Here is a 288358-nt window from a genome sequence, read left to right on the forward strand (position 1 = left end):
GAAAAGAGTAAACCATGCTTGTTATTTTATAGTTAATACATATAGTCAGTGAGTTGTCTAATTACCTAAAAAAGCCGTACGATTATTTATATAAGAGTTTATATTCGTCTTTATTCGACTTTTCGTCTAAAAGTGCAGTGACGTGTACGCCGGTACGTTATGACACGTGACCGGTCAAACGATCGCACGTGACAATCACATTCATCTTACCTATCATGTCTAAACTGTTTTTACAAGAGCTAAAAGTTTTATTTTTTAATAGCTGCTGTTACTTATCAATGAATTAAACTTACACGAATCTACATTACACAAAAAAACCTATTAGGTACAATTTTGAAGCGTAAAAGTTAACATATTCACATATGACAAAAAAATGATGAAAACAATTAATAATTCTTTCATGAAAATTAGCAAAAGTCTACTTCATTAGACAGCAGCCGGCAAAAGTTATCAAACGCGCGCTCCAAATGCAAGTTTAATAAATTTCATTCATTTGAGAAAGTTTATACTATTACTATATAGATATATTTAATTACTTACAATTCTTTTATTAACATGTTATCTCCAGCGTCTCCGCGTGTACACCATTCACACCAGTTAAAGAGACTTTATACTTTGTTGCTCCCCGCCGTGACTGGTTTAAGGTCAGGTTCCTGGATTTCTCATTTCTTTAAATTCATTTCCTGAAAAATGTCGACGGGAGCGCCGCGTCGTCACGGCAACCACACCCACTGGCATGGAAATCGCGTCCTGGAGCGAATCCCATTGGTCAAGAAGTACACATAGCGCTCTTGTTTTTTGGCGCCACGCCCTGCCCTGATATTTAGCTCGCACAAACAATTTATAGGTCTATAGAAACGAACCACGGCGGGTGACAGAACTCGGTTAGCCTGATATGTGTGCCAATAGGTGTGTTTGACTTCATGCGGCGTTGCGCAGGCCCTTCGGCGTATGGCCTTAAAATACCGCGAGAGCGATATGAATGCCCACCTTATGGATAGCTCTCGCGGTACATGATATCATCCATCAAACGGTCTGCGCAGCGCAGCAACACACCTGATGTGATAAGGCTTATCTTGTTCCGCTGGTTTTAAATCCACCATAAACCACGACATTTGGGTGTAGAGGGTGTGGGGTGTTTTTCAGTTTGAAGTTAAACCAGCCACGACCTAAACCTGACTTTCCAGTCAGTCTATCAGGACAAATATAATATAACCTGTATTTCTCCATTCTGCTTAAATTATTATCAGTACTTGTGCTAAAGACTTGCTATGTATAACTATGATGAATTTTGGGATTCTGTGCTATTTATTGTATTATTATTAGTTATATTTTCCGTTTATAAACCTTGATTTTGAAGATGAGGTCACACTGCCATCTGCTGTACAGCATGCCAGTTTACCTGAATAGGGCATACACCCTAAAAATCTGTTTGCATGCAGTGTTTTGCCTTAAAACGGGACATTTCACAAGACTTTTTTAAGATGTCAAATAAATATTTGGTATCCCTAGAGTACGTATTTGGAGTTTTAGCTCAAAATACCATATAGATTTATTATAGCACGTTAAAATTGCCCTTTGTAGGTGTGAGCAAAAATTTGCACTTTTTGTGTGTGTCCTTTAAAATGCAAATGAGCTGATCTGTGCACTAAATATCAGTGCCATGGTTGGATAGTGCAGATTAAGGGGCGGTGTTATCCGCTTCTGACGTCACAAGAGGAGCAAATTTTTAATGAGCTATTTTTTCACATGCTTACAGAGAACGGTTTACCAAAACTAAGTTACTGGGTTGATCTTTTTCAAATTTCTAGGTTGATAGAAGCACTGGGGACCCAAATTCAGATTGCCATTATATGTCCCCTATAAAGTTTCACACAAACACATTATACACTATTATAAAAACTGTCATCTTGATTTATGTACTACTATTGACTATTTTTTCAAATGCATAGTTCTGCAAAATAAAAAAAAAATGTCAACATTTATTCACCTGGTCACCCTGAGGAACACAAAAGAAGATATAGTGAAAAATGCCTTGTGTCCTTACAAAAAAGTGTTTTTTTGTCCATACAATGAAAGTCAATATATTTAGTTACCAGTATTTTTCAAAAAATATTCTTTTGGGTATTTTTAGAAGTAAGAAATTCATACAGGTATAGAATGAAATTAAGGTGAATAAATGATGGAATTTTTTATATTGTGGTAAACTATACCTTTAACACATGCATATTGCACAAAGAAAACTTAACACAAATGAATCTGATTTTATTTCACATATTTGATTTTCTGTTATGACAATAACTGGGACAATTGATCAAAAGTCCTCATTTCTACATAGTGATTAAAGTAACGAAAAGGTACAATATATAAGCACCCACAAAAAGGTAAAAAAGAAAACCAGTGTACACATAAAAAGAAAATTGGCATACGATGAAGAATAGTAAACAACGCTATGCACTAAGAGACACAATACGATTCAGTGAGGAAACACTTGTGTTTTATCTGAGTCCTGAACTCTTCCTCTTACATCTCTGTATAAACACTTTTCTCATAAACATACAATGAAGTGTAATAAACTAACATACGTAACCAAAAATTCTGACTGTACGTAAGAAAAGAATGAAAATGTAAAGTATGGCAGTGACAAAAAGTGCTACTTTTCTTGTTCGGACAGCAAATGATTTCACTCTCACATTCATTACGCTTAGTATAATACTGCATCTGAGTGGTATTCATTTGCAATGTATAGGCAGTCCATCCAGGACACATCTGAAATATTCACGAAAACTATGATGGGGCTGGACGGTTCTGATTGTTTTTATCTCGACAGACAACTGTGTGTTAAAATGTGCATGCACTTATCTATTTGTAGAGATGTCTCTTGGTTATAGTAAGGTATGCGTGGTAAACTATGGCCAGATTACATTTAAACTGGCCAGAATGGTCTTTCCAGGTAAAAGCTAAATTCATTTTTGTGATCTACACAATACTGATTTGCAAATGGATCGACTGAAGAGATTGTTATCAAGCATGTCCCTTTTCTGGTCATAAATTAAATTCAAGTTCTTATCACCCTTTGTATCTATAGTACAGGAGTTTTTAAGGAGTTAAAAAATCCTGTTTTTTAAGCACCTTACATTCAGCACCTGTAATCACCCCAGAACTATTGAGATCATACACAACGATCTTGTGCACTGTATGGCCAACATACAGTTTTTGTGTACGAGGTTTAAACACTCACACATACTCTGTGATGGCAAACTTAAGCACCTGTTTAACTGTAAAGCCATGTTTGCTGTAGTGCAAGATATATCAAATAATGACATCTATGATTTACCCCAATCATAGATGTTTTTTTGTGAGTATTTAGGTCTCGTTTTGAACCCCGTCAGGATACATAACAAAAGGGATCATATTGCAGGTAAATTCCTTAGATATGAATTATTACTTTAAAAGTGAAACACCCTGATCAATTGTTTGAATTAAAACAAACCAAGTAATACAAAGTGAAAACACACTGTGCTAACAAAGCTGAAGCTCAGTTATACAGTATACTGTAGGAAACATCTTCAGGTTTACGTTGTGAACCATGTGGTATAGTATTGCTGGTGAAGATCAGTCACTCACGATTTAAATGTGAGGTGTATCCTTAAACAAAACCGTTTCTTTAACCCAAACATTATCTAGACCCACATGACATCTACAAGCTTCTGAATGGACTGACATGTGCAGTATATCTCTCTCTTAGATATACTGAATCCAATGCATGCCAAAGCAAATAGCAGAAATCTCATTGTATACAATTGTGTTCATTACTTTAGCCTCAGGTGCTCTGAAAATCAGCCCAGAAATGCTTCAGTTTCATGCCCATGCCATCCATGCTGGTATGAGATTAAAATGTAAAATTTGGCTTTTGCATTTCACATCTATCTACTATGTCTACTAGAGACGTATTGACAGTCAGTCTCTAATTGCAGATTCAAGAACAGACGATTTTAGATACAGCCTCATAATCACTAACAACTGATTGGCTAAGTAGGAAACAAGCTCGATTCCTGGCACTAAAGAGTTAACACTAGTGGTGCACTTTGCTAAAGAAGAATTATGCTTCAGTTGACCTCAAACCTGAGTCGATTGCACTGACAATGTGCGCTTTGTCCTTTGTATCACCATGGTGTGAAAAAGAAAAAATCACAATGAAAGACATTGGGCAACATTTCTCATTCTTTCTTATCAGGCAATGCATGAACTTTACATGTCGTCCTTGTTTTTGTTAGCACAAGAGTGTCAGTTTATCACTGGTGACGTGCCGTTTGTATATGAGAGGAGAGGGCGTGTCTTCTAACACTTGCTTTTCACAGTGTTCCTTCAATCCATTTATTTAGGAAAGTATGTAAACGTGTTTATGTGGCACGTTGTGAAACGCTCTTGGTTGCTTTGGCTGTGTGTTTGTGTTAATGCAACGGTGTCTGAGTGCAGGTGTAGTCGGATGGAGGAAACAGGGAGGTTTTATCACTCCTCTTGTGACTTGCAGTCTTCTCCCCCTCTTTTCCTCCTTCCTCCCGCTCTCTGTGGCCGGCCGATGTCGTCCGCGCGTCCGAATCAGACGAAGGTCTCTGGGTTTGTGCCGTTGATCTGGACGTAGATCTTGGGGTCTTCCTCACGTTCTTGCTTTTGTCTGCGCAGCTGCCTGCTGTAGTAGAGAAGATAGCTGGGCAGGCAGAATCCCAGCATGCTTACGATCAGTAACCCCACGTTTACCTACACAGAAATACACAAGAGGGATTTTTAAATGACAGCTTATGATAATTTGTGTTTTTCATTTAGTCATCCATATGTTGTTTCAAAACAGAGAGGAAGTGTTTTGTATTTCATTAATTTTCTCACACAAAGCTATTAAATGGCTAGAGCCCAGACAGCAGACGACTCTGGGCCGGATCCGCACTGGAGCTGCTGACTTCGGTGCAGATCCGGTGTAGATCCAACCGGGATTCGTCTGGTGTCTGGGAGAAGACTTAAAGGGACGCTCCACTTTTTTTGAAAATAGGCTAATTTTAAAGCTCCCTAGAATTAAATATTTGAGTTTCCCGTTTTGGAATCCATTCAGTTGATCTCCAAGGTCTGGTGGTATCACTTTTACCTAGGAACTATACTCTCATTCCAGCGTAATAATCAAGGACTTTGCTGTCGTACCATGGCTGCAGCAGGCGCAATGATATTACGCAGCTCCCTGAAATAGTCCCCTTGGTAACTTTTAATAGCTGGGGACTATTTTCGGGCGCTGCCTAATATCATTGCGCCTGCTGCAGCCATGGTACGACCTTGATTATTACGCCGGAATGAGAGTATAGTTCCTAGCCATATATGCCTAGAAAAACGGTAAAACACAAATAATTAACTCTAGGGGAGCTGGAAAATGAGCCTGTTTTCAAAAAAAGTGGAATGTCCCTTTAAAATATAGCTCACTAGACTTACACACCAAATGCGAAGCATAGCGCTCCTCGCTCTTAATTACTTGCGAGATTTTGCTTGAGTTGATAACGCCCAGCACGAGTTCGCATCTATTCGCTTCTTTGCATTGACTTTGTATATAATTTACTCATGTAAATCGTTAAATTCGCGTTTGGTGTGTACGGCCCATTGGGTACTTTTACATTATTTATATTTACAGGATATCTCTTGTCTCCTCTCTTTTGTTGTATGGGTGAATGCAAAAATAAATAGCTTCTTTTGTGATCCCTGGAAGAATGTCATCCATCACAGTTTGGTGTCAATAATGACTTTTCGTTCATCTTAGATTAATCAAACATGCAATCTTCCATTGGATCGTCATGTGTGTGTTTGTGTGCTCACCCAGAGAGGATCTCCTTCTAGCGGACCCATCATGGCCATGAAGAGAGGCTGCTGCAGCAATGCGAAAAGTGCGCTGATAAGAGACTGCATTCCTGTCAGACTGCCAAACTGAGAGGAGGGATATCTGCGCCCATAAAGAAAAGCATCTTTCTTTAATCTTGATTCAAAATAAGACCCAACATTAAAACCCCTAAAAATTATACTCACACAGCAGCATACAACCCTCCAACTGCAGAGTGAATAAAGCCTCTCACGATGGTGTGCAACACAAATGACAAAATCTAAGAGGAAAACAATAAATGCATGATTATAGAGTTTTATTATAGAGATTTTCTAGAGTAGATGCTTTTTGTAATGAATAATGAAAGAGTGGTTAATGCAGGCTCAGAAATTATATGCCACAGTGGGGCACTGCTGTGCTACTGCAATGCTGCACACATTCGCTGCAGTAACTTGTGAGTGACTATGCACCACTTCCTCTCCCATTGCACAGCTGTCCTCAGTTACCTGTAGATGAAGATTGGGCACCAAGCAGATCACCCCAAAGCCGACCAGCAGCAAGTTAGTGAAGGTGAACGCGCGGGTGGCGTTGCTGATTTTTTGTATCTGCTTGTCACGTTTCTTTGGTTGGCCAGGACCCCTAAAGGATGAGTTAAGAGCGCATCATTACAGCGTAATGCCACATCAGGCTCATAATCAAATAATAATTACAGGGTGGACAGTTTAACACAGTTTAACACCCAATGTCAAAAAGAAAGAGAAATCTCCTTATCAGACTCACTTCATCACTTGTTTCTCATTTTCCTCCTCGCAGTCTTTGAGTTTCCAATCCATGATGTAACCAATCACAGGGGCTGTTATGAGGCACAGCAACTGCAGCACCCCGAAAATAGATGTGTACGTGCTCACTGAGAGAAAAATAAAGTTGAGTTTTAACATCGACAAGTTTCCAGGATGAGTAGGTGGAAGGATGATTTATTAGATGGATATGGTGCACTGCACTGATGCATCACAGTGATCTCTAAGCACCTAGGGGTGAGCTCATGCTTTTACGTGACAGCGAGAATTAATGTCAAGTGAAGGTGGAAAAGGAGATGGGGGCATATTATTTTGCCTGCGGTCTTACCCATTTCCATCCTCTCCACTGAAAAAAGACACCCAGCACGAAGAACAAAGGAAAGGGAAACAGAATTAGCAACAAGGCAAGCCGAGTAGATACAGAGATTAAGCAAGTTAGATTAAGATTAGAAAAGTTAGGCAGGTAATCACTGCGTGTGACATCACAGAGAATAATTGTTTTAGCTATTAGCCTGTAGCATTACACGCCCTGTTTAGTGGCATTTTGCTAATATTTAACCAACGTATGCACCACACACACCTAAACATACAAAAATGTTGGGTCAAGCATCAGTAAATACCTTTGTTCAGGTCTCCATACGCAAGGGACTCCAGAATATTGTTCATGGCTCCCATGTAGAAGATGAGTCTGAGCTGAGTCACACACATTGTGATGAGACTGAGCATGAATATAGGGCTGAAGATGCTCTTCATGAAGGATTGGGCTGCAAAAAAACAAAAACAACACTTTAATAATATGATCAGGGCTTAAAATTGTATACTATGGAGGACGAAAAATGACTTAAGTGTATATAAATAAATAAATGAATAAATAAATATATAAATGAATAAATAAATGTAGAAATGCAGAAAGAAATAAATGCAGGAATAAATAAGTAATAAATTAAATGCATAAATAAATGTAGAAATACAGAAATAAATAAATGAATAAATACAGAAATGCATAAATAAATAAATGTAGAAATATAGAAATAAATAAATGATTAAATACAGAACGGCAGAAATAAAAAAGCAATTAATTAAATTAACAATAGTTCTTAAAAAGTCCTACAAAAGGACTGTATGTATATAGTCAAGGGGCCGAGCTTCAGTAGTGGAGCCACAATGAACCCCTTTTTAACCAATACTGCACTGAGAGAGGTTGGGACCGCCTACCTTATTAACATACGCACATGGAAAAATAAATGTAGAAATGCATAAATAATTGTAAAAATAAATAAATGTAAATTACATAAACACATGTAGAAATACATAAATAAATGTAGAAATAAATGGTGTGGGCAAAAATAATAAAATTAAAAGTTGATACTAGTTGATACAAAACAATATATTTATTTACTTATTTATTTGTGTCTACATTTATTTCTGCATTTATGTATTTATTCTTTTATTTATTTCGGTAAGTTTACATTTATTTATTTATTTATGTATTTCTACATTTATTTATTTGTGCATTTATTTATTTATTCCTGCCAATATTTATTTATTTCTGTATTTCTACATTTATGTATTTATATACACTTATTTTTTGTCCTCCATAAGTGCCGACAACAGTAAATATGCACATGTTTTGGATACCTTAAAGTCCCTATTTATTCGATCATTTTTACATTTAAAACTCATCTTTGATTATAAAAATTACAAATTTAAATGTTTTAAAATAACTTTGGTTCATTTAGTACACTGCAAAAAATGTATGTCCTCATTTTTGTCTTGATTTCCAGTATAAATATAAAAAAATCATAAATCCAGATATATTTACTTGAAAAATATGAAAATTAAGTAACTTCATACTTAATATAGAAAAAAATTAAAGTTTCAACTTAATTTAAAAACATAATTCAAGTTATTTTTTTCTTACCCCAGTTTTCTTCTTGTTAAAAATAAACTCTTTAAATTTTTTTTTAGACTTAATCTCTTAATCTCTTTTTAAAATTAATCTCATTTTGCTTCTCAAGTAAATATATACTGATATAAGGATTTTTAGATATTTATACTGGAAAAACGGACAAAAATACTCAGAAAAACATTCATTTTTTGCAGTGTATACACAGGAGCATGAATATGCAAATCAGTCCCCGCCTCCACTCAAAGGCACTAGCACAGACTACCTTATTTATCCGATCAACACATTGTTGTGATTGGTTACAACATGCTTGACATAAAAACAGGTTAGTTTCAAACTGTTTTTGAGACCGTCTATGGTAAACTGCTGTTTTAAGGAAAAAATACATTAAATATACATTAAAACACCACAAAGACATCACCACAGAGGTATTTTTAGACAAAGCAATGATTTAAAGTTCACGCCATTGAATTTCCAAAAATATCTTTACATGGAAAATCCCAGTGAACTTGGTCACCTCTATGCATAATGGACTCAACCCATAAAACACCTGCACATAGGGAAATGCCACTTAACTACGGTGTCTTGTTCAAATGGAAAATATTTCCAAGCATGCATAAATGGACAAGCAATGAGTCAGTGTTTGGCATAGTTACTTGGAGACCTAGGGGTCTGTATTTGTTAATGATCTACTATTCTGGTGCTGTAAATACACACTGTCTTCAACCAACCAGAACCGGAAAGGCTTTTATGGTGCCCATTACAGTTGTGCTGTACGTTTATTCCCTGGTACTTTAGGAATCTAACCTCAAAACACCAGATATCCGTATAAACACACACACTCGAGCATACCTGTTAATTTCCTAGAAAAACCATAGTCACTGCTTGAGTCACACTTATTCAAACACACACTTTCCAGTTAGACCAACTGTTGTGCACCATAATAATGAAGGAATTTGTTCTCTATCACTGACAGTTAGGAAAGATCAGAAATAATCTTTCTTTTTCAAACCTCACACAACTTCACCTCCACTTGCATCTCTAAACTACCCCATCGGTGCTATACGCCCCCTCCACAACCACATTTATTTCCCCCTGCCAGTTTTAGCCATAGAAGCTACTGTTGATGTGGGTCTTTCACAGACATGGTCCATATTGATTGTACGGTCCATTTGCTACAAAAGCAAATGACCGGGAGACCCCGCTGAGGGTTATGGGACCCTAAAAAGAGCCAGTGGGATGTGAGGGCCGCCACCATTACTCTGACATATTTGAGTTGAATTTGTAATAATTGCTTGCCACATATTTGGGTTACTAAAGGCAAAGTGCAAACATCATGTACAAGTCTGGACTACTGGACCCAGATCAGGTCAGAATTAAGGCATCCCTGCTGACTAAAGCTAATGGAGGAATCTCCATGCACATTAAAGGGGATTTATATAGAATTGTTCATTAACACATTCATGTCTAATTGCATATTTTCTGCATGTCTGGATGCCTGGGGCTCACAGTGAGGGGTGAAAGATTTAGTACATTGGCAAGAGCCAAGTATCTCTGTGTCCTGTTCTTTCTACAATATGCATGAATGCAGGATTATATAAGTCACTTGAATATGAAGAACAATGAAACTATCCATAAGGTTTATGATATTATAAAATGACGGTAAGAATGACACTTACATTCCTCTTCTGGTTTGGACTGGACCTCCAGATCGACGGTGGAAAGGCAGAGTTTATTGCCGTCTTGGGTGGCCAGTTGTTTGGGTTGGTTTTTTATGGAATTGCCCACACTCAACCTCCGACCCACTGTGGTCACCTGCCTGTAAAACTGTTTCCCTGTGATCTTATGGTCAAAGCCCAGCCAGCTGAACTTGATCTTCACACTGTTGGAGAGATGAGATAGACAATAAGTGAGTCTTTCTCAAACTGTATTCTTTCATAATTTAGACATAATACCATCAGTTTTAGCCCATATTGAGAAAAGTTTATTCAAAGTTCTTCATGTCATTAGATCTGAATATAGAAACATTGAATCACTGTACATACGTGTAATCCATATCCTCAGGTCCTGGAAAGGGTTCGAGCGGCCAGTTGAAGTAGCAGTTAATGAAGACCAGACCAGCACAGCCAGCCCACACCAGCAGGATCGTGATAAAGGCAACACCAAGATCGTAGATCACCTGAGAGAACAACACTTATCAATGTCACAGATTTAACTTCAGTCTTAAACATAAGGCCTTTATTTCTTTATTTAGGCCTCTTTACCTTAATTCCTGGGAAGGTGACAGCAGAAGATGCGTACGAGCCAATCATGAGTGCAATAAAAGTTGAACGAAGATCACCAAACATGTTGGGAAGCTAAGAAAGAGACAATGATATAAAAAAAATTAGTAAGTTGAAAACTTCAAGATTTTCAATTTAGCAGTTCTTGTGGGACATTAATATGTTCTTATTGGCCAACCATGGCTCTCCACATTTCATGAGTACAAAATGTATCCTAAGCAAAAACATTTACCCTGTAACAGGACAATCAGATCCAAAAATTGGTAAACATTACATCAGAGTAACATTGATATTCACTGGAAGAGCAACACGTAGGTGGAGGGGCACCTATCAGTTGTAAAGGCGAATACATGCTGTGAATATTTTTAGCAGTGAAAGTGTGAGGGATACTAGATTAGTTTGCATAATGCTGTTCCCCTTCAGCTGGGCGGAGGAGCAGAGCACAGTCTGTTCTCAGCTATACTGTCAGAGTAAACAACACTACTGAGAAACTCAACAGACTCAAAAACCAAGAAGAAAAGGAAACAAGAAAGAAATACAGTATTTTAGTGTTTTTATTTGTATTACTGTAATGTTTAATCTTACTTTAGTTTTATTATTTATACTTTTATGTTTGTATGTAGGTATGAAAAGGAAAGGAAACTAGAGTATTTTTATTGTTCAATAATTTTGATTGTTTTGTGCAATATTTTTCAGGTTCTTATGTTTAGGTTCAGTTATTTCACTTTAATGGTAATGAAAAGGTAAAAACAATGTCAAATTAACATTTATTTTATGTAACTTATAGTTAACAAATTAAGTTAAACGATTTAAACATTTGATTTTTTTGGAATTCATTCAGCTGATCTTTGGGTCTGGCGGTACCACTTTTAGCATAGCTTAGCAGCATAATCCATTGAATCTGATTAGACCATTAGCATCACGCTCAAAAATAATATAGATTTTTTTCGATATTTTTCCTATTTATAACTTGACTCTTCTGTAGTTATAACGTGTACTAAGCCCAACGGAAAAATTTAAAGTTGCGATTTTCTAGGCTATATGGCTAGGAACTATACTCTTATTCTGGCGTAATAATCAAGAACTTTGCTGCTGTAACATGGCTGCAGGAGGCGCAATGATATTACGCAGTCCCGGAAAATAGTCCCGTGCTATTGAAAGTTACAAAGGGGATTATTTTTGGGCGCTGCATAAAATCATTGCGCCTGCTGCAGTTCCTAGCCATATCGGCCTAGAAAATCACAACTTAAAATTTTGTGTCAGTCTTAGTACACAATGTGACTACAGAAGAGTTAAGTTTTAAATAGGAAAAATATAGAAACTCTTTAGTTATTTTTGAGCGTGATGCTAATGGTCTAATCAGATTCAATGGATTATGCTAAGCTATGCTAGAGGGGTACTGCTAGACCCGGAGATCAGCTGAATGCTTTCCAAAACAGTAAAAATCAAATGTTTCACTCTAAGGGAGCTGAAAAATTAGACTATTTTAGTGTCCCTTTAACTTTTCACAAGTCAAAATTTAAAATAGTAAGTTGAAAAACCAAGTTGTTTTAACGTGATGCTGCATTTTGTTACATTAATTTTACCTTTTATTGGTATTTAACAAATTTGACTCTTTTCACTGCAAACCCCTCTAAGTGCGTGTATGCTCTTTTTGACAAAAACCTCCACTTCTAAAAAAAGACATAGTAAACACATGCAAAATCACTAAAGATGCAACTAGAAACACTGCAAATTATAAAAGGTAAAAATTAGGTATTCCGTTAATATTTGGCTAACATTAGCTTAATATTCAGTAACAATAACACATTATCTAGTTTTTATACTAAATTACATTTTTGACTCATGAGTTTGAAAAGGTTTTTTCTTCCTGAAACTTGGAAATTGTGCAAAAAGTCATAATGCAAAGTGTCACATTTTCTCAAATTATACCAGTACACAGATGTTTTTCATTTCTTGCATTTCCAAATCTCCCATTTATGTTGCACCAGTTGACAGCTCACAGCGCACCCATATTGCATTTCCTCCATAACTCAAACCCTCACCCTAGATTTTCCAAGAACTGTCAGAACATCTTGTTTACATGTACTTCCTCGCCATTTAAAAGCTTGTTGAAGACAGAAATGTAGGACGGCTCTTCCTTGAAAGTCATTCAATGCTTCAAATTAGAACAAAGGTCATCTCAAAATCAAAACGCCCCAGATGACACACAATAGCGCACACATTCAACTGCCCGAGGCGATATTCCGCCTGTGGCTGTTTAGGAACAGCTTTGGCTAATGTGAATGTGGAAGAGAGCCAGCAGTCGAACATAGATCCACATGAAGAGAGAGAGAGAGAGAGAGTAATGGGTCTTTCACAGAACTAAGTAACAGGATGTACAGAGAGTTTGCTTCAACAACATTGTGTCCTTCAGCTTTTCAGAAATTAGGCAGACGGCTGGAGGTCACGTGATCTCTCACAGAAAAAAACAATGCAACAAAAGATCTTTAACTGACATAACAGCCACACAAAGACATTCTGCTTGTGCTGAGAAAGAAAATGTTAAAGGGTACTCCGACTACAAACGCATGTATAGCGTAATTATTAACAATGGGTTGAGCTATTTAATAATAATAATTTGTTACATTTATATAGCGCTTTTCTGCAACACTCAAACCGCTTTACATATGAAAGGGGGATTCTCCTCAACCACCACCAATGTGCAGCATCCACCTGGATGTGTCCTTTAAATGCAAATGAGCTGATCTCTTCACACTGCCGTGGTTGGATAGTGCACATTAAGGGGCGGAATTATTATAATAAGATCCCCTTCTGACATCACAAGGGGAGCAAAAAAATACAAGTCTTCTACTACGAAAAATTCTTCGTAGTCGAGGTACCCTTTAAAGGTTAGTGATGAAAACTAAAGAGGCTTGTCATTTAATTGACTTTCATTCATACACATACGAGTTTGTGAGACAATATTTCACAGTTTGTCGAGTACCCAAGTTCAAGTCTGGTGAACTCTAATCTGCGATTTCGTATCACGTTGAGATATGTAACCAGTAAAAAAACAATACATCACGGTGTGACCTTTCTCTGCAATGAAAAGCACAAATGGACAAAGCCAAAAATCTATATTGACGAACCGCTCCCCACCCATATTTGCAGCAACGTCCGACACATATATGCGTGCTCAAAGTCTAGTGTGACCACGCCTTAATAAGACTGATGTAGGTTACATTGCCTGTCTTATAAATATCTGTGTCATTATGAAGGGGAATTGTAGGACAAACAAATGAATGAATCCCCATCATAATGAAATTGTTGCTTACTCATAGCTGTTAGTCAAACTTATGACTGCACTAAGCTGTTAAATCTATTTTCCAACTCGCTCAATGAGGAAAGAAAGTGAGTCATGCTAACACAAGAAAACGTCAATGAGAAGAGGAAATTAACACGAGGAGAGAGAAGTGAAATAAAAAGCCGCACAAAGCCAGCAGAGGCCGGACTGATCCTGATACCGCAGTGTAACAGAGGATCACTAATAGCTGTTGTTTGCCTTCCAGAATATTCAGACTTTACTATGAGCCAAAGTATGCATTACATCATAAATGACCTTCAAAGCTTATGCTAGCGTAAATTAAAAACGCAGGATCTTTCTGATAAAGATGGCATGCCTGATTAATAAGCAATGATAGTCTTCACTTTTTATTTCTACTCTCTTGCTCATATGACTCAGCATCCTGAAGAGACAAGCTAGCTACAAATGGATTGAAAGCACATATGGAAAGAACGCATTAGTGCATCAGAAAGGGCGAGAGAGAGTGATAGAGAGAGAGAGAGAGAGAGAGAGAGAGAGAGAGAGAGAGAGAGAGAGAGAGAGAGAGAGAGACAACAATACTGATAAGTTAACAAAATTACATCACTCAAACACAACAACAAATTAAAAAGCAATGTTATTTGACCCTGAAGAGAGATTACAGAATATCAGAATGTCTGTACACAGATAAAAACTGAGATCCAGATCCAGACTCAGCGGACACAAGCTCACCATAGAGATGGGCAGACATAGAAAACCATGACTCCCACAGGAGGAGAGATTGTGTCCGCCTTGTGAACAAAACAAAATCGGGACAGAGCTGCACTTTCTAACATGCACAAAGTACACAGATATACGGACGATCTTCTTCCAAAAAATAAACTGCATAAACAAGAGCATTGAAATCGTCCAAACGATGAAAATCTGATCTTTCTGTTATGAGAACACAAGGCCTTTGTGTGTTAATAGCCCAATTTGTGTCTGCATCTTATAATATAAGAAAAAATCAATCTGACCGGACTTAATGTCTCTATTATATGTAGATACTTACTTCTTTATTCTATTATTTAACTTTGTGTTTAGGTTTTTTATTTTATTTCTACAACTTAATATTTCACTTTTAACTTAATTTTTACTTTTTTTGTACACAGCCCAGCCGCAAAGGCTTTGGAAATACAAATGTACAGTTTATTGTCATAAGGCATACTTAAAGGAAAACACCACCGTTTTTCAATATTTTACTGTGTCTTACCTCAACTTAGACAAATTAATACATACCTATCCTTTCTCAATGCGTGCAATTTTAATCTTTGTACAGCACCTCGTGAATGTGTTAGCATTTAGCCCCATTAATTCCTATGGCTCCAACCAGGGATGAATTTAGAAGCCACCAAACACTTCCATGTTTTCCCTAACTACATTAATAGTTACACAAGTAAGTATGGTGGCACAAAATAAATCTTTTGTTTGGAGCCATAGGAATGAATGGGGCTGGGCTAAAAGCTAACACATTCAAGAAGCGCTGTACAGAGATTAAAAGTGCACGCAATTAAAAAAGATAGGTATGTATTAATTCATCTAAGTTAAGGTAAAAACTTAGTAAGATATTGAAAAACTGTGGTGTTTTCCTTTAAATTGAAATTGAAAATTGAGAGATGGATGGGATGCTTTTATGACTCAAGAGACTTAATTGTGTTTTCAATGTTTCATTATTAGCTTCTTTCTTGGACCTTTCTAAATGTATAAAGACAGATAAAAAAAACGAGATGGCTGTAAAATGAAAGTGGGCAACGTAGCTCAGAAAGGAAAAAAAATCATTGCATAAATATTTTTCTTAATCACTATTTAGTTAAAATATCCTTTTCATTTCATTTAAGGATAAATTTAATGAGATAATGATACAAACATAAAAATTGCCAAAGTGGTGAAAAAAAGCTACTTAATTCATGATATATTCAGTTTCACTGTCATATTATCTTAGTTTTAAACCTCAAGTAAAGATATTTTTATACTTCATAATACCAAAACTCTGAAAATTATTTGTATTGCTGTGTTTGATGAGCAATACTTAAGTTCATATTGAACCTGTTAACCCTTGACTAAAGACTGGTATATTTACATATCTGAGCGCAGTGTGAGACAGAGATTAAAGGGAGAGAAGAAGAACAGCAGAAACGGAGAGATGAAAGACTGAGGTCACATAATGAATAAGAGGCAGGGAGGCTGCTGCTGGTGTGTGTTTGTATATATATGAGAGGAGGTTGCTGGGGACAGTCCAGCCATTAAACACACAGCTGAGTCAGTTTACTGGACAAATATTAGAGGTATGTTGTAGGAAACACAAGCAATCGCTTATTGCAGCTGGTCTACAAACTGCTGAGTGTGCAGAGAGAGAGAGAGAAATAGGAAGGACAAGAGACAGAAAAGTCCTCCTTTAAAGTCTATGGGATTTGTTCAACGGTTTTATAGTCCACCAGGTGAAGCTCATAAAAACACTTGCTTAGAAAAATTACTGCACATCTCTTCTCAAAAACCTGTACAAATACATACACAGGATACCCATAAACAGGTAAGATACGAATAAGAACGTCAAGTCCTAACCTCACGCCATGACAAACAGTGGTGTTAAACACATAGTTATGCATAACAGCTGAGAAAAGGTTAAAAGAGCGCAACAGCTGAGATAACAGTCTGTACCGTTCTACAACTCACTCAACCTATGCCAGTTCTCTCTCTCTCTCTCTCTCTCTCTCTCTCTCTCTCTCTCTCTCTCTCAGTCTACCATATCTCTCTCTACCTCTCTATATGTGAATGATGAAGCCAGGCCAAAACATGTTGCAAAAGGTAGAACCTGAGAAAAAGAACATCAACACACAGGCAAACAAACTGGTTTCGGTAATGTGCTGCAAAATATGGGAGAGCCGAGAAAGATATTGTGACCTCAGAGGAGCAGAAACAGAGACAACCATCCTTGAGCTGCCAATGAGCACAACTTCCTGTTTATCACAACCGCGACTGTCTGCCCCCAATGATGATTCATGATATGAACCCAATGAACTGCAATTGTCACACCAAACAAAAAAACAGAAGGAGCTTTATAACTATCATTGTAAGACTTACAAGCAAAACAAATATCTATGTCTGTCTCTCTTTAGATTTACACCACCCTTACAAAAAATTACCATGGTTTTACTACAGTTAAAACCAAAAAACCATAACCATGCTTTTCTAATAGTAATCAATACACAAAAAAACAACTTCTACCACAAACATCCTTACAACACAACATCCCAAATATCATCCTCTGCGACACCTTTTGTAATGAACACCTTAAAATGTGGTCCAGGAAGCAAACTAGGTTTTGGAACAGAGCGATATTTTTAATATGTGGCCCTATCTATGAAATCCGGGGTAATGTCTCATCATCTTAAAGTTTGATTTCAATCATTGATTTCACTTTACAATCTTTGACATGACCTTATTCAGTCAGTATAACAAATATCAAGGTTAAATTTTAACAGAATGTTCTTTACAATTAGGGGCCGTGCACATCAAAACTTTTAAATGCGGCTGAAAACGCCTGGAGGACACCGAGCGCTTTGGTAGCTGTGATACTTCAGCTGTGAGTTGGTTGGTTGCTGTGGTCATGTCCCACCCCTTATCCACTGTGATTGGACGGCCTTGTGAGAACTGACATTGATGAGCGGAGCTTTTCATCCAAAGTTGAATATTTTTCAACTCTTGGCGCTAAGCGCTGCTCGCGGAAGAAAACCGCTAGCTGCTGTTTTTTTTTGAAAAACCCAGAGCTTCCACGCGGACGTAAAAGCTTTGTTGTCCACGCCCCTTTATTGTACAGCAAATCACCAGAAAGACTTAAGGTAATGTCATATTGGTAAAAAGACTGCTAGATCTCAACTCAACCTATGTCATAATCATACAAGATGTTTCCAAAATGTTTTTTTGAGACTCAATCCAGCATGAAATCCATGAAAAATGTCTCTTTAAAGATGAATTAATGATGACGCTGTGTCTTTTGGAGCAGTAGGGTGCTGCATTATTTAGCTACAATGAGTTTAGTGACATTGCACCTTTGCTTAAAAGATTGGGAAGAACAACAAGTGTTCTCATTACGATACGATCTAAAACATTAGGCACTTACCGTGAGCGAGGTGAAGGTCATGCACATGCCTCCGAACCCATTCAGTGCAAGGGCAAAAAAAATCAAGATGGAGAGATCTGTAAAAGGAAACGACAAGGAGGTCAAAGCAAGCAAGGTCAGGTTGGTACAGTCCTACAGTAACTGTGATGGTAAATTAGGGAGGATATGCATACATACTTCTTGGATCGCTGGCTCCGTATGCAATTAGGATGCAGGAGGCAGCAAAGGAGGCACTAGAAATATGAGATTTTACATTATTGTTAGCAGTCAGTTGCAGTGAACTCTATATAAGAAGTGTATTCAGAAATCAACCTTCCTCCTACCTGCCGAGCAAACGCAATTTGCGTGGGCCGTATTTGTCCATGATGATGCCAAGAGGCAGGGTGATGGCGCTGAGGAGGAAGGAACCGATGGTGAATGCCAGGTTCAGCATCTCGTCTTGCTTTTTACAGATGAGCCAGCCGTTCATCTGAAGATTTTCCTCTTCTTCCTCATCCGCTGGGATCGTCGTCGTGCTATTTTCATTGTCAGATGCATTCTGTCCTGTACTGTTACCTGGAGAAAGTAATGAAAAGTGAATGGATAAGTGCATCGATCTCATCATATATGGTTACTGGATAATAACGTAGGAACTATTTGCTTGTGATCACTCTTTTATTATAAGCTATTTTTAGATTGCTAATATGGACTTGTTGTTTGTATAATTTCTTATTAACATAACTAGGAGTCAGTCAAACCCAATGCTCTAACCAGGGTAATAACTTTAAGGAAACCAGTTATGACTGGCCAGTGAAACAGGATACAGGGCTTCGTGAAGCACACTGGCCACCTCCACCAAAAAGCTGAGATAAAGGTCAAGTAAACAGATAGCCATGCATAGTAAACAACTAGCAAAAATAGCAATAGAATCTGTCTGGCCCCCTAAAGGTTGATCTGACACCTTCCTACAATCACTGAGGCATTAGGAGCTTGATTAACATTTTTACTCTGTTATTTTACCCCGGGTGACCCTGTTGTTTTGATCATGGATAATTGCACTCTAGCAGGGCTTGATTCTTGAAAGATTCGTTTATCTACGGTTCTTTAGAAAGATTAAAAGAATCAGTCAACAGCCTTGAAAATGTTCTTGAATAAGTTGTTTTGATGAGGGATATGTCTGCCTCCGACATACGGACAAAGCTATTTTTAGTTTAACAGGGTGAGCAACAGAGTTTTGTGCAAGGATTTTTGGAGATAAAGCACATAATGGGCCATGTTTTTGAAGTAAACCTGAGAAGACGAGAAGAAATGGGTTAGAGGTCACTTGCTGATTATTTGCGAGTACACATCTGCAAGGCTTTAGATGTTTTGCTGAGTAATAGAGGAGGAGTCAATACAAACCTCTTATAAGTCAAGTTGCCAGTTACAGACAGATACAAACATACCTCAGCGTATTCACAGTGTTTGGAACTGTTTGGGGTGAATATTACATAAAAATGTCCAAAATCATAAGAAGCAATGATAAATTATTCTTTACAAAGCGCAAGGGGATGCATTATTGTCATGAATAAAGGCAAAATTGTTAATCGGCCTTTTCTTAATGCCAATTTTTCTTTTGAGGTAAACTAAAACATGAACATGTCCTTGACAGGTTTCACAAGATATACCGTCTAGGTCTTTTAAAATGAGCTCCATTGCAGAACTCCCTGTACCGATCACAATGTAGATAACACAGGCAAGATTCATTTGCTTTGAGACATGGAGAAGTGAGAGAGGAATGGAAAGACATTTCAACACGAGAAGCACAGGGTTCTCAGGAACTGTTAGATGTTCTGAGCACAAGCATTTTCCTAATCGGTGTTTCCTCATGAATAAAGAGAAACAGACGCTTGATAACGTGGGGTGGAAAGCTGAGTCCAGGGGAAATAAGTAGAACAAGAGGTGTGATGGGGTAAGCTAATCTCATATCTGGATTGGGCAAACACTAAGCCACATTTACATCCTCTCCTGTTATCCTCCTGACATGTGAGACACGATTTCTACATTCCTTAAACTAGATGCTGACAAAAGCAGAAATGAGATAGAGAGGGGAAGTACAGAATTGTGGGAGCGAAGTGGAAACTGTAATGTTGGTTCCATTTGACTTAAGGGATAGATGAACACCAGTGGTATGTTAATGTAAATTGTTGTTGCTGAACTGGGCAACACAAGTTTGAGTCTGGCTTGTGTCAATTTCTGTGTTTAATATCTGTACAAGCCTATCAACAAAAGTGGCAGAAAGGACAATGTGTGAAACATGGGCTTCACACGTCACACTGAAATGTGAACCACAAAATCTCAATTACTAGAAAAGTTAAGAACATTTGACAGACATTAATCACTGCGGTGGTGTTTACTTGTGGCCAGTGTGCTAATGTGAGCTTGGTCATCAGAAATCAGAGGAGTGAAATGTGTTTTCCCAAATAGCTTTTGTATTGAAATAACATCTGGGGTCAGTTCAGAAAAACAGCGAGGCTGAATATACTGATCCCATCACACAATCAAAAGTACACTCCAGAAAGAGACACTTTAAAATAGTGTCAGCAACTATCCGTTATAAAAACATTAGAAACCACATTAGTTTAACAGCAGTCCTATGACAGTAAACAACATAACTGTGGGGTCTCAATGAGTTGGAAGAAAAAAACTGTTTACTTTTTAAGAGATACATAACATCCAACGTGATATTCTATATATATGGCCCACAGACACACATGATTGTCATGTTTGTTTGAGTTTTCTTAATATCTTGGAGTGTTTTTCTCTGTTTTTGAGCTTTCTTTGTTTGTGAAATTTACATTGAACTCCATAAGCCAATTAAATTCAAGGACCTTTCAAGAACTTTCCAGGTCCAATACCCTCAAATTCAAGGACTACATGTGGGGACACATTTCAAGTGAGAGCAAGGTTACATCGTGTTACCTTTAGAGATACATCGTTACAGTTCCCTTTCGAGGAAACTTGCGCTGCGTCACTGCGGTGACCCTTTGGGGACGCCTCCAGGGTTAAGTGCGTCTGAATGTGTATATCAAAATCAACCAATGGTCAGGCTTAACGACAACGAAACGGTGACGCGGGAGCCAGGAAGTATATCGAGTTTGATTTATGTATCAGTACTTATATGAAAACATGTTCATAAATAAAGGTTGCGTCAATAAACTTTTTTAGTGGTGGGTTGTCAAAACATTTTCTTGGTTAATTTAAACCAACGGGTGGGGTTTTTCCATATTTTAACCCAACTGTTTTTAAAACTAAAATAAAGTTAGGCTCTAAAGTTCCTAAGAATACAATGTTCTTTCTTGGTCAAGAGGGATATGCTTATTTAGATGAATTGCATGTACCGTATATCAAAGTATATTGAAAAGCCCAACAAATAAACAATTATAAGCTGACTTACATAAGATTACTGAATGGTTGCATTCATCTTTTTAAGTGGTCTATTTATATATTTCATCCATTGCCTCAAGGGCCAGTGCCTTTAACGGTAATATAGCTATCACCGATGTACCCAGATAAACCTCAATATCATGCATCATTTAATGTATTCTTTAATGTGCATTTAAATACAATACAACAGCTTTTGATGTCTGCAAAAAAAGTTTTATTCGATTCGTCCAAGACTTTTGGTTAAGCACATACAGCTGCGCTATCTCTAATGTATTATGTAAGCCTAACAAATTGATCTTGTCGGATTTGTTTACCCCTAGATCAAATATGAGGTCTGGACATAAATAATCTAGAGCCCTTTGCCAAAATTCCAAAGCCCTGGTTGTGATGCCAAGCATCTTGTAGATGTTGTTTGTAATTGCAAAAATGGTAACACAAGGCAGGAGGGCTTCCAAATAAGGTGTAGTGGCTCTTAATGATTGATCGGATACTCTATTCCTCCACCGGGTCTGCGATGAGTGCCAGATAACAGAGATTCTTGTTTTCTAAATGTTATTCTTATAATTTCACACCATTGTTGGACAACATCTAACAACTGTGTCTTTTTAAAGCTTCTGCTTTAATGAAGTGCAGTCTCATATATGAGAGACATGTTTTGTCACGGCTTAATTTGATTTAAACAAAGAAAAGTTTTCAAAAGCTTTATTACCTGCGTGAGCATTTTTTATACCCCATTCCAAGCTATTGTTATGCTGCCCATGTAAAGTTTGACTTTGATGAAGTACATTTTCGCAACATGCAATCGGGTGCCAAAAGTGGAATCATTTTCTTTACAGACTTTCTTTAAATCTGTTACTCGTTTACCTCCCTCCTTACCTGGCTCTCTGCAGAGGTAGGAGTAAAAGCCCTCTGATTTCAGCATAATGAGCAGCGAGCCCCATCCGAGAAGCACAGCAGAGAACAGCAGGCTTTCAATAACCGCAGTAATTGCCATCCACCAGCGCCTGGAGAAGGCAGTGGCCAGCGAGGGAGCCATGACTGCAGGAGATCCGATTAACAGAGGAAATTCCCCTAAATTTGGTCAGTCCTGTAAAAGTGGTCATACAAAAGAGAAAATGGAGAGGGGATTTGAGGGGGTTAATATTAAATGTTAAATACGAATTAATATCTTGTATAAGCTCTTTTATACAAACATGCTAATAAAATGTATTGAGTGAATACAACAGTGTAAGTGGCTTTTGTCTCCCAAATACATAAATGTAAATAAACCATATAACGTTATAATACGATTTTGAAACTTTTCAATATTTTTATACATTTAATTATAAAAACTAAATTTTTCACAGCATATGGTGAATGTTTATTTTAGGACAGTTTGTACATTTTAATTTAGTTCCTTTGTCTCCGCTACATACATCTCATAAACAGAACACGACAGAGTTCCAAATAAAGCATGTTGTTGACTGAACCTCCGCCTGTTCTTCCTCGTTTAGCCCCGCCCACCATCGTCCGATTGGCTGCTGAACGTTCGCTCTTTACCCTCATAGGTTGCCGATAAAAAATTTCAGAGGCATCTCCACGTGAGACCGAGATCCAGCCGGTTCGAACCAGTGCGGCGCGAGTCGATCGCTTTGTGCTGTTATCTTTGTGCATAATCGTTTTGACCGCAAGGAAAGAAACAGTACAAGATATACGATTACATTCAGTGGCTATCCACAAATTGTCTAGTTGATTTGATACAAACAAAAATCGGTGTACTATCACATGACGTAACTCATAGTCGCGTCATACAACATTTTTGCAAAGCATGTAACGTTAACGTTAGATACACTGCATTATGGTTTGATTTTTTTTCGCCTGGCTTGCAAGCGCTGTCAAACGTGTTAAAGATAAGCTGTATCCTGCGGAAAATAAGTAGCCCTAAAACTGGTCTGAACTGGACGGGCATGGACGGCGGTGTATGCACAGCCCGTCACTCCTCCTTCCTCATGCATACTGAACTCAGCTGTTCCAGCTGCTTGTATGTACACACTCTGTACGCTCACAAGACATCTGCGAGCAGAAAAACAGCACTTCCTGGTTATATACTTCACGGTATTGTGCTTTAACTTGGCTGTACTAGTCGCAGCGTAAATGCAGCCATGACAGCTGATGTACTGTACAAGCTGTTCCCGGTTCATATTAGCATAATAAACAGATTTTTATGGAAATTCAGACTGTTTAAACAATGACAACCGTTATAGCAAGCGATATGTTTTACGCCAGGCATTATTCGGGTAATATTTACGTCATATATTAAATGTAACTGTTTTAATCTCTTCTTGCATAGTGAATATCATTGTTGTGCCTCTATTTAAGGTAGAGACACTGAATAAAGTTGCGGCATGGTGCTCATTCGCTGCATTATAATGAATCCCTTAGCATCACAGTTCAAATTAACAAAACATGCATTGACATTACAAAGCTTGGTTATTTAAGCATAATGAAAATGTGTCATAGCGATGCCTGTGTTTGATAAGGAAGATTATGTGCAAAAATTTAAACAATAACCTAAATCTAAACAATATTGCATCTTGTGTCAAATTGACAACTTAAATAAATGATTGTTTCCTTTATATGTCCTTAGATTTGATAATGTAAGATCAGCATCTTCCAGGTAAACTTACAAAAGAGCATCCTTATAATGAGTCATACCTGTTTATCAGAATCCTTCACCAAATCTTCCCTTCGGCTCTTTTAGAGAAGGAAACGTATAAATAACCTTCCGAAGCAGATTTCACCATTTGGTTTATGTTCATACATCAATTTGTTTCCCACATCGCTTTTTTCTGATTTTATATTCGCACCGCTTGCTTCACACAAACAAGCCAACTTCCCCATTGGCTAGTTCCTGAGCTAGAGATGAGACTAGCCAATCAGAAGCTCCCTGCGAATAAAACATATATAAGGGATTACTCGTTTTGTTTTTCTGGCTTCAGTACAAAGAAAGTGGTGTTCAAAACGCTTAAAACTTAATTGTGGTTGCCACTTTTGTTTCCAGTTTGTATTTGTTAACATTTTGACCAATTTCAAAACAAAGAAAACTGTTCACGTACTTCATCCTGATTTCAACATCCCTAAAATTGACCAAAGCTGAGATCCAATAACAAAGACTGGTACACAAACTAAAACATTATAACAAACTGAAACATAATATAGTCTTAAAAACAGCAGCTTGGCATATATATTAAACTTATTGTATCATTTCAAGATTACATGTATTATAAAATATAATGCCTCATTCGTATCAAGCAACAGTCGATTTAGTTCTCCGTAACGGTATCAAACTACTGAAGACGTCATCCGTAACGATTCATCAAAGACGATTGATATTTCAGAAATAATTAATATAAAATGTAAAAGTATTATCATTATTATTATTATATAGAAGAGTAAAGAAAGTTGTCATAAATAGCTAAAATCTCGCGGAAGACTTGCTTCTCTTTCTCAAAGCACTAAAACTCTAATCACAAATTCTTGATGAATCATAAAACATCGCGTCGCCATCTGCTGGTCTGAAATGAAATTACAACTACAGACAGCCAAATGCATTTTCAGGAATGACAGATTATCAAATATTAGGAATGACAGATACCAACCCATCACTGAAGCTCTTCTTTTGTACAGTAATGTTTTTTATTACACTTTTTTTTTATACTTTATTCACAAAATAGGCTTACATAATAAATCTGTGCGTTTTTTAGGATTTCTAGTTAAAATGTAAAGGTAACAGACATAAGTATAAACACATATTGAAGCCCATTTGTACACAAGAGAATATGCTTACAACAGTAAAATTAGGAGAGATGACTTACAGACTCCATTTCCATAGCACCCTGGAATCTAGAAAATCCATAAAACACTTTTCCTGAACTTGTACCACTTGTTTAAATGACATCACAATGCTTGTACTTTGCATATCATTAAACAATAATAGAACCTGTAACAGAAAGGTTGTGTGGATGTTCTTTATAAAAACAAACTTTCAGTAACCTTTATTTTTAAGAGTATACAGTACCCTTTGACACTGTTATTTTACAATTGGCTCAACTGTAGCTCAATGCATTAGCAGAGTTAAAGATCATGGGTTAAATTCCCAGGGAACACGCATAGTGATAAACTGTGAAACTTAAATGCATTGTAATTGGTTTGGATAAAAAAAAAATCTCCCAGATACATAAATAATTCTAAAGCTACAAAAATAAAATGAAGGGAAACTATTTTAAAAACATTTAAGGAAAAATTAAACAATATCTACTTATCTATTTACCATGATGTAAATCACATACTTAATATACTAACTTAGAAGCAGTAAGCTTTAAGAAAACGTTGACCATGCAAAGTATAAAATGTGAAACCCTGCTTTTGTGTATTTTACACATACATTTTTACTTCTCTTTAAGAAGCAGAATAGATGCAAAGGGGAGACCTGGTCTCTGCATGTAAAATAACCCACAAAAATGGGTAATAAACCATGGCAGAGATTGACGGTGCAACTATTATTGGTACTACAGAAGAAGAGCTATGCAAGTAATAGATTTGCTAAAGCACTTGCTTTCATCTTCTATAAAATAAATTAATGCAATCCCATCTCATTTACAGGAAAAGTAGTACAAAAAAAGTCTAAATTGTATAAAGTGCAGAAAGCAGCACCGTCTGAATGATCACAGACAGTTTTAAATACACTTACTGAATAAAAGTCCATTACAGTCCAGTAGATGGCAGTAATATAAAGTAGTTCATTGGATCAGTTAATCAGTGCATTTGCCATTTTAAAAGAGTGGCATGTTTCAAGGACAGCATGATCCATGATATTCCTGATTGGTTGTGTATCAGACACAGACTTTAATGTCAAGATTGGGTCTCATTTTTGCAAATTCTTGTAGCTTCTTTACTCCATCTTTGGAAAACTTGTTGTCGAACAACCTGTGATAAACAAAGAAAACATTAGGTACCCCCTTGTACAGTGTAGAGAAACATAATGATTACATCATTCATAATGGTTCATACCACAGGTACTGTAATGTAGTGTTCTCACTGAGGGCTTCTACTAGCAGTTCTGCACCTTTGTCTGTTACCAGGTTGTCACGAAGTCTGTATGTAAAATGTAAAAAATGCATTTAGCATTATCCTTACACATACTTGTATGGAAGGGCATAGAAGTCTGTTTTACCTGATATCTGTCAATGTGCTATTTGTTTTCAGCAGTTCTGCGAGATGACCGGCACCATCATCTCCAATTTTATTAATGGCCATTCTAAAAAGATGAGATTGATATGATGAGTTTAGACACATGATGACACTGATCGATTAACTCAACATCATTTCTACACCTCACCTGAGATCTGTCACAGTACGATTTTCTTTCAGCGCCTCTACAAGGATCTTCAGGCCCTCACAGCCGAGTCCAGTTGCAACCACCCTTTAATTAATTAAACACACATAAGTACACTGCAAAAAATGACTCTCTTACTTAGTATTTTTGTCTTGTTTTCAGTAAAAATATCAAAAAATTCTTAAATTAAGATGTATTTTCTTGATAAAAGGGCCAAGGAAAATAAGTCTAGGAAAAAAATATAAACTTTAGATAAGTTAGTGCTTAAAAACAAGCAAAAAAAAAAAAATCAAATCTGCCAACGGAATAGAAAAAATATTCTTGAAATAAGTTTACTTTTTTTCATAAACACTTAATTCAAGAAAATCTTTCTTATTCCAGTGGCAGATTTTTTTTTGCTTGTTTTACGCACAAATTCTCTTAAATTTTATCATTTTTGTCTAAAAACTAAACTTATTTTCCTAGGTAATTTTTCTCATCAAGAAAATGCATCGTAATTTAAGATTTTCTTGATATTTTTACTAAAAACAAGACGAAAATACTATGTAATAAAGTAATTTTTTGCACTGTATACTGTAGCATTTTCAGTGGTGGCCAGAGACTTCTCTCTCGAGGGGCAAGAATTCAAAATATGTGTTTGTAGTGCAATATATTTTGCTCGTGATGTCAAAATATGTGTTTGTTGCATCATGTTAACCATGTGCATCATGTGTCTTGTCAAAATACGTGTCTGCTGCACACGTGTCAAAAGGGTTTATGATAAAAGAGACGCTAACGTTCACAAAATACTCCCAAGACACTATCTTAACACTAAACTCTGATTACACATGAGATTAAGCGACAAACGCGAGCATCACTTTTATCATAAACCCTTCAGACGCGTCTGCAGCAGACACATATTTTGACATGACGAGCCACACACATGACGGGCTAAATACATAATGGGCAAACTTCGCATCGTGCACTCTCGAAAAAGAAGTCACCGGCCGCCACTTCAATTCTCTATTCAGGCACTTTTAATGCCAACTTACCACAGCCGCTGAATGCAACAGTCTGGGTTTTGCAAAGCGAGGGATAAGACAGCTGCCCCTTCTGGGCCCAACGGATTCTGACCCAAGCTTAAGATGCAAAAGACACAATAAATATCACAAAATTACAGTTTATAGTTAATATGTTTACAATGCACTTACCTGACTGTTGTGAAGAGAGGAAGAACCGGTAGCAGCATGCGCAGGCCCTCTGCATTGAGACCCTGAGCGTCCAAATTTAAAACCTGCAGTTCTGGGCACAGCTGTAACAGGAAAGCCAGCTCACTCCAATCCTTGTTCATTGCACCCGACTGATCTGAGGCCTGCTGTGAAAGGACTTTCATCCAGCCCTGCAGCCGCTGCGATAAGCCGGGGTCTTGGGCCTCATATAGGCAGTGACAAGCGTTCACCTGCCTTTCCGGACTGAGGGTGCTTTTCCGGAGCTGGGAGTATAACAGATGGAGCAAAAAAACAGGAGTCCGGTCTAGAGAGGGTTGACAGCGGAGCAGGTGCGTCCGGGGCCCGTCAGGGAAAAATCCATTTAGGATTGAGCGTGTTGTAGGAACCAACAGGCCACATACAAACCTGCACGAGTATATAAAAAGGTATGTTATGAAATGTGAAAGCAAAAAAGTACGCTATAGTATTTTTTATAGCAAAGTCTTGTAGACTGTAGTAGCCTATACTAAGCACTATAGTATCTAGGAAATGTACTATAGTATTATATATACTATAGTCTTTTTTAACCCCTTCAGACCCTGTGTCCACTGAAATGGACATCACAGGTTTTGTGGTTCAATCCATTAAAAATGCTGATAAACCAATCAAAATAAGGCACACTGATTGAACACCTAAAAAAAAGTAAATAAGTGACTTGGAGCTATGCAGCTTTTTTAAGTACCTGCTGAAAAGATCCATATGTCCAGACTGAGTTCGTTCACCACAGCGAAGCCCCTTCTTAATATGTCTGTGGAAAAGACGATGGGGTCTGCTGAGTTTAGTAGCTGCTGATGCCACCTGCTTACACACTGATCTAAGATAGCTGGTGTCTGGTTTGAGCCCTGCAAAGGGATCTGAACCCGAGAGTGACTGGTAAACATAGTAGAGGGCAGCCATAAACTCCTGCACACTGGTGTGGACAAAATGGAAGGCCTTTTCGAAAGTAAGCGAGGCCCGATCTTCTTTGAAGGTCTCTATGAGGAACGCCTGCGAGAGGTTGGTGCTAGCCAAATTGAAAGAGCTCAAATCCGAGCTGTTGAAGATAAAGCGTCTTTCAAGCAGACTTTTGAAGGCCATAGCTCCCAAGCTTCTGAGCACAGGCTGCGTTTCACTTAGGACGCCAGGGGCGTGCTGGAGCCTGGTGAGATGGGAGGCTTCTGTACGGCCCTGCACGTGGAAGAGCAAGATGGATTTAACAAAGCAGCAATATATCTCGGTGACCGTCACCGGTTTTGAGTTGTTTGATAATTGATCAGAGTTTGTTTCATTGACCTTGTCATCGGTCACCACCACAGTGTCACTATAAAGGCAGGAGCTGCCATCATTTAACGCAGTGGACACAATCCAGCAAAATGCAGGAATGTGGCACATAAGTAAGAGGGGCTTATGATTCGACACGGATGCCCAAACCGAAGCAGCGGCCTCCAGAGAACTGCAGTTCTGCTCAAAGTATTGCTTCTGCTGAGCCACTGAGAAACCCAACAGGCTGTAAAACTGACTGACCAAGACCGGAGGCACTTTGGAGACGGCATGAGGCCTGGAGGTGATGAAAATGGACACCCCTGGAAGCAGATTGCCCTTGATCAAATTCACCACAATGGCTTGTATGGTCTGCACCCGCTCGGGGTCCGAGCACTTGGGGGTGTTTTCGAAATTAAGAGGGTGACAGAATTCATCCAGGCCATCCAAGATGAGTATCAACTGTGCCGGGTTTGAGGTCAGCAAACCATGCAGAATGGGTTTCAAATGGCTGTAGTGGTCCGAGAGAAGTTCCAGGAAGCTCTGCTCTTGAGTAATAAGGTTTAATTCCCGAAAGGACAGGGATAACATAATCTTGCTGGAGATTGGCTCCGATGCCCATTCTCGGACCAGCCGCCTCACCACAGTGGTTTTCCCACTACCGGCGACCCCCGACAGCATGTTCACACCGCTCGTCAAGGCGGACAGCAGGTTGTCGTACAAATCCCTGAAAACACACATCTCATCCCCACCACGTGACCTGAAAGCATCTCCCACCCCGGCTGCCTCGTGTCTGTATTGAAAGGGCACGGCGAAACCGGCCTGTCTTGAGAAAGTTATATCAGTCAACGACCCAGCCTGATTTGAACCCTGACCTCTGTTGGTCAGGTAATCCACCAGGCAGTTCTGCCGGGCCAGAATATCCTTATGCTTTTTAATATGGTCTGCCTGTCCAGGTTTTGCAGGAAAGTCAGTGTCTTCCTGAACACTTGGTAGGATGTATAGGAACGCCCTACATGATTCTTCTCCTCTCCCGTTTAGGACATCCAGAAGAGCCCTCAAACACTCTCTTTCACCCCCCTGACTCGAACCTTCAACCAGGCTGACGTCTTCTTCTGTGATCGCGCCCACGTTAAACAGCACGTCGAGCAGACGCGTCAGATGTTTGCTGCAGTTCTCCACCAGCTCCACGCGTCGCCGTTGGATCTCAGCGCTACATGGCCCATCAGCCATCTTCAAAATGTTTCTTTTTCATTCAGCGGGTCTACTAATGTGTCCAAATGTGGATATAATCGAGTTATTAAAATTAATAAATTAATAAAACCCTCAAAGTCACACGCGCCATGCCCACACTTCCGTAATCTCCCGACGGTTGTCCTCATTCAATGCCAGACTGACTGCCAGTGAAACTGAAACTACGCGTAAAACTTAATTTTAAGTAAATATACTAAAACGATTATACATATAAGCAAAACGTTAGACTACCTTCTACCTGACTACAAGCGTATAAAGGCTTAAAGTATAAAAAATATCCTTACTGTATAAACAAAACGTCGGAAAGACCGATTGTGTGCGATCTCCTCGAGTCACTTGACTTCGTTGGGCAATAGTAGAAGTAAAAATAAAGCGAAGAATCCCCGCCCAGTTCTCTGAATTGTCTTCTTTATTGTAACAGGTTTCTGTTCACTATACTCAATATTTTCTCTTCAGACCTTCACTTCACATTTTTTAGATTAGCCTTTAGTTCATAATCCGCATTGGGAAACAGCTAGAAAAATTATAATGGCTTTAATAGTTATAATGGGAATTATTTTGTTTTATTGGGAATGGTTTCTGTGGTTCTGGTGGGATGTTATCTGGCAGATGGGAACCATAGAGCACCTTTAAATACTGGACTAAGACCTACATAAGGGAAATTGTGATGGTTTCAATGGTACAGTTGATATTATTCATGGTGTTTGTAATGGAAATCAGTAATGATTTGTCTTTTAGCCAGAGGTGGATAGTACTTCAGTATTTTACATTCTACTTAAAAATAATTTTCAAGTATTTGTATTTTATTAGTTTTTCTTAGGAAAATATACATATATCCAAAAGAAATATTACTCCACCACATTTCATAAATACAAGTTTTGTTTTACAATTAATATTTAAGTAGCCTACATTAAACATGTAGTACTTTTAATCATGAAAAAACACAATATTTTAATGTTATCAGGTATTAAAGGGGACATACCATGAAAATCTGACTTTTTCCATGTTTAAGTGCTATAATTGGGGCCCATTGCTTTTATCAACCTAGATAATGTGAATAAGATCAACCCAGTAACTTAGTTTTGGTAAACCATTTTCTGCAAACATGTGAAAAAATAGTTTATTGAAATTTGGCTCCCCTTGTGATGTCAGAAGGGGATAATACCGCCCCTTAATCTGCACTATCCAACCACGCCACAGCCATTTAGTACAGTGATCAGCTTATGTGCATGTTAAATGACACACCCAAAACAGCACATTTTTGCACACCTATAAAGTGATTTTTTTTTACTTGCTATAATAAGTTATCTAAATAATATTTTGCGCTTCACGTGTGTACTCTAGGAACCCAAATATTTATTTGACATCTTAAAAAACGTCTTGTGAAATGTCCCTTTTAAATAAATTCTAATATGCGATATAAAGGAATAAACAGTATGCAATGTAGTGAAGTCAAAATTTTCCAAAGACAAACACTCTGATAAAGCACAGATGCTTGGAAAATGTAACTAAAATACTTAAGTAGTGTCCACCTCTGCTTTTAGCAGGACTGTTTATTTTGTTTTCATCTTTAATGTTTTATAAAAATTTGATTTCAAAAATATCTTTCCAGCTAACTAGCCTGTTTTAGCTTATAATACTTTAACACATTTTCACTAACCTTTACCTGCCTTGTAAGCATGTTAATGACTTTGAAGTCTATCCATTAGGGAAACACATATGATGTGGTATACCTTAAACAATAAAATAAATCAGATAATCAATTTTCTCAATAACACTCAAAAAATACAGAGCTTTTAATCATCTTTAATATGCTCGGATACATTGTCAGTTTGCTTTCCAATGACAGACTTTGTTCCAGGTACTTACATTAAGCAAACTTTATAAAACAAAAACACAAGTATGCAGTAAGAAACAGATGGGCAAAGAGTAGGTGTGAACGGTATTGGAGTATTTTATAAAGGTAAATAAAAAATATAAGTTTGTTCTACATATATTAAATGCGGCACTTATACGAGAGCATTTAACAGGTGTATTTTTACAGTGTTTCAGTTTTTAAGCATAAATCCTCTCTATGAGGCTACATGAAAGGCACACGCTCAATGTTTCACTAAACATCTTTCTTTGAACAATATTGGCATCAAGGCAACGTACAATATTTGTGCTGTGAGGAGTTTACAGGTGCATGGAATCTTATAGTGCAAGAAAATAACATGGCAAATTTTAACTTGCTTTTGAAATAACATTTACATTTGGTTTGTGAACAGTAGTGCTTCGATATTTTTATATCTACATATACACAAACTGCCTCAGAAAAAAACATATTAAAACATATTTAAGCCAAGTTACATATTTTTAAGTTCACTAAATGTAAAGCTAACAACGTTTCTTACAATAATAAATCTGCTAAATTTCTTACTTGTTTTCCATAAGGTTGGTGAAGTGATAAGATGGGAAAATGGCATTAATAGAAATATTACTTGGTGTCCAGTGTATTAAGAGGACAATGCCTATTCCTCTCTGGAGTGTGCAAGGAAAAACCTTCGTTCCAACCTCGTGTCAATTATTGGATTTCTTCCCATTCCTACAAAATTGGCAACATATTTCTCATCTTTAAAACCGAATATCAAATAACATTTCGAGGCACAGATTTGGGATTGAGCCGAGAGCTGTAGATCTTTATACCTTCATTGTCACTTACTGCTACTTTTATTTAACTCTGTATTAAATTAAACATCTTACAATTAAAAAGAAATGGTAAATGAATCAGAATGTAATAACATGGGTTTCGTTGTGTTTTCATCAACATTACCATTTAGGAACCACTTTGTACATGACGCATACCCTCAATGCACTTGGCATACACTCTCTACAATTCAAGCCTCATTTTACAACCAACCAATATTAATAACATATTAGATTTGAGAGATTTGTTGAAATGTTGTGTAGAATAACTTTAACCCTATTTTTTGATTGCTGTTCATCTTAAAGCAAGCAACAAAAAGTAAATAATACCTTTCCTATGAACTTTAAACTGATGTGTAAGTATTGTGCATGTTACAGGGATGGTAAATCATTAAAAGCCTGCTTGAGCAGATCACAAAAACCACGGAAAATAAATCATTGGTGAACATAAAGAGAACCAAAGCTAATAACTACTATGAACCCTGATTTTCCTTATTAGCCATCTGAGATCATCTTCTCTAACCACAAATCAATATTCCCCAAATAAGCTAGCAAGAGTGCAGAAAAAATGCACGTATATTGTTATTTCTTGGTTTCAACATATAAAATCATAATATTCATAAAACAGTATTAATCCCCCAAATCATAAATAAGGTTGCTAGATTTTCACAACTAAAAGCAGAGGCCTTTGGTGCAGCTAGCTGGCATCTGATTGGTGGAGAGAAGCTCCGCCTGTAGTCATGTGATTGATGAACTCTGGGAAATCCTGTGAGAGGATAGGAAGTGCTTGGTCATGACGTGTCCATCATCTTGAGTTTAGGCGAGGGGCCGTCTGAAAAATAAGAAACATCATACTTAAGTATATTACACAGAAACACAAACAGACAGGGAGGTAGACATAGAGATACATAGATAGATGCATAGATAGGTACATAGATAGATAGATAGATAGATAGATAGATAGATAGATAGATAGATAGATAGATAGATAGATAGATAGATAGATAGATAGATGTTTACCACTGCAAGGTGTCCATTCTTAGCCTTGGCTATCAGCATCTCTGATCCAGATGTAAAATCTATGATCCCTTCTTTTCCTTGTGCCACATTGAATTTTATACTGTTCACAAAAAAAGTTGTTTATGTGGGTATAACTTATAAACTGTGTTATTATTTATTAATAAACATATTCAGTGTGTCATGTAGGTACAACATAAGGTATATGGTCATTTTGCACCTGCGACTTACCTTCCCTGGTTAACGTTAATGCTGTTGATCTTGTCAGCACAGATAGCCACTTTGGTTAACGTCTCAATGACATGATCATTCTGAAGCACAACATCCCCCTGTGACACCAACAAGTTTCAGATCAAATAATATTCACATCACTTTCAAAAAACAATCGCATTACTCAAAGAAAACTCACAGCACTTTCAAATAAATTCACATCGCTAAAAAATTTGCATAAATTTTAATACAAATTTGCATTACTCTCAAAGAATATTCACCTCATTTAAAAAATGTTTTGGATCACTCTCGGTAAAAATCCACCCAGCAAGAAATTTTGCATTTAAAAGACGTTTAGTAGCTGTCAAAACACAGCCCAGACATCTAGGCTAGAACAACGCAAAATTTAGGCTGTCAGTGAAGAGAGATGTTTAACCATAGCCCAAAAATAAATAAAATTATATAAATAAATGAAACCAAACACCTAGGATTCACTGTCGACTTTGCTTACATGACAGAATATCATACATCTCACAAGTTATTTGGGTAAAAACGACATGTAACCAAATTCAAGTTTATTTTGGCTAGAAGCAGGTTACTATATCGGGTCTATAGTTAACCTAGATGGTGAAAAGACAGCTATTGCTTGCTAGGCATATCACTCTTAAATAAAATTTGCATCACTCTCTAAACAAATTGCTATCACAAATCAGCAACACAAAATTCACAAATGAACTCTCAAAGAAAATTGACATAACTCTGAAAGAAAATTAGCATTAATCTTGACACAAATCTGTATTGCTTAAAAAAAAATCTGTATCACTCTTAACTATAAGTCACATTATTCTTAAAGGTGACATAGAATGATTGAACAGGGTATTTATCCTTGTTCTGTGATATGTAGACAACTAAATTTTGGTTGGGTCTGTAATGCCTTTCTAAAAACCTCTCTCAGAAAGATATTTTAAGCCCGATTTACAGTCGTGCATAATTTTGCGTATGCTATCCGTAGCCTGTGCGTAGCTCTGCGTAGCCTGACACGCACCTCGCAAAAATTTTAACAGCGGGTCAGTTCTACGCAGACCGCTGTGATTGGTCCACCAGAACCTCTCCTGTCAGGTAAAAAAACTGCGTCATAGGTATTTCCGTTTGCGACGGTGAAAACAAAGGATGGCCAAGTTGAGGAGTGATTTAACTCAAACTGCAACAAAAGTCGCTGTTTATTTACTTCCATCATTGCTGGTCTTCTCAAATTATACACAACAAGTTGCTGTTTCTTCTTCGTTTGTGGGTTAACTTGCCAAGCTTCTTCTTTGACAGTCGCGCTGCTACTGTGGTTACACGCGTGTACTGCCTACCAGCAGTCTGCGCTGAGGGGGTTTTAAACGCATATTTTGCACCTATTTGGCATCCCTTCGGGCTTAACTGGCAACCTCATTATGAAAGGCAAGCACTTGACGCTGATTAGCTGCCTTTATTGCCACTCTAAAGAATGTAAACTTCGCCGTCTTCAAAACACGGACAGACCAAAATTTTACAGATAGAAGAACACACCTTCAAATGCGACTCGCCATTTCGCCTTGAACTTCGCAAACATTGGTGCAATTTACTTCCCATTGGAGGCGAGATGCCGGATTTATGCAAATGGGCGGGGGGAGTGGGATGCATTTTATGTAATATGTATCCGTTGTTCAGATTGGGCCATTTTCTGGTGGACATTTCTAAAGGAGGAATTTCTATGAAACGGAGACGTTCAGAATGTCTAGCACTTTTCATAAGTTCGTGAATGCGGGTAGACTAGTGTTATTCAAGAAAGACAAGGTACATTTTTTTTTCATTCTTCATGTTGAAAAAACAAGGTGCCAAAGAATGCATTAAAATAATATGTTAAACTGTTCTTTGATATTTACATAGAAGTTATGTAACTTTATTAAGTGCAAAAATGATCCAGAAACGTTTTAACATGTCCATTTATAACTCTAGGATTTGTCCTTTGAATTAAATGGTCTATTTTTGCCCTATTTGGAAGTTTCATGAATAATAATGTTGAGGCAATCGCTATTTCCGTTTCATTGGGACTTCAAAGAAAATTCCCATCATGCATTTAGCTGGCAGCACAAACAGTATTGTCTTTATGATGAAAAAAGTTCACTAATTTTGAACACACTTACTTTCTGCTTATTGTCTTCAGAGGCAACATGGAGAACAAATATTCCATCACTCAGAGAGCTTACAGAAATCCCTACAGATAAACCAGAAAAAGTCATATTTTGTAACAATCTCTTTTATTACTTTTACTTCTTCATCCTTCTCCTTCCTCACCTTTCAATGTGCTGTAATCGATTCGCTGTTTCAACTTGGCCTCCTCCACAATGACTGCGCTGTCAGACAACAGTAAAAGCTGTCGGTTGCGAGCTTTGTATCCATTTCTGTCATACTTAGTGACTGGAACCGCATACTGTGAGGATGAACAGATGAGCTTTAGCTCACGATAGCAAAGCTACAAATCTACTGAATAAGGTGTACTATGAAGAGAGGAACTTTAGTTTGAGCATCTGTCAAATTTAGGTTCAAACTGTTGACACTCACCTTCATCTTCTCATTTCCTATAGCCTGAAGCACTTTAGGGTTTATTTCCTCTCCATCTGCACAGTCACACACGTAGAGAAAACAAATCAAAATACACAACACGACAGAAAATGGAGTCGATATGCTTGAGCTTTAAAAGATTGAAAACTCACTAAGTCTCGTGCCCACAAAAAGTTTCGGGACACTTTGTGGATAATTGTCCTTCTTGTCCTTGAAGATTTCGCTTGCAACCATCTTCTGCTCCAACTGCAGTAGCAAACAATAACGCTTAATAACTTTCAGCTGCCCAACCGTGAATCAATGAAATGTACTCGTAAAGTTTTACATCAAATGTCACACCTGGTGCTTCCATTCTGGGTTGATATTTTTGCAGTACTTCCACACCATGTTCTGCATGCACAGCTTGCGAAGATGCTCTGAAGCCTGTGAACAAAAGGCAAAGTGAAATCTCTCGAAAAATTCATGACATTTTAGACTGATTTGTGAATCGTGTCCTACCTCGATGAGGGGAGGAGGGGGTGTTGGCCAGCTTTTATCCAAAACTGTTTTAGGCAGGTTCCTGTGTAGGTTCATTAGGAATGAGTAACGAACGTAGTCCAGGAAGTACTCGTTCTCTGGGCAACGTGGTTGGTGGCGATACATGAAGCCTTTGATGAACCTAAAATGATGCACATACATGGAGATCCCCAGAAAATAAAAGCTATCATGAGCGCACAACAGTCACAGTATCAGATTTATCTGGTACTACATGTTCGGCTCGGTCTAGTAGTCATGTATACAGACCTGCGGATGGTATCGGCAGCGGCTCTTCTACGTTTTGCTTCCCTCCGGGCCAGAATTCCTCTCCACCAAGCTTGGACCAGGACAGCTGTGGACAAAAAAAAACAATCAGTTATCTTTTTAATTGCTACATTAAATTTTTATTAAAAAGAAATACATACAAATAAAAAAACGTACCTGATTGTCGCATTTTCCGGTATTTTGTTTTCTGAGTGTAGCCTTTCCAGGATGACTGCAGTTTGGTAGCTGAAAGGATACAGAAAGGAGATTGAGGAAGATCATCCAGTGAAGGTTTATACAAGATATTTTTAGTAACAAATGTTTAAACATGGCTCATACCAAGACTTTGTTTTCTGACTTCAAGCGCATCTTCAGTTGCAAACAAGGTTTTGGGGAAACGGATGAAGATTTTGGTCCTTTAGCACAAAAAAAGCAAAAATTAAAATTGTGATTTAAATACAGTTCAATTAATAATTTGACTTTCTGAACATCCATGCAAACTAGGGCTTTCAAACAATTAATAAAGATTATTGTATGTATACATTTACATTTTACATTTACATTTAGTCATTTAGCAGACGCTTTTGTCCAAAGCGACTTACAAGTGAGGTAAACAATAGAAGCAATTATGGCAACATAAGACAGCAATACATAAGTGCACTGGAAATAGTCTCATCAAGTCCAACACAATATACATAGCCAAGGGTATGTTAGTAGTTTTTTTTTTTTTTTTTAGATAAAGAGGAAGGTAGATAGAGAAAGAGATAAAGAGAAGGGTAACTAAATAAAGATAGTAAATCTGTAATTAGGAAGTTAGGTAATGGTGGAAGAGATGGGTTTTTAGCCGAGTCTTAAAGACAGCTACAGTGTCAGCTGATCGTGTCACGACCGGCAGATCATTCCACAGTTGTGGGACAGTTCCTGAGAAGGTACGCGTTAGTGTTTTCTTCCCTTTTTGAGATGGTACCACAAGTCGTCGCTCGGTGGCAGAGCGCAGTGATCGAGAGGGTACATAAGGCTCTATAAGCAAGCGAAGGTAAGGGGGTGCTGACCCAGTGGTGGTTTTAAAGGCCAGGAGCAGAGCCTTAAATTTGATGCGGGCTGCTATAGGAAGCCAGTGTAACTTGACAAAGAGAGGAGTGACGTGCGCCCTCTTTGGCTCATTGAAGACCACTCTTGCCGCTGCGTTCTGAATCATCTGTAAGGGTTTGGTCGTGCAGGCTGGAAGTCCTGCCAGTAGCGCATTGCAGTAGTCCAGCCTGGACAGGACAAGAGCTTGGACCAGGACCTGCGTAGCATGCTCATCTAGGAAAGGTCTAATTTTCCAAATATTGTAGAGGATGAATCTACAAGAGCGAGCGGTGCTGGCAACATGCTCCGTGAAGCTAAGCCGATCATCAATGACCACTCCCAGGTTTTTGGCCGTCTTGGAAGGCGTGATGGTCGAGGAACCTAGCTGAATGGAAAAGTTGTGCTGAATCTTTGGATCGGATGATATGACAAGCAGTTCTGTCTTCGCAAGGTTAAGCTGGAGATGGTGATCCTTCATCCAGAGTGAGATGTCCCTCAGGCATGCCGAGATGCGGGCAGAAACCATAGGATCATCAGGGTGGAACGACAAGTGGAGTTGAGTGTCGTCTGCATAGCAGTGGTAGGAAAAGCCATGTTTCCGAATGACAGAGCCCAGGGATGTCATGTATATCGAAAAGAGCAGCTGTCCAAGCACAGAGCCTTGAGGGACCCCGGTATCTAGACGTTGGGGTTCGGAGACGTCACCTCTCCAGGATACCCGAAATGACCTATCTGAGAGGTACGACTTGAACCATAAAAGCGCTGTGTCAGTGACACCCATAGACATGAGAGTCGACAGGAGGATGCGGTGATTGACGGTGTCAAAAGCTGCAGATAGATCCAGTAAGATCAGCACAGATGATTTGGAGGCTGCCCTTGCCTGCCTTAGGGCCTCAATGACTGATAGCAGCGCAGTCTCAGTGGAGTGACCACTTTTGAATCCAGACTGATTGCTATCCAGGAGGTTATTTTGTGTGAAGAAAGTGGAGAGCTGGTTGAACACAATGCGTTCAAGAGTCTTGGAAATGAAGGGAAGAAGAGAAACGGGTCTGTAGTTCTCTAGCATAGCAGGATTGAGAGTGGGTTTCTTCAGCAACGGGGTTATCCGGGCCTCTTTAAATGCTACAGGGAAGGTGCCAGTGGAAAGGGATGAATTGATAATGTGAGTGAGAGCAGGGATAACAGACGGAGAGATGGCCTGGAGAAGATGGGTGGGTATGGAATCTAGCGGGCAGGTAGTCGGATGATTAGAAGCCAAGACCTTGGAAACATCTGCTTCGGATAGGAGAGAGAAGGAGGGAAGGGAGCATGTCTCAGGGATTTGAGAATGCGCAAGAAGCGGCGGCTCGGAGAACTGACTGCTAATAGTTTTCGTTTTCTTCACAAAGAAGGAAGCAAAATCATCAGCCGTTAGGTCGGATGAAGGTGGAGGGGCAGGGGGACAAAATAAAAGTTTTTTAAAATATATGCAGGTGTACGGTGTGTAATTATTATGTATATTAAATACACAAACATTCAAATAAATATAAAAAACACACATGTAAATGTTATGTTGTGTTTTTTCTATTAAATATAACTAAAATTATATATCATAGTGCTGGGCCAAGATTAATCGCGATTAATCACATACAAAATAAAAGTGCTTTTTTGCATAGTTTACTGTAGTTAATTATTATGTATATTTAAACACACACACACACACACACACACACACACACACACACACACACACACACACACACACACACATAAATATTTCAGAACATTTTTATTTATAAATCCTTTTTTGTTTATAAATAATATAGAATATATAAAAATATAACTAAATATATATTAGGGGTGTACCGATTAACCGTGCAAATGCGTGTTTTCTCAATTGATGAATTTAAATGAAATTACGGTGAAATCCCAGCACATCCAAAAACCAGGGGGCACTCTCGTGCAGAAACACCCTTTGTGCCACAGAAGTAGCAGCATTACAAATGCTATTCCAGAAAATGTCTACAGGAATATTTATATCGCTGTTCTTCAAATTGTTGCAGGTATTTTCATGATAATAAAGAATATTGTGAATGATTTTGTTTTACGAGTGTTGCTTTTTTAAATGCACGTTATAAACGACTCCGAATCATAATGATTTTAGATTGATAAGGACTTCTTACTGACCAAATGCCGTAGTATACGCACAAGCTGTGCATGAAACACAGAATTGATTTCAGACAGGCATTTTTAATGGGACACACGATTAATCGTTATATATATATATACACATACACACAAACACACACAAACACACACACACACACACACACACACACACACACACACGTAAATGTTTCTTAAATACATACATGAATGTGCGTGTATTTATATATACACATAATAATTACACACAGAACACACTTATAGATTATGGAAAAACAAACTTTTATTTTGTATGCGATTATTCGCAATTAATCTTTGCCCAGCACTAGTATTTATATTAAGAAATTGATAAATAAATATATATATTTTTTAATCTATATGTATGTGTGTTTATATATACAAAAATTACACACAGTACACATATAGACTGTTTCAGCCGTAACAACATAAACAAGCGGTTTTCGTGGTCAACACGTAACTTCCGGTAAACTCCGCTAAGAATAAATAACAACAACGTACTTTAAACGTAGTTTATTTATATAACAAGCTAAATAAACAACACATAGATTAACTAGGAAATCAAAACATTTGTTATTTTCGACTAGGTATTTGTTTAAGAGTTCAGTTTAGCAACTAGTCAGACCATTAAAAAAAACTTAAACCAGAAGTAAAGTTCGGACCAGACGCGTATCACCTCACCCCACGTGCGTCTGATGAAACCGTTTATAATATTATGCAAACCAATACTTTTCTTTTGTATTTTGCATGCTATTAGTCGCGATAAATCGTTTGACAACCCTAATCCAAATCTTAACAAGATACATTTTCTTTCACTACAGAAATGTATATGATTTGTAACTTTTTGCCTTTTGTTCTGATGACATTTTTCTGATTTTAGTTTACCAACCTGCCAAGTTTGTACTCCTCAGGCTTGTAGCCGAGATGCTTTACAAGTGTGGACACTCCGTCCACCGGACGACCATCCCAGTTTGGCCAGGTGTCAGGACACAGGGATTTATACCTGAAACAGAATAAAATACCAACATAACATGAAAAAGGATTAAAGGTGGTGTGTGTACATGTTAGCGGCATCTAGTGGTGAGATTGCGAACTGCAACCAACCACTCACCCCTCAATTTCAAACGCATATGGTAGCCGCCACAGGACAAACATTTAATTGTCTAAGACAACGTAGGGACGAGACGCGCACAATAAAGCAATTTGTCAGTTTAGGGCTGCTGTAGAAACATGACGGCAAATTCCATGTAAGGTGTATGGAGATAAAAACGGCTCATTGTAAGGTAATAAAAACAATACAGTTTATTATGTAAGGTCTTCATACATCACTAACAATATAGTTACATATATTATATTGCATTTCTGTCAAGAGATTCTTCTAAAAGTTACACAATGCACCTTTAAGCAAGAATAATTTTTCACAACCTGCTTTAACTCTTTGACCTACTTTATCACTGGAAACTTAAAGGAAGTGCCCAGTTCTCAAAAGAGGATTAGAAAGTAAGAAATTTTACATAACATAAGCAACATTTTTGTGCGAACGAGCTGAAAAACAGCATACACCATCTAAGGTAATTCAGCTGGTGAACCATTAAAACTGGTTAAATTTATTGCTGGTTACCGGCACAAAGTATGTTATGGGCATCAATATGCTGGTCAATGGTAATTGTACAACAACCAGTTTATGCCAGTAACAGACCAGGATATAAAACAAAATTGTGAATTGAACCTATGCCAGTTACTTTCAGTAGGATGATGCTAACCTCTGTAAAAAGGTCTCATAGCGACGGCGGTATGCAAAGCCAGCTCTCCTCACTCGAAGGTTCTCCATCAGACCAAGATATTTCACTTGATGCCTGATGAGAACCTCATCAAAACGCCCTGTAACAAGAGAGAGAGGAAGGAAATATTTCAGTTCAATTGTGATTTGTAAAATTAAAAAAGGCAAATGTGACTTTGGGTCACATAAGCAAATGCACAGGAAAAGATCTGATTGTCATATGAATTACAATTATCAAACAAAATAAATAAATTTTAGTGTGCATAGTGGTAAAGAAATTAGTTTATATCATAATACAGTTTCATTATTTATTTGCATTTTATTGCTTTTTTTTTGAGCCATCATCTGTTGCTTTTCAGTGCTAAATCCGAAAAAAAACATTTTTAAAGGCTTTTTAAATACGTTGGAATACAACATAAACAGTATGCTACATAGATATGATAGCCATTTAGTACTAGTACTATGGTATACCAGAGTTTTACCATCTGATACAATCATCATATCATGGTACAGTTGACAGTACCACTGATATAAAAATAACCATCCCGAACAGAACTAAACACGAAAAACCAAACCAAATGTCACAAACCTGCTTGCTTGGCATCATTTGGTTTGATGCAGCGCACGTACGACGGATCCTTAGACATCAGGATTTCCATCAACTTCGCCAGACTGTTCTTGAACTGCGTCGCTGCCTGGTTGCGGCGAGCCAGCGGAGTGATGGGATGAGAAATGAGATGAGCAGTGAGAAATGAGTACACAGAAGTCCCAGTGTGCCTGTCCAGCCAGGCAGTGACAATGTGAAGAGACCAGCGGTCAACAATGCAAGCAAACAACTCAATAACAGCAGCCCACCCACATTCAGCCAATGGGGATCTGCAAAGTGGGCTTGGGGGGATGGATGCTGGTTTACGCAGTCACAAGGGGGTACCACAGTATCAGGGCATTCCTTACAGTGTGGGTGACAAGCAGAGATTCTCAATCTCATGGACGGAGGCCAAGTTTCTGAGCTTCATGTATAAATGGCGGATTTACAAACAAATCTTTCTTTTAAAGTTATTAAGTTTAACTGTAAAAACAACCATTTTGCCCTGAAAGACTATATACAAAAATGAATGCCGCTAATTCAACTTTAAATGTAAAATCACATAATTAAAACACGATTGGCTCTGGATTAAATCTGAATTATGATTCCTGAGTGAATGAGACTTCGGAGAAGAGCTGCTATAACTTATGGTTAATAAAATGTTTAAAAACAAGTAGATGGATGGATGGACAGGCAGATTCAATTTTTTTCTCTAGCGGTTTTCATAATTTGCATTGTTGTAAAGCGGCTTTAATGCAAATACAGACAGTAGAAACATATGTTACCCTGTGAAAACCCAGCTAAAGTCATTTTAAACTCATCTACATTTTGGAAAAATATAACTTTGACATCTTTAATATTAACTGAGTAAGGTCATGTCAAAGATTAAAAATAACTCTTTCCCCGCCATTGATGAGTTATCTCATTTAGTACTCGTCGTAGAGTTATTTAGTCAATTAAAAGAAAATTTTTTGCATAAAAAGTTTTTTTAAAGAAAAAATACCCATATTTAAGAGTTATATAGATATTTTTTCTTGTTTTGTTTGTTTGTTTGTGTGAAACAGAGGGTCTGTTCTTTCATTTAATATATTTGTATGTTTATATATTTTTAGAAGAAAATTTACCTGACAGGCATTTTGTGAAACTTTTGTGAAAATCACAAAATATGCTAGCGGGCAACTTTTCAAAAAAATGGCTGGCGGGGAATGAGTTAAAGTGAAATAAATAATTGAAATCAAACTTTACATTATGATTAGATTATGAGACTTTAGCCTGAATTTCACAGACAGGGTTACATTTAATAAAACAGAAGCTATATATAACATGTATATTGCGACAATATACAGTATAACATATAAAACAGAAGAAATATTTATGAAATGTATATCTATAATACATGGTGTTATAAACACATGTACATTACCAATTCAAACTGTGAAAATAATTCCCTGTATGTTTATTTACGGTAACAAACGTGCTTTACCGTTTCTGGACGTTTCTTGTCTGTAAGCTCTTCTCTGTCAAAACACTGAGTGAGTATTTTGTTTTCGGACATACACATGACCTAGACAAACATACAGATATACATAAGACATTAATGAGACAGAAACAGACTCACTATGCTAAAAATTCACAATTCTAATGGTGTTGGTGAATTTTTATGCAAGATATTTTCTGGGCCTCCTCTCTCACCTCCTTCAGGTTTCTGAAAAGGAGATCATTGTTCTTGTCCAGGAAACCTAAAAATTGGAAAATGCACAATGACGTCAGTCAACGCTCAGCCTGGGATAAAATGTGGGCACAAAAACTTGCTCTTGTTCAGCGACCAACTTTCTTTTTCCAACAACTGACCGTTTACATTGTAGTTGACTTCTCCTGCGTAATGATTCAGCCTGAACTCTTCCCGACCCATAACCTTCCGTGTTTTTCCATCAGCCAACTTGTGACTGTAAAATACAAAGCAGATGTAGGCACTTTTTTATTAATTAGATTTAAATGTGATAATAGTCAGACTACATCACAAATAATCTTCGTAAGAGTTAAAGGAATGGTGGTGTCACAGACGTTAGGAAATGCGGGTGGCCACCGACAGTGTCCTCAAGCTTCTCCAGGAATGTGATGTCAGTAGCATCTCCAGGCCGGAGACACTCTTCATCCTGCCAGTAAACAGATGAGTTGTGTTAAGTTAAAGCAGGTTTAAATTGTATTGTGCTGTTTCTGATGGATGATCTCAAAGATGCCGCTTCTTACCAAGATGGAAATGATTCCTTTGAATTTCTCCTCCACAAGATCACAAATGATCTTGTTGTTAAAATATTGCACAGGCTCCCACTACAGAAGAAAAAACATAAAGTGGAAAAGATTTAAGATAGCTGTGCTATTTTTCCAATACAATTCGAGGAATTCAAAATCAAGAACATTCCAAGCCCACCCGTGAGAGGCTTTCTTAAACTGTGTGTGCATCATAATATTTTAATGGCTAATTTGAAGAGGTCAGCATTACCATATTAACAGCACAGAAAATCCCACATCACATTTTTTGCCAATAATGTGTCCTTTCAGTTTTGGGTAAAACCCCATTCCACCCCGCATACGGAGTGAGTCACATGCACTGTGTGTGTGTGTATTTGTGTAAATGTAAATGTGTGTGTGTGGGGTCTCACCGTGATTCCCTCAGCCTCATACTCTTCCTGCTCTGACTTCAGAGTCAGTTCAATGAAGAGCTGCTGTAGCTTCTCATTACAATAGTTGATACAAAACTGCTCAAAACTATTTAGAGAGAGAGAGAGAGAGAGAGAGAGAGAGAGAGAGAGAGAGAGAGAGAGAGAGAGAGAGAGAGAGAGAGAGAGAAAGAGAGAGAGAGAGAGAGAGAGAGAGAGATGGGTGATAGATGGATGGATGGATGGACAGACGGATAGATGGATGGATGGATAAATGGATGAGTGGATAGATGGACGATAGATGGACAGACAGATAGATGGATAGATAGGTACATGGATGGATGGACAGAAAGATAGATGGATGGATATATAGATGGATGGATAGATAGATGGATGGACAGATGATAGACAGACAGATGGATAGATAGTTGAATAGATAGATGATAGGTAGGTGGATGGATGGATGGACAGATGATAGACAGATAGATGGATGGATAGCCAGATAGACGGATGGATAAACAGATGGATAGACAGATAGATGGATAGATAGATGATGGGTAGATGGATGGATGGACAGTTGGAAAGATGGATGGATGGATAGCGGATAGATGATGGATGAACAAATTTATAGATAGATAGGTAGATAGGTACATGGATGGATGGACAGAAAGATAGATGGATGGATAGATAGATGGATGGATAGATAGATGGATGGACAGATGATAGACAGATAGATGGATAGATAGTTGAATAGATAGATGATAGGTAGGTGGATGGATGGACAGATGATAGACAGATAGACGGATGGATAGCCAGATAGACGGATGGATAAACAGATGGATAGACAGATAGACGGATAGATAGTTGAATAGATAGATGATAGGTAGATGGATGGATGGACAGTTGGAAAGATGGATGAATGGACAGATGATAGACAGATAGATGGATGGATAGGCAGATAGATGGATGGATGGACAGATGATAGACAGATAGATGGATGGATAGCCAGATAGATGGATGGATAGCCAGATAGATGGATGGATAAACAGATGGATAGACAGATAGATGGATAGATAGATGATAGGTAGATGGATGGATGGACAGTTGGAAAGATGGATGGATGGACAGATGATAGACAGATAGATGGATGGATGGACAGTTGGAAAGATGGATGAATGGACAGATGATAGACAGATAGATGGATGGATGGCCAGATAGATGGATGGATGGACAGATGATAGACAGATAGATGGATGGATAGCCGGATAGATGGATGGATAAACAGATGGATAGACAGATGATAGGTAGATGGATGGACAGTTGGAAAGATGGATGGATGGACAGATGATAGACAGATAGATGGATGAATAGCCGGATGGATAGATAGATAGATGGATGAATAGCCGGATGGATAGATAGATAGATGGATGAATAGCCGGATGGATAGACAGATAGATGGATGAATAGCCGGATGGATAGCCGGATGGATAGACAGATAGAAAGACAGATAGATAGACAGATAGACAGATAGACCGACAGATAGATAGATAGATAGATAGATAGCCGGATGGACAGATGATAGACAGATAGATAGATGGATAGCCAGATAGATAGATGGATGGATGGATGGATGGATGGACGGATAGATAAAAAGATGGATAGCCGGATAGATAGACAGATGGATGGATAGCGGATAGGTAAACAGACAGATAGATAGACATATAAATGGGGGGATAAAGACAGGCAGACAGACAGAGAAAGAAAGAGACAGAGGATGGATGGGCAGGCAGACAGACAGACAGACAAAAGTTAAATAAGATTAAAAAAGCAGCCATTATATTTTGCTACCCAATTACACGTATAATATAACCAATTGTTTCCCTGTATTCCATAGAATATTTAAAATACAAATGAAAAAGACAATGTTAAATGACCTCACCTGTTGTTCTGAAAGACCTCAAAACCGTAGATATCCAACAGTCCAATGACAGAGGCATTTTTACTGTTAAACGTCTCATCCTGCGACATTAAAACCACAAAAATGTTCAACAACATCTGTGGTGCGCAGAGTAGACTAAACAAACACAGACTTTAACATCATATGGTAAGAATGTGTTTCAATAACAGCAGTCAGCTCTATAATTTCACCACATGGGGGCGCCATATATTCACATATCACAGTTAGAGCCTATCAGACAATTAGTCATGACATGAGCACAGTAGTTTTTGTGGGTCGCCATACCTTGAAGGCCAGAGAGTCATTAATTTTGTTGACCAGCCAGGTAAAAGTGCGTCCATATATTGCTTTGGCTAAGGCATCTCGTGCTGATATCGCCTGCTCTTGGTTCAAGGGACTGATCAGCTGCAACACAGAGTGGAATTATGGGAAATATTCAAGACCATTTTCACATTCTGTAAACTTGTTTTATTACTGATGCTTTGAATAAAATAATTAAGTAGTTTTTAGCATTAGCTTGTCTGGACATTATTATAGGTCTACTAGGGTACCAGAGAGTAAAAGTACAGAGTTAAATATAGTACGTATCATATTAATATTTCATATTTAAATAATTGTAGTCATACCTCTTCTCCTTTGGCAATGATCTTTTTATGTGTTAGAGCCTCTTTAAGAACACAGCCATCCACTCCTATCAACTGTAATGTAAATGTACACATACGTGGTCACATACGCAACACATTTGAAGAAAAAAGTAATACATTATATAATTTCACGTTGTGCGCATTATCAACATCCCCATGATATAACCACACTGGCATCCTACCCTGGCCAAGTATTTAATCTGGGTTTCTGTAGTGATATAAGCATTTCCGCTATCCTCTCCTCCATATTGAACATTCCCCAAGTGAAGAACACTGGCAATAATGTTCAAAAGCTCCTGCAGAGAGACAGAGAGAAAGAGATTAGAAAACACTATACATATTATACACACACTAGTCAGACAGACAGACAGACAGATGGATAGAAAGACGGACAGACAGACAAACAGACAGATACACAGACAGACAGACAGACAGACAGACAGATAGACGGATAGACAGAGAGACAGATGGATAGACAGATGGACAGACAGACAGATAGATAGATAGACGGATAGACAGACGGATAGACAGATAGACAGACTGATAGACAGATAGCCGGATAGATAGACAGATAGCCGGATAGATAGACAGACAGATAGCCGGATAGACAGACAGCTGGATAGACAGACAGACAGACAGACAGACGGATAGACAGATAGACAGATGGATAGACGGATAGACAGATGGATAGACAGACGGACAGACAGACGGGCAGACAGACAGACAGACAGAAAGATAGACAGACAGACAGACAGACAGACGGATAGACAGACGGATAGACAGACGGATAGACAGACAGACAGACAGACATATAGCCGGATAGATAGAAAGATAGCCGGATAGATAGACAGATAGATAGATAGACAGATAGACAGATGGATAGACGGATAGACAGACGGATAGACAGACGGACAGACAGACGGGCAGACAGACAGACAGAAAGATAGATGGATAGACAGACAGACAGACAGACAGACGGATAGACAGACAGACAGACAGCCGGATAGATAGAAAGATAGCCGGATAGATAGACAGATAGCCGGATAGATAGACGGATAGATAAACAGACAGATAGATAGACATACAGACAGATAGACAGACAGACGGATAGCCGGATAGATAGACAGACAGATAGCCGGATAGATAGACAGACAGATAGCCGGATAGACAGACAGATAGCCGGATAGACAGACAGATGGATAGACAGACAGGTAGACAGATGGATAGACAGACAGACGGATAGACAGACGGATGGATAGACAGACAGACAGACAGATGGATAGACAGACGGATGGATAGACAGACAGACAGACAGACAGACAGACAGATGGATAGACATAGAGACAGACGGACAGATAGATAGACAGACGGATAGATAGATATACAGACGGATAGATAGACAGACGGATAGACAGACGGATAGACAGACAGCCGGATAGATAGACAGATAGCAGGATAGACATACAGACAGATAGACAGACAGACGGATAGCCGGATAGATAGACAGACAGATAGCCGGATAGATAGACAGACAGATAGCCGGATAGACAGACAGATGGATAGACAGACAGGTAGACAGATGGATAGACAGACGGATGGATAGACAGATGGATAGACAGACAGACAGATGGATAGACAGACGGATGGATAGACAGACAGACAGACAGACAGATAGATGGATAGACAGAGACAGACGGACAGATAGATAGACAGACGGATAGATAGATATACAGCCGGATAGATAGACAGACGGATAGACAGACGGATAGACAGACAGCCGGATAGATAGACAGATAGCAGGATAGACAGACAGACGGATAGACAGATAGCCAGATAGATGGATAGGCAGACAGACAGACAGATGGATAGATAGATAGACGGATAGACAGACAGATAGCCGGATAGATAGATAGACAGACAGATAGCGGATAGATAGACAGATAGATAGCCGGATAGACAGATAGATGGACAGGCAGACAGACAGACAGACAGACAGACAGACAGATAGATGGATAGACAAACAGACAGACAGATTTGTGTGTGTGTGTGTGTTTGTATGTGTGGTGATTGGTTGGTCGGTCGTACCTCCACCTCGTCATCAGAAAAGCCAATGACACTCAGAGCTTTCCTCACAACCTTCCAGTCATTGCGGTCATTTATGGAGCTTACTTTGGGACAGTTACCCTGAAACACACACATATATATGCTCATTCAGCAAAACAGAGGAAACAGGGAGGGGGACTTTCTCCTGACTTCCTCTATTAAACACCAGGGGACCAAGAGAAAGCAACAGAGAGAGATTTCTGCATATTCGCTTAGATCAAAAGGGTTTAGCCCAACATCAATGCATGGGCAAACCGAAACTATAAACTTTTTTTTAATCAACATGAAAGTAAAATTGACCCTGTTTGTGTTCCTGTAACCTAATTGGTAAAAGCATTGCATAAGCAGTGGCCAAAAATCATGGGTTCGATTCCCATTACTGATAAGTCACTTTGGATAAAACCATGTAAATATATTAAATGTTCTGGGTTTTTTGTGCATAATTCACATTTTCTATTCACCATCTTCAAAATGTAATACTTGACACCTATAGCGTAAGGTCAAATCCCAACAGATGTGAAAAATCTCTCACCTTCACAAGATACTGGTACTGTTGGGCGTTCTTCTCCAGACCGAGCCTCCTCAGCAGATCCTCTTCTCCTCCCTCGATGAGCTGATAGAAAATGTGGAAGTTCCTCTCGCCGTGACTCTGATGCACGACGCGAGACTTCTCCAGCAGATAGTTCAGGATGTGACCTCCTACCGGAGCACCCTGCCAACGGGGACACCCAGGGCGAGAAGCAGAGGGGATAATAACGGGTTTCTGATACGCAACCATGCATATTTTCACAAACATGCATGCACAAACACGCAAGGGTGGATGCAGCCAAATACACAACCCAAGGAGAGCATTGTAGGGGTGAAGGTGTATCAACAGAAACGCATTTGTTGTGAATCACAGTGATGGAGGCGTGATGTTTTTGCATGTAGATGGAGTGACAACAGCAATTTTGTTAAACAAAATTTGTACACAACGGTCAAAACTCACCTTGAAGTCAAACTGAATGTCCATGTATTTTCCAAAGCGACTGGAATTGTCATTTCGTAAAGTTTTCGCATTTCCAAAAGCCTGACAGATGAAAGGAGAAAAAAAGCAGGACACGAGAATATAAAATTTATGTTGGCATACCCAAAACAAGCACTGTATTTATACACTAAATGGCTATATGCGCATGCTACTGTAACAGTCGCACACACATTTAGATTAAAGGAAAAGGCCACATGTGCAAAACATCTGGAACTACAGCCTGCTGCACAGCTTCCGTTGGCTTCACCATTTTTAGACATCCTTTATGCATGTCTCAATCTTATCAGACGGATCATACCAGTGCCGTATAATTACCAGAGAGGTTTATACTTAAACCAGCATTACTCAGTGCTCAGAATACACACTGCTTTTTTTAACTTGGCATTGCTGAGATAATTAGGAGCATGCTTGTGCCGTGACAGCACTCCATACTTCTCTTTCTACTACAGTATATGTTGGCATACAGTAGTAAGATTGCATCCCACTTCGTATTTGATTTGCATTGTTTACCTCCAGAACAGGGTTGGATTGAAGCAGGCGGTCTTTGACGCTTTGCACATGCTCGTTGGCGGGGCAGGTGATAGCGTAGTACTGCAAAACTTTTTTGGAGGCTTCGGTCTTGCCGGCTCCGCTCTCACCCGAGATCAGGATGCACTGATCTCGTTTCTCAGTCCTCATGGAGCGATAGGCATTATCTCCCACAGCATAACTGTATAGAGAATATGTAAAAACTGTAAATACTTCAATAATGACTACATAACTGAATCCAATATTTTACTGATAAAAAGAGCAATTCCATGCAAATGTCAAACTTACCATGAAAAAAAAAATGTTTTAATCAAACGTTGTTGTTGATTTTTACCATACTGATATTTCAGATGTCAATCTTTGATGGCTTAAACACCCATGCAGCATTTTAAAATAATTTTTCAGTTAGGTAAGCACAGATTTCACAATCAACATAGAAACATGTCACACCCATAACACTGTTTTTCCTCATAAATGCACACATGAAAAATAAATAAAGCTAAATAAATACATATTATTTGTTCTTTGAAGAGCAGCCTTCCGCTCTGCATTTGTTAAGTATTATTGCTTTTGGTTTGTGCTTTTTTATTCACAGAAGTACTTTGTGTCCCAGAAACAACTGGTGTCCTTATTTGTCACATTCGTAACACATGTATATATCATCTAAAACACATGCATAGACAGATATTTTTCTGATAGCTGGATTATTAGAGGTTAATAAACACATAAACAGATGGTACAGTATATTGAAAGTGAAATGTATGTCAATAGTCGAAATGTGACCTTTGCATTTAACCCATCCCCGTGAGTAGTGAACACACGCACTGCAAGTGCAAGTAAGGTGCACTTGCTCAAAGGCACCTCCTCAGTCACATCCGAAAAGTTATGTACAGTGTTGAGGAAAGCTACTTTTAAGAGTAATGCATGACAATATTAAGTTACTCACAAAAAAGAAACTAATTGCGTTACTTAGTTACTTTTCATTGGAAGCAATTCTTACTTTTAAGTAGTGATGCACCGATGTATCGGCCGCCGATATTTATTGGCCGATTTTTGATGAATTTGAAACCATATCGCACAAGAAAGGTCAATACCGATTGTTTATTAATTAACTGCATAAAGAAATCCATTATATGTAAATAAAAAAAAAACGAGTTAATGTTGTTAATAAAATAAATGCTGAATAGCAAAAACCACCTTTGAAGGTTGTCATGCTGTCTTTTTATAGTTGTTTTAGCTTAATTTGTGCCTCTCTTATTATGTTGGTCAGCTGAATGTTAATCAAATTCATGTTCAGTAAAAATAATTTGATGCAGAAATAAACTAGCTAATAGACCAACTGTATAGTATTGTATACAAGTGTTTAATATCGGTATCGGCATCAGTATCGGCCAGAAGTTGTCTGTTTAAATCGGTATCGGCCCAAAAAACCCTATCGGTGCTTAAAAAAAGTTACTTTTGCGTTACTTTTTCTTGGCTGATGCTTGATCTCTTTCAGGCCTTGCAGATGTTTTTTATGAGTTCTGTATTCAAAAACTGCATATTTCATCACAAAAAACGAGCTCTGGCCTGCCATCTCAGTTTCTGACTCAAACTGTTCCCACACAGTCGTATATGCGTATGCGTATATGTATAATGTGACTACGTTTATTTTTATTTAGTACATAATTTTTTTAAAATCAAATTAATTAAACTAAAAAAGTAACTTGCATTACTTTTTTGAAAAAGTAACTACAATTTTAATGTGTACATTTAAAAAGTAATGCGTTACTTTACTTGTTACTTCAGAAAACGTTACTTGTAATGCGTTACCCCCCCACACTGGTTATGTATATGCTATTATTAGTTACATTTACATAAATGTTAATATTCATATACCAATACTGTTATATTACTATATTTAAAAAATCTATTTAAATCAAATTAAATACAATTCAAATAAATCACATTAAAATCCAGAAAATAAATGTTTTGTCAGTGCTTATAGCCCCTTGGTTAGTGCACCGACATACAGCAACAGTGCGTTTACAACAACCCGAGTTCGATTCCCATCTCTGAGGTCCTCTGCCGGTCACACTCCCATATCTCATTCTCCACCCAACACTTTCCTGTCTAATCTCCACTAACGCGTAAAAGTATACAGAAAAATATACAGAAATTGATTTAACTCATTAAATAGGGCTGCACGATAAACCACATATGATTGTCACGTGCATCTCGTCAGTAAAGCCGGTTCCTGGATTAGTAATAAACCGCCATCAGCTGCTTCCAGATGGAGCACCATTTACTACACAGAGCCGTAGTTCATTGACAAGAGAGGAAATATCGCATACATAATCACAGCCCTATTTACAAGACAAATTAATTTGTAACTGCAATCCTACATATTATAAAATATAATATGTTATAAATATATTCAATATTATAAACACATGGGTTTCAAAGTGTCCTTTTCTGGCAGCTTTAGAAAAACACACTGCCTTGTGGAGTAAAACCGTAGCATAAACATTGGAAAAGCCCAGAGCGAGAATCACTTTCATGAAGGAAGAGCAGGATGACACCAGAGAGGATCTGTGTTATTTCAGCCTGTATGACAGCTGAGATAACCCCTTCATCACATACACAGCTTACCATGAGTGTGACATGAGAACTGTGGTAAAGCAATGTAAAGCCATCACCTCTACCCCGCTGCATTTTTATTTAACTGACCAGCAGTATTTCAATACAAATAACGCTTCCTATAACAGCTAATACTAATCATATCAGTATTATTATTAGTGCTGGGCAAAGATTAATCGCATACAAAATAAAAGTGATTTTTTTTGCATAATATATGTGTATTGTGTGCAATTATTATCTATATTTAACCATACACACATACATATATTCATGATAGATTTGTGAAGTTATATATACATTTTATTTTTTTATTTATATATAATATAGAAAATATATAAAAAATAAATTATATATATATATACACACATGTAAATGTTTCTTAAATACGTACATGAATGTGTGTGTATTTATATATACATACAAATTACACACAGCACACACTCATATATTATGCCAAAAATCACTTTTATTTTGTATGCGATTAATGGCAATTAATCTTTGCCCAGCACTAATATATCAACCACAATAACACAATAAGCCACACCAGGTTTATACCCAAAAAGTATTTGGACACCCACATAAGACCCTTTTCTTGTCTAATACGAAAATTAAGTTTTTTTTTCTCTTTTAGTATGGATTAAGTGTACAAATACTTTAAAGGGACATGCATGTATACGATAGCATGGGACAGCATTTCACAAAGTAATATTCGCAAAAAGTTAGCGTAGAATTGTGGGTAATGATGATGACTTACATATGAGGTGAAACTTCATAGAAATTAACACCCCTGTATCGTTCCATGTGCTGCTTAGTGTAGATCTCCAGCTCTTTGTACGGGTTCACGGACACCAGCACTGAACCAATGTATGTCTGTGTGACATAATGCATAAGAACAATATGAACACTCAGGACAATTTACCAAAATTACTAAACTTTAATACTGAAAAAAACCCAGCTCTCACATAAATGAGGTTTTCCTTGAAGCGCTTGCGAAGGTTCTCGATGAACGCCACCTCACTGGTGTGGTTCTCCAGCAGGACGAAGTCCTGGACACCCACCCGGTCCCTGGCTGTCAGGGCGCTCTCCATCATCACCCGAATTCCGTCACTGTTCACAGCCTAACAGAGATTGAGAAAAGTGAGATATAAAGTCACATAAACACCCTCTAGAGGAATAGCAGTGAAAAGTGTTATAAACACACAACGAATGTCAGTGGCCCTCAGGGGCCCTTGAGAAAAATAACTTAACAACACTCCATTGCTCCTCCCATTTCATATCACACACAAAACCCGATTCATGTTTGTTCAGGAGTCTGTTTGCCCTGTTAGATTATGAAGCACTTTGATCAAATATTTCCTAACTGACCACACAAATTGTTAAGAACAAGAAAACACAAAGTTGCATTCTTATGTTTATATTTTGATGATCAATTAGGTTTTTTTGATTTCCCCAAAAGATGTAAACACTGTTCAATGCGCTTTTGTCTGAGCATTTAAACAAGCACTATTGGTGCACACGGTAGCATTAAACATTCATGACTAATCTCAGAAAAAAACCTCCAATGCACGACACTAAAAAGTACTAGAACGTATGGTATTACCATGTTTTTGGATATTACAGTAATTGGTTTTTGCAAAAGACCAAGTTGAAACTACAGTAGCTGTTCACATAGCCTGGATTACCGTATACAAACCATGACTTATAGTTTGTATCATGTTATACTATACATCTTTGCAGTTTGATAAGTTAACTAACATCACTGTACCCACAAACAAACTTTTCATTTCTGCATTTTATTTCTTCTCCAATGCAACAATCCAATACATCTACTTTTGCACTAAACCATATGTGTGACAATGAAAACATTGCATCTTCACCTAAAACACAATCATACTCACATCCTTCACCCCATCAAGGTCTTTAATGATAAAACCCCGCTCCAACATGGAGGCCTGGGTTTTTCGCATCAGACTCCCAAGGTTAGATAAATCCATGTTTTGGAAATGACCTCAGTCACCGGTACTTATCCAGAGATGCTCTTTAGCACATGCATAAACAAGCGGGTCACGCAAAAACACACTGTTAGTTAACTCTTATTGTCATTTGATGTGTTTGCAAGCCTGGTCATCGAGGACTACGCTTCCTTGCTCCAACAGAAATATCCAGAAAAGCACTCACACTCACCGACACACAAACACACTCGGATGAACAAATGCGTGATTATGCATTGAAATACACACAGACACATTGTGTGAATGCACCAGCTGCCACGGCTGTTGTTTTGCTATTGACACAGCAGCGCTCGTCCCCTAGAGGGAAAGAGAGGGAGAGATACAGCACACCTGAGCAAGCACTTTAATTAAGGTGATGTACATCAACCTAAACAGAGCGACGACTAATTCCATACAACTGAAGTGAGAGAGCGAGGCTTATGGTGGGAAATAACAGGCAGAAGAAAACATAACGGGCGAGTGGGAGCACAAGTGTCGTGCCAGGATGTGACTTCATTCCTGAACCGTCAGACTGCTGACTGCCGCGACAGAGCTTAAAGGCAACTTTTGAAAGTCTAACACTGAAGTTTGTTCTCCGTTGGGCTATGCTCCTGTTTTGCAAATCTAATTCAAATCTGATCGGTTTAATGCAATGTAAACAGCCGAAAAACACATTTAATCCAAATCAGATCAAACCAGATTTGAATGGATTGTATTTGTTTTTCAACCAGAATATAACCACCATTCAAATGTTTTATTTGATACATATTTTAAGTTTTTTTCACAAATGGGTACTGATAGAAAAGCCATAAAAAATTTTTTTTGTGATATAAGTTTTTTTGTGTAAAATTATCCTAACTAGCACAATGTAAAGAACAGTCTGTACATATATATATATAACCTTGATAACTTTAATATTATTGACGGAGTAAGGTGATGTCAAAAGACTGAAAATCAAATCAGTGATTAAAATCAAACTTTATCTTATAATCAAATTAAGTCTTTGGCTTGGATTTTACTAACAGGGTCAAATAGGGCTGGGTATCGATTCAGATGTTCCAGATCGATTCGATTTCGATTCACAAGCTATGTAATCGATTCGATTTCGATTCTTGATTCAATTTTCGATTCCGGTTCTCGTGTCGGTTTTTATACTCTATTCTCGATTCAACTCAATGAATATAGATTTAATACAAATAAAAAAGAACAGTGAACAGCAGTATACAAGTGGGTAATTAATAAAAAGAAATTAAAAGCCACAACACTATCGTCCTCGTCTTGCTTGCGAAATCTAAAATGCTTCCATACCTCTGACTTTTTATGTGAAGGTGGAATCAACGTCGATGAAGCATCTAAAACTGCCATTTTAAGCACTGAATGAATGAATGAATGACAGGCTTGCCTCTAGGGTTGTTGCGGTGACAGAATTTTCCCACCGGTTAATCAGTGCGTGACAAACCCGGTTATACCGGTTTCACCGGGTGGGAGGGGCTTAAATGCACAGAAGTGCGCATTTTACTTTCACTTTTGAATTAGATGCAACTGTTGTTTAAATCCAGCGCTTGCGTACGCTGCGTTAAATCGCATATGAATTTGCGTGCAAATGTGAGTGCAACAGCTGGTTTAAGTGCTTGAGTCAATGTGCGCAGGTACTTCTGACAGAAACCCGCCAGTCCCAAGCAGACCAACCGGCTATTCCTCCATAAAGCGCTGCTTGAATGATGGGTTTATTATTATTCTTAATGAAAAACACAACAACAAAACGATCTCGCCTATATTAAACATCATATATATATATCTTATAACAAAAACGAGTAAGCACGTGGCTTCTGCCATCGCCTGCTCGCCGCAGTCTGACAGGAATGAAATCTGACACCCGCATGCCGCTGCTCTGTGATGACGCGAGTTCAGCTCCGCTGGATTCAGCCAGCAGACACATACAGTTGTAAGTGTTTGCTCTCTCTAACGAAACTAAATGATTTAATTACAAGAAAATATCAAAACGACGGTGAAAGACGGTGTCGCGGTGGGCAAGTGATCTAACCGGTGAGAGGCTGAAGCACCGGTAATCACCGTTTCACCGACTATCGCAACAAGCCTACTTGCCTCTAAGGCAAAAAAAGAGGGTGACATCTAGTGAAGAAGACTAGTAATTATATTAATATTAACTTAAATTTTACGTTCAATGTTTGTGGAAATATATATATATATGAATGAAAAAATCGATTATGCTCTTTGAGAATCGATTTTGAATCGACCACGTAAAAAACCCTGATTAATCGAAAAAAAAAAAAAATGGGAGCAGTGTTATTCACTGTTATTCGTTATTCACATTTTAACTATGACTGTAATTATAAAAATATAGTTTTAAAATAGTTTTATATTAAAGAGAATAGCAATTTTTTTTATACTTTTATAAATTATAAAAAGCAAATTAGCATAAAGTTATCGTTATTGTCCAGTGGTGTGGACACTTATATAGTTATCGTTATAGTTATAATGTTAACGCAATAGTTATCGCCAGTGTTGGGGGTAACGCATTACAAGTAACGCGGATTACGTAATAATATTACTTTTCTGAAGTAACGAGTTAAGTAACGCATTACTTTATAAATGTACACATTAATATTTGAGTTACTTTTTTAAAAAAGTAATGCGAGTTACTTTTTTAAAAAAGTAATGCGAGTTACTTTTTTTTAAAAAGTAATGCGAGTTACTTTTTTTATAAAGTAATGCGAGTTACTTTTTTTAAAAAAGTAATGCGAGTTACTTTTTTTAAAAAAGTAATGCGAGTTACTTTTTTAAAAAAGTAATGCGAGTTACTTTTTTTAAAAAGTAATGCGAGTTACTTTTTTTAAAAAGTAATGCAAGTTACTTTTCAGTTGAATTAATTCAATTGAAAAATAAAATAATGTCATGAATTAAACTGAACATATTGCGTACAATTAGGCACTCTGTGCGCCTGAGGGGGAACAGTTTAAGTCAGAAACGGAGATAGCAGGCCAGAGCTTGACATTTTTGCGATCATAAAAAACACCTGCCAGGCCTGAAAGAGATCAAGCCTCAGCCAAGTAAGAAAAAGTAAGGCAAAAGTAACTTAAAAGTAACGTAAGCATTACTTTCCATGAGACATTTCCTTTTCTGCCTTTACAAACATTTGTGTATTTTCATTGAGGACGCGCTCGGATACTAACAGCGTAGACCTGCCGCACGCACACACAGCAGCCTGTCATCAGTGCACGTGAACAGAGCGATCTCGCTCACGTCTTAAAGCTACAGTAACCTAATTCATCCCTCAATAAAATCACTCTCTGCTCTTTATTAAAGAACTGTTGTACTTCATACAAATGCATGTATATTTAATTCATACAGTAAAGACTGTGAAGTGTTTTATTTTCTTTACTTTTAATTACTTTTTTCATTACTTTTTAAAAATTTCTCTTTGCAGAATACATATTTGTTGTGCTTATTTATTTGATTCTCTATTAAAACAATAACATACCTAATTATTGCAAGTAATATAACAAAGGGAACATCTGTGGTATTACTTTTTCAAATAAATAAATAAATAAATAAATAATTAACAGTTACAGTCATCAAAGAAGAGCTTGCATATCAACTTAAGAATCGGCATTGATATCGGCCGATCACAAAGACATCAAATCGGTAATAGGGTCGGCTGCAAAAATCCTGATCGGGGCATCCCTAATTGTATCTCAATAAACTGCATGATTTCAATCATAGCATCATACAATGCAAAACGAGTTACATACAAAGGTCCAAAGATCAGATATTAAAACAAATTAGAATAGTGTGCAGTACACTTAACCCCAGTATTGTCTTCCCACGTACACCTGCATACTTCACAGCATTAACACAGAATTGACAGTAAAAACTGGTGATGAAGGGATATTCAAAACTAAACTGACAGACCGGACAGACTGTGACATCATTTGTTGGCCATCTCAACCAAAAGTTTATTCAACCTTTTCAAAGAAAATTTCCATCAGAACCACTAAATATGAGACTAGGCTTACATAATACATATTTGTTTGAATTTGTTTGCATGCCTGTGCATTTATACTTAAACCATGTCTTTATGATTTGCAAACTGTAATGTTTGTGATATGTTTTGAAACTACAATGACTGCTGCCTTACATAATCTGTGGTTTACTAATACACACAGATTATGTTGAAATGACATCAGGGGACTTAATCAAAACTAAACCTGCCAATAAGCGTATGAAGGGCAGAAACACGCAATGTTTTGTATGCTAGACAATTGACTTCAAGGTATACGACATTTCATTTGCTAATATCAATTACTCAAAGCCTCATGTTTGTTCAGGTAAAATTAAATATTATGTCTACTCTGACTCATATCTCTACAGGACCTTAGAATTCAATAGTAAAGCTATGAATTTTTTTTGTGTGTTTGTTTGCAATGTTATCTGAACATCACTTTAACGTGATGTAATAGGTTCCAAACAGACATGAAGAACAATAAATATGTCGTGACCCTTTCCTCAAAGTTTCCTTCCTAATACTTTCTCCATAAACAGGCTACAACAGTTTTTTTTTGTGGGCTTTATGGATTTGCCTCCCTGCTCCCACCCTGGTCCCCTTCCTCGTGTATGCTGGTCTATAAGGCAAATTACACGCCTTTGCCATGTGCTCACTTTTTCCAAATGCAGCGCTGAAAAAAAGCACCAAGGCAGGAACACAAACAAAGTTCCCAAATTCTCCACTCGCTTTTTTGAAAACTCCCAAAGATCAAGGAAAGATAAGCATTTGCTTGAAATGGCAAGAAGAAATGAGAAGAATTTAACCTTAATTTTCCAATACTTGACCTTCCAACATCTTGCCTATTTATTTTAATAAAAAAATCATGTCGGCCCAGCTGTTTACAAGAGTATCTGTTAAATTAAACGTCCTCTTCAGCACTTTATAAATTGCAAAAACAAGAGAATTAAATCTCTAATATTTTATTTCTCTAACACACGTCTGATAACTCTGTTGAAAGTGAAACTTTCCAAACCAGTAAAAGCTGATATAGTTGGAGGTCAATGTTGGACATTAATTAACTTCAAGCAATGGCACTTTTAACAGTAGTTCGGTTGTTTTTAGTGTAGGTTTTTTTATTAACAATCCTACCTTTTCAAGAACCTAAACAAAACATTACAATGCTGTATTTTTACTGTAGCACTGAGAAGAATTAAATGAATTTTGGTGTGTTGGTTCATTTACATGATTCATAAATAAAACTATTTATTGATCAAATACACCATTGAGCAATTAAAATATCGATTCACAGATTCAAATATTTATTACATCCGCCGCTGTTTCTCGCTATGTTTTCAGACCCATAACACTGCTGAACGTTGACTAACAGGACGAGAATGTATCATGGATTTTTCCATAGTTAGTGAAGATAAAGGGCACATTCTTACTGTAGATATCTAGAGCAAAGTTATGAGCTCTCCTCTCCACAGCAAGAATGGAAAGAATGGTGAAAAAGAAAACCTAATTTTGTCTGCTTGCTTATGATTTTAAGCTATTGAGGTTACAAAGTAAACAATTTCCATCCAATGTCATCTGGCTCACTTACGACTCTCTTCTGTTCTACTCAGATTCTATTCTACAGCAAAAAAGCAAAATTGGTGGAGACACGGGGCGTTGTAGAGAGCCACAGCTAGATTTAAATGAACACCGAAGCAAAAACCTTCCTTCCAAGCAGGGGCTTTTTGTACAGTGCTTTGATTAAGCTTGCTCTGTAGAGCAATTGTTAATAGATAATTAACAAATAAACAATAAAACCAAGCAATTACAGCATTAAGCAACATTAATAACACTGTGCTCCTGTAGCTCAGCTAATAAAGTGCTGTGTTAGCAGCACAAAGGTCATGGGTTTGAATCCCAGGTAACACACATACTGATAAAAAATTGTATTCCTTGAACGCATGTAGTAATATCACTACGCCTGCTGCAGCCATGTTACATCACCAAAGTCCTTGATTATTACACCAGAATGAGAGTATAGTGCTAACCATATCTGCCTAGAAAATCACAACTTTAAATTTTCTGTCGGTCTTAGTACACATTGTAACTACAAGAGTCAAGTTTTCAATAGGACAAATATCAAAACTCTTTGGTTATTTTTTAGCGGGATGCTAATGTCTAATCAGATTCAATTAATTGTGCTAAGCTATGCTAAATGTGCTAGCGCCAGACTCGGAGATCAGCTGAATGGATTCCAAAACGGTAAGAATCAAATGTTTAACTCTAGGGAGCTGGAAAATTAGCAATTTTCAAAAAAAAGTGGAGTGTCCATTTAAATGTCAATATTTGTTGGTGTAATTACCCATGCAAAGTCTCTGGTAAAGAGCACCTATTTCATTGCTAAACAACAACGTTATTTTGTGTATTTGGTATAATACAATGTGGTCGCATGGTTTATGGTTAAAAACACATTATTTTCTACATACTGTACATTTTTGTAGCTCAAGATTTCACTTTCTCCCTGAAACGCACGGATTTGAAAAGCTCTGTGTCCCTGATTGGCCAGCTTATCTGTACGTTGATTGGCCTGAATCCCTCTGATGTCAGGCGGAAAGGTAAAGCTCCTTACCATGTTTGAAAGATTTGCGCACAATGCAATGCTGACAGGAGTCAACTTACAGGCTTCGAGTCCAAAGCGGGAGGAATCATGATAATGTCAGTCCTCTCTAAGTCACAATAAAACATGTGATGTCTATTCCAGTGGACACAGGGTCTGAAGGGGTTAACTTAAGTGTACATTTTCTTCCTCATAATAATCACACACAAATTTTAATTATTTGTTCTTTCAAGATCTGTCCCTTCTCCATTTGCTTCTGGTTTGTGCCTTTAAATTCACAAAATTCCTACAAAACATGTTGTCTTCCAAAAACTTGATGAAGGAATGTGACCAATGGATGTGACAAAATGACAAGTACAGTATAGACTGATATTTTTCTAACATCTGGGACCTACCATCAGGGGTTTGTGAAACACAGATGGTTCAATATATTGGTAATAAATGCAATTTTTTTTTAGGTTTTGGGTGCAAATATTAAATCCATAATGCTTGAATTGCTCAAATGTAAATACAGTAATAGCGACAGAAAAGAACTGTGGTGTTATTCCACTTTGTTTATTGAATTTTTCCAAAGAAGTGTAAAAAGGTTAAATGCCTGCTGTTTAGGTTTCTGCAGATGGTCAGCGATGGAAAAAAACAGTTTCATTTTTAGAACTGGTTACTTTTTAACACATCGTCAAGCAATTTCCCATTTTGCTTGTTGTGTTTTTTGCAGGCAGAAATTTGACTATAGTATGATAGATGTTTAACCAGTGTCCAGTATATTTCAGAAATGTCATGACTTCATTTTCCTGCAGCCCCAAAGTGATTATTCACACGACAATTATGGATTAGATGATACGCTCAAAAAGCCTGGCACACATCTGAGTCACCATGAGCAATTGAATACTGCCTTTGAAATGAACATAAATTTAATTACAGATATTTCAGACCTGCTCTGTCAACACATACAAAGCCAAGACATTGACATAGACCTACTACATGCCTACCATATCATATCATATCATCATCACCCAAACAAAAAGTAATTATCAACAAACCTCTCCAGTGTTTCCTTTAATTACAGCTCAAATCGATTGAAATTCCACGGATGGCGTTGCAATTCACATTACCATGCTGACTCACTGGCTGCCCACGCGTTAAAGGGGCCGTTTAAGTTTGGAAAGTCAGCTGGTGGGTGTCGGACTCCAAGGGGAAAAGCTGACAGACAGGTGTGACTGGCTCACCCTAAACAGGTGAAAGTCTTACATCATAATATGTATACCCACCACTCCATATGCAACTCTAAAGACACACCCACAACACTTACTTTCACTTGAAGTAGATATAAAGTAACCAGCTGTCCGTTCTGGGCTGCCAGACAATGCAAGGCATTCATGTCCAGAGGGCGTTTGAAAGGCACAAGTAATGACAACTATAAACTGCTTACTGGACCTTAGAAATGCTCCTACACACAACAAGTCCGTCCAATACGGCCCAATCATCATAGTCACTGACAAAGGTCACAAAGCTGGCTCGTCTCATTCAAAACCATTCAAAAGTTTGAACACACATAATCTTACACTCTTTCCACATTTTAGAATAATAGTCAAGTCAACAAATGGGAACTGTGCTTACTAACGAAATATTAAACAAATCAAAACTATACATAGCTACATTACTTCCTCAAAATAGACATCATTTGCATAAAGTACAACTCTGCGTACTCACTCAGCATCCTCAAATCTGCTTAAAGTGCTATGAATAAATTTAAAAATAAATAAATACATTAGTTTTAAATATTTAAGCACAAACCTTTAGCTTTTTAAGATATTACATTTATTCAAGTGTATATAAGTTTGGGCTGCATGTGCAAAGCCATCTTCCTCATCTCAGTGGCTGCAAACATCTCACGTCTGTCCACAGTCATCCAGAGTAGGGTGTCACCGTGTAAACTTCATTTCCTGTCCTTAAGAGCTGTATCTTTCTGTAAGGAGTGTGGCCCTAAAGCTATTCATTGAAATCTCGGGTGAAACTTCACAGATGATTGCAAAAGGCATGCGGCAATCTCTCTCCATCGCATACCAGAACTCCCATGTCAGACATTCATCAAACCTCTGCAATTATTCACTCGCGATCAAACGTTCCCCAAAGCTGATGTGAAAACATTTGGATTTATGCATTTGGCTGATATATACAAGGTAAACATTTTATACCTGTACTGGTAAAAATTTATACTTTGTAAATCACATGTTGAATGTGAAAGGACACTCATAGTGTATCACGGATGACATCAATGAGTGGATGGCATGCCTGAGAAAATCCCAGAATTCAATATGTGCATGCTTGATGGAGTTTTGGCCTTGTGCGCTTGTTTTTGAAGTCACTGTGGCTATCAGCAGAAGGTCGAAAATGACACAGACAGGAAGAAATGTAGTAGGGTGAAATGGCTTGATGACAGCCGGCATTTTATTATCTCTCCTGCTCTTCTTCTAGAAAGGAATTCAAGTGACTGCAGTTCCTAAACCAGAGATTGCGTTACAGGGCACTATGGCGTAAACACAGATACTGATAGTCTGATATGCATGAAAGAGATTCTGTAGATAAGATCAATACAACAAAACTTTCTTTGGGGATAAGTGACTTTCACTTATAGGCATATCTATATCTGAATCCCAATTGGACAGTGACGTCTAGGGATGCACCGATACTGGTATCGGCCTCGATACCACATTTTCTAAAGTACTCGTACTCGTTAAAAGTCCCCCGATACCAGGGATTGATACCACGGTCTGAGAAATGTCTATGTTTGAGTGGCGTGTAAGGGGTTAATGCCTCGTGTTGTCCAAAGAGGCAGAGTTTACAACAAACTGGAAAACTAGTCCGTTGTTTTTTTGTTAAATTATATGACTAAAGCTGTTACCTGTAAATTTAAATCATGTTTTTTATTAAGTACTCTGTATCGGTATCGGCAAGTACTGAAATGCAAGTACTCGTACTGGTATTCAAAAAAAGTGGTATCTGTGCATCCCTAGTGACGTCGGCTGATAATCTTGCCCACTTTGTCAATTAACAGAAGTTTTAAACAATGCCAGTCCCAAACTATATAAAAGGCCTCAATAAATAATGTATGATTTGTTTTATTTTAAATATACATCTACATATACAACAGTTTTGAGTTAAGCTACAGGTCAGTATCGTCATTAAAAGGTCCATAACTAGTTAAATACTAACCATGCTAGGGATGCACCGATACCGATATCGGCCTCGATACTACATTTTCTAAAGTACTCGTACTCGTTAAAAGTCCACCGATACCTTGAATCGATACCACGGTCTGAGAAATGTCTATGTTTGAGCGGCGTGTAAGGGGTTAATGCCTCTTGTGTTGTCCAAAGAGGCAGAGTTTACAACAAACTGGAAAACTAGTCCTTTGTTTTTTTTGTTAAATTATATGACTAAAGCTGTTACCTGTAAATTTAAATCATGTTTTTTATTAGGTACTCTGTATAGGTATCGGCAAGTACTGAAATGCAAGTACTCGTACTCGTATTCAAAAAAAGTGGTATCGGTGCATCCCTAAACCATACCTTCCATGTGCTGTTTACATGTGAGAACACACAAAATTACATAAACTAAAAACAAAATAAAACCCTTTCAAAGAGTTTGGCCCAGAACCACGTATTTTACTTCAAATAAGCCTCACACGCTGACACAGCAGAATGTCCCAGCTGTTTTTGTTTAATATGAAGCATGCTGTGGTTCTTACCATAGCTCGATACTTCATCGTCCTGCTCTTCCCGGCTTGTTGCCGTAGCTATATGAATGATTTGTATTTCCAAAGCGTCGACCCTTGTTAGAGAAAGTGCTCAGAGTTTGTTATTTTAACTTCTGCTCCATGTGTAGGAGCTCCTCAGCTGCCATTTCTTCAACGTTAAGGTTTCTTTACCCTGCGTGTGTGTCTCTCTCTCTCCCTCGCCTCCCCCCTCTCACTGCCTACCGAGGCACGAGTCAGTCCTTCTGAAAAATGACACACTCCCACCTCTGCCTCACTTTACTTATTTGTTCAGTTCTTCTGCACTGGGATTTAAGGTAAAAGGTAAAGATCCAATGTGGCAGACATGTGTGTGACTGCACTTAAAAACTAGCCTAAAAAATATTAATAATAAAAAACATAAATATGGAATGCATACAAAAGATAGGGAAAACATTTAAAACCATACATCAGTCAATTGTTTAAAGGTGCAATTTGGGACTTTTAGCAGGATCTCTTGAAAGAAATGCAATATAATATACATCAGGGTTCCACACCTTAGTTAACTTCAAATTCAAGGACTAAATATGGGGACACATTTCAAGTGAGAGCAAGATTACATCTTGTTACCTTTAAAGATACATTGTTACAGTTCCCTTATCAGGGAACTCGCGCTTGGTCACTGCGGTGACACTTTGGGGACGCATCCAGGGGTAAGTGTGTCTGAATGTGTAAATCAAATACAACCAAAAATGGTGACGTGGGAGCAAGGAAGTATATCGCTATCTGAAATATTTCCAAAGACGACGATACAGGGATGCAGGATGCATGGCAAGGGAGACGCAGCGTCTCATTCCATTCTCATGGAACAACAGTTACATACGTAACCAGAGACGTTTTCATGTGTCAAAAACATTCGCATACAGAAGATATAAGCATTTAAAGCAAACAGTTTAGCACACAAACTTGAATTTTTTCCAGAAAACTTCTTGCATAAAATAGATTCAAGCACTTTTAATGACCTGTATCTATGTATGTATTTTTCAAAAACTTCCCTTGAATTATTTCCCCCATATTCACAAACTTTTAAGGATTTCAAGGACCTGTGGGAACCCTGATGAATATATTATACGTGGTTTATAAAGACCTGACATAGTGAACTGTATTGTTTTTATTACCTTAGAATGAGCTGCTTTTATCTATCTACATACACCGCAGGTCCCCACATGGAGAATTGTGAACTTTTTTGCAGCTTTATTTGCCTTAAATACACATATGCGTAAAAATTCATGTCTTTGCAAATATACTCATAAACACGACAATTTAGGGCTAAAGGGAAAGTAAACAGCTGAAAGAGAAAACGCATGTGTAACATATTGGATCAGAACTTTGGTCTTAAAGGGGAAGTTACCTAATTTTGCTCCTGTCTGTCACTGATGTTTCTTAGGAAATCGCCCACTGCTCTTGACTAAATCACTTTTCTAACTTTAATAATATATATATATATATATATATATATATATATATATATATATATATATATATATATAATAATAATGTTATATATATATATATATAAAAAATATACATTATTATTTATTATCATTCTTTTATCACTGACTGTTTATCTTCAGTGAGCTTGACTTTTGTTTGTTTTAATCTTCTCTTTTAATTTTTTTGTGAGAATTATGAAAATTCTGTAGCATTAAATATTTTAATAACATAAAAACCTTATTAAAAGATAAAAAACTCTACCGTGATGCATATCGTTACCATGATGATATAAAATGCTATCGTGAAATAAAATTTTGGTCATATCGCCCACCTCTAGGACCCTGGCAATCAAACGGGGTGGAAAGACACATCAAAACTCATGACTCAGTATGGTCTGCACTTCTAAGATTTCAGAACATAATATTGTAAAACCAGGAATAAAAAGCAAATCTATTGGTAGATGTCATTCTAAATAATCAAATATATGCACAGAAACGTTGTATGAGTGCATCCCATATAAAAACATACATGCAGACTGATTCTGGAATTCACAGATGTGGGATTTCAGATGGATATCTAGCAGTAAGTGTTGATTGAAATATGACCAATATCTATGCCATTTAGTTTTTTTCTTAGCCCCTACCAGTGATGCACGGGCAATGTATAAACAACCCACACCCGAACAACGTTTTCAACTAACCGGTCCGCAACTCGGACCGCAAATATTATACCTCACCAGCTTTCTGGCCCGCATTTTTTTAAAGTAGTACATGTTTAAAATAATTAATTGGCATCTTTATTTCAAACGACCCGAATATCATTAAAAATAATTTGGATGACTCGTAACCGCGGGTAACGCAGGCAACCGCTAATTTTGGATCAACCCGCGCATCACTGGCCCCTAACCAACCCCTAATGCATGTTGAAGCAGGTTTATGCAGATTTCAGATAAGAAAGAGTCAGAGAGGCAAGACGGATGTGCTTAAACTTGGCTCTGTTAAAGACAAATGGGCCAAGTGCACTTTACGAGTCACTTGTTGTAATGGTGCTATAGTTTATGAGTTTACAGCCGGATTTCATAAGCATATCAGGTTAACGTGTATGAGCGAGCCATCTATCTGATAAACAGACAGAATGATAAGATCAAGATCGAAAGTGCTAAAAGTGTGGGCCAATCTTACGAAATATCTTGTAAACCAGTGGTTCTCAAACTACAGGGGGCCGCAAAATGGTGCCAAGGGGCCCCAGTTTTATGACATTTTATAAAATACATTAAATAAATTATTTAACCTACTAACCAATAGCAATATGTTGCATCTTTTTATATGTTTAGTTTAATAAAAATAAAATAAATTTTCTTTTGGGGGCGCAGCTAAAGGTACCACTGTTCTAAACTATCAAGTGTAACAATAACTTTAAAATAATTAAGAGTATTTGCTATCAAAACCAAGTCCTTCAGTATTAAGTAAAGGGTTAATTTATAAGAGAACACGTGTTCCTGGGTGTAAAGGAGAAAGTATGACAACACACCACCTCTTCCACTACACACAGAGATGTATGGAAAGCACACAATAAACGTTAATTGGGTCTACACAGAGCAGTGCCATCTACTGGATACTCCATATGACTCAATGTTTGCAACATACATAACAGCTACAATCCTTCACCATTGCTTGCAGTAAGAGTCTGTTCCAGCCAGGTCTGGATGCTAACAAGTTTACAGCCCTTACGTCTGTTCAATCAATCTGTCACTCTCTCTCACTCCCTCTCACACAAATGCCAACATAATCAGAGACCCCGCCTGCTGGAATCTCAGTAATATTTTCCAGACGGTGAGCTGCTTCCTTTCTCTGGGAATGCTGACATGCAGGACCGGCATGCAGGAGGAAGAGGACAAGGAACAGCTACATTGTGACATACGTATATTAGGGTGTTTTCACATCTGTAGTTAGGTCTCTGTCCGCTTGTTTGTCCGTTTTTGGTGTGCACCAGACAGGAATTTGATAGCTGCATTGATTCGTACCTGCCCAAACGAACAGCACCAAGTGAGCAATCGAACTCTGGTACGATTCATCTGAACTAAATGAGGCAGGTATGAAAGCACCCTTAGTTCACTTTACACACTTATAAGGACCTTTGGTTTATACATTTATGATGAGTGGCTGCTGTCAATGTATTACAATGGTTGTCAATGAAACAGGATAAACATATTATTAGATAATCCTATTGTTTGATCTCTTGGGTCGTTTCGATTACGTTTCGATCACATCCATCAGTCAACACTTTATATTGCCTCACAGCTTTTAATCAGTGGTTATAATAAAAACTTTTAGTGCTCTACCTTACCAAAGTACCAGTTCCTGATAGAGAATAAATAAACTGAACTAAAAGGGACAGATCAGATTAGTCCAACCCTAATTGCTTTTTTATAGTACAAGAGCATATGGTGAGCACAGACTAAACACTATAAAAGCATCATAACAGCGGTACATACAAGCTGAATCCAATGTTTGGTTGCACTTCATGACTCCTGAGATACCTCTATCGTCCTGTCCCACAATACTATGCGTGTGTGCGCAATGCGCATGGGGAATGTTATTGGTAGAGCTAAAAAAAAAAAAAATAGCGGCCAAGAAAGAGGCTGGGGCACAAATTTTGTGTAAATTTTTAGCGAGAAATTAGTATTGTAGTTTTCCTATATGTGATTAGTTATCATAAAGGCACTCTCCGTCTATATTTCAAACACGCTGCCTATGAAGTGTGTCCGAATGTGTTTCTCTGAGCTGCCTTCATACCCCCGAAGTCATTGCCTCATGAGGCAGCAAGGCAACAAGTCAGCTGCCTAAGTTTTCAGACGCAGCCTTTGGTTAGGATTTGGATTTTTCAGGTGTGTTTAATTAGGGTTGGAGCTAAACTTTGCAGGACAGTGGCCCTCCAGGACCAGGAATGCCCACCCCTGCTTTAAGATATGGTGTCAACAACCCCTCCAGTGTATCACTCACAAACCCTGTTGTTAAATATAGCTAAAGATGCTACATCATTTTGATTGCATGTACCAGGCTCACTGGACTGAAAGACACCCGTAAAGGTCAATCTAAGGGTGGGACACATCCTCACATGGCATTCTGGCAGAGAAACAAACACTGAGGTTTTGTTAGTTATGTGAAGAGCTCTATTACTTAAAATGGTGAAATGATATCCGTGGGAAAGCACTAATGGAAACTCTGGCTCTGTTCCCCTAAATGCTTGCTCTGATCTCACCCCAATTATACTAACTGTACTGGCCATCCATCGCTTATCCACAAATCATACGAAAGGTTTGTCCTCTGGGGTTATGGGCAAATTAGTTATAAAGTATGCATGGGAATAATGTATTATGGGTAAGGATGCATAACGATTAATCGCGATTAATCTATATAGCAGAATAAAAGTTTTTGTTTACATGATATATGTGTGTGAACTGTGTTTAATAATTATGTATATATAAATATGCACATATTAAGAAAGAAATATATGTTTATATAAAGTATTTATATATAATATAAATTATACATAAATATTCGAATGTATATACACATCTAAGCATTTTTGAATATATACATGCATGTGTGTGCATTTATCTATACAAAGTTATTATACACAGTTCACACACATATATGACGTAAACAAAAACTTTTTTTCTGCTACAGATTAATCACGATTAATCGTTATGCATCCCTAATCATGGGTACATTATTCTTTATTCTAAGATTTGAGGTTTTAAACAACATGAATTCTTACATATTGAACTCTCTAGCAACAACTTATAAATTTTTTTTGGGTGAACTATACCTTTAAAACCTGGTCTTACGGTTGAGGAACATTGAACTACAAAAGATTTTGGGTTATTTTCAACCCAGCATTTGGTCAAGAAGGGACGCACCAAATCCGTTGGGTTGTAATTAAACCTATGCTGTGTTGTTTCAACCTAAAATGTTGGGTTGTTTTAACTCATTGTTGGGAAAAAATGTAAACATTTTCTGAGTTAATTTAACACAACAGGTGTGTTTGTTCCTTTTTGACCCAACCCAGCATTTTTTTTATAAGTGTATAGCTTTAAAATAGCTATCTCTATAACCTTCCAAGTACTCAAAGTACTCCAAAATAACCTTAAAATATTAAGGCTTTTTTCAAGGTTTAATTTATTTTTGTGAAAAATCCTGTAGGTGACCTCCAGCTCAATGGTTGATTTTGCAACACTCACAGGTGAGTCATAGTTCAGTCACTGGACTCCTGTATGTTCACCTCCAGTAGATCTCCCACAAACAAATCAATCTCTTTGCCCTCACCATCAATTATTTCATCTGTCCATGATGAGTTAAATGTGGATTGTCCTCAGTACACAATGGAGGTGCGTGAGAGGCATTTTAATTCAAATATTGTGTGATGAAACATATGAAAATGTTTTGGTCTCTGTATTTACTCCCTCCCTCCCTCCTTCCTTCTCCTTACTGCTCTCTCTCGCTCTGCCCCTCCCATCATCGCTCCACCCACTCTGTCACAAGCCTATTTATACTGTGACACCACGACAAGTCTATTTGTAGATACTGTTCAGTCGTGAACGCAATCGACAAGAGATAATGAATATCGACAGAATAAACCTAATCTAAAACCACTGTCTGGCAGATTCACTGCGTTGTTAAGGAAACAGTGAACCTGAAAAAAAAAATATTCCAACATTCCACACCTGACTAACTTCCTTTTGTGACAGTCAAATGGGAAAATTTCTATGATATTTTCTAAGCAATTACAATGAATGTGAAGCGAGGCTACAAAAACACAAAAGTATCGCAAAAGTTTCTTGAATTAGTGAGTTTTGTGAACTTATTATTTAGACATTTGCGAACTGGTTTAATAAATAATAATTCAATAATTGAAAAGATCAGGCTCAAATGGATAATTCACTTTTAAATTACCTATTAAGTACACACCAGAGAGATGTCAAAAAGATTTACTGTGACAAAATGACTAAGTCATAGGATTTCAGATGGTTTGAATACAGTATTATAGCAAAAAAAAACTTACATGGTACTTTTGTATCCATTCTCAGTCTTGAAAGCCTCAGTACCATTCACTGTAACTGCATAGACAAACAACTATATAATTACATAAAATCCTTCTTTTGTGTTTTGCAAAACCTAAGTCATACCGGTTTGGAATCACACAATAATGCGTAAATAATTTTGGATGAACTGTTTTTCTAAGAAGTGACTTTGTAACCCTACTCTGTTCGGTCCTTTCCATTTCCTGCTGACTCCTAATTCAGCACTTCAAACTGTTGTGACATTCAAAAAGCTGTTACACTTAATCACTCTTTTTCCTTTCACTTTCTCTCTTTGTTTATAACTTTTAAGACGGTCCCTGAGAATGTGATCACAAAGCAAATACAACACAATGACATTAAATCCCTCTTTATTTACTAAACTGTTAGGCTGTTGCACAAAGGGAGTGGTGAAAAATGCCTGATAAGGGAGAAAAGCACAAAGCATCATGGGAAACGAGGATGGGAACGTAAACGAGCAAGGGAGGTGAGAGAGAAACAGAAAGATTTATAGGCCTAGACCTGCAGAGGGGGTTCGAGAGGGATGGTGAAGATAACAACGGGGCATAGATATGACACGTGAGATGTGATCATCGAAAATAAGTACATGAGGGAGGTGTAGATGATTGCAGGGAGAGTTTGTGTGAGCGCTATGTCGTCTGAATTGAACAATGTAGGTGTTAAACCGCCAGCACTTTACTGGGTACAGCAAAAGAGAGAATTGGGGATATAGAGAAAGGAAGCCCAAAGTCTCACCACCACTATGAAGCAATCAGGGGATGCGACTCAATGTTTTGATATAACTAAAGGAGGTCACTGTGGTAACGTGTGGTTCAGGAAGTTGTATGTTGACCGAGAGTGAAGTTCACACTTAGATCAAAGTTCCCAGCTCTCTTTTTATCTTTCGTTCCTCCCATCTCTTCTTGAATCATACAGCATCTCACAATACTGTATCTGCTTGCACCCATTGTGGAGGACTAATTTATTTCCAGAGGACTTTGACATGATGTGTTATTACACTGTTAAAAAAATAATTTTTTGAACTTAAAAATATAAGTTTAATTAACTTGAATTTATAATTAATTTCAAATTTCTTGACTAGTAAGGAATTGCTATAAATTATAAAAATAAAGTTGAATTTGCTTAAAGCGGAATTGAACCCTAGACATTTTAGCCTGTTATCAGGGGTAATTTATTTCCATTTTGCATTTTACATGAGAAAAAAAAGAAATTTGCACGATTTCGATAAATTAGATTGATAGCGTGTTGAAGCAAATTTTCGTAATGGTCTTTGATGGACTCAGTTAACTCTTTCACCGCCAGCGTTTTTAAAAAAAGTTGCCAGCCAGCGCCAGCGGTTTTCATGATTTTCACCAAAGTTTAATGCCTTCCAGAAAATGTTCTTCTTTAAATATATAAACATTAGGGCCGGGACTCGATTAAAAAAATTAATCTAATTAATTAGAGGCTTTGTAATTAATTAATCTAAATTAATCGCATTTTAATCTCATATAAATATTTGACCTGAGAACATTAAGAAGTATTTTTACATGGATTTTTATGAATAATGACTGAATACATAAGCTTAACAAAATATTGTTTATTTTTGTTCAACCAAGTCGTTGTACCCGGAGTCCACGCTAGCTGCTGTATGTTTTGCATTGAGATGATACTTGAGGCTCGATGTGCTGCGGTGATATGTGAATTCCTTGTTGCATATCTTACACACAACCATGCTCTTATCGACGCTTACCAGTGATGCGCGGGTCAATGTATAAACAACCCGCCCGCAAATCGGACCGCAAAGAAAATATATACCCGACCCGCTTCCTGGCCCGCATTTCTTAAAGTAGTTTGTTTAATATTGCAGGGTTCGGGACTGTCTGTGTTCTGGTACCTATGTGCGCGGATGCCCCACCTCGCGTATAAAAACAACAAAACATAATATACTATATAGCCTATATTAAAATTAAAATATATAAAAATGTGCATAATATATTTTTTAAGTTGCACATCGTTTATAGGTTTCTTAAGTGAGATTCGGATGTGAAAAGCGCTGCATAATGTACGCGCCTTTAGTGTTACCATTGAAACTTAACTAAATTAAAAAAATAAGAGGTGATATATAGCTTTAGCCTACATAAATGCTTATTGCTTTAATGTTGCGAGTTCCTCTTCGACTTTTCTTGCTGTTATGTTTATAATAGTTCATTGTTCAGAGTTCATATTGATGATCTTATAGTCAATTTAAAAATGCTCTTACAAACTGACTCTATTCGTTTAACTTTTTTCCTTTACCTGCCGTCGCTGTTCTCTGTGCGTGTCCTCCGTCAAAGTAGCCTATTAAAATTAATATGAAGTTGATTTTTAAAAGTCTTAAGCACACCGCAAATCAAACGTGCTGCTACAGTATGCTCTAAATGCGCGTGTAAATTTAACTTCTGGGCACTGCCAGGCTGATTTTTTGAAAAGTAAGTGATATAGGCTACTCACTGCATGTTTTGGCATTCGGTAGCATATGCATCAATGAGATGCAAGGTGTTGCTTTTAATGTTCTTTTTAATTTATATTCACAAAACCTAACAACAAAACATTGTTTATAATTACGAGACAAATTATTTGAAACGAAATTCGTTTTAAAGTAGCAAACAAAACTTAAATTAAACTCGTAATAAACTAATTAAATTGAAACAAAACAACATTACAACAATATTTAAACCCAACAATACTCAAACATTAACATATAACAGACATTACGATACATGTTAAAATAATCTGTAGTTTGTTGGTAGATGTTTATTGGGCAAAACCTGCGTTGCAAACCTCCATTTACCAGAATAAATCATTTTTACTTTGAAATTGATGCGTTGTCACGTTAAAATCAGCTGTTTGTTTAGGTTCCGTGTACTTTTATTTACACTGCATCACAACCCCGGAGTTCTCGAACTAAAACAGGGTCTGCAGCATTTACGAATGACTCTATTAATAAGTGCGATTAAAATGCGTTAAAATGTTTAACGCGTTATTTTTTGTGTAATTAATTAATCTTAATTAACGCGTTAAAGTCCCGGCCCTAATAAACATACAATATACCAAATGAAAGAACAGACCCTCTGCTTTAAAAAAAATAATAAAAAACGTTTCATCCTACCTTCAGTGGTTCTTTTGTAAATCAGCTTTTGAATATGGGTAGGTTTCTGCAAAAACACCACATTTTAAGCAAAAAGTAGAGATAATTCCATTTTTGTGACGAACTTTTCATAGATATCCCATTCAGAGCGATCTTTAAAAGAGACACGGACATGCAGCTGCTTGCCATAGGGCAATCCTTCCGGGTTTAAAAAGTTGCGGAAGGGATAATAGCGGTATTGCGGAAAGACGGAAAATCTCGTCATTGGCGGGGAAGCGTTTTCTCTTAATTGACGAGATATCTCGTCAATGGCGGTGAAGGAGTTAACAAGAATGCACTGCGCGAAACTGAGTCATTAGCTTTACCCACTAACCAATGATCAATGCAGCTTTCAGGTTTGTTCTACTTCATGCGGCGCCACAAGAACCAGCAGCCGGATGACGGCAAAGTTCCGCGAGACCGATTTAAAAGCAAACTCCTCAGTATGATTTTGCGAATCGCTCTCGCGGTACTTTGACGTCATTCAGCTGTTGATTCTTGCGGCACCGCATGAAGTCGAACAAGCCTAATAGCTTCTTTTACCGCCCAACCTGCTCTCAAATCAACTCAAGTAAACTTGAAGTTAGCCAGCAGACGAACCCAACCAAACAGTAACTCCGCTTTTAACATCTCTGAAGGGGAAATCACCAAAACCCTCGATAAAAGATGACCTGTGCTGTACGTAGATGTAAGAACAACAAATTCAGGCCACCAGAAGTTTCTATTGTTTACATCAACGCAACCCTCAGTTGACCCACCACTACTAGAAAATTTGAATATGCAGCACTTTCGTCAGGAGGATTTCGAGTACTGTTTTTCAGCACAGTTTTCCAGACTCAGGTAACGTAAAATGATCAAAATATCAAAAACATAATTTGGCTTAGTTGTTGCTTGTTTGGTGTAACTATGGTAAACATACTACGTAGAAAGTTATTATCATGTTGTTATTATTATGAACATGAGCAAAGCAAGCTAATGTTAGTAAAGCCCTGCAAGCCCGTCGGGGCCCGTCAGGCTAAGCCCATTTGGGCCGGGCTCGGGCCGTTTTTTTTTTTTTTTTACAGACCGGGCTCGGGCTTATTTTAGCGTCTCTCCTCATTGTGTGTGTGTGTGTGTTTGCATGTGTAGAGACATCGCGCATCTGAGAGAACGCATCCGAGAGACGGAGCACACATCAAAGAGCATGCGCATTAGAGAGAGCTTAAAAGTGATTGATATTGGTCTCAGGTCGGGTCGGGATCGGGCTGAAAAAATTGCAGGCCTTGTCAGGCTGGGGTCGGGTAGGGCTTCAACACTACGGGCCAGGGCCGGGTTAGGGCTAGAGTTTTTGGCCCGTGCAGGGCTCTAAACGTTAGCTCATCCTGTGCAGCTGTCAATCAAAGAACGATATCATCTACTGTCAATCATATCGCATCAGGACCCGTCCCCATTTAGAATGTTCAGAATTATGTAGTCGTGCATTTTCTTCCAGTGATTTGACGACGCATCAAATCACCGTTACTGTAGCAGTTAAAAGCTTAAATTTTTTATATGGAGTTAGTACATTTGATGGCAGCAAAATCAACTACATATGTGATGTAGTTGTAAATATAGTGTTGGAGCATAATGTTGTTTTAGGGTGGACTTCTGCTTTAAGTTATTTATTGACGGTTTCAGCAGTAACAACATAAATAAGTGGCTTCCGTGGTCATCACCTAACTTCCGGTAAACTCTGCTAAGAATAAATAACATCAAAGTCCTTTTAAAGTAGTTTATTTATATAACAAGCCAAATAAACAACATGTAGATTACCTAGGAAACAAAAAATGTTTTTATTTATTTTCGACGAGGTATTTGTTTAAGAGTTCAGTTTAGCAACTATTCAGACCAATAAACAAACAGAAACCGGAAGTACAGTTCTGACCAGACGCGCAATCGCGTGACCGCACATGCTCTGATGAAACCGCCTATAGCAACTCCTCGCTAGTCAAGAAAGGTCAAATTAATTAATTAAAAAGTGCAACAAAGAATGTTTAGGAACCATAGACTGTAAAAAATATGTACGTAGTGTCCGTGACGTCACCAATAGGTTTGTGAAGAGCTTTTTGCAGCCAATAGTAGGCAGGGCCTACTTGACCGCACATCTTCAACCGAAAATGAGTAAAGAAGCGAGACATGAGGGAAGCTAAGGTGGTTGGTTGCTGAAACCATGCCCGCCTAGCTTGACTCTAGTGACAGCAGTGGCAGTTCACCCATCACTCAAGTGGCCACGCCCTTAACTATGCAGAACTAATATCATTGAAATGGATGGATTACAAAAAAATTCACCCCCCTCACAGTTGTCAAGAAGGGCAAAATTAGCTAAATAGACCAAAAACACTTTGTGTCAGGCTGTAAATATATATTTTTTGCTGTAAAGTTTTACATTTTAACATAGGGGTCTTTGGGAATTGACTTCCTTTTGGAGCCAGCCTCTAGTGGCCAGTCGATGAACTGCAGTTTAAGTCACTTCAGTATTGGCATCATCAGAAAGATCGGAAGGTTGCCCCTCCGTAGGAACAGAGAGACTCAAAACATGGCTTGAGTTTATGACATATTAAAAGATTTTCAAAACTAATGGATTTAGTTTGGGTTGATGATACACGAGTTTGTTTTCTGCAAAGGCAATTTTTCCACACAGGCAGACCCTGGCAATTCCTTGAGGGTTTTGTGAAGAAACAATATTTGCCCATCTGCCAATGTGCTCCGACAGAGGTGGAATGAGGTTGGATGGAAGAAATTTGCAGTTATAAAACGTCAATCATATATCCCCAGTTCTCTTTTTAAGCTCTCCTGGGTACAACACAAACCAGATCACGCCCACCTCAGCACCAACCAACAGGTGAACAGGGAGGGGTAGACAAAAAACAAAAATATGACCTCAACACAGCACCCATTTTTCTCACCTCTGAAGAAAACAAAGCTGAACTGAGGTAACAGACAAGATTGAACTTGCCACAAAGGAACTCCAAATATCCACATCTAAAAGCTCTGAACCCAACCCTCAACCGGTCCTCCCTTTTTCCAGGACCAGTCTGGGAATACAGCACAATGCCGCTGTTTTAAATCCAGCTGGATCTCCCATTGCTGTCATACTGTATACAGCAGCAGCTGGGTTGGCAAGGTTGTGGCCATGTCGTCTCCTCCCAGAGCCTAGAATACCCACAATGCCTTATAAGGGCAGGTTATGCTTCTGAGCGTGGGACGGGGGTTCCCACATGAGTTTCTGTGTCTATCCAATGCTGAGCGGTTGGAGGTTGGAACAGACATGGCAATGCCACCCCTTCCTTCCCGCTTTCTATCTCTGGCCTCTAACAAGTTGTGTTTATAACTTTAGGTGCCTACAGTATGCCCTAGAGAAAGATGTTATGGAGCATTATTGAATTTGCTCAAATTTGAGGGTGTGGAACAAGCTGGATTAATAACTGGGGGGATTGTACTGGTCAACTGATCCCTAACTCGAAGTGCATTGCAATACAAATCTCAAATTTTGGTTGATTGTTAGGCAGTTTTTCGATGTCCTTGCAGTGCATTATTCCAATTGAAAGTGCTAACCTTGAGTATTTGTTAGTGAAACGTAAGGGCCTCAGAATAGAGAAAGATACTGTTTCTAAGATGACTTCCTCTACTGAAAAGCCAAGGCTGTTGAGCTGTCAGTGGTCAATTAGAGATGTTGATATTTTATTTTTCAACTCCACATCCACTGGAAATGGGATGCATAACAATCCTTCAAGATGATGCTGAAAATTTCCGTTATGGGCCTTCCTGTTTTCTGGTGCTTCAGGAGCACGTGTTCACCAACAATTGACATTTTCTCAGAACTCAAAGATCATTTGCAGATTTCTAAAGTCAGCAGCCCACATTTGCCCCTCTTAGGGCGCACTCACATTATCCAAACCAAACCAAACCATGCCCCAGCGCGATTGTCACCCCTCCCTACTACCCCAGGTGCACGCACTCACACTGTACTTTTTATCGATCCGAGTCCGGGTGTGCTTTCGTCATTAAGATGCGATTGTTTTGAAAAAAGCAGGAAGTAAGTTCTCTCTTAACACTGGAACCCTCCATAATGATAAGTCTGTGTTTTTTATTCGGAGTCGTATAGACAGTCCTCTCACATGTCATCATATTTCTTAGTTGATCTGTCACGTGTGCAGCAAAGACATTCATGTAACCACGCAGCTCGCATCAAAAGGTTTTTACGAAGGCAGATGAAGGTGAGCGGTCGCGCAACTGACGTCTTCACCTTTTGAATCGTGCTCAGGCGCGATTGCGCTCACACCACAGCCTTCCGCGCCTGAGCCCAAGTAAACCACGATCCGGCTTACCTCTGCAACCCGGCCGCGGCGCGATTAACCGATCCGCGCCCGGGCGTGGTACAGAGCGATCACACTAGTCAAACAAACCAGGCTTTGGGGGTCAAACGCGCCCGAGCGCGGTTTGGTTTGGATAGTGTGAGTGCGCCCTTACCCAAAACTTTCCTACCCAAAGAAACAGTGGCATGTTGTTTGTTTATTCTTAATGCCATTCCAGCACCTATGGCTATATTATGGCGAAAACTGTAGATCCACAAAAGTTGTGGAGGGGGGGCAATTTGGCATTTCAAATTCACCTAACTTAAATGTTTTTAGGCCTGTGGGAGGAAACCAGAGTACCCAGAGTAAACACACACTGACACAGCTAGGGCTCGAACCGGGGACCTTCTTGCTGTGAGGCAACAGTGCTCCTCACTAAGTAGTGTAACTCCACTCTTATGACAATACAAACCTTATTGAAACAAAATAATTGGGAACAAAGCTGAAATCCATTATAAGATGCAAGGATACAGATGCCGATCAGGAGTACAGTTAGAGATAACCTGGTCACCAAAGCAAGCATGATGTAAATCCATGAACACAATCATGTACTATAATGAGTAACAAGGCTTTAATACTTTACTGACTTTTATCTCATTCAACAGCGTGGACTTTGCTGCATTGTGCACTTATATTTATAGCTCGTGATTTTGGTCGAATAGCAATTAATGTGTGTTGACTTAACTTCTCACACACTTGCTCTCAACGGCCTCTCAATTTCTTTCTCCCTAAATAATACATATATATAAAAGCCCTCATAGCATAATACTGATACAGTATCATGGGAAAAATATTACAATACATTAAAACATTGCCTTTCTCCCTGACCTTTCAAGAAACCAAACCCGAGCCACGAGATGATGGAAACATTTTGGATTCCCCTTGTGAGAATCTTTCTCTCCCTAAAGAAAAACACTGAAGAGCTTATTTCAACATCTTATTACAACATCTCAGCTAACCTATGACTGATCCCGACATGACACCACCAGTCAGGGAGTCTCGAGACTTTCGACTATAAATCATGTGGTGGTGAGGTGAACATAATGTATCAGTGTGGATACCAACACTCCACACAGATGCATCATTCAGGGGCAGACCATCGAGCAAGATGACCAGCTGGTGACCATACGCTTAGTTGCTGCAGCAACCATGAAAATGTCATGCAACGGGTGCAGATAGCCACCACGCCCATTCATTCCAAACATAACAGCCCTCGTTAGGAGATACCAGCAGATTCTCAAGGGAAGGGCAAAAGGACAACCACCCTTAAGCTGGTGATAAAGCTAAAGCAGTAGGAAGATTCATTCATAGACCCAGTCATGGGCCAATAAACCAAAAAGAATTGCAGAACATTTACATGCATTTGCTCAGACTAATAACTACAGCAAATCAAGTTCTAGTTAAGTCATGCAAATGGCTATTTTATCCTTTTAAAGAATGCCCAAATATATCTTAATGTTGGAGAGGTATCTTACAGAGTAAAAGTTTTGTTTTTCTTAAGGAGTCACTTCATATCTGGGAAATGGGTAGTGCAGTAGGTATGATAAATTTGATGAAACATGTCTGGACTTAGTATTACACACACTCTTCTTATCTCTGCTTGGATATCATGATGGCATTCCTAAACACGCTTTCCCAGTTTGTATGAAGGCCTCCATTTGAGAAGATGTACACCTTGATTTCATTATCAAAGTACTGTTTACATTTACATTTGCATATGTGGCAGACACTTAATCCAAAGTGTATTCAATCCATATGTTTATTTGTATTTCCTGGGGATTGAATCCACAACCTTGGCGCTGCTAATGCAACTGTCTACCTAGCTTTGATCACATGATGTTTGGAATAGATTATAGTTTTTTAGTCCTGGAGCCTGTTATTTCCCAAAATTACATAATAACACAGAGTCAGACATTACACATGTCTGTGTCCAAGACAGCGGTCAAGAAATCTACAAGAAAAAACTGCCCACCAAGTAGCACTCTGTATGGGTGTTGTTGTTACCAACAGGGCGTTTTCTTCATAGTAATGCAAGCACTGTAACCTCGTTCCCAACACGGAGGAAATACATTTAACACAGGTCAACAGATCAAAAACACTCTCTCTCAATATGCATATTTTACCCTCCCTTTCATTTCTGTGGCCTGATGCAAGAACACACCTGGCTTGGATTGCATGACTCGTGTACATGCTGCAGATCTTAGTTAAAGGTTAACCCACACCTTCTAGATCCCATCATGAGCAGAGCCAGAATCATCTCATAAAGGTTCACTTTTGGTTTGTGATAAACACCATTGCTCAACTAAGTTTTGACATATCCTGAGCAGCATACTAGTGATGGATGGTACCATGAACATATGGGTACAGATCTGCATACATTAGTAACTTTAAAACACAAACAGCTGTAAAGTCTTAATAGAAAGACCAAAATATTTCGAAATCGCCATCACACATAATTCCAGTTCTAATGAAATGTTATCAGATCTGCCAAGACTGAATGCAAACATTATGTTAAATCAGGCGAACAAGAATGAAAACTAATGTGAAATTCCATGAATGCAGTTGTTCTTTGGGCAGAAAGATGTAATCACCGCTGTAATCTCATCTGTGGGCGTTTTTCCAGAAAAAACCTCTGGAAAAGAAATGTAACCTTAGCCACAAGTTTTAATCCCATGCGTCCACCCATGTCAATCTGAGCACAGTTTAAACCCGTGCCAGAGGATATCAGATGGCTTACAGACGATCAGGTTAATCAGTAGTGTGTGAGTGTGTTAGTAAGCAAAAACAAATCTCCTGAAACAGCTTGTCAGCACAAAACGTAATGTAATGCGAGCAGGTAAATCCTATTTTGCTCAATATATGAAAAATGTCTGATTCTCTGCTCAGCAAATGTTTTTCACTTTTCTTACCGGTTCGCTTATTTAACTTCTCTTCCTTTTTGGACAAGGCACCATGGTTTGTTGATATATACTAGTATGGACTTAAGGATTAAAACAATAGACAGGCACCGCAATGGTAAAACTTTGAATACCCTGCTGTAGTATGTAAATATCAAAATTCCAAAGCACACAAATGTTGTATCATCTGATCCTCCTAGCACACTAGTCGTTTAGGAGGTTATTAAAAAGAAATCAGAAATACTTTATGCTAAAAGCCTTTAGTCTGGCTTTGCATTTTTCCCTGATATGGAGCAGAATGGAGGCCAAGGGCAGGGCCCTCGATGGGAAATTTGAAGTGGAAAAGCCACAGCTAAATTAAGAAAAACTGCAGATCCGACAATGAGCTCATGACTCACCACAGGGCAGAAAGACATTTACTCACACAAGACCAAATTCTGAGAGTCTTGTGTCCCCTCCGACCTCCAACTTCCTCCAGTTCTCACACTGAAAACGTTATGAGAGCAAAACTCGCTGTACTGTAAACAAATATGATGCCTACATGCATCACTCATAAACGGCCAATGATCATATGCAAACTTTTAACATTACAGAATTGCTTTGGGCTTTTTTTACTTATACATAGGCAGTAATGTTGAAAGCTAATAAATATCAAAATGGCCTCACAGCCCATTTTTCTTTGTTGGTGTGATGCTTTTCTGAGTAAAACAAGATGTTTGATGTGAATACAAAACGTAGTGTACAACTTAATATTATCTTTATATTACAATACTGACAATATAAGACACATAAATTAATAGCAGCCATAACAGTCATAGTTAAGTTTAAAGCCTTATAAAGTTGAAACCCGTTTATTTGAATGCTTGGTTAGCCCTGAAAACTTCCTGTTCTGAGAATCACACGCACAGGTGTATCCCCTATGAGAAGCTCTCCGGGACATGCTGACAGCTGCTACTCGACAGAGCAGCAATAAGGGAAGGGCTGGTGTGCACAAATGCACACATTGCACAACCACAATTGTCACCAACCCTCCCAGTCTGAACCAAATATTTTGCCACCTCATAACTCACCACCATAAACAGATGAAGAACACAAGAGTGATCGGACGAATGCAAAACAGACTAAAGAAGTTACTGCAGTTGAGACGGCACACTGTCTTTTGTACATCTATGTACACCATGTACATTTTATTGGTGGATGGAAAAGACACGAACATTGTACATGGCTCAATAATGACAGACACAAAGCTAAGCAGAAAGTTAAATGTCTGGGGAACAGCTGGAAAACTGTTTAAATCTCCCTGCATTTAACCAAAACCCACTTGCTATAACATGCCCCTTTTTTTTTTATTTCGCTTTCACCCAAAGTGGCGAATCCATCAGTTTATATGAGAAGCACCCTGTTCTTGGAAGTGTACACTACAACCACTCTAAGTTTGTTTATAGTAATAATTCACCAAGGCATCCACCTACAAGCCTACTCAACTGGAAGCAATTGTTGTCAATTATAGTAGTTACGCCACAACAAGTATTGCACAATAAATAGATTTGCAGCCTCCTCCTGCGGCATTTCAGTTCATTCTGCACATCATAATATTTTGCAACACATGGATGGAGACATATCACGCATGTCGTACAAGGACCTTTCGGGTCAAGATACGACCTTAAGATGACACTACTAGCATACTTGTACATGCACGCTGACAAAGTACAGTACAGTAAAGCTCGCATACACACCCAGTGGCATAGTAGGATTGAGGGAGGTTAGTTTGCAGTGACAGATAAATAACAGCTGGTCTCATTTAGCTCCATTCTTATGGAGTGGACTGGAAAAAATGTGGTCAATCAAATCACTTCCAAATTGAACACAACGTCTAAGCTTCGCAGATGAGGGTTTGTTTATATAGACGTCATTCATTTGAATAATCATCGCTGAATAAAAAAGGAGTGGTTGTTAAGAACTTTACGAGTCCTAGTAAAAAGTAGCTGATCAAGTATGTATGACAGTGGTCTAGTCAAAACCTAGTGAGCCGCCACGCGGTATTGATTCACAAAAATAATGTCTTGAATAGATAGGAATCGCACTTGGTTTTAAAACACAGCATGTTTCCCAAAATGAATAATATATCCACAAATGACATTCAATATAGTAATCGTTGAAGAAAGTCAGCACGCTGACCCTCACAAACACGCGTGGGAAATGTAAAGTCGCGCGTCATAAAGGTTAAAATGTCACGCGTGCTTCGATTCAAACATAAAATGAATGACGCGTCACTTACCTGGTTTAAACTACAAATCCAGCAATGTCCCAAAGCAAAAGTGCTTTATCACTGGACCACTGCATTCAATCCCGGTCAAATGCAGTTTTAGAGAAAGTAATTTGTTCTCAAACTCCGTCTTCAGATGTAATCTGGACCTTTGCCTCCTTTCTTGAATCAAACGACCGAAGACACTGAAAAGTCTAGACGTCCAATCTCTTAAATCACTTAAGTCTTGGATGTAATAAAAGTATCAGGACATTTATGTCTTAAATTAACAGGTAGTCATGCTCTAGTCTAGTGTGTGATCATGTATGCCATGATACACTGAGTAAGGGTGTTTGAAATATTACCTCCCTCCCTCCGTCTCTCACTGACTCACGAAAGACTGTACCAGGAAGTTCCCGACCAATCCCACGACTAAAATCACACGTGTATCTTTTTACAAATTTGCTTAACGCATTGAAAAATATGTGGATGAGCGTTTTATGAAAATTAACCGGTCATTTTGAAAAAAAAAAATTTTATTTAGTAATGTGCGCTGTTTAAAAGCAGTTTATTGCACAGTTCACCTGCTTCCTCCTCACCGAATGAGTGCTTATTCTTAACAAATGTGCTTGTTTGTGTAAATACGTGTGTGATTTTAGTATAAAATAAATCATGTGTTTGATTATAATCATGTCTTTTTAAAATTTAAACTAAGGTAAAGTAGGCGTTTCTCATAGGTATGCTTGGGTAACTGCGCACTCTACAGACAGTACTGAGGTACAGCACTACAGGGCTTACGTTGCAGCATCAACGTGTATGAGTGATGTGCATTACGTCATTGCAGAAGAATCCACAGTGAAGCTACTTTAATCTACTGATGATTTTACTTTGACCTTCTACTTTTATTTTTGTCAAATCAACCATTTCTTTCATAATTTTATTGTGCCATTTTGTTAAACTATAAAAAATCCTGTGTTGTTTCAACTCATTGCTAGGTCAAATATTGACAAGATTGGGTTTGTCTGTAATAAACAACCCAGTGCCTTAACTAATAAAAAATACAGTAAACTTCTGGGTATCTATTACACACATATGGAAAACATGCCCTGTGAAAGACCAGCATTCAATTTTATCAATGAACACTGCTGAAACAAAATCCCTCGTGTCAAGGTGACCTGTGCAGTGTTGTACTGTAGGAAGGGGGTGTGATCAATTCTGCTCCCGGTTTGGTCCACAAAAATCCTTAACCAGTTCATTTTTGCAGACCAGCTGAACAGGGCGGAAAGGTTGTATCCTGTTGACAAGGCAATGTTGGACAGATAGACTGTACTAAAGGGTGGTTCTATATCTCCTGTCACCAGTTGGGAGGAAATGGGCATTACGACCATTGTCACAGTTTTTATCAGTGATTTAAGTACAGCTTATTCTTTCTTGTTAATGTATATCACACACTTTCACTCTCTCTCTCTCTCCCTTATGCACTCATACACTTCAAGGGTCACGTGACATTTGGGGAATGTCAGGATGCCGTTATGGAATTTCAGTGTCATTTCCTCAACCAAACAATTCCATTCAATCTACACTAAACTCAAGCAATTCTCAAACATTTATTCATGTGAAACTATTGGATGATTTGAGCTGACTAAATAGACCATGAAGTGGTTAAGTTCAAAGAAAAGCAATGCTTACAACCTAAATAAGATTAGAGAACAAAGCATAGTTGACTTAAACGGGTGCGACATTGGGAGTCAGCCAACTTTTTCCCTTTTGCCAACCAGACTAGAAACATGTGTGGTTTATTAACAATGAAGTTCTACAAAATAACAAAAATAAAAACTGAGCAATACTTGCAATACAGTACTGACAAGTACTTGCTTATTTTATATATTTTTTTACATTACAAGAAGTATAAATACACAAATGTATGCATGAAAAACAGTTATTCACCTATTGTAAAATGTCATCCAGGTGTTTGTGTATAATTTTCCTTTATATTTTTGCTTAGTGTTATATTCATTATTCACCCCAATGAATATTGCACTGAATATTATTAAAACAGAATTGTAGTATTCATCCAATTTTCTTGACACACAGCATTTGTTTCTTTTGCTGTAGACACCCTGGATTCTCATTATACTATCAAAGCAAGAGTTGCTTTTATAATAAACAATTATGTGCTGACAATCAAAATGTTGTTTACGACAAGCCACGAAAATGCCTTGTTAAGTAGGCTTACAAAAAAACTTGACAGCTATCACAATAAACAATTTGTTGCAGTTGCATTATTTGTCTGTTTAGTTATGCAAATTGCATTCTGTACTGATAATATGAAGTAGCATCCAAAACACAATCTGCTCTTACCTTGGTGCAGCATTGACAGTAAACCTCTCCATTTTTCCCTGGAGGTAGTATGATTTCTCCAGTAGGTATCAACTGAATCTGAAGCTCCATCATGTTGCCTGTGTGTCCCAATGTCTCTGTACGAGTATATTTAGCCACTTTGCATGAGGAAAGCTTCAACCCTCACTGGCACTCCTGCTCTGTGGGATGCATGAAAAATGATGCATGAGCATCTATAAACAACAAGGTGTACACAATGATAGCAAGTAAAGACACATTTTTTTACCTGTTGCAGTATAAAGAGAAAAATACCTTTTTGGTATAGATGTAAGCGGTGTGCAAAAATCTTTCCACAGCCAGACATGTGCTATATTTGATGTTCCCTGCTTCTGAGCCGCTCTATACTGAGAGTTTGCCGTCAGGGTTTCCTCTAGGCTTTAGCATCCTGTCCTCGACTTTCCCGGGATAAACACCGGAGGAGCCCACATTTCCCCTGCACATACTAGAAGTACGTTGTAATCTATAGCGAAAGGGTGTGAATTTTCTTTGAATTTTGACAATGATGACAAAGCATGAACTTATTGACCTAGCATTCCATCAGGGCCCTACAAGAGCCACAAACACAATAGTTATGATAAGTGCACTGCAGCAAGATCCTTCCTCTTTAAATTGGATCAAGACAAAATAATTAATCAGAAAATATTAAATACTATTACATATTTTAAGTAACACAGTTTCAACTTCATAACCAAGGAGTGCATAATAACAGGCCATGCTAAGAATGTAATTATGTTGTGTGAACATTATAAGAGCATTACCAATGCTTAAACATTTGTATATATGGTCGCCAGAAATGGGATTGTCAATTGTAAATGTGTTTGTAAAATAGAGATTGTTGGGGGGGAAATGACACAGACTCACATCCTCTGACCTGTGACATTAGCTGAGACGTTCATGATTTCTGGGCATCAACAGGAAAAGTGGTCTTGGCATATTCCCTTTGAATAACATGGTCTAAATTTGGATAAAGCCACATAGTGTATCATTTACTGATATGCTACAAATAGACCCTTGGAGATGTTATCTAATGACAGATTGTCAGACTGTTAATAGTTGAGTAATGGTATCCTGTTTGTAAGAGAGGGAAATCATGGAATGGGGAGGCTTATGGTACTGTATGTGATAACGGGTGAAGGGTAGAATAAGGTTGACTGGATAAACCATTAGTGTTATTGACATGGTGAAGAGTATCGAAATGGTTATGTAAGAGGACATTTAGAATAGCTCTCCTAAATATAGTAGTCAAAAAAGTTAATCAAAATCCTAAGAAAAGAATGGGTATTGTTCAAATTTTTATTTTTATTTCGAACCCGTCTCATAAATAATCATAATACAATTTGTCCACAGAAAACTATTAATATCAATAAAAGTTCATACATAATAATTCCCTCTTACAATAGCATTACTTTCGATGAAGCAGAACATTTTAAGACAAATTTTATTCAACTTATATGAAAGGTTTTGATCCACTTGACCAATGTTGACCGGTGTACATCTGAGATGACACTAACTGCTTTAACCTCCTAAGACCCGAGCTTTGGTTTGGTTTTCACTTTAGATTTCTTCCAGCTATTTGGGGTTAGAAAGAAACAATAAAAAAATTTCAAAAATATTTTTCTTTGAACATGAAGCAGTGTAATTGTCCATGTTTGTGTACAACAGGTTCACAGAATTAAGTATTATGGTGCAAACAACAAAAATGTGATGTCCACATATGTGGACACACCAGGTCATAGGAGGTTAAAGAAAAAGAGGAAGAACCAGATAATTCTGTCTCTGTATTTCTATACTATTTTAAAAGCTTTTAAAGGGATAGTTCACTTTAAAATGAAAATTCTGTCATCATTTACTCATCCTTATGTTGTTCTAAACCTGTATGAATTTATTTTTTTTCTGATGAGCACAAAAGAAGATATTTTGAGAAATGATGGTAAACACACAGCAGTGACCATTGACTTCCATAGTAGGAAAAAATATTTTGGAAGTGTTGTGATAAATGATGAAGAAAATATTTTGATAAATGATGGCAAGCACACAGTTGACAGTACCCATTAAATTCCATCATTTTTTTTTATTCCTACTATGGAAGTCTATGGTCACTACTGCTGTGTGTTTACCATAATTTCTCAAAATATCTTCTTTTGTGTTCATCAGAAAAAAAATCCATACAGGTGTAAAACAACATGAGGATGAGTAAATGATGACAGAATTTTCATTGTACTGTAAAGTGAACTATCCCTTTAAGTGCATATTTTCTACATCAGAAGCTAAGTCCATATTGTGACCCACTACGTTCAGACAAATGTTGCACATACATGTTTGTAGTCATGTTATATGTTAACAGCAGGTGGGTAAAATTGGCAAAATGTAGGTTATTAAACTATTCTCCAGTTATCCACTACAGCACCACCTGCTGGCCGGGTTGTTTTGTCTAGCACAGTGGATTTAAAGCCTTTTGACTTCAACGCCCCCTATTGTCCACAACATTTAATGCACCCTTCACACTTTATAATATTTTAATGCTTGTTTGTCCTATTTTAAATCATTTTATTTCATCCTGAGACCCCCTTGGAAGTCTATTGCAAATGAGTAATCAAATAAAATGGACAAATTCTGTCATCATTTAATCATCCATGTAGTTACAAACCTATATACTATATATTTATTTGTTCAACTTAACAGAAAGGAAGTTATTTTGAGCAATTTGTTGAGCACCATTGACTTCCATACTAATATTTTTTCTAATAGGAAGTCAATGTTGCTTCTGTTTCCTTCTTCATTACAAATATCTACAAATAGTAACAACGTGAGGGTGAATACGTAAATACTTTCATTTTGGTTAAACTGTCCCTTTAAAGCAACACTAAAGAACTCTGGCTCTTTGCTCCCCCTACAGGTTAGAAGCGTAATTGTTCATTACCACTGTCATAAATACTGAGGCATAGCTGGCTCTGATTGGATTGTAGGTCTGCCGTAAAGCAAGTTTTTGTAGTATTCACTCGGACTACAGGACCACTACCCGACGTTTGGAAACTTCTTTAGTGCGGTTTTGGTCGATAGAGGGCTGCAAAGCGAATGTGAAAGTGCTGTTCACCCTGTTTAGAGTGGATGAACGACTGAAACTGTTTTGGAAGCGTTATTTTAAGGTAAAAAAAACTCTTTGGTGTTGCTTTAATAAAACTTGAATTCCACCCTCCATACCAGAAGGTGGTGTAAAGGCACCTTAATCTGGTTTGCCAAGAGCCTAAAAACATAAAAGAAGAAGAAATCTTTCCCTGCGCATTTCCGTACGTTCTTTGTCGTAGCGAGCACCATTTCCGTTTATGCGGAATCGGGAACATGCGTAAAGCGTATCTGTGAATCGAAAGCCTTTACGCACAACGTGCACTGTCGTTTAGTTGTGCGCCATTCCGCAGATCCAAACCAGCAGAGAACCTCATTCACTGGATTCAATTGTTTTAAGTTAAATAAGGTATTTTCTTATACACATACATGGCGTGGTTTTATTTGCTAAGTTTAAAAATCACAGTTTTACTTCCGGTAATGTTTGTTTGCTGATAACGTTGGCTTGTTGTGTAATCATATAAGGTTAGGCTAGGCTAAGCTAAGCTAACATGCATTGTTACAACCGCAGAAGTTTAGCTACACAAGTATCGCATTTATTTGTTTAGTCGGGTTGCAGAATATCTAAGTGTATTTAATGTTAATTTGAGCAGGAAATATTATGATCCAATGTAACTTAAAAACATAACGTTAGGCCTGCTGGGTGCTGTGCAAAAAGGAAACAGTTCGGGCGCCACGGGCAAGTTAGAGATTTGTTGTAGTTTGTATGTTTACCAAAACATAGATGTTACGTATTACACACATGCTGTTAATTTGCAGTGTTGCTTTTAGTTTTTTATGGAGTGTTTTATTTACAGTTTTTGTGGTAGATGTTGACTCAGCGGGTTTAATTTTTTCCTTTATCTGTAGATATTAAACCAATTTTGTGCTGAGACCATTTGCAAATCAACGACACTGTGTTGTAAAACCGTGTTTTCTCATTTAATCTCACACATTTTTGCCTTTTTTGTTTTGTAGAGGCTGCCATGGCAGCTGCGTTCCCTTACAGAGGTGTTCCTGGGCCGATGCCTCCAGGTGTTCCTCCACCACCTCCTGCTACTACTCAGATACCAGATTACATGACTGAGGAGAAACTGCAAGAGAAAGGTGCGTGTACATGAATCATTGTCACATTGCACCCTCTGTCTAAATAGTAATGTACCTGTTGTGTTAATTTTGCGTAACGATGCCTCTTTTGTAGCTCGAAAATGGCAGCAGTTGCAGGCGAAGCGCTACTCGGAGAAGAGGAAATTTGGCTTTGTGGACACCCAGAAAGAGGACATGCCACCCGAGCACGTTCGCAAAATCATCAGAGATCATGGTGACATGACGAACAGGAAATTTCGTCATGATAAGAGGGTCTACCTTGGGTAAGCAGGCACATTTGCAGTTTAAATTATCCAGGATTATTTTGTTCGTAGTTTTATAAATATCTACTTTTTCTTTTTTTGCAGGGCTTTGAAGTATATGCCTCATGCTGTGCTCAAACTGCTGGAGAACATGCCCATGCCATGGGAGCAGATTAGAGACGTTCCTGTACTTTACCACATTACAGGAGCCATTTCCTTTGTAAATGAAATCCCATGGGTTATAGAGCCAGTATACATTGCTCAGTGGGGGTAAGTAATCACCAGGCCATCTTAATTATTATAACGTTATCTGTTTTATGTTGCCATCTTATTATGCCAGAGATTGATTTTTTTTCTTTTTAACCAGCTCAATGTGGATCATGATGCGACGTGAGAAGAGAGACAGGCGACACTTTAAACGCATGCGTTTCCCCCCATTTGATGATGAAGAACCTCCGCTGGATTATGCAGACAACATTCTGGATGTGGAGCCTCTGGAAGCGATCCAGATGGAGCTGGATCCTGAGGAAGACTCTTCTGTTGCTGAGTGGCTCTATGAGCATCAACCCCTGAAAGATTCTAACAAGTGAGTTTTGGTGACAAGTATAAAAATATGGTTTCCTTGTTCCTCTTTGCTCATTACTTATCTTTTCCTTTCACAGATATGTGAATGGGACCACATACAGACGCTGGCAGTTCACTTTGCCAATGATGTCTACTCTGTACCGATTGGCCAATCAGTTGCTTACAGATTTGGTGGATGACAACTACTTCTACTTGTTTGACTTGAAGGCTTTCTTCACCTCTAAAGCTCTGAACATGGCCATTCCTGGGGGGCCCAAATTTGAGCCCCTTGTTAGAGACATGAACCTCCAGTAAGTATTATCTCTTCATTCTGTAGCAAAGTCAATTGTGTCTTTTCGGTTCTCCGGAGGTTTAAAGTGTTGCCTTTTTACAGGGACGAAGACTGGAATGAATTCAATGACATCAACAAGATCATCATCAGGCAGCCTATCAGGACAGAATATAAAATTGCATTCCCTTACCTGTACAACAACCTGCCACATCATGTGCACCTCACCTGGTATGAAATGTCATTGTGCTTTAAGCTCAGGTTTTATTCTGTTCAGTTACATGTGCTAAGCTACTGATTTGTGATCACTGCGTAGGTACCACACACCCAACGTGGTGTTCATTAAGACGGAGGATCCTGATCTACCTGCGTTCTACTTTGACCCTCTGATCAACCCCATCTCTCACAGACACTCTGTCAAAGTGAGTACAAGATTAGGTAGCTGTAGGATATGTAATAATATCCTTATTTCCAAAAATGCTAATTGAGCCTCTTGTGTACAGAGCCAAGAGCCATTGCCAGATGACGATGAGGAGTTTGAACTACCCGAGTACGTTGAGCCGTTTCTGAAGGAGACACCCCTGTACACAGACAACACTGCTAATGGAATTGCGTTGTTGTGGGCACCCCGTCCATTTAATATGAGATCAGGAAGAACCAGACGAGCCATTGATGTTCCTCTCATCAAAAACTGGTTAGTTTGGAGAATCACATTTGGCTTTGTTACCTATGTGAGGTCTGTTTTGGAACACTGAAGAATGAAAGACTTATGTGAGAGTTGTGTTTGATTTGTGTTTAGGTATCGTGAGCACTGTCCTGCAGGCCAGCCTGTGAAGGTGCGAGTGTCCTACCAGAAGCTTTTGAAATACTATGTGCTGAATGCATTAAAACACAGACCCCCTAAGGCGCAGAAAAAGAGGTAAGCAATGACATAGATGTTCGATTTCAGTTCAGCATGTATGGAACCGTTAACTTTGGAGTATAACAATGGATCTGTGTTCGTATTGTTTCAGATACCTGTTCCGCTCCTTCAAAGCCACCAAATTCTTCCAGTCTACAAAGCTGGACTGGGTGGAGGTCGGCCTCCAGGTGTGCCGACAGGGGTACAACATGCTGAACCTCTTGATTCACAGAAAGAACCTCAACTACCTGCACTTGGACTACAACTTTAACTTGAAGCCCGTCAAGACCCTCACAACAAAGGAGCGTAAGAAGTCCCGATTCGGGAATGCGTTCCATTTGTGCCGTGAGGTTCTTCGTTTGAGCAAGCTTGTGGTGGACAGCCATGTGCAGTACAGACTTGGGAACGTTGATTCTTTTCAGGTATGTGTGGAATGAATGCAATTCTGTGAAAATCATGATGAACAGCATCTCAGTATTCTGTATTTGTTTCTTGCTGTAGCTGGCTGATGGGCTGCAGTACATTTTCGCCCATGTGGGTCAGCTGACAGGCATGTACCGCTACAAGTACAAGCTCATGAGGCAGATCAGAATGTGCAAAGATTTGAAGCATCTCATCTATTACCGCTTCAACACAGTGAGTAACATCCAAATCCTTTAAACATGTCACAATGCATCACCAGTACGTGTTACTATTTTAGAATTGGTGCTATAGCTTGTATCTAAGGTGGCTGATTATATTTATAGGGCCCAGTTGGAAAAGGTCCAGGTTGTGGATTCTGGGCTCCAGGATGGAGAGTCTGGCTGTTCTTCATGAGAGGCATCACGCCTCTTCTGGAGAGGTGGCTTGGCAACCTTCTGGCCAGGCAGTTTGAGGGTAAATTCTTGCTTGTTCATATGTTAATACTATAATTTAGGAAGGCATGTAATAACTGGTTTATGTCTTTCAGGTCGACACTCCAAGGGTGTTGCCAAGACTGTGACCAAACAGCGTGTGGAATCTCACTTTGACTTGGAGCTGAGAGCTGCTGTGATGCACGACATCCTGGACATGATGCCCGAGGGCATAAAGCAGAACAAGGCCAGGACCATCTTGCAGCATCTCAGTGAGTCATGGAGATGCTGGAAGGCCAACATCCCTTGGAAGGTATACATTCAATACATGACGTATTGTCTATCCACATCATATGATGCTTTTGTTAATTATAATAAAATGTTGGGTGTCATTTCAGGTTCCAGGTCTTCCAACTCCTATTGAGAACATGATCCTCCGTTATGTGAAGGCCAAGGCTGACTGGTGGACCAACACTGCTCACTACAACCGTGAAAGAATCAGGCGAGGAGCCACTGTGGATAAAACGGTGTGCAAGAAGAACTTGGGCCGTCTCACTCGACTCTACCTAAAGGCAGAGCAAGAGAGGCAACACAATTACCTGAAGGTATTTTTCTTAAGTTTATTTTTAGTTTATTGTTAATATTTTTATGAAAGCATACAATAAGGAATAATCTCTTGTAGGATGGGCCCTACATCACAGCTGAAGAGGCCGTGGCCATCTACACCACCACAGTGCACTGGCTGGAGAGTCGGAGGTTCTCCCCAATCCCCTTTCCTCCCCTCTCGTATAAACACGACACTAAGCTGCTCATCCTGGCTTTGGAGAGACTCAAAGAGGCTTACAGGTTAGACATGGCAGGTTCAACAGATTTACAAGGTGGAAAGTTTTAAATTTCTCTGTCTGACTTGGCATTTCCTCTATTTAGTGTGAAGTCGAGACTTAACCAGTCACAGCGTGAGGAGTTGGGTCTGATTGAGCAAGCCTATGACAACCCTCACGAGGCTTTGTCCAGAATCAAACGTCACCTCCTCACTCAAAGAGCCTTTAAAGAGGTTAGCACACATTCAGTATTTCAGTATACTTGCGTTACAATGATAATGGCCCTCCTAGCCTGTTCCTGGTCCTATCTTGCATCTAAAGTGGTGCTTTCCATTGTAGGTGGGTATTGAGTTCATGGACCTTTACAGTCACCTTGTACCAGTTTATGATGTCGAACCGCTGGAGAAGATCACAGACGCGTACTTGGATCAGTACTTGTGGTATGAGGCAGATAAACGTCGACTTTTCCCACCCTGGATTAAACCAGCTGATACAGAGCCTCCTCCACTGCTGGTGTACAAATGGTGCCAAGGTCAGTGTAGATTTCACACTGGCCTATACATTTATATAGAGTACAAGTAATAAAAGATTTTGAGATTTTTGTTTAGACATTGGTGGTTTGTTTAGAATGTGACCTAACGTCACGTGTTTGGTCTTGTTAATCTAACCAGAGAATTGGTCAAAATTTTGAATGTTCCTTACAGGAATCAATAACCTGCAGGATGTGTGGGAGACAGGAGAGGGCGAGTGTAACGTCATGCTGGAGTCTCGCTTCGAGAAGATGTATGAGAAGATTGACTTGACACTGCTGAACAGGCTTTTGCGTCTCATTGTGGATCACAACATTGCTGATTACATGACAGCCAAAAACAACGTTGTCATCAATTATAAGGTTTGCTTCTTGCACATATTTATCAAACTTAAATTTCATTTCTGTGCACTTGTAAAATTGAATTGCATAGTTTTGTTTATTTGAAACGCGTTTGATTTAGCCTGCTGCTCTTTCTCTTTACAGGACATGAACCATACCAACTCTTACGGTATCATCCGTGGCTTGCAGTTTGCCTCTTTCATTGTGCAGTATTACGGGCTGGTCATGGACTTGCTGGTCCTGGGTCTGCACAGAGCCAGTGAGATGGCTGGACCTCCTCAAATGCCCAATGACTTCCTCAGCTTCCAGGACACGGTCACGGAGAGTGCCCATCCGATCCGGCTTTACTGCAGATACATAGATCGCGTTCACATCTTCTTTAGGTTGGAACTGCACACTATTGCGGTGCTGGAAACATTTTTATTAAAAACTGAAAGAGTATATATTAATATTTTGGTTTTCTTATACTTAGGTTCTCTGCTGACGAGGCAAGAGATCTGATCCAGAGGTACTTGACTGAGCACCCCGACCCCAACAATGAAAACATTGTGGGCTACAACAATAAGAAATGCTGGCCCAGGGATGCTAGGATGAGGCTTATGAAACATGATGTGAATCTGTAAGCACTTCAGATGTTTATATTATAAAATATATACTGTTGAACTGTATGTTCAAAATTAAACGTGATTGATTTGTGTCTGTCAGGGGGCGTGCTGTGTTCTGGGACATCAAGAATCGCCTTCCCCGTTCCGTGACCACAATTCAGTGGGAGAACAGCTTTGTGTCAGTCTACAGCAAGGACAATCCTAACCTGCTATTCAACATGTGTGGCTTTGAGTGTCGCATCTTGCCCAAGTGCCGCACCAGCTATGAGGAGTTTACACACAAAGATGGTGTCTGGAATTTGCAGAATGAGGTAAATAAGATTGCACCCTTAACTCTTTCCCCGCCATTGACGAGATTTCTCGTCAATTAAGAGAAAACGCTTCCCCGCCAATGACGAGATATTCCGTCTTTCCGCAATACCGCTATTATCCACCAGGTGGCGCCCTTCCGCAACTTTTTAAAACCGGAAGTATTTCCCTATGCCAAGCTGCTGCATGTCCGTGTCTGTTTTAAAGATCGCTCTGAATGGATGTCTATGAAAAGTCCGTCATAAAAATTGAGTTATTTCTGCTTTTTGCTCAAAATATGGTGTTTTTGCAAAAACCTACCCATATTCAAAAGCTGATTGCAAAAGAACCACTAAAGGTAGGATGAAACGGTTTTTTTTGTTTGAAAGCAGAGGGTCTGCTCTTTCATTTGGTATATTGTATGTTTATATATTTAAAGAAGAACATTTTCTGGAAGGCATTAAACTTTGGTGAAAATCATGAAAAACGCTGGCGCTGGCTGGCAACTTTTTTTAAAAACGCTGGCGGTGAAAGAGTTAAATTGAAGGCAACACATTTGTGTAATGAGCTGGAGGTAACTCTTTGTGTGCTTTTTTTAGGTAACAAAGGAGAGAACAGCACAGTGTTTCCTGCGGGTAGATGATGAGTCGATGCAAAGGTTCCACAACAGAGTGCGACAGATTTTGATGGCCTCTGGGTCCACGACCTTCACCAAGGTATGAACTGTAAAATTTTGGTTTATATGAAATTGTTATTAATGGTGTTACCCATTTCTGCACATGGTTTACATAATATTAATCTTCATAGATCGTGAACAAGTGGAACACCGCTTTGATTGGTCTGATGACCTACTTCCGCGAAGCTGTGGTAAACACGCAGGAGCTCCTTGACCTTCTGGTGAAGTGTGAGAATAAGATCCAAACTCGTATCAAAATTGGGCTGAACTCAAAAATGCCCAGTCGTTTCCCCCCTGTGGTATTTTATACCCCTAAAGAGTTGGGAGGACTGGGAATGCTTTCAATGGGTCATGTACTGATTCCACAGTCTGATTTGAGGTAAGTCATTGGCTTTAATATTTTTACCATTATGTCTAAAGCCCGGAATACACTGCAGGATTTTTGCACTCCTATAAGATCATTACCTTATCACACTTTGCGACATTGATCGTTTAAACTTGGGTACGAAAAGCATGTAGACTTGTACGATGATGACACGGAAGCTTCGGCGGCTGCGTCACACGTTAGCGCAACGTCACCAGCATGCGCTTGTGGTTAACAAATACCAGTACGCAGGTCGTAACAGCTTACACACTGTGCGGTGATCATGCTGAATTTCTGAAACTGTCAGAAAAGTATCGTAGGCTATCTTTGGACGCAAGACCGGGAAATGTCCGTCTTTGAACCCCTCTCACTGTACGACTTGGGACCACCGATACAGAGCCACGATCACAGAGATCTTGACGATTGTTTCACGATGGCAATCTTTCGTCTGGGACAACCAATAATTGTGCAGTGTATCCCAGGCTCAATTCAGCATTAAGAAAGTATAATGATATGGTATCCATTGAAATGTCTGAATTTGTGGATGTGCAATAAAGCAAAATACATTTCTGTGTGTACTCTTAGGTGGTCCAAACAGACGGACGTGGGCATCACTCATTTCCGTTCTGGTATGAGTCACGAAGAAGATCAGTTGATTCCTAATCTGTATCGGTACATTCAACCATGGGAAAGCGAGTTTATTGACTCCCAAAGAGTTTGGGCTGAATATGCACTTAAGCGTCAAGAGGCCATTGCTCAAAACAGGTACCGTCCTTACAGGCAAAAAACTCCTTAAATCCCCACAATGTTTATGTATTTACCCCTCCTAATATGTATTTGATTATCATTCAGACGTTTGACACTGGAGGATTTGGAGGACTCTTGGGACAGAGGCATTCCTCGTATTAACACCCTCTTCCAAAAGGACAGGCACACTCTTGCCTATGACAAGGGTTGGAGAGTCAGAACAGACTTCAAGCAGTACCAAGTAAAGCTCTTTCCTTACATGGAAATCAATCTTTGGGTGTTAAAGTGATTCTAGAGTTTACACACATTTCTTGGTGTTGTGTTAAAAGCTTTTAAATGTGTTTTAGGTGCTGAAGCAAAATCCTTTCTGGTGGACTCACCAAAGGCATGATGGGAAACTGTGGAATTTGAACAACTACCGTACAGACATGATTCAGGCACTTGGAGGAGTAGAGGGCATTCTCGAGCACACACTGTTCAAGGGAACCTATTTCCCCACCTGGGAGGGTCTCTTCTGGTAAGCCTCTTCATGGTTCACCTATGTAGTTGTTGTTTTTGCCAAAATGTTTTCTTACCGTGTGTTACTTGAATCTTCTTTAGGGAGAAGGCCAGCGGTTTTGAGGAGTCCATGAAATGGAAGAAACTCACCAATGCTCAGAGATCTGGTCTGAACCAGATTCCTAACCGACGATTCACTTTGTGGTGGTCACCTACCATCAACAGAGCTAATGTATGTCTGCCTGATGCAGTAGAGCTTAGACAATAATAGCAAACACCCTGTATTTATACAATCACATTCTTTTTAGGTGTACGTGGGTTTCCAAGTGCAGCTGGATCTCACTGGAATATTCATGCATGGTAAAATTCCAACCCTCAAGATCTCTCTGATCCAGATCTTCAGAGCTCACTTGTGGCAGAAGATTCATGAGAGCGTCGTCATGGATCTTTGTCAGGTAAGGATGTGTCCAGGCAACTTTTAAACTATTATGCAAAGAAGGTTGCCAGTTTTTATTTAACCAATAAACTCTGTTTCTTTGGGGGTGTTACTGAAGTGATACTTGGTTGTCAGACTTTATCCTAAGCTGTTAAACAATTGAACTATTATGAGTTGTACTATCAGTAAGCTTCTGTTTGCTATGTGTAGGTGTTTGACCAAGAGCTGGATGCTCTGGAAATAGAGACTGTCCAGAAAGAGACGATCCATCCCAGAAAGTCATATAAGATGAATTCCTCCTGTGCTGACATTTTGTTGTTTGCGTCCTACAAGTGGAACGTCTCACGTCCTTCACTTTTGGCAGATTCTAAGTATGTCAAGAATACATGAAATATATATGTTACTAAATATCAGCTTTTAAGTTTTATACCCTGGTATCCTGTACATGCCAGTTAATATCATGATTTATTATGGTATGATAAATAGATTCTTGTGGTCTTCTATAGGGATGTTATGGACAGCACCACCACACAGAAGTATTGGATTGACATTCAGCTCAGATGGGGTGATTATGACTCCCATGACATTGAGAGATATGCCAGAGCTAAGTTTTTGGATTACACCACAGACAACATGAGTATCTACCCATCACCCACCGGAGTCCTGATCGCCATTGATCTGGCATACAATCTGCACAGGTCAGTGTCTTAAATCATCAAGTAGACTGTTAGCTTTAAACTACTTTTTTCTTCTGTAGTTACATCGTATACGAAGACCAACGGAAAATTAAAAGTTGAGATTTTCTAGGCAGATATGGCTAGGAACTATACTCTCATTCTGGCGTAATAATCAAGGACTTTGCTGCCGTACCATGGCTGCAGCAGGCGAAATGATATTACGCACTGCCCAAAAATAGTCCCCTGCTATTGTACGTAACCAAGGGGACTATATTCGGGCAGTGCGTAATATCCCTATGCCTGCTGCAGCCATGTGACAAGTCCTAAAAATCAAAAGTTTAACTCTAGGGGAGCTGGAAAATGACCCTTTTATCCCTTTAATAGCTTTCTCTGTGTAGGAAAAAAGGATGGGAATCAATATCCTATTATTTCTTTATTGATTTTTAATTTTTCTGATTGCAGTGGTTATGGAAATTGGTTTCCTGGAGCAAAACCTCTGATCCAGCAGGCCATGGCAAAGATAATGAAGGCCAACCCGGCTCTGTATGTGCTGAGAGAACGTATCCGAAAGGGTCTGCAACTCTACTCTTCAGAGCCCACTGAGCCTTACTTGTCTTCACAGAACTATGGAGAGCTTTTCTCTAACCAGATCATCTGGTTTGTGGATGACACCAATGTGTACAGAGTCACCATCCACAAGGCAAGTAAACGCAACATATAGATAAAATGCCTTATCAAGATTGATGTTTATAAAGGTTTGTTTCTCAATACCCGTTTTAGACCTTTGAAGGCAACTTGACCACGAAACCAATCAATGGAGCCATTTTCATCTTCAACCCCAGAACTGGACAGCTTTTCCTGAAAATCATTCACACATCTGTATGGGCAGGACAAAAGCGTCTTGGACAGGTCAGTCTAATTTCTCAGTCTTGTTTGATTTCACCATATGGTTGCTTGTCTTCAGGCAGTGGTCTGCATGAATTTTCAGAGTAATGCATTTTAATTGGTTTTCTTTTGCAGCTGGCTAAGTGGAAGACTGCTGAAGAAGTGGCTGCTCTTATCCGATCGCTGCCTGTTGAAGAGCAGCCCAAGCAGATTATTGTAACCAGGAAGGGAATGTTGGATCCACTTGAGGTTAGAAACCCCCACTATCGTCAAACTGTGTTATATAATGAAAACTAATTTGCCAAAATACAGAGAACTTTATCGCGTTAACGGTTGTGCTTTTAATTTTTTAGGTGCACTTGCTGGATTTCCCCAACATTGTAATCAAAGGCTCTGAGCTACAACTGCCTTTCCAGGCCTGTCTGAAGGTGGAGAAGTTTGGAGACCTCATTCTGAAAGCCACAGAACCTCAGATGGTCCTGTTCAATCTTTATGATGACTGGCTCAAGACTATCTCCTCTTACACTGTAAGTGCAGCTCTTTACTATTATTTCTTTCTTAATCAAATTTAAGCATGTAGAAGCTTCTGAGGGCCATTACTATGAAGTCTTAAACTAGTATCTTCCTCCTTATAGGCATTCTCTCGTCTGATCTTAATCCTGAGAGCACTTCATGTGAACAACGACCGTGCCAAAGTCATCCTGAAGCCTGACAAGACCACCATCACTGAGCCTCACCACATCTGGCCCACTCTGACTGATGAAGAGTGGATCAAAGTTGAGGTGCAGCTCAAAGATCTCATCCTGGCTGACTATGGCAAGAAGAACAAGTACGTGTTGACTTTGCAGACAATTAAATACCATTAAGTCTTCATGTGGGACTTAAAAAGTGCTTGTGTTCTTAAGCTTTTAATTTTGTTTCATTCACAGTGTGAACGTGGCATCATTGACTCAGTCTGAAATCAGGGACATCATCCTAGGTATGGAGATCTCTGCTCCATCCCAGCAGAGGCAGCAGATAGCCGAGATTGAGAAGCAGACCAAGGAGCAGTCTCAGCTAACGGCCACACAGACACGTACGGTCAACAAACACGGAGATGAGATCATCACCTCCACCACCAGCAACTATGAGACACAGACCTTCTCATCCAAAACTGAATGGAGAGTTAGGTATGGATGGCTGTTCTGGTCTTTTAGTTACTTAAATTTGCTTGGCCATCTTCCTCAAAATGTCTACTAATCTTACAGGGCCATCTCTGCTGCCAATTTGCACTTACGAACCAACCATATCTACGTGTCATCGGATGACATCAAAGAGACCGGCTACACCTACATCCTGCCCAAGAACGTTCTGAAGAAGTTCATCTGCATCTCAGATCTGCGTGCTCAGGTTAGGAGTTAAAAATGGTGTCTGAGTGATGTTATTTTCGATCTTAATTCGAAAAATTGTATTGATATTTGATCTCTTGCACTTTAGATTGCAGGGTATCTATATGGAACCAGTCCTCCAGATAACCCTCAGGTAAAGGAGATTCGCTGCATAGTCATGGTGCCGCAGTGGGGTACACATCAGACCGTTCACCTCCCCAACCAACTGCCACAACATGAGTACTTGAAGGTCGGTATTCATTGATTTTATACACAAAAACAAGACTTGTGTTAGATTTAGGGTCAGCACTCTCTATCATCAAATCTTAAATAAGTCTCTTTGCCATGTTGATTCTGCTTAGGAAATGGAGCCACTTGGATGGGTCCATACACAGCCCAATGAATCACCCCAGCTCTCTCCTCAAGACGTCACCACCCATGCAAAGGTCATGGCTGACAACCCATCCTGGGATGGCGAGAAGACCATCATTATTACTTGCAGGTACACCTCAACACATTTCTTTATAGTGTTATCTTAACTTATGGTTTGATATCTGGATTCACACATACAAATCTGATTTTTCTTGACTAGTTTCACACCTGGTTCCTGCACTCTGACTGCCTACAAGCTGACTCCTAGTGGATATGAGTGGGGTAGGCAAAACACAGATAAGGGTAACAACCCCAAGGGTTATCTTCCTTCTCACTATGAGAGAGTACAGATGCTCTTGTCTGACCGTTTCCTGGGATTCTTCATGGTGCCTGGACAGGTTTCCTGGAACTACAACTTTATGGGTAAACACAGCATTATTATTCAAATTCAGATGCAATTGAAATTATTTAAACTTCCTTTTAATACTTTGGGGAAGATTATCAGATGACTCTTAAAGCTTTTTTAACCCTTTCCATCCTTATTCTAGGTGTTCGTCATGATCCCAACATGAAGTATGATCTGCAGTTGGCCAACCCGAAAGAGTTCTACCATGAAGTTCACCGACCATCTCACTTCCTTAACTTTGCCTCACTGCAGGAGGGTGAAATTTACAATGCTGACCGTGAGGACATGTACGCATAATACCACAGACTATGACTGTATTTTGAACAAGCACCCAACAGGATAAAGCAATGCTTTTGTACTGTATTCTTTCTTCAAATCTTCAGTTTGCAGTAATGCAAACAGTTTAAAACTATTAACTTGTCAACCTGTTTGTTGCTTTAATGTAATTGAGTTGGGTATTGAATTGATTTTTCACATTGCTGAAAGCATACTTTGTCTGCAAGATGTAAGCTTAAACTATTAATTCTAATCTTAGAAATATCTGAACCTTTTTTCATTGTGTTTTTTATAAATCTGGAGTAATTTGTCTGTACCCTGTCACTATGTCGTGCATCTGTTGTACATTGTAGTTTGGGTTTAAATAAAGGTTACAACTTTTATGAGAATATACTCTTCTTGTCACTTCAGTCATTTCATAAAATGAAGTTAAATATCACCTAAACGTAAAAACAAGAGCTGAACTATCTATAGAGAGTAATGACAAACTAGATCTGCATGCACCTCAGTCATGAGGCACGTGGTACCTTTAAGCTCTCATGTTGCATTGGTTAGAAGAGGAGGAGACAACAACCATGGCAAACAAACACTGTGGGCTTGTCATAAATGTACCTCTGTTATGCTATTTTCTATGAAGCATTATGCAAACATACCCTGGCCAACTTCCCACGCGTTTTGGTGCGGAGGGTGTAGACTGCTCATCTCCATGTCAGGACACGCAAAGCTTAGCACTCGCTAAACATGTCTGCTTGCTTACAATTCGCTGATATTTATTGAAGCGTATCAGCAGCCCGTCACTGTTATATATGTCGTTACACTAAAATGCGTACGTTTGTCAAAAGCGAAACTGAGAAAAATGTACGTTTGGATTGAAGCGCGAAGCGACATACACATCTGACTTCTCTACTGACTTTCAGTTGTCGCGTGCAGATCAACATGGAGACCTACGTCGATCAAAACCAAAATGACACCATCAAAACAAATTCGTGTTTCGAGAAGACGTTTTCGTCCATGACTGTGGACGATGTGTATGAAATCGCTAAAGTGGTGGGATTGGAGGTGGAGAAAATTATCGACAACTATGGCAAGGAAAGCGTGGAGGGTCTGGTGACTCGGATAGTGAAAGTACTGGAGCTTTTGGAAAGTTTCGCGGCGAGAAATCAAGCTCATAAATGTAAAGAAGAGGAGCTACTGAAGGCCTTTGAGACGATACACGTACAACAGCAGAAGAAACGACACGTGAAGGATTGTGATGAGACGAACACCACCACATCTGACAGTCGGGTAAGAGTACGAAAACAAGATCGACATGTAGCGGTTGTAAAGACCAGCAAATCGTTGCGTAGTGATGCATATTACAGCGGTGTTCGCATTAATGCTTATGAAATAACATTGTAATACATTGTATTTTATATATAATTTAGAATGCACATACTATTATAAGAGATTGTGGCTGACTCATAAATCTGTTTAAGTAATCGTTGGCCGATTACGTTAAAAAATTGTGTCGTTTTGCGTGAGCGACGTGGTGTATTCGTCTTCATGCAGTTCTGCGCAGACTAATGGCGAATGACATCAAACTACCGCGAGAGCGATTCAAAGATATGTTTTTTAATCGCTCTCGCGGTACTTTGATGTGTTTATCACTGTAATTTAGAAATCATTATGGTTCATCAGCCAAATGATACACCTAAACTCAAAACAAGTTTGCTGTCAAGTGCTGTTGTTAATATGGCATGGTCTTCATGTTAATGTTTTTGAAACCATGTGATTTATTAAACGGGTAAATAAAACCGCTCTGGTTTGTTACAGGACTGGCATCAGAAAGAGCAGAAACTGAAGCAGACTGTTGATGGGTTGCAGGCTCAGGTGCAACTGCTAAAGGAAGAAAACCAGGAGCTTCTGAACCGATTGCAATGCACGCACTCGAAAGAGGGTAAAAGTCATATTCGTGTCCCTGTCTGTGAAATCCATGCTAAAGTCTCATCTAGTTATGAGATTAGGAGCATTAAACTTTGATTTCACTCATTAATTTCAATCGATCTTTGACATGATCTTACTCTGTCAATATTAAACACATTCAGGTTATTTTCTGAAATCCCTGTAAATTCCAAAAAATGACTTTAAGCTGGGTTATCACAGACCGAGTCACATTTAACACGGTGCAATTCCGGTATCACATGTAATTACCATTACTATAACCAACAACGGTGTAATAACATTGATTTACCATTTTAAAATACTTGAATTACACTATATTGGCAAAAGTTTTGGAACACCTGCCTTTATATGCACATGAACCTGAATGACATCCCATTCTTAATCAATGGGGTTTAATATGGGTTGAGGTCAGGACTCTGTGCAGGCCAGTCAAGTTCCTCCCCACCAAACTTGCTTATTCATGTCTTAATGGACCTTGCTTTGTGCACTGGTGCACAGTCATGCTGGAACAGGAAGGGACCATCCCCAAACTGTTCCCTCAAAGTTGCGAGCATGAAATTGACGTAAATGTCTTGGTATGATGAAGCATTAAAGGGCGATTTATAGTCGTGCGTAGGTGCTACGCCGTAGCTACGGCGTAGGCTATCCGTAGCCTGTGCGTAGCTCTGCGTAGCCTGACGCGCACCTCACAAAATTCCTAACAGCGCGTCGGACCTACGCGGACCGCAAGCTCTGTGATTGGTCCACCAGAACCCCTCCCGTCAGGTAAAAAAACTGCGTCATAGGTATTTCCGGTTGAGACGGTGAAAACAAAGATGAGCCAAGTTGAGGAGTGATTTAACTAAAACTGCAACATAAGTCGCTGTTTATTTACTTACATCATTGCTGGTCTTCTCAAATTATACACAACAAGTTGCTATTTTTTCTTCGTTTGTGGGTTAACTTGCTTAGCTTCTTCTTCTGTGACGACTTCTGCTGCTACTGTGGTTACACGCGTGATTACTGCCAACCAGCGGTTTCGCGTGTCTTTGCACGTCGACGCGGACGGCGACGCACAAGTATAAATGAAAACCGACGCGGAACCTACGCCGTCGCTGCTACGCCGTAGGACCTACGCACGACTATAAATCGCCCTTAAGAGTTCCTTTCACTGGAACTAAGGGGCCAAGCCCAAGTCCTTAAAAACAACCCCACACCCTATTCCCCCCTTCACCAAACTTTACACTTGGCACAATGCAGTCCGGCAAGTGACCTTGACCTTGGTTATGTAAGGCTTGGATGCAGCTGCTCGGCCATGGAGGTCTGTAGTATTGACTTCTGCGCACTGTGCGCTCTGTGATTTTATGTGGCCTACCACTTTGTGGCTGAGTTGCTGTTGTCCCCAATTGCTTCCATTTTGCTATAATATTACTGGTCTAACAGTTGACTCTGGAATATTCAGTAGTGAGGAAATTTCAGGAATGGACTTATTGCACAGGTGGCAACCTATCACTGTACCACACTTGAATTCACTGAGCTCCTGAGAACGACCCATTCTTTCACAAATGTTTGGAAAAGCTGTCTGCATGCTTAGGTGATTGATTTTATACACCTGAGGCCATGGAAGTGATTGGGACACCTGAATTCAATGATTTGGAGGAGTTTGGCAATATAGTGCATCTAAAACCAAATCATAAATGTTCTCAATGGATCGATTAGGATGGGATCATAATTTAAAACCTGACACTTTTGCATGATACCGTGTGACACTTACTAATATAGTTTCATAAAAACCATGTAAAGGAGATGGTACTTGTATGTTCCCACATCAGGGAGTGAGTCAGTGTTCATGAGGTTTCTGACAATAAAGAGTGACCGTTCTCTCTTCATCTTTCTTCTAGACCGCACGCAGCGGCAGGAGCGAGAGGTGATGCTCAAGCTGAAGGAGGTGGTCGATAAGCAGCGTGATGACATACGAGCGAAAGTTCAGGAGATTTCCAACATGTCCAAAGAGATCGAAGCGGTATGAATCTGCTTTTTCATTACAAATGCATTGAGAGTCTCAATCTCTCATTCATTCTTTAACACTGGGTTCTTCATAAATAAATCATAACTATGTCTATAGCCTTCAACCTATAACATGTTTGTAGACATAGCTTTTGCAACATCAAGGTTATGTTTGTTGAATAAAACAGTGTCAACAGTGTCACCCACACTGCACCTGTGACACAAAATAAACACGCAAAGCTGAACAGACACGCCCTTTGTCGCAGCCAACAATATGTTGTTCCTCATGAACTATATTGAGCCTTAAGGCACTCTGGTTTTCAGATGTTATCATTTAAAACTGATATTTGTTTTACTTTGGTTATGGAACTGGTCAAACCTGCACACAGTGGACTGTTTCAATAAAAAATATTTGCAAAACATTATAAATAAAAAATAACCATTTAACCCAGGGGTGTCAAACTCAATTCCTGGAGGGCCGGTGTCTCTGCAGAGTTTAGATCCAGCCCTAATCAAACATAACTGATGCAGCTACCGGTAATCAAGGTCTTCAGGATAACTAGAAACTTCAAGACAGGTTTGTTGGGGCTGGTTGGAGCTAAACTCTGTAGGACACCGGCCCTCCAGAAACTGAGTTTGACACCCCTGATTCAACCCATAGTTTGTAATGGAGTAGATTGCAAGTCCCCATGAAATCAAAACTGACAATTCTTATTTTTTTAATGTAATATTCAATTTATCTTTGCAAGTAAAAAAAATTCATGTGCCCTCATAAACTTTAAAATCTGAAAATGGCAATCATTCTCTGATGATGTCAGCAAGACGGCTTGGGCGGGAGCATCTGTTTACTCCGCCCCCTTCAATTGTCAGTCTGCTTCCATTTTAATTTCTGAATGAAACGCGTACTTTTCTGTATTCAATCAAGCACAATGGGAAAGCACAAGCCACACCCACTATTTTCCACTTGTGACAGTTTGTTTCAAAACGAAGGTCAGTCGCGACTTCGGTTCATGAGGGCTTTAAAGATGAGTTTAGTTTAAAATGTTTATAATTGATTAAAATTCAATTCTTGTGAGTTTGCGTCTCAAGTAAATTTATCTAATTTTTCCTCCTTAATTGTATTGCATCTTGACTGGACTAGACATACATGTTTTGGAAGAAAAAGTGAGTGGGCCTAATGTTTGAGAAGTGCATGAACTGTATTATCTTATTCACAACATTTAGTGTTAAGGGAAACAAAATAAGCAGTTGATATTATGCAGTATCATTGAACATGTTTGTTTTGTGTTCTCCAGCTCCAGGAACAGCAGGATCGGTTAATAAAGATTAACGCAGAGCTCAGACACAAGCAGACCATCATACAGACACAGCTGAAGACTGCAGTGGAGAGGAAAGCTGACATGGAGGCCGACCTGTGTGAGAAACAGAAGGAGATAGAACGACTGATTTCACAGATAGAGAAAGCCAACGTCCATACTGCTGCTAATACGGTTAGCCATCAGCTTCCTCTGTGCACATTTCCTTTTTTGTTAGTCTAACTAACCAGCTAGCAGAATGGAATTGGGTTTGTGGTTTGCTTGGGTTTCTGTTTGCTTACTTCCTCAATGCTGGGTGGTATTAAGACCTCATTCTCACATCGTTTGGTCGGTTGATGCAAATATAGGTCATGTTTGCCCTCAGAGTAGTGAAATATGCAGCTTCCTTTCAGCCTAGAAAGGGATGTTTTATTCTGACATTTAAAGGGACACTCCCCTATAGTTAAACATTTGATTTTACAGTTTTGGAATCCATTCAGCTGATCTCTGGGTCTGGCGCTACCACTTTTTGCATAGCTTAGCATAATCCATTGAATCTGATTAGACCATTAGCATTGCGCAAAAAAATAACCAATGAGTTTTGATATTTTTCTCTCTTCTGTAGTTACATCATGTACTAAGACCGACAGAAAATTAAAGTTGCGTTTTTTTTACTCTCATTCTGGTGTAATAATCAAAGACTTTGCCTAGAAAATCACAACTTTTGATTTTCTGTCAGTCTTAGTACACAATGTAACTACAGAAGAGTCAAGTTTTAAAAAGGATAAATAAAATCTCGAAACTCTTTGGTTATTTTTTGCGCGATGCTAATGGTCTAATTAGATTCAATGGATTGTGCTAAGCTATGCTAAAAGTGGTAGCGCCAGACTAGGAGATCGGCTGAATGGGTTTCAAAACGGTAAAAATCAAACGTTTAACTCTAGGGGAGCTGGAAAATGAGCATATTTTCCAAAAAAGGGGAGTGTCCCTTTTAACTTTGAATTATAATGAGTGTTCAAACCATAAAGTATTTAAATGCATTATTATAATTACATTTTGGAGCTAGTTATAATAACACCGTTAAATAGTATAGTAATGTGTGTGGAAAATCATTCATGTTGTGATAGATCAGATCATCAGCTGTTTTTAGAAAACTGTTAAACATTTATAGTGTATGACTCACACACCCATATATTTTCACCTTTGCCTCCATCAGAAAAAATCGGCCATTGACCTCACAGATAAGATGATCATTGACTTGAAAGATCCAAATCGGCCATGTTTTACCAAGCAGGAAGTACGGGACATGATTTTTGAGAGGAACGAGTTGAAGGCCAATCTCTTTTTAGTGAAAGAAGAACTTGCGTATTATCAAAGGTGAGACTGAACAAAATGTAGGCTAACCCTGTCTGTGAAATCTAGGATAAAGTCTCATAATTATCAATATAAAAGTTTGATTTCAATCTAACTCAGTCAGTATTTAAAAAAATCTGGTATATTTTCAATGGATGTTGTTTTCATAAATAGTGAAGCGCTATAGTCATTCATATCAGCACTTTCTGTTTTAAATCTGTCACTTCCTGTCAACTCCCTGTCTCAATCTGGACATGTGTTTCTTCGTGTCCTCAGGGAAATCCTGAACGACGAGAGATGTCCAGGTTTCTTACTCGATGCTGTGCGCTCTGCTATTAAAAAACAGAGAACTGTCATCAAGTCTAAAATGCTCGGCATACCTGTTAGCGAATGTAGCAAGTAAGTTAAACAAAAGCATCCTGCATTATGGAGTGGTAAGTTAGCATGTGATCCTGTTTTGAGCACCTGGGTTTTTTGGTTTTACAGCGATGAAACCGATGGTCCACTGTTTGAGAGGAGCGGAGAGGAACATGAAGATAATGAGACTGATAGCACAAACAGGCCCCAAGAATCACGCATCAGAAACCTGTAAGTTCATACAACAGTAGGCCTTGCTTTTTGACTCGATTGTGAAAGTTTAACAAGGTTTAGACAGATGTTTGTCTACTTTTAACATCAGTACTAAGACCAAAAATAAAAGTTTCATTTCCACATATCGGTTTATTCTTTCATTTCACCGTAAATGCATAAGCGTCCGGGTAGTTTTGGAAATGCAGAAAAATGCAATAAAGCCCTAGAAAATCCCCTTGTTTCACAGATTTTGAAATTTTCTGATTTCTTCTGCCTCAATCCTTTAGATTTGGCTTCCTTACGCGGTCCAGTTTTTCCAGGAGCACTGAATCCCAGTCTTCCCAGTCTACCCTACCGACATCCAGCTCCACCTGGGAAATCCTTGAACCAGAGGAGCAGGAAAATGGGGAGGAGACACAGATCCTTTGCTCCTCCTGAACAACCTCACTTGTAACAATGAGAAGCTCTCGTTATCTGGGTGTGATGAACAGAAGATTGTATTAAAAGTTTAAGGCAAAATCTTGGACTGATAGTCATACGAGAGGCAAGCTGAGATTGTCAGACCAACACTCACACTTCCCATTATTGTGCGTGCATTAGCATAATTAATGGGGTTTTGTAGCGCTTTCATAACTTTTACTCTGTTTAAGTGGTCCAATTGGTCAACGGTTGAACCAGAGGTGTGCATTTAGGGTGGGACTGACTGTAATAAGATTTCAGGGGGAGATTGGCTAGTTCAATTAACTATTGGCAGATGGGTGCCAGTGTGCTTGGGAGTATTTCTGTTATTATAATATATATTATAATTTTAGCAATTCAAGTTGTTGCAATCAGTGGCACACTAATTACTTCACTTATAATGCTGCAGACCTTAAGCACTTATAAACAATGGAAATTATATACAGTATTTTAAAATTAGTCCTCCATTGACATTTATTCATTTTCAGATGCTTAATCCAAAGTGACTTAACAGCCAACAGTATACAAAGCTATACAAACTTTACCTGACATTAGTACATAATAGACCACAGATGTCTAGGTAGAATTTGTTTTCAATTTGATACAGAATTTTACTAGGTATTTGTTAAAGAGAGTATATTTGATATGCTTTAAGTTTTAACCAAAGATGCTAATATGTATTGACATCAGCAGAGATAATCGCAGTGAACCTTTTATGTCACAAGAGGGCATTCAAGTGTTTTGTATTCATATCCATCCATATGTGTATTTGTCCCTAAGAAGAGTCTGTTTTGTAACCATTTTATAGTTTTTCAGTGCGCCTATACTATATGTATAATTCAATAAAAAAATAGATGTAAAAATATTTTTAAATGCATGAGTAGGTCACCATTTCTGTATTAAGCATTTAATGTTATGCAATATCAGTGGTGTGAAGCTCTGTGTCCATTTCTAAGTCCAAATACATGGCAACCTGTGGTTATATAATAAATGGTGTGAAAGAAAAGAATGAAATGCTTATAGGGTGATTAAAGTGTTAATATTGTGTGGTTTTTCTGCATTTTGTAGCCATTTGGATGTCACGCCCGTGCACTGGTTTTGTTTAATCAGAAAGTAAAATTAAGTGATCTCTTAAAGGGATAGTTCACCTTAAAATGAAAATTCTGTCATCATTTACTTATCCTCATGTTGTTGTTAACCTCTATGAATTTCTTTTTTCTGATGAACACAACAGAAGATATTTTGAGAAATTATGGTAAACACACAGCAGATAGTGACCTATGACTTCCATAGTAGGAATAAAAAAATATGATGGAATTTAATGGGTACCGTCAACTGTGTGCTTACCATCATTTATCAAAACATTTTCTTCATCATTTAGCACAATACTTCTGAAAATATTTTTTTCCTACTATGGAAGTCTGATTTCTCTTTCGCAAGGACTTCTGGGTTGGTAGAGTGCGCAAAGCCTGCTGCAGTGCGGGCTTCGCCAAAGACCGCATGAAGGGTTCAAAGGGGGCGCTGATGAGCACACTTCGGAGCGTAAAAATGACAGATGGGACACCTTACGGACTCGTAGACTAAGAAAGCATGCGCAATTTAAGGCCGTGAGACCGAAAGTTCACATGAAGTGCGCCATTTGGGTTTCCACAGTTCCTTGAAATCCTTGAAAGTTTGTGAATCTGGGGGGAAAAAATCAAGGCCCAGGGAAGTTTTTGAAAATATACATACATAGATAAAACTCATTGAAAGTGCTTGAATCCATTTTATAAAATCCACATTATTCCCTGTGTAGTGTAGGATAATATCATATCAATTGTTGTTCCCTGAGAAGGGAACGAGACGCTGCGTCTCCCTTGCCATACTTTCTGCGTCCCTGTAACGCTGTTTTTGGCAATATTTCAGATAGCGATATACTTCCTGCACCCTGTCTTTGTTGTTAAGCCTGGTTAAGCCTCATCATTGGTTGAATTTGATATACACATTCAGATGCACTTACCACTGGAGGCATCCCCAAAGTGTCAGCACAGTGACGCAGCGTGAGTTCCCTCAAAAGGTAACTGTAACAATGTATCCTTAAAGGTAACACGATGTACTGGAAATATGTCCCTACATTTGGTCCTTGAATTTGAGGGTATTGGACCTGGGGGTCCTTGAAAGGTCGTTGGATTTGAAGTCAGCCAACCCTGTTCCTAACAAACACACTTGCCATTAAAACACCCGGCACCTCCCTCACAGATTTTTGGGCCTTGATTTTTGTCATTAAACAACCAGTGGCTTATTGAATTAGAGGAAGCAGCCTTTTCTTCCTCAGGAAACTTTCAAAGAAAACAAAGGGAATCGGGAGCTCATTTTACTACAGACCCATAAGACAGAGACTATAGAGGGAAGCAAAGAAGAACCGGGTCTGTTCTGTTCCATAAGTACAGATCCAACCACTGTACTGGTGCGGTGGTGGCAGAGGGGGTCCGGTTTTGGTTGGTACTGAACAAAGCCAACATGGACAATTTTCTGACCTCATTCGGACTGATGCTCGTGTGTGTTCAATGCTTGGCTCAAAATCTCTCTCCAACAGGGAAAAATGTCTGCTTCAATCCCAGGTACTGATATAATTTTTTTTTACATCATTTATTTACTTTACTTGACTTGTTACTTGTTCTGTGTGTGTCATTCTAGCGCTTTTGTCAGAAAACATGAAAGACACAAAGTAAATTATAAAGTATAATTGTTAAAATGTCCTTGTTGTTTTTATACATTTCATTTTATTTGAAATGTAATAGGGTGAGGTCCATGCCAGGGGATTTAATGCAAGTTCTTAAACACACATAGCCAATACAAAACAATCGTATTATAAAGTTTGTACTGAAACTTTTTTATGAAGTTAGATAAATGCAACATTTTCACTAGAGGTCTCAAACATTTGGAGCCCACACATTTAATGATATATTTCCTCAACAGAGACCCTTCTCCATCATGTTGTTCTGGATGGAGCCAGCAGGGTGATGAATGTACAGTGCGTAAGTATTGTACATATAGTTAAATAGATCTGTCTTCTTCCATATTTGTTGTATTGATGATGCAGAACAGAAAGGACTTGTTTCCTGTAGGCCTGTATAAATTAGCAGTTTTTTAATTTTGTTATGGTTTTATCATTAGGTTCAGTAATCTGTATCTGTATCTTTTTTTCTCAGCACTCTGTGAGGGAGAAAGAGCTTGTCTACAGGATGAAGTGTGTGTTTACCCTGGATTCTGCAGGTGCAAACCTGGATTTTTTGGGTACCAGTGCACAACTCGTAAGTGAAATTGTTGGTTTCAGGGTTCTGATCCCTCCTATGACTTTAATTACTGAGCCCCTTAATGTATGGTATTTTTTTTCTTTGTAGCATGTCCTCCTAAGTTTTGGGGGTCAGATTGCCGTGAGCTATGTCCTTGTCACCCTCATGGGTTGTGTGACCCAATAACAGGAGAATGCTCGTGCTTCCCCAACCGCTGGGGCAACCTGTGCCAAAACAGCTGCAAATGTGGACGTCATGGTAAATGTGACCCAGTCTACGGCAACTGCACTTGCGAGGAGGGGTGGTGGACATCCACATGTACCAAAGCCTGTCAGTGCCACCCCGGAGCATCCACCTGCGACCAAGCCACAGGCCGCTGTCTGTGTAATGATCTATACTGGGGCCAAAAGTGCAGTTTGCGCTGCAATTGCTACGTGTCTCCTTGCCAGCAGCACACTGGTGAATGTCAGTGCATCAATGGTTGGTGGGGTCCATCCTGTGACCGCCGTTGCAACTGTGATCTCCACCATGCCGACTGCCTCCCGTCGGACGGCACCTGTTTGTGCCACCCTGGTTATAAAGGTCCTTACTGCAACGCACCCTGCAGTGATGGAAAATATGGCAGCGGTTGTGAGAAGAGGTGAGTGCTTGGTGAGGGTGTGAAAAACAAAGATTAAGGAATAGTAAAAAAGAGTTTAGTTAGACTTTAAGTAGATTATATGGCATGTTTGATTATTCATATTAACTAAGCATACATTTGTTTACCTAAACATACCTTATGTTATGAGGTTATTTGTGTTCTCATCTGCATGTGTGTATGAGTAGCTGTGGACGCTGTGAGGGTGGCAGGCCTTGTACTAAACAAGACGGCCTCTGTGATGCCTGTGAACCAGGATGGAATGGCACTCGCTGTGACCAGCGCTGTCCTGAAGGTTACTACGGTCATCGTTGCCAGGACATATGCCCACAATGCAGAAACAAAGAACCATGTGACCCAGAAACTGGAGAATGCTTATCCTGTGACCCTGGTTGGACTGGACCAAGGTACAGATCTACCCAATGACTGTCGTTGGGAATCTTCCCTATTGTACCCTGTTGTTTTCTGGCAAAATTCCCATACAGGGATTAGCTTAAACCAGGAATAGGCCTTAGTTTAATTAGGAAATATAACTAGTTTTAACAAACATGCATTACTAAAAACATTACTTGTGGGCATTTTGATGCAAAACAAAGGGCACACATGTATTTTAAGATATGTTAGTGCAAGTTGTTGTCAGTTTGGAAAGCTCTTACATTTATTTTAGTCTCGGACTAGTCTAATCCCTGTCTGGGAAACTGCCCCATAATGAATTATCTTAAATGTCACATTTGATCTGAATGCAAATCACTCACTGTTGTAGCTGTAGCAACACGTGCCCTCTTAACTCATATGGTGTCAACTGTTCTTCCGTATGCGACTGTGGGAATCTCGCCTGCCATCCCACCACAGGGGCTTGCCCGAACAGTATGTACAGACACTACATAACATTAACACAGCTGGTATCTGCACACCTCTTATCTTTTTTGTATCTGTGTGTTTACCAGGTAGCAGGCCAGGTCTCTTGGCAGATGTTTAATCCAAAGCGACCTAACAGCCAACAGTACACAAAGCTATACAAACTTTACCTGACATTAGTACATGATAGACCACAGATGTCTAGGTAGAATTTGTTTTCAATTTGCTCAGAAGTGATACAGAATTTTACTAGGTATTTGTTAAGAGAGTATATTTTATATGCTTTAAGTTTTAACCAAAGATGCTAATATGTATTGACATAATCAGAGATAATCGCAGTGAACCTTTTATATCACAAGAGGGCATTCAAGTGTTTTGTATTCATATCCTTCCATATGTGTATTTGTCCCTAAGAAGAGTTTTGTACCCATTTTATAGTTTTTCTGTGTGTCTATATGTATAATTCAATAAATAAAAGAGTTACCTTTTTTTTAAATGCATCATTTCTGTATTCAGCATTTAATGTTATGCAATATCAGTGGTGTGGAGCTCTATCCATTTCTTAGTCCAAACACCATGTCAACCTGTTGTTATAAAGCAGTAATTCTCAAAGTGTGGTCCGCGGACCACATATATCACCATATCTTAAGCAATCCAAAAATGTTGAAAAATCGGAAAACACCTTAGGAGAGAGAGATCCAACTATGACAATGCCAAAAATGTCAGATCCTCATCCAAGTGTTAAAAACATTTAGTTCTTGATAAATTAGTTCTTGCATTTGACTTTGTCGATGACTCAACTCTTTTGTGAGGTAAAACTTATACTCAAGCGAGCCAGATTCAGATGGACTAGACTTTCTCTGACTAGAAACACATTCAACAGTAGTTGTTATAGCAAAGACAGGAAAACATTACTACTCAGCATTTTCTTGTTATTGCAAACCTTGAGATTGCATCATTGGGGACCTATCTACATGTGTATCATCTATCAACTTGAAAAGAAAAGAAAACACCTAAGATGAATAGAAAAATAGGAACTATACTCTCAAACTGGCGTAATAATCAAGGACTTTGCTGCTGTAACATGGCTGCAGCAGGTGTAGTGATATTACACACTGCCAGAAAATAGTCCCCTTGGTTACTTTCATAGAAGGGGACTATTTTCAGGCCAGTGGTGTAAAATGGCGTAAAATACCTAAAAATGGATGCAGAATAATTTTTTATAGTCTCAATAAAAAAGTTTACTAAACTTGTGCTATTTTTGGTTCCTTAGAATATATATATTTCAACCCTTTCACGCATAAGTTTAAAAATATTTTAACTTACCCCTTGTGTCCATGGCGACGTATCATGATTGTCACATGACACACTGCAGACACAATAACAGATCTATGCCATTCGTTTTATTTAGTTTTTCCTTTTTTATTAAAAGAACTAACTTGCTTACCATGTCAACTATCTGATGTTCCGATTTTTCGTTCAAAAACCTTTATAAATTATCTTGATCTATAACGAGATGAGCACTGCAGTTCAGAACTAGTCTTCTCAATGGGATTTACAGCACCTGAATTCCCCAGTTTTTCCTGAAATACATAAAAGTAAGTGGCTGTTGAACTGGGAAAAGAATAGAGTATCATTATACTTGCTGTGTGTCTGAAATATGAATAAAACACGTCTGTAAATTACATTTGAATAGATTGTGTTTTCATTCCATAGACATCAGTGTGTATTTTACAAACTACAAGTGTATTGTTTTACTAGTACTTATGTGTATTTAAATGTTTGAAACATAAAATAAACATTATGTGGTTGGTTGAAACGCATATTAGTTGTGATATATGACAAGCGCTGGTCGCGTCTGTCTCTGGCTCAGCGCCAACCAACGGCAAAAGTATTTTGAATATTTCTGATTCCGATACGGACCTTTGCCTGGCTTATTTGTCTAATAAATTGTTGCATTTGAATCTGCCTCTGCCTTCTCACTCATAACATTATGGTTATAGCATGGTTATGCTTATGGTTAATAATTTTGCACAGTAATATGACAATAAATGTGGCACACCCAGATTTTCAGATGCACACCCAGAGTCACTTTTCTGCTACGGTACTATTTCAGATGCTTTGAATATCACTACACCTGCTGCAGTCATGTTACAGCAGCAAAGTCCTTGATTATTACGCCAGTATGAGAGTATAGTTCCTAGCCTGCCTAGAAAATCACAACTTTTAATTTTATGTCGGTCTTAATACACGATGAAACTACAGAAGAGTCATGTTTTAAATAGGAAAAATATCGAAACACTTTGGTTATTTTTTAGCGCGATGCTAATGGTCTAATCAGATTCAATGGATTGTGCTAAGCTATGCTAAAAGTGGTACAGCCAGACCCAGAGATCAGCTGAATGGATTTCAAAACGAATCAAATGTTTAACTCTAGGGAAGCTGAAAAATTAGCATATTTTCAAAGAAAGTGGAATGTCCCTTTATGTTAGTAACAGTAGTAGTAAAGGTTAGTACATGTGTAAGAAAACATGAATTAAATGCAACACACATTAATTTTAGTTTGTGGACACACATGCATCTTTCTATGGTTTAAGTCTAGTTGGACTTGTATAAGTCTTTAGGTGTTTTCTGGTAGAAAGGAAGACTATGTTTCCTCAAGAGGAAATGAGAGATAATGGGTGCCCGTGTGCTTTAATGGCCTGTTAGGGTAATGTAATTCCAAGATCATTAGCTGTCTGTGACTCATACATAATTGTAAGACCTTAAGAATGAAAAATAATCCCCAGTTGACCTTTTCTCTATTATTAAGTGTTTATTATGTTTGTAAGTATGTTTGTTACTGAAACATAATGTAAACCAAAATAACCTTAAGGTTATAATGTCAGTTTCTGAGTGTGACGATTCACCACAGAAGACTTTTTTGCATTCTTCACAAAGTGAAAATAATTATGACATTATGATAACATTAGCATAATATGTATGTATTTGACAGATAAAGTAATGGTGTAGACTACAGATAAAGATGAGATCATGCTTCAAAACAAACACACTTGCCATTAAAACACCCGGCACCTCCCACACAGATTTCTGGGCCTTGATTTTTGTCTTTAAACAACCAGTGGCTTATTGAATTAGAGGAAGCAGCCTTTTCTTCCTCAGGAAACTTGCAGAGGAAACAAAGAGAATCGGGAGCTCATTTTACTACAGACCCGTAAGACAGAGACTGGAGAGGGAACCAAAGAAGAACCGGGTCTGAGCTGTTCCATAAGTACAGATCCAACCACTGTACTGGTGCGGTGGTGGCAGAGGGGGTCCGGTTTTGGTTGGTCCTGTACCTCCCTTGATACGAGACAGGGGGATGGACATTCTTCTGACATCATTCGGACTAATCCTTGTGTGTGTTCAATGCTTCACTCAAAATCTGTCTCCGATAGGGAAAAATGTCTGCTTCAATTCCAGGTACTGATATTTCATCTTTAAAAAAAATCTCTTTTATTTACTTTACTTGATTTGTTACTTGTTCTGTGTGTGTCATTCTAGTGCTTTTGTCAGGAAACATGAAAGACACAAAGTAGATTATAAAGTATAATTGTTAGTAAATAAAATGTCCTTAAATCAAATGTAATGAGGTCTATGCCAGGGGATTTAATGCAAGTTCTTAAACATAGCCAAAACAAAACAATTGTATTATGAAGTTTGTACTGAAAACATTTTTATGAAGTTAGACAAATGCAACATTTTCACTAGAGGTCTCCAGAATTTGGAGCCCACATATTTAATGATATATTTCCTCAACAGAGACCCTTCTCCATCATGTTGTTCTGGATGGAGCCAGCAGGGTGATGAATGTACAGTGCGTAAGTATTGAACCCATCATCATACATATAGTTAAATACATTTGTCTTCCATGTTTGTAGTCTTCTATGTTTTCTGTAGGCCTGTATATGTCAGTTTTCTATAGCTTTATCATTAGGCTCAGTAATTTGGATCTGTATCTTGTTTTCTCAGCACTCTGTGAGGGAGAAAGAGCTTGTCTACAGGATGAAGTGTGTGTTTATCCTGGATTCTGCAGGTGCAAACCTGGATATTTTGGGTACCAGTGTACAACTCGTAAGTGAAACTGTTGGTTTCAGGGTTCTGATCCCTCCTATGACTTTAATTACTGAGCCCCTTCAATTCTTTCTTTGACATAAATGCATTTGATTACAATGCATCTACATTAACAGTTTTTTCTTTTTTCTTTGTAGCGTGTCCTCCTGAGTTTTGGGGTCCAGACTGTCGTGAGCCATGTCCTTGTCACCCTCATGGGTCGTGTGACCCAGTAACAGGTGAATGCTCGTGCTTCCCCAACCGCTGGGGCAACCTGTGCCAAAACAGCTGCAAATGTGGACAACATGGTAAATGTGACCCAGTCTATGGCAACTGCACCTGCGAGAAGGGGTGGTGGACGTCTACATGTACCAAAGCCTGTCTGTGCCACCCCGGAACATCCACCTGCGACCAAACCACAGGCCGCTGTCTGTGTAACGATTTCTACTGGGGCCAAAAGTGCAGTTTGCGCTGCAATTGCTACGTGTCTCCTTGCCAGCAGCACAATGGGGAATGCCAGTGCATCAATGGTTGGTGGGGTCCAAGCTGTGACCGCCGTTGCAACTGTGATCTCCACCATGCTGACTGCCTCCCGTCGGACGGCACCTGTTTGTGCCACCCTGGTTATAAAAGTCCTTACTGCAACATACCCTGCATTGATGGAAAATATGGCAGAGGTTGTGAGAAGAGGTGAGTGCTTGGTGATAGTTTACCCAAAATTTAAATTTGTTATTATTTCCTCACCTAACGTAATTCCGAATCCATTTGTGTTTGGCTACACTTTATGTAGATTATCCCTTAAGCATAAATTTGTTTACCTAAACATACCTTATGTTATGAGGATATTTGTGTTCTCATCTGCATGTGTGTATGAGTAGCTGTGGACGCTGTGAGGGTGGCAGGCCTTGCACTAAACAAGACGGCCTCTGTGATGCCTGTGAACCAGGATGGAATGGCACTCGCTGTGACCAGCGCTGTCCTGAAGGTTACTACGGTCATCGTTGCAAGGACATATGCCCACAATGCAGAAACAAAGAACCATGTGACCCAGAAACTGGAAAATGCTTTTTCTGTGACCCTGGTTGGACTGGACCAAGGTACAGATCTACCCAATGACTGGGAATCTCCCCTATTGTATCCATTGTAGTCTTTTAACACATGAACAATATTTGACTATGAGTTATCACTATTGTGCCTTCATAATGACCAAGACATGTAACCCTTAATTTATACATGTAGATCAATTTTGGATGAAAGCATCTGGTCAATAACTATGTCTATTCCATTTTCATGTTGGACAGATGTGACAAACCCTGCCCAGATGGCACTTATGGAGATGAATGTCGCTTCCTCTGTAAAACCTGCTTTCAGGGCCACTGTGATCATGTGACAGGAAATTGCATGTGTCTTCCTGGCTTCCAGGGGGAGAGGTGAGGGTACATTTATATTTAGAGGTTGTTTTTCTTGGTGAAAATAATAGTGAATTATCTTAAGTTTCACATTTGATCTGAATGCAAATCACTCACTGTTGTAGCTGTAACAACACGTGCCCTCTTAACTCATACGGTGTCAACTGTTCTTCCGTATGCGACTGTGGGAATCTCGCCTGCCATCCCACCACAGGGGCTTGCCCGAACAGTATGTACAGACGCTAGATAACATTAACACAGCTGGTATCTGCAGCACACCTCTTATCTTTTTCTGTATTTGTGTGTTTACCAGGTAGCAGGGCAGGTCTTTTGGCAGGGCTTTTGATTCCTATATTCATTTTAATATTTGCCCTGTTGTTTTGTTGCTGCTGTTGTGGAGGGTCCGTCGAAGGAAAGGAAAGGTATGAATTTGTCATTTGAAAGTTGTAGAAATAACGTGTTTTATTGTAATAAGCCATGAAACAAGCAACCTGTGCTTAACTCGTCCTCCAGCGTGGCGGTTGGGGATGGAGGTCCCGCAGTCCGCATGAAGCATCACGTGTACACTGTCCTGGCCAACGTGGGTTCAGCCATTCCATGTATCTCCATGTGGTCATCTGGTCTACCTAGGATTACAGGTGATTTTGTCTGTTTATTTGGTGTATGTCTGTTATGCACAAATTACTACAATTCAGCATCATGTGAAAGTAATTTTCTGGTAAGCAGTTAAAAAAAATGACCAATAAATGTCCTTATATTAGTGTCTCATCATGATCCCGAGCTTACCTTCAACCACAGCTTTATTGATCAGCCATCGTCCGGTTGGGTGACTGATTCATTTGAAACTGATGATGAAGGAGAGGCCATCTACTGTGAACCTCCTCGAGAAGGTAGAAGACTTGTTTTTATACTAAAATGGCAAACCTATGGTCATGTGACCCTGTCTGTGAAATCCAGGCTGAAGATTAGGAGCATCAAAGTTTGATTTCCCTTTAATTTCTTTGACACGGTCTAACTTTTTCACAGAATGTTCTTTACATTATGTAGGACGATTGTATGTAGAAAAGATTAAATGTTTTTCTCTTGTTCCCAACTTAGATGTTGTAACTGTGGCTGGCGGCGAGCTCCAGGAGCTGAACTCCAAGTGCAACTTCTTCCTTGACCCATCAAACTTCAGCTCTGACGACATGTCACAGGACTTTGGTATCCCACGTACCTCCAGCATAGCCAAATCCAAGCGCCCTTCGGTCTCCTTTGCTGAAGGCACAAAGTTCAGCCCTAAAGAGCGGCGCAGCTCCACCCAGGATCTGTCCGGTTCTGGAAGAAAATCCAAATCCTGGGGTGTGCTCATGCTCTCAGCCCTGCAAGGAGGTCAAGGGAACCATACTGAGGTAGAGGCTGAAAAGACAGAGGAGAAAACTGATGAGAACGTCTCCTCTGAGGAGCAAGGTGCTACCACTGAGACATCAGAAGCTGACTCCATAAGGTACAGTTCTGGTTCCTCAAGGACTCACCTCAGTGTTCCTTGTGGGAGGCGACGAACCCATTCCACCGCAAGAAAAAACACTCAGCCGCAGAGCTCATCAGATGGGGGACAGGACACAGATTCAGAAGCAGAAAAATTGACAACTGTGTATGTGACTGTAGGTAAAATCGTTAAGCAAGAGCTCAGCTCCGAAGGCCCTGTGCAGGCAATGCTGCGCAGACTCGGTAGTCTTCAGAGACAGAAAGAGGTGGGCGTCCAGCCCAAAGGCAGGGGGCAGGCGATTACCAAGCCTCCAAGGAGAAAGCTGGGAGCACGGGCCAGCGCGTGGGAGCAAGCCACAGTGTCGGGCCAAACGGAGGTGGTTATGAGGAAACCTAGTCGCAAGAAGCACAGCTCCCTCAGCTCTCCCTGTATAGCGGGGGCAACAGACTCTCCTCAGGACAACAGTACCCCTAAGAGGCCACTGTCCTCTATTTTGAAAAGTGTTCCTGAGAGTGGCGTGCATAGATCACTGGTGGAACAAGACACTGAAACAAATGCTCCAGTAGAACATGAATATGAAACCGTTGCTCCATCAGATGGGGTCTCCACCTCTACTGAGATTATTATCAATGAGACAGTTGTGGGTGAAGCAGAAAACGAACCTAATTATGAGAATGTTTATGTAAAACATTGATGTTTATATCAAATCTTACTTGTATTTTAAATATATATGAATTAAATGGAAATAATTTTATTTAGGTTGTACGTATGTTGGTTTTGGAATTTTATTACTGCACATAAACAGACAAACGTTGTGAGAATTGTTTTGTTTATATATTCCCATTATAGTTAGAAATTACATGGTTTTTTATGCTTTAATTTTACATTTCAGTAGACAGTATTAAATCCCAGTTTCACTGAGAAAAGTTAATAAATCATTATTGCCAAAGTAGTAATTACTCTAGGTATTGTACAAGAGCTTAGAATGCTGATGTTACAAAGAAATAATGATATTACACATCAAAATCCATTGCTTTTTTAATTAATTACATAATTATGTTTCTCATAAAATTTTTAAATCCTATGTTTGGCAAAGAAACAGTTTATATATATGTGTTTGTATATAATGCTTCCTTAACAAATCACCACACTGATCAAGAATATAGATTAGGGGTTGAACTTAGTCCCTGTTGATTATGCTGACTATCTGTGACATTGACCTGTTCCTGAGATAAAAACATGATGGATGGTGTAGACCCGTGGTTGTCAACTGCTTTTACTTAATGGCCTAGATTTTACACCCCTTATGAAAATGAACCCTGGCTTTATTATAGTAAAAGTGTAGAACCATGGTTTTTGCCAAATTGATTACCATTTGTAAAACCAAGGTTAATCTAGAATCATTCATAGTAAACATGTTTTTTTATTTGTAAAACCATGGTTGATTTTCTTAAGGGATCAAACATTACTTGGCCCATGCTGTCCACTTTCCTTAAATAACTGCCCTCCAACTTACTGGATGAGAGCCACTGGTGTGTAATGGTTTTTTCTTGTGTTCTGTTGTTTGGGTCTTTTATTTTGAAGTCTTGTTTCTGGTCTTTCATTTTGTAATCATCCCATGTCTCACTTCACCATTTACTTCCTGTTTGTTAGTATAAAGCGGGTTCATTCACCATTGCACATCGCAAAGTATTGCCAATGTAACACCTGCCTTACAAGCGTTCATGGGTTTTGTAGTTTGTCTCTGGTTCATGGTTTTTGTTTTGATGTTTTAGATTTTGACCTGTTGCCTGTTTATTGGATTAAGTTTTTGTGCCCTTTTAGGATGTGTTTGCCTGCCCTTTGTCTCTCTCTTTCTCTCGCTTAGTGTAAGCAGGCCCAAGTTACAGAATACTTCGCCTTTAACCAGAAACAAGACTTCAAAATAAAAGACCCAAACAACAAAACACAAGACAAAACCATTACAGGGTGTAGATTATATTTGAGAACAAAAAAAATGATTTGGTCACCCATCACTAAGACAGCTTATTTCTCCTCATTATGATACATACTAATAAATGCCTCTCATCTCTTCTCTGCTAAAGATGTGTCTTTGCAGCCGAGCCAGTATTTGGCAATAGGTCTTGGGTATGGAGGGTTTGCAAGGTCAACTCTCTTGGTCCGTAGATTCACTCTGTAGTACTTATCTGTAAAGATGAAAGTTGTCATATATGTATAAATTAAACAACATTCTAAAGCTGTGAAAATCATGTAAATTACAATACCTCCTCTGAAGAAGTAGACACTTTGTAAGGGCTGTCTCCTGCGTAGTATGTCATAGGCTTTATCTTCAGAAGGGTTGTATCTATCTCCATAACCATAATCGTTCCGTCTATTATGATAGTCCCTGCGTCTGTCCTGGTCTTGCCACCTGTCCTGCTCAAACCTTTGAGCGAACTCCTGTCCTATCTGGATGCCCCTCTCAGCCCAGGTTTCCCAGTGTGGAGATCTATTCTGCCTTCGCCTGGATCCCCATTGTTGGCCCCTTTGCTGGCTCCATTGCTGGTCCCATTCCCTTCTGTAATTTCTGTCCTGTCGCCACCTTCCAGGCCATCTCGGAGTAACGTAGAGTCTGCCAACTAGCACAGCATCCACAGGAGATTTGATGCCAATCCAGTCTTTGTCGATGAAATGATGGCCACCATGGTGCAATTGAGCTGGACAAAAGGAATTAAAAAGCATATGTTTGTTAAATGCATAGTTCTCATATTAATAGTTTTTTAATATATTTAAATTATTACTGTACCTCCACCGAAAAGCTGATTGAAGTGTTCAACCCATCGGTTGTAGTAAATATCAGTATATCTGCTGAACAGGGTTGAAGGGGATGTTAAAGACATCCTAGCACACTCCTCATGAGATGGCTGGTGCTTGAATTCATACTGGTAATACTGGTCTCCTACAAACAGGGAAGTCGGTAAAATTAAATCAACATGAAAGTAAATCTAAATATTAGGCTAAAAATTTAGCTTAGGCCCGACCTTTAAAAAAATAAACCTTCTCTTTGCCACGATGGCTGTGGGCAGGAATGGCAAATGCTGCATCCAGGTGGTCTGGTATTGGATCAAATCCAACAGATATATTTCGAGGGTAGTCTTCATCTAGAACACCATCATCAAACCTCCAGTATTTATTACCCTATTAATAATATGATATATGGTATAATATATAACACCCCATTTACAATTACACAATATGAAACAATATATTTTAAATGTATAAACTACACTACATATTAATACGGTTGTACAGATAAACATTTCACATTGTGTTTGAATATCTGAACAATATGAGTGTGAGTCCATCCATACTTTGAAGATATATGTCTTTCCCTGGCAGTTTATGCGAGTGAAGGCCGCGTTAATTGGACCTTTAATTCCCCAGACGTCTTGGATGAGCTTTGGATAACCAGGCAAAACTGATTTCTCATCCAGTTCGAAAAAGTATTCACCTGGTGAATACATATCACAACATTATTATCACAACTACATGGGTATAACAAGTACTAAAATGAAGAATAAATATTGAACCATCATTCTCCTTCACCACATAACAAATAATACCAAATTTACCATCTTTTACTTTTTATTATTTATTTACATAAACAAATTTCCAGTATGCCAATTACCCCTGAAGGCATAGATAGAGCCATTTTTGAGATGCATGAAAGCATCAAAAGGTTGTCCACTGCAGATCTCAGCATCAGCGTCTTTAGCTTTTGTTGGTACTGGGTCTACAGTTGTGGGTGAGCTTGCAGTTGTGGTAGTACCCCTAGTTGTGATTGGTAAATTTGCATCAGTTTCGTCCAAAATTAGTGATAAAGGTCTCAACAGCCTGGTTGGTGATGAGGTCACAACTGGGTGCGGTGATGTAGAACCTACAGACACCTCTGTGCTGTTTGTGTCTTTATCATAGTCCTCAGGATAAGAAGGAAAGGTGTCTCCACGAGCTACAAAAACAGTTAGTTGTTAGTTTTGAGAGGATTTTGTAAAGCTAGCATTACTTATAAGATTGAGTTAAACTTACTGCTAATACGACAAATGGCATCATAATCCTCGCAGCAGCTCCGGTAGTATGTGCACATAGAGTCACACTGGCACTTTTTGGTGGCGTCAAAACCATTTTCACATCGTTCCATACAAGACTCTGAAAGAAAGCATTTTTGAGATAAAAACCCACACATTTTCTGACTAAAATCAATAGAGGTATTATTAAAAATATCAAGTTATTACAAGTTACTTCTGCAATCCGTAACTTTGTGGTTAAAAAATAACCAGAAAACAGTTAATTTCTTAGCTTACCCCAGGTCGCAATGCTAAGCTAACAGTTTTTGACTTCCAGAAAATTAGCCAGGATGGGTTTCTTCTTAACATAAATTAAACATTCCCATTAGGTTCCCAGCATGTTACATGAACGTTTTTGTTTTCTGGGTTTTGATAATAATAATTTGAGCTGGTGGGTATGATTTGGCGGCTAATGTCAGTATTTACTTCACACGTATAATAAATAACTCTGCAGCTAACTTGCAATTTTATGATTCGATCAGAGATGGCGATAGATAGACCACTATTACGAAATGCAGCTTTATTAAATATATCGAACCATACCTTTTTCCGCATATGTGAAGGTAATGAGCAATCCTAAAAGCAGGATACTCCTCATCTTAACGTTTCTGATGGAGAAACTGGAGAGCTAAGACCACCAGGGCTGAGTTAGCATTCACAGATCAATACTGAGGGGTCGATTACCCTCTGTTGTTTACTTGACATGTTTGCAACATGTATTCCCACACGTGATTTTACTTGTATTATGTAACTGTGAATCAATGGAAAAGTATAAAACATCGATAATGCATGCTTCAACTTGCATTATAGTCTATATCAGTATGTATCTAGAGTCACAATATAGCATGGGAGTGCGTTGGCTTGTCGCAAATAATAAGCCTGATGTTTGCAAATAGGTAATGATTAACACAACAGTTTGTCTACAGACAGACATTATAATGAATATCTCTGCCATTCAGCAGCACACATTGTCATTCACTGGCCGCATTAAGTTATAAAAGAAATATACGATACATTGGCTATATGGCCTCTGTAGGCCATATAGAGTATACATGGCTTTAAAGTCGCCATGAAACGGAAGTAGTGATTGCCTTATTTTCCCCGTGGTGACGTATATCCGAGTGAAATGGCTTCAGAAATAAAAAAATGTAGGGCTGGACTTGAATTCGTCCATTGAGAACTGACTGGATCGTTTGTAGTTGGGTCATTTGCTATTTGCTGCAATCTTTCCCGGACCTTACCATATGACCGGAACTAAAGAGAGATTGTTTAAAAGAGGGAAGAGGATTCAGGTTTTGTGAAGCTCACAGAATAAAGTCATTTGTAAAAATATCAATGGTTCGATTCCCGTTTTTACATTTCCTTTGGTGTGTAAGTATGTATTAGTACATATTAACTATATGCAAAAGGTACAAACCCCAAAGTAAACTATGACACGATGTATCGTCTCCAACGTAAAAAAAAATTATATACTACAACAAACACACGGATTGTAGGCAACAGTTTACTTCCTGGGATTGGTGATGTAGAGAAGACCGACATTATCATAATTCCTCCTGCTTGGCCTCACTGCCTGTAAGTTAACTGTCCCAAATGGCGCACTTCATGTGGACTTTCGGTCTTGTGGATTTAAATTGCGCGTGCTTGCTTAGTCTACGAGTCCGTAGGGTGTCCCATCTGTCATTTCTGCACTTTGAAGTGTGCTCATCAGCGCCCCCTTTGCCCCCTTGATGCGGTCTTTGGCAAGCCCGCACTGCAGCAGGCTTCGCAAACTTTACCAACCCAGAAGTCCTTGCGAAAGAGTAATCAGAGCAATCTGATGATGGAAGGGAGGAGTTCACACTGACTGGCAACTTCTCTCCGTATTTCCGGCGTGACGCTCGAGTCTGTCCCAAAATACGACTCTGGTGCACCCACGTGGACTCGCATCAAGGGTCCCTAAAGTCCGCACTACATGATGTCATCAAAGTGTGGACTCTGAGAAGGATCACAAGTCCGGAGTGTGCCATTTGGGACAGGGCCTTAGCATTGCATTGTGCGCGAAAGAGTGTCAAATTTCCGGCTGATGTCAGAGGTATTCAGGTCAATCACAACGTACAGAGCTGGCCAATCAGGGACAGTTCTGACAGCCTATGTGGAAAATAATGTGTTTTTAACCATAAACCCACGCAAACACATTGTATTATACCAAATACATAAAATAACGTTGTTTTTTAGCAATGAATTAGGTGCTGTTTTAACGATTTCCCTAAAGTTTATTTGTCGTCTTGAAATATTTTCAGGGCTTCTAAAATATAACCAAACAATTGGGTTTGTCCATATTTGACCCAGTTGAAACAACCCTGCATTTTTAAGAATGCAAAGAGCATCTTGAGAAATAAAAGTAGCTTTTTTTTAACAAAGGGAAGTTGTTTTACTATTAGAGTACCATCATTTTTTTTAACAGCTGACATGTTTCTTTATCATCATTCTCCAGCAGGAGGAGCTAAGCAGTGCACTACAGTGATGCTGAAGCTGATTCAATCTCCACAGCGCGTGTGTGATACACTGGGCGGGTCTTGACGCTGAGGATGACTGGGGAAGAATGCGCTCTATTAATCTTGGTTTATTTCTAAAATAATAACATTGTTTTGCTTTAGAATAACCTCAAGGGGCTTTTTCGTAAGCGGCAACTAAAATATCTGACTAAAGGAAACTGGAAATACTCAACAAAACCGAATCCACAGACGCGGTGCAAACCGGCTGATGTCATTTAACCGTTTAACTCCTATTTGTGTCTTATATTCTTATTTATCACACGTTTGTTTAAAGTCTTACACTGATAATTCAAAACACCTCGATGGGTTTTTTTTTAGACATGGACTCCTAAATCGCATTTTAAGTGGAGTAATAACGGCGCTTTGTTAAGGTTTTGATGTTTGTTTGTTTTTTGTTGTGACGTCAGCGCAATGATACAGTTTGGCTGTCGCTAATAAATCTGATCGTTTTTGGCGCATCAGACAATAATGCTTTGTTTGGGAAGGAGTTCACAGACGCAGACCAAACCAATTTCTTTGTAACATAAACAAAGAAACCACAGCAGAACTTCTGTGAAAATTCACGCAAAGACACTAAAGCAAATCGTATTCAGAAACAGCCAGTAGATGTTTTTGTCCGTCGTTGTTTACCTCAGTAAGATTTGCCGGCATTTCTCCATGTTTAGCTCAGACAGACTCACGGTTCCTGCATATGTCGGTCGACTGCATAACCGGAGGACGAGCTCTGACCCCAGGGCCGTCTCCCCGGGCATCAGTACCGATGTGCAGGCCGTGCTGGACGACACTCTTCCTGCACTGCGCTCCGCTATGAGAACACTGAAGTCTTCCAGAGATACCGGTGACGTGGACGAAACGCGTCGGGCCATCGCTGAAACTTTCCAGCTGGTTGAGGAGGCCTGGGTTTTGCCCACAGTTGGTCGACAGGTAGCGGAAGAGATCTGCAACAGAATACGGTTGGATGGAGGATTGGAGTTGCTCCTCCAGCTGCTGCAGACGCCTGCAGTGGAAATCACATACGAGTCTGCTAAGCTCCTTGAACAGATATTGGTCACAGAAAACAGGTTAGAAACCTCTTTAATATTCAAGTGTATTGGTCATAAAGCTTTGACTTTAAACTTTTATTGTTTAGATAAAATAATTTGGCAAAAAGGCGAAACACAACATACTGTAGTAGGGAATATGGGTTTTATTCGAATATACAAAATGCATAAAACTTAAAATGCTTCATTTTTCTTTTCAGGGACTACGTTGCACGGATGGGGCTGGGTGTCGTACTCAACCTGACCCGTGAGCAGGAGGATGCCCAGCTGGCACGAAGCGTATCGGGTATTCTTGAGCACATGTTTAAACACACCGAAGAGACATCTGCCCAGCTCATAACCAACGGCGCTCTGGACACCTTGCTGTACTGGTGCCGTGGAACGGACCCAACCGTGCTGCGGCACTGTGCTGTTGCCCTGGCTAACTGTGCCATGTATGGCGGTCACCGCTGCCAGCGTTTGATGATTGAAAAACAGGCGGCTGATTGGCTGTTTCCTTTGGCATTCTCTAAGGAGGACGAGCTGATCCGTTTTCACGCCTGTCTTGCCGTGGCTATTTTGGCGGCTAATAGGGAGATAGAGAAAGAGGTGGTGAAGTCTGGCACTCTGGAGCTGGTGGAGCCCTTCATCGCCTCCCTAGACCCTGATGAGTTTGCACGCAACCTGCTGGACAGCACCGACAGCATGCAAGGCCGCACAGCCGCAGACCTGCAGCACTTGCTGCCCCTACTGGATGGTACACGTCTGGAGGGGAAATGCATTGCTGCGTTCTACCTTTGTGTTGAGACCAGTATCAAATCACGGCAACGCAATACTAAGGTCAAGCACATTATAACTTTTCTAGCATTTCTAGTACTGTGCTACTGATGGTCGAAATTGTTTGAGTTCAGTTCAGATCTTGCTAATAAAATAATGATAAAAGAGCCTGAATGCACTTTGGGCATGAATGTATTCTGTAATGTATTCTGGACCTTTTTCCACAGATATTTCATGAGATTGGAGCTGTTCAGAGTCTTAAGAAAATCGTCATGTACTCCAGTAATGGCACTGTCTGCTCTCTGGCTAAGCGGGCCCTGAAGATGATGGGGGAGGACGTTCCGAGGCGAATCCTGTCATCAGTTCCCAACTGGAAGGTTGGAGAGGTGCAGACCTGGCTACAGCAGATTGGCTTCAGTTCATTCAGTGACCAGTTTCAGGTTTGTACACATTTTCCATTTCACGTTGAGCTGTATAGCCAACCGCTTACTGTACCTTCCAAAAAAATCCAAAATGAGGGTCGTAAAAAGATCCAACTAGTCTAAAATGCAAAAGGAAGCCTGCACACTCAAACAATGAAAAACATGAGATGCAAGATATCAATGATATTCCCACTGCTTTCCTGGAAAGATAACAAGGTTAATGTGACCTTTCTCGCACAGTTGCTTGCAAATGTTTTTGCAAGGTAGTGACATCATGCAAGTATTTTTTAATTGGGGTATAAATAATGTCAAGTAGTAGATTTAGCAAACAAAGTTCTCTATTAAGCCCTTAAATTACCAATGTACCGTGGGAGGAAAACTGCATTATTTGAGAAAAAATTATCAAATACAACAACTCAAAAACAAAAGCTGAACATGTCACATATCTTCGAAAAGCTAAGATTCTTGTGATTCGAATGATGTAAACCCTTTCAAGATACAATCAACACAGCAGGTACAACTAGTATCATTTTTAGGCATTTTTAGCCTTTTAAGGAATGCCTAATTTACTTTTCTATTTATTTATGGGCTTTTGTTCATTTTTCTAGATTTCCTTTATAGTGTACAATGTGTTTTAAACATTTATTTGCCTATACCATAAACCAAAGGGATTCAATTTAGTAGCTAGATCTTTCTCTTTGCAACACATTTTATCACTGAGAAATTCATTGGTTTATGCACTGTGTGTCTTAGGAGCTACAGGTGGATGGAGATCAACTGCTGAATATCACAGAACAAGATCTGATTCATGACCTAGGCATGAATTCTGGGCTTACTCGAAAGAGGTCAGTACTTTATAGTACTTTATTATATTTAAGGATTTATGTTGATTTACATAAAAAAATCTGAAGCATTATTCCAGTTTTGCATTGAATATTTTGTCATAACCTCTGGGATTTTTACCACTGTTCAGGTTTTTAAGAGATCTGCGTGTGCTAAAGACCTATGCCAACTACTCCACATGTGACCCCAATAACCTTGCAGACTGGCTGGCCGACATAGACCCAAGATTTCGTCAGTACACCTATGGGCTAGTTCAATCTGGAGTAGATCGAAAATGTATCACCCATATCACAGACCAGCAGCTTCATTCTGACTGTCACATAGAGAACGGTATACATCGTGCCAAGATCATTTCTTCCGCTCGCCGTCCTGTTAAACCAAGTTTAACTGATTCCCAGCCTGCAGGTCCTGATGTGTTTATCAGTTACCGTCGCACCACAGGTTCACAGCTTGCCAGGTTAGACAAAGGAACTTATACAGAGCTGCTAATTTCCTATTTAATGACATTGCAAAAAAATTGTTGTGCCCTTTGCTTTGAAAGTAAAAAGTGTCTGTAAATTTGAAGGCTTCAGTTAACTGTAACAGAAAATTTAATTCCTAACCCTAAGCTGTTTGGTCTTTCTGCAGTCTGCTCAAGGTGCATCTACAATTACGTGGTTTCAGCGTCTTCATCGATGTGGAAAAGTTGGAGGCCGGCAGGTTCGAGGAGAAGCTAATCACGAGCGTGCAGCGTGCACGTAACTTCATCCTCGTGCTGTCAGCCAATGCATTGGACAAATGCATGGGAGATGTTGCTATGAAGGACTGGGTGCATAAGGTATGATTTTTGTAGCCTACAGTACGTAGAACGATGTGTGAACAAATGCTGCAGTTTGATTAGACAACATACTATAAAGATAAAATTTGTAAAAAGTTTCACCTAAATTAGTATAATAAAATCTATTAATCTATTCTTGAGGGGTTTTCTCCTCCTAGGAGTTTTCCCCCTGGAGCAGCCAGGAGGGTTTTTCTCCTAGGGGGTTTTATCATGCCCTGGAGAGTCTGCCACCACTGGCTTAACTAAATACTTTACTGTTTACATTACAATATTACTCCGCTCACTTTTCTATGATTTTCCTACATCTATTAATGTAAACTTGTTTTGAAACAATTAACAATTGTGAAAAGTGCTATATAAATAAAATTGAATTGAATTGAAAGTGAATATTAGAACAAGCCAAAACATCTTCCAACAACAAACAACAGCTAAATTAATAAAAAAATGTAGCGTGTAGTTATATTTATGCCTACGTCTATGTATACTGTTACATCTCATTCTATATGTATGATATCTGCTATATAAGTGTAAACATTTTGGTATATTATCCACAGGAGATCGTCACTGCTCTAAATGGAAAGAAAAACATTGTTCCTGTCATTGATAATTTTGTATGGCCTGATCCGGCCACTCTACCAGAGGATATGAGCACCATTCTTAAATTTAATGGAATAAAGTAAGTCAACATGCTGTCTGACTAAACATGTTGCGGTGAAGTACTCTATAGACATTTGCACATTGGCATATGCTGTTAATTTTTAACTTATTATGATTCCTCAGTGCCTATTCACGTTTAAGGCTGCTATTGAATGTGAATCTGGTGTAACTACAACTACGTGAATAGTCACATTTATTAATTGTGCAGTTATCTGATTGGATAATGAGTTCCTGTAAATGTCTCCATGTCACAGGTGGTCTCACGAATATCAGGAAGCCTCTATTGAGAAGATTCTGCGTTTCTTAAATGGATGCCCCAACCGGGATCAACCAGATGCAGCAAAAACAGATAAAAAAGAGCCACCGAAGAAATAAGACATTTATTGCCTTGTAAAACAACTTGTATGTATTTAAACAACTAATATATAGGCATTCTCAATGGCTGTTGTGTAACCAGAACACAGCTGTTGTTTCTTTTGCTCGTATGCATGTACAGACGTTGGTCTACTGACTAATACAAAGGGTTGTTCATAAGAAGGTTCTGTGTTATTTACAGTAAGTTGTAAATAACGTGTAATGGTATTTGAAGCTAGTATAATAACAAAAAATGTCCTTAACATGTAATGCACTGACTGTACTCCCAAAATTGTTTTGGACATTTCTTTAACTCAGGAATTTGCATTATTAATTTTCATCAGCATACTCACTATCCAGTGTTTGTAAATGACAAAATCCTTTGTTCGTTTCATTACTGATTACACATTTATCTACACAAATGAAAAAGCCTGATAAAACTTAAAACATCATATTTAGCTTTTTTTTGTTGTTTAATTCGCAGTAGGTAATATAGGGGTCTGGAAATTGTAGTAAGCAGTTGATTACACCTGATTGGCCACATGTATATGCTGATTTGCATCATCCACAAGGTAAAGAAAGGTCAATATTCAGTATATCAATGCAGTTTAAAAGCAACTGATATTAACATGGTCATGCATCACCTCATACTACAGTATTAGAACATACATGATTTTAATAGAACATGACTCTAAAGATGACTTTAGATGTTTTTTAGGATTTGCCTGACTAATATGCAGCTATACAATCTCACAGTAAATAAGCAGTGAAACAATACAAGTGAACATTTACTAACACTTCAAGCTGTACTAAGCTTTATTCCTAAAAGCTCCCTACTGTTGCCTTATGATGTTTGTCTGCCATGTGAAAGTGTTTAGATACAATTAAATTTTCTTTGTTTTTCGGAAATAAACGGCAATAAAATGTGTTTTGGAATAATCTCTTTATCTTTGCATTTTTACAAAAATTTGCATGTTGCAGTGAAAGTAAATGTTTTCTGATGACACGTTTATACAAACAGGGAACATTACATTTCATTTTGGTCTCACATCCACATAATTCTCATTTGCTTTGCAGATTTTACTTCCACTTATGTATCCTGAGCTTGCAGTATGGCTTTGAGATAAACAAAGTAACCACACAGAAAGATAAACATAAACTTTAAAACCACAGGCTGATGCTTTTAGTGATGTAAGGAAGTTATTCCCTGCATTGCTGGTTTTACAATCACATTAAAGTCTCCCTTACAAAAATTAACCCTGGTTTTATTGTGGTAAAAGTGCAGTAACCATGGTTTTTTGGTGAATTGATTACTATGAGCAAAACCATGGTTTTACTACACTAACCATGGTATAACTATGGTTTTTAAAAAACCATGGTTGTCAAAACCATGGTTATTTTGTGGTTACCATGGTTTTACTACAGTAACCATGGTTTTTTGGTTTTAACTGTAGTAAAACCATGGTTAATTTTCGTATACAATATGAATTGGTAAAAACACAATAGAAAATCTAAACTTATTGAAGACTTATAACCTGTTAAGGTATTTTCTGTTCAGGATATTCCAGAGCTTTATCTGTTCCTCCTCTTCTCTTAGCAACCAAAGTACGAATTACGAATAAAATAAACCTAACCTATAAAACACGTATTTGTTTTGTCTTCATGTCTAAATTGGTTATAAGAATTAAAATAATGTGTTGTCTAACAATACTTAACGTTAGATCAGAACTACAATGAAAAGTGCGTTAAACTATCAAACCCTTTCTATTTGACCAATATTGTCATGTTTGTTTCATGTGCATTCCAACAGGGGGTGCCATTAACACGGCAAACTTTTATAACACACGTGATCGTCGGCTTCCGTAAATCACTTTCGGTCAGCTGTTTACGATGCTGTTAAGCTGTTGTTCGTCGTACAGCTTTTATCAGCAATAATTTTCTATCTATTTAATGTAAGCGTTGTGATACGGTAAAGGGCTCACATTATGGAGAGTTCAGACACGAGCGCTATTCTTCCGGAGGATTCTTCAGATTCGGGTGAATCCAGCGAAGTCTGTTGTTGTTGTTTAAGGGTGCCTGAGGGTGCCAGACCTCCACCTTGCTCGTGTCCGTTTTCCGTGACCGTGGAGCCCGTTATGTTCTTGTCTATGTTCTCCATAGTTCTCCAAACGCCCCTATACATGCAGTACCTGTGGGATCGTATTAGTGAAGATGTAGGTTATAATGGATCAAAAGCAGTAGGGTGTAATGCTTCGACTATTGACGACCCTTTACAGAAGGTAAAATCATCTTCCACTCACAGCCTCTGTCTAAACAAAATATGTATTTTTAAACGAGGCGTATCTATAATCTATAAGTCTATAATCACAATGTAACCACTTTATTCACAAATAAATTATTGCAGAATAAAAGTTTTTGTTTAAATATTAAATGTGTGTAACGTGTCTAATAATTATATATATATATATATATATATGCACAAACACGCATGTGTATATTTAAGAAGTATTTGCATGTGTATAAACATTTGTAAATTTACATATAATTTATATCATATATATAAACATAAGTATTTATTAAATCAATATATTTTTAATTAAAACATTTTATGTGTTTGTATTTATATATACATAATATTTGTTGATTTACTGTGTATTATAATGTAAACAAAAACTTTTATTCTGCAAACGAATAGTCGTGACTAATCATTAGGCAGCATACATCTCACTGTGGTAACATGCTGGTCAAATATGGGTGATTCTCGCGAAATTAGACAAGAGGTGTCATGAAACATTTTGAAAAAACATGTAAATGCAAAGTAAGAGTATAAAAATAAGAAGCATAAAGTTACAAACATCTCTTCATGTACTATTTTGATGTTTTCAAGGGGAACATTTTCATTTCCGCAACGTGTCCATGACTTGATTTTGGGTTCTTTGACATGGAAATATTGATAATTAAAAAATAATAGACAATAATAAGGAATATAAATGTGTCCAAGACCAATTTTCTCATCCTCCACAACAATTTTCAATCATTGTTTAAGCTCTCAAGGAACTAACATTTTAAAAAAAAATTGTTGGAAGGGACATAATTGACTGTGACACTCAAGATGGCTACCAGGTAAGCAGTTCTTATTTTTTTCTCTCCAGATTAAAGTTAAAATTTTGTTTGTCATAGTACCTAGACAACTTTTTAGTTCTCATTACCGAAACATAAGTTTGTAAATGCATATCATGTTGCGGTAATGATATTTTTTTAATAATGATAATCTAAAAAATGTAAATAATTCTATAGGAAATATTTTTTATATCCTTTAAAAATAATGGTTATAGTAAGTTCAGACCTTAATGTTATATGTGCAAAAACAAATAAATGGCTTTAAAGGCTTTTTTCTGATGTTGGACACCTTCTAAATCTGGATTTCTTGAGAATCACCCATATGTATTTTAAAACAGTGCACAAATGTGCACCTACATCATAAAAAAGCAGGCAAAAATGTTAAAATTGATTGTTTTTAAAGTTAATTGTAACTGTTGCAAAATAGATAGACATAATTATCCAATGCAAAAACAAGTAATGTTAATTATTTCCTTCATCTAGGAAGTGGAGACACTGACAGCCCACTGGAACATGTATATCAATTTGGGTGGATTTCTTGTTGGCCTGTTTACTGTGACCTTTCTGGGCTCATGGAGTGACCGCGCAGGTCGGCGTCCGGTTCTGATCATCCCTTCCTTAGGCTTGGCTATCCAGGCGGCTGTATATCTGATTGTAATGTATTTAAAGCTGCCAGTGTACTGGTTTCTCATCGGACGGATTTTCAGCGGCCTCTCTGGGGACTTTAATGCCATTTTGGCTGGATGCTTTTCTTATGTGGCTGACATTAGTGGCAGGGGCTCACGCACCTTTCGTGTGGCAATACTAGAAGCTTGTCTGGGGATTGCTGGCATGTTTGCCAGTATCATTGGTGGACATTGGCGTAAGGCGCAGGGGTATCAATAAACATTTTATCTATTGCATTGCATCACATAAAATATATTTCAAAATATATATTAAATGTTTGTTTTAATAGTTTACACTGTTTTCCTCTAGGTATATCAACCCTTTCTGGCTTGTATTGGCCACAAACTTAGCAGCGGCTCTGTACGCCTACCTCTTTGTGCCTGAATCTGTTACCCCTGACCCAGAGGCAAAACTCCTCTCCACCAGGCACCATCGGGCTGTCTACCGCCTCTACACATCTAATGAACAGCAGGGACGCAGGACTAACCTGTGGCTCTATACTTGCTGCTTCTTTTTGTTGGTGTTTGTACATTTAGGATGCAGGGAGCTTTACGTGCTCTATGAATTGAGCGCTCCACTTTGTTGGGGTTCAGAGCTGATTGGCTATGGCTCCGCAGCCAATAATTTGACTTATCTCACCAGCCTGATTGGTCTCAAGCTTATGAAGTACTGTTTAAAGGACTTCTGGGTGGCTTTGGTGGCCCTAACTTCAAACATCACCGGCTTGATTGTGATTTCGGTCGCCAACACCACAGCTATTATGTTCACAGGTAAGTCTCATTCTTTATCCCTGATAACAAATACTGTGTTGGATTTTCAGGTTAACATGAATTTAATCTCCATGTTGTTTTTTAACAATTTGTAGGAGATTTTAGTTATCTACATTTACAAAGCAACAGTCACAAATCATTTAGCATACATGCTTATCTAGAGAGTGGACTAATGTGTTACCATTTAGATCTTACATCACAGTATAAAGGCCACTGGGATATATAAAAACATGCCGATGCAGCACCACACTGCCTTCCTGTGGCTACAGCGGGTAAATACGCATCTAGCAGCTGCACTTGCCAATGTGTCTTTTTCCAGGATATGGTCTGTGTTTCCTTTCCATGGCCTGTACTCCGGTGCTGAGATCTAAACTGTCCAAGCTGGTGGATCCTTCAGAACAAGGTGAACCCCGATAGCTTTAATAAATAAAGTTATAGACTAAATATAAAAGTATGTATTTAATAAACATTTGCTTTGATTCAGGGGCTCTGTTTGCATCGGTGGCGTGTGTTGAAGGTCTGTGCTCACTAGTGTCTAGTGCAGTTTTTAATTCCTTGTATCCGGCCACCCTACACTTCATGAGGGGTTTCCCCTTCATCTTTGGGGCTTTGGTTCTCGTCATTCCAGCTGGAGTGATTGGGTAAGAATCTCTGAAAGGTTCAATCAAAGACATTATTTTAAGGTTTACATCAATTTTAGACAAAGATAAAACAGGTACGTGTATTTACCTTTTTTGTTTAAAACTCGTACAGGGGCTTGGGTTGTCAAGAGAAGAGGAGGAACAGAGAAAACTCTGGGACATCCTGACACTGCAAAACCTCTGAAAACTGAAAAGTTTTTTTATTGTGTTTTACCAAAACGTATTGTTCTTAAAGGACAAGTTCGGTATTTTACACTTAAAGCCCTGTTTTTAGATTGTTTATGATGAAATAGAACGGTTTTGACTGAAATTTGGACATATGCTGCTGGACATATGCTGCTTTCCAACAGGTTTTATCGTAGTTTTTGTGCAACTACATTGACTTGTATTAGATGTGCTGTGAGGTACGGTATTACTCCGCCGCCAGGAACAGAAATGGAGTTGTTTGTATTCTTGCAATTGACAAAGGTGGATTATCGCCACCAACTGGGCTGGAGTGTCTATTATTCAAGCGCTCAACGTAAAAATGTACAGGTGTGAGGCGTCTGGAAAATAGGTCCACAAGTTTACAACAAATGGTAAAACACCTGTTGGAAAGCATCTTTTGCAGCGATTTTTGTATGAGCATATCAGTTAACACCCCTGACCACTCGGTGAGTTTCACGTCTTTGTAAATGAAAATTTAATGCATTTTAGGAAGTATTGTTCCTGTGCACCTATGCAGCCATTGTGGGGGTGAGGGGTAATACCACAGAAACCGAAAATTCTCGGGCCAGCATCATATGTCCAAATTTCTGTCAAAACCGTTCTACTTCATCATAAACAATCTGAAAACAGGGCTTTAAGTGTAAAATACCGAACTTGTCCTTAAAGTTGTACAAATGTGATGCATTGATAGTGATTACAGTGTTAACTTTGATTGTGAAACATCAGCAGCAGTGGTTATTTTGTTTATCTAAAAGCCAAACTGCAAGCTCAGGACACTTGACCACATGGATTGGGATTCAAGACATAAACTGAAATGATTTCCCACTCTTCAAAAAATGTAAAGATGAAGGGATTTTTCTAAAATTCATTTTATTGCCGTTTTGTATTTCCGAAAAAGAAAAAATTATTGTCATTTTACATAAACATTTGACCTGTTCAGATTTCCATTTTCTACTTTGGCTCTTTTTATATGTTTTTGCTGCATCTGGTTGATTCCGGCTAGGAAATCCATTTAAGAAACGCAGAATCTTCTCAATAGAGGTTTCCTGATATTCGTGAGACCACTTGTGAAGTTGAGACATTTACAGGAACTCATTATCTAATCAGATTACCGCACCATTAATAATTGTGACCATTTTCATTCTACTCCAGACTGAACTTGCCCACAGGTGTACTGATGAAATCTTTGGGCTATGTCGACCAGCCAGTCTGCAAAGTCACATGTGGAGTAGTTGGTGGAGGTCTACAGCACACGCAGAACTCTTAAAAACCTGAACAGTGGTAGAAATGCCAGAGGTTATGACAAAATATTAAATGCAAAACTAGAATAATGCTTCAGAAAAGATTTTTTTCTTTATATCTAGGAGTTTTCAACATAAATCCTTAAACATTAAGGGGCAGTTTCCCGGAAAGGGCTTATCCTAATCCAAGACTAAAATGCATGTTTGAGCTGCCTTAATTTCTTGCCCTGACATATCTTAATATATATCAGTGCAATTATGTTTCAAGATGCACACCTTTGTTTTTTGTAAGCTATTGTAGCTGCAAGCTGTGCTAGCTGTTGAGACCACGGCTGTGTCCGAAACCCAGGAGAGCGACTTGTTGCCTTGGTGCCTCATGAGGCAATGACTTAAGCGGTATGAAGGCAGCTCCGGGAAACACATTCGGACAGCCTTTATAGGCAGCGTAATGGTATTCTGTTTGAAATATAAACAGAGAGCGCCTTTGTGATAACTAGTCACATATTTGAAAACCCTAATTACTGTTTTTTTTGGGCCATTTTTGCCTTTTATTTATAGACAGCAGTTTTTGAGAGACGACAGGAAAGAAGAGGGTGGAGAGAGGGGTATGGGATTGGCAAAGGACCTCGAACCGGGATTCGAACTCGGGTCGCCGGAAGTGCGTTTGCACCATATGTCGGAGCGCTGCCAACTACACCATCGGCTCCGACAAGAAATGCAATCAAAATATTTTTTCGAACTCGACCAGGCTCAACCAAACCTCAGATGTTGCCTCCGATGGCAGCATTTCAGAGTATTTGGACACAGCCAACATAGGGACGATGCTCTATAACAGTTTGTTTATTTAGGGCTACTGTAAAAACATCCAACGGCATAGACATTGTATACGTAGACTCATGACGTGCTGGAATGTAATCCAGCATCACTGCCATATTTGTTGGGTCTCCTCAAGCTACGTTAGCAACAAAGTCGATGGAGAGCAAGCAACTATGCTTGTATTTTGTGCAGCGTACGGTTGCAATAACCAGTGCATTATTGATACCAGATCTCATGGGATTACTTTTCACAAGTAACAATAATTTTGGCTATTTTACCATTTATAATATGATGTCATCGTCACTAACATTACTTATGTGTAACCAAACCGTGTTAAAATCCGGTAAAAATTTGGTAAGTTATGATTATTGTAGTTGGGGATGCACTTTTCTCACTAGAAATAAATGCAAGAGGGGCGCATTGGGGGCCCATCCAAGATGACGGCTGTGCTGTTAAGTCAGCTCCAATAGACCGCATCAGTCTATGAGGCGTCTACGTTTATAATGTCTATGACCACGTATGTAGATCTCATTCAAACGTCTTATTCTAAGGTTATAAAAACATACAGTTCATTATGTAAGGTCTTTATAACCCACTGATAATAGAGTTATGTATATCATATTGCATTTCTGTCAATAATCTATCTAAAATTGCAACATGGCACCTTTAATATTCTTTTTGTGAATACATGTTTCACAATAAACACAGAGTAAACTTTGAAGAGAACATTCACTTATATGAAATTTACTCTAATTTAGCTTTTTCGCTTACGAAAAATATATAAATAAACAAATAAATGAAGAACTCTTCTATCTCAGTTGCCAACATTATTTTTTTATATTTTCCCCAGTGAAATAAGTGGATCTTTTCATTTGAATTTCACTGATATACCGTAATGGGATTTTACATGTTTGTAGCTCTGTATGCAAAAATGTAACCACATATTCAAAATCTCAAATCTCATATCAGTCAGCCACTAATCTAAGTATTTACAACAGATCATAATCTAAGTAATAATAGGTTTACAAAAGAAAATAATTTTGTGGGGAATGTACCTGGTTTAAGCTCTCAAATAGGATTTTGTTAAATACAGGTTTTATTGCTCACAGGAATTTAAAAAGATAAACGACTCTTCATGCAAACCAGTTTCAAAGTAGTTAGCTTTTTACTAACAACAACTAGAAGCAAAAAAATAAAGTAGTAAAATAGTAAATGGTTTGCTATAACCACTGCATGATGAACAACATATAACATTTTGATTGCGATGAGCTTTGTATACAGTTCAATAGTTCGTCTGCGCATTTAGATCTTAAAAATTAATGGTAAACGAACTTGGCCTGCTGTCCTCGAAGGAAGCTTTAGAGAGAGCGAACCTGAGCCCGGGACTCGAGCCCCAAGTTCATCCTCCCCACAACAGAACTGCGCAGAGTATAAAGAGGAGGAGATGGGGAGGAAGATGGATGCCGGAGAAATTGCAGCTGGACCCGGAGGCCTGAAGGCTGCCTTATATACGCCCATAATGATGATTGACAGGCATGAATGTTTAGGCTCCTCTCGAACCTACGTTTAGAACTACAAAAAAGACATTTTTGAATCAAATTTGCAGTCCACTATACACCGAAATGACATTTGTTTAATATTATACTCATAACTTTTTGCACCAAATTTGGTGGTGGTTGAGGAGATTCCCCCCATATGAAAAGTGCTTTGAGTGCTGCAGAAAACCGCTATATAAATGTAACAAATTAAAATAGCTAGCACTTGTCTTCACTCATTATCAAACACACTCAACTAGTCTAGTTCAAATTAAACAAATGACTTAATGATCATATGAAGTCCTGATCCACTATTACTGTAAATATGAAGGTAACTTGTAACTTGCTGCATTAAACATAAAACTCACAAATTAAAAAAATAAAGTGTTTACATTTAACAGCAATTTATTTCAGACTTATTCTGTCCTTGTCAAAAAATGTTTAACCCCACCACCCCTCCTTTGCTCCACCCAAGCTGTCAGTTTGTAACAGTGGGAAAAGGGCACTGTAAGTTTGCCTGAGGCATTCTCATTTTACTTACTGTCTTTCATCTTTGTTGTTGTCTTTATAAATGTGAGCATTGTTTAAAAAATCTGTTGGGGGTTTGGCTTTTCGATATATTATGTACATATTTTATATTTAAGCTTTATAAATCGTTTTTATTATTTTTTATTTATTTATTTAAATGAACACAAAACAACCACATTTAAACTGAATGTTCTCAACATAAGAATAATTTTCATAAATATCATGGCAGGTCAGACATATGTGTTGCAATATATTCAATAAACATTTTGAGCTTCAGGATGTTTAAAAATGGGTTGTAATAGTTTATTTCCATTGTGTCAACTTGCATTGTATTGTGACAACATACCCCGCTATCAAAACCTAATGGGTTTTTCTGTAGCGGAGACCTAACTGTTAAAGCCTACCCTGTGTAATACGCAAAAAAACTAGCCTGAATCAACCTCCCCATATAATAAACATTGCAACTATTTGCATTTTAAAAATGTCAAAGCATGAAACGGAGAAATCATTCAAATCTGCAACAGTCTTTTTGACCAATATTAATCTTTTAGTTATGTTATGACGTGGAACACACAGCGCCTCCAGTGTCTTGTGTCTGTTTATATGAGTGGCATTTCAACATTTCCCTGAGGGTTCTGGTCTACAGTGGTCAGTCCTGTTAGGCACCTTTTCTGTTTCTCACTTTCTGCTGAATTTAAAACAAAATGCACACTCTGTTGGATATATAGAAACCTTCTGCCAAAGCAGATAAACCTGTGGCTTTCTATAGGGATGAGCCTGAACATGCGTGGCTCTGCCAGCGCTGCCCAGCGCACACACCCTGAGGGCCTGATTGATGACTGAGATTCACATTAGGAATTAAGCGTGTCTTCACATTTCTGTCGTAAAGAAATTTATATGCTATATTACGTCGTGACAGGTTGTAATTACATTAGCCAAGTTTTTTGACTGGGCTATTATGTGTTATGAATGACGGAGCTCTGTTTAGTGTCCTGGCTTTAGGGTGGGAAGTGACGTTCCACAAATCAAACAGGACACAACAAGGGTCAACATCATGACTTTAAGATCATCTTCCATATGTTCAAGTATACATGCATGCTTGCAAAATACTTGTTAACACACCATTAAACAAAGCAAGTAAACAAAAAAATACATACAATGATAAAGTATAATAGGAAAAGAAAGACATTGATTTATATTCTTGTGCTGTGCTTCTCGTGCATTCAGCAGATCCTGTCCAAATCCATCCCATAGGATTAAGATCTTGATTGATTTGGAGCAAATGGAGGAAACAGGAGTCAAATCCTTTCATTCAGGGAGATGAGCTGGAGGTTGAGTGGATGAAGTTGGTGGACTACAGGCACTGTTAACCCCCATGACCTCAACTCATCTGGTCTGATCCACCAGCTTGTTGATAGGATACCACAGCCTCTCAGTAACATCTGAGCGAGTGCATGGGTACAACATGTCATGATGATTTCTCTAAGAGAATGCTGGATCCACACCTGGCCATTTATCTTTATTCTTTAAAGCAATTATGCAGTGTAATGTAACTTTTTAAGGAAATGACCTTGCTTTACAATTAAAGGCGAAACGGCAGCTGTTAAAACATGGTTATGATACATGCAAAATTATATTGCTATAAAGTTCAGCCAAAAGTGAATACCCACCTTTATAAGGCCAGGTGCTGCAGATGTTTTTGAGATTTCAAGTAATTAATCATCTTGGTCAGCAGAATAAAATATTCAATTCATACATATTTGCACATTTATTATATATATATATATCGATCACCCATAACATTTTGACCTGCCTAATATTGTGTAGGTCCTCTTTTACCACCAACCCCACGGGCCAGCCTTCGATCCCCATGTGCTGCCCATGACCCTGTTGCCTGTTTACCGCTTTTCATTCCTTGGACCACCTTTGATAGGTACTGACCAGTGTTGGGGAAAGTTACTTTTAAAAGTAATGCATCACAATATTAGGTTACTCCCTAAAAAAGTAACTAATTGCGTTACTTAGTTACTTTTCATGGAAAGTAATGCTTACGTTACTTTTGCGTTACTTTTTCTTACTTTGCAGATGTTTTTTTATGACTGAGAAGTTCTGCATTCAAAAATTGCATATTTCCATCGCAAAAATGTCAAGCTCTGGTCTGCCATCTCAGTTTCTGACTGAAACTGTTCACGCATGGTGTGTAATTCTACGTTTATACATTCAGTTTAATGCAGTACATTATTTTTACATCTAATTAAACTGAGAAGTAGCTTGCATTTCTTAAAAAAAAACTCAAATATTAATGTGTAGATTTATAAAGTAATGCGTTACTTTACTTGTTACTTCAGAAAAGTAATATTATTACGTAATGCACATTACTTGTAATGCGTTACCCCCAACACTGGTACTGACCACTGCAGACCGGGAACACCTCACAAGAGCTGCAGTTTTGGAGATGCTCTGACCAAGTCGTCTAGCCATCACAATTTGGCCTTTGTCATTTTTCCTACTTCTAACGCATCAACTACACTTGTCCTTAAAGTTGATGTGTTAGCAGGAAAAATGGGTCTGGTAGAGTCCATGCCTTGACGGGTCAGGGATGTTTTGGTGGCAAAAAAAAGGGACTTACACAATATTAGGCAGGTGGTCATAATGTTATGGCTGAACAGTGTATATTATATATATATATTATTGATGACAAAAAATAAACATAGTGTTTTTTAAAAAAAACATAAAAAAGTTTAACCTTGCCGGTTTACAGTCAAACTACATATTCGCCACTCACAAAATGGCGCTGGAAATGTGGTACATCAGTTCCCATGCAAAAGTTGTGATCTATAAAATACAAACTTAACGGGAGAATGGCTTGCAGGGTGGGATCTGAGAATGATTCACATACGCACACTTGCACGTGATCTGTGATTTATAAAGGGAACGTTGCTTTGTTTTATAAGTCTTAATATTTTTTGGCGTATGCCATTTTTGGGTTTTGTGCGTACGTAGACTCTTAGTAAGGATTACGCACAGACCCCAGGACACTACTAAACCCTGTCAAAAAAATAAATAAATAAAAGGTTGGTTCAATTTAAAAAAGTAAGTTACCTGGTTGCCTTAATATTTTGATTTAATTCAACTTAAAAATATTAGTTGACAACATTTTACAATTTTTTTTACTTAAATAATATTTTAATTAACTCAACATTTCTAAACAACCAGGTAACTTCCTGTTTTTAAATTGAACCAACAAAACTTTTTTTACATTAAAGAAAAGGCTAATCTTTATCTCTGTTGACTTTGCATGAGCTGTAATACCAAACCAGTGAGCAGGAAAAGACAGGCTGCCATGTCTCTGTCAATTGTGCTTTGTGGTGCCATGTTTTGGTGCCAAACTATTCACTATGATCAGTTACCCTATCACAACCCCAAGGCATGTTATTTCAGGGGGTTCTTTGCAGAGCACACTACAGCAAGAATAATCAAAAGAGATAACTTGAAATATAATAGTGCAATGTAGTGTAATGTTATGAAAAAGTATTGCTGGAACATGTTATGGATTAAATACGACGTGTTGGAGCAATTCTGCACAATGTCGAATTTTTGAACAAGACACACTTCTTTTATGGTCATTGGATTTTTTATACGCTGTCCCAAGCCTCACTGATTTATTGACACTGCTATTTACTGTACCATGATTGTGCAATGCAAATAAATTGTCATTTTATCATATTATTGAGTAAATGTGCCATGGCTTCTTTTTATAGACGTTTTAGCAGTAACAACACAAACAAACAGCTTTTGTGGACCAAACGCAACTTCCGGGAGACTTCCACATCAATAACAACAGAGTCCTTTATTTCTGATAGCAATGAAAAGTAAATTACCTTCGTTTTATATTTTATATCGTACGCTTATCAACTATTATACTGAGCTAACGGCACTTAAAATTAATGTACAATGTTAGCTACAGGTCATTGAATCCTTGCCTGGCTGCCAAACCTCTTCACACAGCTGTGATCCATGCTCGTCGTCTCCCCTCGTCTTCAGCAAACCAAAACATTTTATTTTCAACAAGGTATTTGTTTCAGAGATCAGTTAGCCACAAGCCAGACCAATAAATAAATACAGACGGGAAGTTCGCTACGGTAACCGCGACAATTGCTTGCCTCCGTACACAGCCACTTCAGGCGTGCATGGATTACGTCACAACTATGATGGACGTTTTGACTGAGCACTGTTGAAAGACCTGAGAGCCATCTTTCACCACCCCCTTGTTCTCCCTAATTTTGACTGCCCCACATGAAAACGCCCAGAGCTGCCCCACCAAGCAAGATAACATAACATTTTCAATTCTCTTCCACTATCACTATTTGCATTTCCCTCCACCTGGTTCATCCCCCCTTCTCATTATAATATCATTTTAATACAGCAGCTTATGAGAGCCTTGTTTCTGCCTCCCAGGTTTACTAGAAGGGTAGGGGAAGAATTCACCTGTATTGACATTCAGTTTCCCTCCCTCTTTCTCTCTATCTCTCTCTCTCTTTAGATATTGGTCTCAGTTGTTTTTCTAGTCAGTAGTCATTCAGCATAAAGGCAGCATATAAAGCAAGAGATTTTTGGAAACATCTGCAGCCAGTTTGCAGGTACCTGTGTGGACTAGATTTAAGACTGCTTGGGCCTGGAAGAACCACACACAGTGGTAAGTAAATCTCTATGGGGCAGTTTCCCAGACAGGGTTTAGATAAATCCAGAACTATGCATTAGTTATATTAGGACATTTAAATCGTTTTTACAAGCAAACCTTAAAGCATTACAGGTGTGCATCTTGAGACAAAACAACATCTTAATTTTAAGATATGTCAATGCAATGCTTTTTTAAATTAAAGCAGCTCAAGAATGCATTTTAGTTTGGGATCAGGATAAGCCCTGTCCAGGAAACTACCCCTATATGTAACTATATGTGATTTGAGGTGTGCACTATACAGTAATTTGCCTGTGCAAACTATCGTATCTCATAAATTCATAAATAAGTTTTACAAAGAGGCAATCTTGCATTTTCGGCTTCTTATTAGTCGACCTCTCCATTAAACACAGACACAATTGTACCACTGTATCCAGTTTGGCATTAATAAATAAGTCATCAAGAAATGTCCCCGAGGCTTCTTGTAAGACTGAAATGTGTCTAAAAAGGAGAAGAGAAAAACAGAGAGAGAGAGAGAGAGAAGGCAGGTGCAGTCAAAATCTTCAGCAGGGTTGTTCTCCTCTGGGTGCTAAATTTAGGCAGGGTGCCCATTCTCTTTAGGATCTGATATGGATTTGACATAAAAAAAATGTTCTCATTAGTTTTGAGAGGCTCCCAGCTGCCATTGACCTCCGCAAGATGCAAATGTGTGCGCACGTGCATGTGTGTGTGCATCAGAAAACCTGTTACAGCAGGTCTCCATCCCCACGGGTGTACGACGCCCACAAGTTGGCTTGGGGCCAAAGGGACTGAGCCTTTAAAAAAAATTCTCAGTTGAAAACATCAGTGCTGAGCCGAGATTTAATTTTACGATGAATGACATGATGAATGCAATTCATGAAGGAATAAGTAATGTTATAAATATATACCCTGGTGAAAATTATACACTTTATTTAGGTACACTTAGTACATGTACTTCTGTTTTCATCCACTAATTTTGTACTTATTATATAAAAAGTGTTTGAGACACCTTTTTATAATACACGTAAATCAATTTAAGTTTACTTTTTTCAAGTGCACTGAAGCACTACTTAAGTAGACTATACTATATTATATATTTGTAGTGTATAACTTTTATTTAGCATAAAAAATAAAAATTTATAAATGTGACCATGGACCACTTAAGTTACTTGGGTATTTTTTTCTAGCATAATTATAAATTTTTCTTTTAAGCAAAAAATAATTAGGATATTATGTAAAGAACATGTTTTATTTCTTATACTGTAAATATATTAAAACTTTATTTTTGGATAAAAATATTAAGGACTTTATATAGACAACTTTAATGGTAAAATGCTTAATATTTTGATTTTTTTGTACCCTCAGATACCCTTTTGTACCCTCAGATCAAATAGTTGTGTATCGGCCAAATATTGTCCTATAAACCATACATCACTGGAAAGCTTTTTATTTAATTTTCAGATGATACATGAATCTCAATTTCATAAAAAATATCCTGGTTTTGAGGTCCAGGGTCACAAATGTACTTGCTAGTAGTTTTTTGGTATTTAAGTTTTAGTACATTCACTTCATTTTTATGGTTTTCAGCTATGGTTTGCTTTTTCTAGCAAGTAATAACTTACTTGTTTTTAATAGTTCTTTATTTGACATTGAGTTCTTGAAAAAAGATTTATTGTTCAGTTATTAATTTGTACAGTAAATGTCAGTAAAATTCTGCAGATGGTTAAATGTAGCATATCTTTTTGTTAAGGACAGTCATTACAATCACTGATCAGATATGACAGCTGTATTTAAAGTACATAGCCTACTGATGATGGTCCTAAAGGTATGTTTAATGATAAAGCCGAAAATACTAATACTGGAAGCACATGTAATGCAGCAGGAAGGTTTTATTGCTGGTTTTAATATCTTAACTATGAAGGCAGTGCTGGAAGGCTTGCATTTCTATCAAGTGCAGGGTTTGGCACACATAGCTGTTTTTTGCACCCTGCGCTTTATGACAAATGTCAAAACTATTGCATTTCATTAACAACTGCATTCCAAATGCATTTCATTGATATTATTTACTATACATGCACTGAAAAAGTTTGATCAACTTAAAAATTACTTAAATTGGTAACACCTAAAAACAAATAAAAAGTTTTTTCAACAATTTTTGCATTATTTATTTATACATAAAAGTTTATTTTTTTTATTTATCAGTTTATCAACTGAAGTAATTTTTAAAGTTGATCCAAATTTTTACAGTGCGATAATTCTAAACTATATATTAACTTCTAAATACTACTTTAACAGGTGCATTGATAAATTAGTGGCTATAAGCAAAAGTGTGCGCCAAACACATGCATATAACACATAAAGGACCATATTTTAACGATCTAAGTGCATGGTTTAAAGGGCATGGCGCACAGTCTAAAAATGTGTGTCCGAATCCACTTTTGCTAATTTAACGACAGGAAAAATGGTTTGTGCGCCTAGCACACAGTCTAAAAGGGTTGCTCCTATTTTAGTAATGAGTAATGGGTGTGTTTTGGGCATAACGTGCAATAAACCAATGAGAGTCTCAACTCTCATCCCCTTTAAAAGCCAGTTGCACTCCACCATGCCGATTCCCTATTTAGATGGTGGAATTGGTAAACTAAAAAACTAAGCGGAGGAAGAAGACCCCCAGTTTAAGATTGATGTAAAAAATTTCATTGTTTTTATGTTGTATTGAAACTGTTATTTTTTGTATTAAAACCTTTGGTTCTCGTGTAATTAAAATTAGCAGGCTTTTAGTAGCTGTAAATGTAGGGATAGCCTTCATAATCAGTGTAATCTCAAAAAATTATTTGCAAATATGCAAGAAAAGGTTTGTACTCTAAAAATACTTTATTTGTAACAAACAGGAGATTAAAAATTAACAAATGTGTGGAGAGCCAAAACCTTTCAGCACTTGGACACCAACGTGAGTGTTTTGAAAAGCATTACTTAAAAAGGTTCTCATCTCATCATATCCAGAGGTACAAAGTCATCATATACAATAAATCCATGGAGTAGCACTTAATTTTTTTTACAAATAAATGCAATATTTGACCAGGCTTTAGTTGGTCAATAGCTTAGGCTATTTCAGTTGCCTCAAAATCACACCTCGTTTTCAGACCAGAACGCCATGGGTGCACAAATGGCCGCAAATGCAATTTGCTATTTGAACAATGTGGCTGGACAAAATAGAAGAGGATTTTGCAACTTGATTTTGCAACTTGATTACCTTGGTGAATATGGGAAGTGTTGAGATTTGATAAATGTTCAGATTTTTTTCTCAGTGATCTGCAATGAAAGTCGGGAAGACTTTCAATAAACGGGAAGAAATCTAACCAATTACTTTTTGGATGATGGTGTAGGAAGATGCACAGTCCATTTGAAATGCCACTCATGTGTAATGAGAACGGTTCCAGTGGGTGGGTGTGGCTGTATAGACATGCATGAGATCAGATGAAAGTAAGATAAATGTTGATCAATCGCAAGATCAATCAATCTTAAGAGAGATATATCTTATGAGAAAGTAGGGTATACTTTTACAAATATAGAATTACACTTTAAGCTGACAGCACATTAGAATCTAATACTTTTCTTCTTTTTGCATTAGAGGATGGGCCATTTCAGTATGTTATGTAATGCAATGAAATTCATTCATTCATTTATTTTACATTGTTTTGACCCTACTTAATGTGTATACACACACATGTATGTTGTGAACTTAATACACATGTTAAAAGACCTGACCCCATCTGAGCAACATATATTCTGTTATCTTCAATTTTGGATGATAACTGCCATCTAAAAGATGTGATACTGGCACACAAAAGTCAATGGGAACATTCACATGTCTTCATTGTGTCAAATGCAATGTATTCATTCAATACGACACTAAGAAAGCCTTAACCATCACATATACTCTTAATATATTTACCTTTTTTTAAACTTTTTATTTATGTATTTTTTTTTCTTTTACCACAAAACAACACAAACATTATCTGAGGCAATTAAAAAATAAATAAATAACTATATAACTATATATATATATATACCGGTATATATATATATATATATATATATATATATATATATATATATATATATATATATATATATATATATATATATATATATATATATATATATATATATATATATATATATATATATATATATTTACTTTTGAGGTGTTAAAATGTAACTTTAGATACAAAAGTGTACTTGTTAAAAAATGTACCTTTTTTCTGAGAGTGTAAACTGTACTGTGATTTAATAAATGTAAGGCGTACAGATCATATATTTTAGCATGTGACATAAAGCTGGGTTATTACACCCATTTAACTTTTAAACACAAACCCCATGACCCCTATACTCAGCAGTTTTCCGTTTTTCTCTCAGGAGTGGAAATGGTTTGGATATCGACCATAACAGGTCAAACTCCCTTTCCGATACTGAATTACACTCTATGTTTCAGATGGAGCAAAACTCCCCCATCTCCATTTCATTTCACTAACACACTTCTGCTTCTCCTTCATGGTTTGTTGGTGATTTTAATGAGTTTTTGGCCCTGACAAAACAGTTTGCTGACAGTAGAGCAACTTAAGTTTCCGGGAACAACTTAAATTTTTAACCTGTTTATGATCGGATTGCATGGCAGTGAGATAGTGTAAAGCAGATCAGGCACATCCTACTGCGGCAGGGTGTTGAGAACATCGCTGTTATTGAAAATGCTTAGGAGACGGTTAAAAAGAGATTCTGGTTACAAGAAGTTGCACAATCACCGCCCGTAAAAGTGTAGGTTTGCCCAAGGGCAAAATTACAAGAGCACCAGAATAACTGGACACATCAAAAACACCATTATAATGTCATAAAAACACTATGTTGCACTTTAACATTTATTTAATTTCTTCTGTAAAATGCAAAAAGGAGAAGCTAGGCAGAATGTTATAGGCTCAAGCCCCATTCACGTTTATTGTAGGCCAGGGCTATTCAATTCTGGTTCTGCAAACCTAAACCAACACACCTGAAGAAGCTAATGGAAATCCACAAGATTATTTAAAAATTATAGGCAGGTGTGTTTTATTACACTGTAAAAATTTCTGTAGAAATTACAGTATTACTGGGTATCACTGGCAACTAGCTGCCAGTAACTTACTGTAGATTTTACATTTATGTTATTTACTGGCAACAGTTTGTTCAAAGTTAGAACATGAAACATTTTCAGTCTTTATCTTCTACAGTAAGTTACTGGCAACCAGCTGCATAATTACAGCAATTTTTTTAGTGTAGGGTTGAAACTAAACTCTGTGGGACACCAGGCCTCCAGGACCGAAGAGCCCTGGTATAGACCAATGAAATTATGTTTGTTGATAAGAGATTTTAAATGCACATTTCACAAGACTTTTTAAGATTTAAAATAAATCTTTGGTGTCACCAGAGTATGTGAAGTTTTAGGTCAAAATATCATATAAATAATTTATTACAACATATTAAATTTGCCACTTTGTAGATGTTGTCTTTTAAATTCAAATGAGCTGATCTCTACACTACATGGTAGTGCTGTGGTTGGATAGTGCAGACTAAGGGGCGGTATTATCCCCTTCTGACATCACAAAAGGAGCCAAATTTCAATGACCTGTTTTTTCACAAGCTTGCAGAGAATGGGTTACCAAAACTAAGTTACTGGGTTAATCTGTTTCACATTTGATTGATAAAAGCACTGGGGACCCAATTATAGCACTTAAACATGAAAAAAGTCAGATTTTCATGATATGTCCCATTTAAGAGATCAAGGTGTCATGTTTAAGCATGTATGTGGGATCTCAGTACATGTTTCATCCTGTTTATGGGTGTAACAGCAAGACCCTGAATGTACTGACATCTGCGATTAATAAAACTTTGGTATACAAATCAAAGTGTTTGCATTTGTACGTTTACATTTATGCATTTAGCAGACACCTTTATCCAATACATTCAAGGTACAGTTTGTATTAGAATGTGTGTTAACCTTGAAATTGAATCCATGACCTCTACCAATTGGGCTATATGGTAGAAGAATGTGATTTTGTGAATAGACTGTGATTGGCAGCCCCAATGAATTCATTAATTGATCTACCCATCAATCAATTTGACTCATAGAATCTTGATTATTTGATTCTAGTTGGATCAAAGTAAATGCCAAATCGCCCTGCCACATGTTATTATTAATTTAAAGAAATCCCTTTAAACTAACTGGCAGCAAAATAAATGTGAAAAGATGTTGTTGTTATACATATAGAGCTAATAAAAACTCTAATGATCTCATTTTGTGCTGTTAAAAAAAAGAGGGTTATAGGGACGATGTCCTCTGAGCCCCAGGGCCTGTCTTTCCCATCCACAAGCAGCAGAAGCTCACCAATACAATCTCCAGGCCATCTACACAACTTTAACCACCTAGGGACGCCCTGCTTCCAGATGCCAGAATCACAGGTATTTTTTTTTAACATCTGATAGAAAAATAAATTGATTGATTTAAACAATCCTTATAACACTATATATCTTTTTCTGATCTTAGATGAAAGAAACTGATAACATGCTGTTTCCATATATTAGTCACTATACAACAGTCCAGACTTTTCTATAGTTGCCGCTTTTAGCCTGCCAGCTGCTCTCCTTACGACACATTGTCAGAATTATTACAGTTTGATGAGTTTGTGAACCCTTAGCACAAGGCACCATTCAAGGACACAGACCCTGCGGCAGAAATAGATGAAATTCATCCTACCTTCCATAAAATATTTTTGACTTAATATTAATTAATTATTGCCCACAGGGAAGGCTGCATGTTGCAGGACATGCCTTCATAGATTCTAAGGCAGATCAAAGATCTCTACATGTTTCTGCATTTCCAATGATTTATTTAGAAAAAAGTGCATACATACAAATAAAGTAGAACATGGAATACTGTGATACTAAAATTAAGATGCGTAAAATGTTCCACTAATATTTTTATACATTTTTTTTACAATTTTCAAAAAACATTATAATGCCAAGATAAGGTATTCTCTAATCTAAAATAATTATTTCAATTTTGCTCTCTCCATCTCAACATGCATGACAGCGTTATGGCAAAATCAAATAAAAAAATAGATGTAGAGTAGAGTCTTGGGGGGGCGCAGACTGTCATATATGTTTTTTTGGGGTGTAGGGTGTTCAAGGAAAAAATGTTGATAACCACTGTACTATAGCATTGCTGTGAAGAACCTTAAAGGGACACTGCACTTTTTTGAAAATAGGCTCATTTTCCAGCTCCCCTAGAGTTAAACATTTGATTTTTACCATTTTGAAATCCATTCAGTCGATCTCTAGGTCTGGCGCTAACACTTTTTAGCATAGCTTAGCATAATCCATTGTATCTGATTAGACCATTAGCATTGCGCTAAAAAGAACCAAAATTTTGTCGATATTTTTCCTATTTAAAACTTGACTCTTCTGTAATTATGTCATTGCGTCTGCTGCAGTTCCTAGCCATATCAGCCTAAAAAAAATCACAACTTTTAATTATCCTTCGGTCTAAGTACACGATGTAACTACAGAAGAGTCAAGTTTTAAATAGGAAAAATATCGAAACTCTTTGGTCATTTTTGAGTGCGATGCTAATGGTCTAATCAGATTTAATGGATTATGCTAAGCTAAGCTATGTAAAGGGGTACTGCCAGACCCGGAGATCAGCTGAATGGATTCCAAAATGGTAATTTCAAAAAAGTGCAGTGTCCCTTTAAGAGTGATATATTTTATATTTGTGAGCTAACATGCATGTTTGAGAATCATACTGTCTGCTCATGTAATATTTTGTTGCTCAATCTACAGTGTCACCAGAGCCATCTAGGGGAGGGATTTGCACCATATTCTGAAATAAAAAGCACTCCCTATAGGCAGAAGAATGCTATTGCCGAGCGCTTTCGTAGACACAGTGTAGATGGATCCCCTATTGGACAGGAACCTGGTCTGGCTGAGAGCCGTCACTTTTATCCATACAGTCGCCAGTGCAGTGAAGGGGCCGTTCCTCAGTGTCATCCCATAAGATGTCTCAGGTTGGCTGGTAAACTCACTTCAGCTGTTGGATTGGAAGAACATTCACCTTGGACTCCATCGAGCTCTGATGTAGAGACCTCCAGTTTTATGGTAAACCCAAGCAAGCTGTCTTTTAGTGCTTTAGACAAATTTTAAGGTTAGCACATCTGCTATCGCTGAGAAATTATAAAAAATGTAAAAGGTGTGCACTATTATAATTTTAATTTGGTGCATATACTTAAAAAAAATTAGAAGCAAGGGCAAACAAAAATGAAATATCAAGAAAACCTTTATACAAACAATCATGCACACTTGTAAAGCCAGGGGCAAAAAGACATGAAACATGAAAATCTGCCAGGCAGATGTGCTAGCAGATGGCCTTATTAGACTTTCTAAAGAAACATTAACGTACAATATGTCAGCACCAAATAGATCATGGTCTGCTCTTGGGGCAGGGAACTCAACAACCTTATAATGAGCCAGAGACGAGATCCGAAGAACCTCCCAGCTACACGTCAGTTACTCATCAGACGTACTGCACGCTCAGTCCTTTAGAACAACAGGTAAATCTAAATCTAAATAGAAAGAGAATGATTGCAAATCTACATTTACCCAATATACTTTTTATACTTTATTTAAAGTATATTTAACTTGGTATTTGATGTGTCTTTCACGGTTTTTGTATACCATCTCCAGTTTTCAGGTGTGTATTCCTCAAGGGGAATAGAGAGTGTTTCTCAATATTGTAACCAAGGCTTGTCTTCACAAACATCTCAGGACAGTTCTGCCCCACCACCATATCCTAAACCTGTTTACTCTTATAGGTAAGCCTATGCATTTTTTTCTATTAAACCAACCATCATTAATTCCAAATTAAAAATCAATCTAAAACAAATAAAAGAAACAAACTAGGCAACACTCCTTAAAATAAAGGTCCCTTAAATGGGTTTTGTCAGGTTTTATAAGTAAGGGATAATAGGCGGCTGGTTGTTGTTGCGGAAAAAAGCCCTGACCATGCCTGTACATTATCCTGCTTGTTATTACACGGCTGTTTACCTCTTAAGTAAGGTAAAGAACATTAAATATTGATTTGAAATATTTTATTTGCTCATTTTTAATGAATGCAGACACTCTGCAAAATTGTAAAAAAATACATTAAAATGTCAAAAAACACACTATTTGGTTTAATCATTTGTAAATATAATGTAATGTAAGTTATTAAAAGACATTTATATTACATTTTTTGTGTAATATTAAACTCTACCTGGCAAAATGATTTGCACTATCTGGGTTAACGTGTGTTGTTAGTTTTGAGCGATTGTTATCTGGCAATAACAAACTTGCCAATGTTGCGACTGGCAAAAGCGTCTTTGTGGCGGAGAAAGGTTCAACAGACTATATACAGTAGATGAGAAAGAATTCTCTTTTGAGAGTTAAACATTTGATTTTTACAGTTTTGGAATTCATTCAGCTGATTTCTCCGGTTCTGGCGATATCACTTTTAGCATAATAACTTGAATCTGATTAGACCATTAGCATTGCGCTCAAAAATAACCAAAGAGTTTTGATATTTTTTTCCTATTTTAAAACTTGACTCTACTGTGGTTATATCAATGATTTTATGCAGCGCCTGAAAGTAGTCCCCTTGGTAACTTTCAATAGCAGGGGCCTATTTTAGGGCAATGAGTAATATCATTGTGCCTGCTACAGCCATTTTATGGCAGCAAAGTCATTGATTATTACGCCGGAATGAGAGAATAGTTCCTAGCCATATCTGACTAGAAAATCACAACTTTTAATTTTCCGTCTGTCTTAGTTCACATTGTAACTACAGAAGAGTCAAGTTTTAAAGGGGCCATGACATGAAAATCTGACTTTTTCCATGTTTAAGTGCTATGATTGGGTCCCTAGTGATGCTATCAACCTAGAAAATTTGAAAAAGATCAACCCAGTAACTTAGTTTTGGTAAACCATTCTCTACAAGCACATGAAAAAATAGGTCGTTGAAATTTGGCTCTCCTTATGATGTCATAAGGAGCTCTTATTATAATAATCCAACCCCTTAATCCAACCACAGCACTGCCATTTAGTGCAGAGAGAAAATAATTCACAGAACAATTGAGTTTCAATTTCAACAAACCACCATCATTGTGATCAGTGTTTGCACTTGATCTGCACATGTGCATTTTAGAGGACACTCCCAAAACAGCACATTTTTGAACACACCTACAAAGTGGCAATTTCAACATGCTATAATAAATTATTTTTATGGTATTTTGAGCTAAAACTTCACACATGTGCTCTGGGGACACCAAAGATGTATTTGTCATCTTAAAAAAGTCCTGTGACATGGGCCCTTTAAATAGGAAAAATATCAAAACTCTTTGGATATTTTTGAGCGCGATGCTAATGGTCTAATCAGATTCAATGGATTATGGTACTGCCAGACCCGGAGATCATCTGAATGGATTCCAAAATGGTAAAAATCTGGAAAATGAGCATATTTTAAAAAGTGTCCCTTTAACCTCCTAAGACCCAAGATTTGGTTTGTCCTTTTTTTCCGAATTCTACAAACTATTTTGGGGTTAGGAAGAACCAATAAATATAATAACCAAATATTTTTCTTAAAACATGAAGCAGTGCATTTGTCCATGTTTGTGTACTGTACAGCATGTTACACAGGATCAACTATTATGGTGCAAAACAACAAAAAAATGTATGTCCATGTATGTGGACATCCAGGTCTTAGGAGATTAAAAGATACTTTAATTTATTGTGATGTTTCTTTGTAGTATTCTCATCTTCCTGGCTCTAAGAAACAGCAAAACAGGCAGTCTGCCAGTAAGTGAGATCTACAGCTTTATGACGGATCATTTCCCCTACTTTAAGGTACATCTTTTATTATTTCATTCCAAACTGTTTTTACATCTAATATACATTTATATGTGAAATATTGATATCCTGGAGGAGGATGCATGACTAATGTAACAAATAAAAAAGCATGCAAACAGAGTTATGTACCAAAGCAGTATAACCTGCAGGCATCGTGAAACATACCAGTCATGGCACGATTTCTATATGCCTGATGGTTTGATTTACCCTCCTTCTGGGGCTTTGCTGGTAAAGGAAATTACACTGTGAGATTATGTTGGCTCATCAATAAATACAGAGATCTGTATGGATACCTATAACTTTTATTGACTTCAATGAAGAGATGTGAAGAAGCAAAGATGAAGGCACATTGTGTTACAGTGCCTATAGCATATATTTTTTTCTTTTTAAAACTTGACTCTTCTGTAGTTAGATTGTGTACTAACAGTGACTAAAAATTATAAGTTGCGATTTTCTATGCTGATATGGCTAGGAACTATATTCTCAAACTGGCGTAATAATCAAGGACTTTGCTGCGGTGACATGGCTGCAGCAGGCGTAGTAATATTACGCACTGCCCGAAAATAGTCCCCTTGGTTATTTTCAATAGCCGGGGACTATTTTTAGGCACTGCGTAATATCATTGCGCCTGGTGCAGCCATGTTACAGCAGCAAAGTCCTTGATTATTACACCAGAATGAAAGTATAGTCCTAGCCATATCTGCCTAGAAAATCGCAACTTTAAATTTTCCGTCTGTCTTAGTACACGATGTAACTACAGAAGAGTCAAGTTTAAATAGGAAAAATATCAAAACTCTTCAGTCATTTTTGAGCGCGATGCTAATGGTCTAATCAGATTCAATGGATTATGCTAAACTATGATAAAAGTGGTACCGCGAGACGCGGAGATCAGCTGAATGGATTCCAAAACGGTAAAAATCAAATGTTTAACTCTAGGGGAGCTGGAAAATGAGCATATTTTCCAAAAAAGTGGAATGTTCCTTTATTCCAGATCAATTCCAGACTACATTCAGAACATTCAATTGTTTTCCATAACTACTATGATGTTTTGAGTCTCAGATTTCATTTGTTGTTTATCAGACAGCACCCGATGGATGGAAGAACTCTGTCCGACACAATCTCTCATTAAACAAGTGCTTTGAAAAAGTGGAGAACAAGAATGGGAACTCCTCCCGAAAGGGCTGTCTGTGGGCCCTGAACCCAGCCAAAGTGGAGAAGATGCAGGAGGAGCTACACAAATGGAGACGTAAAGACCCCATCACTGTACGGCGCAGTATGTCCCGACCAGGTGCGCAGAGGGGGCTGTTTCACATTACATTCATATTTCGGTAGAATTAGGGAGCAATGTGGGCAACCTAAACTCTGATACATTATATCTATGCTATGATGTCATGTGAGGTCTTTGTTAGTTTAGAAAGTCCCAGATTATCCTAATTCACCATACACTATATGTTATCCTGCCTATGAAAACATAGCTAAAGTCATTATTTTTCTATATAATAAAGAATATATAACCTTAATATCTTTAAATTGACTGAGTATGTTTATGTCAAATCAATGACTGAAATCAAATTTGGATGCTCCCAATCTCAAAACTTTAGTTTGAATTTCACAGAAAATGAAACTCATTTTATGCTCCATATTTCAGAGGAGTTGGAACGTCTGCTTGGGGAAAGGCCAGAAAAGTTAAAGACTCTTGGTGCTCACTTCAGTCTACAAAGCAGTCATACACATTCTCATCCATTAAGAGTTGGCATGTATCCATCCTATGGTCAGCCACCTGTCCATGAATCCAGTATCCAGCTTCAAAAGTCTCCCTACAGCCCCCTGTCCCCTCAAACAGTCCACCCACCTCCGCCCTACGTATCCCCAGAGCATTTAGCCTTCTCTTTCTACTCTCCTCTCTCCCAGCTTCCCTGCGCTAGTCATCCTCTGGATTCCCCCTTACCAGCCCACACCCCACCAAGCTACAGCACCGCCCTGCAGTCCAGTCTCGGTACTGCAGGGGGTATGCAAGAACTTCTGCTGGAGGGGGAAATGAGTAATGACGTCGATGCATTAAATCCTACCCTAACAGACCTTCAATTACACGGTAAGGAGCGTTTAGATGTTTCGATATATAAATTATGACATTTTAATCAAAAATTATTTGTTTGAATTCCACTGAAAAATGTACATTTTTAATATTATAAAGACGTGTGCAGTAGCTGAGTTTTTTCATCGTTTTTATAGTTTCTCCTCATCTTTCTTTTTAGGAAATCTTTGGGAGGAGCTAAGGAATGACAGCCTCGCTCCAGATTCCCTGGTAGTCATGGACACTTCTCCCTCACCACCTCACCTGAGTCCCACTCAAGGTGGTGTAGATGTCTACGGTCTTCCTTCAGGGGAGTTAGGGTCAGTGGGAAGTGAAAGTGGGGTGCAAGGCAGCATTTCTGAGCTGTACCTTGGGTTCTACACGACTTCTTTTACCAGTGCAGACAGCATGCCAGGTCTCATGTCCACCTCAGGAAACACTCCCATTCCTCTGTTATGAGAATAAAACCTTCTAGGTTAATTCATATACAGTAATTGAGTCAATAAATAGGCAAATTAAAGAGTCACACTTGTTAGCAAATAAGATTCTCAGTCCAAAACACTGACTTTGTGAATGTCAGTTTATACTTTTGATTATATTTCTATGCTAAATATTATCTTCAGTTGCTATTTTGGTAAATTCCCAAAACACGTGTAAGTATTTGCAATGCTCAAAATCACTTTTAGACAGGAAACTTGTGTAATAAGAATGTGGACTAAATTGTCAATGTCTTCATAATGTTTACTTTTTTGTGCAAATGATATTGTTTTTCCCTATGAGGTTTCGGTTGGTTAGATTTCAATGAGGCATTTCAGGCTTGCTGTGATGAATGAGTAGTATTATTTTTATAGTCAGTATTGATTTTTATGTTTGCATTTGCCGTGGCAACCACAGGGGTGTGTGGTTGTCTATTTTTCTCCTGTAAACGGATTGAAATACATTAAAACGTTTAAAAGCAAGTTAAAACAGCACTTCTGAATTAGCAGAAGCATATGTCCCATTAATAGGCTTTATGCCCAGCTGCACTACTTCCTGAACGTCAGCCAGCTCCTTGTTTCATGTCTGCCATTATTGGACAAACTGATTAATCCAGGTGTATCTGATTATTGTTGTTGTGACTACTGAGGTCAGGCACACCTGGATTAATCAGTTTGTCCAATAATGGCAGACAGGAAACAAGGAACTGACTGAAGTTCAGGAAGTAGTGCAGCTGGGCATAAAGCCTATAGCCTCAGAATGAGTTTTCAGAGTTTGTCAAACAATCATATGCATAAAAAACAACAACAAACATCCAACAAAGCCTTATACTACGTCAATTTGGTGAGCACTCCTGATTTATTGCACTAGCAGAATCTTTAAACAGTCAATATCAACACCAGATTTAAGTTAGGCTTTTGAGTTATAATAATACACATGATTTAAAAAACATCTGAAAATGGTTAACTGCTGTAAGCATTTTGCTCTAGTGTACCTATACATAAACATTTGGCAAGCGTATATTACTTTAATTTATTTCTACCCTTGGTTATATCATATATTGTACCTTTATTTGTCTGCAATTTTAAGTATACATTTTTTAAACACAACTTTAGGTTTAAAGTATTATTTTATCTGAATTTCATCCTTATGCAGGAGTTTTATGAATAAAGAAATAAAAACATCTAAACCTTAAAAACTTTGTCATTTTTATTTTTCTGTTGAAACACACAAAACATTAGACATTAAAAGTGTATCTATCACAATCTTTGACATAAGATACTATTTAAAATGAAAGAGATATTTTGATAAAGGATGGTAACCACACAGCTCACAGTACCAACTGACTTCCATAGTAGGAAAAACAAATACTACTAAAATCAATGGGGACCGTCAACTGTGTGCTTACCATTATTTATCAAAATATCTTTGTGTTTAACAAAATAAAGAAACTCATACGGGATTAGAACAACATGAGGTTGATTAAATGATGACAGATTTTTCATTCAAAATGAATGTAACAGTATCTTAATAATATAAATAAAACAAACTCCCATATTGGCAAGAATTGGCCCAAGCTCTAAGAATCCAAAACCCCCTCTTCATCTCTTTACATAAAGACCAAATCGAAGAAGAATGGGTGTAATGTAGGGCTGCATTATATTGAAGAAAAATATGATGTGAAAAATTACTATTGGGCAAAGTTTGTAAAACCAATTAAATAATAAAATATCTTTAAAAACTGAAAATACATCTCACTAAGCGTCTTACAGAGTTCTTCCTGAATGGTCCAAATGCACTGCGTATTGTTCTGTATCGATATGGATTTTTCAGTGCCGATGCCGATTTTTGTTTCATCAGCATTAGCCGATGACCGAAACAGGCTGCCGATTTTCTTGAGCCGATATTTGGAGCCGATACTGCTTTTGCTCACTCAATTTACATCATAAAAATGACACGATGATGCCAAATGTTACAAGTCTCAATTTTAAAAAAGTAATATGTATAGAACTTAAAAAAACTATATTTAACAAATAGTAAAAACAGGTGGGGTGCTATGGAACCATCTTTTGATGTTGTCATGGAAAGGTTGGTTGTTTTTAGTCACATGACCTGCAATCGCTTGCGACTTACAGCACTCTGTCTCTAAATAATGCCGGAAAAAAATCGGCAAACACGGCAGCCACATATCGGCCGATGCCGATACACATAAAACTCGCAAATATCGGCCCGATATATCGGCCGGACGATATATCGGTCTATCACTATTCTGTATACATTTTTTTGTTTTTCAAAACACATACACTGATTCAACCAGTGCAAAAAATTTGACAACCAATGGAAGTATGTAAATGGAGGTTCATACTGTAGAATTACTGGCTTTGGTCTTTAAAAAATACATAAAAGACTGATCCTCCTTTAAATCAACATGCAATAAATGCGTACCTGCACGCTTATATACTTGAAGAGAAACACAGTTTAAAGAGAAACTGTTTGTCTATATAATACTCTAAAATTATTCTCAAAAACTGTACACAAAATATCCACACCTAATACAGGCCCATTCTGGCACCTTGTCTCATGCGTGCACACTTACACATGCACACACACACACCCTGAGATGGGACTTTGCTGTGTCAGTCCATTAAAACTCTGTGTTCTTTATGGTCCACCGCTGTAGGAATAATCTGCCTTATTGTGCATAACAAGCTTGTTATCCACAAAGTAAAAGCTGTCAGACTGTGTCTCATATGGGTGACGAATCATTTCGTGCACTATGGAAAGATGCAAGAAACACAATGACAAATATGTAAATGAAACACCAGCACAGTCCCACACCAATCATCATCCTATTACGTATGAGACATTTTTACATCTGTGAAAACCATACATTAACATGAATGGGTATTACATTTCTGTACGTCGATTGCCTTGAAGGGGTGTATGATGTCTGTGCATCTCAAACCGAGTGACGGCTAAAGACACTTACTTATTTCTTCAGAAAGAGGTGGAAACTCGTAGATGTGTTCGCATGTGTTTTTACTGCTGGGGATGCAGAAGCCAAACTCAAAGTCAAAGCTTTTCAGCAGCTGTCCACGAAAATAATGTCTCTCGATCATTCGAAAGTTGTTTATGGGAACATCTCCCACAGTGAACTCCACCCTGTTAAAAAGTTGATTTAGAAAAACGCAGCAACTACATTTAAACTTGTGTCTGAAAAGAGACCCAAAACATACTTGTTTAATAAGCAATACACATTAATAGTTATTGGCATGTACAGGTGAAGTATTGGCTAGAACAAGTCTTTATTTCCCGGCCAGGATGCTGCCACTTAAAAATGTAAGTATTAAAGATTAAATCAAAAGGATTCGAGCGCAACTTTATGAGAATCAAGTTTAATTCTGACACTGATTGCTGAACATACTTCATACTTACGTGGCACCAACCTGCCGTAGTCGAAGGAATGCAGGGGTGAACTGGTAACGCACAAAGCGTCCAGCGTTAGGGTCAAAGTCTTTTGTGTCCTCGAAACTCTCTGTGAATCACAAAGGCCATGGTGAATGAGCATTTGAAGGGCTCTTATGGAATGCACTGCATCTAAATGGAAATCAGGGCTTTGTGGGGAAAAAGACTTGCATTTAAATGAACATCCTATTAAGTTGGAGTGATGATGGAGATAGGATTGAATTTGAGAGTCCAGGCCTATGCATTACCTGTGGCTGGGGGTTTGGAGATTTCAAAAAGGACTGTGCCGGTCTCCATGTCTCTGATTTTGAACCTGGTGAAGTCGATGCTGTGTACGTTCTGCTTCGGACCGCAGAGGTAGTCTGTGGAAACAAAACAAAACAAAAAATACACAGAGTTTATGACATGCCCACTTCACTTGCATTACACACAAAACAAGAAAATGTGCATGCGAAAAAAAAAAATTGAGATTCATGAAAGCTAGTGTGCCTTCATCTGACGGATGCAAAAGATAAAATCCAGCAAGTGACCATGACAGCCAACATTTATAGATAATAAAACACCATTTTACCAGCTGTGGGATTTTCTCCAGAGTACCATCACTTTGAAACACTATGCTAACCATATTTTTTGACATGTATCTGTGAGATATACAGTAGGTCACATGCATCAAGAGAGCCATCAAACACATGCCTCAAGGGTTGATGAGAGCCGTAACCTCATGTGAAAGACTGCAGGGACAAAAAGAGCTATTTCTGTTTTCTCTGATGTTGTATGTAAATGATATTGATGATAAATACATATTCTCCTGATGACATCACTTCCAAAAGCTGATACTGTTCAAGCATTACAGATAGGGGTGTGCGCTCAGACAACACAATAATATAACATTGATAAAACATACAAACAGCTATATTTTACAATTTCTTCATGTTTGGCCAACTTTAGTCATGCATTAGTGAAAGGGGAGCAAGTTAAAATGATATAAAATTATTAGAATTACAAGAAAACTGTTTGCTTCTTACAAGAACAATTACTTCTTCCCTTAATAGCCTACATTTATATTTTGTGGCTTAAAGGGACACTCCACTTTTTTTGAAAATATCCTCATTTTCCAGCTCCCCTAGAGTTAAACATTCGATTCTGGTGCTAGCACTTTTAGCATAGCTTAGCATAATCCATTGAATGTAATTAGACCATTAGCATCACGCTCAAAAATAACCAAAGATTTATGATATTTTTCCTATTTAAAACTTGACTCTTCTGTAGTTACATCATGCACTAAGACCGACAGAAACTTAAAAGTTGTGATTTTCTAGGCAGATATGGCTAGGAACTATACTCTCATTCTGGCGTAATAATCAAGGACTTTGCTGCCGTAACATGGCTACAGGAGGCACAATGATACTACACACTGAAAATAGTCCCCTGCTATTGAAAGTTACTAAGAGGACTATTTACAGCGGTGCGTCATATTATTACGCCTGCTGCATCCATGTTACGGCAGCAAAGTCCTTGATTATTTCGCCAGAATGAGATTATAGTTCCTAGCCATATCTGCCTAGAAAATCGCACGTTTAAATTTTCCGTCGGTCTTAGTACACAATGTAACTACAGAAGAGTCAAGTTTTAAATAGGAAAAATATTAAAACTCTTTGGTTATTTTTGAGCGCGATGCTAATGGTCTAATCTGATTCAATGAATTGTGCTAAGCTATGCTAAAAGTGCTAGCGCCAGACCCGGAGATCAGCTGAATGGATTCCAAAATGGTAAATGGTAGGGGAGCTGGAAAATGAGCATATTTTTAGTTTCCTTTTAACAAATAACACTCCTAAAAGTTCTGTTAACCCCTTAGCATTTCAAAAAAATGGCTAAAAATGACACTAATTGTACCTGCTGTGTTGATTGTATCTTAAAAGGGTTTACATCATTCAATCATAAGAATCTCAACTTTCCAAAGATATGTGACATGTTTAGCTTCTTGTTTTTGTGAAATTTCTGTCAAACAATGCGGTGTTCATCCCACAGTACATTGGAACTTTAATTAAACTGTATCCTTGTTTTTTGTGCCAGACTCCCAGAAGAGACTTTTGAGTTATATGAATCAGCTGTGTTAACTGTCCTCTCCATCTGCTGGACTTTATCCTAAGAGGCTTACATTATTCACCACCACATGGGAGATGCTATACTTTAATCTTTAAGAGAACAATTTCTATTCAGATAAGATTGATGTGACCTCATCACTACAGACACATATAGATATTTTTGTTTCATTTCTAAATACAGTAATAAACTTTATACTGCAAAGTAGCATTATAGACCTAAACAAGAAGTCCCACCCATTCACAGCCCAAGCTTACTTTAAACAGATGGGCAAAGTGGGTTTAGCCACTCACTTGAGATATTTTTAGCTTATCTGCCTTTTAAGTGTGCAAGGCAGAGACAAAGAAAAGTGTGTATCTGCTAAGTAACAGTGGCATGTTGTGTTTATTTAATACAATTTTCTATTGGAAGTCTGATTCATGGTTTACACAAAAAGTGCAGTGGATATTGACACAGTAAATAAAGGTAGCCCTCTAAAATGCCGCATTAACACTAAAACTTTTTTCAATAATAATATATTAAATATAAAAAAATAGATATCTTCATTAAACATTTAAGAAAAGATTATTTGCATACAAGGTACTTTTTACCAGGACCATTGCTAATGTAGTATATGTGAAGAGTTTGGTTCCAAAACCAGATAATTTTCAAAACATGTTTATTATTATGTTATCATGTTTTTATTGTGTTTTACTGTGCTTTTTTGTTATGAAGGCTTAAATCAAAACAAACCAGCTGCAGTTTTATTGATATGTGATATATTATTTGAAATGCACAATCAAAAAACGGAGTTATCTGGTTTTGGAACTCTTTATGTGATACTTTTAATAAAATATTAGATTTATTTGAATTATTATTCAAATTATTAGATTATTATTATCTGATAATTACAAGATTTTTTTACATTATATAATTTGTTTATCATGAATATATCTAGTTTTCAATCCACTATTATGATCCTACAGCAACACATGTCTTCTACTACCAACCTGCTTTTTTTGGGTAAACAATAGGACTGCATTATAACAAACATATTATGATTATGATTGATCCAACATTATTCACCAGACCACACAGGTTTATCCAGCTATATCAGGCTTAACATGCACATCTAAACAAAAACGTCTTATCCTTTGAGAAGAAATGCTCAAAGCTTAAAGAGCAGTTAGAGTAAAACATTTATGTAATTTTTAATAAGAGAAATTAATAAATGATAACAAAAGCAACTTGTTAGTCATTATTTCATAAATCAGCCACAATACAGTTCACCTTCCTTTAGCATAGCTGACTATAACCCCATAACATAATCAGCTGTTTGTATTAATCCAGTGTTTTTTAATCCAATGCATTAGTCAGACACCTGAATGTTTGACATAAAAATTAAACCTGTTAGTGGTGTCTCAGCACTAGGCTACTCTTAATGTACCCTTTATATACCTTTTGTGATAATATATGTAATAAAAGTGTATAATAGGCTACTAACTAAACTTGCTATACTTTTTTTATATTTATCATTATTCCCTAGTGAAATATTCACTGTTGATTTTTATGGACTTGTGCCATAAAACGTGCAAAGTCATAAATGTAACAGTAATGCAAATGTTTTTCAGTAAGTTGTGGCGGTTTTGAAAGCCAGTTTTTTTAAAAACTGTTCTCATATTGATGAACTGAACTTATTTGGTATCTGGCATTTGCATTTAACAGATTTGATCTCTGAGTGCCTTTGTTGTAGTGCCAGTAGTATTTTCATGTAGGAGGAGCAAAAAGCAAACGTCTAAAATTTGATAAAACACCTTTAACTTTTCTTCAAATAGTTGAATAACATAAAGCAAAGACTTTGGTAACACTTTATTTTACGACCCGCAAAGTACCGCGTAATTAAACCGAATTTACAGCGTACCTATTTGTAACAACAGGGTAGGTAACCTGTAGGTATAAGGGAATAATATTTTAAGTTTGGGGTAATAAGTGGGTAAGAATATGAAGAATTATAAATTATTTATACTCTAAGTATTTTATAACAACAGGGTACCTATTGTAATATTACGTGGTATGTATGACTTAGTCAAGTCTATGGGGAAATTATGTTTTATTTATTTTTTATTGTGAATTTTTCATATTGACTACTGAATGTTGTATACAGTCAATGTCTACGAGCCACATCGGCAAATAAATATAACAGCATATCACTTTTATTTTAGTAGCCTATATTACTTGCTTTTAATAACAAAAGTCAAGCTGATTTAATGTGGTTATCTTTTTTTTAAGGTAAGTACAATAAAAATAGCAACTTATTCCCTATTTACCAGGAAACTCCTACATTTGCGGACATATTTGAAGTGGTGCTTTGCAATTTATTTACTGTAAACACAAGTATTTTAGCCAAATATAATTTATGCAATGGCAAACCAGAATGAAACAACAGCAGATATCAGCTCCCGCTAAAGCAAAAGACGACTACATGCGTAGGTTACTGCGCAGGTGTAGAGCGCGCGGCCGTCTGCAGGAGGTTTGCTGGAACGCGATCCTGAGGTGAAATTTCTTTAAGAGGTTTTAAAAACGTTCTACACTGTGGAGTACAGCTGCGAGTGATGTGAGCAGGATCCGCATGCTGGATAAGGTGACTGGTTTTGTTAATACATGACTCACGCATTTCAAACAATGTTTTTCAAGAAAGTTGCTAGCTAACGGTAGCAGGTTAGCTAGCACATAAGTAAGCCTAAAATTTATAAACGTAACTGGCTTAGAAAACTCTGTTTCTGTCAAGGCACAGTGAAGAAACATTTACTGAAGGCTTTCATTTATGTTTTTTATATGTAATGCAGAACAGCATTTGTGAGACGACATCAACTCATCATCCGAGTGGACAAGAACACCAACAGAGGAAGCCAAGCCGCAAAAACAATGAAAAATTGTCATGACTTTTTATTTTAAATAAAAGTTATGTGATAATAAACATTAAGTGTTGGCTTAATAGTGTTTTAAAGATGTTTTGAAATAAGTTGTTTTAAAATAAAAATAACAATATTCTGTATGTTTATGATATTTACCCTATAACATTTATTAACAAGAGGTGAACAAAGCACCACTTTAGTTTACAGCCCGCAAATATGAGAGTTACCTGGTACATACACAGAACAAGCGGGGAATATGCCCCACTTCAATTTACAGCCCGCAAATATAAGAGTTACCTGGTACATACACAGAACAAGCGGGGAATAAGCCCCACTTCAATTTACAGCCCGCAAATATAAGAGTTACCTGGTACATACACAGAACAAGCGGGGAATAAGCCCCACTTCAATTTACAGCCCGCAAATATAAGAGTTACCTGGTACATACACAGAACAATCGGGGAATAAGCCCCACTTCAATTTACAGCCCGCAAATATAAGAGTTACCTGGTAACTCCTGTATACATATACAGATCAAAGAGGTACAAGTTGCTATTATCTTTATTGTGTGTTATATTTTATTTGCCGACGTGGCTTGTAGACATCAACTGTAGGCTATACAAAACACTTCATCAGGTAAGTAGCAAATATGAAAAAAAAAAACTATTACACATAGACCATATTACCCATAGACGTAAGTCATACATACCACGTAATATTACAATAGGTACCCTGTAGTTATGAAATACTTAGAGAATAATTTACCATATATTCTTACCCCCTTATTACCCCAAACTTAAAATATTATTCCCTTATAACTACAAGTACGTACTGTAGAGGTACTCTGTTGTTACAAATAGGTACGCTGTAAATTCGGTTTAATTACGCGGTACTTTGCGGGTCGTAAAATAAAGTGTTACCAAGACTTTTCATCATTTTTCCAGTATTCACAAAATAAAACAGTTGCACAACACAAATTCAAGCATATGAAAATATGCCTTTAGGTCTTAGAAAAGAAATACTTTTATTCCATATGATTAAAACACCTGTTGATAAGCAATGGTACCATGAAATATTACTTCATGTAAAGGGAATGCATTTTAATCTTATATATTTAACTGAGTAATGATCCATTCAGCCCTACACTGTGACATAAATCAATGAATAACGAAATGCAAATTTCACAGTTCAGCAGTCACAGACAGCCCAAAGTTAACTGGAAAATAACCGACCATCGCATTTATCTGTCAACTTATTACATATTTATCGTCAACCAGGGGCTCAATTTATAGAAATAGCAATTTTGTTTATTTACCGACGACTGAACCACATTATTGTTGTGATTCAACGTTTGACTGCATGCAGCGGTGTGCAGACCGTCAGAGTATGACACAAAAGTACCGTGAGAGCGATCTGAAAGCTTAGCTTGCGCGATAGTTTGATGTCATACACCGAGCGGTCTGCGCAGCGCCGCATGCATTCGAACACCGATTACGCTCTAATAACATTTCGTAGAATCACGTCGGAGGACAAAATACGCACAATGCAAAACTGCCTTTTCTCACTGGCAATGTGCAGTTGTGTACGTTTGCAGATATTTGCGCGTCAGCTCGTGCGGTTATATGATTAAGCTTTTTAGATATTTATGGCGCGCAACTTACTGTCAGTGATTTTCTGCAGCCCCAGTACATCCTCCGGCGTGATCACTGAATGTTTTACCAGATCCTCTTCAGTCGTACACGGGACACCTGCGTCGCAGACTTGCTTCACTTTCATCTCTAAATGCGCGTTAAAATGCCACGCTGCCGTTTCCTCTTTCGCACCCAACCTCTCTGGCAGACGCTGTTTGTTTGTTTCCTTTATGCTGCCTGCCTGTACGGTTACCAGAATAGCCAATTCACCTCCCCCAGCCAGTCTTCTTACCAAATCCACAGTCTACTAAATGTAGCCTATTTGAGCAACCACTTGAAGTAAGCAGAACCAAAGACAGTGATGAACAGCATTCACTTAATGCGAAAGAAAGTACACAGACCATTCTGTCAAGTTGCTATTGTTTTAATATCAATGACTCACGATGTTCTTTGAAGAATCTCAGGATCTGAGTTTCTTAAAGGGGACATTTTACCAGACTTTTTAAAAATGTCAAATAAATCTTTGGTGTCCCCTAGTACAAATATGAAGTTTTAGCTCAAAATATCCCATATTTAATTTATTATAGTATGTTAAAATTGCCACTTTGTAGGTGTGAGCAAAAATTTGCCATTTTTGGGTGTGACCTTTTAAATGCAAATGAGCTGATCTCTGCACTATGGCAGTGCCATGGGTGACATCACAAGGGGAGCCAAATTTCAATTACCTATTTTTAGCAAAACTAAGTTACTGGGTTGTTATTTTTTCACATTTTCTAGGTTGATAGAAACACTGGGGACCCAATTATAACACATAAACTTGGAAAAAGTCTGGTATGTCATGGTATGTCTCCTTTAAACTAAACCTGTGAGTGTATATTATCTGAGAGATGAAAGAAATTCTGATTAAAACATACTTTTGGATTGTATTTTATGTTTTATTTATTTATATATATATATATATATATATATATATATATATATATATATATATATATATATGTATTTACTGTTTTACAATTTTGGTATATATTTATTTACTTATATCATTTGTTTTTTCCAATTAGTAGCCATGTTTTAAATAAGGTTAAGTAGAGCAAAATGGTGCATAGAATATCTTACAACAATTCTGCTTTTGAAATTGTTTATTTCTGGTTGTTGGAAATGTGTTAGATGCCAGCATCCCTGAGAAAAGTGTGACAGGATCATCTCTATAGTCAGAAATAATGTGGGTTCAAAATATGTCTATGGGAGGGATGCAGTACTTCCTCTGTAAAGGATCATCACATATTTTGTTGAGCATCCAAAGGATGTAATAAAACATGAAGTGTACATGCCAACAACTAGAAGCAGGTTGGGTTATGTTGAAAGCTTGGATTAAGAATGAGCTAAGTTCATTATGGCAGGTTTAAAAATCTAATCTAAAAATGTAAAATAAAAATAAAGTTTAAACAGATCTATAAAATCATATAAGAGGGTTGATAAAAGAAGGGCTGTCTAAATTAAAGTAAAACTATTAAACAAAGCATCGCATTAAAGCTGCACATATTAAATATTCTCCTGTTTGATGATTTTATCTAAGAGGTTAAACATTAAATGTCTTTGTAAATAAGGTTGTGCCTTGTGGTAAACACATGCATGCCATAACCCAACACAACACAAGCTAATGGAGTTCATCATCACTGTCTATTATGAGCAGCTCTTTGAAGATTACATTTCACAATGGTTCTTCCTGCAGGATTTCAATGTATCCACCTGTTTATGCTCCTATAATATGCTGTTATTGTTTATGCCTTCATCTCAAAGCATCCTCTGTGATGCATCTGCATGTCTCTTACTCTACGCACAGACTGGATCTGGGGGAAACTGGCGCCCCATTCGTTCCAGTGCTTGTAGGGTCCACACTCAAGCAGGTACTGGTATCCACGGTAACCAGGGTACTGATATCCAACCCACCTGGGTATGAAAGTAATGATAAGTAATTCCACTAATGTGTAGCTAGAAGTTAGTTTAAAATATGCATTAAAGGTGGAGTGCATGATTTCTGAAAAACGCTTGAGTCGGGCCAACTTCCAAAACCACTTGTAGATAATCAGCAGTGCATGTCTACTAAGCGACATTGTTGCCTGGGTTGTTTATGTGTGGGGCGGGTCTATCAAAAAAAGGTCCAGATTCTATTGGGGCATGTTTGTTTAAGTGACTTTAAATGTCAACATTGGCTTTCAGAGATCATGCACCCCGCCTTTAATGTAAATGTTGAAATACTAAATTAAAGGGATAGTTAACCCCCAAAAAATAAAAATTCTGTCATGATTTACTTACTCTCATGTTGTTACAAATCTGTATAAATTTCTTTGTTCTGATGAACACAAAGGAATATATTGACATCAGAAACCCTATTGACATCCAGTAGGAAAAAATAATACCATTAAAGTCAATGGTGCTTCTGATCAGTTTAGTTACAAACACTCCTCAAAATATCTTCCTTTGTGTTCATCAGAACAAAGAAATTTATACAGATTTGTATCAACATGAGAGTAAGTAAATGATGACAGAATTTTTATTTTTGGGTGAACTATCCTATTAAGGGGAAGATAAATGACTTACGTTCCACCATTTACTTGAATGCTTGCTACTTTGTCCTGAAAGCCATAACACCACAAACTTGGAACATCCTCATCAGAAACCTCCATCTTACGACCATCAAAGTTCACACAGTCATACAGACAGATGTTATGGTCTTTTGGGTCCTACATGGGGAAGGACGACAGAGAGACAGAGAGTTGTAGTGGTCATAGGTTCTTCAAAGCAATTTAAAAAGACTGTTTGACCTACCATTCGAACAGGACGCACAGACATCAGGTGATCAGAGCGGTAACTATTTGACCAAGTGTCCCAGCGTGGATATTCTCCTTTCTCCAAAATGAACATCTCACCAGACATGTTCTGCTGATCATAACCTACCCATCTGCAGTATAAAGGACACTCATATATGGTCACATAATTACTCAAGTCTCGACATCTTTAGGCGACTCTCCTGATTTTGCCAAGTGGTTGATGTCCTCAGGGCAACATTATGTTGACCCTGGGACAACATTTCAATCAACCAATCAGATTTCAGAATTAAGTTTATAGTTTGTTTTAAGTTTAAGCTTACAAGCAGGATTAGCTGTTTGTAGACAATTGTTTTTCACTTATCATCTCCCTCTGATTTTAGGGTTTGGTTATGGTTAGGGTTTGTGGTGGGTTTAGGTTGTATTTAGAAAAATGTTGTCCTTGGGTCAACACAATATGTTGCTCTGAGGACATCAACCAATTGGCAGTTCGAGCATCTTTAGGCAACGAATATAAAAGGAATTGTGAATAGAATTATGGCTGGGCAAAGATTAATCGCGATTAATCGCATACAAATAAATTTATTATTTGCATAATATATGTGTGTGTATTGTGTTATTATGCATATTTAACCACACACACATACATATATTTATTTTAGAATTTATTTTAGTTATATATCATTTTTATTTATATATAATATAGAATATATAAAAATATTAAATGTTTCTTAAATACATACATGAATGTGTGTGTATTTATATATACATAATACTTAAACACAGCACACACTCATATATTATGCCATAAATCACTTTTATTTTGTATGCGATTAATCGCGATTAATTTTTGCCCAAGATCAACAAGGCCAATTTGAAAACTCTTATTTGTGTAATTGAAATACTCTTAAAAATAAAGATGCTTTGCGATGCCATAGAAGAACAATTTACATGTAACATCAAATAACCTTTTTGTAAAAAAAACCCTGTGCTTTGAATTATAAAAAGGTACGAAAGGGTTCTTCTTAAGACCTTAGACTAAATGGTTCTTTCAGGAACCAACAATGGTTCTTCTACTTAGTTACTTTTAAAGTGAATGTGATTCCTTTAATTCTGTACTTACGGCCCACACTCCACTCTGATAGATCCCACTCGGTTTAACCGCTCACAGATATTTTGACACTCTCCATTCAGCTCCATCATGCGCCCTTGGAAATTCTCGTTCTCAAACAGATAAATCTGATCACACATATCGAATCAGTACAGCCAAAGCAGGTGCTTTTTATATATTTCCAGTGTTCTGAAGGCTTGGTAAAGCATATTTTTTGGATATTAAATGAGCATGATTGCATTCAAGCAAGAGCATCATGGGAAAGGATTGACTTACTTTATGTGAGCTCATTCCTGTGGCATGGCGACTACCCATGCTTCCCTGTAGAGCAGTGTGAGACATGGCTAAAGCTGTCAGAACAAAGAAAAAAGAGAGGGAATTTACTAAAACAAATAAATGAAGATAATAAAATCTTGTTTGTTACAGTCAGCTATGCTTTAAAAAAATTTACTCAAAATTGAGCTATAGAGAAGTACTGATGATACTTTTATAGGTAAATTGTTCACAAATTTTCTATTTAAGTAACTGTTTATTCACGCAGTCAAGGTTTACCCCCACTTAGGTGCAACATATACTTTAATCACCTCTAGAAAGCCCTTCCCCAATTTAATCTCACCGTACCAAAACAGTCAGGAACAGAGCAATGGAATAGATAGGTAGGGATGCCAAAATCCGAACTTACTTCGGATGGGTTATATATACATATATATATAGCTGTACATCTGGGGCAGAACGAGACCAGGCTATTGGATAAAAATGCTGGCCGTTTGGAGTGCAGGCTTATCTGTGTGACCCAGCTGACTATGCTCATTGCTTTGTTCCAGGCCACGGCTGGATGTCTGATGTCTACCTCCATCAGCAGAAAGAGCACGGCCCGTATCTCTTCAACTCTTTCCCAGTCTCTCATTCATTCACTTTTTTTGTAGAGCAGCCAGTAATGTGCTGACTTAGTAGAATGGCCGCAGGCCTCTCCATTGAGAGCAAAAGGAAGACTCATTGTTGGGTGCAGCTTCAGCTTTCGTTGTATGAAGATTCAGCATTTTTCTGGCTGGATACGAATCACAAAAACTGGGGTCTTAACTTTGAGTTAAGTTTTTATGACAAATGCAAATAAAACAATATAGCTGCAAGCAGCAACACGGGGTCAAGCACCTTCGGCGCAATGCACACACAGCACAGCAAGCACACAAAGCACAGCAAATTCACAATGCACAGCAAGCACACAAAGCACAGCAATTACACAAATCACAGCAGGCACACAAAGCACAGCAAGCTCACAAAGCACAGCAAGCACACAAAGCAAAGCAAGCACACAAAGCACAGCAAGCTCACAATGCACAGCAAGCACACAAAGCACAGCAAGCTCACAATGCACAGCAAGCACACAAAGCACAGCAATTACACAAAGCACAGCAAGCTCGCAAAGCACAGCAAGCACACAAAGCACAGCAAGCACGCAAAGCACAGCAAGCACACAAAGCACAGTAATCTCACAAAGCATAGCAAACTCACAAAGCACAGCAAGCACACAAAGCACAGCAAGCTCACAAAGCACAGCAAGCTCACAAAGCACAGCAAACTCACAAAGCACAGCAAGCACACAAAGCACAGCAAGCTCACAAAGCACAGCAAGCTCACAAAGCACAGCAAGCTCACAAAGCACAGCAAGCTCACAAAGCACAGCAAGCTCACAAAGCACAGCAAGCTCACAAAGCACAGCAAGCACACAAAGCACAGTAAGCACACAAAGCACAGCAAGCACACAAAGCATAGCAACAAAAAAAGCACTGCAAGCACACAAAGCACAGCAAGCTCACAAAGCACAGCAAGCTCACAAAGCACAACCAGCACACAAAGCACAGCAAACTCCCAAAGTACAGCATGCACACAAAGCACACAAAGCACAGAAAGCACAGCAAGAACCACCACAATGCAGAGCAACAACAGCAAACATGGAAAAATAGAACACATTTGAACTACAGACAGGTTGAGAAGAACTGATGAGGAAGAACAAAATACCTGACTCAGGTGGGATTCAAACCCAGGAACTCAGAATCTCAATACATATGATTAACTTGATGCGCCACTCAGATGACACAGCTCATGAGGCAGCAGAAAAGAGATTAGAAAGCTACAAGGATTAACATATGTCAAATTAGTTTATAAACCCTAGGTGGCGCTGTATTCTGACTTCTCAGGTACCTTCAGGATATCATGTCAAAGCTCCTTATCAATTTTTGCGCAGATATGTCCAATAGTTCAAAAAATATAACAATTTATGTCAAATTTCAAAATGGCGGACAGGCGGTTTGGTCAAACCCGGCATAATACACATCGACAGATGCGGCATGAGGTAAGCAATCCATAGACATCAAGATCATAATTTTCTGACAAACAGTTCAGAAGTTATGGGCAAAAATAGCCTATTTTCCTATCTCATTACCCATAGGTGGCGCTGTCACCAAATTTGGCATGGACCCCAAGTTCATGGTCGACATGAAGTGTACCAAATTTCATTTCAATTGATCAAAGAATGACCGAGCTACAGCTTCAGAACCATTTTTGCGTCAACCTCGTTAAGTTTGCGCATTTATTACTTTTGAACAAAGATAAATATCAAAATTCTGTTCAGTCATTTTTATGCGGCTCACTCCAAAGATCACCTGTGCCAAATCTCATAAGAATTGAACCACATTTGAAGGAGGAGTAGCGAAAAAACTAAATACTGTACATTTCAAAATGGCCGTTACTGTAATGGGTGGAGTCTTACTGTAAAGTATCAAATTCAATAAGCGGGATGAGAGCAATCACGTGTACTAAGTAGAATTTTCATAGATCAAATGGTTCACTATTTATGACAGTTTGAACATTGATTTTTTGCACTGCTGGTGGCGCTATAGAGTTACTGCTAGACACCCCATTTTTGGTCACATGACTATTTATGATCACCTCTACAACTGTGCCAAATTTCATCATTTTCCTATGTACGGTTCATAGGGCTGCCATAGACGCCTATGACTAAGAAACGGCAGAATAATAATAATAATACTAACAATTCCAATAGGTGTCTCAGCACCTTCGGTGCTTGACCCCTAATAACTAGTGCTACATTTAACCCACACAGTGCCAAACATTTGACTACAGTACTGTGCAAAAGTCTTACGCCACCACCACCAGACTTGTTATTTTAGAAGTTTCAATGTCCATCCATATTCATTTTTCAATCTATTTTATTAAGGTACAAACAGAAAATACAGGAAATATGTACAAAGAAATTAAAAAATACATTTTCGGTACTAATTGTCTTCTTTAGGCATCGTCTGTGTTTAGTGTGACCTCTCTTGGCACTAAACACATCTTGAAGTAAAAAGACTTAATAGAAATTAGGATTTAATTTTATTTAGGTATATTGCTCATGTGGAAGGGGAGTTGTTTACCCTAAAAACTTGACACATTAGTTTACATTTTTATACAGTTTTTAATACTATATAAACATTTCTTGTATTTTCTGGATGTATTCTATTAAAGAGACTGAGAAACAATTAAAACAACACATCTAATTGTGGCATGGTGGCCTAAGACTTTTGCACAGTACTGTATATTAAAACAACATGTTTGCATCTTTAAAGAAAGATGTTCCCAATGCCCAAGTCAAACCTCCATGCAGCTGCTTAATTAAACTTGTTTATTTATTTACATTATATTTATTTACATTCACCATGGTCCTCAGTTCTGCACCAGATCCTCAGCGCCGGCCACCTGATTTGCATAAAGTCAAAGAAGTGGGCAGGACATGCATGTTGAATAGATTTGCTTGTACGGGCCTATGCATGTGTATGCATATGTGATGGACAGCATGTGTGTGCGGGTATGTAAAGGGAGGCGAAAGCGGGTATCTTAAACAATCTGTGGCTGGCACTGTGTTGAGATAAGAGTAAAGATTAGACTTTGTGTATGATTTCTGTTTTATTTTGTTCCTTGAATATTTAGGGTTATATTTTAGTTTTTACAAAAACTAGTAGTCATATTCTTACATCTTTGCTTGAATGGTGTCAGATTTATGCAGCATGTTTGTGTCTCTGTCACTAGTCATATGTAAAGGTATGCATGAAATCATTGTACCTGGCATGCACCCCAGTGGCAGATGCCAGTAGGCACAATGCCTCCCTGGCTACGGCAGATGGCATTGTGAGCAGGGTAAAGCCAAAGGCTCAGTCCAAAACAATGAGACCTGGGGCAAAGTGCTGACTCCTGCCCGCCCTGCGGCCAGTTTTCCCATCCTGTCATGCAACATATAAATAGAGCCCCTAGTTGGAGGTCTGGGGACCGTTGTGTGGAGCCCCTGAGCACTTACAGCTGTTTGTTGGATAGGTCAGGTAAGCCCTTCATGTAAGCCTGTTCATTTTAGTCAGCTCAACATGGGGGAAGATCACATAAACACCATTAAAGACCAAAACAAGCATAGCAAGCAAGCATATTTAGCGTAGCATCTTTGAAAAAATACAGAGTAAAATGTTTTTAAAAATTGCTTTGCATAACAATTGGGATTGCATTCTGTAACTAAATTGAACTTTAAGAGATTTATGTATGATTTTAACATACAAAAGGTTCTGGGCTAAATCTGATAAAGCGTCTAATCTAATCTATGTATCTGTGTAGATTTGCATGTTTGCAATGTGCAAAGTTTTTATATCGAATTCATCTTTTCACCCATGAATCATTTTGTCAACCATAAGTCTTTTATACTTAAATGAATTAGAAGTATCATTGTTATGTTTGGATGAGATCCTGTAAATCAGCTGATAAAATCTGTGATTTATTTTCTTTGGTAATTAAACCTTAGCACCAATGACATTTGGCAACAACTGTTCCCTGTTTATCTGCCTGGGGCTTTTTTTATACAATTGTCATAAATGAGATTCTTGTGTTCTTCAGATTTATCAGCATTAAAATATCTTCAAGGATGGCTCTGCCTAATCCCATGCCAATGGGGCCATGGAAGGCAAGTAAATGCTTGATGATTGTTACAACGGTAATAAAAACATCTGGACACGAACGATAAGATCTCAAATAAACATCTCAATGTTTCTGGTGTAGCTCACAGTTTACGATCAAGAGAATTTTCAAGGCAAGCGCATGGAGTTCACCTCCGCCTGTCAGAACGTCATGGAATGTGGCATGGACAATATCCGCTCCCTAAAGGTGGAGTGTGGCGCGTAAGTCACAGACACACATGGCTATATATCAGTGATTATATTATCGCAGGTGGTGTCCAAAGTCATTAATTTTTCAGCTTTTTTCAAAAAATTTTTTAATAAAAGCCGTAATATTTCTGTGAAAAAGTATCTGAAAATCATAATGTTGTCCGATTTATTCAGTAACAAAGATAATTTTTTTTGACATTTCATTATATTTTTAAGTACAAGTATAGCCAGTTATGTATGCACACATATAGGTGATGAGTGATGGTTTGCAATGCTCTCCAACTATGTGTATGTTTTAAACAGATGGGTGGGCTTTGAACACTCCAGCTTCTGTGGTCAGCAGTTCATTTTGGAAAGAGGAGACTACCCTCGCTGGGAGTCTTGGAGTGGCAGCAATGCCTACCACATCGAGAGGCTAATGTCCTTCCGACCAGTCTGCTCTGCTGTGAGTATGAGATAAGGCCAGCTGATCAATGGGCTTTGACATTTTGATAATATCTCCTGTTGTGTTTTACTGTTAATAAGAAATATGAGTTTGCGTAACTTCATGGTGATAACAATTTTGATATAATTTTCATACATGTAAATGGATGATTTCTGCCATAGAAATAATTGTTGTTCCTGTTAACTATCAAACATAAATACAATCTGAATGTTATGCAGAATCACAAGGAGTCAAAGATCATCGTTTTTGAACGGGAAAACTTTATCGGACACCAGTGGGAGATGAATGACGACTACCCCTCTCTCCAGGCCATGGGTTGGCCCACCAACGAGATTGGATCGTTGCAGGTGCAAAGTGGGGCGTGAGTACCGGTTTTCTCTCTCTTTTGTCACTTACAGTACATACAAGCTATACATTTTATCAGTATGTGTGTTCGATTGGAATCAATCCCACCCTTACGAACATTAACCATGATTTTAATACAGTTTAAACCATAGTTACAAAATAGCCATAGTTTTCAAAAACCATACACCATTGTTACTGTAGTAAAATAATAATTATGCTAATAGTAATCAATACACACAAAAAACATAGTTACAACACTTTTACCACAAAAAACATGGTTAATTTTCATAAGGGCACAAGTTACTTTATGCGCTGCTAACGCAAGGCTCTACCAGCTGAGCTACATAAATACTGTTTATATAAAAAATCTCAGTCTGGTTTTGTCATGTGTCCTCTCACTATCAATAGCTGGGTTTGTTACCAGTACCCCGGCTACCGTGGTTACCAGTACATCATGGAGTGTGACCACCATGGCGGCGAGTACAAACACTACAGGGAATGGGGCTCCCACGCTCAGACCTTCCAAGTTCAGTCTCTCCGCCGAGTTCAGCAGTGAGGGCGGGCCGCCTGCCTTCCTTCCTCCCTTCCCCAATTCCTCCTCCTCCTCTTCTTCCACCTCTTCATCACCTCCACCCCTTCATTCTGATACCGTCATGCTCAGCTAGACCTGAACATCTGGTGAATTCAGCAAACGTTTACAGGGCTTTCTTCATGCCATCGATCGAAAGAAAAGTGTGTCAGGAAGTACTCAGACGGGTGGCACAGTGAGGTGACTCAAGCTTTGCTCCTCATCGCTGTCATGATGCAGTCTGTGCAAAAGACATCAATAAAGGGTACAAGCATGATAACAACCCATTGTGAGTGTGCTTAATATATGCAGCGGGACATTTCACAAGACTTTTTAAAGATGTGAAGTAAATATTTGGTGTCCCCAGAGTGCATATGAAGTTCTAGTTCAAAAAAATACCATATAGATAATTTATTATAGCATGTTGAAATTGCCACTTTGTAGGTGTGAGCAAAAATTTTGCCGTTTTTGGGTGTGTCCTTTAAAATGCAAATGAGCTGATCTCTGCACTAAATGGCAGTGCCGTAGTTGGATAGTGCAGATGAAGAGGTGGTATTATTATAATAAGATCCCCATCACAAGGGCAGACAAATTTCAATAAGCTATTTTTCAAATTTTCATGATATGTCCCCTTTAAAGTTGTCATTAAATAATATTTTATTTACTGATCTGTAAACACATTGTTAACTAGGCCATAAATATTTTCAATAGTTACTGCTGTAAAATTACAGTACATTTATATGAGGTCTCCTTTAAACAGTGTAAAAAGAATCTGAATAAAATCTCTTTTCTTTACTGCTGAAAAAACAACAATAGAAACCATCAGTGAAATTCTGTTGGATTTTAATTGTAAAAGATAAAAGTTCATAATGATATTTTTGCTAGATTGTAGCTGTTTTATAGCAGGGTTTTGTTTAATAGTAGCACCAACAATAAAAGCAGTATAATGATTTGATATAAAAAATATGTTTTCATACATTTAAGTTATTCAGTTAGGTTAATGTATATATTAATATATTAATACAGTATGCACACTTTTTTGTGCTATAGTATACAGTTCACCAATTTAGCCTAACCAGTATAGAAAGAGAAACTATGTCATCTAGCGTTTTTAATAAGTAAGTGCAAAGACTATTAGAAAACAAACAGACTCTTACTATGAATGGGAAAAAGTGCAATGCAGAGTACGACCGCTCTGGACCGCTCCAGGAAGTCCTTTGCGTACACGCAGTACATAGGAGAGGGAACCTAAAACAACTTTACCTTAAGATAAACAATACCGTTCTAATCAGTTTTAATATTTATAAAAAACATAATGTTTTATTGTGATCTTAGACTGCGGTTTAAAAATACCAGTCTTTTAAAGACATGACTTGGTCTTGTATGACTGAGCTAGCCATAGATATGTATATAAAGGCTAGATGGCTCGTCCGCGCTGATGGCCAATTGAGTGGAACGTCCGCATTTTGGCGGCCATCTTAGGACAGGGCGCTCGCTCACTCGTAGCATTGAGTTTTAATGATGCAGGTACTTTTAAATGACCATAACTTGCTTAATTTTTTACCGATTTTCAAACGGATTGGTTTGTTATAAACGTCAAAGATGTACCTATGACACTGAATACGTATACTAAAAATAAATAAAAAATTCATGAAACATGTTAAAGCATCCAGAATTATAGCCACGTTAATAACGTTTGTAAAAAACCAAACCGTTTGTAAATCCGTCAAGAATTCAGCAAGTTACGAGCATTTTAGTTGGCGTATGTCACTCACCTTCCGTCCACAGCAGCAGGGAGCAGCACTATGGCAGCACTGACCTAAGATGGCCGCCAAGTGACGACACAGCTGACTCCGCCTTGAGCCATCTAGCCTTTATATACATATCTATGGAGCTAGCTGCCCGGAGGCGGCGCAAATTTGCCCGCCGAGTGCGATGACTTTCTTTAAGGGACTTTAAGATCAGAAAGGAAGACCGGAAGAAGTTGCAGACAGTTATGTAAACAAACACACGTTGACAGAAGAAAGTAGAAGACTAAACACGCATTCAATCGAGATGTCTGTATTGTTAGCCGTGCTGGCAGGTGTCATCGCTGCATACATACTGATTTATTACAGTCTGTGTAAAGGAGCCAGATTTAAGAGCAACGCAACGCTAAAGGGAAAGACGGCAATTGTTACAGGTTTGATGTTTTTGATTTACAATATAAAATGATTTATATACGTATAAAGTATGTAAACGTATACTTGATTTACGATGTGTAAACACACGTAAACAATAACATATATGGTTAATAAAGCGACATCAATGTATGAATGCAGGGAGTAACACAGGTATTGGTAAAGCAACAGCTTTGGATTTGGCCAGAAGAGGAGCGAGGGTGATTCTGGCCTGTCGCAACAAACAAAAAGCTGAAGCGGCTGTGTATGACATACGAAGGGTAAACTCATCTAGCCATTGACCCCTACTTTATTTCAGGTATCATTGATATGGGTTTGTAAGTAAGATGTTTTATCTCCCACAGGAAAGTGGAAACTCAGAGGTGCTGTACATGCATTTGGACTTGGCCAGTTTGAAATCTGTTCGCAGTTTTGCGGAGACTTTCCTTAAAAGTGAACCACGACTAGACTTGCTTATCAACAATGCAGGTAACTATCTTCAAACCCAACATATAAATTGTCTCATATATATATACATATATTCATCCTTATTCCACCCTATTTGTGTATGACTTTTTCTTCAGTTTAAACTAAAGTTTTGTTTAATAAAAATTCTGTCATGTTATCTTCTTAAAGGGGTCATAGCGTGAAAATCTGACTTTTCCCATATTTTAGTGCTTTAATTGGGTCACAAGTGCTTCCTCAAAACCTAGAAAAAGCACAACCCAGTAACTTTGTTTTGGTACCCACATTGGTGGTGCTTGAGAAGAATCCCCCTTTCCAGGGCTTAAAAACGAAAAAAATTATCAATCGTTTCACTCCGAGCAGAATCGATATTTTAACGTTTCCGTTTTTGCGTTCCTCATTGAACATTTACGTTCCGAAAACAATTTTAACGTTACTTAGAAAAAATACCGGTTAATAACGTTATTTTAATTCAGGCTATACTTTAACAAATGCATGCATACAGACTAATTTTCACACAAAAATAATAACATAACACATGATATAACTAAACTTCAACATTTCATTAATTGTTCAAAAGAAATACCTGCATTAATTTTAAGTATAAACAGCTGAAAAAAACGACCCGTTTTCAACCATGTCTTTTACTGGTTGAAACCGCAGCATACTCTGCTGGATGTTTATGTTAAATGTGCCTCTGTAAGTTACCTCAGTGATTCCCGGCTACTGTACTTCTCCCCCACATCCTTCAATATTGCAGACAGACTTGTTAAGACTAACGAATAATAACGAAAAGGAATTTCTTGGTGGCGACCCATCTAAAAAGTAATTGACAGTGGTATAAGTCCCCTGGCTTTTTTGAGTTACAGTTTGCATCTTCATATTTCCAAGCAAGTTTTAACTTAAACATACCTCTGAACATTTGATGGGTAGCTTTGTGGTTATTTAAGACAAATGCTATCGGGCCGGAGACTCGATGACTGCTGCGCGGGCATTTCACTCACGCTATGTGTCAAAGTCACTCACGCTTGATGCGTCAAAGTCACATGTTGTCATGGGCGTAGATTTAGGGTGGGACGCTAGGGACATGTCCCTAGCAATAATCAGGGAAGACTGAATTGTCCCTAGCAATAATTTCGACCAAACAATTAATCTGTATTTATATATAACCACTAATGTCCTTCTTATTCTTGTGTTTTCTATTTTTTACTTATTATTTTTTTTTTTCAGGAATCATTTAAATGAGACTAGAAATCTTTTGCAATCCTGTTCTGTAAAAATGACGCTCTATGTGGTACACAAACGGTTAACAGCTTTCGTTCTCTGCAATGCCCGCCTCCGTAACTCACATCGCTAATATGATTGGCTTTGCATTTCTTTAGTCCCGCCTCTCTTCTTATTGCTAATATGATTGGATTAGCATTTCTTGAGTCCCGCCTCTCTATTTAACATCACTTTATGATGGGCTTACTCGCTACGTGTGATAGGATGGTTTCACTTTGTACAACGCGCCAAAGTTCACTCAACAAGACGCGCGTGATTATTCGGGCTACAGGTAAGTGAGGAAGAAAGTATTATTACACCCACTGTAACTGTTTCATGCACAAAATACGGAACAAGTTGTGTCACATAATGATTCAAGGACAGTGTTTTAACTAATACACGACAATCCCATGTTAACCCTCTGGGGTCCAACCATTTTGGGACACTCTCAGAGGTTCTGACATGCTCTTAAATTTGGTCTTTTTTCAGTTGCTTTAAAACATAATAATGGCAAGTGTCTCATACCACTGTGTTCAGCACAAACTGGGCTAAAATATTATATGAGCTACATGTATGTACATGTTTGTATTTTTGAGAGAAAAAGGTTTATGCGTGGTTTTTAAAAAAGTAAAATTTTTAAGTCACTGATATAAGTTCACAAAACCCATACTAAACATGGTTTAACAAGACTTTCCTAAACAGAATCTAGTAGTCTAGAGTTTTTCCTTTAAAATGATGTGAAAATCATCCTGCCTACTCATTCACATAAACCAATATATTATTTTAGAAATTGTAAGACACTTTTTGTTTAGAGTGGCCGTATGCGAGAAGGATTGATTGACAGCTAGCAAACAAAGCCTCGCATAATGAGCTGCATAATAATGAGGCAGGAGGGAACTACAGTAAAGAATGTGAGGACAAATGGACATGTTTGTTTGAGGTTTATTAAGAAGTTAACAATATAATCAAAATAGAAATGAAGGTCAGTAGGACATTTTCAATTTATTTGGAAACAAACCCTATTAAAACACTGAACTTGTATAAGAAACTGATAAACAACAGAGCTGTAAACTTCATGTGGCTCATGTTACCATATAACTTTATGTCCAAAGAGTGTGAATATGTTTTTCCACTTCATAGTTTTGTACTGATGAGAGGGATGCAGACCTCTAAGAGAGTTATGAACAGCTGTCATCACAAATTGTCCACAGAAATACCCTTACATACATAACTGATGGGTAAATGATAGCACTACATTCAGATAAACTATTATAAACTAAATTAGTATCTCAAATAAACATCTGCAATGATTAGTTATATAAAAAGCTGTTTTCAGATGACTGTTTTCAGATGCCCATCCCCTTATCGTCTAGCTTCTGTTTTAAACGCGTTTCTGTAAGCGAGTATGAACTTCAAAAACACATCGCAAATGGATGTGCGCGAGCTCGCGTCTCCGTGTAAACAACGCGGAGCTCATAATAAAACAGTGTCGCGTGTAAAGCGCAATGTATGGAATGCGTTGCATGTAAACAATATCAGCAGATCCCCCAGTGCAGTATTACTCAAAGTTGCCATGAAGGATACGAAAGTGAATAACTGCGTCTAACACTGTACACAGCATGTAACAATGAAATCCGCCATTACGTGATCACGCGCGTAACTTACTCGTTTGTAAACAAGCATGTAAACATGGAATCATATTACAGCACACACTTAAAAGATACAGCAGTGCAGCTGCATTACTCAAAGTTGCCATGAAGGATACGAAAGTGAATAACTCTGTCTAACACTGTAACTTACAGCATGTATCAATGAAATCCGCCATTACGTGAAATCACGCGCCCTCGTTTGTAAACAATGCGAACGTTTTTAAATCCGAAGCGTGCAGTCTGCTAATGTTGCTTATGTAGGCTGAACTGCACAAGCCATAACATATTACATGATAGCAAATATAAATGAAGACAAATGACTTACAGTTTCTTCAGGAATAAGTTATATCCTTCTCCAATGCGTCTTCCATCGTTCCTCTTCTTAGGTATCGTTAAAGATAAACGCTTCTCTTCCTCAATGTCCAAACATAAATGAAGATATTCCTCACGTGTGTGTATAAAGTTTATAATCCAAACATGCGGTAAAGTCTTTAAATCTGATAAAACTTCACGCTTTGTTTATTATTGTTGGAACTGCTGTCTCTTCATTACCATGTCAACAGCCTGAGGGCGTGGCCGCATTAGAGATAATGAGCTCAGCCAGGAAAAACTGTACTCTCTTTACTTCAATGCAGATTATATAAACAGGAAATATTTGTTTTTGATTATAATTAGCTTGTTTAAAAGTAGACATTTCAGGCTTTCTTTGGATATGTGTATTATGTTTGTGTGACGAGTATTCGCGGAGTTTCAACTGATTTTTGTCACGTGTTTTAAGAGACAGCTGGCGGAGACAGAAATGTCTGAATGCGCACCCTGTTTATTTTCTTTATTTGACAAAAACACAAAGATCTCTTGTTATTGTGAATGTGAACTAATTAAAGAGGACCCTTCAGAGTTTCAAATGATGTCAAACACGTAAGTGTTTGATTATTAATGATGGAGTATTTTAAGTTGATTCTGCTATGATAAGGAGAAAACACGTCAAAACGCGTCCCCGCGTTTTTGGACCCCTGGGGGTTAACCTGGAGTTGCAAACTTGTGTCAACCTTTCATAAATGGGGTAGCAAGGTTATTTAGGGGGTCCCTAATCTATGAAAGAAAATTACCCCAACATGGTAAAAACATGAATTCATGTCATGATTGCTGAATACTTTACATTACTGCACTGTGGTCATTACTTGCACAGATGTAGACATGATGTTAGGTTGCATTTTAAACTTAAAATTATTTTTTTCACACTGATTAACTTTCTGTTAATGAAAAGAAGATTTAATGTGAACTACAGAAACGTTAATAAACGTTGTTCAGGAAACAGCATGATATACATACCTACTTCAACACTGGGATTTTTTTGGCAAAATTAAAATAAGATTTAAATATTAATTGCATATTCTTCATTGTTATAAAGTAAATATGGTTATATCTTACAATGTGATTTTCTTTTTTTTTTGACAAAGACTTAAACAGTTACTGTTTATTAGGCTCTAGGACATAACGAATTGTTTATTATAAATTTGGGATGGCCGAGGGTGGCGAGTCAGATGTTACTGAGTAAAGTGCATACTGAGTTGTCTGTTGTTTGTGTCAAGTAAACGGTGATAAACAGTTTTTGCAATGCAACCATTTTATTTATGTCCCCACCAATGCCAGAATCAAACCTACGCCCTTGCATGTTGTACTGTTCAAATCATGATTGATCACTGATAAGTACAATATTAAAGAAAACGATAAAATAACGTTATTAACCGGTTAATGGTCATTTTAAATAAACGTTTCTGTTCAGAACGATTAAAATTGATTTCGTTTTAGTTTTCGTTTTTGTTCCTGTTAAAATTTCGTTCGTTTCCGGTTTTCGTTTTCGTTCCTTGAACCGGTTCAGAGCCCTGCCCCTTTCATATGTAAAGTGCTTTGAGTGCTACAGAAAAGCGCTATATAATTATTGTTATATATTATTATTACTATTGACTTTTATTTCTAGGTCTCATTGTATGCGGCAAAACAGAAGATGGTTTTGGCATGGCGTTCGGCGTCAATCACCTGGGTCACTTTTTGCTCACCCTGTTGCTGTTAGATCGTCTGAAGGAGGCGGAGCACAGCCGCGTAGTCAACGTGTCTGCCCTGCTTCATCATCTGGGGTCTCTGGATTTCAACCTTCTCAACACACAGAAGGATCTGGTCACCGGCCAGTCGTTCTGGCACGCGTTCAGAGCTTACTGTCACAGCAAACTGTGTAATGTGCTCTTTACGCGAGAGCTCGCAAACCGCTTGGAGGGGACCAGTGTCACATGCTATTGCCTGCATCCGGGTCAGTGACACCCCTCAGTTATTGTTTGGGACATTAAATCCTGAAGGTCATTGAAGCCCTAAGGGGATAGTTAACTCAGAATTGAACAATTCTGTCATTTTCTTATCCTCATGTTGTTACAAACTCGAATAGTTTCAAAGAGATACATACCGTAACTTTATAAAGGTGTCAGTTTGAGGGAAGGTAAAGTCTTATAAAGCCATACGTTACTTGTATGGACTACTATGATGATACTTCAATGGTTAGGTTAGTATCTTATTAGAAGTATAAAAAAAATATAATTGACCATGTGCTTTTAAAATTACAGTCAATAGATGATGTCCAAAAAATTTTGGGGGGTGAACTATTTTTTTTAAACATTATTTTTCCTAACTACAGTAAATTGGGTTTTTTATAGGATGCCACATGTAGTTTTTCACCAATGTTTTTCTATTCATTTTCTCATCAGGTGTGATAGCTACTGAGATTGGTCGGTACATGAGGCTGTGGCAAAGGCTGCTTGTCCTGCCCCTGTCAAAGCTGTTTTTCCTTGACCCTGAGGGTGGGGCGCAGACCACCCTCTACTGTGCTTTGCAAGAGGGCCTTGAGCCTCTGAGCGGACGCTTCTTCTCCTCCTGTGCATTGCAGAGTGTTAGTGCTCTGGGGCGGGACGATGCCCTGGCAAGGAAGTTGTGGGAAGTCAGCGAGAGGCTGTGTGGCCTGTCGTGAGCGAGATCTTCCAGGTTTGTGCGACAGTAGAACTCTAAACCACAACTGTCTTACAACTGTCAGCTGTTCATCTTGGTTAATTGGGTAAATTTCTGGGTAAAGAGTGTAGCTGAATTGGATGGTTTTTATAATTTCTATATGATGCTATATGAAATAATATTGTTTACAATAGACACAAGCAGAAAAATATGTTTGGAGAACCTAACCTTTAATGTCTCTATGATATCTCATATTAATTTACATTAAACAATAAACAGTAACTAAATAACTAGTAAATTAAATTAAAATATGTAGGGCTGGAGTTGGCATTTATATTCACTTTGGATAATTATTTTTGTATAACAGTTTGTCATCAACTTCCTGTTTTACTCTTTCACACATAAAAGATGTAATTTATTGTCACACATAAAGAGTCTTATTCCTTCTAGTGTTTTATTATGACATTGCTGTTCTTTTGAGGACCCTGCACTTGTGCATGCTATCGTGCCATCGGTTTCTTATGACCTGGACACGGACTTTACTGACAATAATGTCATGAATTTTAAAAGACAAATTTGTCCCAGCCTCTTAGCTTTGCCACTGCACTGAAGTATCCTTTTGGGACACTGGGTGGCAGTAGCGTGCCACACTCGGCAGTTCAACTCTGAGCGACCTGAAGAGTCTACCGAGACCTCTGTCAAGATAAAAATCATGCGAATAAAGTAGGCTAGATTACACTGAGAATTGCAAAAGTAATTTCATGTAAAATTATAGTTTTCCACTGAATGAAAGTGGGCGTCAGGGGCTACGGCCATATATTGTGACCGCACAACCAAAATGAGTAGTTGTTATATATAGACCCTTACTTACCCATATTCATACTTCTCTGATAACCCCACACTAGTATGCAATAGTATGTGCAAATATGTATCTTTGACTGTTAAGTTGGTGTTAGTGTATTCTGTCTATATGGACTACAGTGCATAAGGTTACAAAATCGTAGGTAAAACAGCAGGTGTGCTCCGTATTTGCTTTTTGATGCCTCCAGATATCACAGATCTGTTCACTACAGCCGTATCGTAGATTCCACCTTTATACAATGCAGTTGAGACATTGTGGAATATTGGATATGTTTGTTATTGAATATTTTGAATATGTTTATAAGCCAGCCAGAAGGTTTGGACCGGCCACATCTCAGCCTCGTGTCTTGGTTGTAATGCACAGCAAGTCTGTAACTACACACTCTCGTTCGATTTGTGTTGTAGAAGCAAAACACATTGATGAGTGACGGCAGGTGTTTACTTTGGACGCACTCCCGAGCTCTTTGGCACAGTACTTAACTACTGGATTAGTGCATCAATTAGCAATCACTGCATGGGCGGAGCCTGATTGATCGAGACTGCTTCTGCTAGCCTGGGCGCAGGGCATGCTGGGGCACGTGAGTGTGAGCAGCTGTGTGTGTGTGACTGCACAACGGCCGGCTGCATGAGAATCAGTTCAAACTGCATGATAGCATAATACAACCATATGTCCCTTGATGACTTTTCGAGGCTAACATATCTTGTGTTTTTGCACACTGATGGGTGCTTTTTAAGAGTATGCATACTAGAAGTCATACGGTTGATTTACATGATGTATGAGTAATGCAACTCTTAACTTGTAACATCTGAATGCTTAAGATGCCCAACATGGGGCACCATTGGGGTGTGACTACCTGTGTGGCCATGCAGCTCAGGGTAATTGATAATAAAGAGTATGGGATTAAATCAGCCAATGAGCATCATTAAAGGCGCTCTAAGCGAATAATGTGCGACGTCACTTCCTGTTGATGTTTGAACTGTTTTCAAACAGACAGAGCGTAGCTAACTCCTCCCCCTCCCCCTCCCTTCCGTGCTTTCATGAACGCGCCCAACCCCCACCCCCAAATCCTTCTTGTCGTTTATTGGCTGGAATACTTTGTTTTGTTTTGGGATTGCTAGGTTTGGCCATTTGTTGATATTGCCGTTTGTGAAGCCTGGGCTGTCTACAGAGATCGCGTTTTTTTACAGTTTGATCAGCGGACAGGCAGCAAGCAGATAGTGAGGAGATGTTTCCGGTATGTAACAAAAAATGTTTTATGGTCTAAAACGCTTCAATTCGCTTAGAGCACCTTTAAGATGCAGTTTTCTGGGGTAATTGTCACATGATATTCATTGGTGGACGTGGTTGGTTGACAACTAATTTCTAAAGTTAAAATGTCTCATTCCTGTAGCTCAGTTGGTATAGCATTGCTTTAGCAATGCAAAGATTGTGGGTTTGATTCCAAGGGTACACAAAAGCAGGGGCAAAAGTACCATTTTTCAGAAAAAAAATATTTTTAAAGCTAATGTTTTAGACAGAGATATATTTTTTTGCTGTAGTCAATAACTCACAAGTGTGGTCTATCAATACCAGGTGAAATTTTGAACAAATGTAAAATGACTTCAGTATAATTTCACTTTGAACATAAGTAGTGCATTATTACTTTTGATCCTGTCTGCTGGGACGAAAGTAACACGCAGGTGGGTCAAAGTTACACAACAGAACAAGACAGATTTTTGTGGTTTTTTTTTTTTAGTAAATATACATGACTATGAACTTGTTAATATGTAACTGCAAACATATTTTGTCGTTTATCTTTGCAAAAAATAAAGAAATTATTTTTTACTTTTTATATTTCAGTTTCATCAAATGTTTCTTAAGCAACCCGACAGTACAAACTTAAATTGTTGAGAATAAATTTTTTTTAACCGTATGAAATTAAATCAAATTAGGATAATATCAAATTTCCACATAATTCAACAATATTAGCAGCGGGACAAAAGTAAAAAGTGTTACTTTCATCCCGACAGGAACTCTTGACATTTAAACTCCATTTACTTTTTTTTGTGATTCTTTATTTACTGAAATTTTTAATTATAACTTTTTACAACATAGCCCAAGATCTGTCAAAAAAAGAGAGAGAAAAAAAACCCCAGGAGGTTATAATACGATATTACAAAACCGTATTTTGCAGGATAGTAGGTACCATTTAGGATTATAGGAGGTCTGATACAGCATCAATAAGGTCCAACCAAGATTGTATTGTCTTTCCATTGGCACCATGTATTTTAGCTGTGGTGCACTCAAGCCGGGCAATGTCCAGCCGGTATGACATCCACATCATTCTAATTGGAGTAGATGGATCCAACAAATAACCTTTTTAGCAGCAGTCAGAATGGCAGATAGAGATGTACCTTTATTTTGAAAAACTCAGACATGGCAAACTTCAGGATATGTTAGTTTACTAAATAACCTGCAGATTTATCCGTACTGTAACACATGAAACGAGAAACACAATGCGTTATAATAAAAAAATGACGCTTTAGGAATATATTATCATGGTTAAAAACAGCTTTCTGGACCTAGACGCGCCAAACGGTGACGAAATAACATGATATTTGTCAGGTCTGTCAAGGGTTGTGTGCTAAAGATGCTGTCATAGTTTGGGCTGCAAATGTAGTCAGGGCTCGGAGAAAATCACTTTGTTAAATTTGTCCCGCGCTACTTTCGCCCCGGTTCTCCCCTACTTCTAAAAATGTGTACTTTGAATGCACTCAGATTTACAAAGTGCTTTAAACTTTTAGTAACACTTCCCTAAATGAGCAGTCTTTTAAAAAAGAGTTGCCTGGTTTCCAGTGGGTAGCAGGTGGTCAGGGGAGCAGGGATCTACGATCTGCATCTGAGGCGAGAGTAAAGGCCAAAGTGATGCTGGATCTCACTTTAGAGTAGCACGTGAGGTGTGAGATGAGAGGAGGGGTGGATGACAACATTCTAGAGAGCCATTCAAACACAGCCTCCTTGTGTCACAGGCAATGCCTTCCCGTTTTTCCTTTTCACCCTCCCTGTACGGAAATACCATCTGAAGGCGGTAAATAGAAGCATCCTTTGGGTCATGTTATTTCCACAGGTGCAATTAACACCCCCATCTGCTAATCTGTGATTAACGATGTTTACAAATATGCTGCACATGCCGGAGAGTGTCAGAATAGCAGCTCACACCTTCCTGTTGGTTCTTTCCTCCCTCATCACTCTTCCACCCCGCTATTGTGTTTTTGGGGTTGTAATTGCACTTTGTGGAGGGAGGGGGCGGAAGGGTCCAGTGGTCGTGTGCATCGGCATATGACAAAAAAGGGGCTGGGATAAGAGCATATAGCATAAAATATTGCATATATAATGAATTGCATATTAGATTTCGGATAAGATTTTACTTTTGTGGATTGTAAACGACTGTAATCTACAAAAAACTGTAGTTTATTTAATTAGTGGTGAAAAAGGTTGTGGGTTTGATTCCCTATGAACCAACACAGTCTCACGGCAAGTCGTGTTATAGTAACGAAAATTTTTGATTAATTTATTCGTGTTTGATGACACAAATTTCCACTGTTTTTTAGGGGTGTAACGATTCATTCGTTTTCTCGATGCATCGATTACAAATCCTGCCAATGCATATGCATCGATCTTGAAACCTGGATTTTTGAATCGTGAATCGTTTGTTTCGATTTTATATTTAAAGATCGAATGAATCGTGATTATATAACGAATACGATGGATAATAAAAAATATATAAATAAATTTTAAATTAGTTACATCTGCGACGTAAAATGAGCAGTGGATTACGTCACTACTCTTCAATTTGCGGCGCGCCTGTTTGCTGTCATTTGAATAAACGCAGAAGACAGTGTACAAATGGAGGGACACGAAGGAGAACAACACACCAGCCAACATGCGATCAAAGGTTTGAGATTACTTCAGTTTTCACGAAGTAAATTGAAAGATTGTCCGAAGGCCCTTGCAGTTTGCAGACATTGTAGAAATAGCGGAGTTAAAGTACATTGGAAATACAACGAACCTTAGCAACCATCTCCGCAGATGCCATGCCATTAAGATAAACATACCTGCACTTAAAGCAGCTAGTATTTTAGGGTCAGAGGTGAGAAGTGTTACTCCTTTACAGACTTTGCTGTATTTACACACTTTGCTGTATTTCCTAAATGTTCAGGAAATGTATGCAATGTTTACAATAAAAGCTTATGGTGCATTGAATATGTAGAATAGTATTATTTTTCTTGGTTTACTTGCTTTAATGTATTTTGAGTCCTAAGAAGTTAAGCTATTAAACTAAAGTCCTGAATCTAGTTATTGAAAATCTATTAAATGGTCATGAATTTCCCAAATATTTCTTTTATTTGCTAAGATGCAGATGTATACTAATATTTATAGAACAGAATCGTTAATATTCGAATCAAATCTAATTTTATTGTTAATCGAATCGAATTGAATCGTTCTGGTTAACAAAAATCGTTTTTGAATCGAATCGGAAACCTTTGAATCGTGAATCGAATCGATTCGCTGTCTACCCAAAGATTCACAGCCCTACTGTTTTTCGTGTCTCTGGAGACGAATGTCTTTTTTGTCCTTCCCAGCACGAATTTCTATCAATGGCTGTTCGTGTCTGTGACACGACTTATTTTTAAATCATTGTCGCTTGGGGTTAGGGTTTGATACGGGGTTTGCATTAGGATGTAAATTTTTGCATTGATTTCTACATGTTTTTCGTCCGCTTTTAAAACTATTCTCGCCTGGAGTTGGGGTTAGAGTTGGGATTTGGGTTAGGAAGTCGCAAAAAGTGATTCTAACCCTAACCCCAAGCGACAATGGTCAAAAAATAGAAAAGAACGATGAGAAAACAAAATATAAAATGACACGATAAAGAAAGTCGTGTCACAGACACGAACAGCCATTGATAGAAATTCGTGCTGGGAAGGACGAAAAAGACATTCGTCTCCAGAGACACGAAAAACAGCGGAAATTTGTCTCATCAAACACGAATAAATTAATCAAAATTTTCGTTACTATAACACGACTTGCCGTGAGACTGGGTTGCATGAACACATACTGATGTATATCTTGCAGTCGCTTAAGAGGAAATTGTCTTCCAAATACATTAATGTAATTGAAATTTGAATATTCGTCTTTTTAATGTAATATTATTTTTGCTTAATTTGAAAAAAAAGAGCCTTAAATCTGTTACTTCACACTTGTATCACAGTTTGGGGGGGTATAAAGCTATTCCATGCATTTTGACTTATTAAGACTGTTTAAGAGTTGTATTCCTCATGCTAAAACTCAAAAAAGCAGTTGGACGCATTACAGAGTATTTCTGTGCCGAATGCACTTCCCCAGGGTTCGTACAAGTTTCAGAATATTTTTCGAACATGAAAGATTCATATGTCACATTCTTGCTTTAGTTCTTTTATGTGCAATTTCAGTGCAGGAAGTACAGTGGAAGTCCTTATATGGGCACTTTAACCAGAATAGCACAGGCACACAGCAACCAAGAGCTGACACGAAATCAGTTTTCCAAAGAGCCGGTAGCAGTGGAGTTAGGCATGTGTGTTTGTTTAAACGGGACATTTCACAAGACTTTTTTTAAGATGTCAAATAAATCTTTGGGGTCCCCAGAGCCTCTGGGAGCTTGGGCTTATTTGAAAATAATAAGTACAGCTAGTTTTTTATAAATCTGATAAAACTAAAGACTTTTTGGATATATGCAGGATGTAATACTACTCTATAGGCACTAAAGATTAACATGAGATTAACAGTGTGTGCAATATGAGCTTTAACACTCATATTTTGCACCTTGCAAGTGCACACATTTATCCATAGAAATGCAAATCTAATGCTTATTGCACAGTACTGTTTTGTGCAATTTGTAGAAATTAGTTAACTTCACACGTCAAATTTATTATGGGAATAAGATTTGGTAACATAAATATAAACGCATATTGTGTCCATGCATTCTTTTTTTTTTAAAGCACCTACGCTTAGCCTAAACACTGGTTTCATTTTGCTATTGCTGACTTTATAAAAGCGATAAGCTTTTCATGAGAGATGATGCGTTACTGTGATTTTACAATGCGAAACGAAGTACCTAAAATCCGCTTATTATAACGCTTTAGTATTAGCTTGCCCTTTTGGTTTATGTTCTGTAGAGGCTGTGGAAAGATGCAGGGATGCGTGGGGTCAATACCTGTCATATAACGTTGAAAACTTTCCAAGTGATGCGCTGGTTTTAAGTACCCCGTTGATCTTTGACTGCGCCTGGAGACGGCAGCGCATTAAAACACAGACAAGCAAGTTATCGCTGGATTCATAAAAGCTTCATAAACATACATTCATTTACACCATTTAGGTAAATGAGCCCATTTTCCCGTTTTAGCAATTTGCTGTAATCTAATGAAGAAATGTAGCTTGCTGTGCGCTGCTCTGAAAGCATGCTGCTGTGTACGCCAGCCTTCTAAACGCTATCAATTAGACCGATGCAACAATGCTCCGCAATTGTTTTACTAATTGCCAATTAGCTACCTTGAAATAATGCACCTTTTTTGCTCGATTTCAGAGATTTACAGTGCGATTACTCATTTTCAAATGAGTACAAGATTGTTGCATAAAAACATTAGCTGTGTCCCAAAGGTGGAATTTGATATCTTGTGCCGTTATCAACACGGGGAACGAAACTGCATGCAGAATCAATACTACTACGGTATGTTTGCCTGCATTTATGTTTGTCTGAAGGAGGAAAGTCACTGTTCATCACAATCATAATCAATCATAATCACACATGACTGAAGCATTTATGAGCAATATTGACTCTCATTGTAATCTGTCATACGTCTGAGAATACGTAATGTATTGCCAAACAGCAGGCCATTTAATAATTAGCCAGGAGGTCTTAAAATTTAATGGAGGCTTTGGTTAAATATGGGCAAAGAAATACTCTGTATTATAATCCATAAGTAGTTTCAGTCAAATCGTGACATATATTCATTACTAAGCAGCTTTAGTATCTTATAAATCACAGCTAGAGCAACAATCATGCTCTGTGTTTTTTGCATTTTTGAGAATGCAGATGTCAGACTTTAAATTGCATCTCGAAAAGCCGTTTTGTATTGTTACATAGTTACATTTTCTTTTCAAATGCCTGGTCAATTGCGGATCGCCCGGATATTCGCAGGCGGTGAAAGAATTTCAATTACACGCAGACAACTTTGCTTGAAGAACGTGCAAACGTTAAGTTGGTTTGTGGGTAAACAAGCAGGAATTTATTGACTGTTCAAGGCTTTCTTTTTGTTTGAAATCCACAGAAAATTGATAGAGAAATTCACAGTAAGCGTCATTATTGATCGGATACTAATTGTACTCCTTGTTGGCAAGCTGAAGAAAAACAGGCTCCTCTTGCTGGCCAGACGGATCAGATGCACATGTCAGTGGTGCTTTAGGACTCCGTTCAAATAAGCAAACTTTTTATTTAACAGCATTTAAGCTCTTCCGAAAAGGGAGTGTTTTAAGACAATTGAAGAGGGTCCTTTTTGATTGCGTGCAAGTGGGTTTAAATGAACAAATATCATGCCGACTCGTACGCCAGGGGATTGGGGCTTTGACAACGGTGCCTTCGAGCCATTTTCTCAGGGGGGCTTAATCTGTTAATTAATGAGCACGGTGAACTAACTCCTCTTGGCTCAGGCGATGGCAGAAACATGCCAAAGCAACAAACACAAACAGATGTGCGAGGCAATGGGACGGAAAGCGAGATCGGCATCCCCTTCTCCGAGATGTGTGCGGCAAGTCGCGCGTGCTTTCGTGCCTCTCCGTGTCGTATTTTTAATTTCCCGTTAATGGTTTCTAATTGCCGCAGCTGCTGTGGTCTCAGTCTCTGGGTCAGTGTGCCTTGGCGCTGTCGCCAGGGTCTTTTATTTAGGGGTCCGAATGTGAATCGAGGGGACTATTTTTAATCGCTAGCAATTTATCTAATAAGGTGGAAGATCCTTAACCACATGCGGCCGAGGTTTGTGGCATGGACTCCGAGCTGCGTGGGGAGCGTGCTCCCTGTTCTGAATCAAGAGTAGAGCTCAGGTAGGGTTTTAATTACGGTTCCCTACTTCCCTAGGCTCTTCAGATGCAAACCAGCGAGCCACTCGCAGCTGGGGCTCTCCTGTCCTCCAAACTCCCTACCTGATGCTATTGAACCTGAGGGGTGCTCTCATGCAGACAAGCGCAACATTGTTGTTTTACTACTCAATGACGATCAGGTGAGATGTACTGATTGGATCTGGGGGGCTCATTGATCTCTGCTCAACTGTGCATGTGGGCTTCCATCGCGCTCTTTGTGGTTTTTGGAGGGGGGTTTGATTGACCGTGTACGCAACAGCGGTACAAACGCAGATGCTTATATAGACATCAGTTTAAGACTACGATCAACAAGTGTGGGGGGAGGGAGGGCTGTGGTCCTGCTACCCACTTGACAAGCTTCTGTGGTGCAGGCAGCAGACGGGACAGAGTTATCAATATAATTGATCGGCTGTATTGATCAGGATGGGCAGTGGGGCCAGGGGAAGGAAAGGCCCGTTGGATCTCATCGGAGCAATTGTTTAGGGTCACTGACAAATTCAATTGCCTATCAGGGAGCGATCATGGAAACAAACGGCTGCTGTCGATGCAAAGGCCGGACCCTGTGGTAGCTGTCACTCAGCATTACTCCTGGTTTGGGAAAGCGTGAGCGGTTGTTTGCGCACATAGATATGTCAGTTAGGTTAGTGGGCCACGGGAGGGCAAACTCTTGCCCTGACTGCCCACTATGTCCTGTGTGTGGCCAGCAATTCTAAAACTTTGTTTGTAAGCTAAATCAAAAGGGATTTAGTCTGAACGGCCTTCATAAAAACACACATGTGCTCTTTTGTGACATTTGCAGAGTGTGTGCGAGTTGGCTGGCACTAGTGACTATAGTGTCAGATACTTCATTTCAAACTTTTATTAGAGTATTCGTTGAGTTTTAGTTGACTGTTAGCGTAAGGGTTACAATAGGTTGACGTGTACTTCTGTGTACTTAGTCAGTCAGTACAGTGTTTTTTATGGCATCATGACAATAACATGTTAGTAGATATTATGCACTGTCTACTAATGATAGTTAGTTAGTTGAAGTGTGTGTGCAACGTTTCTTATCTAGAGGGGGCATCAAAAGTGCCCCATTATTTATATCTACGTGGAAAGATGGAAAGCACGTCAGTTTCTGTATGGTCATGTGACCTGTTAAGGGCACCTGCTTTCTTTTCTCAGGGTGTCAGACAAAACTCCTTGCAAGGTCCTAAATAGAAAGAGTGGCTTAGGGCTTTTCGTTAGCTAATTACGGAAAACAGGAGCTCCCTCCTCCTCCTCTCCACACAGTAAGGTTTTTTGAAGGGGGGCGTTTTTGATAAGGTTTGCACTCTTGTCAACAAGCTCGTATTTAATTAGTGTTGATTGTTGTTAGCGTGTTCAATAGTTATTAAGTAGAGCTGGGAGGGGCCGTCACTAGATTGCATGCCCGGAGCTGTGACATCTTGTGCTGTTTCACACTCTGTCATGACATGGCGCAGAAAACGCGGAGGATGAGAACAAAATGGTTGTTTCCAAGAATGAGGAAACACAGCTTAGCTTAAACTAACTTTTAATTGACAGTGTGCATATTTACAACGTAGGCTGAAAAGAGATCAAATGCATCTTGAAGATGCTTTTTTATATTTTATATATATTTATATTTATGCATATGACAGATGCTTTTATCAAAGTGATTTACACTGTATTGAAGTTATAGATTTTATCAGTATGCATGTTCCCTGGGAATCGAAACTATGACCTTTATGCTTCTCTATCGCAACGCTCTACCAATTGAGCTAAAGAAACATTGTATTTATAGTTAACATAATAAACTTTAAATACTTTATACAAGTCATAGTTCAATGTGCAGCTATTGTGAAGAATAGCATCAAGCCAGTCTCGGGGCAATTGCGAAATCCATTTTTTTAAAGACTAATGAGGATGTTGACAGTAGCGCTCCAGTACTGGAAGTCTTGCTTATGGACTCTGTAGGTTTCTGCCTTTCTGCACACAACACATTACGTCTCGGTCCTGCTCGCGACCAGACACGCCTTTGCTTTCATTTAGAAATGTTGCACAAACCCGGAGACATGCGGATGAGGTTTGGCAGAAAATTATTTCTATATGTATGCATATTTCACTATATACACGACAGAGATGGACTAAAATATATCATTTTCTGTCTTTGTGCACCAGGAATTGTCTTGAGGTTCATTCTAAACTTCTGCTGTGGGGTGCATTTCCCGCTGTTCAGCTGAGCATATACCCTCATTCGAAGTCGGCGCGAGAAGCTCTGCCTATTAAAATGTAAATTCTCTCTCGGTGCAGCAGGCCCAGACTGTGGAACTCAGCGGGTGAAGAGGGTGTGTGTGTGCGCGTGTGTGTGCGTGTGTGTGTGGCGAGCTTATTTTCCAGCTTGGTCTGCTCTCTGGATGGGCAGGATTTGACAGTACAAAAATAGATGTGTTCGTTTTCTGTTGATGAATGCATAAACCCCATTCACATGCTTTTCCATTAAAACAAAATGAAAATTAAGTACCGTTCATCGTATAGCTATGCCACGGCTTTGATAAAAAAATAAGCAGAAAAATATTCTGTATGTCACTGCCTTGAATATCTGAAGGGGTTTGTTTTGATTCACATTTACATAATTCCAAACAAAACGATAATTTTGTAGTATAAATACATATTTATTTAATCATTCATTCATTCATTCATTCACTGTTATACAATGTAAAAAGGCAATTGCTCAGGCATTTAGGGCATCAGCTCTAGTAGCGAATATGCACCATATAGGCACACATATGAATACTTTTCTGCTGACATTGGCTTAACCTAGCACCCTCTTACATAGGTTAAATTTTTACTACGCTCTCTAGTATGGTTAATCTTAGCTGCCACCGGACAAACATGTTATCGACTGAGACAACTTAGTAAAAAAGTCCGTTAAGGGCTTCTGTAGAAACATGGTGGCACAAAAAGGCGTCTTCCATGTAAGGGGACCCTCAGTATGTAGATAAAAACATAACAGTTCATTATGAAAGGTCTTTATACACCTCTGATAAAATAGTTTTGTATTTTATTCTGCATTTCTGTCAAGCGATACTTCTAAAAACTACATACTGCACCTTTAAACAATTGTAAATAGCGTTATATAAATAAAATTGAATTGAACTTTTGAGGTATACTCACATGCAGTCTTTAGGTACCGCCCCAGTGACACCTTTAGTACCTTTCTTCTGAATTTCATTTTAAATTTCCTTTAATTTACCTTCGAACACTGTAACAGAAAGCGCACAAACATGGGGTCTGGTTGACCCACTGATACTGCCTATATACTGTAACCCATTATAAGTGTAGCATAAGTGTTTCTTATTGAAGCTGATATTTGGTTTATTTTTAAGTCCATGGAGAATAGACTTAAAGAACATAATTTTAAATGAATAAAAAAACACACAAATCTTAATCAATCTTTGTACATTTGTGTAATATAAAACGCATTACAATCATATGTAGTTCTGCCAGTACCATTGACCACCATTTGTTTCTCCACTAGGTGGAGCTGTGATCTTTTGGTAGAGGACCACTATCTATGTGTGAGTGTGTGCGTATGTGAAAGAGTGGACAGAAAGAGTTTTTTCTTTTTATATACCTGGTAGGCAGTGTGCAATTGCAGAGGCATACTTCCGTGACCCATTGGGTAATTAGATATAATAGAGCGTACTGTGAAAGACCCAACATTCAGAATTAATCGATTACTCTTGTAGTATTAATGTATGACTGTGATTTGTAGTGTGTCCAAACCGCGAGTCACATGCGTTGCATTGGAGACCACACTGCGAAAGCCCTATTTCAAAACAGAAGAAATAAAGTAACACATGCCAATGAATGCTAATATTGGGAACCAACTAGGTTTTAATTTGTAATACAGCATTCAATCTTTCACCTGACATGGCCTCCAAAGATGTTTGTAATCGTACTGTTGGTAAATACATTTATGGCGTGGACATGTTAACACTGTCTCATATTGTAGTCGATAGGCTTGTGATTTCATCATTTGTTCCTCTGCGTGTCATACTGTAACCGAATGTAGTGTTGAGGTTTTGATGATGTTTTTGGTCAGATGACACAATATGACTTAATGACCTCACTTGTTGAAGTGAGTGATTCCCTGCATCCTAAATCACATACTGTGACAGTATGTACTGTATTAAGTACTCATTGACTGTTAAACGGTACTTTCTATATAGTATAAATATGGGTAGTGAACATGAATTTCGGACATACTGGTACATCCGCCATGTTGATGCATAATGTGACATATGTCGTCATAACAACAAGTGAGATGTACTTCTATTTTGTTAAATAAGCGCAATTTAACTATTAGGAACAGCTGTTTGCCTTATGTTTTTACATTTGAATATAGATACGTTCCTGCTTTCTAACATTTTTCAGTATGATGACACCTCTTCTTCGTTGGCTGACTTCTCTCCTGGGGGTTCATTTGATGGTAAAGTGTCCATTGAATGTAAACTTCAAAATCTTGTACTTTTTGCCTACTGTTTTTTGAATACTTTGAAATCGGACACACTGCTCACCTCGCCTACTGCTTTTTCCTGCTATGTAGTATGAAAGTAGTCGATTTTGTTTGCAGTGATTGTTTTTACAGATTTGCTGAACATGATCTCACGGAAAGTTGTGTTATAGTCACGAAGACTATAGTCCATGGGACGAAATTCAGCTTGTTTTCATGCCTTGAGCACGAATGTCTTTCGTGTCACTCGCACAAATTTCTATAAATAGTTTTTCGTGTCAGTGGCACGACTTTCTTTTTCGTGTCATTTTTATGTATTTTTTTCTATTTTGAAATCATTGTCGCTTGGGGTTAGATTTGGGGTTTGGGTTAGGATGTACTTTTATGTTTTGTTTTCTACATGTTTTTCTTCCGTTTTTAAAACTATTCTCGCCTGGAGTTGGGGTTAGAGTTGGGGTTTGGGTTAGGATGTCTAAAAATTTAACAAAAAGTGATTCAAACCCCAAGCGACAATGGTAAAAAAATAGGAAATGCTCAAGCCACGAAATAAAGCAGAATTTTGTGCCATGGACTCAAATAAATTAATAAAATTTTTTTGTGACTATTACACGACTTTCCGTGAGATCCGTCTGGATTTGCTATTGATTGGACAGCACTGTTTGGTTTGCGCTCCAGTAAAAGAATTAGTAAATTTTCTTAATAAAAAATCCAGATAATTTACTCACAACCATGTCATCCAAAATGTTGATGTCTTTCTTTGTTCAGTCGAAAAGCAATTATGTTTTTTGAGGAAAACATTCCAGGATTTTTCTCATTTAAATTGACTTTAATTGACCCCAACTCTTAACAGTTTTAATGCAGTTTAAAATTGCAGTTTCAAAGGACTCTAAACGATCTCAAACGAGGCATAAGGGTCTTATCTAGCGAAACAATTGTCATTTTTGGCAAGAAAAATAAAAAATATGCACTTTTAAACCACAACTTCTCATCTACCTCCATTCGTGTGACCCGCCAGCACGACCTCACGTAATACGTCATCACGTCAAGAGGTCACAGATGAAGTATGCAAAACTACGCCCTAGTGTTTACAAGTGGGCAGAAAGAGGTCCGTTCCGACATTGTTGTATGTCGAATGATACTAATTAATGTCTTTGTGTCAGTTTATTGTTTAAAATGGTCCGCAAATGTGCGTTTCATATATGTAACACGTGACCTTTCGACGTATCATGCAATTACGTGAGGTCGCGCTGCCGCATCACACAAACGGAGGAAGATGATAAGTTGTTTATTTTTCTTGCCAAAAATGACAATCGTTTCGCTAGATAAGACCCTTATGCCTCGTTTGAGATCGTTCAGAGTCCTTTGAAACTGCAATTTTAAACCGCATTAAAAACAAAATCCTGGAATGTTTTCCCTAAAAAACACAATTTCTTCTCGAGTGAACAAAGAAAGACATCAACATTTTGCATGACATGGTGGTGAGTAAATTATCTGGATTTTTTTTAAGAAAATTGACTATTCCTTTAATGTATACCAAAAAAACCCACTGCCTGTTACTGTAAGTCACTGTAAGCTTGTCACGCCAATACAGTTCACCAACTAACATTTCTATGTCTTATATTTTCCTCGAGTCCTTGTTAAAGAGCGACAGGAATAACGTATAAGCTCATTTTAGATGCATTGCTGTCAATTGTCTCACAATAATTGCCATTGATTTAGCAGTTAGAATCTGATTTAGTCAAGGTTCTGTCAGTAATGTTCTTCAGGCTTTAGGTGCTGGAGCCTTTTCTTAGACATTGATAGTAATTAATCCGAGAAGATCTAGATAACGGGAGATTGCGGCCGTCTTATCGGCTGATTTTGCAAATATGCCAAATTACCACATATACCCAAAAACAAATAAGAGTTGTGACTGTCGCAGAATAGTAAAAATGCATTTTATTAATCTCTTTATTAGTGAAAATTACAATGTGGTACAAAAAATGTTTTTTTCTCTGCATGAAAGTTCATCCTAAAAATGATCTGTTTAGGATAAACTTTCGAGAGAGATAGACACACAAGAGACATTCATCCTTTCACAAACCATCTAGAACAACCTGGAAAAACAATTTTCAGGCAGACTGAAGTGGAAAAAAAAGAAATTGTTCGCCCATTTTTTTGTGATAAAGTGTAGAGTGCGGTCCAATGGTGAACACGTCATAATTTTGAAAAGCCTGAAAATATCTTTTATGTAATTAGAGGTCATTTTAAGGAATAGCACTGCAGCCTGTTTTGAACAAGGCACCGTTCAACCTCAATTGTTGAAGACTGAACATCCAAAACTGAAAAAGTGTTTTTTTTTCAGGCCTTTTGAACCCAGACTTCAAACATTATTGTTTGCGGCTTTTGCTGAATGGAAGGCGGCAAATTCGGTGGTTATTGCTGATTGAAAAGGCACAAGCACCTCATAAAAGCAGTGAAGTACCCTAGAAAAAAAGCGCTATAAAATATTCCCCTGTCAGAATACTGTCAGACGTTTGCTGTTGACAGCATCACCGTAACTCGACGACTTCATGTCCAGAAAACAGAAAAGATGTGACTTTATTGGGATATGATTTAATGAGGTAACTGATTTTTCTATACATACCTGACTGGCCTTGAGTCCTCATGGGGCTCTGTGGATGTTTCCAGAGCTCGTAATATTGTCGGTTTGTAACCGGCCATGTTCATAAGGTCATTTTAAATGGGTTATTGATTCAGTTTTTCCTGTTTACTATGTGGTGGCCATGAGAACTAATTATGTTTGATGTGTAAAGGTGTCTGTACATATAAGTGTAAGTATGTAATCACTTAATTACTGATCTTTTAAACATCAGTGACTTGGATGTACAGTAGGAATGTGAACTGTGCCACTTGTTATGCGTACTGCATAGGTGTTTACTTGGCAGACGCTTATCCAAAGCTATCAATATGTGTGCTCACTGGGAATCAAACCCACTACCTTTTGCACTGCTTATGCAATGCTTACCATATGATCTACAGGAACACAACTTTGTTTTTTTTTTTCATTTTAACACCTTTTATTTATTTGTCAAGTTGTAAAGCAAATGCCCAGACAGATAATGCATACTTTAGCTCGACGGCGCACAATGAGGCGCAATATACGAGTAGCAAAACATCATCGTTTACTCCAAAACATTCACTATTATTATCTTATTTTCTCTGTGTGCCATTACGCTACATTATTTTCGCTTGAGAGTTTAAAATCAGTGTGAGGTGAATTTCAGAATGTGCTTCCTGATAATGACCTAAGATTTCTCCAGTCCTGTTTTTCCGACGCTTCACGCAGAGCTCGAGGCCCTCCGCTTCTCGAAATACAAAACAAACACGTAGAAAAAGACGAGACTCCGGCGGGCTCGGCGCAGCTAAACGCATTGTGATTTATTGTGCTTTAATTTGGATGGCGTCTATTGTTTGTGGCTTGCGGAGGGTTGCCTGCTGACAGTAATTTCAGCGGTTTGTGTGGATTCTGCTCGAGCTAATAGCACTCTCTTTTACTCAGTGTTTGGCCCCGGTACGACAGAAGGAAACAGGAAATAAACAGCAGTTCCTATTTACCCTGCCAATTTCACTTGACGGCGCGCTGCGTATTGAAATGAACTGGGCAGCCTTCTAATGTTGGGGAAAGTATGGAGCCGGCAGTGGCAGAGATAGATTGTAGCAGGCAATTACGGCGGTCCGGCCTCTGATTAGAGCGTTGCCCGCTAGCCACTCAGCCTCACGGCCGCCTCTTATCATGATGAGGCCGGTATTGGTCCGGACATTGTTTGATTGCTTTCAGACACATTTACTAAATCCAACGCTCGCACGTTTCCTGTTTCTTCATGCGCCGCTGTGCTCGCAAACTGCTTGGAATGTTAAACTTTCACCCTGTCGCTTTTCACGATTTGCTTCTTTTCTCCCTGGATGGCAAAAGAGAGATCTTCTCTTCCAGATCGCTTGCATTTTTGTGTCTGATTTATTTTCTGCTGTATTCTGCGTAGGAGAGAGGCTCAGAATGGGAAGGTTTAAATTGTCAGACTGTATATACACTTTGAACAGTGCCTTGCTACAAGAAATGACAAATGGTGACCAAACTGCAAACAGGGTAATAAAAGAGATTCACCAACTCTTTTTGTATCCTTACATCTCTCTCTCTTCTCTTACTAATCAGTCAGTTAGTTATATGCTGTGAAATAACAGACTGCCTTTGGCCAGCTGCTGTCTGTTTGCTGTAGGTTCTGTCTCATCTACATCATGTGTGCAAATGATGCAAAGCTTTCGATGCAAAGCTCATTTGAACGTGACCTCTCCAAATGGGTTTAACGCAGTGTGCTTTCACGTTATTGCGGCGATAGTTGCAGCGAAACGTTCGCTTTCTCATTGCCTAAGGGGTAACTAGTTGCTGGCTGCTTAAGTGTTTTGCATGCAGCGAGTTCTGGTTGAAAACTGTGCTAGATAGATTAAGGGAAAATGGCTTTGAAATGGGAAGTTGTAGCCTTTATGTATTTTATTTATTTTAGGGACTTTTAGATTTCATTAGTGCTGGGTGATATAGAAAATTTATGATGATTTTTGCAGGATATAAAATTAGGAAAAATCGTGAATATAACATTGATTTTAATGCACATATTATTTGCTCATTAAGCTGCCTAAAGACTGTGTCATTAGGATGGAGACGTGTCTTTGGTAGCAAAAATGGCCCCAAAGTCATTTACGAATAACTTCCCTGAATCGGTTTTGTCTGATTCAATTCGTCTGTTTGAATGAATAGATTTAAAATGGACTCCACTACATGTTTGCATTTTCAGTACTAAATATGTGAAGGTGTGTATTGCTGTTCACATTTTTATATGTAAAACTCTGAAATCCTTTAAAGAGTACCTATTGTCTGATTCACGTTTTTAAATTTCCTTTGTGTAAATGTGTATTAGTACTTGTTACTGATATGCAAAAGGTACAACACACGGATTGTAGGCAACAGTTTACTTCCTGGGATTGGTGATGTAGAAAAGACATTATCGTGATTCCTCCCGCTTCTGACTCAAAGCTGGTAAGTTAACTCCTGTTAGCAACCGAATCTTTCAAACATGGTAGGGAGCGTCACGTTTCCGGCTGAAGTCAGAAGTATTCAGGCCAATCACAACGGACAGATTAGCTGGCCAATCAGGGACACACAGCTTTTCAAATCTGTGTGTTTCAGGAAGAGAGTGAAATATCCATGGTATGTGGAAAATAATGTGTTTTTAACCATAAACCACGCAAACACATTGTTTTATGCCAAATTCACAAATTAACGTTGCTTTTTAGTAATGAAATAGGTGTCCTTTAGTGTGCCTAACCTGTTTTCTTGTAAAAAAAATTATCATGTTCAGTATTAAGGTTTAGAAGTCTCACATTAATGGCAAAGAAAATGTTATTAGTCATTATTTGAAATGCCTTTTTTTTTAAAGTCACTTGTCCTTTTATTGGTATTTAACAAATTTGACTTTCTTTTGCTGCAAAACCCTCTAAGTGCATGACAAAAATCATAGTCTCTCTTAACTGTACTTTCCGAATAAAGGTAAAAGGCTGAAAATTTTGCTTAAATATCCTAGTACATAATTTTTGGTAAACCTCCTTTAACCAGTTAAAAAACAACTCTTGCACCGTTACGTATGTGCGCCGTCGTTCATCCAATTCTTTTTCCATGCACTTAGAGGACTTTGCTGAAAAAGTTTTGTGGCGTTTAATGGATTCTGCTAACAGACCATTTCTAAATGGCCTGGAGATGGGATTAAGCAGATTTGAAGCAAAAGTTATTAACTGGTACACATCTAATTATTTATTGGTTCATATAAAAAAAATTGGTAAGAAAACTGTTTTGAAAACAAGCCTTGATTATTTTAGCTTGTTTTTATTATCTTAAATACGTACACTTAACGCATAACACTATCTAAAGTTTACCAACATAATGACATTACACAACGTATTATTATTTTATAATACATGTCTTATAATACTAGATATATCTTAAAGCAGTTTAAGATAGCCTTGGTTACTTAAAACCGACAAAGACCAGAGAGAACTAAGATTGGCCAGCCCATATTTTTAGAGGTCTGCGCACCTGCACCGAATCCCTTACAAGAACCTGACCAGTCCTGACAAGTTGGCTTAACACTACAAAAAATCCCCACCAAGCATCATCAAAAACCGGTTGGTTAAGGGAGTTACGCCATTCTAGCATCTATGGCTACATTTATGGCAAAAACCAGTTGATAATTATGGTAACACTTAGAGTTTATCATCACTCTAAAATGGCTGGCTATTTTTAACCCATGCTGGGTAAATATTGAACAGAACACACCACTTGGTTAAAAATGACCCAATAATGGGTTGTTTTAACCCAACTGCATAACAACAACCCAACACTGTGTCAATTTTTAACCCAACATTTGTTTTGTCCAATATTCACCAAATAACCCAGCCAAATACAGTATGTATTATAATGTATAATAATACTGTTTGTTGTATTGTATCATGAATAATTATTATAAGGCATTACGCCTGCAATTATTGTATTAAGAATGCCCCTTAATGCAATATAAACACAGACTTCATAATAAATGTAACCACATATTTTTATTTTTAGTTATATCACTTTGCTGTAATGTTAGATTGAATTATTTAAGAGAGATTATTATAAGAGACGCCATAGCTGTACCCATGAAGCTGCTTCTTCTGAAGTTGGCCCGCCATCATCCTTACTGAGAAACTGTTTAACGCATGAACTCCCCACGACAAACATTGCTCAAAGCCTACTGTCCACTCCTGCTGAAAAAGCAGTACGGTCAGGCTGATTTTAAACCCAGCCATGCCACAGAGTGCTGCTCCATTAACTACACTACCCGTCTGCACCCTGCAGAAACAGTTGGGTATGACTGAGAAATAAAAACAGCTCACATTTACATTCACAAACCTCCCCGATAGCGTTGAATGCTCAAACACACAGTTGTAATATGCTTTCTCTTTATTTAAACACGTGAACACATGATCCTGCATGTTTCCAGACGATACAGCCAAGCTTTGCATTGGATATGGATAAAAAGGAGCAAAAGATTAACATTTCTTATCATATTGTATGTATGTTATTATTGCCTAAATGCTTTTTAAAGTAACACCACTGACTTCAGACCCCAGTCACAGTCCCTCCAAAAGAAGAAAAGTCACCGTTAATAGACAGACCATGCAACACCAGCATATCGTCGGCACGGGTGGAGAAAGCTGCACGTGCTGATCCCAGCTGCGTATTCACCACCACCCAAATTAATCCCAGGCAATTTTTTCTGCACCACTTGTGCTCCTGATAAAAAAGCTCCCATATTCAAATAACCAGGTCCCTGATGGCATTACAGTATTGGCCTATGGACAGACTATACAGCATATACAGAGTAAAAAAAATAACTCACCCTGAACGTCCCAAAAATGGCCTGTTGCGCGTTTCTTGTTTCAATTTCAAGCAAATAGTTTGGAGTGCATCTTCGAAAAGTGCTTGTAAAACTTCCTTTTAATAATCTTATTAACTCTAATTCATAAAGAGTTATTTAAAAGCCATTGCGATTCATTAGCTCTAGGTTTCCAGGTACAAAACAAGCTTTTAATACTGAAAAAGTATTTGAAAGAGGTCATAAGGGCCAGCAGTTACAGATTGAATGGAGATATTAACAGTCAAGTAAATGGAATTAAACAGGTTAGCATACAGACTTGTTTCATTGCCGTCACAAGGTGAGAGTGTTGGCGCGGTATTAAAGGGAATCTTTTGTCTCATTGGCTGAGAGCAGAATGGTCAAGGCAAGGTGTCTCCTAATAATGAATATCACAGCTGCTTTAGATATAATGATGGGCACTTGGATGGGAAGCTGCAATGTGCAGTGCTCAGACAGAATAAGTATAAAGGCCACTTGAGTATAAAAACCCACCATCCTATTATAGCCAATGTGCTGAAGGAAACAGTCTAATGATGACTGTCTTTCCATTTCAAAGATATAAAAGTCACCAATGAATAACACAACCACAAAAAGAAATTTCTATCTGATGTGTTTTTAATGCTTTTTTTGAACAGAATGGACCTTTAAACAGGCGACCATAGACAAATCAGGACATGGGTTGTTTTCTAAATTCTATCAAATCTTTCAATGAGGTTTTCCTTGATCTCATGAGAAGAACTTCACAAAAGATCCAAAGCAAGCAACTTTCAGTTTACCTGTACTGAATTCTCCCATTAATTTTTTTTGGTGACATTCACAGCATAGGCTTTAACTCATGACTTGCCTTGAACTCTGCTTTTGTTTAATGTTTGCTTAGTAAACAGCGATTCACATGAGCCGGAATGAAATTTGTCTTTCAAAGAAGTGTTGCAGTTAAATGTGGAGGCCATGAATCACAACCGCCTTGAAGGTTACAGGACATGATACCAAAGATAGAGAGAATGAACCTCAAGGATGAACCACATCACCCGTTCAGTCCAAGCTTGGTTTTTGACATAAACCCGATGTTAATTTATGATGTCAACCTGATGTAACAGCTTGACTTCAGTCTGATGTTAATTTATGATGTCAACCTGATGTAACAGTTTGACGTTAGTCCAATGTTAATTTATGACGTCAACTTGATGTAACAGCTTGACGTCAGTCCAACGTTAATTTATGATATCAACTCGACATAACAGCTTGATGGCAGTCCGATGTAAATTTATGACGTCAACATGACGCAACAGCTTGACCTCAGTCCAACGTTAATTTATGATGTCAACCTGATGTAACAGTTTGACGTCAGTCTGATGTTAATTTTATGACGTTAACCTGACGTAACAGCTTAACGTCAACCCGACATTATTTTATGACATCAACCCGACGTAACAGCTTGACGTCAGTCTGACGTAACAACTTGATGTTAGTCCAACGTTAATTTATGAGGTCAACCCGACGTAACAGCTTGACGTCAGTCTGACGTAACAACTTGATGTTAGTCCAACGTTAATTTATGAGGTCAACCCGACGTAACAGCTTGACGGCAGTCTGATGTTAATTTATGACGTTAACCTGACGTAACAGCTTAACGTCAACCCAACATTATTTTATGACATCAACCCGACGTAACAGCTTGACGTCAGTCTGACGTAACAACTTGATGTTAGTCCAACGTTAATTTATGAGGTCAACCCGACGTAACAGCTTGACGTCAGTCTGACGTAACAACTTGATGTTAGTCCAACGTTAATTTATGAGGTCAACCCGACGTAACAGCTTGACGGCAGTCTGATGTTAAATTTATGACGTCAACCTGACTTAACAACTTGATGTTAGTCCAACGTTAATTTATGACGTCAACCTGATGTAACAGCTTGACGTCAGTCTGATGTTAATTTATGATGTCAACTCGACGTAACAGCTTGACGGCAGTCTGATGTTAATTTATGACGTTAACCTGACGTAACAGCTTAACGTCAACCCAACATTATTTTATGATGTCAACCCGATGTAACAGCTATACGTCTGTCTGAAGTTAATTCATGACATTTACCTGCCGTAACAACTTGATGTCAGTCCAACGTTAATTTATGATGTCAACCCGACGTAACTGTTTGACGGGAGTCTGATGTTAATTTATGACGTCAACCGGACGTAACAGCTTGACGTCAGTCTGATGTTAATTTATGATGTCAACCCAATGAAACATCTTGACATAAGTCCGATGTTGGTTTTCGAAGTCAACCTGATGTAACAGCTTGACATCAGGTCTCTAACGATTGGTCTCTATCTTCAGGAACCCTGCATCACAGGTGATGTCTGTCTTAAGCATGTTCATTATAGGGTTGTGAATAAACCTGCAAGGCTTCAATGAGCAGCCACCTTAATATGAATTCAGAGAGGGTGAGATGGAAACTTTCGGCCAGGCCTTGAAATGTATGGGTTATAGGCAACACTGATAGCCCACTTGAGGGAAAATGAGCCAGCTCTTTTAAGGGAAAATAGTGATAGCACATCGATTGGGTCTGGAATGGTCTCTTGTGATTATTCAGATTGGCGTAACACATTCTGAAGCAGCGTTTTGGTCATTTCAACAGCACCTAATCATATAGCCTGTGTTTCACCCCATGTCGTTTCTATCTCAACTGGCTTTCAGAAGCCAAACACTCAAAAAAAGGTTACGCAGAATATTTTAACCATGGCAAGGCATTTTCTGTCTCATTCCCAGCACTGGACATTATTATGTTCTCCAAAGTGCAAATCTGTATGGAATGTATATGGATGGTATAACATTCTACTTTTACTATTTATTTTTTTAAACAAATGATTTAGAATTTTTTTAAATAATTGTATTTATTCAGTTAGTTATATTTAATATTTAATTAATGAATTCATAGCATAGCATAAACAGCCTAAATCAGGATTTCCAAACTGGTGTTACTGCAGGGGGTTCTGGAAGTGATGAAAAAAATCTAAGTTAAATCATAAAATGTAAATAAATAATTTAACAATAAAAAAAATCCAGCAATAAGATATGTATTTTTATATCTCCATGCCATGTGACCATAACACAAACAATATATCAGAAAACGGAGAACTTGTGCAAAATGGAAAGGTACTTTTAAAAGTAAGTAACCAAATAAAGGTCTAATTACAGGTAATGACAACAATAACTAGGTAAATTACTACGGATAAAAAATGTAAATGGATAAAATAATGTAAATGGATACATTTTTTTAAATGGATACAAATAATATTTTAATAAAGTTATTTATATTATTTATAAAAATAAATATTGTTTTTAAAGGTAAACATGCAAATGTGCTGTAAAACTATTGAAATATTTACTTAAAATGGAATATATATATTATTTAGGTCAAGTGTGTTTGGCTGACAAAAATAAATACAGGGATAAAAAAGGGACAAACCCAGTCATTGAGTCAAATTAATCAAGAATTTTTTTATATTTGGGTTAAAACAACCCATCATTTTGGGTTGAAACAACTAGGTTAAATTGCAACAAAAAGAGTTGGGTTCATCCCCTTTTGACCTAATGCTGGGTTGAAAATAACCCGACATTTTTTTTTTGTATTATTCTTGATTCAACTATTCGTTTTTGGATCTTGTTTAGTCATCTTAAAAATTAAACAGATTTTAACATTTATATTAAAATATACCAAACATGGCAAATGCCACGTTACGCCATATCAATACATTACATTTCGTGAGCAAGATTCTTTTAACTGCGTATGTTTTTATAGCCTATTTCTGCTGATAATACAAGCAGTACCAGATAACAGTGCCAAGAGGGTCAGCAGAATTAAGCAGCATTGGCAGCATTGGCTCTAGAAATCTGCATGAGAAAGCCTGCTGCGGATGCCGGCTTTGACAGAGAAGCCCACCTGAATGACATTTACAAATTACCCCGCTGAAAGTGCTCTGTCCCCTGACCCCTGCTCCTGTGTTCTGCACCCTGTGAGATTTGCTGCATTTTGTCATATAATTATGGTAACTCCCCTGAAAATACTGCCTCCCCACCACCTCACCCACACACACACGCACACAAAGCTGTAGTGAATTGTAATGCGTGATGCGATGCTGTCCGCACTGCCAGTCCTCTTGACAAGCTCGAGGGATTCAAAACCACAGCGGGGCAGAAAATAAGTGCAGAGAGAGAAAGTGGGAGAGTTGGAAAGATGGGCTGTGTGTAGGTGGGGAATCAGAGAGCAATAGTGTAGAAGTACGACCTTATTTGATCTGTATGAAATTAAAATATGTGTCCTGTTTTGTATTGTTAAATTGTTACTCTGATTCCTACCTCTTACAAAAAAATAATTGTATTGTTATATTTATTTATTATTTGTTAAATAACAGGGTAACAAGGTTTTATTTGTTAACATTAATGTGTTAGCTAACATGAACTAACAATGTAAAAAACGTCCACAGCATTCAATATTTTTAGATCTTCATGTTCATTTAAGCATTGAAAGATATTCAGAGATTGAAAGGAAATAAGCTCATTATTATATATGAATAATCAATAATAATAATATGACAATAATTTCAAGAATGTATATTAAAAAAGCATATGGGTTAAGTATTTATTTAATATTGCCTTTAAGGCTCTGTGTGGTTCCTATATCACATTCCAGGGTTGAATTGTTGTTTCAACAGTCACAGAATCTGCCTGCCAATCACGTTGGCTTTGCTTGCTTGTCATTCTTAGTTCTTTCTCACACGTCGCTTTTCGCTTGTTCGTCCCTTATATGTGTGTATGAGTCTGAGTGTCATTTTATTTTGGCGGCGTGTGTGCGTCTTGAATGTGCCCAAGAAAGAAATGAAAAGGATAATCTAATTGAACGACTTTAAAGGGCCTTGACTGTTTCATGTAGTCCTTTGGAACGGACGTAATTTGAACGCCGTTACCCGCACAAGTTTGTCTGCGGTGAAGGTCAGCTGTCTGCCAACGGGAACATGCAGAAATGTAAAATGCATCTTTCTCTTTACCCTTCCTTGTCCCGTGTAGATAAGACTCACATAGACGAGTAAACATTTTGAGCCATGCAAGTAAACATTGCACTTCTCCTTGCTATGGAAAATCTGGATGGTTTTCATTATTTTGAAAGAATCCACAAAATCACATTCATATTTCATTCATCTGACACCGTGAGCTGACACGTAATATACCTGATGGTTATTTTCAATTAGCTGTAATATTTACAGATGACTGGACCTTATTGTAGCACAAAACTGTTTAATCAAGATTGTGGCACATTTGTAAGAAGATCACCTAAAAATAAAAATATCTGTTATTTGCATTTTTACGCTTTTGTTTCAAATCTGATTGTCTTATGTATTAAACACATGTTTTTTTTTTTTAAATGCACCCCCCCCCAAAAAAAAACAAGCAGCCCCTGTTATGCTTTTATTGTAATTACAAAGTCTTATGAACTACATTTTATGTTTCAGAGAAGCTAGTAATTTTGGTGGATGAGGGTACGAAAACGATGATAGACGTTTCATTTTGGGTTAACTATTTCTTTAAGACACTCCAAAAAATATGGGTGCCTAAGACAAATATTGATTTTTACTCTACACTTTCATTAGCCCCTCAGTAGCTAGTTCATCATGTGCATTAGTTACACTGATGGCTGACCTGTTTGGCCACTGTCAGTCTGTAGCTCGCTTGTGACTCCATTCTGTTGGTAGATTGGTTTCGTTTTTCTGTCTGCTTGTTGAGGGCCCGGAAAAGTGATGAGAATGCATAGGTGTGTGGCCCCCTGCCTTTAATATGCAGGGCGAGCCATTGGTGCTTATGCCTGCAATGCATCACTGTACCACAGTGGCCCTTTAAGTTCATTGAGTGCCACTTTGAATAAGACCCCTGCATTCACACAGTAAGCGAGATCTGTCTGAAAGACAGAGGCGTTTAAAGTGCTGAAAACTGTGATGGAGTAATACTATAGATTCCGGATTAAATCCCAGTCAAGTTCAGTTTGGGTGGAGGTGCTGACTGCTACCATATGCTGATATACCATAGTGTTGAGGAAGCTACTTTGCGAAATTAAATGAGGAGTTTTTTTATGCATTTGGCAGACGCTTGTATCCACGCTTGTTTCTTATTATAGTAGTATGTGTGTTCCCTGGGTTTGAACCTATGACCTTTTGCACTACTAATGCAATGCTTTACCAACCGACCTATACAGGTTTATCTCTGGGTATATTTAAATTTTGAGTATACATCATAGTAAGGAAAGATACAGTCAAGCGCAATGCAAGGAAAGCAATGTGTTACTTGCGAGATTTAACTTTGTGTCATGCTAATTTTTAGCTCGAGTTGAATATTTTCAACTTGCCCGAAGATGCGTTTGAGGTGAATGGCGCGTGTTTTCGCTGCAATTGCGCCACCCATTTCATGTCATTCGCATCGCCCAGCGTAAGTTTCCTTTTGTGGGCCCTATTTTAACGATCTAAGCGGTCTAAAGCGCACGACGCATGGTCTAAACGGGTGTGTCCGATTCTACTTTTGCTAATTTTGGAAAAATGGTTTGTGCGCCAAGTGCATGGTCAAAAAGGTTGTTCCTATTCTTTTAATGGTAATACCATCCTCTGCTATTTTGCTTCGCTTCATAGACAGAGTCTGACTGGGCATAATTGACAATCGTTTTCCTTCTCGTGAGAGGGGCTTGTCTGAAGTTTAAAATCATTAAACGCGTCCTCCACCATTAACTGTGAAGAACGAAATTCCCTTCCATGATTTCTCAATCGTTGTGCACGTCAAGCTGTGCTGCACAAATTCTCGCTGACAATCGGTAATAGTTGATAAATTAAACTTTTACCAAAACCTGTCTGGAGTAGGGCAAAAACATAATATCCATTCAAAATGTTTAACAAACACTCTTCTTGTTCGGGTTTAAGTTGCCAAGTGCCCGTTCTGCACAACAGAGCAAATAGCTTCTGTGCCTCCATGTCCACAAACAACAACCGTACATTCACGCTTAGCGTCTACTTCACGGCTCTCAGCCCGCCCTCTGTTTGTTGATTGGACCGGCGTTTTGAGACCGGAGGAAAACGGTTAGAATGGGAGCTATCTCAGACTGAGTACAGAAGCGTAATGAAATTTAGCGGAAGTACAAAGTCTGACGTAGTCAGGCTAGTGTTTTGGGCGTAACGTGCAATAAACCAATGAGAGTCTCAGCTCTTATCCCCTTTAACTCTTTCACCGCCAGCGTTTTTAAAAAAAGTTGCCAGCCAGCGCCAGCGTTTTTCATGATTTTCACCAAAGTTTAATGCCTTCCAGACAATGTTCTTCTTTAAATATATAAACATACAATATACCAAATGAAAGAAAAGACCCTCTGCTTTCAAACAAAAAAAAAACGTTTCATCCTACCTTCAGTGGTTCTTTTGTAATCAGCTTTTGAATATGGGTAGGTTTCTGCAAAAACACCACATTTTGAGCAAAAAGCAGAGATAATTCCATTTTTGTGATGGACTTTTCATAGAGATCCCATTCAGAGCGATCTTTAAAACAGACACGGACATGCAGCCGCTTGCCATAGGGCAATACTTCCGGGTTTAAAAAGTTGCGGTAATATAAATAATTTTTATATTATAATAATATTTAAATAATAGCCGTATTGCGGAAAGACGGAAAATCTCGTCATTGGCGGGGAAGGGTTTTCTCTTAATTGACGAGATATCTCGTTTATGGCGGTGAAATAGTTAAAAGGCAGCTGCGCTGGCGCTATGTCTAATCCCTATTTATATGACAGACTTTGTAAACTGAAAAACTAAGCGGATGAGGAAGACCCACAGTGTAAGATTAATGTTAAATAATTGTGTTGTTTTGAAATTTTTATTTTTTGGATTAAAACATTTAAAAGCCCTTTTCTTTTAATCCAAGAGACTCAATAATAATTGTTTACATTTTTAATCCTTTAATTTTTATATTATAAAAAGGGTTGTGTGTAATGAACAAATACATGTTGTCGTCCCGTATTATGAACGCGCTTATTAAATAACAAAAACAATATTGCGCCATTGAGTTTAGACTCTAGACCAGGTTTTTGTTGGTCAATGGCGTAGTCTACTTTAGTTGCTTCAAAATAGCAATGCGCCAACAATGCGCCTGAACACACCTCGTTTTCAGACCAGGATGCCTATGGGGGCGCAAAATTGGGCACAAATGCATTTGCTATTTAAACAACGTGGCGCTAAACGTTAAAAGGATGATTGCGGCAAGTTGGAATTAGCAAAAAACACTTGCATCGCGCATTGAGCTGCATTTCACCGGGTGTATGATAGAGCCCTGTATGGTATTTACTCGCGCAAATCGTTGAATTCGCGTTTGGTGTGTACGGTCCAATATGAAAAAGTGGTTAAACTACCAAAAGTAGCTTACTACATTGTAGTACTTAAGTGGCCAATATCTCTTCTAAATATAAGAGATATTAACTATATTAAATATAACAGAATTAAATTTAAGGTAACAACAACAACAACAACAACAATTTTTTTTTAAACCTGTAATGATTTAAAAAATGTGATGTAGCATTATTGCATTTCACTCATAGTTAAATTAGTACATGGTTATAGTAGTAATACTAAGTGTATTTAGTTAACAAGTAGCATTGCTATTTTAACCTATTTTCCCTCAACACTGTACTAAAGTCAACTCAGATGTTCCCATTAACCGTATCCATTAATCTAATGTTTTAAAGTTGTCCTAAAGCATGCTGTTGAATCATATTTGATCTTTTCATGAGCTACATGGCAAGTTTCCACTTCAACAGTGTCTTGTTCTTTCTAGCATCAGCATTTCTAAGTTTGATTTTCAAGGGCAAGAACTCCTAATCATCCCTACCCTGCTCTGAACAATATCTCTGATTCACAGCCCAAAACCACAGAAGAACAAGACCATTCGAGGAGCTCATGCGAACCTCCTTTTATCTCGTAGTCGTTTAATTTTTTTGAAGATATTGTTTGAATGCTTTTCGTATTTCTCGCACGGATTTATAAGTAGTTCTTTGATCTATTTCTGTCTTTATTTCTTGAGATGAAAAATACTTAAAGCTGCCTCGCCGACGAATTCCATTATTTGTTTTTACATCAAAAGTTTCATTAGTTATTCCATTAATCGAAGCTGCGTAAAAGGCTACAAAGAGTCATTGGGGAAGGAACAGTACGCTTTCGCTTACTTGGCCCTGCTCGGAGGAGAAGGGGAAGGTGTGCGGACAGACTAGTTAAAGCCCAGGAGGGGGAATGGAGGAAAAATCTAATATGAAAATGAAAATGTAAATGCGGGGGAAGCAGCGAGCGGTTTCTCCAGCTGGCCTAATCTTGCATCCGCGGGGCTCAGATAGCGATCGCTAACAGGAGGGCTCGCGCTGTGCTCCTTTGAAATGCAGAACGGCTCCGTGTGTAAATTGGAGCCACCGCGATGGTGCCATAAGATGACACGTCGAGCCGCGACCCTCTTGCCTGAACGGGGCCATATGCGGCAAAGGTAAATCTTGCACATCAGACAATTTCATTTTCAGCACAGAGGGGATGAGCAAGTCCAATGAATGGATCTTTTCAAATGATACTGCCCCCCTTAGAGGCATATCATCATTTATGATTGTATTCTAGTCAGGTAAACTCCCTCCGGTTAAAAAGAAAGACGTTAGTTAGTCTTTTCTCAGAACCACCTTGGCTGTCGTAGTTAACACTGGCATATATTGTATCAGCCTTATAGAGCCTGTCGCATTTCTGATCATGTTAAAAGGCTCGTGTCTCCTTAAGTCTTCGGGTCCTAAACTTGTCCACGAACACACTCCGTAATCCATTTATCCAGTGTGTGTCGTGGCTTATGTGATGGGTTTTTGCATATGCCACTTTGTAACAGATCCCCTTTGAGCGACTCTATTTCACGGCTGCTCTTGCCATAACGTGTAGCCTGTGAGCACTGCACTCATTGTATTTCACACTGGCTTACATACATCCGCACACATTGGCATGTCTTTTAGCAACAGCGGTGGAACTTGCTGATATTGAGCAGGCACTGCAGTTCATCCACACAGTTCCCTGCCCCCCGCTCTTCTCAGACAAATAAAATCGACAGCCTCAGCATTTCAGAATGCATTGATGAAGTCTCTGAGCATTTAGCTGCCAGTGGAGATTTCTAGTACCAGGGGCCTAAATCGTCAAATAGTAGTGTGAACTTTCAAATGACAATTTTTGTCTGACAAGGTACAGAATAATTGCTTATATGTTCTGGTAAATAAAATATTTTTGGAACTATTAAAAATACAAATTATATTTGTGACCCTGTCTGTGAAATCCAGGCTAAAGTTTCATAATCAAATTATGTGATGTAGAGCATCAGTTTCATTATTGATTTTACATCGATTTCAAGGTTATATTTTCACAGAATTTGCACTCGCAGAAAAAATGGTACAACATTTTTCGGTACCTTTTCAAAAAGTATGCTTTTGTACCTAAAAGGTGCATTCTGTCGTATGCAAAAGTTTGGGCACCCCTGACAATTTCCATGAATTTCATTTATAAATATTTGGGTGTTTGGATCAGCAATTTCATTTTGATCTATCAAATAACTGAATGACAGTAATATATTTATATAAATTTTATATACACTTAAAAAAATTGGTGCTAAATAGCACTTAAAGTTATCATAGGGGACCCATTTTTAGTGCAAATAGCACCTATAAAGTACTGTATGAAGAATGATATAGCACCACTATAGCACCAGATATGGTTCTATATAGCACAATATGGTTCTACATAGGTGCTATATGGTACTTAAAATGGTTCCCCTGGTATATATGAAATATATATATATATATATATATATATATATATATATATATATATATATATATATATATATATATATATATATATATATATAAATAAAAAATAAATAAATGTAAAAATGTTTATTTCCCAAAAAATCTACCATTTCAAAACAGTTTAGATGCAAAACCCTCTAAGTGCTTAATGAGCATTTTTATCAGGCTTTTATGTTTAGATTGATGAATCTCACTTTAATGGGAATTAAAAAGTTTTTAGTCAGTATTTCCCAAATGTCACTTTAGGCATTTCATTAGTATTTAACATGAGAAACCCTCTATTTCCTAAAAAATGAATAAAGGTAAATGGCTTGGTCAACATGCTAATATATCTTTTAAACATCCTTTAACCAGGTAAAAAAACTTGACATATACGCATCGCAGTACATTAAATTCTTCTTGTGTGCACTTCACTGAAAATTGTTGTGACGTTTAGTGGATTCTGCCAACTAATTGGTATTTTGGTATTATTTACTAATTGCTTTTATATACTAATTGGTATATAAAACTTTCCCGAGAGCATTCAGTTTATTTTTGACAGAGGTGTGGTTAAGCGGCTTTTGCATTTGACCTATTCAAATATTCCCTTGTGTGACAACTAGCCACAGTCTTCCCAAATGTTTATTTGACAAGGACAATACAGGATAACATGTATTAAATGCCACACAATCTGTGTCTCTGTTTTTATAATATATAATTTGCAGCCTTTCTGGAAAAAATACCCCAAAAAGCGAAACATAGATGGTAAGGGTGTGAAATCTGTTCACAAGTTTTATTTGAGCTACATGTAACAACATGTTCACACAATGCATGTCATACTTTGGGTTTCGCCTTAACTCACTAGCGAAGTCCATTAGCACTTGACACATAAACTGGATGATTCCAACTGTGTCATCACATTTTGATAACAAGGCAGAGTCCAGCCCGTGTTAATGATGCTTTTCTCATTGGCCACTCCACCGTCACATTAATAAAACCCGTGCGGAGGAAAACGGCCATGGTGGTGTCCAGGCCGACCCCTCCTCTTCTTCCAGCCGCTGCGGTGCTGTGATGGAAAGTGACACTGTGATTGTGTGCGGGGCTCAGGCGCGCTGAGATGAGGGTGTCACTTCTGCCTAGTCTGATTGCCACTTTCGCGGTGCTACACGGAGGAGTTAAATTGAGGCAGAAAAGGTCAGAAGCCAGTGGTCATCTGCTCTCCTCTCTCCCAAATTACTTGTCCTCTTAGAGGGGAATGAAAACAGACAGGGCCGGCTTGGCTGCCAAGTGGAGATGATCCAGGAGCGGGCCAAAGGAATGCAAACTAGTAAAGGGGGGAGTTTGGGGGAGAGGTGCAAGCCGAGTGAACTGGAGAAATAGAATGGTAGGCGGAGAGAGAGAGAGAAAGAGAGAGGTGGGTGGCTGCACTGCGACGGAGCTAGAAAGGGCACCTGTGAAGGTCAGGCTGCACTGAGGTGTGGATGGTTGTGTGACTAGAGAGCGAAGTGAATCTGTCATAACCTGTTCTTGAAATAACTATGTAGAGCATTACGGTCATTGGGAGTTTTTTCAGCACCACGGACAGCAACTCTTGAACCCATGTGCTCGAGGTGTGCGCCTAATGACTTTTCTGCGCACCGCTTCAAATATATTTTAGGTCTTAGGTCAGCTGGTTGTGCATGGTGTCTTTGACAACAGGGACATGGGTTTAATTTGCATATGTTACCAACATACTGCTGAAATGGATATTTGTAAGTTGTTTTGGATAAAGCTGTATAGCTTAATGGTAGAGTATTGCGTTAGCAGTGCAAAAGGTTATGGGTTTGAACCCAGGAAACACATACTGATTAAGTCTGAATAAAAATATCTGCCAAAGGCATAAAATGTAAATATGAAAGGGTTGGTAGCAATACAGTAAGATTCCATTCATTAACATTAATTTATGCGGTAGCTAACATGAACTTACAGTGGCCAAAATATTTTTCAGTATTTTTTATTCTTTGTGAATTTTAGTTACTACCAATCAGAGGTGGACACTACTTAAGTATTTTTACTTTTTACATAAAAGTACATTTTTAAGTATTCATATTTTTTCAGTGTTTTTCTTTGGAAAACATGCATTCCAAAGCATATTAACATCATTTTTACTCTACTACATATTATAATTTCAGGTTTTTGGTTTATATTTAAAATTTAAGTACATTAAACATCTAGTATTTTTTTACCTTTACTCAAGTAAAAAGTACCTTTGTACTTTACTCAAAAAAGTAAAAGTACACAATCTTTATGTAATTGGGTATTAAATACATTTAAAAATGCAACATGAAAGGAATACACAGTATGATTCTATGCTTTAGAATGTAGTGAAAATTTTTTAGTAAAGTAAAGTAATTTTTCCCAAAACAAACACTCTGATAAAGCACAGATGCTTGAAAAATGTACTTAAAATACTCAAGTAGTGTCCGCCTCTGCTATCAATAGTATTTGTCATTGTTTGCTTATTATTATCTGTGCATTAACAGGTATAATGTTTCATATAGAACTTGGAATGACTAGACAGATGTATATTCGCTACTAAAATGGCCATATTTGTCCAATTTGTAATTATTTTAAGTCCTCTTGAGGCCCCCTTGGAAATCTGCTGAGGCCCCCCTGTTGGTCCCCGACCCCCTGGTTGGGAAACACTGCTATAGACGGTTTCATCGGACGCACGTGCGCTGACGTGATACACGTCTGGATCCGAACTTTACTTCTAATTTAGTTTTTTTTAATGGTCAGGGCCGGGTTTCCCAAAAGCATCGTAAGGCTAAGTAGATCGTAAAAACGATCGTACGAATCATCTTAGAATTACGGGCCCAAAAGCTTCGTAGCTTAAGTAGCACTTGAAAATCATCGTAGATCTACATGTGCTCTGGAGTAATCGTTAATTCATAAGTGCATCGTAAGACAACAAAGTTACAAGGTCACCTGCAGGACCAGCAAATTGCACTACTGCAATAACGATAATGTAATGTTTTAAATGTATATTTATATATTGGGGTTTTCTTTGTTTATTTGTTTAAATTACTTTTATAAAATATATTTAAAATTCAAATGAGAAATCAAATGTAAATGACTTAATAAATAAATAAAGAAGGAAAACATATTTGGTACAACTTTGGTAAAAGTTGGCACTAGCAAATGGATAAATGGTTCCTACCAATTGCTGCTATAATTCATCTAGGCTACAGTAAAAAAAATGTTTTGAAGGGTATGGCATCTGATTAAAGAAACCAAATAAATATTTACGGTACAATGCAATAATCCATAATAATAAAAAATCATTGATAATAAACAACAAATAATATTAATAATCTAAACTATAATATAAAATGCAGAAGGCATTTTGCAGTGGGACGAGTCCTATAACTAAATACAGAAAAGAATATTTCATTATGAATAATTTTAAAACATTAAAAAAGTCATTGAACAATAATAAAAAATATTATAAAAAATATTAGTGCACATCGGCTAAAGATGATTAGCCTAAACAAGCTTCTGCTACAGAGTCATTCTATTGGTGACATTTCAGCACTTGACAAACGGATAGCGACTCGTAAGTAGCACTTAAAACCCAGCTTCAAGCGATCGTTTCACTTGCATCTTTGGGAAACGCACGTAAATGAACAACAAATGTTCGTTAAGTAGCTCGTAGAAAGCGCTCTTAAGTGCTAAGTTCAATCGTTATCAGGAAACCCAGCCCTGACTAGTTGCTAAACTGATCTCTTGAACATTGTCGAAAATAACAAATGTTTTGGTTTCCTAGGTAATCTATGTGTTGTTTTTTGCTTGTTATATAAATAAATTACGTTTAAAGAACTTTGTTGTTATTTATTCTTAGTGGAGTTTACCGGAAGTTACGTGCGGACCAGAACAGCCACTTGTTTATGTTGATACTGCTGAAACCGTCTATAGAGGAATTGTTCAATGTCATTAACTAGTGTAGCTAACAAATAGAACTTTATTGTAAAGTTTTACCAAAGCAAAATATAACTGTGCAAAATGCCACCATGCCAGAATTAGATTTGTTGTTTTTGCAATGTTATAGTTTTCATAATTGTTTCTCAGTCTCTTTAATAAAATACATCAAGAAAATACAGGAAATGTGTGTATAGTATTAAAAACTGTATAAAAATGTAATCTGATGTGTTAAGTTTTTAGGGTAAACTCCCCTTCCACTTGAGCAATAGCAGGAAACTGCAGGATCTTTTAAACCTAAATAAAATGTAATCCTAATTTCTCATTTTAAAGAAATTCGTCTTTATACTTCATTCTGCTCAAAAACGCTCAAGATGTGTTTGGTGCCAAGAGAGGTCACACTAAACACCAACAATGCCTCAAGACGACATTTAGTCCTGAAAATTAATTTAATTTTTTTGTACATATTTCCTGTATTTTCTGTTTGTACCTCAATAAAATAGATTGAAAAATAAATATGGAAGGACATCAAGACTTTTGCACAGTACTGTATACAAATGTATACATAATTCCTATACAGTATGTATCAGCGAGCGTTCATGAGCTTTTTTGTTGCATATTCTTGCATGTACAGGCCAGCTGTCTGTGAGGTTAGCCATCAGGACAGTGCACAATTAAACTTTCTCCCCCTTCTGTGATCTGACAGCCATTGCAACTCTGGCAATTAACCTGCTAATACACGACAGCCTCTCCACAGACGGCCCAGGGACCGAGGAAAGCCACTGGATTTGCAAAACAGGGCCAATTTCTCATAATGGACCAACACAGTGGATAAAGTAATATTCATATTTTTGTTTCCCAGAAAAGAGCTTAAATAGCCTCTGCTTTGAAGAGAAGCTGGAATATTTGATAAAACCATGATGGCTGTTTGGTGTAGACAAACTCACTCGGCACGCAATCACTTCCCACAAACCTTCAGCGGTTCTTGGTCGTTGAATTGTGATCAAGATAGCAGATAGGCCAGCCTGCCTCTGTGGTCTCTGTAGACCAGAGCGAATCTCCCGGAATCTCTCTGTGAAATAAAACACGGCTCAGAGTGAATTTGCTCGAAATCTCTAAGGACGAAGCGAGCTTCATCTTTTAGATCTTTGAATCGAAAACATTAAATTGTTTTCATGAGCAACTTATCAAAGATGTGCATAACATACCCATAAGATACTCGCTGTGCACCTTGCACTAGACTTAGCACAAAACTGAACATTTGTGTACTGTGAATAGTAAAGGTTTAATTGCTGTCACTTTATGTTTCGTGAGGCTGAACTGACTTTTCATTCTGACCTTGAATTCTTGGAATAGCAAATAAAAAAATGCCACAGACCTTTTGAATGTATGTTTATGTTGTGTATGTGGCAGGCAGATAGGCCAAGTAAAGGGGCAGGGCTGCATTCATCTGTGTTTGTGTGCGTTCCTGTGCGAGAATGCCCGTCTTTGTGCACGAGTGTGTTTGTGTGGTCTCTAAAGCAACGAGATGGAGAATAAATATTTACCATCTGTGTTGCTCCCCCCTCCTCTGCAGATTCCAGCGTGTTTTATCGGCTCTGGAGTTCAGCCATGGGCTTTTTTAATTTTCTGCTTTTGTGTTTTTAGCCGAGATTGACAGGCCGCTTGCTCCCTGGAGCATTGTTCTATTAATCTGTTTAATATGCTACAGAAACACTTGAGCGCAGGAACAGGCAGTCTGGTAATGGAATCACAGCAGGTAAGACAGACTCGCCCATCCGATGGCAGCACGGGGCACCGTCCGCGTTACGCCGTGGCTCCGTGCAGGCGTGGCACCGTTCCGGGCATCGGAGGGGGTGTGCCACCCACCCCCCGCAGTGACCCTCTGCGGAGACAGACAGACGGACAGATGGCGGAACTGAGGGGGCCCTTTCCCGGAAAACTGCCACCTTCTGGGCTCTCTCCTGTTCTGAAAAGACCCCTTTTAATACTCTGTGTCCTTTTGCCTGTGTGCTCCAGGTCGAGGCATTTTTTTCTCTTTGTTCAGCAGTATCTAATGACCCACTTTTGGCAAGACGTTGGAATGGCATCAACTTCTTCGCAGGGCTGTTAAGTTGGTGGCAAAGCACTTCAATCAAGATTACTGCATATTAACCAAACTGCAAATTGGATTTGTGGTTTAGCTAATTTGCACGAGAGAAATTCCAAAAAACTTATCCAGGGTGTTCACAGTTGCATGCAGGTTGTTACACATAAACTGTCTGTCTGGTATAGGAGACAATTATTTGAAGGTTAAAGTAGTTTGTCAAAGCAAAACCTAACCAGCATGGGTTAGTCATCATAAGTCTATCAGATGCCACGTATGGCAGCGAGCTTTGTATTGTCATGTCACATTATATCGTAACAATGAAGCCCTGACACGTTATCAAGAGGCTCCTGATCTTTTCACTGCCAAGTAGAGATTAAAACCACTCATAGCACGCGTGGCCCCTGCGAGCCCGAGCGCCGTGATTGATACGGAGCCGATGAAATTAATTTAATACCGCTGTCTTTAACCCAGCTTCCAAATTTTAATCAGGTAATCAGAACTTGGATGCGTATCTAATCCCGCCGTCCGTCTCTTTAAATGCAGCGGACTTTGTTTTTGAGCCCCGTCTCCGGGGAGCGGACGGAAGCGGCGCTGTGTATTTTGACAGTATTTGTCAGTGCGCTCAGTTAATATGTCAGGTCGTATCTCCCCCCCAACTGAATGTGTATCAGTGGAATAAGGAGTGAGCCAAGACGAAATGAACCTCTAATGAAATGAGATCCCGGGAAGCCCGAGCAGTGTGAAGTGCGGGGCCCGAGATCAAAGAGAGCCATTGGTAATTAGAATACATGCTGAAGAGGAAGCCGGTGAGGAAAATCAGCATTTTGCTGGAAAATTACCTGTTGAGCTGTTAAATAAATTAGAAATGTCTGGGGAGTGATGGACCCCAGTTTCACTAAGCCAGACATTGGGAGCCGCTCTCATCTCCCTGAGGCGATACTCTATTCGCAAATATCTATTGCTCTCGCTGGATCTAATCTGAAGTTTTGTCATCTCTGCCTTCGGGTGAAGTTTTTATACTTCTCTACTTAGACTTGAACAGTGTGCTGCTAAGTTGCTCGCTAATGTTGATTAAAATTGTTTGTTGGACTTGGCAGTTAGTGCATACGTTTCAGGAAAAGATTAGAAGAAACTGTACAGTTTATTTGGCCATAATTGTTTTTAACTAATTTATGTCATTACTAGTTTGTTTTAAATGTCTTGGGTTATGCTTTTTGATAATCCAGTTAAAAACTGGGTAAGGGAATTGGGGTTAGGGTTAATAAGTTGAATGTATGTTGGGTACCATCACAATAAAATTTTAGTAGATAATAAACAGACGGTCTACTAATAAAAATTTCTAAAGATGCTTGTCAACTGCCAGTCATATAGTTAGTAAAATGTCTAATGGACGTTTCACACGGTACGCAGCAAGCAGACAAATCGCTGCTCGGCTGCAGCTTTTCTCATGTAGTGGAGTTTTGTGCAGCATTTAGTGCAAATATGTTTATCTTTAACGGCGCCTGCCATGAAGAGCCGTATCCGCGGAAGGGGCATGATTTTTCGGTGCACGAGCAAGGCGTTTTGCATCTTCTATTGACAATGAACTAAACACTCGTGGCTGCCACGTACCGTGTGAAACGGCCATAATGTGTTACTATATCTTGTGCTGTGATGGTAGATTATGGCTATAGGATGCATGTGAAAGATCATGGGTTTGATTCCCAGGGAACACAGACTAATATAATGTATACCTTGAATGTGGTGTAAGTTGCTTTGGATAAGTGTCTGTCAAATGCATGTAGTAAATAAAGATTTAATGTTTTATCTTAATAGAGATGAGGTCAAAAATGCATGCAAGAATCAGTAAAATGCTAAAATTGTCACAGACTATATCAGACCATACTGCGCAGTAAGGTCAACGTCCGAAATGTATTTCTACACAGACTATTATCTTAGATTGCACAATTGTTAATTTATACACCAGATTATATACTGCTTGCTTTTCTTTTTAGTCGACAATGTTGCAGTATTGAAGGAAAATGGCTGCTAGCGTGAATTGACTTGTGTTTGCCTTCGGGGCTCTGTGCTGTCTGCTGTAGTGGGCCGGGCGACACGGTAAATGTCACTGATTGTCAAGCGTTCGTGCAATGGCTGCCCTTGCCAGAAAAAGTGCCGAGGTGGCAGATCCCGCCTTTGATTTAGACACTAAAGGCAGTCGAACAGCTAAAGCATTGAAGCATGAAGGTAAATTCTCATAATTCACCGCTGAAAGGTTAGCCAGTGGCTGACTCCTTCTTGGTGTGGGTAGCTAACAAATGTCACCTGATTGAAATAAGTACACCTGCCTATAGGGCTTTGGTGCTTTTACTTTGAAACTGATATTTATTTACAGCTTTTTTCTTTTTCGGGGGGATTACATTTAGACTGAAGCCAGAGAGATGCTTACTGAACGAACCAGACTCCTTTATCTCCTCTGCACACAAGCAAAGGGGGTTTTGTAAATAGATTGCTTTGGTCATTACATTTTTTAAATACTTATCACAGTTAGTAGAGGGAGAGGTTGTGTAGCTCGTATTTTGCCAATATTGTGAATCGGCCACTTGATAGTTACAAAAGAATATAGATGGGAAGTTGATGCACGAGTAAGTTACTAATTTGTTTGTATGTGTAAGCTTGCAAAGGTTAATACCCCGTTTTATCCTTTTTTTTTACTTGCTATCTAGCGGCTTGGCTAATGAAGTTACCTTGTGGCATAATTCATATTCAATAGGCCAAGAAGTCATAGCTTATTGGCTAAAAAAAGTAAACAACGATAAATAGGTAGGACCAGGCCAACATGCACACCATAGTTATAATAGTCATTGTGTGATCGGATAAATTTTTTTAAGAATATTTTGTTTCCATTACACATTTTAGAAATACTGCATAAATTTAACACAGCAGATAGTACTTTTTCTTTGTTTACCTGATAATTATGGACCTTGAGTTTATTTGATCATTAACTCTATGAAATGTGTCATGAATTGAGATGCTTCTGTTTGATTCTGTAATTAGGGAGAAGACGACTGCTGTTACACACCTCTCATTATCAACTCATTTGTCAAGACGACATCTATTATTTATGTTTCGATTCTTATTTCCCCACGCTGCATGGGGTCTTAAACCTTAGTTGATGTTTTTCAGTCTTGTCTAAGGCAAAAAGTGCTTGCATGTGATGCTGTAGTGGTGCGACTGGGGCTTTGGAGAGCCCAGCTGTCAGATGGAGAATGTTGGAACTCTGTTTTGACATGGCTGTTGGTATGTGTACACCGGTGTTTGGGCCAAGGCTTTATCAATCTCTACATGAAGAGAAAAGGCTTGGTGGAGGCTTTTCTCCCAACTACCTGCTTTCCCGCTCAGATGCCGACTTGCAAATCTGCCTCTGAAAACCCAGACCCCTGGGTGAGGTGACCCGGGGTGCTTCTCAATATGCTTCCTCGCTCCTATGTCCTACATCCTACGACCCAAAAATTGATCGAGCTCCGCCATCTTGCAGCACAATTCTTTAATTGCACCATGATGAGGTGAGGAGAGGAACTATTAGTAGGAGGCTATGCGGAAGTGTTTTATCAACTAAACCTGACGCACAAAATCTCCTCCACCTTCACATCGTCACGTATTTAAACACGCATAAATGTTGGTATTAATTATTAAATTAGTAAATGAAGACTCATTCCAGACAGTATATTAAATATTTATGTATAAACCACCGATCTATATAAGTGGCAGCCGGTGACTTCTTTTTTCGAGGGCGCACGATGCGAAGTTCGTCACAACATGTATATGTAGCCGTCATGTGTGTGGTTCCTTATTTCAAAATATGTCTTCTGCACATCGAGAGATCCTATGTGCATCACGTGTCTTGTCAAAATAAATGCCTGCTGCAGATGCGTCTAAAGGGTTTATAATAAAAGAGACGCTCGCGTTTGCCAGATACTCGCATAATCTTATGTGTAATCAGTTTAGTGTTAAGGGAGTGTCTTGAGTGTATTTTGTGAACGTGAGCGTCTCTTTTATCATAAACGGTTTTGACGCGTGGACAGCAGGCACTTATTTTGACAAAACACGTGATGCACATGGTTCACATGACGCAACAAACACATATTTTGAAAACGCAAGCAACCCACATGACACTCCGAACACTTATTTTGAATTTGCGCCCCTCGGATGAGCAATCACGAGCCGTCACTGATCTATATACAGTGCAGTAAATGATCAGCGATATAGACACATAATAATTTTACAGCACTTTTAAGAATGTCTTTATTTTAATGTAATAATGAACTCAAGTATGTATTTAACTTTTTATTTTTCTTGTTAAATATTTGGGGTTATTAATGCACTTGATAATTTGGTTACAGAGTATGAACATCATACAGAGAGTGAGGAAAGAGGATGCCATTTCACTTACTGTAATACTTTGTCTCCTCCGTCCTCGCGTCTTTTCTCGCTTGCATCCTATGAGGGTGGAGCTAAGATGTGATGAAAAGAAACGAGGGTGCACAAATAAGAATTGAGAAGCACCCCTGGGCTGGATGAAGGTAAAAATTCTATGATAGCAGAGTGTTTGAAGAATCATACCATCCTTAACTGATGTGATGCATTTTTTATTTTAGTCAAAATAGGCACAATTGCTATTACTATTATTACTATGATGATTGTCTAGTAGTGATGTTTCTATTTCATATTATACACAACAATTATAGGGCCAATGCAATAGTTTGGTTTGAAATCCTGATAGTTTGGTTTGAAAAATAGAAAGTTTGAATCAGAATCGAGAACGTTTTTGGACTTTTGATAAGAATATGTTAATCTGAAGGATATCTATGAACTAGTGTGGTCAAAAACACAGATGAAATTAGCATTTTTCAAAGATAAAAGCATTCAAAACTTTCTTCCAATAACACGGATCAATGATTTTTATGACATCATCTGCACTTCAGCTTCATATGAGATTACAAGCTGTGAGGTAAACTAAACCCAATTGCCTATTTTAAAGAGGAAGGACCCACTCAATATGCCCTGTTCTAACTTCCTGTTTCAGTGAAATTTACATTAACGCAAAGCTGCGCATTTTACGACACCTAATACTAGTAATATTGCACTTTTTCATATAATGATCATTTTATTATTAAACTTGTTTAGTCTCGCAGATATATACTCTAATATTTGTTTTGTATTTTGTGTGTTAGATTTCTTCAGTATAACAATATTAGGGCTGCACGATTATGACAAAAATATCAATTCACCTTAATTTTGTAATTGCGATAAATATTGCTGATGAATATATTTACATTAAGGTTTTGAAATGTTTTATTACTTTTTGTGAAGCAGCTGCATGATAAAATCTAAATATTCAAAACTAAATAATATAATGTAGAAAGCAAATAATTATAGGAGTTATGTTGTTGGTAAAAAATCCAAAATGAATGGCAATTTATACATTTTTAAATCTCTAGTTCACCACTGTATTTGGTGCCGAAATGCACAGAAATTATCACAAATGGCCTGCTGTAATTAAGGCTTTTGCCGATTATGTAATTGTTTCACTCGCAATTGTAATCCTGATTCGTTTTTCAATTAATTGTGCAGCTCTACACAGTATTTCTCTTTTCACGCCGTCACATACTCACAAACCCGCACACTCAAAGGCAGCGTTGTGCACATGCAGAGCCAGTGAGGTGAGAGGTTCAATCCCTGATTGGTGGCATGCTCCACAGCCAGCCTCGGTTGCCCCAGGCGAGGTAAATCCTGCCAGGCTGACAGAAAATTACAGCAGGGACCTGGAACAACCTGGGCTCCCTACAGACCTTAGTGTGCTAGGCAGATCTACCTCTGCAGCCAGGGTGAACCCACATGTACACACACACACATACCGGCTGCATAAATGTGTGATACCCACAGCTTCATGCCTCATGGTATACAAATAAACAACGGCAGGCGAGAACAGTCTTCCACACCATGCAGTGAACCTACGTGCTCAAACATCTGTGATACTGAGAGCTCTCACTTTCATGAGGCAGCCAGTAAAATCTACACTGTTTTGTGATATTTTAAAAAATATAAATACTTACTCTTATGTCTTGTGACATGCTGATCACCGGTGATCGATTCTGCGCAGAATTTGCTCATCTCAAACACCTATTGCTGTATAAAGTCGTATTTTTTGTTTTTTTTTGCACCAAAATGTATTTTCGATGCTTCAATACATTCTAACTGACCCACTGATGTCACATGGACTACTTTGATGATGTTTTTATTACTACTTTGATGATGGTTTTATTACTACTTTGATGATGGTTTTATTATTCTGGACATGGACAGTATACCGTACGTAGAATTTCAATGAAGGGTTAACAAGCTCTCTAACTAAATCTAAAACATCTTAACTCTTTCGTTACCATTGCCGAGATATCTTGTCAATTAAGAGAAAATGATTCCCTGCCAATGACGAGAATTTCCGGAATTCCGCAATATCGCTGTTATCCACCAGGCGCACTTCCGCAACTTATACAACCCGGAAGTAGTGCCTCACATGAAAGAGAAAGAAATCTGTGTATGTTTTAAAGATCGCTCTGCATCTGATCTCTATCAAAACTCTTTCAAAAAATTGAATTATCTCAGCTTTTTGCTCCCATATTTGAGAGGTGATAAAAGAGAACTAATGAAGGTTGGATTAAACTTTTTTTTTTGAAAGCAGAGGGTCTGTTCTTTCATTTGATATATTGTTTGTTTATATATTTAAAGAAGAAAATTTTTTGGAAGGCATTAAACTTTTGTTAAAATCATGAAAAATGCTGGCGCTGGCTGGCAACTTTTTAAAAAAACGCTGGCAGGGAAAGGGTTAAACTGTGTTCTGAAGATGAACGGAGGTCTTACGAGTTTGGAACGACAAAAGGGTGATTCATTAATGACATTACTTTCATTTTTGGGTGAACTACCCCTTTAAGACTTGTAATATAACATATCAGCATGTTGGATTTTTGGCTATATGGGCACATCTCAATCATTTTTATTTGTTGTGTTCTAATGCAAAATATTGAAAAATAATATCATTTTTTGAATTGTGAATAACAATGAATTTAGCCCTACCTTGTTTTTACCGCAAAATTACCCCTAATCTCTGTTTTAACAATGACAGTTTAGTACACACATGTTCAGCCTCGCTCAAGCAGCAATCAAAAAAGACAACAGAAGAAAAAGACCCCAAGTCTTGTTAGCCTATTTGTTCCCACTTTTCGCTCTCACCCGTCCCTCCCTCCCCCTCGTTTCCGCTGTGCTCTGTCTTGCACGCTAGGGACATTAATCCAGAAATCTGCATATGCGCTGCGCGCCTCGGGAGCCGGGGCTGTCCAGACACGCCGTCGTATGATTTCACATTGTTTTGAGCAAATTGCAGCTTCTGATGATGGGAATGTAATTCCCACCGAGCGGGTATGTGAAGGGGAGGAGGGGGAGACGACCGGAGAACCGTTGCCGAGGCAGCAGTCATCCCGTGGCACGGTGGTGCGTGTGCCTGCGTGGTGCCACTCATGCACACACTTCCTCACGCACCCGCGTGCATCGGGGAGGGGGCGTCCAAATGCACCAAATTGCTTATACACATGTAAGCAAATATCCTCTCAAATTACTTTCTCTCTTCAGGCCTAAGCCCGCAATGAGGCTTGTTATTTAAGAAAGCAAAGGATGTGATTTTGTTTTTGCTCTAAATAGGCCTCTAATTTGAATTGCCTGCTGAATTACAGAAACAGGACACCAACCCCTCACGGGACCCGCGCCACCTCTTCTGCCAGTTTTTTGTGTCACGTTTAAATTTAGTTGATTTAAGGACAGATGTGGTGTGCAATCACAGGCACCTTCAGTTTATTTCTGATGAAATTGGACTTTGCGCTAAGAGTGTTTGCATTTTGGGGTAAATTGCCACGTTTATTGGGGTCTTGAGTGCACCATCGTCTTCCATTTATACGGCAGGCGCGCGCACACATGGGACCGAGGGAGGCAGAGCCTGATTTGCTTTAAACGGTGACTATCTTTGGAAAATGATGTCTGTTTGAGTGTATAGACTCTGCGTGGCATGTAGGCAATCCATCCAGACAATTAGCAGAATGATTTAGACGACGGCAGCATGGAAAAAAACACCAGCTGTGTGCATCATTCCAATCAGATGCAAAACGCATTGGAGAAACAAGTTCGTCCCTCTTTATACACATCGCTGCTTGATATATTACTTTACTATCGGTGTCCCTGGACAACCATTTCATTCTAGGTAGATTAGTAACAACATACTGTATTACCATTACCATTCAAAGCATAGTTTTCAGTTGTTGCTTTTGCACTAATGTTATGGCTCATAATGATCCCCTTTGGTACATTTAGTGATACTGTAGTTAAACTATGCTGACTATTGTTATGGTTATCATTATTATTATTATTATTTTTAAAGCAATATGATTTTGCAAACACACATGTTATGTTTTGTACGTGGACACGTATTGGTAAGACTATAATATAAGGTGATCTTAGTTTACTTGTTTGCAAGAACATGTCACTTTTTGGACTATGTTGTCTCTAAAATAATGGCTAAAACCAAGAGGCTATATAGTATCACATAAGGTTACTGTAGTAACCTTAAACAGGCTTATATAAGGGGAAAAATGGTAACCAGAAAGAAAGAGAGGGTGGGCGAAGTTGTCGGGCGGAGTGTGTGAGCTAGCCAGATGATAATGTGGCATGACACTTCTGAAATGAGACACTGGTTGCCATGGCAAAGAGGCAGGAGGGACAGTCTCTCAAGAGACCCAAATAAAACAAGCTGTAAATGATGTTTGATTAGAATTTAGATCATGTAATCGTTCGGGACAGGCCTTTTGTCAGCTGCTGTAAAGCCCAGGCTTTTGCAATTCTTCACAGAACGGCTTCTGCCATGGCACAAATACTCTCCATCTCTTCCCATATGTATCTCTTCCTCTTTTTCCATCTATTATACGCCTCTGTTTCTCATTATCTCACCTGTTTAACACATTGAAGTGATACACGTATATCTTCTCATGTAAGAGAGCCACAGTCAAACGTAGAAAGCAATGAATAATGAAATATATTTCAACGTACTCTAATTGAAAAAAAAGTAATTTTACGGCAACATTTTTTTTGCTGGTTTGCTTTGTTGTCCTGTGCCTTTATTTAATTTTTATTTTATTTGTATTAGATGCACAAATCCTTTATTTTTAATGCAACATAATATGTAAAGCTCTGGTTAGTATACTCAGTCTTCAGATCTGGTTGGTGTGACTGAATATAGACATTCAGTACTATAGCTTTATTGTTTATGTGAAAGTCACAGCTTACCCGCTAACAGCAAAACTAAGCATCTGCGTGTTCTCCAAATGAGAAAGCTTAACATTCAAACTACATTCAAAGTCCAATGAATCATTACGACTGATATTCATCCTCGATGATATGCATGAAATAATTAAACTCTTACAGCAAGGTCACTCTGAATAGCGTACTATCATGTGCCAAACAAATTGTGCATAAAAACATGTTTTTGTTTCATAGAAACCCTGTAACCTTATACATGATGATGATATCAGTGATCAAAAGATCTCTTGAGTTGAATTCCTGTTGATAAACTTCGATTAAGATCTAAAGAGTAATAACAAGGCACACCACTAAGCACCAATAAAACATCCAGGCTGCTGCATCAATTCAGCAAAAGATGGTGTGAATACACATATCATGACATTAGTCCAGGTCCTGACCCTTAAGTCAAAAGTTTCATGCTTAGTGTTAGGATTGACACATTTTAAAGACTTTATGGATACTTTAGCCACAATAAAATGATAAAACGTCATGGAAAGTAGGGACACAAGTCAGATCTGGGGCATTTTGAGATATTCACAGATCCTTAAAGTGTAGTTTCTAAGCTGATGTGTAACACATGGAAATCTGATAAGATTTGGAGAAGTTGTGGTCATTTAAATATAACACATTCAAGAAAGAGAATGCAGAGAAAATTTAGAAAGAAAAGTTAACACTTTTCCCTGCCTGGAGAGACAATAGGGCTCATTTACATCTCATTTAGCTAAAGCCGTTTTGAGATACAGATGTTCTAGCATCATATCTAGTATTTTGTGACAGAAGTCCTGATGACAACATGCAAAAATAAACAGGACTTTTTGTGTTGATCACAAGTCGAATCCAGTCTGTTTCAGATGTTTGAATCATCCAATGACCTTTTTTCTCCACAAATGCGTATAATCTGTGAAATATATATATATATAGTCTATTGTTTACATCAGATTTTGCATGAACGTCTGGTAATAGAATATAATATACAATCTGAGGACTATTTACATCGTAACATGTAAGGGTATATGAGATTACACTCCGGTAATTTACGTTCCGTTAAACACATGAACCCGCCTTAAATGTTTGTATTTAAAATAGGGAGGTAGTATAATAGATCATCCAAACAGCGCCATCGAAAATGTGACGTCCTTTAGGGATGTAACCAATCGCTTTCTCGTTCCTCCATCAGCCAATGACTTCATTGAAAATATAAGATTATTATTAGATTCTCAAAAAGATGCTTACTTGAACTGCCTTCATAGATCCAGAGGGAAGGTCCCTGTGACACAATGATAAGTAGGGGAGAGCGGGGCACAACCTAATGCTTTTTGGTTTTGGCTCAATCATTCAAAAAATATTTGAGTTTGATTAATTATATTTTTACACAAGCAACACACACATCTCTGCTACAAATGAACATTTGAAGTTTGTTTCTACTGTAGTACTTACCATTCTTTTACAATTACACCAAACGTCACAGAAGTGCAAACGTTACAACTTACCCCATAGGTGGGGTTAATTGTAACAGGCTGGGGGTTAGTTGTAACACTTGCTAAAAATTAAATTTGCAGGCAAATTTTTAAATACTATTTAGTCTATATACTTGAAGTGGATATTGTTTATATATCTGTGTATAATAGACAGGTATCCAAACTGCATTTATTCATGCAGCCCTTTTCTAACAATAGTTTAATTATAAATTGATACACATCTCTAAATATGTGAGAAAAATCAGCACAATTATGACAAAACATTTTTTTTAATATGTGACCCAGTCTGTAATAACCATACTATAGTTTCAAAAAAGTTAATGAGCATCAAAGTCTGATTTTAGCCATTCATTTCATTATGATTTCAATCGTTGACGTGATTTTATTCAATCAATATTAAAGATATGAACAAAAATACATTTGACACACAATTTTTGATAAGACAGGCACATTTATTTTGTTGGCAGCTGGCAATCATTCGTGTGTAGTCTATTTAAAACAACGGTGAGAATTATGCTAACGTTAGTGGTTTTCATATTGTAAGTGCTGAGGGGGTTGGTTGTAACACAGCGTTACAATTAACCCTGCCGGTACAAAATATTTTCTAGCCCACCAAAAAAGTTGCTAAGAGCTGCAGACATATTTCAAAATGATGCTAGGTTTTAGTCAACAAGACACTGATTAATATGAAATAGCATTGGTTTTCGTATCTTACACACACAACTTAGAAACCGGAAAAAAACATATGATAAAAAATTTTACTTACATGCCACCAAATCACTCGTTCATCAATAACTCTCTGGAAAACATTATACATTTCCAATAATTTGCGGGAGATCATCTTTTGGCAGCATGAAAAAAATACCTGAAAAATAAAACGCTCAACCATGTGCAACAATGTAAACATGCCGTGTTACAACTAACTCCGCGTTATTTGTTTCCCCGCGCAACCCTAACTATTGTAGCTAAAATGTATAGTTTAAGTATCCAAACACTTTATGGGGCCATATATCTGTAATTTTGAAGTAATTCTCAGGATGTATGTAACAAACAAAAATGGGACCCTGTCCATGAAATTTCTCCACATGTCTTCTAAGGGGTTCAAACCCTCTCGCCCCACCCCACCGCCCCCAGCCCAGGAGTAATGAACTGCTTACCAAGCCTGAACTAATCAAGTCTGACTGCTCTCTGTCATTGTCAATTACACAGCAGCCTTCGCCAGAGAGAGCCTAACGGAGACTTAGCTACAAATTGAAAAGTAATGTGTGGAAAGGATGAGGTCGGATACAAACCCCCTGTGCTGGGCTGCCTTTTGTTCTGTACCGTGTTTAAAGGCTGTCCTCACATTTAAACGTTTTACACTCAGGACAGTTTTTTTATCGAAAGTTTCCATTTTTGTAAACTTTGCTGAGTGTTATCGATTCGGGGGTTGTTTTATCGATGCTCTCGTGAAGGTACAGCGAGCCGATGTGTCTTGCGACATGTTTACATTAGGTATATGTACTTGAGCGACGAAGGATCTGTAGTGGACTCTTATGTGTAAATATATAAGCTCATGGAGAGCCGTGCTGGTCCCAGCTGTGTGTCTACCGTTCTCACTGTGTTTGGCTAATCAATGGCAGACATCATCAGTAATCACAGCAGTGTAGCTCTGTGACAATGCTTGCCAGGATAGACACACACGCATGCACCCACACACACACACTGATTTTTTGTAGTTTTGATTAAAAATGTGTTACAATTAATTATTATTGTTTATTTTTATTGATATTTAATCACCAAATATATTTAATACAAAATATCACTTTTGATCCAACACTGGGGTTAAAAATAACCCAGCATTGTTTCCAAAGTATAAGCGTGAGTACCCAGATTTGCTTATTCTCATAGCACACACGCACACACACACACACAGAGATGTTACAATGTAGCATTAGATATATAGCAGTTAGATCTCCAGTGAGTGAGGCTATTGTGGACTCTTTTATCTTGTTTTATCCAATGGCGCTGTCACTCAATTCTATGTGCTCTGGGATTACAGAACAGGGGGTCATGATCACACACCTTGGCTAATAATACGAGCCGCTGGATTGTTTGCAGTGAAGCTCATTGCTTCATATTCATTTGCAGTGTGTGCGTGTATGTGTCCTTGGCATAAGTAAGAGAGATTTAATGCATATCTGGAATTTGCCCATCCATGAAATCCAACAGTAGGGACAGATACCCGCTCTATTCATTACAAACGCCCTGAGAATAAAGCACACCACCTTTTATCCGCTCCCAGCTATGTTATTTAAAGTAATTAACCTTAATTTGCCGAAAAGACCGAAATCTTTATTAGACCGTTGCCACTTAACCAGACCCAGAGCCCACCGAAGTCTGTCTCCCTTTGCTCCAAATGGGGCCTCTATTTAATCAAAATTCATCCATCAGAATTCAATGTTGAATCATCTTTTAATTGGAAGTTACAATTCTGGTTAATAGCCTTATAATTCGGAGGCTACAGTAGTGGGACCACTGGGAGCCTCTGCTCTATTTTCAGAGGCTCCGCACCTTTGCATGGAGCCCAAGAGCTCATCCACATACCAGCCCACGGGGGCAGCAAAACCATCACTGATGGAGACTTGAAAAATTGGGTCAAACTGTCAAATCACGCCCACAACACAAGCGTCACACATATAAACGTGACTGCTTGTCTTTATGATGCTGTACCTGACCGTACTGAGTGGGGGGAAAGTTTCGGTACTCTTGTGCACCTTAGATATTGCTAGTACAACATGTGTTGCACATGCATGTATGCGTCAGAGGTAGAAGATTACTTAGCAGTTTGGGGATACGTTTATCACATTTAATGGCAATTTATATAAGATAGAGGATAAAAACCAAATTCTGTTCTAAAATGTTTAAGATCAAAAGATGTTTACCTCATAAAACAGGCTCGTGAAGGAATAGTATAGGGTCAGCTGGTACTGGCAACTTATAGTCACATTATTGTTAACATCACTGGTATAGCAGCGGTAAGTGCTGCTACACTGTCAGAAATAAAGGTACAAAACTGTACCTTTTCTGTCACTTGGGCTGTACCCTAAGTTTCCGTTTGGTACCTTTATAGGAATAAAAAACAGAATACAATTTTGGGTAGATTACCATACTTTATACCACGGGTCTGTTGAATGCTGTATTCTGATTGGCTGAGAAATGTTCCGTGGGTATGCATTAATTTCTGATAACCGCACACCTAACTTGTCAAATGTCTTAAAAATAGGCACCAGAGCAATGTTTGTGGACACCGTGGTATAAGAGGAATAATTGACTCCGGTCCTTTAAATTATTTGAAAATAATGCACACCCGCGGTGTAAAGATTGCACCTTGGGTGTGCATTATTTTCGTATAATTCAATGGCCCGTCGTCAATTATTACTTACTTAAGGACCTACATTGTTAGAAAAAAGTCTAAATATGTACCCTAGCTGTAAGTGGGGCAGCACCCTTTAAAAAGGTAATTGTATGGACCATTAGGTACAGATATGTAAACATTTAGTACCAATATGTACCTTTGAGATACTAATATGTGTTTTTGAGGTACTAATAAGCTCTCTTTGGTCCCAGTATGTACTTCTGAGGTACTAAAATGAAATCCTTAGGTGCAAAGCTGTACTTTTTGAAAGGGTACAGCCCCAGTGACAGAAAAGGTACAGTTTTATACCTTTATTTCTGAGAGTGTACCTGTAAAATCGCAGACGCAGGTTTGCTTATGTACAATGTTTACTTTATCCTGGTGAAGTTCTGACTCAAACATCCTTGATCACACCCCTTCAAATTAGAAAAGAAAACTTTCTATAGACGGCTATTATTCAAGTGATTTGTCGAGATGATAGATAAATCATATAATTTACTTGGAGCCCCCTCCCAGTAGTGTGATGTCATTACTATTAATCACCCATTCACTGATGCTTTAACTCGGAGAGGAACAGTACCGGCAACACGTGAAGTGCTGGAACGCAAGAAAAAGCATAGGCATGCTAAAGATTAAAATAGAGAAGTGCCGGTACTGCGGTACCGGTGAGCACTGGTTCGGCCCACTTCAAGCTCAGATCATACTGTTTGAATAAATACCATGTTGCTGCAGAAGATATGCTTAACTGGAATATTTTAAAGATTTTACTTAAATATAAAAATGAATATAGTGAAATATAGGAATATTGTTTTGTGGTTCAGTTTACTTGCAGCATAAGGCAAAACCCTGAACATTCCTACGGTACTTTTTCTTTATTATTAAAGTCGCCATGAAAAGAAAATGAAAAACTGTCATTTGTTTTGGAATATTGTGATATATATATATTTTTTTACAAATGACTTATCTGTGAGCTTCATTATTTTTTAAGAATTCATGTGTCCTCATAATCTTTAATCAAAAATGCAAATCTCTTCCCCTCCTCAGACAATCTCTCTTTACTTCCGGTCATATGGTATGGCAGGTGGGCGGGGTCCGGGAGAAGATCCCAGCGATTAGCAATTAGCAACACAACGCAACTTTAAATTATCCAATCAGATTTCAATGGACCAATTCAAATCCAGCCCCGCCTTATTTCATTTCAGAAGCCGGTTTCACTCAGATATACGTCACCACGGGGAAAATAAGGCAATCACTACCATTCATAACCACAAATAAAAAATTACTTTTATTATAGTTTACATTCTACATTTTTTTTTACTTAACCTGCAGATTCAGAAAGGTCTTCCCTATGTCTGCTGCACTGTCCAAAAATGGTCCCTAGCTGTCACTGGGGCAGTATCCTTTAAAGGGGACATTTCACAAGACTTTTAAAAAATCTTTGGTGTCCCCAGAGTACGTATGTGATGTTCTAGCTCAAAATAGCATATAGATAATTTAAAATTGCCACTTTGTAGGTGTGAGCAAAATGTGCCGTTTTGGGTGTGCCCTTTAAAATGCAAATGAGCTGATCTCTGCACTAAATGGCATGCCGTGGTTGGATAGTGCACATTAAGGAGCTGTATTATCCCCTTCTGACATCACAGGGGGAGCCAAAATTCAATTACCTATTTTCTCACATGCTTGCAGAGAATGGCTTAACAAAACTAAGTTACTGGGTTGATATTTTACAAATTTTGATAGATGCACTAGGGAATCAATTAGCCTTTCGCAGAGCCCCGCCCCCCTTAGTTACTGTTGCTACTTCCGACAAACAAATGACCAGCGCGACAGATTGCCATGACGGAAAGCGATATACCCGTGCGTGTTAGAGCAATACCTCCGCGATATCCTCCAGATCATATTATCTCAGAGGTACATATTGGTACCAAAGAGTGCATATTAGTACTTCAAAGGTACACACTGGTACCAATATATATATATATATATATATATATATATATATATATATATATATATATAGCAAACATATTAGGACTTTTTTAAATGGTCATGCCCCAGCATATTTGTCTACAATGTGATTTCAAGCATAAACCTTTAGATTTAAATGTCTTTGAGAAAACACACATGCAGCCAAGTGTGTCCAAACTTTTGACTCCTATTATATACAAAGTTGTTGTCATGTCATGGTCTGAAGCATGGCTGCTGAGTTTACAGATTGTCAGTGAAATATAAAAACGGCAATAGATGTTTGCCTGCCATCTTGTTCCTCCTGCGTGCCACACGATTCAGTCAAAGAAATGGCAGATGTAGGAGCTCAACAAAGGAGGTGAGGTCAAGACCAGGTTCAATGTTGTACGACCACAGTCTTTGCCGAGGGTCCTCACTGTGGAGGGGTGAAGTGAAATCCAGGAGGCCAGCAGAAACATGATATGTCTGCAGAGCAACAACATTCTCTCTTTGTTTGCCTCTATCTTTCTTCTTCTCCTGTTCCTTGTGTCTACCTGATTTAATATCGATTGGTTGAGGTTCGGCCAGTCACAATGTGGCGTTTCAAAGGCCAAATGTTCAAGGCTGGCACTAGCATTCTGTCCATACATGTTTTTACTCTCCGGCTTTTAATTACCTTATTGCACAGTATTTGAAGGCCGGTGAGCGAGGAGGCAACAGCCCAATTCAGCCTCCACATTGTTCTCCGCTGTGGTAGAATAGAGAGAGAGAGAGAGAGAGAGAGAGAGAGAGAGAGAGAGATAGAGAGAGAGTCCTGACAGGACTATTTGCTTTCAATCTTTTAGCTTGTATATATCATATAATAATATATGTTTATATCAATAATAGTATATTATAAAATTATATAATTATATTATTTGATTATAGCATATGTGATAATTGTACACGTGTGGTATAAGTTGTTCTTGCATTTTTATAGAATTTGTAGGTCAAATCCAACTGTTGGTTATATATCATCACAAACTTTTATATGTCCACATATAAAGTTCATAGTGGTGGCTGGTGACTGCTCATCCGAGGGGCGCAAATTCGAAATATGTGTTCGGAGTGTCGTGTGTTGCTCGTGTTTTCAAAATATGTGTTTGTTGCATCATGTGAACCATGTGCATCACGTGTTTTGTCAAAATAAGTGCCTTCTGCACATGCATCAAAACCGTTTATGATAAAAGAGACGCTCACCTTTACAAAATACACACAAGACACTCCCTTAACAGTAAACTCTTATTACACATGACATTATGCAAGTATCTGGCAAACGCGAGCATCTCTTTTATCATAAACCCTTTAGATGCATCTGCAGCACTTATTTTGACAAGACACGTGATGCACATAGGTTCACTTGACGCACAGAACACACATTTTGAAATTACGAACCCCACACATGATGGGCTACATACATGTTGTGACAAACTTCGCATCGAGCGCCCTCGAAAAAAGAAGTCACCGACCGCCACTGATAGTCCATCAGCTATTTTGCATCAAGAATATTATTGTTTTTTTATATTGTGAATATGAGAAAAACAGATTATATTTTAAAGAAAATTACTGTATGTAGATGTTTCACAGTTTCTCACAGTGCATGTCACAATGCCAAAAAGTTTTGGGGGTTCTACAAGCAGTTAATTTTTTTTTAATATAAGTGCTTCATCATTCTTTTTTATTTTGAAGTAAAATGTGCCTTAGAAATTTTTATGACAGGTTATGTATGATGCAGCAGCTCCCATGTTGCATGGATGTCTCTACAAAAGTGTTTGTAAGCAGATGTGTGGGTGTGGAAATGTATGACAGAGTGCTATATGTGTGTGCATTTGTGTGTAAGTGTGTCTCTTGTGCATCTATGCTCCCTGTGTGTGTGTGTGTGTGTGTGTGTGTGTGTGTGTGTGTGTGTAGAGCTATACTCGTCTGCTGTAGGGTAATCTTTTACACTAGGCAGAAGAAGGCAGTGGAGGGTGGAAATGAGCTTTTCAGTCTCACTCCCTCCCGTATTCCCCCCTCAGACTCTCTTTTGTACCCGGTGCCCTCTTTGCCTTCTACCTCCATTCTTTCCACTCTCTCACCTCCATTGTTTTGCTCCCTCTCTCCCTCCGCGTGCATTCGGGGCGCTATCTGCGACTGTGAAATCGGAGCACATGGCGTCACCGCTGTTTAAAGCAAATCGGTGCTTGATCATTTGCTTGCCTGGTTTTCCTCTCATCAGTCTCTGCTCTGCTAAAAAAGTTTTCTTTTTCATATTCAGCTCCCCTTTCTCCGGTGACCTAGGCTTGCCCTCTAGGGGCTCAGGCGAATCACTGCAGCGGCAGAGACGCCCTCATCGAGAGCGTGCCGAGGCGTCGGCTCCAGGAGCGAGGTCACAATGGGCTGCCTCCGACTCCCCCCTCTGAAGCCTCATTCAGCTTTGCACATATTAGAATAGTTCACAGGGTGCCCCTGCTTTCCAGGTGATAATGAAAGGCGTTCCAAAGAATGCTTTCAACACGACGGTTCCTCTTCACTGCTCCTCGCAAAGTAGCACACATTGGGGTATGAATATACCTCAGTGTGAGCAGTGCTTCTTGTTGAAATTCAATTTCCCCGGTATATTTCTTTAAGTGGACCGAAGGTCTATCAGAAAACTATCAATGCTTTTACGTCTCTCTGTTCTGGAAGTGTCACTGTGTTTGTGCACTCAAAATGAAGGACTATTCAATTATAAGAATGGGATCTAATGAAAGAAAAACACAATGATGAAATTCATCTTTTAGGTGGGAAAAGCATATAGCACCAATTGTACTTTTTAAAGTTTTTTTTAAAGCTCGGATCCCTTGGGCTTCTTCATAACAATGGCCTCACATTCTGTACTGCTATTTAACATGAAGAATAAAGCATTTACACAGCAGGGTCCGAACATCTAAAACGCTAGGTAAAATGCATTTTTAAGTATTTTTTCAACTAAATGGTTTGAAAGAAATTTGTTTGAAAATCCACTTGAATTAGAATGAGCATTTACATTAAAACTTAACATTTTGGGGTATGACTCCTTATTTACTTTATTTTTAGTCTGCCCTCAAGCTGGCATGGACAATTTAGGGTTAAATTAGGTTAAAGGGATAGTTTACCTTAAAATGAAAATTCTGTCATCATTTTCTCATCCTCTTGTTGTTCTAAACCTGTATGAATTTCTTTTTTCTGTTGAACACAAAAGAAGATATTTTGAGAAATGATGGTAAACGCACAGCAGATAGTGACCAGTGACTTCTATACTAGGAATAAAAAAATGATGGAATTTAATTTGTACCATCAACTGTGTTCTTACCATCAATTATCAAAATATTTTCTTCATCATTTATCACAATACTTCCAAAACATTGACTTCTATAGTAGGAAAAAAATTGTCACTATCTGATGTGTGCTTACCATCATTTCTCAACATATCTTCTTTTGTGTTGATCAAAATAAAATAAATGTATACAGGTTTAGAACAACATGAGGATGAGCAAATGATGACAGAATTTTCATTTTAAAGTGAACTATCCCTTCAAGGTTAGATGATTAATTTTATCCCAGCATGATTGTTTCAGAGGAACAAAACACTTAAGAACAAATTTGTTTATTAGTTTCGTAACCTACTGTATAAACAGTGTAGAACCTTCACATTTATCCTAAATATATTGTATTGAATTGAAATATATATTATTTTATGCAATAAAATGTCCTTTCAACATTAATTTGAAATTAAAGTCAGTTATGAACTCCATATTGCGTTTGAACCGCACCGAATAGTTTTATTTTAAGTTATTAAACATTTCTAAAACATCTCTACTTTCAGCATACAAGTAATTCCTGACAGCTGAAACCCATCTTTTACTTATGACACTGTGGGCTGCTTCTGTTCTCTGAGCAGCTTCATTTCTCTTTCTGTCTGCTGTCACTAGCACCTCTTCCATCTTTTCATTTGCTTCCATCAGTGGTTCTCTTGCTCTGTCCATCTCTCTCTCTGTCCATCCCCCCTGTACTCTGTCTCCGGTCTGAGAGCGCTGACATGGCTGGCAAAGACAGAGTGCAGACGTCCAGCTTAAAAAGTGACCGCCCTGTCCTGCAGCCGCACAGCTGGGGAGCTGCGAATCTATCATGGCCAACTGCAGCCTGCCAGCCAAACACGCAAGAAGTTTTTTTGTTTGGGGGGGAGAAAGAAATGAGAGGAAAAAGAGAGAGTTGCAGAATAGTGTTGGGCCTGATTTACAGTGGTGGCACATGTTTATTTCATCGCTGTTATTAACACACTACGCTGTCTGCTTAAACTGCGCGATGCGCCATAGCAGAACCATGCTGCAAAAGTATATGATGATCACGACCTGTGATCATTTTTAAATTGATGACCATTATCAAAGAAAAACAATGTTGTGACCCAAAAGTCTACCTATTTTAAGGTAAATTGGTATTAAACGGACATACATCTTTTTTGAAAATAGGCTCATTTTCCAGCTCCCCTAGAGTTAAACATTTGATTTTTACCATTTTGGAATCCATTCAGTTGATCTCCGGGTCTGGCGCTAGCACTTTTAGCATAGCTTAGCATAATCCATTGAATTTGATTACACCATTACCATTGCGCTAAAAATAACCAAAGACTTTCGATATTTTTCCTATTTAAAACTTGACTCTTCTGTAGTTACATTGTGTACTAAGGCCGACCGAAAATTAAAAGTTGCGATTTTCTAGGCAGATATGGCTAGGAACTATACTCTCATTCTGGTGTAATAATCAAGGACTTTGCTGCCGTAACATTGCTGCAGGAGGCGTAATGATATTACGCAGCAGTCGAAAATAGTCCCTTTAGTATCTTTCACTAGCAGGGGACTATTTTTGGCTGCTGCGTAATTAGTACACGATGTAACTACAGAAGAGTCAAGTTTTAAATAGGAAAAAATATCAAAACTCTTTGGTTATTTTTTAGTGTTATGCTAATGGTCTAATCAGATTCAATGGATTGTGCTAAACTATGCTAAAAGTGCTAGCGCCAGCCCCCGAGATCAGCTGAATGGATTCCAAAACGGTTAAAATCATGTCCCTTTAAAGCACAACATAAGCCTACTGTATTCTGTATTCTTCCTACTGTATTGCATTTACAATGCCAAGGTCATGGTTGTGATTCTCAGGCAACACAAATACTGTAATACTAAACATGAAATAATGCATTCTAAAGAAATAGGTTGAATGCAAGTTGTTTTGGAGAAAAAACATCTGCCAAATGCATAAATGGATATGCATCACTTCTGCTCTGCTTCTTTCTCTAAACATTCAAGGTTAATTTTAACCCAACACTTGGACTTCTGTGAAAGTCCAGCAAAAGTGAATTTAGAAATGTACTGTTATCTTTATAAAATCATTCTACATAATGAAAAGAACATTATGTGAAAATATAACCTTGATATCTTTAATATTGACCGAGTAAGGTCATGTCAAAGATTAAAATCAATGATTAAAATCGAACTTTGAAGCTTGTAATCTCAAAATTTATATTATGAGACCTTACCCTGAATTTTTCAGGCAGGTTCACATATTTGTCCAAACAATGGGTTAAAAACCCAGCATTTTAACTGTATCAAAGGCTTGGCTGAATCTTTAGCAGATCTGGACACGAAAGGCCAGTTTTGAGGAGTGTGCATAAGCAAGGGGATCATAGGTGGGTGTGCGGGGTGTGCAAGAAAGAGGCCGTGGCCGCCTTTTGTCGGGGACAGAGGGGGGGCATTAATCATTATTGGCGCACACCTCCGTCTATGCCGCACCCTGACGGCTCTTCCACCCCTGACATAAATCATAATTCCTCCACAATAGATCCCCTCTCCAGCATGCTGCGGAAAAGTCTGCTACTCTTATTGATTTTCCCTTTTTCCCTCCTCTGCCTTCCCTATCAGCACCTGCACCCCCTCCCCCATGTCCACTGTCACCTCTGCCAAGTCATTAGGAAACATAACTGATATGATATTCATAGAATACTAAATAAACTTTACGAGGAGACGCCGTTGCATGTTCTGCCTCCCCGCACCCCCACCCAACATTTTGATGCATGGGAAGCAAGTGTGGAAAAACAAAACTAATGATATAAAAATTACAAAGCATGCTCTGTGCTATTACACCTCTATTGATTTGTTTTTGAGGTGCACCTAGGCTTATAAAAGTTGCTGGAGGAGATTAGAGAGAGAGAGAGAGAAAGAGAAAGAGAGGGCGAGAGAGAATATGGCAGAGAATATGCTTTGTTCACAGACCTGGGCCAGAATTACAGTAAGTGTCAGTTTCTGTTGTGAGTGATACCAGGATTGCCTGTGGTGCTTTGGCCTGTTGATTTATTAACTTTTTTACCTAGTGACCACTATGATTAACCTAACAATGCATTGCATCATTTTGACAATTTTTTAAGTATTCCCACAAATATTTGCATTTATAATAAATATAAAGAACACTTTTTTCATCATTTGCCATTTCATTGCGATATTACTGAAAACCAGAGTATGTGGAATAGAAACCATTATGGGTTTTTTATTTGCCCAGCCTAGCTCAATGTCAAGCAAAATCTCACAGCCAACTTTACTTAGTGGATGTTTTTAATAGGTAAAAAAACATGTAACAAAAAGAATGAATAAATAAAAATGTTTTAAGCTTAAAGCAAGAATCAACAAAACTACATTTAACAAATAAATACGTTTTTCAGACAGGTGCAACACCTGTGGATGACTCCAACAAAATACGTTCAGCCTTTATATCATTGCCACATTCCTAAAAGCATCCCCCAACAACCCAGTCTCACCCCATGGCGTCAATATTTGACGACACTTGACCATGCGTCAATATGTTGACGCGGAGGGTATACCTTTCGCGTCACTTTTTGACGAACTGGGGACTTCAATACTATCAGGTACGCGAAATTCTCTTTCCTATTTTCTTACCATTTTCTACCATTTTCGCGTCGGTTTAGGGTTAGATTTACATAATGACATCCCTACCCAAACCTATCCCTAACCCCAATGTCAGTTGACAACTGTTTAATTTCGCGTACCTAATAGTATTGAAGTCCCCAGTTCGTCAAAAAGTGACGCGAAAGGTATACCCTCCGCGTCAACATATTGACGCATGGTCAAGTGTCGTCAAATATTGACGCCATGGGTGTGAGACTGTGTTGCCCCCAATCCCTGTTTTGATTTCTCTGCAGGCTGGATTCATGTGGATGTTGCAAGCACTTGACATGGAAGCAATTCAGGCGGTGCGGGCCGAGGCCTGGCCGGGATTAAAGCTTGGGTGGAGGGATATTAATGTGAAGCGGAGGGGACAAGGGCGCTCTCGTCCAATTACTCCGTACCTAGTCGCCACCATCCGGTCGCAAAACAACAGAAGAGGAAAGGATTAATTGCCTTGGACTCTGCCCCCACTACAGGCCCAATTACGGAAACATATTGGTTCCCAGCGTTGCCACAGACACTGCTGTGCTGGGATATTGTGTGAAATTTCGTACCGTTTCCAGAGGTCAGGACAAGTGGACTGAGGCAGAGGCTGAGAAAAGAGGTTGTGTGTGTGCGTGCCTGCGTGTCATCTCGGGTAGCAGGTTGTTGATGTGACCTGTTATGGGTGGGGATAGAACATCATGATGGGAAGTAAAACAAACATAATCTGAACTATTTTTTGATGACTGTGATTATACTAGAGTAAATCTATTTAATCTAATAACCCTTCCAAAGATCTCATTTGTGTTCCTATTGATCATAATTAGTGTTAGTTTCAACAAACCCCAACCCTAAGGAGTATGTACACCAAGGCTGGCCGGCGTATGTTTTCAATTGTTTTCAGTGGAAACCCCGCGCTTTTCATAGCTACCATGTCACACGAGGTTTCGTGATATAATCACGTAAATTTTTGATTCTTTTTTCGTGTTATTATCATGAATTTCCGCTTTTTTGTGATCGTATAACGAATAACTGTTTTCGTGTGATTATCACGTATTGGTTACTCAACTGCTTTTTCCTATTTTTAAACCATTGTCGCTTTAGGGTTAGATTTCGTGCTTGCATTAGAATGTCACTTTATGTATTGGTTTATACATTTTTTCTGATTTTTTTTTTTATATGTCGCCAGGCGTTATAGGGTTAGAGTTGGGTTTGGGAAGGGAGGTCATTTTATGTAAATCTAACCCTAATCCGAAGCGACAATGGTAAGAAAATATGACAAAACAGTTAAGTTACCAATACATGACAATCACACGAAAACAGGAATTCGTTATACAATTTGCAGAAATTTGTGATAATATCATGAAAAAAAGAATAAAAAATGTACGTGACTATATAACAAAATTTCGTGAGACTGGGCTGTTTATAGCCATGTTTAAACCCTTTGGTGTATATGCCCCCTAAGTGTAATTTTTTTCAGTTACATCTTTTGCACACATTAAATCTACAGTACTAAATTCTGCCCCATACCTACACTTTTTTATCTTTCGAGACTTCTGTGTCTGAAATTGACTACTTTCTTAATATGTACTGTAGTGTGCGAAGATCATGAACTAATAGTAGTTATATTTTTTAAATGAAAGGTCTACTGCTACACCAAGTTTTCTCCGTATACTCTGAACACTTTTCTATCCCCACAGAAGCTGAGTTGCTGGCAAATTGAAAAAGTTAATAATAAAATACCGGAAAAATGTACCCCAGCGTTATTTAGTCAATTAAGAGAAAAAGCTTCCCTGCCTATGACGAGTTTTTCTGGCAATCCGCAATACTGCTATTATCCACCAGTGGATTCTGCAACTTATTAAACCCGGAAGTATCGCCCTAGGGCAAACAGCTATATGTCCATGTATGTTTTGAGGATCGTTCTGAATCTGATCTCTATCAAAGGCCTTCACAAAAATGGACATATCTCAGGGTCCGTTCTTTCATTTGATATATTGTATGTTTATATATTTATAGAAGAACATTTTCTGAGGATTAAACTTTTGTGAAAATCATGAAAAATGCTGGCGCTGGCTGGCAACTTTAAAAAAAAAAAATGGTGGCGGGGAAAGAGTTAAGATGAAAAAAATCAGAGCCTTAGGGATCAGCTCACTCAGTAAGTATTTTTTTTCTTTGTTTAACCATTTTATTTGGTAGCCGTGCGTACAACTATTAATTCGGTATATTTCGTTCCACCCCCAATAAATCAATACATTTACTCTAAATAGTGCCAATCTAACTGCTTTCACCTTTCCTTTAATCTGTATTGATGGAAGAGGAAGACATTTCTTATTTCTTACATAAATCGAATTAAATAAAGCCATTATAGTATTTTCTAATTATGTTGTACTTTGTCTCTGATTGTGAACACACTGTTGCTCAACAAATAGAGGCCTTGTTGAACGCAAGGTATGGCAGACTCTGGTGACCTCCTTAAATCTTACTTCCATGACGTGACAGTGATTCATTCCTGGCCTTATCATACATGCTGCTGCAGCAAGCAACCACGCTCAAATACGTAAACAGTACAATACGCTTAAAATAATGTATTGATGAGAACATCGTGGAAGCAATATGAGAAATTAATATGCATGACAAATTTGTGCAAAGGCAGAACATTTGCACCAGCCTTAAAGGGATAGTTCGTCCAAAAATGATATTAAACCCATGATTTACTCACCCTGAAGCCATCCGAGATGCATATGTCCATCAAGTCCAAAAAATATCCTTCCCCAAAGAATAATGCCGCCATATTAGTCTCGTCCGCATTCAAGATGAGAGCGTACACAGTTTACGGAGGTTTCATTTATAAAGTTTTAAATATGGATATTTCTACACAACACCGCACTGATTACCCTCAGAAGGCCTTTGTTTATCATTCTGGAGCCATTTGGTTTATTTTGTGAAGGATGGATGCATATTTTTTGGACGTGGCCCCGTAACTTTACATTTGATTAACTGAAAGATCTAAAACATTTTCTAAAATAACTGAAAATGTGTTTGTCTGAAAAATGATGGACATATGCATCTCTGACGGCTTTGGGGTGAGTAAATCATGGGTTTAATATCATTTTTGGCCGAACTATCCCTTTAAAATACGGTAAGTGTGACAAGTCCAAAGATAAATCACACACATCTTTTTTCATAAGAAGCAAATTAGACAGCTATAGATAGCTGTTATAAAAATGAACAAAAAACATGTTAAAATCTAAGTCTTACTGTATGATGACCTTAACTTTACTCATACCCATGATTGCTTAATTTGCTTGTGCCACTGAAGACATTAAATTGAGTGTTTCTTTTTTTACCTTCAGTGGTCCAACCAGACATCAGTAAGCAGATTTACTGTAAATAGCGTTTTCCAACAAGGGACGCTATTTGTGTCTGCAATAAAATATCATTTTGCATTGACCTGAACAGGCAGCCACGGTATGGCAGCCGCCACCCCCTGCCATACCCAATTGACGCCCCTGGTTGAACGCACTTCACTTGGCATGTTGACTGATGCAGAGTCCATGAATCCTGAATTAAATTGGATCTTGATTAATCTGAAATGTCCTTTCCTGTTTCAGAGCAATACGAATCTAATGAAACCCAAGCACTGCTCAAATAAAGCCATACATCCCACCCAGAACCACTGGATGGGTGATGGGTGAGAAAAAAATTACTGCAGCGTGAGAAAGTCGTAGCAGGGAATGAGAAAGACCAGGAGATGAAGGAGAAAATGCATAGCCTGGGCTGTGCAGCATTAGGCCTGTCCTTTAGTGTGCGAAGGAAAATATTGCAGGGATGAGATCCCTGTGTCGCCTCCGTGCCTTCAGCTCATTGCGCACACGGGTCAAGCCCAGAGTAAATCAGCCTATGCTCCCCAGGCCCAATTTCCCCCGAGAGCTCCATCCTAGGCCCACTCAAATCAAGTAGGCCGTCCGACTTTCAAAAAGAAAATCAAGGAGACTCTGCCGCTGTGGATAGCCTTCCTCTCAGCAGAGTATAATGGAATTTAGTGAACTTTTTTGTTTATCTGTCGCAGGAAATGCACATTGTATTTTCTCTCTCTCTCGCTTTTATAGAACACAAGCCAATTGAGTTGCAACGTGCCCCACACCTTAACGCGCGGAGGAGAGTGAAAACGTTATCATTGTGGCTCGGGGAATTGATGTTTGCGCACCTGCAGAGCTATGAGGTGTGCGGATGATGGCTGCCGTTCAGGCACGCTTCCAGCGTTGCGCCGCCGCGGTGACTAAGCACCCTCCTCTCGCTCTCTCGCCCTCCTCCATGCATACCCTAATGTGAATAATGTTTCTTCTCAAACTCCTCTGTTATAAATGGAGTGCCACTCCGCACAATGGCAAAGTCAGGGCTCGTATTGATTAACTCTCGTCATCGACTCCCACTTCCATGATTTATGATTGTCTGTTATTTTTGCATTAGCAATCAAATTCATCTTGTCTTTTTTTACTAGGGTCTGGCTGAGCAAACAGTAAACATTTTTAGCTTGCATGGCAATGCTCGCAGTGCAGGTCCATTAAACATGCTGCTTTCAAACACTGCTCCCGAAGGGCCCTCAAGGGCCATTCAAGGGCCAAAATACTACAAAAAGTACATTTGGTGAGCTCTCTTTTTCTGTGTTTAATACTGAACAAATATTGCGGTGCCTTTATTTGAATTACAAAAGCATATACAACACTTCTTAAATGATAATGAAATGGAAAGTAATTCTCTTGTTTGTTTTTGTAGCGCTCTAAAGCATTGTTCGGTGTGTATGGTTTAATCCTTCTGAGATTTATTGTTCTCTTTTTACATGATTTCCTCTGGGTTATGCTATTCATTTTATGTAGAATTACATTTATTATTAGCCTAGTATTTTTCCAAAATTATAGGCCATCCGCTCAAAAAGGCATGTTAATGTCAATTCATTCATTCATTCATTCATTCAGTTTCAGTGCAATGACTAGCTTCCGCTGAAAACAGCTGTTTTGTTTAATAAATTGTTGATATATTAGTTCCTGCCTGATCAATTCATACGAAGTTAAAGGTGTCTGAGTTGCATATGTCCATAGTTTTTCAGACAAACACATTTTCGGATATTTTAGAAAATGTTTTAGATCTTTCAGCTGATTAAATGAAATGTTACGGGGTCCACGACCTTCAAGTCCAAAAAAAGTGTGTCCATCCTTCCCAAAATAAATCCAAACGGCTCCAGGATGATAAACAAAGGTCTTCTGAGGATAATCCACGCGGTGTTGTTGTAGAAATATCCATATTTAAAACTTTATTAACGTAAATAACTACTGTACCTTCCGGTAGCGCCGCCATCTTAGACTCCTCTGTATTCAGGAGAGAGTATTAGCGTAGTGTACGCACTTTTTTTAGTGACGTATGACAAATTCGGAGGCCGGGGGCACAGAGTAGCAGCAGAGTAACCTCCGTAGGCTGCGTAAGCTCTCATCCTGAATGCGGACGCGACTAAGATGGCGGCGCTACCGGAAGGTAGTTATTTACGTTAATAAAGTTTTAAATATGGATATTTCTACAACAACACCGCGTGGATTACCATCAGAAGACCTTTGTTTATCATCCTGGAGCCGTTTGGATTTATTTTGTGAAGGATGGATGCACTTTTTTGGACTTGAAGGTCGTGGACCCCGTAACATTACATTTAATCAATTTAAAGATCTGAAACATTTTCTAAAATATCCGAAAATGTGTTTGTCTGAAAAACGATGGACATATGCAACTCGGACAGCTTGGGGGTGAGTAAATCATAGGTTTAATATCATTTTTGGCCGAACTATCCCTTTAATCGTGCAAAATCGTACATTCTAATGAAGAAAAAAACGACAACAACGAAACCGAACCCCTAACCCCGCACCTAACCCGAACCTAACCCCAACGTCACTGGGGTCAAAGCAAATCACACCAAAACTTACGAATGTGGTCGTATAAATTAATACAAATTAGCCAACTTGTAGAATATGTACGAATTCTTGTGATTTATCATTGCTGCGTTTACATGCAAATCTTAGGTTTTACACAAAAATAATGTGCAGTACTGCCTGTATGCATTTTTTATGCTTTAAGTGGTAACACCACATTTTACACCTACAGACTACATGCTGGATCAGTTGCAAATTTGCATGATATCTGTAAAAAACTAAGAAAATGGTTTTGAAACTGAAATATGGTTATTTCTTTAAAGAAGACAAAAATGACACTCCTGGAGACGCCTGTAGCCCAGATATATATAGTTTGTCTGTCTATTCTTGAATTCAGGCTTTTAAAATAAAATAGGAGATGACTGCAAGGCTACGATCAGAGATCAGTTTAAACACAGTGTCCACTGCTGTCAATTTGGAAGACTGCCTATTTCCCTCCAAACCAGATCTGGAAAATGTCAAGGTACACAGTGATAAGTAATAGTAACCTCTTTTCTTCTGTGCGTTTTTCCTTCTAGACACCCAGCTCTTTAGCCTGTGGCTTGAAGCGATAATAACAGCTGTGAGTGAGGGGTGTCCGGGTGAAGGAGGGTCCCTTCTTGTAATGGGCGAGGGCTGTCTGATCCCGTGGACCCTCGGTTCCAGCTTCATTGAGATTCCATTAGGAACGCGAGAGTGTGCTGCCCCCCCGGTTCGGCTGACACTTCCGCAGGATCACGACAAATTGGCTCTGTCATAGTGGACAATTTTGAGATGAGAAGTAAATTAAACATGTAATCACACAAGGAGGCTCTTTGTGAAGTTCTGGGCCCTGCGCAGCCATCAGGGCAATCCATGTCACGCTGTTGCTCGCTTTCGGTCTTCATTGCCTTCAGACTGTTTGTAGGAACCAATGTCAGAAACAGAAGCAGATGGAGTGCTGCACTTGAACCCCAGTAATGGCTCTGAATTGCGTTCGAAACTCTTTGCTGATGTTTGATTTCTTGATATAGACTCTCTAACTTACGATTGAGCAGGTTCTACAGGACAATATCAGATGTTTTTGGGACGTTGGACCGTGCTTACGAGGTATCCGTTATTGTACTTGGCTTTTGTGCTTTAGTTCTTTCGTGATTCAAGGCCAGATCCTGTAATCAATGGCTTTACTTCGCTGGAGTGCCAGCAGCACAGCGCTGAGCGTGTTTGCGGTGAGTGGAGGAAGCAGCAGGAAATGTGGTGGGCCGCTGAAAAATTAAGTCCCGTCGGTGTAATTCAGCAGCGCGCTGATAGCATCAGGCTTCAGTTGGCTGTATCAGGCAGGTATTACCACCCACCGACTGTAATCACTAATGAAGCCGGCAGTGAGTTTATAACGCGCTAAATGATGCAGTCCACTCCAGATAAACACATCCTAAATAAACGATTTGGGTGGTAATTGCACTCTGCCAGGGCCCAGTTAATAGAGTCAACTCGGCTGATGAGAGGGTTAACTTCTCCTCCGAAGGAGTCTCTCGCTGGCTCATTGCACTCTCATTTCTAAGGAGATCTTGGCATTCCCCTGGTTATCAGTGTACTTAAAAAGAAAACCTAATTAGACCAAAAAAGGCCCCTTTTTTCTTTTTCTCTAATTAGGTCCTTAACATAATTAGCAGGTAATGTTAATAACCCTCTTTTAAACTCTATTAAAAGGCTGTTTGAGAGTAAGTGGTTGAGGAGGATGTCCTGCGTAGAGCCACGGGTCCCTCGGTGGATGGAAGCAGGAGACCAGAGAAGCATGCTGGGACTTTAGTTCATCAGTGTTGGAGTGCCACTGCATTATAGTTCGGGCCCCAAGGGGGCCTCCTCATCATCAGACTCGGGGCCCAGTGCATTAATATGCATCCCCACCCCTTCCTTTTCAACGCCGGGTCTTCATCGGAAACGGTGTCTGATTCAAATGGAAGTCGGCGATTGAGCTCCGTTAACAAGATAGTCGCTGATGAAGTATGGGAAGAATTCGAATCCACCAGGGGGCATTGTGTCTTCAGTAACAGACAGAATTGGGACCACTGTTGTTTATGCCACTCCAGTGAAAAATTTATATGGGTTTTGGGAAGTGCTCTGGGTTCCAGTGAGTGGTCTGTTGGCTTCGGCGAGGAGGAGGAGGATGAGGAAGAACCTGCCGTCGACCAGAAGAGCCCAGTCCTCGTCTTTAATTAAGTATCTGAAACATCAATTTAAATGTAAATATCGGTGGTGCAGCTCCACTCATGCGTAAATTAGAGCGTTGGCCCGGCACATTGCTCTCTCTCTCTCCCAAGTCCCCGCTCACTTACTCTGACATCTGCTCACATCTGCTGGGCCCCGGGCTTTCCCCAACACACACACACATACACACAATTAAAATTGGACTCATTCTTGTGTAAGTATAAGCAGTTTGTATTCACAAATATTGTATGTATTGTATTCTTCCCTGCTTAAACCAACATATACAGTATGTGATGTGATGTCATAGCATATTGTGATTTCTATTGGTAATCAAGCAACATTTGAGTTGCTTTGTGCATACTGTGCAGATTTATAGATTTTTCCAGTATGAAAAAAAATCTGTTATAGTATATGTGGCATCAAGCACACAGAAGTCAAGTGACATCCGTATTTAGCCTCATATGTATACGTGGCCTTAGAGAGACTTCACTACCTGACTGCCATTATTATTCTGATGACACTAGTGGTTCACCATGGAGCTGTCTCATAACCTGTCCCAGTGAGTAAGTATGTGCTCTGTGACATTTTATAGTGTACTTCATTACCAGTGTAGTCAAAGCATAGTATGTCTTTTTATCTGACTGTTGGGTGTTATTGTCTGAGCAGCTATACGTTTTATTTTCTGACTGATGAATGGGTCTGTTTTCTGTCTGGCATGTGCACATGGTCCTATATCTCAAGCTGGCGTTCTCTGACGTGCATCTACTGTTCTCTGTGTGCAGTTCCTTTATGGCATGTAGTCATGTTTTTGGCTGCTATGGTGTTAAATATTTTGCTAACTTTGCTGTAGTGCATGGGATTTTGGCTGTGCAAATGCCCTGCTCATGTTTTGGTTTATTGAGAAACAAGATAAAAGGTTTGTCTTCCTGGCTTGTCTACGCATGTTGCCAGATCCTCTTAGAACCTGTGCCACGACATTTTGGCTCAAGTGTGAAGGCTGTGGATTCAAACAGAGAGACAGAGAAACATATCACCTCCGAACACAGTAAAGTACCTTGATTTATGGTGTAAACCCAGCGGAAAGACATCTGTTCTTACTCGTGACAATAGTAAAGTATCATTAAATCTAATTTATACCTCAGACTTTTCATCTGAGGCAAACCTAAATAAACATGTCCGTACTATGTGTGGCATTGTTTTAACATTTGTTCAATTAATTATCAACGCTCTTAGACTAACCAAGTTCTCAAAGAATTTCGGGTATGTACGAACTGGAGAAATGTCACCAAACACCCAAACAAAAACATAATTGGCATTTCGTCATTTTCTAAAAGAAGCTTTAATTCACCCAAAATTGAAAAACATTCTGGTATCATTTACTCACCCTCATGTTGGTAAAAACCTGTATAAATAAATGAACACGAAGGAAGATATTATGAGGAATGTTTGTATCCAAACCGTTCATGAGCCCCATTCACTTCCAAAAGTATTATTTTTTCCTATTATGGAGGTAAATTGGGCCCATGATCGGTTTTGTTACAAAAATTCCTCAAACTATCTCCCTTCATGTTCATCAGAACAAAGACATTTATTCAGGTTTGTAACAACGTGAGACAGAGAAAATTATGACAGAATTAAAATTTTTGGTTGAACTATCCCTTTAAAGCCACAATATGTGAGATTTTTGTAATATAATACCCAAAAATCACTTGCACAGTATGATATATTTAATGCAGTTATGTACTTAGATGATCTAAAAAGTTCCCAAGGATTTGTAAATCCATTTTAAATAATGGCTTGTCCCTTTTAGTGACTTCATATCTGCACTATCCTCAATTTCTGGTTGTAGAAACTCTGGCAACATGAGTGGACAAATGTGGAAGTGGTTAGCATCTAGCATCTTAAAGGTCCTGTTCTTTCTGTGTTTGTGAAGCTTTGATTGTGTTTACAGTGTGAAATATAACATGTGTTCATGTTTCACGTGAAACTTTTTTCACACAATTTACTTATCTGTATAGCGCTGTTTTCACTGTCCTCAAAACAAGCTGATGTCTTCCTTGTTATGTGAAGTCCCTCCTTCAGAAATACGTAACGAGTTCTGATTGTTTAGTTTGTTTAGTGTTGTGATTCGATAGCAACTTAGCTTGCCGTTAGCTTAGCTGGTGACTGACGTATTCCTGTGGGCGGAGTTTAGTCAAAAACTGTTACTGACGTCATTAAAGCAGGAAGTAGAGGACTGTAGTCCAAACCGGCCGTTCACTGTAGGCTTTGAAAGGCGAATTCTGTTAAAGAAAATATATATCGCCTGGCAGTGAACTTTAAATTTAATAATTTTACAGGTATTATTCATGCTATTATAGAAACATTACACACTAACTAGGGTTTAAAAAATGGGATCAGAAACAACGTGACCTTTAAGTTTCACCTTTGTTATTGTGTAACAGGGACCTCTAGTGTTAAAAATCTACATATTGTGGCTTTAATCTTTATTCTCTTCCTGGACCATTCCTGATTTTCTTAGACAGCTTTCTGATGCTTTATCAGTGGCACGGCCGGCCCGCCTCTCCCTGTCTGTTAGGCCATTAGGACACAGCTCATAAAGACCAGGCAGGAGAGGATGTAATGATTTAATGGGGCTACAGGGGACATGCGGCTCTCCTTACGACCCCCCGAGGACCCCCCCTCGCCCTGCCCGTGTCCCTGCGTTCTAATAGCGTAACACCGGAGGCTGTTCCACCTCTAAGTTTCCCCTAACCTGCGGCTGAGCTGATTAAACGGCTAATATTCAATCGTCTGAGAGGAGCCTGCAGTGGAGAAAAATGGAAACTTTGAGTAAAAGTGGGGAGGGGGTTCATAATGATATCTTTTGTGCTCCTTCTCTCGATCGCCATAATCTCCGTCATCTCATTAACTGGTGACACTCTTGTAATGACTTAAGAAAATCTTTACAGAGCTCACAGAGGCTTGACATTAAGTCAGTGCCACGCTGCACTATATTGAATGGGTCTGTGTATGACACTGAGCTGCTAGTCTGGTCTAGAGTTAAGGGTATTAGAATGACACGTACACTTTGAGGAACAATGAGGCGCTGTCTCTCAAAGTGGAGATGTCATATCATCTGCAGCTCTCTCATAATGTTGCGCTAATTCTGTGACTGAGGTTCAACAGCTTCTTCGGCCTTTTCATTATTCTGCTTTGCTACCACCTGACAGGAGATGACAAAAGAAATGGCGCACGCTGGCGATCGACTGCTTCCATGGGCTGCCAAAACTGAAAATGCACGGTTTGGAGTCGTAATGTCCTCCGTGGCCTTGTAATGAGAGGATGAGGAGGCCAGGACAGAGATAAAACAAGCAAAAAAAGACATGTAGTCAATTTGCAACTCCATTCTAATGTAATAATTTGAGAAAATCCGTCCTAGCTGGGAAATTGGCATTGGCGGGCGCAGGGTGAGTTGGTGGAGAGAGCTTGTCGATGTTGGGTGTGCCAGCCTGATATTGGTGCCCGTTGGCAGCGGAAGATGCTCAATGTGGACCACCCTGGCATTGTGAGCAATTCCCCTGTGTACTCGGCAGACTGAGCTCTTTGCATTCTGGCATGGCTCCCTGCACTCATTCTTAGTCAACAGGATTAGGTCTGCTTATTGCTGGCTCTCCGGGATCACCTATACACTGCATTGTACACGCACAATGTTAGCTCACCAGTTTGGCCCGCGACACGAATGTCATTTTCATTTTTTCCTCTAAGTCAGTGTGCTGATGAGGCTGGAATTTTGATAGACTGAATTCATCCCTGCATGAAATGACATTAGGGTTGAGTACATTTGCCATGCCATTTAAAGCATAAACAGAAACAACTAAATATTCTCCTTTGGTGCTGATAAAAAGCCCATTTTAATTACATGGTTATTATGTGCTGCTAGCCAGACACTATTTTTTTATTACTCTTAGAGTGTCAGCTTTAAGTTTTGATTGGTATTTTTAAAGATCCCATGAAATCGCAAGCATGGATTTCTTGTGACTTATAGTATTTAATGCTGAAACATTACATTTTGGATTAATTCAGGGATAGATTAAAAGTGCCAGATAGGTTTTCGTTATGTCATAACCACAAAGTATGATTTGCTAGTTGATTGTAAGTGGTATTGGGGAGTGGGTGTTTAGAGATTTAATGAGACAAAATTCAGTGCAGGATGATAGTTTTGATAGTTTAGGCATTTACAGGAGGACATTAACAAATGGCCTTAAATATTGACTTACAGCACCAAACTTTTCCCCTGATTTTAAAGGTTTTGTTAGGGTGTTTTTTCTATTCTTAAAATAGAACCCATCAGCTGACGTAAAATGTTATTTTCTGTTAGAAGTGGAGGTAAACGGGGAACAAACTAACGCGCTGGTTTAATTGTTTCACGGCTACATTACATATTTATACTGGGCCGAGCAATCAGTATTTTTCTCCTACTTTTAGAAGATGATCATCTGTGAATTTGTGAAAAGTTTTGATGTGTTTTGGTTAAAGGAATAGTCCGTTTTCTTAAAAGAAAAATCCAGATAATTTACTCACCACCATGTCATACAAAATGTGGACGTCTTTCTTTGTTCAGTCGAAAAGAAATTATGTTTTTTGAGGAAAAAATTGCAGGATTTTTCTCATTTTAATGGACTTTAATAGAGCCCAACATTTAATACTTAACACAACACTTAACAGTTTTTTTCAACGGAGTTTCAAAGGACTATAAACGATCCCAAAAGAGGCATAGGGGTCTTATCTTGCGAAACGATTGTCATTTTTGACAAGAAAAATAAAAAATATGCACTTTTAAACCACAACTTCTCGTCTAGTTGATGTTGTGCATCCTCACATTGGAGACCCAAATTCATGTACAAAGTTTGATTTCAATACATGAAAGCGTTCCTGAGATATAAACTACTTCCTGTTTGGCGGCGTAAAATTTTAGAAATATTTTTTTTTTTGATGTTGTGCATCCACACATTGGAGACCCAAATTCATGTACAAAGTTTGGTTTCAATACGTGAAAGCGTTCCTGAGATATAAACTACTTCCTGTTTTGGCGGCGTCGACGCACATTTAGTTTGGGCTTCCGAAAATCAAAAATCCTTCTAGTAACTTTTGTGAGGCTTGGTCCAAGGATCGTGTACGTCGATTTTCGTGAAGTTTGGGCAAAATTTGTGACCTGTGAAACTTTTTTAAGGTTTTGTGTTCTATCCAATATCTTTTGCAAGCACACTTAATTATATTGGACATAAGTTATAAGAATGAATGAAATATTGTTAACAGTCGTGGTGTGCGTAACTAGGCAACCACATTTTCGTTCACGTTGCATGACGTCATCGAAGTATGTCCAAGAACGTGCATATACTTTTGCTACACACTCAAAAGTATGTTCGTTTTCCTCACAAAAACAGTACATACTTTTAGGTCGTAGTATAAGTAGGCGAATTGGGACTCAGCAACTGTCTTGTTACCTAAAACATAACACAATTTTGAAACATGTCATCAACTCTTAGTAAACTGATAGCTGGGATTGAAATAATTTTTTACACAGCGGGGTTAGTTGTAACACAATGTTACAACTAACCCTCCAGTAGGGGAGAGCTTGGCACAACCTAACGCTTTTTGACTTTGGCTCTATCATTCAAAAAATATTTAAGTTAGATGAATCTTTTTTTTTACACAATCAGCGCAGACATCTCTGCTACAAATGAACACTTAAAGTTTGTTTGTGGTACTTACCATTATCGTACAATTTCACTAAAAGTGACAGGAGTGCAAACGTTACAACTTACCCCATAGGTGGCAACACCTGCTAGAAAATTTGGTTTAAACACAAATAATTCAATAAAATTCTGTCTATATACTTAAGGTGGATATTGTTCATATATCTGCCTATAATAGAGAGATATCCACACATTCATCCATCGATGATCCTTCATCTAACCATCCTTGTATTAAGCATCAATGCGTATAAATATTTTTTTTGAAAGGGCTGCACAATTAAGACACAAAAATCATAATTGTGAGTTATTTTCCCTGATATTGTATTAACAGTTATCATTTTAATGATTTTAACTACTAGAAGTTGCTGGCATGTTTCGAAATGGTGTTATGTTTTAGGTAACAAGACAGTGATTAAATAACAAAAGGTTGGATTTGGTGACTTACACACACAACTTAGAAAAAAAATACATTTAAAATAAAGATATTTACTTTTTTTGCCTCCAAAACAGTTTTTTTTAAATATCTTAACCAAAACACATCAAAACTTTTCACAAATTCACAGGAGATCATTTTCTGATAGTAAGAGAAAAAGATTGCTCGGCCCTGTAGAAAAAAGTAGTTGCATTACAATGAAATGAAAACAATGTAAATACTATTCGTCAATAAGATAACTGTTAATACAATATCAGGGGAATTAACTCACAATTATGATTTATTTTGTCTAAATTTTGCAGGTCTTAAAAAAATCTATTTATATGCATTGATGCATGCTACAAGGATGAGTAGATGAAGAATCATGGATGGATGAATGTGTGAATATCCACAGATCCACCTTTAGTATATATACAGAAAGTCATTAAATAATTTGTGTTTAAACTAAATTTTCTAGCAGGTGTTACAACAAACACTTTGTTTGTTACAATTAACCCAAATATGGGGTAAATTGTAACGTTTGCACACCTGTCACTTTCAGTGTTATTGTACGGTAATGGTAGGTTCCACAAACAAACTTTTAGTGTTCATTTGGTGCAGAGATGTGTGCGTTGATTTCGTAAAATAAATATGAACAAACCCAATCGTTGTGTTTAAATTTCACCTCCAAATTCTGTGTTGTTTCAGCCCACCATGGTTAGGTCAAATATGGACATTTTCGACAGTACATTAAATTAACCTTTTCCATATTTTATCCAACCATGAATACAACCTAGCATTTGTTACAGTGTACCATGTAAGTAAGTCTTGTAGAGCACTTTACAATTATAATTTTGAACAGCTAGACTTTAAATAACACCATTATAAGAGCAATAAAATGTGTTAATATTGCCTCTTTTTGCTGCACTGTGTGTATGCTGGAGGTAATATGTGAATTTTTTTGCAGGGAAATCACTCTCATGGAAATTGACAGCCCTGGGAAGTTGCAGAGCAGGACTAACCTTTGTTTTGGTGAGCACTACACCTTTCCTCTCATTGCATATGGGCTAAATTGTGTTGAATACCATTTGTGTCACATTTAAAATGTTAACAGTACAGAATGTCATATGTGAAATCGGGTGCATTTGCTCCTGAAAATTAATTCGGTTTACCCCCAGATCTAGGCTGCTGTCTTCAGGCCAGTATTATGCTACCCTTTTGACAAAGAGTAATATTTAATGAATAAGACTATTAATAACGGCAGGGTCTCGAGGGGATAGGTCTCAGTTGCGGACAAGATTGCATATATGGAAGGGGGCATTGTTAAGGTTTGGATTGTTTAATGCATCCTACGAGGGAAGGATGTGCTGTATTTTTGAGCGGGCGGCACAGTGCAGTCTTCCAGCACTGTATATTTATATTCTCTCATAAAAATACTTCTGTATTGTTGCTTTCAGTGTTTTTTAAATCACTGTGTTATGGCAGGTGCTCTGCACAACATAATACCATTTTACACCGTAGTAGCCATTTGTCTTATAGGTATGTGTTTGTGTGTTTGAAAGACGGAGAGAGAAAGAAATGATGAGAGCCTGTGTATTGTACACCCGAGTCTTTTATTATGTCCACGAGCACATGTCTGCCTGCCCGCATTTCCATGTGTTCGTTCATCTGTGTCTGGATGACGATAATAATGATCACGTGACTCAACTTAATGTCCCATGAAAATAGCAGAGAGCAGTTTAATTATAGACTACAGGAGAAATGAAGCCAGTGAACTTGTTTTTTTCTCCTCATCTATATATTTGACAGAATTTCTCACTTTTAAAATCAAATAGGATGTTTAGCACAGACAAGGAAAATACAGACTGGTTTTGTGTCACGCGCTAAACAAATTTCAGGGTGCCGTATTCCTATAAGCAGGTACAAATCTAAGTAAATAACATCTTTTCACTGTTGCATGCAGATGTCCTTCTCTTTCTCTCAATTTTCTCCCTTCTAATTTTCTGCTCTGCAATTGATTTTGATGACATCTGATTGTAAGTGGTGACAGCTTTGAGCGATATTAAGGTATCCGTGCCATAAGGCGAAATACTCTCATTTGGCGATCACAAGAATTGAAAACACTATCTGCTGTCTAGACGTGCATGAAAATATACATGCACTCGCTTTTTATTTTTAGCCTGGCTTGAGTCACAGCATCTTGTTTAGTCACGGTAGCGGGCGCTGACCTCCGTGCGTCCTTCACACAAAAGTGAAGAGCACCTTATAATTGCAGCGGGCGGCAGCTTAAAACTGCCAAATCATAAAAGCCAGAAGAGATCCAGTGAATTACGAGGAAATATGGCCTTCCTTTACAGCAAGGGCTGTGAATGAAGCCATTAAATTATGAGCAGTTTTTATGATGGGCCATTGAAAGGGGAATGCTTGTATATTGATGGTTCACAGGCTGTATCCCTCTTTCCCTTGTGCTGGGGAAGAGCTGACTAGAGGCCCCTGTGTAACTATTTTTCATGCATTTAATATATTAATTATCCGGTAAATGTTCCCCAGGCAGTGCTTGGGATACTGGAGACTGACAGCTTTTCGATGAAGCTCCCCCACCAGCCCATCATGCAGCAGTGTATTACGTGGGAAAGGTCGGCTTGGGGTTAATGTAACTTTTTATTTGCTGATTTTTCATAGGCTGGGAGGGAAGTGAGGAGCAAGGCTAGTTTGGAAAAATGAGAGAGAATGAGTAAGAGAGTAAAAGAAATGCTCCAGGACGACTGTGGCCGAGGATATCAGCCAGGAGAGCTGTTCTTCTTTTATACTATACTGTTGTGTTTTGACTTTTTCTTCTTCAGGAAAGGAGCCCAGCAATAGCAAATTATGGGAAATCTGTCCAGAAAATGTCAGATTTTTGTATTATACCCCAAATTCAAATGAAATAAATATATATTAAGGTCCATAAATAATGGGACACAGGCACATTTTGTGTTATTTTAGCTGTTTACCAAAATGTATTCCAGTTAAAGATATATAATAATTACTGGCTTAAAGTGCACACACTCTCTGCTTTATTTAGAGAGTATTCACATCCAAACTGCATGAAGGATTTAGGAATTACAGCCGTTTAATATGTAGCTTCAGCTTTTTAAAGAGGCCAAAAGTGATAGGACAGTTGACTTAAAAGCTGTTTTATGGACATGAAATTTGTTTGCTATTTGTTATCCTAAAAAGTCAGACAAGCTCTAAAAGCTTTATTTAGAGAGATAAAACTAATATCAACCTGAGAATAAGAATAAAAATGATGGATGACTATAGTAGGAACATCTCATGATATCAGCGAACAGCATCTTCAGTAAAATAGTGTTTAGGTGTGATTGCATTTCCATGCATGGCTTAATAAAGTGATCGGTCGCTGGTGTTTTTTTTTTTATGTAACAGAACCCAGAAGCGTCCTGATTCATTTTTTACTTCTCTGGATGTTGTGAAGGAGTTTATCTTTATCATGGGGAGGATAATGTGATCATCCACCACTGTTATCTTATATGGACGTCCAGGATGATTTTGTTGCTGAACTTACAAGTGTGTTGTTTTTTTAGTTAGAGCCAAATTATTGGTATCTCTTTGAAGGATTTGTTGTGTTTTTGAAACCTACCCATGGTCTGTATCACTTGTATAAAGATGTCCCTGAACCACATGATGTGGGTTTACAGCCACAGATTCCAATTGCAAATGCCACACTTAGAATCAAATATTTTATTTATGAGGAAATTATTTAACAAATAGACAATTCATGTCCATAAAACAGCTTTTCAGTCACCTGCCCATTACTTTTGGCCCTATGAAATATTTCTATTTTTGGTACCATTAAGGTTTATGACAACCATTCTCATTACCATTAGGAAGAAACCTCATTCTAATTACCATAATGTGAAAAAAGATCATATATTTTGTTGCATGTGACAGGACAATGTTTGGCCGAGACACAACTTGGCCAAATACTCAGATACAGCAATTGGAAAATCTGTTATCTGGGCGCAAAAAAAAATGTTGAGAAAATCTCCTTTAAAGTCCAAATGAAGTCCTTCACAACACATATTACTAATGATGAATAAATTTGTGATATATTTACGGTAGGAAGTTTACCAAATATCCTCATGGAACATGATCTTTACTTAATATCCTAATTATTTTTGGAATAAAAAAATGTGATAATTTTGACCCATACAGTTTATTGTTGGCTATTGCTACAATTGTACATGTGCTACTCATGAAAAAACCCCAGATATATCTAATACAAAAGTAATCACGACTCCTGATGACATATTGACATATAGAAATTGAAGTTATTTAGCATTTATGCGGAGGCAAACCATTGCCACCTATAGAGCAGGAGGGTAAAGGGCGCTTCCAGTATATCCTTTCTGTGAAACTGAATCCGCTCCCTCTTTCACTCATTCCTTATTCCCTTTATAGCGAATGACAATTGAGTCCACTATATGGGGAAGCAATGAACGAAAATTATTCAAGCGATTTTGGACACTGACGTAAATACCATGCATCAGAGAGCTGTCGCAGAGATTCATGATAAATCCTGTGTCTTTATGGATTGTACTGTGAAACAGTTAAGTTTACTATCTCACTGTTTGTCACTTTTGTCATGTTTATTGTATTAGTTGATAATTAAGAAAACAAAACAACTGCTTGTCATATTTCTTTACGATTATGTTTATTTATTAAATTTAATAAACATATGTATTATATTTTAAATAAACAGTTTCACATTTATTTTTAAGTTGTTTATTTTTAAATAGTAGAAAATATATAAACGTAAATTTGTGGTGTTTACTGTCAGTAACCTTCAGCTGATTCTAGTTATATGTTCAACTTCAGTTATATCATGGGAAATAGTAAGTGAGTTAATGTACATCGAATTTACCATAGACATTATATACGTAGATGCCTCATGACGTGCTGGAACGTAATCCAGTGTCGCCCCATATTGGTTGGGTCTCCTCACTCTACGCTAGCACCAGAGTCAATCGAAGTCAACGGAGAGCGAGCAACTATGCCCATATTTTGTGCTTCTTATGGTTGCAATAACTGAGGCAGTATTGATACCAGATTGCATGGGATTACATTTCACAAGTAAGATTAAACAATAATTTTGGCTATTTTACCATTTATAATATTATGTCATCGTAACTAACGGTACTTAAGTTTATTGTAATAACTACATTTATTGTAGTTTGAGATACACCTTCCTCAGTAGAAATAAATGCAGTGGGGGCACATTTGGGACCCATCCAAGATGGCGGCCACACTGATACGTCAGCTCCAATAGGAGCGACAGTATTAAAAACTGTATAAAATGTAAACTGATGCGTCAAGTTTTTAGGGTAAACTAAAGTAAAACCTTCCACTTGAGTAATAGCAGGAAACTACAGGATCTCTTAAACCTAAATAAAATTAATTTCTAATTTCTAATTTTAAAGAAATTCGTTTTTTATTCATTCTGCTCAAAAACACTGTTTTTAATGCCAAGAGAGGTCACATTAAACACTAACGATGCCTAAAGAAGACATTTAGTTAATTTGTTATTTTTTGTACATATTTCCTTTATTTTCTGTTTTTATCTCAATAAAATGTATTGAAAAATAAATATGGATAGACATGAAAAATGCTAAAACAACAAGTTCGGTGGTAATGGCCTAGACTTTTGCACAGTAAAGTATATCTAAGAAGTGTGCTTTACCCTCCTGCTCTAGAGGTGGCACTGAGAAGTTGGTTTGACAACCGCCACCAAACACCACAAGAAGATTGCGTTCATGTTTGGCAGATGTTCTGCATGGTAATAATGTAAATAATGTTACATTTTTTGCAAAAAGCAATTGAATGGCTTTACAAGACAATATGTCACCAGGAGATGGAGATGCAAAAAATGCTAAATATCTTCTTTATTGTTCTACTGAAGAATAAATGTCACCAACATATCAGATGGCCTAAGGGTGTGTAACTAATTACCCAAAGTTCACCCAAATTTTAATTTTAATTTTTAATTTAAATAAAAAACAGAAAACTATATAACAGTGATCTTTTAAACTTTAAAACTGTAAAGTTTTCTATAAAGTATAACAGTAATGAGAAGTTGGAGGCAAAATGTGCTTAAATGTTAGAAGAGCCCTAAAATAGGCGTCATTTCGTTTGATGTCATTTTTGAATTTGGGATAAAATGCGTTCATGAGATTTACCCATGCTTTTTTCTAGGTTGGCTTTAAGTGTACAAGTGTTGAAAGCTGAGAGTTTTCGTTTGGTTTCAGAACACTGTGAAAATCCACTAAACCACCCCAAGTGATTCAGCATATAATGTAACCATTAGTGTAGACCTCTTCCATTTTCTGACAATTAGGATGCTGTGCTTTTTGATGGGAGAATCAGCTTTTTAATCACCATATGTAGCTCTGCTAATTCAGCTGCTCTGAAGTGCTGTCAAGAAACAATTGAGTGAAGGGGGTCTGAAGTGATCAATTGTCTCTGGTCTCTAGGTGAACTTCTCATTTTCTGCACATTCCAGCGTCTGTTTGAGTTAATTAGGCTGCCCTACATTCAACTGATTGGATGTAAACATTAATATGGCAGAAAATGACTTTGTCGATGTTTACTGTTATGTTTGGAGGTACGCTAAATTGATCGGCTATAGAGGCGGACGCCCGTGATTTGATTCCGGTCGGAGATAGCGAGAGCGGAGCAGAATTTTTTTTGCCAATTTTTCATTATTTTGATTGTTATTATTTTCGTAATAACTCTAGTGGATTTGATTTATCACGGTTATTTTGAATTTATGTAATTTGACTTTTAAAAGTGAGCCTCGAGAAATATTTTGATGAATTTTTCCTCTTTCTGTGAGTGAAATATAAGCCCATGGATCTGGTGGTCGTAGTGAGAGTGTCTTATAAATCACAGTGTGACGGACTGCACGGTTCAATATCTCATCGCTGCGCTCTAAACTCAGGGTTTCATGCATTGAGGCAACTCTAGGATCTCTGAAAGTAAATACAGCACATCTCTGAGCAAAACAGACGTCCATCCTATTTACATCAGCCTGCAGTAAGGTACGAATTTCACCCCCTTGACTGATGGAGAATGCGTTAATGTTATTTTGGCTGTAGTAGCATATTTATGTTAGTAGTGGTTTTGAGAGCTCTTGTGTGCGTCTGTGTATGGGGGGTTATGGGGTCTCAGCTGGGTTGTACAGTGCTTTATGACTCTGTCCTGTTTAAAACCATGTGCCCTCCCTTCTCCTGCCCCTTCCCTGGCACCCCAACGCAGATAGGGCCCATTAACCCCCGGATGCCTCTCACCGGGGCCAGTGTGTGCTTAAGCATCGACGTTAGCGTAAACGATGTCCTCATGCCTGGAATGAGCTTTGCACAGTTTAATAGAGGTCTGCAGGTCCACATTAATACAGTGGTGCTGAAGAGGGCAAAGGGGCCGTTCCCTGTGATGGGCTTCTGTCATATTTCTGTATTGGTGACACATTCAAGTCAACACTGAATTCTGAAAGCTTAAAGCGCCAACACTACGATTTTTTTGGCTAAGCTGCATGCTTGTTCAGTGAGAACAAAACAGCAGCCTCTGGTTTAATAAAATATATGATTTTTAGTTTGTTGCATAGCTTGTGGTAATTTTGAGTGCAGTTTACAAATTGTTGAAATGAACCAAATGCAGTGATGTGATAACAACCAAATCACTCGTTGACCACTTGTTTTTGAACGTTTTTCCTAAACTGCTTTTCAATTGGTCGGAATTAACATGCGGGAAATTCCAATGGAACCCCGGAAGTAATCAAAAAAAGAGGAAAATACAGCAGACATCACGCCGCTGTATACTATGGAGAGACGACTGCACTTTCTGATTGTATTTGTGATTGTTATAGACTACATAGTTTGTATATTAAGTTCGAGAATGAAGCGCGGCTTAAAAATAATATTTTAATGCACTGCAAACGGCGAAGTTTGTCCGCAAGTTGCCATCTTCCTCATTCCATAGCGCAACTGATAACGGCAGCTGGATTAGTTCAAATCCGCAGTACTTTTTGCAGTTAGGTCTGTTCAAGGTCGGATCTCGTTCTCACCCCAAACGATCCGCTCCAGAGTTTGTTTGAAAGTGCACCGAGACCACCTCTTCAAGGAGGTCTCGGTCCGCTTGTTTGGTCCACTTTTGGTGCGCAGGATTCTCACCTGCACAAATGAACCGCACCAAGTGAGCTATATCGAACTCTGGTACGATTCAACCGAACTAAACAACACTCTTAGAAATTAAGGTACAAAACTGAACCTTTCTGTCACTGAGGCTGTACCCTTTCAAAAAGTACAGCTTTGCACCTAAGGATTTCCTTTTAGTATCTCAGAGGTACCAAAGAGAGCTTATTAGTACCTCAAAAATACATATTAGTATCTCAAAGGTACATATTGGAACTAAATGTTTACATCTGTACCTAATGGTCCATACAAAGACCTTCTTAAAGGGTGCTGCCCCACTGACAGCTAGGGTACATATTTGAACTTTTTTCTAACAATGTAGGTCCTAAAGGTACGGTAATATACCCAAAATTGTATTCTGTTTTGTAGTCCTGTAAAGGTATCAAACGGAAACTTAGGGTACAGCCCCAGTGACAGAAAAGGTACAGTTTTGTACCTTTATTTCTGACAGTGAAGGCAGCACCCTATGAATCACTTTTTATTTCAAATCTAAATGAGTAGTAGTCAATAAGTACTTGAAATATTCTCTGGTATGACAACAGAATATTGATGACATTATAATAATTGTGAAACAACATGGAATGTAATATTTTAAAATTCCTCTGTGCCTTTTTGCAACTAACTGTATGTGAGCTGTATGTGAGGCTCTCCCATTGCTTCCAAACTTCCACAGCTTAGCTTTCTATACTCTTTCTCACTCTCTCTCTCTCTTTCTCTCTCTCTTTCTCTCTCTCTCTCTCTCTCTCTCTTTCACACACACACACACACACACACACACACACACACACACACACACACACACACACACACACACACACACACACACACACACACACACACACACACACACACACACACACACACACACACACACACGCACGCATTCTCTCTCTCTGTGTGTTTCTGGGCTTGCACAGCCGTCACTCTGAATTATTTTCAATGAGCTCCTTTATAGCCTGCGCCAGATCTCAGCTCCAACCCATCACCAAGCGCCATGCCACAGAACGCGGTCTGCATTTCTATCAGCCCTGAGCCTTCTTTGTGCTATTAACCTATCTCTCTCTCTCTCTCTCTCTTTCTTTCTTTCTCTCTCTCTCTCTCACACTTTCTCTTTTTTCTTTTTCAGCACCTCTATTTCTGTTTCTCAATCTTTTTTCTCCCCCTCTCCACCTACCCCATTTCGTCTCTCCTTTCCCCTGTTTTCTCTCCATCCTAACACGCCTTCACTTTACCCCTGTGTGCTTCTCCATGACCTCTCTTTACTCTCCCTCTCTCTTTCTCTCTCTTTTGCTTTAGAGCTGTTGCGTCTGTTCTGACTGTTGCTCTGACCGGCTGCCTTTTCCCTTGATGTTCACTGAAAGGGTATAGGATTACTATTTATTTTTTGAAATACATTACATTCTGTAAAAAAGTACAAATAAGAAAGACACGTGTAAAAATTTTTTTTTCTTATTTCTTAAAATTAGGATTTTTTTAAAATAAATTTTTTTTTTTGTTGTTGTTGTTTGCAGTTTGCAGCATAATACTTAATTCTCTGAGTAACTGGAACCTGTTGTACACAAACGTAGACAATTACACTGATTCCTGTTCAAAGAAAACATTTGGTTATTATATTTATTGATTCTTCCTAACTCCAAAATAAGACAAACCAAAGCTCGGGTCTTAGGAGGTTAATTTTTTCCATAAAGGATTTTCTTTAACCTCTCAATAACTGTCAAAATCTGGATATACAGAATTGCTTACATTGAAGGTAAAGCTAATTCAAGACAATTTTCCTTATATTGACTTTTTACTCCAGCAAATATATTTGACATTTTTTTTTAATAAATGTTTTCTGGCTAAAAGTGATGATAAACATATCGTTCTATCGTTATTATCTAAATATATAAAACTTGTAATGCAAAATAACATGTCATGTTGGCATATCACTGTTTATCTGATACTATAAGCATTACAATACAATAATATATATTCAGCATTTAAAAAAGTGAAAGATTTTAAATCAGTTAATTGTATAAAACTAAGATTGGCAAGCTCCGTGACACATTTCAGCTTCATTTCAATTCTATACACAACGTCTTAATTTATACCACACTATGATTCTATTGTTTACACTACCAGTAAAACTCTTTCAGAATTCACAAACAATTAAGACATTTTGAGAAACACACAAATTTGCTGTTTTCTTTATAACATTTGTACCTTTCTAACCCTTCTTTCACTTTTCCATCAAACCGAGAGCCAGTATATTAAACTTAACTCCACACTTAAGTGTTGGTGACAGGTAGCTTTGCTAACTGTTCTGTTACCCCGGGGCAGGATTTCACTTTGTAAAGTTTGATAGTCAAAATAAGCAAAAATGAGAAGTTCACTCTTCTTCTATTGTCTGCAAGGCTCCCGGGGTCATTGTTTTCTCTTATCAAAGCATTTTTAAATGAACAGAGACAGGGTGCCACACAACACAATTAGCCTCTATTACAAATGTACATTACTCTCCCCCTGTTGCAGGCGTATTGTAGGTAATCTAGAACACAGTCACTGTTATCTGTTAAATGTGAAAATACATCTCCTTATGGAACATGTCACGCTGCCCTAGGACCATTCAATTTCATCTCATCTGCGTGCAAGGCAGTAATCCTATTCTGTGCGCCACCCCATTTTCACAGCGAAAAATTGAGATTTTACCTGATCTTATGAAGTTAATTAGTTTGACAATATTTGAGATTCCTGTCATCACATATAGTTCTCCAATCACGGTCTACCCTAGAGGCCTCCATTACTGTCCATAGACTCACCTGATTCTCCATGCTCATATGGCTTTGTGCTATTCTGCTGAGAGTGCTTTTAATTATGTATTTTTTACTTTTAAGAAATCTTCAATAGTGCATATCTATAGACTCATGTATATTTAAGAACTTTGTTTTTCATTCTTGTCCTTCATAAAAGTCTTTCTTTTCTTTTCCATGCAGGAAGAAAGTATTTTTAAAAGTATTGGGGAGAGCATAAATGGATAAATCAAAGATGAGATCTTATTTAATATCTCAAATATTTTTTCAAAACATCAAAGAGACCAGATGTTTTAAAAGGAGAGCAGATGGAAACTTTTCGAGATTTTAACACATTTTGTCACAAACTGAGCTCAGATTTCTGCAAAAAGTCAATTTTATTGAACATTTTATTATGAACTCAAACATTTCTCATCACATTTACCCAAATCCAGACTATCTTACACACACCGATGCCATAGAAGAACCATTTTTGGTTCCCCAAAAGAACCATTCAGTAAGGTTTTGTTTTTTGTCTATTGAAAAATAATTAACATAAATCTCAATAATTGTATCACTTTACCTCTATCTCTCTTTACCCTTTTCCGACAATAAGTATGTAGTTTTTTTTTTTTTAGCTCAGTACTGCCTTTGACAAGGATGTTAGTGTTAAGAGACTCTAGAAAGACTGTTTTTAAAGATGATTTACACAATACATCCACCTCTGCATGTTTAGGCACTATTATTTGTCTTTTGTCTTAAGCAATCTTTGTCCTCCATACGTCTGAATCAGTTTGTCTTTGTGAGCGATGGCACAAGGTGATTGTCTTCCTGTCATTTCCTCTTGAGTTATTATTTGTTTATCTGTTTGTAGCTTTGACACTACTGTTGTCGTATATGAAGTCCAAGGCACATATTTATCTGTCTAAAGCAGGGTTCAGTACATTAGGATCTGTCAGGCTGGTTGAGCAATTTGTCTGTTCAAGAGCAGAGCTCACATATAAATGCGGTGGGAAAGGATCCTCTCTGTCAGCTCTGAACAATATCAGTCAATACTGGTCGAAAACATAACATTGAAAAATAAAATGCACGGAGGTTAGGTTTTACTACCGACACCTATTTATATCCATAAGCGACGAAAGAAACAGGTGATCCCGAGACGTGCCAAGCTGCAGGAAATTATAGAGTACACAAAAGACAGAGACGACAGTGAAGTCTCTATCAATAAAGCCAGTCGTGATTATAGCAGATAGTGATAACTATTGCATATAACACTCCTCTGGGTTAAAGGGGCTTTTCTTGCAAAAACAGTTTACAGAGAAACGCAGCACTGATACATAATAGCTGTGTTATAATTTGCTCTAACAACTCCAATTATGCCTCTTATTGATTCGGCCACATATTTAATAGGAATAGAAACACCTTTTGCATTACAAGTCATTAAAGGTGTTCAGCAGTGAAAATTTTAAATTGTGTCCTCCTCATCCAAGCTGGATGTGTCCCTGACAGCATCATTTTGTCAGCTATTTGGCCACCGTAAACATCACACAACAATCATTTTTCCCGAACCCTTTCTTTCTCTCACAAAAGCAAAACAAGCAATGCCAGTGAAATCAAAACAACAAAAAGGTAGAAATGCTAGTTTCTGTTGACTGTATTTAAGTGGGTCAATTTCTGTACGCCCCCCCTTCCCGCTCCTTTCAGAGTGTTGGTTAGTTATAATTGCACTACAATCTGTGCTGTAAGCTTGCAGTTTTACACTTTACATCTTACCTGCCTATTACAATCTTATTTTGCCCCTCTTTCTGATACTCACACACTTTGGTTGGATAATGTGTCATTTATTTTGTCTGTTGTTGGCTTTAGCTGTTAGTTTCAATGTGGCTTTCTTTAAAATATTCTGTGAGACGCCTGGTATTTCGGTTCCAATTCTGGAATCGGATCCATGAGAAAGGAATCGGATTCTTGTTATAAAATTATAATTTCAGTTCCACTTAACGATTCTGGACCATACGATTACATAATTTTCATGTAATCTGCCAAGACCTGAGTCACCTGACCTATAGTCATCTGCGCACAATATGCAGGACCTTCCGCTCGAATACTAAAAAGTCAGTTTGCACAATTTGCAAAATCAGAAAAAGACAAAGCTAAGTGTAACAATTGTGACAAACTATTATATTGCAAGATGGGTGTCACCAGCAATATGTCAAAGCACCTACTTTTGGTTCATTATATAAAATTTAATGAAAGCACCCTGTTGCGTTGCGCATCCCAAGGGCCGACTCTGCCGAGTGCTCTTCATTAGTTGCTGGCACATGCTACATGTGAGACCCTCTTTTCCCTTCTCCTGGAAATGGGTTTGACTATACTGTATGTTACCCTGCCTGTGAAAAACCAGCTAAGTCATCTTTTGTATTTTACTGTTTTCTACATAAGTCATCCAACATAATGTAAACAACATTCTGTGAAAATTGTGAAACCTTGATATCTTTAATATTGATATATTAATATTAACTCTTTTACTGCGATTGACAAGGTATCTTGTCAATTAAGAAAAAACGCTTCCCTGCCAATTATTTCCGGCTTTCCGCAATAATTATCCTTAGCTCTTCCGCAACTTATAAAACTCGAAAGTATCACCGTAGGGCAAGCAGCTGCATGTCCATGTATGTTTTGAGGATCGCTCTGAATCTGATCTCTAACAACAGTCCTTCACAAAATTGCGATTATCTTAACTTTTTGCTCAAAATTAGGTGTTTTTGAAGAAACCTACCCATATTTGAGAGGTGATTACAAGAGAACTAAATAAGGTGGGATGAAATGTTTTTTTTATGTTTGAAAGCAGGGGGCTGTTTTTTAATTTGATATATTGTATGTTTATATATTGAAAGAAGAACATTTTCTGGAAGGCATTAAACTTTTGTGAAAATCATGTATCAAACTTTGATGCTCCCAATCTCATAAGTAGATCATTTGACCTGGATTTCACAAACAGGGTAACATATTTATAGTTCTGTGTTGTTCAGAAATTGTCCCGTAAACAAGTTGTAAGCTCCATTCCAGAGAGCTGATTCTTTTCTTTGAACTGACCATTCAGCTTTGTAAATCCTTACGTCACCCTCACAAGCTTAAACACCTGAGCCGCAGGCTAAACATATGTTTTATGTTTTTCTATTTATTATGGCACAGATGTTGTTTATATTCCTTTTTCTTTGATTTGGTGAGGTTCTACTCATAACACACGCTGGAGCTATGGTGTGAAGTGTGTCTTCAAGCCCTGGCAAGCTGTGATCAGCTCCCCTTCACAAATGCACCTCCTGTAGTCTGTTTACCCCGTCAGCCACTTGCCATTGTGTTAGCAGATACAGTATCTGTCACATTGGTGGGATTTGGGATGTCGGGACGGACGCGCGTCTGGGCGTGAGTGCTTCCGAGCAGGTGTGTGAGGATAGGAGAGCTGGCCTGTGTTTGGTCCAGCTGGTGGGGTGATGTTAAAGGTATGACAATTGGGTGTGAGAAGGCTGTTCGCACATGAAGGCACACAGAGATCTGCCACTAAACCCCACAAACAGGCCCAGCCTCAGATGGGCAGGGAGGCTCTGTTTAATTTTCAGCCAAGCCATGAAGTTAAACAGCATTGCCAGGGGTCAGTAACACAGAGGTCTCATTGCAGATGGATGCAAGTGAACAAGCAGCTGCTGTTTTTTTATCTCTATCGCAAACCACACGCGGAGGGTGACAAGATCAAAGACTCCGAATATAAATGCTCACGTTTAGCCAGGAGGGTCTCCGAGAAGGTTGGGCTCAAAACAGGACAGCAAAATAGGTTAGAAATCAGACATGGAATAAAAGAAAAAACCCTAGAGAATATGAAAGAGACCTATATAGTCAATACATTTCTGAAACGCACAGGGACTTTATGGTGGCCACTGGGCTGTTGAATCCCAATAGTTGCCCAACCGAAGGTCAGTGGGGCAGATAGAACAGTTAGAGGCCTGGGCTTTCGGTGGATAAATGTCTTCCTCGTGCCACTGCACCCAACAACCCTCTATCTTTAATCCCCGCTGCTCCGAGTCAACTATATAAACTATTAACTTCACATCCAGTAAATCCCGCTGCAGAAAGGGCTGTAAAATTGCACCCCCCTAGCAAACATCACAGTAAAGTGCCCTGGCTGTATAACATGATGGGGGCCAAAAACAGTCATTTCCCTCTACAGGCTTCTCAAATTGAGCCTTATCCAGTCTGGCGATGAGGTGCTCCCCACCACACCCACCGCCCCCAGCCTCTCTTTTCCTTAAATTGTGCTTTCATCAGCAACCGGTGAGACTGGGTGGAAAGGGCTGACCTTGGAGATGGAGTCTTAGCAGGTTTAACACCACTTGTCCTACAGACAGTCAATCTGGTCGGCCAGCTTCATTATCCCAGTGATGAGCCCACAGACCGCTACCATGGTTTACCTCTCACCTCCAGCGGCACCTCTGAGCACCGGGCGTTACATGAGTGTGACTAGATGGAAAGTTAAGGGGGCTTGCGATTTGGCTTCATTTTGATTTTGCTGTGCACCTCTTTTGACTTGAAACAGACACATTTATCTGACCTAAGACATTTCTAGGTTATACACTAGGTATATACAGTAGTGGCCCAAAGTGATGTCAAAGGGGAGGGGAATTTGGGTTTTATTGGCATATGCAAAAAAAAAAAAAAAATGCATGTAAAGCTCCATCCCAGTATCACGAAATTTCGTTATATAATCACGTAAATGTTTTAATTCTTTTTTTCGTGATATTATCACAAATTTTTCGCGTTTTTTCGTGATCGTATAACGAATTTGTGTTTTTGTGTGTTTTTGGTTACTCTGCTGTTTTGTCCTATTTTCTTACCATTGTCGCTTCAGTTTAGGGTTAGATTTACATAAAATGACTTCCTTACCCAAATCCAACTCTAACCCTTGCGCCAGGCGACATAAAAAATAAATCAGAAACAATAGTATTAACCAATACACAAAGTAACATTCTAATGCAAACACTAAATCTAACGCTAAACCGAAGCTACAATGGTTTGAAAATAGGAAAAAGCAGTTGAGTAACCAATACATGACAATCAAACGAAAACAGAAATTCGTGATAATATCATAATATTTACGTGACTATATCATGGACCTCCGTGAGACTGTATAGAAAGTTCAGTGGTAGAGCCTTGTGTTAACAATGCAAAAGATCATTGGTTCAAACCTAGGGAACACACAAACAGATTAAAATGCATAATGCACACACACACACACACACACACACACACACACACACACACACACACACACACACACACACACACACACACACACACACACACACACACACACACACACACACACACACATATATATATATATATATATATATATATATATATATATATATATATATATAATTGTTTTGAATAACAAAACTTACAGTTGTAAGTGTGCCCCATACTGTACAGTACGTAAATGTAATGTCTTTATCAAATTTGCACATGCATTTTTTTTGCTAAGCCTATTGAAGGCGGGGTGCATGATTTTTGAAAAACACTTTGGAAAAGGGAACGGGGCTACCAAAACACAATTTTAGCCAATCAGCAGTAATGTGTATGTGTGGGAAGGGTCTATCAAAAGAAGGTCCAGATTCTATTGGGGTAGGGGGGTGTTTGTTTAGGTGATTTCAAATATCAACATTGGCTTTCAGAGATCATGCACCCCACTTTTAAACATTTTAAATGCATCTTTTAATAAAATATTTGAATAAACAATCAAGTTCAAAGTTGGAAATCAGCTTTGCCCACTTCTGTATACTATACTATACTATACTATACTATACTATAATACAGTACACAACACTACACTACACTACACCATACTATAGATATACAGACAGACGTAGGTAGACATAGATATATATATATGCAGACAGACGTAGAATTTAAATTAAATGTTATTAAATTAAAAATGTTATTATTAAACTAAACATTTTTCAGCATTCTAAATATCCTGAAATTTGTGCCATATGCATTACACTCTACACCTACAGTATAAGGATAATGTTTTTTTTTTGTGTATGTACAGTACATAAATACTGTAATATTCTATACTATCTTGTACTCTGTGGACACGAATATGTGATTTCACTCCTCATTCCCAGATGAACCTCCTGCCCCTCCCACATGTGTCATCCACTGCATGTCCAGCCAGCAGGGGAGGTAAAATCGCATTCTCTGTGGTTTACGTTGCTGACCTGAATACAACTGCACTTTCTAATAACAAGATTGCAAAAATAAAGATGTAAAACTGCTCAAGGAAAGGAAAACTACCAACACATACTGGACAGGAGACGTGTGATTGTACAAATGTATGATAGCTGGACATGAATGCTCTGCCAGTCTCGGTGCTGTTCAGCCCCTTAGTCTGCCACCTTGTCCTGCCCTATCACCTCCATGATCATATCTGGTCCAGAGCCCGCTGACAGAGTCCAACCTCCCCTTACTCACCTCTATTAGACCTTATATCGCTTCCTGTAGTTCTGGCCTGTGCTTTTTCTCATATACCTGCTGTGAGAAAAGATCTGTGGACACTGTTTTCATCACTAAATGAAGTTGTTTTTATTATGGTTGTGCAACTCACAGGAGGTGATGGAGACTGCTATCTTCCCTGCAAATGGGTCATCTCAGGGGGTCAGAGGGATGTGAAGCCAGGGACCTGGTCCATGGTCTACAGCTTTTGGATTAATTTAATCTTCTATTGGTTGGTGCCAGGTGACCATTGAGCTTATGTGTTCATCAGTCTGTTGGCATATCACTCCTAAACTCTTTTACATCTGTGTGTGTGTGTATTTTTTGTTGATATGTTTGTATATTTTATTTTATCTTTTATTTTGAAAGCTCCTGCATATGCTTGCAGGAAAAGAAGAGCAAAGTGCTTAGATGACAACTGCTAAGGTAGGATATATCAGTAAGGTGGGGCTTAGCAAGGGGGCTTAGAGTAAGATATGATAAGCCATAAACTTAAGACATTTCATATGGTATATTATATTATAGTCATGTTTACATTTACATTTATTTATTTAGCTGATGCTTTTATCCAAAGCGACTTACAGTTGCTATATATGTCAGAGGTCGCACGCCTCTGGAGCAACAAGGGGTTAAGTTTCTTGCTCAGGGACACAATGGTGTGTCACAGTGGATTCGAACCCGGGTCTCTCACACCAAAGGTTAGTGTCTTATCCACTGCGCCATCATGTTACTAAAAATACCAAAGCAACCTTATTATTAAGATTCAGTGTTTCCCACAGGATTTTGAGGAGACTGTGGTGGTGATGACGTCACCCGCTTATTAGCATATATGTGACGTCATCATGTTGTGTTTGAGTTTGATCTAGTGTTGGCACCTGAAATATGTTTCACTTCTACTCTTTGATCTGTATCTGTATTTGATCTGTATTATATATCAAATTATATTTTAAGCCGAATTAAGCTGTTTTAAATGGTGAAATAAAAATGTAAATGGGAATCATGAAAATTCTATTTGTGGGGGCCAGTGTTGATTCTGTGGTGGGCCACAGAGATTGAGATTACCTATTATCATGATTATTTTCGAATTATAGTATTCATTGTAATCAAAATAATGCTCCATTTTGATCAATTTTGCTGCATTTTAATCAAGTTTTTTGGATTTTGCTATCTCATATGTTCTCATAAGGGTAGAAGCTTCCTTCATTTGGTGTCTAGGGAGTTATTGTCCCCCAAAAATACATGTTATCTCACTATATTCCCCATTTATTGAAATGCACATCAACCCCTTGGTGCATTGCTATTTCACATTCTGCCTATTACATTACAACATTAAAGTGAAGAAAATGACAGCACCAGGTGACCCGAATGGACTACAGAAGTTCGGTGTTTCTTAGATGGTTATTATGGCTTGAGAAATATAGAAGTCTGTGCTCTCATCGCAGCAAAACTTGCACTGAGGGAGCAGCACAACAGCCGTCTGTGAGTGGCTCCTGGTATATGATAGGCTATGAATTACATTACATCTCTAAAATGGGCCCCAGAGCTGAAGTAGCACTACATCTTAAATTTCAGGACACTGGGTGAGAAAAAGTGGCATAAAAAGAGAGAGAGAGAGAGGGAGAGAGGGAGGGGGAGCTGCGAGAAAAAAGAAATCAGATTCAATCTTCAAGCGCCTTACAAATGTTTGCGTCAGTTTTCTTGTTTAAAAGAGAAGCCACTGAGAAGAAGAGGTAGGAGAGAAAGTAATGTCCACGACTCGTTTTTTTCCTCCCCGTTCTTCGGTTTCCCCCCAAACTGTAGTGAAAAGATTAAATTGTTTACGAGCTCGGAGCCAGGCTGGCTAGAGAGGATGAGCCAAGAGCGACAGAGATAGACATTCTAATTCGTGGCTGTACTTAGCGCCCCGGCCCCTCTGTGCAACCACTAATTCTTTTATCTAGCTTCGACACTCCAGGCTTCAGCCACATTCATGAAAAAACGCGAGTGAAAGAGGCAAAAATGACTGTTTTATACGGCATACAACTGATAAAAAAATCTCTACTTGAATACTTGATTTTCTCTTGCTTCTGTTCTTTCTTTTTACTTTCCCCTCATCTCACAAAGAGACAGACCGACTG

General features: G+C 38.3%; 15 protein-coding genes across 23 annotated transcripts in view; 8 read left to right on the forward strand and 7 right to left on the reverse strand.

Annotated features, from left to right (window-relative positions):
- The window catches only part of pitpnaa (phosphatidylinositol transfer protein, alpha a), a 9007-nt gene extending 8282 nt beyond the window's left edge, over positions 1-725 (reverse strand). Inside the window, exon 1 of the mRNA XM_065280995.2 lies at positions 541-725. Coding sequence (XP_065137067.1) covers positions 541-557 — 17 coding nt within the window. The 5' untranslated portion in view covers positions 558-725. The remainder of the gene's footprint in view (positions 1-540) is intronic.
- Positions 726-2244: 1519 nt separating this feature from the next.
- slc43a2a (solute carrier family 43 member 2a) lies at positions 2245-24559 on the reverse strand. Of its 2 annotated transcripts, XM_065280993.1 has the most exons (15): positions 24402-24559; positions 22584-22794; positions 18626-18857; positions 18480-18535; positions 18303-18379; positions 10822-10914; positions 10603-10736; positions 10237-10439; positions 7272-7415; positions 6980-6997; positions 6635-6761; positions 6361-6493; positions 6061-6134; positions 5854-5977; positions 2245-4761 (listed from the first exon to the last, which is right to left on the reverse strand). In XM_065280993.1, the coding sequence occupies exons 2-15, from the start codon at positions 22741-22743 to the stop codon at positions 4603-4605; spliced, it is 1734 nt and encodes a 577-aa protein (XP_065137065.1). In that variant the 5' UTR covers positions 22744-22794; positions 24402-24559; the 3' UTR covers positions 2245-4602. The 2 variants fall into 2 exon arrangements, with proteins under 2 accessions (XP_065137065.1, XP_065137066.1); XM_065280994.1 differs by lacking the exon at positions 6980-6997.
- Positions 24560-25353: 794 nt separating this feature from the next.
- Positions 25354-31163, reverse strand: LOC135770992 (NLR family CARD domain-containing protein 3). Its single transcript, XM_065280991.2, has 7 exons — positions 29011-31163; positions 28272-28694; positions 28113-28199; positions 27085-27168; positions 26920-27003; positions 26757-26840; positions 25354-26672 (listed from the first exon to the last, which is right to left on the reverse strand). Exons 1-7 carry the CDS (start codon positions 30798-30800, stop codon positions 26579-26581), a joined length of 2646 nt encoding a protein of 881 aa, XP_065137063.1. The 5' UTR covers positions 30801-31163; the 3' UTR covers positions 25354-26578.
- Positions 31164-32607: 1444 nt separating this feature from the next.
- Positions 32608-89630, reverse strand: myo1cb (myosin Ic, paralog b). Of its 4 annotated transcripts, XM_065280997.2 has the most exons (33): positions 89492-89630; positions 89201-89379; positions 56203-56358; positions 55995-56110; positions 52604-52802; positions 52055-52135; positions 51599-51778; positions 51049-51147; positions 49146-49259; positions 48946-49017; positions 48605-48724; positions 48302-48381; positions 46366-46471; positions 45953-46033; positions 45767-45858; positions 45554-45648; positions 45395-45441; positions 45186-45266; positions 43706-43811; positions 43100-43217; positions 42226-42339; positions 38442-38518; positions 38280-38348; positions 38106-38190; positions 37821-37980; positions 37662-37745; positions 37475-37568; positions 37323-37378; positions 37056-37191; positions 36905-36975; positions 34755-34852; positions 34527-34626; positions 32608-34338 (listed from the first exon to the last, which is right to left on the reverse strand). In XM_065280997.2, exons 2-33 carry the CDS (start codon positions 89291-89293, stop codon positions 34312-34314), a joined length of 3207 nt encoding a protein of 1068 aa, XP_065137069.1. In that variant the 5' UTR covers positions 89294-89379; positions 89492-89630; the 3' UTR covers positions 32608-34311. The 4 variants fall into 4 exon arrangements, with proteins under 4 accessions (XP_065137069.1, XP_065137071.1, XP_065137070.1 ...); XM_065280999.2 differs by lacking the exons at positions 89201-89379; positions 89492-89630 and adding an exon at positions 86873-87217; XM_065280998.2 differs by lacking the exons at positions 89201-89379; positions 89492-89630 and adding an exon at positions 67597-67790.
- Positions 89631-92563: 2933 nt separating this feature from the next.
- On the forward strand, positions 92564-105959 carry prpf8 (pre-mRNA processing factor 8). Its single transcript, XM_065281000.1, has 42 exons — positions 92564-92711; positions 93320-93448; positions 93543-93711; positions 93796-93960; positions 94058-94276; positions 94353-94565; positions 94649-94774; positions 94860-94965; positions 95047-95237; positions 95343-95462; positions 95557-95866; positions 95946-96080; positions 96191-96320; positions 96394-96590; positions 96676-96882; positions 96960-97123; positions 97205-97331; positions 97438-97630; positions 97803-97990; positions 98114-98352; positions 98442-98588; positions 98675-98885; positions 99462-99578; positions 99670-99917; positions 100488-100667; positions 100755-100890; positions 100997-101166; positions 101250-101379; positions 101456-101602; positions 101794-101954; positions 102090-102281; positions 102723-102960; positions 103041-103169; positions 103281-103394; positions 103499-103672; positions 103781-103974; positions 104075-104314; positions 104393-104534; positions 104622-104762; positions 104875-105014; positions 105105-105307; positions 105433-105959. Exons 2-42 carry the CDS (start codon positions 93328-93330, stop codon positions 105585-105587), a joined length of 7029 nt encoding a protein of 2342 aa, XP_065137072.1. The 5' UTR covers positions 92564-92711; positions 93320-93327; the 3' UTR covers positions 105588-105959.
- Positions 105960-106171: 212 nt separating this feature from the next.
- rilp (Rab interacting lysosomal protein) lies at positions 106172-114213 on the forward strand. Its single transcript, XM_065281007.2, has 8 exons — positions 106172-106850; positions 107379-107502; positions 109388-109509; positions 110789-110983; positions 112005-112165; positions 112418-112540; positions 112628-112729; positions 112999-114213. The coding sequence occupies exons 1-8, from the start codon at positions 106503-106505 to the stop codon at positions 113147-113149; spliced, it is 1326 nt and encodes a 441-aa protein (XP_065137079.1). The 5' UTR covers positions 106172-106502; the 3' UTR covers positions 113150-114213.
- A 516-nt stretch (positions 114214-114729) lies between these two features.
- On the forward strand, positions 114730-125626 carry scarf1 (scavenger receptor class F, member 1). Of its 3 annotated transcripts, none has more exons than XM_065281001.2 (11): positions 114730-115770; positions 116129-116187; positions 116362-116463; positions 116554-117085; positions 117271-117489; positions 123334-123462; positions 123567-123670; positions 123755-123863; positions 123955-124079; positions 124203-124331; positions 124540-125626. In XM_065281001.2, the coding sequence occupies exons 1-11, from the start codon at positions 115670-115672 to the stop codon at positions 125601-125603; spliced, it is 2673 nt and encodes an 890-aa protein (XP_065137073.1). In that variant the 5' UTR covers positions 114730-115669; the 3' UTR covers positions 125604-125626. The 3 variants fall into 3 exon arrangements, with proteins under 3 accessions (XP_065137073.1, XP_065137074.1, XP_065137075.1); XM_065281002.2 differs by lacking the exons at positions 114730-115770; positions 116129-116187; positions 116362-116463; positions 116554-117085; positions 117271-117489 and adding exons at positions 120509-121402; positions 121742-121800; positions 121952-122053; positions 122191-122722; positions 122911-123129; XM_065281003.2 differs by lacking the exons at positions 114730-115770; positions 116129-116187; positions 116362-116463; ... (1 more) ...; positions 117271-117489; positions 123334-123462 and adding exons at positions 120953-121402; positions 121742-121800; positions 121952-122053; positions 122191-122722; positions 122911-123129.
- A 54-nt stretch (positions 125627-125680) lies between these two features.
- vtna (vitronectin a) lies at positions 125681-129715 on the reverse strand. Its single transcript, XM_065281004.1, has 8 exons — positions 129556-129715; positions 128975-129094; positions 128577-128897; positions 128260-128399; positions 127930-128086; positions 127695-127847; positions 127174-127605; positions 125681-127095 (listed from the first exon to the last, which is right to left on the reverse strand). Exons 1-8 carry the CDS (start codon positions 129608-129610, stop codon positions 126974-126976), a joined length of 1500 nt encoding a protein of 499 aa, XP_065137076.1. The 5' UTR covers positions 129611-129715; the 3' UTR covers positions 125681-126973.
- Positions 129716-131502: 1787 nt separating this feature from the next.
- Positions 131503-137381, forward strand: sarm1 (sterile alpha and TIR motif containing 1). Its single transcript, XM_065281008.2, has 8 exons — positions 131503-132610; positions 132790-133408; positions 133573-133785; positions 134521-134612; positions 134741-135067; positions 135238-135427; positions 135982-136103; positions 136339-137381. The coding sequence occupies exons 1-8, from the start codon at positions 132156-132158 to the stop codon at positions 136457-136459; spliced, it is 2139 nt and encodes a 712-aa protein (XP_065137080.1). The 5' UTR covers positions 131503-132155; the 3' UTR covers positions 136460-137381.
- A 914-nt stretch (positions 137382-138295) lies between these two features.
- Positions 138296-142794, forward strand: slc46a1 (solute carrier family 46 member 1). Of its 2 annotated transcripts, XM_065281009.2 has the most exons (6): positions 138296-138717; positions 140042-140433; positions 140534-140994; positions 141314-141397; positions 141479-141635; positions 141748-142794. In XM_065281009.2, exons 1-6 carry the CDS (start codon positions 138424-138426, stop codon positions 141800-141802), a joined length of 1443 nt encoding a protein of 480 aa, XP_065137081.1. In that variant the 5' UTR covers positions 138296-138423; the 3' UTR covers positions 141803-142794. The 2 variants fall into 2 exon arrangements, 1 of the variants encoding a protein (XP_065137081.1); XR_010542822.2 differs by lacking the exon at positions 141748-142794 and having other exon boundaries at positions 141183-141397; positions 141479-141543.
- A 7726-nt stretch (positions 142795-150520) lies between these two features.
- On the forward strand, positions 150521-164195 carry foxn1 (forkhead box N1). The gene is made up of 9 exons (XM_065280139.1): positions 150521-150658; positions 157004-157147; positions 158528-158842; positions 159154-159294; positions 159428-159555; positions 161524-161620; positions 162704-162911; positions 163272-163715; positions 163879-164195. Exons 2-9 carry the CDS (start codon positions 157019-157021, stop codon positions 164154-164156), a joined length of 1740 nt encoding a protein of 579 aa, XP_065136211.1. The 5' UTR covers positions 150521-150658; positions 157004-157018; the 3' UTR covers positions 164157-164195.
- Positions 164196-166290: 2095 nt separating this feature from the next.
- On the reverse strand, positions 166291-174696 carry unc119a1 (unc-119 lipid binding chaperone a1). Its single transcript, XM_065280141.1, has 5 exons — positions 174298-174696; positions 167888-168001; positions 167610-167709; positions 167164-167336; positions 166291-166948 (listed from the first exon to the last, which is right to left on the reverse strand). Exons 1-5 carry the CDS (start codon positions 174410-174412, stop codon positions 166836-166838), a joined length of 615 nt encoding a protein of 204 aa, XP_065136213.1. The 5' UTR covers positions 174413-174696; the 3' UTR covers positions 166291-166835.
- A 724-nt stretch (positions 174697-175420) lies between these two features.
- Positions 175421-183292, reverse strand: crybb1l3 (crystallin, beta B1, like 3). Of its 2 annotated transcripts, none has more exons than XM_065281012.2 (7): positions 182564-183292; positions 179060-179257; positions 178486-178559; positions 178222-178337; positions 177100-177232; positions 176872-177014; positions 175421-176220 (listed from the first exon to the last, which is right to left on the reverse strand). In XM_065281012.2, exons 3-7 carry the CDS (start codon positions 178549-178551, stop codon positions 176052-176054), a joined length of 627 nt encoding a protein of 208 aa, XP_065137084.1. In that variant the 5' UTR covers positions 178552-178559; positions 179060-179257; positions 182564-183292; the 3' UTR covers positions 175421-176051. The 2 variants fall into 2 exon arrangements, with proteins under 2 accessions (XP_065137084.1, XP_065137083.1); XM_065281011.2 differs by lacking the exon at positions 182564-183292 and adding an exon at positions 180229-180365.
- On the forward strand, positions 182369-185041 carry cryba1a (crystallin, beta A1a). Its single transcript, XM_065279970.2, has 6 exons — positions 182369-182397; positions 183145-183211; positions 183307-183425; positions 183717-183858; positions 184077-184219; positions 184612-185041. The coding sequence occupies exons 1-6, from the start codon at positions 182369-182371 to the stop codon at positions 184757-184759; spliced, it is 648 nt and encodes a 215-aa protein (XP_065136042.1). The 3' UTR covers positions 184760-185041.
- A 1631-nt stretch (positions 185042-186672) lies between these two features.
- On the forward strand, positions 186673-195994 carry dhrs13a.3 (dehydrogenase/reductase (SDR family) member 13a, duplicate 3). The gene is made up of 5 exons (XM_065281010.2): positions 186673-186953; positions 187093-187211; positions 187296-187419; positions 192289-192615; positions 193064-195994. Exons 1-5 carry the CDS (start codon positions 186827-186829, stop codon positions 193321-193323), a joined length of 957 nt encoding a protein of 318 aa, XP_065137082.1. The 5' UTR covers positions 186673-186826; the 3' UTR covers positions 193324-195994.
- The last annotated feature ends 92364 nt before the right edge of the window (positions 195995-288358 follow it).

The sequence above is a fragment of the Paramisgurnus dabryanus genome, chromosome 8 (assembly GCF_030506205.2).
Source record: "Paramisgurnus dabryanus chromosome 8, PD_genome_1.1, whole genome shotgun sequence".
In the NCBI taxonomy this organism is placed as follows: Eukaryota; Metazoa; Chordata; class Actinopteri; order Cypriniformes; family Cobitidae; genus Paramisgurnus; species Paramisgurnus dabryanus.

Bases quoted from the DNA above. Each gene is read 5' to 3' on its own strand.
- slc43a2a (XM_065280993.1), bottom strand. From the start codon at position 22,743: ATGGCTCCCTCGCTGGCCACTGCCTTCTCCAGGCGCTGGTGGATGGCA. The intron at 18,536-18,625 runs GTAGGAGGAAGG...TCATATTTCTAG, and splicing joins AAATTGCGTTTGCTCGGCAG to TGCCTCCTTTGCTGCCTCCT. The intron at 18,380-18,479 runs GTATGTATGCAT...TTCCTTTTACAG, and splicing joins CGGAGCCAGCGATCCAAGAA to ATCTCTCCATCTTGATTTTT.
- LOC135770992 (XM_065280991.2), bottom strand. From the start codon at position 30,800: ATGGCTGATGGGCCATGTAGCGCTGAGATCCAACGGCGACGCGTGGAG. The intron at 28,695-29,010 runs GTACTTAAAAAA...ATACTCGTGCAG, and splicing joins CATATGGATCTTTTCAGCAG to GTTTGTATGTGGCCTGTTGG. The intron at 26,673-26,756 runs GTATGAACCATT...TGTTTATCACAG, and splicing joins ACTACATTACAGTACCTGTG to GTTGTTCGACAACAAGTTTT.
- myo1cb (XM_065280996.2), bottom strand. From the start codon at position 57,234: ATGGATTTATCTAACCTTGGGAGTCTGATGCGAAAAACCCAGGCCTCC. The intron at 37,379-37,474 runs GTGAGTTTTCAA...GTGACTGTGCAG, and splicing joins TTTTGTGGGCACGAGACTTA to ATGGAGAGGAAATAAACCCT. The intron at 34,627-34,754 runs GTAAGTCGCAGG...TTTTGTGAACAG, and splicing joins ATTAACGTTAACCAGGGAAG to TATAAAATTCAATGTGGCAC.
- prpf8 (XM_065281000.1), top strand. From the start codon at position 93,328: ATGGCAGCTGCGTTCCCTTACAGAGGTGTTCCTGGGCCGATGCCTCCA. The intron at 96,321-96,393 runs GTAAATTCTTGC...TATGTCTTTCAG, and splicing joins TCTGGCCAGGCAGTTTGAGG to GTCGACACTCCAAGGGTGTT. The intron at 103,170-103,280 runs GTCAGTCTAATT...TTTCTTTTGCAG, and splicing joins GACAAAAGCGTCTTGGACAG to CTGGCTAAGTGGAAGACTGC.
- rilp (XM_065281007.2), top strand. From the start codon at position 106,503: ATGGAGACCTACGTCGATCAAAACCAAAATGACACCATCAAAACAAAT. The intron at 110,984-112,004 runs GTTAGCCATCAG...TGCCTCCATCAG, and splicing joins TCCATACTGCTGCTAATACG to AAAAAATCGGCCATTGACCT. The intron at 112,730-112,998 runs GTAAGTTCATAC...TCAATCCTTTAG, and splicing joins GAATCACGCATCAGAAACCT to ATTTGGCTTCCTTACGCGGT.
- scarf1 (XM_065281001.2), top strand. From the start codon at position 115,670: ATGGACAATTTTCTGACCTCATTCGGACTGATGCTCGTGTGTGTTCAA. The intron at 123,864-123,954 runs GTATGAATTTGT...CTCGTCCTCCAG, and splicing joins TCCGTCGAAGGAAAGGAAAG to CGTGGCGGTTGGGGATGGAG. The intron at 124,080-124,202 runs GTGATTTTGTCT...TCCTTATATTAG, and splicing joins TGGTCTACCTAGGATTACAG to TGTCTCATCATGATCCCGAG.
- vtna (XM_065281004.1), bottom strand. From the start codon at position 129,610: ATGAGGAGTATCCTGCTTTTAGGATTGCTCATTACCTTCACATATGCG. The intron at 129,095-129,555 runs GTATGGTTCGAT...GCTTTCTTTCAG, and splicing joins CTTCACATATGCGGAAAAAG to AGTCTTGTATGGAACGATGT. The intron at 127,606-127,694 runs GTACAGTAATAA...CCTTTTGTCCAG, and splicing joins CAATCAGCTTTTCGGTGGAG to CTCAATTGCACCATGGTGGC.
- sarm1 (XM_065281008.2), top strand. From the start codon at position 132,156: ATGTTTTTGTCCGTCGTTGTTTACCTCAGTAAGATTTGCCGGCATTTC. The intron at 135,068-135,237 runs GTTAGACAAAGG...GTCTTTCTGCAG, and splicing joins ACAGGTTCACAGCTTGCCAG to TCTGCTCAAGGTGCATCTAC. The intron at 136,104-136,338 runs GTAAGTCAACAT...TCCATGTCACAG, and splicing joins CTTAAATTTAATGGAATAAA to GTGGTCTCACGAATATCAGG.
- slc46a1 (XM_065281009.2), top strand. From the start codon at position 138,424: ATGGAGAGTTCAGACACGAGCGCTATTCTTCCGGAGGATTCTTCAGAT. The intron at 138,718-140,041 runs GTAAAATCATCT...TCCTTCATCTAG, and splicing joins TTGACGACCCTTTACAGAAG to GAAGTGGAGACACTGACAGC. The intron at 141,636-141,747 runs GTAAGAATCTCT...AAACTCGTACAG, and splicing joins ATTCCAGCTGGAGTGATTGG to GGGCTTGGGTTGTCAAGAGA.
- foxn1 (XM_065280139.1), top strand. From the start codon at position 157,019: ATGTCCTCTGAGCCCCAGGGCCTGTCTTTCCCATCCACAAGCAGCAGA. The intron at 157,148-158,527 runs GTATTTTTTTTT...CTCAATCTACAG, and splicing joins TCCAGATGCCAGAATCACAG to TGTCACCAGAGCCATCTAGG. The intron at 161,621-162,703 runs GTACATCTTTTA...GTTGTTTATCAG, and splicing joins ATCATTTCCCCTACTTTAAG to ACAGCACCCGATGGATGGAA.
- unc119a1 (XM_065280141.1), bottom strand. From the start codon at position 174,412: ATGAAAGTGAAGCAAGTCTGCGACGCAGGTGTCCCGTGTACGACTGAA. The intron at 167,337-167,609 runs GTAAGTATGAAG...ACTTTTTAACAG, and splicing joins CTACGGCAGGTTGGTGCCAC to GGTGGAGTTCACTGTGGGAG. The intron at 166,949-167,163 runs GTAAGTGTCTTT...ATCTTTCCATAG, and splicing joins ACCTCTTTCTGAAGAAATAA to TGCACGAAATGATTCGTCAC.
- crybb1l3 (XM_065281012.2), bottom strand. From the start codon at position 178,551: ATGTCTCACACTGCTCTACAGGGAAGCATGGGTAGTCGCCATGCCACA. The intron at 177,233-178,221 runs GTAAGTACAGAA...TTTATACTGCAG, and splicing joins ATCAGAGTGGAGTGTGGGCC to ATGGGTAGGTTATGATCAGC. The intron at 176,221-176,871 runs GTAAGTCATTTA...TTTCATACCCAG, and splicing joins ATTCAAGTAAATGGTGGAAC to GTGGGTTGGATATCAGTACC.
- cryba1a (XM_065279970.2), top strand. From the start codon at position 182,369: ATGCCTCCCTGGCTACGGCAGATGGCATT. The intron at 183,859-184,076 runs GTGAGTATGAGA...AATGTTATGCAG, and splicing joins TCCGACCAGTCTGCTCTGCT to AATCACAAGGAGTCAAAGAT. The intron at 184,220-184,611 runs GTGAGTACCGGT...CACTATCAATAG, and splicing joins TTGCAGGTGCAAAGTGGGGC to CTGGGTTTGTTACCAGTACC.
- dhrs13a.3 (XM_065281010.2), top strand. From the start codon at position 186,827: ATGTCTGTATTGTTAGCCGTGCTGGCAGGTGTCATCGCTGCATACATA. The intron at 186,954-187,092 runs GTTTGATGTTTT...GTATGAATGCAG, and splicing joins AAAGACGGCAATTGTTACAG to GGAGTAACACAGGTATTGGT. The intron at 187,212-187,295 runs GTAAACTCATCT...TATCTCCCACAG, and splicing joins CTGTGTATGACATACGAAGG to GAAAGTGGAAACTCAGAGGT.